Genomic DNA, 288,358 nt, shown 5'->3' with positions numbered 1-288,358 from the left:
TGAAACTAGAAAACTAATCTTTCTGGACGTTGATAAATTTTTAACACGTATACTGGATGAAAGAAATATTTGGAAGGAAAACTAGGAATGGACAAGAAAGAAAATAATGAAGATCTGTGAGAAACAACAAAGTGTCAAAGTTATTAAGAAACAAAAAGCACGACACAAAATAGAGGAGAGTGGTTGCAGTGACAAGACATACATACCTTTTAGACGATGATGAACCTCACATCGTTTAAAATTTTGTTTTTCACACTCTATATTGCATAGTTATGTACCGTAACGGAAATAAAAATATTTCAGTGCTTTATAAATGCTTACATCAATACTGTCAAAGGATCGCGTTTGTGAGAAATTAATTCGTAAGTCTTTTGGTAGCATTATAAGATCGTTGCATTCATTTTCTCAACACTATCTGTACTTCAAACACAAGTCGATTCATACAACATTTATTTGTTAACGCAGTACCAACACAGATATTTTTCGGTTGTCTCATCAGATGATGGTGTTAGCTATGGGACGTCAGTTGCTGCGAGCAGTTTGCACAGTGTGCTTTCTCTTTCTTCTGAATCCATTAAGATGATTACTAATAAGCTAAGTAATGACTTCCAGAGGTGAAACCTGGTATATAATATCGATATAGGGACCTTGATATTAACTCGCGGCATTGCACAGTGAACGCTTATGGCCACATATAAGGGGCGGGAATGGTTCCTTCTGGCTGCTACGTGCGGCTGCTGACGATGTTGGTCCTCTTTCACAGCTGCGTCTGCTGTTGGCTTCAGAGCGACACTGTAGCCGCACTTGTGCTTTCGCTCCACAAGCGCCTGCACTTCAGCTGTGTCTACATCATACAGCCCTACAAAGAAGCAGGTACAAGAGCAAATCCAAGTAAAATGAGTGTGCGTATTTCACTAAGAGGTATGTGACTTAACAAGCACAAAACCTTTTATATAAGAATTACTATAACATCGTTCCCCTTGTGATGTCTGATTGAACGGCTGAAGGTTTCACAGGCTCTAGAGCTTCGAGAACATTTAATGAATTCATTTGTCAGGCTTCAACTGTATTTTTGCATTCAACTTCATTCACGCGAAGCAGTCACCCTCAAGTATCTCTGTTTCACTTGTACATCGTGGTGTGGTATACGTGCAACTATTGTGACCATTGGTACCTTAATATGTACCCACTTTAGTGTGTTAGTTGTTTCTCCTCTGCGTCTAACAGTCTTCCCACAAACAGGTCATATAATTTACTACCTGATGTTTTCCATACAGTCGTAATTGCTCCTATAAGCGGACTACGTCTGACTGTATAGACTAACCGTTTTGCGGCCACATGTCCACACTTCAACACACGACCTGCTGACCAGGGAAAAATAGCATTAATGATATCCTCTTGCCACTTGTAAATGGGAGTACTAACCAACCTTAAAACAAACTACTCCTAATACGTATAATTATTAGTCTGGAAATGAAGTGAATTCTGATGTAATGTTATTCAATACATTGGTATCAGACACCAATAAAAATATCTGCGCTTATACCCCTAACACCCAGTGTATTACAAATAGAAAATCAAAGAGAATATCTGATGTTCTAGAGACGGCAATTTATCGCTTTTATACCATTGCACAATGTCCTAGCTCTATCGTCTCGACAATTTCATGTACGCCTTCGTCATCCAGTTTCAACATTTTTTTTCACACACTACAAGTATTAACATCTGTATTCGACGTCCCAGATAACCCTTTATCGATGTATCCGTCAACCATCCTTACGGACACATTGAAGAATAATCAGAGACTCATATTCAAAACTTGTATCTTTCTTGTGGACAACGCAAACGTACAATTTATTCGGTTTGTCATTTCAGCCTTTCTAAATTCATCAAGCACCTTTCAGCATGATTTCATTTAATATCAAATGAAGTACCTGAACATTTCCACAAAGGGTGCTGCATTGAGATAATTACGTCATTCAGCGCTACTGACCAATTTCGACCTCAGGTGATAGCCTTCCTTCCTATTGGAACCTCCCACCTAAATGTTGTGTATGGATGTTTCCATTATTCAGTTATGCTGTGACTGCTTAGTTCAAAATTAAAAGAAACGATCTCGTTAGTGTTTATAGTATTCCTGGCCGACTGCGGTGGAAATACGAGAAGTCATAAACCTTCTACTCCAACTTCCTTTGAAGGGGCACGGCCGAATTTTTTCTTAGTTCTTGAAAAAATGCGAGTTCGTGCCCCGTCTCTTAATGACCTGGATGTCGACTTACACCCTAATTCTCCATCCCTTCAATTTCAACCTCTTATCTAAATGTTCGGTTTGGAATACCACTTTGCTCCGTAAATTTCACCTGTCCAACAAGTAGAGTACCTCGTCATGCTGGGTGAACACATCTCGAATGATTGTTTGGCACTTTGCACTTATGGCCTTTCTAGCCTTATGTGCCAGTGTTCGATGAAAGTTTATAATTTTAAAGGTTTCAAGACATATTTTAAAACTTCTGGATTATTACACTGGGGAACAGCCATTTTGCTGTCCTAGATCTGTGACTTGTTCTTAACTAATTTTTGGTCTTTGAATTCAAAACTGTTAGCAGATTTTCTCTATCACATCAAGTTTTTAAACTACAGGATACTCTCTCTTTACCATAAAAGTCATTAAAATTGGGCATACAAAGGAAAGTAAAGTGGGTACTAACCAACCATAGTAGAATATTAGAATATTTTATTCATTCAAAGGCTTTTATAATATTCAAAGTTACATTGTCAATGTTCCAACTGGGGACAGTCTCGCTTGATGCTCCAACAGTAGTCAAACATCATACCGACATCCCTCCTTGATACATTGCTTCCATGACCTTCGAATCTTGGTGGAATCGCTCACCCTGTTCACTGCTAAAACAGCCAAACTTTTTAAAGCTCCCTAAGAGTTGTTGAACAATTTCGACGTAATTCTGGGCTCGTGTATTTCCTAGAAAGTCCTTGACAATACTTTTGAATGTCAACCAAGCATTCTTTTCAAGTTCGGTCGTTGTTTCTATGAGACGTTCATCTTTAATAAGTTGCTGAGGCTGTGGCCCATCAAAGACACCAACATTCATCTTCTCATATAACAAGCTAGGAAATGCCGAAAAGATATACTTAAAACAGTCCCCTTTAGTTGACAGAGCTCTAACAAATTGCTTCATGAGACCTAGTTTTACATGCAAAGGCCGAAATATAATGTTTTTTCTGTCGACAAGTGGATGATTTACAGCGTTTGGATCACGAGGTTTCAGGTCAGACCTTGGCAACCACTCTGATTGCACCCAGTGCTTCTCACGAGCTCTGCTGTCCCACATACACAGAAAACACGGATACTTGGTATATCCGGGTTGATGGCCAAGAAGGAAAGAAAACATCTTAAGGTGAACACAGATGACCCATTGGTGCAAGTTATATTGCAACACATCAATGACCTTTATGCCTTCGTATTTTTCATGCAAGAAAACTGAATGGCCTATTGGGATTGAACTGTATAAATTTCCATTGCGGAGGAGAACACACTTCAAGCTACGTTTTGAGCTATCTACAAACAATCGCGATTCGGTTGCGTTATAGTCTGAAATTCCCAATTCCTTCATTAAACCAGGTATATTGTGGCAAAACACAAATCCATCAGCACTCCGAAAGAACTGCAGAAATGCACTTTCTCTCAATCGGAAGTCGGTGCCTTTAGCTCCTTTTTGTAACAAGTTTTTTCGTGCAGTCTTGATGCTAGAAGTTCTGATGCTTTTTTGGATTGTCGAAAATCCCGTACCGAGTCCTTTAACTCATGTTGATTAAATTCTTTACGTTCACTCGACGCATCTTCTTGTATTTCCAAAGGGGGTAATTCTTGAAACACTGGCACTGGAATTTCAGCTGAATACAGCACAGGGAGTATACCTGACTTTAAACTAAGGTAATCTATTTTATATATTTTTGTTATATCCTGACGTTTTTACTACACAAAAGTAACAATCACTGGAGTGGTCTTTGGGTTCTCGCCAAATCATAGGTATACCAAAAGGAAGTTTATCGCATGTTCCTATTGTCCACATTCTCAAACCCTCCACATACTGCTTGCAGACTTTGTGAGGGGCCCATGATTTATCTTGTGCGCTAATTTCTACTTTAAAATAAGCAAAATAGGCTTCCGTGACAAAATTACTGATGTTTGTCCATTGACGGGGAATGGTAAAACTGCCACATATACGAGGTGTGGCTAGAAAAAAACCGGACTAGTACTGGTGAAACAATAAAACGAATGCAATAAGGCTGAAAGTCGCGTGGCCTGTCACGTGACTCTCGCTCCGCCTACTCCTCGAGTTTCATCTGCCTCCTGCACTCAGTCTGCCCGTGGCGTCTGTTTTAAGTAGTTGACGTTTTGTCTGTGCGTCGGAAAATGTTGAGTATACAGAAAGAACAGCGTGTTAACATCAAATTTTGTTTCAAACTAGGAAAATCTGCAAGTGAAACGTTTGTAATGTTACAACAAGTGTACGGCGATGATTGTTTATCGCGAACACAAGTGTTTGAGTGGTTTAAACGATTTAAAGATGGCCGCGAAGACACAAGTGATGACACTCGCACTGGCAGACCATTGTCAGCAAAAACTGATGCAAACATTGAAAAAATCGGTAAACTTGTTCGACAAGATCGCCGTTTAACAATCAGAGCTGTGTCTGAGTTAACAGGAGTTGACAAGGAAAGTGTCGAACAAGTTTACCGATTTTTTCAATGTTTGCATCAGTTTTTGCTGACAATGGTCTGCAGTGCGAGTGTCATCACTGGTGTCTTCGCGGCCATCTTTAAATCGTTTAAATCACTCAAACACTTGTGTTCGCGATAAACAATCATCGCCGTACACTTGTTGTAACATTACAAACGTTTCACTTGCAGATTTTCCTAGTTTGAAACAAAATTTGATGTTAACACGCTGTTCTTTCTGTACACTCAACATTTTCCGACGCACAGACAAAACGTCAACTACTTAAAACAGACGCCACGGGCAGACTGAGTGCAGGAGGCAGATGAAACTCGAGGAGTAGGCGGAGCGAGAGTCACGTGACAGGCCACGCGACTTTCAGCCTTATTGCATTCGTTTTATTGTTTCACCAGTACTAGTCCGATTTTTTTCTAGCCACACCTCGTATAACAAACAAGTTATTGCCTAATACCAAAGCTGTTGACTTAATGCAGTTGTAAAAAACAAGTGGACCAACTTTTCATTAACTGAACAACGGTTGTGAATTAGCCTCTTCCAGACATGGAGAAACTAATACAAAAATTGTGGCTCGTTTTAGCACTTTAGATGACAACGCATCATCACATGATTAGAATAAATGATATAAAACCTGATTAGATATTCCAAGAAAGCTCATATCGCTCCAAAACACGAATATATTTAACTTACTGGTATATTTATATTATCACATAGATATAAAGCATCTGTGCAGGAAGATTACTAATAAAATTTATCATCATTCCAAAACAACACATTCTTACAACGATTTCCCAACTTTTCCTTCAGAGGAACAAGTTGTACCGTCCAAAACACCTCTCATGTGCTGCATGCATGTTCACTGCAATATTACCTACTTCTCCCTCTGAGCCACTTACCATTAACTATGTACTTATTTTATCTTGTTTACATCCATTTCAACACAGAGAAACACTTCACGTCCACATTTTCGTATTGTGTGCAGGATACATCAACCTTCAATTTACATCTTACCATACATTCCACTTCATAGGCATTCGCAGGCAAAGAAAAATTACAGAATCTGTTGAATGGAATGAACATTCTATTGCGTACAGAGTATGGACTCAGAGTAAATGGAACAAATTCGAAAGTAATGAGAAGTGGCAGAAATGAGAACACCGAGAAACTTAGCATCAGAATTGGCGATCACGAAGTAGATAAAATTAAGGAATTCTGCAACCTAGGCAGCAAAACAACTCATGACGGGCGGAACAAAGAGGACATAAAAAGGAGTCTAGCACTGGCGAAAAGGGCATTTTGGTCAAGAATAGTCTACTGGTATCAGACATTGGTCTTAATTTGAAGAAGAAATTTCTGAGAACGTAAGTTTGGAGCACAGACACGGACTCTGGGAAAACTGGAACAGAAGAGAATCACAGAATTTGAGATGTTGTGCTACAGAAGAATGTCGAAAATTAAGTGGACTGGTAAGATAAGGAATGAGGGGATTCTACACAGAAACGGTGACGGAAAGAATGTGTGTAAAACACTGACAAGAAGAAGGAACAAGTTGACAGAACATCTGTTAAGACATCAGCGAATAACTTCCATGATACAACAGGGAGTTGTAGAGGGTGACAGATTGGAATACATACAGCAAATAATTGAAGACCTAGGTTGCAAGTGTCATTCTGAGATGAAATGTTTGTCATAGGAGAGGAATTCGTGGCGAGCCGCATCAAACCGGTCAGAAGACTGATGATCTAAGAAAACGTTCGCTCATGGCACCCTCCTACCCACTTTATTAACATATTAGAAAGAAAACCATCACACATATATCTATTCATCCTTGGAACCTCAACCACAAAGAAAAAGTAGCAAGTTCTCGCAGCTGTCCTTTTAAACACCCATTTCTCCTCCGAGATCAGCCTAATGTTTCAAACATATACTTCCTCCACAGGTAATCAACGCATACTATGTAATATCAGGTACATCAGTCAACATGTATGTTAATACTTATTAAAAATCATATTTATTTACAATACCTCCAGAACAAAGATAATTCCACAGTAAATATCTGTCAATCTTTATACTCTCCAAAACTTGGCGTTCTTCACAATTGATGGGTGCACTTCCGGCAGATTGTTACAGTGCACCATCAGTAGTGGCAATCACTATTTCATCTGTCATTCATCTTTCGTTACATGGATCCTATTCCACTTGTCCCCTTCCATGGTTTCCTATCTGTCCAGTCTTCTTCCTGAAGGCCCCTTAAACTTATCGCATCTTTAACGTCTTGCATCCATCTTCTACGTGTTCTTCCACGTTTTATTCCCTCAAATGATGTCCATTCTTGAATTATTTTTAGCCATCGGTTATCATCCATTCATTGGAGTGGCCAGACGCTGAAGTCGGTCAAGCCGGAGAGGCTTCTCGAAGATTGGTCACGAAAGGCTCGCTTCTGCTGAGCAGTGCTAATCAAGCGAGGGCTGCGGCTGGTTGCGGGAGATGACTGTGGTTTGTGGCCTGATTTCGGCGGTCGTGGTCCGACGGCACAGGAGGTGATCACGTAGTTCAGTGAGCAGCTCTGCTGTCTGGTTGTGTTCTCGTTGCAGTCCTGGGTTACGACTTCTGCTCCAAGTTCTCCTAAGATTTTATCCGTTACATGTTTCTTGTCAGGTCCCATTTTGAATGTTTTTCGTGCAGTTTCCTGAGTGCGTTACTGCAATCGCCTTTGTACTCCGCTAACAGTACGCAGTCATCGGCGGAATGTAAAATTACAGAATTTCTCGTTCTAAAGAGATTCCCATTTCACATTTCCTTTTCCAATTTCGCAAATCTTTGAAAGATTAGATTAGATTAGATTAGATTTGCTTTCATTCCAATTGATCCATAGTGAGGAGGTCCTCCAGGATCTAGAACATGTCAGAAAAACAATAATACATGACAAAGATTTACAACTAAAACAAATAAGCTAATATATCATTCCACAGGTCCCAAGTGGAATGATCGTCATTTTTTAATGAACACTATATGAAAGAATCATTCTACAAATACTAATGCACTGAATTTAAAATAAAAAAGTAATACAACTACTACAATACTTACTTACAATGAACACATTACTGCACTGAAATTGTGAAGAAGTTATATATATATATATATATATATATATATATATATATATATATATATATATATATATGTATATATATATATATATATATATAAATTGGTTCTACTGAGAAATTAATCAATGAAGTAGAATGAGTTGGCCACCAATAAATCCTTTAGGTTTCTCTTGAACTGGATTTCATTGGTTGTTAAGCTTTTTATGGCTGCTGGCAAGTTATTGAAAATGTGTGTTCCTGAATAATGCACATCTTTTTGAACAAGACTAAGTGACTTTAAATCCTTGTGAAGATTATTCTTATTTCTAGTATTGATTCCATGATTTGAGCTGTTTGTTTGAAACAGTGATATATTTTAATGACAAATTTCATTAAAGAATAAATATATTGGGAATCAGTAGTTAGTATCCCTAGTTCCCTAAACAGGCTTCTGCAGGATGTTCTTGAGATCACACCACATAAAACTCTTACTGCAGGTTTTTGTTCCTGGAAAACTTTAGTTTGGCTTGATGAATTACCCCCCCCCCCCAAAAAAACCCCATATGACATTATGGAATGAAAGTAAGCATAGTATGCCAGCTTTTTCATTTTTATATCCCCTATGTCTGACACAATTTGCATTGCAAATAGAGATTTGTTAAGAATCTTCAGCAGTTCTGTGGTGTGCTTTTCCCAGTTGAATTTATTGTCAAGCTGTAATCCCAAGAATTTAACGCTGTCCACTTCTTATATCTGCTTGTCATCATATGTTATGCATATACTCGTGGGACACCCCTTACAAGTTCTGAACTGCATGTAGTGTGTTTTTTCAAAGTTTAGTGACAAGGAATTGGCTAGGAACCAGTGGTTAATGTCCACAAATATTTTATTAGCTGATCTTTCTAAGACTGCACTTTATTTGCTATTTATTGCAATGTTTGTATCATTGGCAAACAAAACGAACTTGGCATCTGGTAATGTTACTGATTAAAGGTAATTCATATACACAAGAATAAGTAAGGGCCCTAAAATGGAACCCTGTGGGACACCACATGTAACTAGTTCCCAGTTGTATGATGCCTGATAGCTTGATACATGTCTCTTTCCTAATAACACCCTTTGTTTCCTGCCAGAGATATAAGATTTGAACCATTTTGCAGCATTTCCTGTTACGCTATAATATTCTAATTTACTTAAAAGGATATTGTGATTTACACAGTCAAATGCCTTTGACAGATCACAAAATACACCAGTTGCCTGCAATTTTTTATTTAATGAATTAAGCACATTTTCACTGTAAGTGCAGATAGCCTTCTCAATATCAGAACCCTTTAGAAATCCGAACTGTGACTTTGACAGTTTGTTATTTGAGATAAGATGGTTATAAAACCGACTGTACATTTTTTTTCTAAAATTTTTGAGAATGCAGGCAAAAGTGAAATCGGACGGAAATTTTATGCTATTTCTTTATCTCCCTTCTTAAACAGTGGCTTAACTTCAGCATATTTTAACCATTCAGGAATATTCCAATGATAAACGACTGGTTACACAGATAGCTTAATATGTTACTGAACTCAGAATCACATTCTTTAATTAGTTTTGTTAATATTTCATCATACCGACTGGATGTTTTTGATTTTAAAGATTTTATGATGGACATTATTTCTGCTGGGGTAGTGAGGGTCAAATGCATATTATGGAAGTTTCTTGAAATGTCTGGTCTGAGGTATGCCATAGCAGCATCTACAGAACCTGACAACTCCATCTTTCAAGTAACAGTTATAAAATGTTTGTTAAAAAGTTCTGCAATACGCCTTAAATGAAGTCGGTGCTTATGTGCACCTTTATCTTAGACCCTTATTCGTGGAGAACTCTTGACGAATTTTGTTACATACTTTAACCATACTGTTGAAACCCTCCTGTAAAGTTTGTTATTGCTTTAGGACACGTGTTATCGATACCAAAATTTTCCACTGATACTCACAAGTTAATGGGACAGCATCGTATGCCTCCTGCAGATCAATAAAAGTTAAGCGAATCGACATTCCCCTTTCTAGTTTCTTTTCAATGAGACATTTAAGGTTGAGTATGCCATCTGCACATTATTGTGTCTCTCAAAACACATTTTGCTCCTCCGGTTGTTATTTTTGCTTCTACTTTACATTTTATTACTTTACGGCACAATCGGGCTATTTTACAGATAATAATACTTACTTACTTTACTTTACACGTGGCTAAGGCCTTATCGACCATACACCTGCTCTACGAGCCTCTTCCAATTATTTCTATCCAGGGAAATTGTTGTCCAATCAGAGTTGATGCCCATTCTAGCTGCATCTTCCCGGATATTCTCCATCCACCTAATTCGAGGTCTTCCTCTTCTTCTCTTTCCTTCTAATTTCTTAGTGGATGCTATTTTGGGTAGTCTGTTCTCCGGCATCCTTGCTACATGACCAGCCCAGTTCAGTCTTCTTTTCTTTAACATATCCACAATGGTACTATGTTTGTACAGCTCCCGTAGTTCTTCATTTTTCCTTATCCTCCACTCCATGACATTTTCATCGAAGATTGGTCCAAATATTTTTCTTAGTATTTTTCTTTCAAATATCAACAGTTTTTCTTCATCTTTTTTCCTGAATGTAATAGCTTCACATCCATATAATGCTACTGGTACACTAGTTGACTGCTAAAAACGGATTTTGAATTCAGTACTAAGTGATCTCATCCTTAAAATTTTGATACAGCTGTAAAAAGTTCTATTAGCTGCTGCTAGACGGGCGTCTATTTCTATTTCTGCTCTATTGTCTCTGCTAAAAAGACTCCCTAAGTACTTGAAGTGGTCAACTGCCTTGAAAGTGAGACCATTTACGGTCAGTGGTGTATTCTTTTGGAGTTTTTTACTTATGACTAGATATTCTGTCTTTTCTTCATTCACATGAAGTCCAGCTTTCTCAGCTATTTTGTAATAATTTTGCATCATCCTGATTAATTCAGCTTTTGAAGTGCTTATTAAGGCTACATCATCTGCATAAGCAAGTCTAGTAATGTTCTGTCCCTGCAGTTGGATCCCTTGTGGATTAGGTTTGGTGAATTCTCTATCAATCTTCTCTAAGATAGTATTAAATAGAATAGGTGAGATGGCATCCCCTTGTCTCAGTCCAGTGTACACCTTAAAATTTTCAGTCTCTCCTGCAGGTGTCTTAACTTTGCATATGGTTTCTTCCAAACACATTTTAACTAATTTGATTAATTTTAATGGTATTTCAAATTCTTTCATGGTGTTTAAGAGTGTCTGTCGGTGTATGCTATCATAGGCCTTCTTGAAGTCTATAAATAGAATATGGATATCTACATTAAATTCCCATGCCTTCTCATTTATTTGTCTCAATGTGAATAAGTGATCCAAAGTGGATCTGTTAGTGCGGAAACCACATTGATAGTCCCCAATCAGTTCTTCGGTTATGGGAATCAGTCTGTGTAGTATACACATCGACAAAATTTTATACGTGACATCGAGTAGGGCAATTCCTCTGTAGTTATCACAGACAAGGGGATCATTCTTCTTAAAGATGGGGCATATAATTGCAGTTTTCCAATCGGCCGGTATGTTTTCTGTCTCCCAAATTGTTTCAATTAAGGAATGTAGTTCTATTTCCAATTGTGGTCCTCCATTTTTTAAAAGCTCAGCATATACCTGGTCTTCCCCACAGGCCTTGTTGTTCTTTAATTTCTTTATTGTTTGTCTTATTTCATTTACTGATGGTGTGGTGACTTGTATATCAACTGTATCTGGTTCTTCAAATGTAAAGTAATATTGTGGATCATTGCAGTTGAGCAGCTGTGTAAAGTATGTCTTCCATGTTTCTTGTATGTCATTCTTGTTTGTAAGTATTTTCCCATTATGGTTCTTTATAAACTGTTCCCTTTTAGTGAATTTTCCCAAGGACTTTTTTATATTCTGGTACATCTGCCTTGCTCTGTGATGCTTGAAATCATCCTCCGCTTCTCTTACCATGTTGTTGTAGTGTTTTCTCTTCTCTTGTCTTAGAGTTCGTTGTGTTTCCTTGCGGATTTTATAGTATCTCTCCTTCAGTGTAATATTGTCCATGTCTTGTAACCATGCCTTCCTCGCATTTTGCCTCTCCAGTACTCTTTCTTGGCACTTTATATTAAACCAGATTTTGTTAGTTCGTTTTCTTTTACCTATAGTTTTGGAAGCTACATCTTGAATACTGTTTCTGAGGTGTCTCCATCTACTTTCCACGTCTTGCTGGTCACTATGTGTCAGTCTAGATTCCGATAGGTTAATTTCCATTTCTTTCCTAAAGTTTTCTTTTGTTTTTTCTTCTGCCAGATTTTCTACATCGTACCTTTTAATTTCAACCCTATTTGTACTTTGTTTCTTTTTTAGCTTTATTTTCATTTGGGCTATGATTAACATATGATCTGTCTCACAATCTGCTCCCCTAAAAGTTCTAACGTCTTTAATACTGTTTTGAAATCGTCTTTGGATGGCGACATGGTCAATCTGGTTCACTACTTTTCCATCTGGTGATATCCATGACCCTAAATGAATGCGTTTGTGTTGGAATTTTGTGCTGCTTAATGTGAGACCATTTGCCATTGCAAAGTTTATGAGTGGCACACCATTCTCTGAACTTTCATCATGTAAGCTGTAATTCCCAATGGTTGGTTTGTAGATTTCTTCTTTTCCTACTTTGGCATTAAAGTCTCCTAACACTATTGTTACGTTATGTCTACTTATTGAATTATATGCCTGTACCAGTTGACTATAAAATTCTTCTTTCACGTCATCTTCCTTATCTTCTGTGGGTGCATGAACATTTATAAATGTAATATCAAACCACTGAGCCTGGATTGTAATGTGTGATATTCGGTTATTAATTGATTTGAATTCCTTTATTGTGTCAATTGCTGTTTTATGAATGTAAAAGCCCGTTCCAAATTCATGGCGCTGACCGCAGTCTCCATACATTATTGTCCCGTCTCCTATTTTCATTGATCCCGTACAGATAATGATAATAGTCCTTTACAATTTGCACAATCACTCCAGCCCCCCTTTTTTAAAATGTGGACGAAATAATTGCTATTTTCCATTCATTTCGCGGATTCTCAGCATTCAAACATCTTTTAAATATTCTTGCCACATCTGCTGAACCTTCTAGTGTCTGTTGTTCGGTTTGTATTGAGTTAGCTGGCCGGTTTTCATAATCGTGTTAAGCTGTGCCCTAATTTCCGTTAGGATATTTTTGTAATAGGTTTTCTACTCCTCCATAGATATAAGACACATTTATGCAACGACTTGATTTGATTCCATGCATTTACCTGTGTGTGGCTTGATTATTGGTTAATATCTTTCCTTTTCTAGCTTTTGTTATTTACTTTTGTACCATTTTATTTTTACCATTATAGTTTAATCTGACCAGAGTGTTTTGTGAGGTGATCATTTCTCCTAAGCAGCTATCTTGTCATATATAGTCTTCCCTATCTGTTCACTCTATCGTGGTGTATCTTTCAAACACCTTTCAGGGCTATTTATTCCCCAGACCTTCCTTTACAGCCTCGCACATTTCAGTTGCCGATCCTTCTGCAGTTCTGTCAAGTTTTGTAGCTAGTCGGGTATAAGAGCTTAGGCGAGCCATTTCTCAGACTCTCGATATTATACTTGACATTATTCAGTGGAGTTCCATTTACTTCAGCTCATTTGTTGTATACGATGTAAGTCTTTTTGACAGGAATAATAGATTTTATCTGTGACTAGGAAATGACATGAGCCTCATTATTGGCCACGCATCAGTCTGACGCCTGAGATTTTCAGGTCATTGTTCCGTTTGAGAATAATAAAATCAATGACTTATTTTAGGTTAACTATGGGTTGCGTCGATGTACATTTGCGGGTATCTTTGGCTAAAACCATCAATTACGAATTTTTAATTTCTGTTGTTCACATAAATAAATTAGTCTTTCCCCATTATTGTTCACAATGGATTCTTCGCAGAGACCTGCTACTAAGTCGTTATTGAAACCCGTTCTGGCAGTCAGGTCACCAATTAAAATCCCCTCTTTCCGATTTCCAACCTTTCCCAAGGTTGTCGTCAAATTAAAAAAGAAGTTGTCGTTTTCAGTAGTTACGGCACAGCTCGTTGTGGTACATGCCCATGTGATTACCAAATAATGATTTCTTACATCGATATTCACTTACAAAAGTCTGTGATTGATTTGATCCGAGTCTTCTACGTATTTTTGTACTTCTTTTTAATTGCTAGGGATATTCCTTCTCGGACATGTTCTTCTAATAGTATACCACTATATAAAGCACGTCATCGTCTTTTTCCTCTGATCCTTTTCCTTTTTTCTTGGTCTCTGTGAGAGCTGCTATATCCACGTCATGCCGTTATAATTCTTTAAACGTTTCTCTTTTAGTTGATCTTCCTTGAACATTCCATGTAACTAATGTAATTTTTCTGGATTTACAGCCATCATATTCGGCTACAAGAAACGCTTGTTAGAGCAGTTGAGAAGGCAGCAGTGGCAAGATGACGTTATATGGTGTGAGCGTGCTAATGGCCGACCTCTTCCCACAGCCATCTCTTCTCTATCGTTCCCGACTGGCGTGCCGGCGCTTTGACTTAACGCCGTAACAAGACCGACTTTCTCTTGTGGTCATTAGACGTGACCGACCGGAAATTTGACCATAACTATAACTGGCCTCAAGTACCCACGCAGTCCAATATGAGGTTGCATATCCAGGTACCCCACAAGTCTGGGTGTTGGATAGCTCGACCATCTCGCCAAATGGAGATCCGCAGACAAACCCCTTTCAAATTCTGTCAGGTGCTGATAGTACTGTGTCACGTGAGTACGTGGCATCTCTGTTCTCCTCACACCAAGTGACGTGTGGCAGTGGTCAGCACACTGGACTCGCATTCGGGAATGTAATGATTCAGATCCCCGTCTGGTCATCAAGAATTATGTTTTCCGTGATTCCCTTTGAAAGTGGCTCATCCGCTTTACTTCTTCTTTCATTTAGACTGGACGTTAAACGCTAATTTCTCTTTTTCCTTTTCTCTCTCACTGTGATCATTCAACATCCGACACTGTTTATGCTCTTGTATACCCTACCAGGCACGGTAAACATATCAAATGTGAACAACATTAATGCATTCTGACGGACGATCTACCTGTCACAGAGAACTACAGTTCTAATTATTTAAATACCCATCGATGGTGTGTCCGTGTACGAAATTGCATTGATATCCAACTATGTCTTCTGGATGCATCCTTACTTTTGTCAGGCAGTGTGTGGCTGAAAAACCATCATATTCGTAGGAAGCGATAGACATGGGCAACAGTTGTACATCTTCGAAGAATAAGTTCTCGAAAAATGGGGAAAAGCCCGTATACTGCTGAGTGTAACGGCTGTAAAGCAGAGTGTGCAGATGCAGTAGTATACCTGTAAGAGTCATAATAGCTCTGTAGTTTGTTCACGTCTTGAGAGCTGATCGGCTGGAGCCTATAGAAGTCGGTCGGCTTCGGACCACGAGTGGTTTGAGTGCAGCTACTGCCAACATTGGCAATCTAAAAACACGGTAGCTGTTTGTGCAGGAGACATTGCTAAGTGATTGTAGTGTCATCCACGTGTAGTGCTAGCACTGCGTGAGGAAAGCGCAGCTTCTTCTCCCCCCTCTCCCCTTCCCTACTCACCTAACGCTCCGTCCCCGCTTCCACCACACTTGCACTCTTCTCGCGGTCGTCTATGTGTTGGTCTTCGATAGGTGGAGACTGTTTCCTACGCTACATACGACTCACCGGAAACTCGACCAGGTCGTCGTGGACAAACTCTACTCTGGAGTAATTGGCATCAAATCCCACGTGGAATTTGCCAGCCGCGGTGGCCGAGCGGTTCTAGGAGCTTCAGTCCGGAACCGCGAGACTGCTACGGTCGCAGGTTCGAATCCTGCCTCGGGCATGGGCGTGTGTGATGTCCTTAGGTTAGTTAGGTTAAAGTAGTTCTAAGTTCTAGGGGACTGATGACCTGAGACGTTAAGTCCCATAGTGCTCCGAGCCATTTGAACCATTTGAACCACGAGGAATTTAGAAATTGTGACCACTCAGGTACCAAGCTGTGTTTTGGAAGTCCACTGCCAAGTTCTTGTCAAACTGAAATTCAGTAGTTCCTATCTCTCATGACTGCATTACCAACGGGAAAATGGTAAGTAAGAAATTCACATTCAAGTCTGATTTTTATTAAATGTCTGAAAATTAATTTCGCGACACCTCCTTAAAAAAATTGCTAGTTTAGAATTTCTGGCACTGAGTAATTCTGATGACACAAACTTAGGTGTACATTCTTGAATGGACTATGAGGAATCATTTACTCATTCCAGAAGTTCTTTTAACATCAAGAATGCTAATGGAATTACACAAACGAGTGGCAACAGATCTTCAGACGGGACTCCTGTCAACAACGGTCCCGGAAGATTTTCGACATAATTGTACCGGAATGCCGATTTTAATTGTGCTGTCCATGCAATTACTTTATCAGTCATCCAATTTCAAGGTGAGTCAAGACTGACTGTTCAAATAATGTACTATTTTTATTTTACACATTTTGTGCGACATGCTGTTCATAGAACGACTGATGGAGTCTTCATGTAACAGACTCAACTTTGTCGTGTGAATGTATGTAAACTGTCACAGTTGCTGGCACACATTCATTGCAAGCGAAAATTTTCTCAATCCAGCAGAGACTTCGATAGGATTTGAATGAAATGTAGTTTTCACTACTTTGAAAGATGTTGTGGAATAATATCAATAAATTTCACCTTGACGATACTTTTTTACTTCATTATACATCGCTCTGACACAATGAGTTGCGTTTGTTTCATCCAAATGCATTTATTTGGTACGGTTTATTACTAATGAAAATTCGTAACATTTGAAATCTACTGCACTAAACAGTTACTCCTATTGCACAATATTTAATTGAACAAAACCAATATATCATGGTTGAAGGAATGCAAAGATTCTGCACCTTCACTTTCAATGCCATGAAAGATTGATTCCCTAAGTAGCACACTGTTTTTGAATAAAATTCAAGTTAAGGGGTCCCCTACAAAGCAACTAAAAACGAAACATAAAAAGCTACAATATACTATTCTGGCCTCCCAGTAACTGAATGTATATATAGTAACTGACAGCGTAGGTACATCAGAAGAAAAGATATAATACATTGTAACTGATGAATTAACTATCACAAAGCCTTACGCAAATTGGGTGATGATTTGGTTGAATGTTAAGCAAAAGCAATGTGAGAACCAATTCCTGATCAGTGTCTGGATCGTATTGAAAACAAATCAATTGATTTTTGGCGCTTATTTCTTACTTTGTATGCGACGTAGTTCCATCATTTAAAGCCAGATATGAGGCAGTAATTAAATGGAGAGGGATTCACTGGAAGAGGATGAAGAGAGTGGACGGACCAAAAGGGGGACAAAGTCGAAAAATAAAACTTTTTTAACCTATAAGCACAGTATTTCACAGAGAGGTAGGAAAATGTTCTGTTATCTTGTAAAATAGTTATTAAGGGTAATTTCAGCTTATCTCGATACAAATCTCGATTTTATGATCGGCAAATGTAACAAGGGAAAGAATGAAGAATAAGCTTAACGTCCCCTTAACGTCTCGTTTAACGTCGAGGCTATTAGGGAAGGAATAGCAACTCGGGTTGAGCAATAACTGGGAAAGGAAATCGGCCGGGTCCTTTGAACAGAATACATAAATGTGAGGCTCTATTATTGTACAAAAACAAAACTAGTTATTAAAATTAATACTAAACCTCTATGGCGATTTATCATTTGATATTCGGTACACGTTGTTCTGCTGTTTCGCTGATTCATCAGTGTAGCACATTCACGATATTAAACCATATTGAACAGTAAAACGGTAAAGAAAGAAACATCAAAAAAGGCACTGATGACTAACACGAACTGTTGTAAAGAAGATGGAAGCAGAACTGGATATAACATTGTATTATATGTAAGCAGAATAGTGGTATTAACGAAAGTAACGAAATCATATAGTAGCTTTTTCTATGCTAATACTCGGTTCTGTCTTTAAAAATAGCAGATATCACATTAATAATTTAATTTATGGTGTACACAGAAACTACTGGAGAGAAGACAGTCCGAATTCATGTGGCTGTCCATACTCAATGGGAGCCAAACGGAGGCCGTATTGAGTGACCTCCACATTGAGTTTGACTCGAATTTTTTCGTCGCTGTACCGTCATCTCGGGGCACTGTTGACATTCTGGAAGCCTACAGGGTAGGCAGAGGATATCCACTTGTAATAAACAAGTTCTGTGAATGGTACTCGACCAAATACCACACCTGCAGAAACGAGAGCATCAGAATGCGGCGTAAAGACCTGATGGGATACAACATGAAGGTGGGGGTGGTCGTGGTAAGTCAAATCTCCATTGACTCACAGTATCCACCTTCAGAGTATCACAAGTAGTAGTGCAGACTGTTTCCACCAAAAAAGTCTCAGCCAATAATTTACATATACAGAGTGGTTCATTGATCGTGACGGGGTCAAATATCTCACGAAATAAACGTCAAACGAAAAAACTACAAAGAACGAAACTTGTCTACCTTGAAGGGGGAAAACAGATGGCGCTATGGTTGGCCCGCTAGATGGCGCTGCCATAGGTCAAAAGGATATCAACTGCATTAGTACGTAAAGAAATATGAATGTTTTAGTTGGACCACTTTCTTCGTTTTGTGATAGATAGCTCCCTAATAGTCACAAACATATGGCTCACAGTTTTAGACGAACAGTTGGTAATAGACAGAACGTAGGTACGTTTGAACATTTTATTTCGGTTGTTCCAATGTGTTACATGTACCTTTGAGAACTTATCATTTCTGAGAACGCATGCTGTTACAGCGTGATTACCTGTAAATACCACATTAATGCAGTAAACGCTCAAAATGATGTCCTTCAACCTTAATGGATTTGGCAATACGTGTAACGACAATCCTCTCAAAAGCGAGTAGTGCGCCTTCCGTAATGTTCGCACATGCATTGACAATGCGCTGACGCATGTTGTCAGGCGTTGTCGGTAGATCAAGATAGCAACTATGCTTCAACTTTCCCCACAGAAAGAAATCGTCACATCCGGTGAACGTGCGGGCCACGGTATGGTGTTTAGACGACCAATCTACCTGTCATGAAATATGCTGTTCAATACCGTTTCAAACGCATGCGAGCTATGTGCCGGACATCCATCACGTTGTCATGCAGTCAAACATCTTATAGTAACATCGGTAGAGAATTACGTAGGAAATCAGCATACATTGCACCATTTAGATTGACATCGATAAAATGGGGGCCAATTATCCTTCCTCCCATAATGCCGTACCATACATTAACCCGACAAGGTCGCTGATGTTCCACTTGTCGCAGCCATCTTGGATTTTCCGTTGCCCAATGGTGCACATTATGCCAGTTTACGTTACCGCTGTTGGTGAATGACGCTTCGTCGCTAAATAGAACGCGTGCAAAATGGCTTTGAGCACTATGGGACTTAACTTCTGAGGTCATCAGTCCCCTAGAACTTAGAACTACTTAAACCTAACTAACCTAGGAGCATCACACATATCCATGCCCGAGGCAGGATTCGAACCTGCAACCGTAGCGGTCACGTGGTTCCAGACTGAAGTGCCTAGAACCGCTCGGCCATTCCCGCCGGCAGAACGCGTTCAAAAAATCTGTCATCGTCCCATAATTTCTCTTGTGCCCAGTGGCAGGACTGTACACGACGTTAAAAGTCGTCGCCATGCAATTCCTGGTGCATAGAAATATGGTACGCGTGCAATCGATGTTGATGTAGCATTCTCAACACCGACTTTTTTTAGATTCACGATTCTCGCGCAATTTGTCTGCTACTGATGTGTGGATTAGCCGCGACAGCAGCTAAAACACCTACCTGGGCATCATCATTTGTTGCAGGTCGTGGTTGACGTTTCACGTGTGGCGGAACACTTCCTGTTTCCTTAAATAACGTAACTATCCGGCGAACGGTCCGGACACTTGGGTGATGCCGTCCAGGATACCGAGCAGAATACATAGCACACGCCCGTTGGGCATTTTGATCACAGTAGCCATACATCAACACGATATCGATCTTTTGCGCAATTGGTAAACGGTCCATTTTAACACGGGTAATGTATCACGAAGCAAATACCGCCTGCACTGGCGGAATGTTACGTAATGCCATGTACTTATACGTTTGTGACTATTACAGTGCCATGTATCACAAAGCGAAAAATGTGGTCCAACTAAAACAATCATATTTCTTTACGTACTACACTAATATGTAATAAAAATTGGGGTTCCTATTTAAAAAATTGCAGTTGATATCTGTTTGATGTATGGCAGCGTCATCTAGCGGGCCAACTATAGCGCCATCTGGTTTCCCCTTTCAAGCTAGACGAGTTTAGTTCTTTGTAGTTTTTTCGTTTAATGTTTATTTTGTGAGATATTTGGCCCGGTCACTATCAATGGAACACCCTGTAGTCTAGCACGCGCTTGTGTGATTTTCATACTACACTGACGGAAAGAAATCGCAGCACCAAGAAGGAATTGTGCGACATAAACGAAAGTTTGTAGGCGTGTTTCTACACCTGAAAGATGACGTCTGTACAAATTCCGCTCCAGTCACTATGAAGATGCAAATCAGGTTTGCTTTAAATACAAGCTGTGACGGTCCTGAGCGTTAGCTACCTTCGAGATTGTGCGTGGTGAGCTGGTGTTAGTCAAGAATGCCTTAAAGGCGACAAAGACGCCATCATCAACACCTCACTGAATCTGAACCACGTTGTGTAATAGGGCAACGAGAACCTGGATGTTCCTTCTGGGATACTGCAGGAAGTCTCGGCAGGAACGTAGCCACTGTACATGATTGCTTCCAGCGGTGTTCACAAGAATTTACGGTGCAACAAGGCCGTGCTCTGGACGGCCATGTGGCACCACCAAGAGGACAGACATCGTTTTCCGAATATGGCTCTGGCACATCGTACTGCATCTGAAGCAGCAATCTCAGCAGTAGCTGGCACCACACTGACACAAAGAACTATTACAGATTGCTTACTTCAAGGAGAGCTCTGAGCCAAATGACCCATAGCGTGCATTCCACTGACCCGAAACCACCGCCATTTGTGACTTCAGAGGCATCAAGAGAGAACTCATTGGAGTGGAGGTTGGAGGTCTTTTGTGTTTTCCATTAAAGTTGGTTCTACCTCGACGACAGTGATGTTAGCTAGACAAATGTATTCCAGAAATTTTACACTACTGGCCATTAAAATTGCTACAAGTGTAAGGTGTCAGGCAAATCCAACACATTCCATGATATCCCTGACATGATAGCAAATCCGGCAATATGTCACATAGCTCCGAATAAATCCTGACATTAAATTAACCAAAGTAATACGATCAACGAGTGAGCAAATGGAATACCACACACTAACACAAGAATGCCTAAATGCATTTCATACCTTCCGATCATGAAACAGATGCAATTCCAAGGAGAGAAACGAGAACAGAAGCCGAGAGCAGAGTCGTGTAGGCTAGAAGGCCCTACGATAAGGGACACCCACATCGCCGGCCGACCGTTAAAAGATACAGCCCTCCAGAAGAACGGTATGCATCTTACGATAACACTAAATGGGCCACACCAGCTGCAAGTTTTAGCGTGAGACTATACTTGTCTCTGTTACGTAGCAAACATTAAAAACATTGCCCCACCACAAAAAGTATAAGGTTTCTCGTTGGATAGACAGAATTTTTGTAGGCGGAGCTTAAGGTTAACATTCAGACGCTGATTGGTCAGTTGAAAACACAGCCAGATACCTTTTTCTTAAACCAACTTCGGTAAACAGTAGTAAGGAGAAGTTCGAAAGAGTTGCTACCAAGATGGAGAGGTCTGTGGAGCTGCGCCGCCCGCCGCCCCTGACACTGCCTAGCCACCGACAAGGTAATAACCGCACGCGATGCCGCGTAAGAGCATATAAGGCTTCACTCAGAACTGCAGAACTCTCATCTGTTACATCCCCTTTTTATGTAATACTAGTGTCGATCGTCAATTAAACTTTGTGGTATTCACATTTGCTACTTGAAGTTAAAATCTGAAACACGATGATTTTTCTATTATATAATTACTGAGAATTCACATCAGCCACTGTCATTTATGACAAGTTAAATAAGTTATTAATGATGATTGAGGGTCACTGTAGACCAATTTTGATAGTATTCTCTGTTACGAAACTTAATTTAAACCTACATTATAGATGTGATATGGCATAGGTCATCCTTCAATCCATTATAGAACTTGGAAACCCATTCAGGGAATATTAGTTCACATTTTTGTTGAAAACAGTTGGTTTTTATCATCCTGTATTAAAATATTTCCTTTTATCAATAGTGCAATTTATAAAGAATGTTTTGTGAGTAGAATAAAAATTCCATTGGTAAACTTAACTGCTTTTTCGACGTTATTTTACAAGCTACCTAAAAATAGGAAAGCCTTGAACCCCTTCCACTAAATTTAGTTAGTATTAAGATTCTTTTCCAGGGAGTGCAGTGCAGCTGACGCTGAAATCATTAAGTATTTGATTATATCATCGCTAGTCTCACTGAACTCTTCTGACCTCTACATGTCATGTGTGGTCTGGCGTCTCCTTACCAGGAACAGGTCCCAGGTTCAAACTAGTCAATTCCCCAAAAAACACGCTCAGAGCGTCGTTGCGCGAAAGTGGTAGGGAAACATGACTTAGAACAAACAGACACCACGCAGAATTTTAGACAAGAAGAAATCCAGATGATAAACAGGTATTCATTGGACAAGTGTATTATACTAGAACTGACGTGTGATTACATTTTCACGCAATTTGGGTGCATAGATCCTGAGAAATCAGTACCCAAAACTACCACCTCTGCCCGTAATAACGGCCTTGATACGCCTGGGCATTGAGTCAAACAGAGCTTCAACACGATACCACAGTTCATCAAGAGTAGTGACTGGCGTATTGTGACGAGCCAGTTGCTCTGCCACCATTGACCAGACGTTTTCAGTTCGTGAGAGATCTGTAGAATGTGCTGGCCAGGGCAGCAGTCGAACATTTTCTGTATGCAGAAAGGCCCGTACAGGAACTGCAACATGCGGTCGTACATTATCCTGCTGAAATGTAGGGTTTCGCAGGGATCGAATGAAGGGTAGAGCCACAGGTCGTAACACATCTGAAATGTAACGTCCACTGTTCAAAGTGCCGTCAATGCGAACAAGAGGTGACCGAGACGTGTAACCAATGGTACCCCATACCATCACGCCGGGTGATACGCAAGTATGGCGATGACAAATACACGCTTCCAATGTGCTATCACCGCGATGTCGCCAAACACGGATGCGACCATCATCAGACTGTAAACAGAACCTGAATTCATCCAAAAAAAATGACGTTTTGCCATTCGTGCACCCAGGTTCGTCGTTGACTATACCATCGCAGGCGCTCCTGTCTGTGATGCAGCGTCAAGGCTAACCGCAGCCATGGTCTCCGAGCTGATAGTCCATGCTGCTGCAAACGTCGTCGAACTGTTCGTGCAGATGGTTGTTGTCTTGCAAACGTCTCCATCTGTTGACTCAGGGATCGAGACGTGGCTGCACGATCCGTTACAGCCATGCGGATAAGATGCTTGTCATCTCGACTGCTAGTGATACGAGGCGTTGGGATCCAGCACGGCGTTCCGTTTTACCCTCCTGAACCCACCGATTCCATAATCTGTTAACAGTCATTGGATCTCGACCAACGCGAGCAGCAATGTCACGATACGATAAACTGCAATCGCGATAGGCTACAATCCGACCTTTATCACAGTCGGAAACTTGATGGTACGCATTTCGCCTCCTTACACGGGGCATCACAACAACGTTTCACCAGGCAACTGCTGTTTGTGTATGAGAATTCGGTTGGAAACTTTCCTTATGTCAGCACGTTGTAGGTGTCGCCACCGGCGCCAACCTTGTGTGAATGCTCTGAAAGCTAATCATTTGCATATCACAGCAGCTTCTTCCTGTCGGTTAAATTTCGCGTCTGTAGCACGTCATCTTCGTGGTGTAGCAATTTTAATGGCCAGTAGTGTATTGCTCTCCATTAATTATTTTCTTGGTGTTTGGTTTTCTTTCCGCCAGTGTATATTTCAAAACGAAACTTCGATGTTCTCTATTGTGCCTGTAAAATATTAAGAGAAGTAATTACTATGTAATATATATAGCTGAAAGTGACTGCTATCTTAAATTATAATACTCATATCAAATTTATGCATGTTTATTTTCGTAAAACTGATAACGTATAGCACAGCAGAAGGCGCTTCTACGTAGAAAGAAATTGATGGGGAAATTGAGAGGATGGGGTTTACTTATTGCCCAGTGTTCACAAGAATACGTACACGAGTTATTTGTTAGCGACTTGTGTGTGCGTTGTGACCATAACAGATAAGTATATGCCATTCTAAACACATTGACGTTAATGCAGTGTCGTGAATATTGTATGACTGATTAATGGTATTTTTCAGAGTATATTACCGAGTTGTTTCCATTTTGTGCACAAAATTTCAATGGCCGAATCATTCATCTTCTTCTCCAGGTGCTGGCAGTTTTTCCGTTTGAGCACCCGCTGCATGGACTCCAAGCAGATTGCTGGAGTCCAGGCAGCTAGTACACAAACCACAAACGACAAAACTGGCACCACCTGGAGGAAAAGAAGGGAAACAATTATTCTAATCAATCACATCGAGAAAATATGATTGATTACTGCGGGTGACTGACTTATTTACATGCAAGCGATGTAAGTAAGTACAATCAGTCATCGCGCCTTTTCATTGTACTCATGTTTCCCGAATAAAGACAGTCTAATTCTTCATTTGTGAGTTCTTGGTACTGGTAGCTGCTGGATAGTTTATTAATGAAAGCAGAGCGCCTGCAAATAGTGAAAGCCGATTTTCCTAACAAATGTTTCCACGTTTTCTCTATTTCAGTTAAAACTTTGTGAAGGTTACGGTTTTCTGATCTGTATCTTGTTTACAAAGAGTTTTTCATCTCCGCATGCTTGTTTCAGTACAGTTTCCGCCTTAGACACAAATACTATTAATAAAATACAGGCAAGGTAACAAGTCTCAAAAGTAAAATTTGTTTGAAATGTACAAACAAGCAACACATCCCTTCATAACCGAAAAACAGAAGATCGATCGCTCCCCAATTCTTAAATGAATAACATGTGACATGTACAGCTGTGACTGAACGCATGTTTGCAGTTGCCTACACTGTTATTACTGTGAATAAAGAAACAATACAAATCAATGAGCCCCATGTATTGGCATTGTCCTTTTACACATATGCAGGTTAAATCGAAACAACGAAACGCGGCGCAAGAAGGGGACAACAAAGTCTACTAATAGGGCAGTACCGTTAACCATCCCTCACTTCCCCATGACTCTTTAAAGAACTGAACTTGTATAAAAGTTTCTTGCATAAAAGTTTCAAACGTCTCATTACTTTACAAATGAGTTAATTTGTTGATTTTTGACATAAGCATATAATACTTTTATGGTTGAAGACGCAAAACCCTAATTATTTTGACTCTGTTAGCTTCTGATTATGCAGCCACAGACTTATGAAAAAGTTTAGCAAAGGTTTGAAATTATATGTCAAGTTTGTTCGAAGTCTCTAAGTATACAGTTTCTGCCTTTAATATTCTTGTTAGTGTCCTAAACCTTTAAGGTAAAATTACACTCCTTAATGACTTGATTATGACAACATTTAAAATTCTTAAAACCGGTCCATAACTATACGAAATGCCAAAAATACATGGTACAATCTCAAAGAGAGTATTTATCGACGTCCAGCGTTATTCACGGCAAGGCGTCCGGATTAAGATTAAACCTCACTATTTTCCAGGCATTAGTCAATGAGGATGAGCAGATGGTTGAAAAATGGGTTGCCTCCTGCGTGACGCGCTCTATAACGCCGTTAATGCAGTTTAAAAATAAGCTCTTTGTCATCTCCTACAAGACGATGGATTGTGAACTGTGTGATTGTGTCTCTTGTTTCTAATACACCTTTTTCTACACTGTATTTTTGGTAAATGATGAGAACTCTTACATAGAAAAGAAGTAAAGTTTCAACGCTAGAGTGTAGCCATGTATGGAAGTGAAACATGTACGATAAATAGTTTAGACAAGAAGAGAATAGAAGCTTTTGAAATGTGGTGCTACAGAAGAATGCTGAAGATTAGATGGGTAGATCACATAACTAATGAGGAGGTATTGAATGGAATTGGGGAGAAGAGGAGTTTGTGGCACAACTTGACTAGAAGAAGTGATCGGTTGGTAGGACATGTTCTGAGGCATCAAGAGAACACCAATTTAGTACTGGAGGGCAGCGTGGAGGGTAAAAATCGTAGAGGGAGACCAAGAAATGAATACACTAAGCAGATTCAGAAATATGTAGGCTGCAGTAGGTACAGGGAGATGAAGAAACTTGCGCAGGATACAGTAGCATGGAGAGCTGCATCAAACCAGTCTCAGGACTGAAAACCACAACAACAACAGGAGTTATTTGCTGAATTTTTGAAGTGACATCACTGTCGCATATCCGACATCTCAATGTTGGAAATATGATCGTCCATCTAAATTTCAGGGACAAAATCCTTCGGAAAGCGCCTTGAATACGATAAATAGTACTGGTCAGTCTAAGCTGTATGTTATTTGTTACATTATATCCGCAGCTTGATTTTTAGTAATCATTACAAATTTTCTAAAATTACTAACATCATTTTCTTTTTCTTTTGATATTGTGTTGTATTACGAATCTCTATGTTTCGCTTGTAAATTATTTGTGACTCCTGCATTACGTCTATAGCCTTGCTACCTCCGTTTTGCAATAAATGGCAATAGCGGCAAGTGGGCATGCAAGTGAGCAATTAACTCGCGTTCAAATTTAAAAATTATGCTATTTTAAATGGTCACCAGCTCCTCTTCATATAATAATGAATTTATTTGCATGATTCATTAGTTCGTCTTAAGAGTGATAATAGCTTTAAAAACGAATTTTCTTAAAAGAGCCTTAAGCTGTCATAAGTACACATAGTAAGCTGAACCACTTGTAAACATAACGTCATCAAAATATTAGTTGATTTGTGACACCATAAAGTTATTTTGGACTGAATGTGTCAGCTAAGGATCCTAGTGCTTGTAATTTTGCGAGAAGTTTTAAATTTATGTTTTAACACGAATAAATCTGCGGCTGAGGCTCAGATAATGATGGGTGAGATCTTCGGTGAGGCACCCATTAGTGAAAGTTTCAGCTATTCAAGAACGGTGATTTCGTCGTCGAAGACCGGCATGGCGGTGGAAGAGCTAAGTTTTTCAAAGTTACTGAAACCAACGGAAACAATGACAGGGGATCGTTATCCAAACCAATACGTTTGAGCAAAAATTTATACGTTTGAGCAGAACACTGAAAAACAAACGGCCACAGCGCAGCGAAAGGCATGAAAAGGTGATTTTGCAGCATGACCACGTGTCGCAAAACCCGTCAAAGCATACTTGGTGACGTTGAGATGGGGAGTCCTACCCCACCCGCCGTATTTTCCAGTCGTTGCTTCCATTGACTACCGCCTTGTTCGATCAATATGAAGCGGCCTCGCTGACCAGCAGTTCCGATCACATAAAAAGTGAAAAACTTGATCAATTCATGGATCTCGTCAAAAGACTCCCAGCTCTTCTGCCACGGTATTCGTATATTACCCAAAAGACAGGAGAAAATAGTGGCCATCGATAGTCAGTACTTTCAAAGGTGAATGTCTCATAAGTTTTCCCAATAAAGCCTCTAACATAGAGAAAAAAACGGCGGAAGCAAATTTGGAGACCTAGTAATTAATGCTGTACAATTTCAGAACGTAGGTGTTGCAGAAATACAGTTTCTTCGAACTTTTGCAATTAATGACACATATGCTCTCGAAAAAGAATCTTATGGGAGCGGACAGCAACAAGTTATCCGGTGTCGGGGTGGACGTCATTAACTGATGGATAGCGTCATAATATTTCTCATATCATTATCTGAAAAGTGTCGGCAGAAGAATTTGTCAAACGTCTTTCTGTCGGTACCAGATACCATACAGACGTTTGGAACAGCGAAATTTCAGTGAGGAGTGAGTCAGATTTCGTTGTTTTCAATAAATCATTCAAATTCCTTGTCAATAAGCTGAAACACAATTGGTAGTATTATGCTGCCCTTTCCAAATGTTTAATACAATGCTTGATGTTTTCAGGAGTGGCCTTCTTTGTACTTCTGTAACCTGACACACTGTAAAGGCCACATGTGTGAAGTGTGGGAGGTTCTGTCGCAGAGACTTAACGTTACGTGAGTATCTAGTTCTGTTAGCTTACCGATTGTCCCACTAGGAGCGGCAGTGTTGTGGGAGTTGACAGAAGTGACCTTATATTTCATAGACATCTGCGATAAATACTTAAATGACCTTTACCATTATCATTACCATTATTGTGTAATTTATTTAGTTTTACAATTATTATTTGTTAAATAGTTTTCGGATTTACAATGGTGCAAAAAATGTTCGAAATTCGTGAGAACGTTCAGTATTTCTTGTGTTATAATGTACCTAAGTTGCTTTACGGTAACATAATGATACGAATAGAAAACTGATTTTTCTGTACGCTGACGTTTTCATTAACTCTACAAACAAAAATGTCTTAATGGTCAGACAGCAGTACTATCGCAATCAAATTAGAGTAAGTATGTTTACGATACCCCCCGACACGTGTGAGAGGATTCAACCAGACTGAAATTACTACCCGTATATATTTCACCGACAGAACTACAAGAGGTTTCTTATGGTATTCTGTCATTCGTTCCTCTATGAGAACAATATTCGTCAATAATGCTACACCACCCAGTGGTAGAGAATATTTGTCACAAGGAAAGCGAAGTACCCCTCAGACCAAATTTGTCTTTGAGCTGGGTTGCCTACATGAAGGGGCAAGGCAAATACATGACGTCATTGGGCACCACCCCTGTCGTAAGTCACAAAACTTTCCCAAGTCTCGCTCCACACCTCCGCCCCTTCCCTTCCCAATCACCTCCCCATCCCAGCCCATACCAGAACCATAAGCCACATCTCTTACCCCTTTCATTAGCCATGCCTCTTTTTTTTTGATATAGGCCAGTTATGAACCTCCAGGATGATGCAAGTCAATTAGACAGCTTCTAAACCAACACATATATTTATCACTCCCATTGACTGTTCGAAATTTTACTGTAGAATCACATTTTTCAAATCCTTCGTAAGCCACGCTCCTTTCGTGGACATAAGCCAGTCGGAGCGTTTCTAAGCAAACGCGTAGGTTTAGCCAAGTCACAAATCAGTGTTTCACTGCCTTACCAGTTCTTTCAATCATATTTGTCAAATTCTGTATCAAACAACGTCCTCTTTTCTCGGAAATAGGTCAGTCAGAGAGATTTCTATGGCAAGGATCAGCGGGGCATAACATAATGCCTGTATACCGTCGGTCATCTTCGCAGTATTGTCCATGTTAAGCTCGAAGATGTAACTACTCAGAATGGAAAAATGCGTAAGTGTTTAGAGGGAGTTTGAAATGCAAGAGTTATATAAACTGAATTTAAAGACTTAAATAAACTAAATTTTTGTATATTCGGACAGTTCGGGGTACATAGGGCTCTCTGGGCTAGACTGTGAGGCAGCCCACCAGTCACGATGAACATAGAGTGTGGAATAATAGGGAGACAGAGGAGACATTGCGGTTCTGAGTCAGGTGGTGATAAGCCAAAAAGAGCAGAGCCAAAGACAGATGACTTAAGGAGTCTGGTAGAAAGGCAAAAGCACAAGAGAGAGAGAGAGCAACCTTGGCTTTGCACTCCAAGGAGCGGCCAACAAGCAACGTGTGTAACTTCTTCTATACTTACCGTAGGCTCGCCATGACGGCATGTGTAGCCAGTTTCGTCGGCTGGTTACCAGAAACAACAACTTTTGCTTATGGCATGATTCTATCAGGCACGCAGGCTCTGAAGGCGATTATGCTGGTCGTGTAGCTGAGAAACGTGATGAAAAATTCAGAATAAAATTTTTGTACTGAAAACGTAAATTTTTCCGAGACTGGCTTGCCGTCCTGTACAACCCTCTCCCTTTTTAATAGGCCCATTTACAGTGCTTCGAGTGACCCTTGTGGTGAACGGTGCGGCCATGTGACAAGAGCGTCGCTTTCCTCAGGTGGTGTAGCTCGATAGGTGCGTACAAGTAACACTTACACTACTAGTATGAGCCTACCGACTTGAGGAGATGTTACACATTAAATTATGATCAGCACAACACTAATCTGTGCTACTATGATTTTACTGTACAGAAAATTAGAGATGAATAAAGTCTTTGTTTCAGCACACCTAACATTTGTTAAAAGACAAAGATCAAAGATTTGCTTTTACTACACATCACACGGATAAGTCCTGCAGTACTTATATGCATATGCACACCTGGAGAATAGGAAACTAGCATTCAACAGTTTTATCAGTTAACAGAAGGGAAAAACCTATATTAGTTACTATTAAATGTAGTCTTTCTCGTTAAAATTACGTGTATAATCATCTGAAAAAATATTTGTAGCTCTGACACTCTACTGATACATTAGAAAATTAATATTAATTACAACAGTACTTCCTGGGTGTGTACACAAAACCTTTTTGAACCATGATTAACTCTCTAACCACCATAGGTAACAGTACAAAAACACTTGTAAATTATTTATTTAATATATCGATATTTAACTTGGAAGTTCATTACTACAAAAACTAAAACAGATTAAATAAAAGAGCCCACAGAATTAATTAAAACAGTACACCATGGGTAATACACAAAAACTCTTCTAATCATGTGTAACTAACCACCATTGATAACACATAAAAAGCCCTTGTAAGTTATATATTTAATATGCCCATATTTAAATTGCAATTACATTACTAGCTAGACTAAAACAGGCTAAATACAAGAATACATGGAACAGCTAGAGTTCCACGTAATGGAGTGGGGGTAACATTGCATGTATCAGTTTTTATTGCCATGAAATACTGAATAATTGTTTAATTGGGTAAATGAAATAAGTCATAATGACTACTTTTCATGAGTCAATAGAAATGTATAGTTCATTGACATTTCTGTCTACTGGCACCAAATTCTAACCTTGTCAGTACCTACTTGTACCTAACCCATAAACAGAGTTTTATTATCAGCGTAGTTCTTGTATCATCATGGATCACTACTTACTTAACAAAATACAGTCTACGTTCTCAAGTAATAATTATGTTCCTTATTAATTAAGACATAGTAGGCCATATTAACAGTGATTGCAAATGGAGGAAGATAAAATGTCTTTTGCCACAGTTAAAGTGTCACCAGTTAATAGCCTGCTTTACTCATAAAACCCATGTAAATTGAAGACTCTTGGTTGCAGACATGCATTTAGAAATTGGAGAGATACTTTCGAATTGCTTTAAACAATTGTTGTTAATGAGGGACTAATATTACCTTAGCTTATTTACAAAGAACGACATGGGACTATCACTGACATTAGCAAAGGACCACGAATCAAAATAAATGGATGGGTTAATACTATTGGAATCACAGGGCAAAACAATAAAAAGTGCACCATTAAACAAAAGAAATAAATTAACATTATGCTAGGTATAAAAGCGTGTCTGTATTGGTACATGCAAACACAAATGTGCAGTTTCAGCCATCTCCTGGCTAATAAGCGAAAGTCAATTACAATGTTTACAAAACATACATACAAACTACATATATATTAGCAATGGCTAATAGTTGTCCACAAGAATAGCTTATTATGGGCTGGAACAATATCACCTATTGAGTGTAGAGAGAGAGAGAGAAAATAGGGGTCTCTGCTAACAACAGAGTTGCAAACTAGTAATGCAAGATCTTAGAGAGAAGAAAACACAAAGCTTCAATATATATGAGTGGAAAAAGTGTGAAAGAAAAATGGACGTACCTGAAGTGTAAGGATAAATTATCCTTGACGATCAGAAGGAAAAACAGGACAACATCAATGACATGGCTACGGAGTTAACAGTCAGAATAATGAAAATTTCAGAATAAAATTTTTATGTGAGACTCTAAACTATATCTAAGCTGGCTAGCTATGCTGTACTTTTTTCTGTACCCGGACGCTAAAATGGTGAAACGTTATACTATGGGCAGCTGTAGAGGTTTCCATGGGTTTACTTTTCTAGATTTTCTATTTTTGGTATTATTGTTACGAGCGGTATGTTACTAAACCCATGTGTGAACCTGTGTGTATTGCAACCAGATGCTAGCATAATACTCCAGTTGGCTTTATTTCTCTTTTTGACAATTTTTGGGAAGAAAGATTTTAAGTTACTGCCTTCTCATGGTGAAATCAACAAACTCTTTTTTTTTTTTTTTTTTTTTTTTGCTATTTTCGGAAGTATCTAGCTGGCGATTCCAGCGCTACTAGTCTCTATGGCCATTTAAAAGTCATTGTTACGAAGTTTGATGATAGCTAATTGCATTTCTTGAGGTAGTCATGTAGCTATACAAATGTGTAACTGCATGACGTATTGAGCAAAAATTTTAATACTCATCTCATTTCGTGAATATATTTGTGGTTTTACAGGTCTTCTTGTTTAAGGTTAATGTAAAAGTGCAGGTTTGTTAACATTAGTGAAGATTCTTATTCACAATTGCACCACATTTTTTTAAATTGCCATGCAGGCTTGTTATAATAATGAAATTACGCATCAGTTTTCTACACATCGCGAAGAAGAGTGTTCTTTCGAGCAAACACATAATTCATAGTGATCACTGTCCTCAATCAACAAATTCGTAAGACATTCTGAATGCATTTTCAATTCAAATTACAGTTTTCAACATAAAAAATTCACACTTCGTGCACATTTTGTTCATGTCACAAAGACTAGCCTACAACTCTGCCCCTACTCAAAAACTGTCCCACACGAACCTGAGATAAAGATAAACTTAATTCTGGCGCGTATGACAAACGGTATATTACGGCATGAAGTTCTAGACTCTTCCAAACAAGTAGATGGTCAAATTAAAATTTCACATGGTTTTCTGTATATCTGACTGAACCGTTGAAAAGAAAAACGCCTCTTTAGATAAATGATATTTATAAATATAAAAATAATTGTATGTTACCTTACATAGTTTTAAAAGGGAATTTTGTAAAAATCAAGGTGTCTGCCACATCACCAGAACAATAAAATTTTTATATTTTCTTTCATAAGAAGTTTTTTTTATGAAAAACTGAGTTTGTTTTTGAAGAATTATGACAGTTCTTTATTTAGTACATTATAAAATGTTATGAGAAATTTATAAACCGAAATATTGTAAAGTGCGAAATATGACATTTATGGTGGAATTTATTGGATAATCAACTTGTTTTAAAGACAAAAATAAAAATAATGTTCCTGAGTATTGCACGAAAACTTGGAAATGTGTGAAATTTAGATAAATATCGCCATAAAATACACTGACCACATAGGCTCGCCTCATGTACATCAGACTGGCAATAGCTGAAGAAAGAATGGAATCGCAAATTTCATCAAACAGGTTTAGTGTAGTAATCTACTATTGATCAGAGGTTCCCGTAATTGTGGTTCGTTATACTATGTAGAGCAACGCACAACGTACTAGGTTGCAGAATAAGAAGGTGAGGCAGACTCTGATCGAATTCCCGCTGCGGATGAATGACAGTAGCTAGTGGATCAGCTAATCTGAGTGTTGTTTTAGGAGGATTCCCTGGCTCAATTAGGAGGATTCTGGGCAGGTCCCTATTTTACAACTCAGACAACATGTCACATAAACAGTTAATATACGTTCACACACAGAACAAAATTTACACGATTCTCAGACAGGGAGGCGGGGGAAGGGGTCACTTCCCACCCCGAGGTATCTGACGGCTGCAGCGATATTAAGGGCATCCAGCATGCATCCACAAAAATAAATAAAATAAAATTGATAAAACATGAGTTTAGTGGTGTTGATATCTAAGACAGAGTAAATGCTAACGAAAAGGAGAAGAATTATAGAAAGCATTTGTGAGCAAAATGTAAAACCATTTGTTTCCTTACTGTGTACTACTGTTTTGCGGTTCTAAATCCTTGTATTCCAGTTACGCACGAAGCTTATGATGGTGACGTCTGTCATGTGGAAGGCAGTTTCTGTTATTAAAATTATATTCAGTGATCAGTGGTTACAAAGAACGAAGGTGGAAAGAACGAACTATCATCACCTCATATTTTTAGAAGTATTTGGGTATTGGTTCACTTCGCTAACCGTCATTTATTGGAAGAAGATGACAATGCATAATATTCTACACCAGAAAAATATAACCTTAATTGTTTATTGGCTCATATACATATTTATTTGTTTCGATTTTACACTTAGCGAAGTCGTATTCCTCTGTGGCGGATGACATTGTTCTTATCTACATGGTAAACACAACAGAAGTAAAGACTGAAGCACAATGGCTGAAAATATTAATGTTATTAATGCTTGTCACAAATTTGCATCACAGATCTACAACACATGCGTGAAGTACCTCATACAACTACAAAGGACAAGGAACAATTTGAAATTGAACAAAAAATGTAATAATTACCATTTGATTCCAAATTACGTTTTATGTGAAGTTAATTGGTTCTCAGGTAGCACACAGAGCTATTTTAGGAACAAAGAGATCGTAGTTAAGTAAAAGTAAGCAAACAACTTGAACAAAACAAAAAACGATAAAATTTGCACCTGCAGACAGCAACTTACCTGACCAAATTTACAGTCCTATGGCATATGATAGACAAAGCAGAAAAGATCGCTAATAAAAGTCAACAGAACAGCAGAAAACACAAGAAAAGAAATGAAGTGTGCTAATGAGGAAACAAATTCAGAAGATCACACATGTCCACACAGTGAAGACTTCCAACACATATTTCACCCAAGTGTAACGTATTTCAGTGCCATACAGCTGAGTTAAGTGGAAACATTGTTATTAGAGAAAGATGTAAGGATAACATAAACAGCAACAAATTAACAAGGCATTATGAATGGAAACAGAAGAAAAAATGATAAAATATTGATTTAAATACGTGACTAATCGGGGAACTGAGAGTAATACAAGTAAATGACTCCATCGAACACAAGAAAACTCAAAGAAACAAAGAAGGAGATAAGAAAGAAGCATTAACAATTAAGTCAATAAACAAAATACTACAGAAAATGTGACAATAGTTACAAATTACAAAGTAACACTGTAGTGCTCAATGATGTCTAGGAATCTATATGAATAAAACACAGACCCGTTACAGTACAATAACCTTGAGGAAATATAATCTGACCCAGCTTATAGATTCCAAATGAAGTTTTTAACAATCTGGCATTCTCTGTGGCAGACATCCAATGATTTCATTCTTACAGCTGTACCATGATCTGCAGTGAAGTTCATATGAACAAACTAATAGTACAAATAGAGGAATATTTACGGTTAGGTCTGACATTTTACCTGAAGGCTGATAATTATCTAACATCGCTTGTTTATTCAACAACAAATGCAGCAAAAACTCAAAGTCGTTCCCAAGATTTTGTAATTGAGAAATGAAGACAAGAACACAAAAACTAATGAAGTACATCTTCTCTTCACCTAATTCAAATCTGTGGCTGTAGCTGCATTAACTGAAGTAAACGAACGCCGTGGGACAATAACAGCGAGGTGCTGCTAAAGTGAACATTCCCGCATTCCTGTAACATTAGCTAAGGCAGAGAGAGAAAGAGATGCAAGTCATTCATGTAGTGAGAGACAAGAGAAACTTCTTTCAGCCGAAAAATTAATGTCTTTAACACATTGCTACACCTTACACAAGAATTAGTGAGACTATTTCATCGAAATGAGAAGAAAATATGAAGTGAATTTAACTGGATAATGCTGTGCCGCTCCAGGAAGTAGGTCAATGTTCAGAGTTACTGCCCATGTTCTGCGATGCTGCCAGTTCCATCTCCAGCAACAGAAAAATTCCTAGGATAGCTAACTTTTGTCTCTGGTGCCCACAAGGTCAAAATAGATACGTTTAGAGAAACACAGCAGCTACATCAAAAACAGAAAATCTAGCAAATTAAACCAATAATATTCTCTCAAACAACCCACAGTATAATGTTCCACAGCTTTAAGAACTGGGGAAATGCGGAGCAAACTAACATTGGTGTGGTGATGAATTTGCTGGGTCTGATGCCATCCTTGCCACAGGAAGCTTGCCGATTTACCAACAAAAAACAAAAAAAAAAAAAAAAAAAAAAAACGCATGACTTTAGAAGGAGTTGAGAAGTATGGTTGGACGAGCTGACAATAGAATGAAATACTGAACTCTATGTGAGCTAAGTAAGTGCGTTAGGGTAAGATTAATATGAATCGGTAGTAAAATACTGAGCTGGTATTGGGAGAGCTGAATATGAGTGTTGGCTTAGAATCCCTCAAATTAGCCTAGCGTGGCTTGCGTTGGGGGAAGGGGTGTGACTTGAGAAGTGAGGAGGGGATGGGGAGAGGCAGTGCAGTAGGTGGTGGAAGGTGTGTACCTTAGTAGAGGTTTGGGGCATGATGACGTCATGCATTTCGCCACTTGCCAAAATCCAAGCAATAAGCCAAAGCGTATGCTTGATCCAAAGAGCTCTTTGCTCTACTAATCTTGTGAGTTCCTCTTCGGCAACCAGTGGTAATTGCGTGTGTCGTTGATTTCATATATATGCGAAAGTATTAAATCTGGGAGACCACTGGAGTGGAGCATATGTCAACATCATCATTTTACTTTCAAATGACCACGCTGTCACCTCCCAAAATATTAATATTTCCTCTATATAACCTAGTACAAGATATGTTATCTACGTATTTTTATATGAGTTGCAGGCACAGCTGGAAATATTTGATTATGTCGTTTCGTACCACTAATACGAATATCGTGTATGTGAGTTGAATATAATATTCCGTGACGGGACTTTAATGGCTACTAAATATCTATATAATGGTTCCCCAGTTCGTAACTCTTTCTCACATATTGTGCTGTCATGGAACCCCGTGTGCAGCTAGCAACAATTCTGACTGCAGTATTTTCTTTCTGCTGACTGATTACTGAGAGAAAAATAGAACTGGTCTTTCGGTAGATTCAGTTATGTTTAGGTATGAATCTATTCTAAACATTTTTGTTTTTGAACAAATAGTCCACTGCCAACTACTTGAGACCAAGTAACTCCAACTTGTACAGTCTATAGATTGAAAGGGTCACCAAGGAAGTGCATGTGGCTGAGCCATTCCGCTTTGCCTGCATTTTGTATAGATACCAAACAACAGACATAACTGTTATCACTTTTCATCTACAGACATAACGACAGGGGTATAATGTTATAAATATCATCACTTTTTCGTAAAATTAACGGTCTTTGCATTTTGAACCGTAGTCATTATTTGTCTCGGTGGAAAGAGGTTACAAATATCGCTGACTCAAGAAATATCAACCCTACAGCAAAACTTTTACAGGTAAAAGTTGTTGTCAGCGAAAGCTCTCGCCTGTAAACACATTAGGTTTCGTACTAGATGTGACCATAATCGTTGAGAATGCGGTCAGTTTGAACTTTTTTGATCACAACTTACACTTTTTGTTGCACCTAAGGAATTTGTGCTTAAAATTAAATCGCTCTGGTGAGAAACTCGTTTTCATTAGCCTACTAGATGGTGGTTTAATCGATGAAAGCAGATTAAATTTCACACGAAGTCGTGTTATGCGCACTGACGCCATTACAGTCTGATTCTTCCTTGTTTACGTTGTTTACTGAGTGTTTAAGATGCCACCGATAATCGTGAGTCCCGCCGACTGTGAAGTACGGGCTGTTATAAGATTTCTTAGTGCTAAAGGCCTAAAAGCGATCGATATTCATCGTGAGATCTGTGCATTTTACGGATAAAACATTATGAGTGATGGAATAGTAAGAAAGTGGGTGAGAGCATTTAAAAATGGCCGCACAAATATGCATGATGCACAACGGAGTGGGCATCCTTCGGTCGTTAATGAAAGTTTGGTGCAGGAAGTGGACAATAAGGTGAGAGAAAACAGACGCTTTACCATTTCCTCCCTGCGGGATGACTTTTCTAATGTTTCTCGTAGTGGTTTGTATGGCATTGTGACCGAGCACTTGAATTACCGAAAATTGTGCGCACGTTGGGTACCGAAAATGTTGACGGATGTGCACAAAACCAAACGTTTAGACAGTGCATTGACTTTCCTTGAGTGGTACCACAACGACGGTGATGATTTCTTAAGCCAAATTGTTACGGGCGATGAAACTTGGGTGGCCTACGTCACACCAGAGTCAAAGCAACAGTCCATGGAAGCTGAGCAAGGGCATCGTTTTGCTGCAAGACAATGCCCATCCGAATGTGGCGAATCGACCAAAGATCTCATCACATATTTTCGATGGGAAACTCTAGATCATCCTCCGTAGAGCTCCGATCTTGCGCCCAGTGACTACTATCTGTTCCTGCACTTGAAGAAACACCTGGGCGGTCAACGTCATCAAGACGATGACGAAGTCAAAACAGTGGTGATGCAGTGGTTAACAAGTCAGGCGGCAGACTTCTATGAGGAGGGTATTCAAAAACTGGTACTACGTTATGACAAGTGCCTCAATATTAACGGAAATTATGTAGAAAAGTAGAGTAAGGTACAGGCTTTCATGTAAAAATAAAATTGAGATACCTTAGCACGTCTTTCTTTAATTTCAAAACGGTACTTACTTTAAAAAAACAAGTTTCTTTTTTTCAGATAAAAAATAAACTCATATGTTAGTGGAACTGGACCTTTACACAAGAAGGTTGTACGAGCGGATATGTTTTCAACTACGGGAACCTTAGTCTAAATGTGGGAATCTGAGGCGGCAGCTTCGGTGACACGGGCCGCGCGGCAGTAGCTTTCCGCCTGTCCAGCGGTACACCTTTAATGTACCTGAACGCCAAAGTTTGCAGCCGTCTGTAGTCGCCCGACAACAGACTCCAGAGCGGCGCACGTCTGGAGTGCTCCACTCTGCCGTGATCTACGTTAACAGTCAAGTCGAGCGCCGTTGGAAACTTCTGCGTTCAGGTACAGTAAAGGTGTACCACTGGACAGGTGGAAAGCTACTGCCGCGGGGCACCATTTGCTACAGCCGCCGCATCGGAATCTCACCTTTGCGTAGCTTTTGATGCAGAGCCAGAACTGTTTATGGTAAATTTTGTCTGCTACGGACAGGTACACTTTTCAGAAGAGCAACCTCTTCGGAGGCCGCTCGTTGAACGGTTCGTGGGACGGCCTCGTGGGGCAACTGGTGGAAGGATACGTAGACATAGCGCTGGCTCTCATGGCGCTGACGTCGGTACGCCACGCAGCCGTAGACTTCTCTCTGCCACTCATCATCTCCCGGTAAGTAAGCACCGTGAGTACTGACATTTATAGGTTGTTGTCAGCCATCTGGCTAAACACTGGAGTTCGAGAACTGACTGTAACGAACCCACATTCGCCATTAATGACCTTAGCCACTAAGCGTCCTCAAAATTAAACACTACTACGAGTCTAAACTCTAGTAACAGCAGTTTACCAGTGATACAATACTGAGACTGCAGGGTGACCTAAAAGTATGCAGTACGTATCTTAACTGACCAGAATGATCAGCGCTACCTCTAGTGCATTTGGTTCATTGGCCTGCTACACTACTGGCCGTTAAAATTGTTATACCAAGAACAAATGCAGATGATAAACGCGTTTTCATTGGAAAAATATGTTATACTAGAACTGACATGTGATTACATTTTCACGCAAATTGGGTGCATAGATTCTGAGAAATCAGTACCCATAACAACCACCTCTGGCCGTAATTACGGCCTTGATAGGCCTGGGCATTGAATCAAACAGAACTTGGATGCCCATGCAGCTTCAACACGATACCACAGTTCATCAAGAGTAGTGACTGGCGTGTTGTGACGAGCCAGTTGCTCGGCCACCATTGACCAGACGTTCTCAATTGGTGAGAGATCTGGAGAATGTGCTGGTCAGGGCAGCAGTCGAAAATTTTCTGTATCCAGAAAGACCCGTACAGTACGTGCAACATGCGCTCGTGCATTATCCTGCTGAAATTTAGGATTTCGCTGGGATCGAATGAACGGTAGAGCCACGGGCCGTAACACATCTGAAATGTAACGTCCACTGTTCAAAGTGCCGTCAATGCGAACAAGAGGTGACCGAGACGTGTAACCAATGGCACCCCGTACCATCACGCGAGGTGATACATCAGTATGGCGATGACGAATTCACGCTTCCAATGTGCGTTCACCGCAATGTCGCCAAACACGGATGCGACCATCCTGATGCTGTAAACAGTACCTGGACTCATCCGAAAAAATGACTTTTTGCTATTCGTGCACCCAAGTTCGTCGTTGAGTACACCATCGCAGGCGCTCGTGTCTGTGATGTAGCGTCAAGGGTAACCGCAGCCATGGTGTCCGAGCTGATAGTCCATGCTGCTGCAAACGTCGTCGAATTGTTCGTGGAGATCGTTCTTGCCTTGTAAACGTCCCCGTCTGTTGACTCAGGGATCGAGACATGGCTGCACGATCCTTTACAGCCGTGCGGATAAGATGCCTGTCATCTCGACTGTTAGTGATACGAGGCCGTTGGGATCCAGCACGGCATTCCGTATTACCCTCCTGAACCCACCGATTCCATATTCTGCTAACACTCATTCGATCTCGACCAACGCGAGCAGCAATGTCGCGATACGATAAACTGCAATCGCGATAGGCTACAATTCGACCTTTGTCAAAGTCGGAAACGTAATGGTACGCATTTCTCCTCCTCACACGGGGCATCACAATAACGTTTCACGAGGCAACGCCGGTCAACTGCTGTTTGTGTATGAGAAATCGGTTGGAAACTTTCCTCATGTTAGCACGTTGTAGGTGTCGCCACCGGCGCCAACCTTGTGTGAGTGCTCTGGAAAGCTAATCATATGCATATCACAGAATCTTCTTCCTGTCGGTTAAATTTCTCGTCTGTAGCACGTCGTCTTCGTGGTGTAGCAATTTAATGGCCAGTAGTGTAAATACAGCCGCCAAAATAAGTACTATTTTGTGAAAAGTTGACATGGTGAGCATGTCGCTGTATAAAAATACAAGTTAATTCTTAACAAATGGTAATATCAGCTGCCAGGAACTTCTGCTAATACTATTTATAAAAACAAGTTGCGTCACTGCTGCTTACGTTCATAATTACACACTCCTAACACAAAAAAAAACCTCGCTCCACGAAGGAATTATTCGAATGGAACGGAAACCAGTAGATGTGATGTTTACGTGTACACGTCTGCGGTCTGGACGATTATTGACTGGAGTAAAAATAGTTTTCAGTGACGAGTCCCGCTTCGAAGTGAGCCCCGATGACCAGCGAAGACTTGTCTGGAGACGAATCTGACTGTCGCCTGCCATACGGCCCAACAACCACGAGTGATGGTCTGGGGTGACATTTCTTTTCATAGTAGGACCCATATGGCTGTCATCCGCGGCATCCTTACAGCGCAGCAGTACGTCTACGATACTCTACGTTCCGTTTTGGTGCCCTTCATGCCAAGCCATCCTGGACTACATTTCAGCAAGATAACGCCCGCCTGCACATGTCGAGAGATTCAGCTGCACGTCTTCGTGCTTGAAAACCTCATGTTCGTCAGCAAGGTCGCCGCATCTCTCACCAATTGACAGTGTTTGAAGAGCTACGGGCAGAGCCCTCCAACCAGTTCGGGATTTTGACGATGTAACGCCCAAGTTAGACCGTATTTGGCACAATATCAAAAATGTTCAAATGTGTGTGAAATCTTATGGGACTTAACTGCTAAGGTCATCAGTCCCTAAGCTTACACACTACTTAACCTTAATTATCCTAAGGACAAACACACACAACCATGCCCGAGGGCATGGAATACCATGAATACCATGAACTACTACAATATCCACCACGAAAATATCTAACTATTGTGTCACACTGTTTAGATGCACAAAACGTGTGGGTGTTATCAGCTCGTTACTAAATGCAAATAAGTAGGAGGCCGAGTTGATAGGAGCTGAAGGAGTCCAGGTTTGCAATAATATGCGGTACGACACACTGTTATAGAGAAGAATTATTATTCAAGAAACATATAGTACTTAGTACAATGAAATTACTTATCTTCAGGAGTTTGTAGGACTGCAGATGCGGCTATGAACTGACAATCTCGTAACATGGAATACCATGAACTAATACAACATATTGTCGGGGACTAAGCCTGATGGGCTCTCCTCAGAGAATCAATGCAAAACATTACAGAACTGGCTGAGGGTAGATTATGAAAGTGGCTCTGCTTAGGTTGAAATTTAGCTAAGAAGTGAACGAGCCACATTCCAGTTCCGTCGAGCTGCACAGTTCGCTAGAGTGCGCTGTGCTCGGCAGACGACGGGCTGCCAGCCTTGTGTTGGCGCGGCGTTGTATGTGTGCCAACGATACTACACTAACAACTCTATCAATCTATGCCAATGCGAATAACTGCTTACTTAAGGGCCAGAGGTGGACCAACCCGTTATTGAGTTACTCAGGTTGTGAAGTTCCTTTCCTTGAATAAATCATTCAATTTTTCTGAAATCGCAATCATTTGTTTGTCTGTACATTTACATCACATCAACCGATTTCCTTCCCATTCAGGTAATTCCTCCGTGTTAAAACACTTTTTCTTCTCTCTCCCTCTCATTTTTTTGTCTCTGACAGTACGTAGTGTATGATGTTCGTACGATGTTGGCTGTTCGTAATCTTTGATACGGCTCCCATGTTGCCCTCAGTAAGAGCTATTAACCAATTGAGTCGTAAATGAAAATGAATCGTGGTTCAAATGGCTCTGAGCACTGTGGGACTCAACATCTTAGGTCATAAGTCCCCTAGAACTTAGAACTACTTAAACCTAACTAACCTAAGGACATCACACACACCCATGCCTGAGGCAGGATTCGAACCTGCGACCGTAGCAGTCCCGCGGTTCCGGACTGCAGCGCCAGAACCACTAGACCACCGCGGCCGGCCAAAATGAATCGTGTATTGAATTTTTTATTTCGGAAGCATTCTCATTAGGTTAGGCTGACGCCAGAGCCCAGCAGAAATTGCCACTTTTTGAGGAAGCGGATCCTGGTTTCTCACCAAATTATTACACATTTTCTATGTTGTGCACATAGTTACGCGTAGTCAGCGCGTACACAACTTTCCCACTAGAGCACGCCCCGCTAAGCACAACAGCGCAGGCGCAGCGCTCGTCCGTCTCCGCACTACGAGATGGCGCTATCTTAGAGACGGACCAAATTCTGCTTCCGCCGATCCGCGTATTAATATGTAATGCAGCCAATGAGATTGCTGCTAAAGTAGAACCTTTTCTCCTCGCGGATCACACTCGCATAGTGATACCTGAACGCTCGAGGTATTATAACGAGTGTACAGACCTCCGATTAGCCAGTCTACATTAGTCTGTACCAGTCTGCATTAGTCTGCATTTGTCTGCACCAGTCTATAGTCAAGTTTCAGTCTGCGCCTAATAAGATTACCATATTCCTATACACAGCCATGAAGATAAATGTATAGACACTTTTGTCAAGTATCAGAAATATGTGAGAATAAGATTTACGTACCAATACCAAAGGAACTTCAGATTGTCAATTGTAAATAGCATCCAGAATCAAGTTAAGTAATTTTATTTTGTTATTATTTTAATAAATGTGTGTGAAAATTAATCAAGTTCTGTTTAAAGTTGGTCACCGTCAATCTGATACTCTAAGCGTGCAAGTGGCATTTCTATCCTCTGACCTAACGGCAGAAGTTAAACACGCCACGATAAGACCACGAGACATATTGCTGACACTCGCCTACTTCGTTACAGCGACAAGTCAAATAATCTGATGGTGTGTGTACCGAAGGTCTTACAGCACGCACACCACATTCTATCTGTTTGCTACGCAACTGGGGTTTATGTGTGGTGAGAACGGATCTCCGATGATTTGCAGTCCAGAGTGTATCCTAGCGCACTTGAAAAGTTATCTCCCGCTAAGAATTTCGTGTGATGGACACGGCTATGGTCCTCTTACATACCTCCGTACAACATCATGAACACATCCGTACCTATAACTGTATTATACCATTATTCTGCTGTTTACAGGGTGGACCGACTTTAATAAGGATGGGATCACAGTTCTGTTCCTTTGCATGCACAACGGAAGGTATCAGTTACTAGTTCATGCCGTAGCCCTGTGTTCGAAACATCTGGGTGTCAGATGTGTTGGTGGATGTTATCACTACAGTTTATGGCCAACAGAAGAACTAACTAACATTTAATTAATCAGCCACGTATATTTGTGTTTCCCGAGGTTACAGTTTTCAGGTGGACCTCCCTATCATTCTCTTTTAGTTTTCTTCTGCTGATCATTTCTAAAGTGTAAGAAATTCTTTTTAATTTGTAATATGTGACAGTGCCTTTACAGCGTAGACATTCACCCGGTAAGCAAAGGAATCCTTCCGAAACTCTTGAATGGAAACGATGGATGGGAACTTTGTTAATTGGACCATACAATGCTGGCTTATAAGACCGCCATTTACATCCTTTATTACTATTATTATTTTATGGGCATTAGTCCACGGTCTAAGACATATTTCTGTGCATAAAGTTACGTCTCTCAATCCCGGAGACGTCGTCAGAGGGTATAAAGACGTAGTCGTTTAGTGTACATACAAACTAATGAATGGAATATCAACACTCAACTTAGAGAACACAAGAGCACTTCAACCAATACGCAGCACGGGTCAATCAGTAGTAGCGGAACAAGCATCGAGTCCGATTTTCCGCCGCTATGCTAGGATGTACAGAGAGGCTGAAAAACACAAAAACAACTTTAAAATAATTGAAGAAGGACTGAAATTAGACAAGTTGTGGTGCTAGTATTAATAAAAGTAAACGGTGCCAACTTTTCTACAGTTGAAGCTCCGTAACACACGTCAGCGTGACTCCATGATCATTAGCAGCAGCCACCGTTACGCGGTTCCGTATATACAGTTTTGCATCTTGTGTTTATTTATGTTTGAAAATTAATTTCCTTGGTATTTACAGCATCTGAGGATGTTTACAACAGTAGGAGGCGCAGTGCTGGTGTTAGATTCCGGCCATAAAGCAGTACTCTGTAATCTGTAAGGGCTTGAATATCAGTCATGAAGACTGCATTGTCGTCTGTTGTCGTAGACAAAAACTGAAACTGTGTGTGTGTGTGTGTGTGTGTGTGTGTGTGTGTGTGTGTAGTGAGTGAGGTTGTTGCAATACTAGCAGTTCTGATCACACAAGTGTGTGTGTGTGTGTGTGTGTGTGTGTGTGTGTGTGTGTGCGTCTGAGTGTGTAGTGACAGGTTGTAGCAATGCTAGCAGATCTCATCACATAAGAGAGCGGGTGCCGCATACAAGCAACACAGGCCAATCGATGAATTGGGACTAAGTCATTTCATAGTTTTGTGACTGAAATCACCTTGTTCTGAGGCACAAACCCGTTTGGATCACGGCTGCCGGTACGATACTGAGTTTTTTCTTTTAGGGAGCTGCTGCTCATCCAGGAACCTAGTGAGGAGGAGTTCGCGTGGGACAACTTCCTGCGGCCGTTCGACTGTCCCCTGTGGCTGTGCACCGTGGCAGTCATAACCGGCACCTGGGGCGTCCTCAGGTTACAAAGGAGATACAGGTCGGCACTGGGCAACCAGGACCACTACGAACAGACGTACAGCGATGTTCTCCACGTCGCAGGAATATTCTTCATGCAAGGTAATTTGCTGTACGTATATCGAAAGTCGTGACCGGAATATTGGTAAATATTTTAGAAACCCACATGATGACTCTAGTGGACGATGTTTATAAAAAAATGTCATATCACTTAGATATCTATAAGGAAAACAATGAACACCTGCAGAGGATCTAGGCTTGGGGCAAGGTTCGCAGCTGACCCTCAACATCAATAAGAGTAACGTTTTTTGCAGGAACCAGGGTAAAGACAAATTATTTATACTATTACCTCTGGTAACACGGAGAAATGGCAAATTAGCTGGTTTTAGTAAGGCAGTGTGCAGTTTCATTCGCACAGTAAAAATTTTTAATTATTGGTTCCGGATATACAGCATTCATTTTCAAGTTACGATTGCTGGTGGCTTACTAAGACCATCTAAGATGGACGAACACATGAAACTATTTTTAGGAAAACCATATACCTGAATGAGGGCTTTTGGGACAGTCCCACAAAAATAATGTTACCCACGAAGGAGGTAGTTTACAAAGCGCTCATTCGACCATTTCTGTAGCATTTATCGCCAATATGGGACTCTTACCAGATAGTGTTAATAGAGGAGGTACAAAAGTTCCAATTAAGAGCGCAGCATTTCTTTAAAGGCTGTTTTAGTAAGCGTGAGCTCACCGAACTCCAGTGGGAAACGCCACAGTGAATCCAGAGTCATACAGTTACGATACAGAGAGTGAGGAAACATTTTTCGTCCCTTATATCTCTCGCGAAATGATCACGGTTGAAATATCAGAGATATTAAGGGACAAAGAGAGTTTCCCCAATAGTTGTACCCGCGTACCGTTCGCCAGAAAGGAAGACCTGATAGTTGTCCCTCCACAACACACCATATGGTGGCTTTCGGTGTTCAGATGAACACGAACAGTGCAATAAATCTGGTTTTGATATGCGATGTCAATAACATCGAGGACTGTCAGTGCGTCAAGAACAATTAAAAAAAACTAGTGATGCGGTAGAAAGGTATTTTTTGTGTGTCATATTTTGTTCTAACTGGAGCTGTAATTCTTAATGATGAACTTGCCAGATCTCTTTCTCTAGTAGGAGGGTAAAAATACAGATGGAATTTATTAATTATTTAGAGTGGTAAAACGAATAGGGATGTCAGTTTATGACAGCCATCACCGTCGTTTCCGTTCACTTTTAAAATAAAGTCCACGTTCTCAATGCAGTTCAAGCGAAATGCAACATACACTGTTTCGTTAAGCGACGTATGAATAACAACGTCACCGTCGGTTTGAGGACACATTTTGTTGGCTGACGTACCGCGTATATTTGAGAAACTCTGTTTGATCCTGCTCGTCAGCGTCGAATTACTTCTTAGTCGTGGTCCCTCACCACGAGTCTTGCACCATTGGTTCAGCCCCGTAACTATCTAATTACACGCCGATAGACATTCGATCTAGCCACTGACTGGAAATTATACACAGTGCTGTTTCCACATAACCACATAACCTCCGAACTGCATCGTGGCAATGCGTTCAGTATCTCAGAATAGAAACAGTTTCAGGACAACAGTTCAAGACTCCAGGACTCAAAAAGTCAGTAAAAATCAATACACTGTAGATCTTAATTCGGCCAAAACCTTCAAGACCTAGTTATTAGCTTTGTAACACTTTTGACGGCCATCTCCGAAATATTTTACACATTTATGTTACAACAGAAAAATGTTTTAAAAGACCTAATCAAAAGAATTGGGAGCTATAGGAAGTACTACGTGTGAAATGTAACTCTTCCGATCTCTATGGCCGAAGAAAATATATTCTGCGCACTCCTCGTCTCGCAAGACACCAAAACCAGCTTCCTACCGTCCACAAGGATCCACGACTAACTCACCAGCATGTACTGTCCTGAGACACTCCAGTAAACTGTTTCAAATTATGTCTTTGACGCTAATCAGAGCTGTGATTACCAACTGTTTGTCTTTTTCTTAATTAACTAATGCTTCCATCGATACAGTTCCCTTCCTCTAACTACAACGGACTACACTTCTCCACTTTGAGCCGAATGTCGTGGAAGCTCTCCTTACTGCTACGCACGTGTACCTTAAGTTTATCCACTGAAAGGTGATGCGTGTTTCAGAAGACGGAGCAAGATAGTCTGTCCTGTGGTTTGCGCCTGCAACAATCTCACTGGCAAGAAAATTGCCTTACGTGTGTATAGTATCAGTCTCTCGATCGAAACTCAATATATGTACAAGCACTCATTAATATCCGGACTGTTTATACTATATCTTGGATAAACTGAGTGGCCAAAAATGACCGGTAAGTTTGTCGGATTTAAAGATGTGTCGTGTTAGGATGCCCCAATGTTGGGTCTGCAAGCCGCATACGACACGAGTGTGTTTAAGGCCGAAGTGTGAAAGTGTTCAAAACGGGAAGCCATGAAATGGCCAGTGTCGCTGTACACTTACCGGCCAATGTCCGATTTTTTCTTAATTTTAGCGATTTTTCCGTCCAATTCACGAAGTCGAAAGAAAAATTAATCCGATTTAAAGAGTCCGTATGATTACAAAACTTTAAATTAGTTTTTCACTTTATCAATCTCACTTATTACAATCTGTCATCTCTGAGAGTATAAGCTTTTACGACATTTGGAATTGCTAAAATGTTTCGATACTTGATGACTGTGTATGATTCGAAATTCATACAATCCATTCAGTTTATCAGTCGATTTTATTACCATTACTCATCACGTATTACAACATTATACAGTTTTATGAAAATTGGAGTTTTTATTTCTGCATTTTGTAATGGTTCTTTATTTACGTGACCATTACGGCACTCCAACCCAAGTTATCGATACCTGTAGTATCGTACTGCTTTTCTGCGAAGTAACAAACATATTTTTGTGACAATATTCACATTTGGTTTTATTAATGTATAGGTACTCCGATGTATCGATATATTACAGTGATATGGTTTATGTGTATTCATTTCTGTGAGACTGTCATAATCTTTGACTTACTTGTAACCGTTTTGGGGCGAATGCGCACAGAGCAGTCTTTGTTTCACTTTACAGAAGTTGTTATTTCGCTTTGTAAAAGAACAGTGAAGTCTTGCGTTTGGTTTAAGTGGAAATTAAATATATGAAGATTGATACAAAACTATTTTCTTTATGATGTGTCAATTAGAAGAAGTATATGTGACTTTACAAGAAGTTAAATAAAAATGTGGATCGCGAACACCAAGTCAAAAATTATTTCTACCATACCATTGTTCTGATCTGGGATTGATTGATCATTAAGAATTCCCTGAAAAACGCATTTGTTGGGCTTCAAATATTGCTAAAATAAATATCTGGACCTTCTAGCAGTCAAAGTGGGATTACCCTAGAACCAACAAGATGAGCCATAACAACTTCGACGAAATCTACGTGGGAATCCATTCAAGATAAGTGCCGAAATTAATTACTTTTTACAGTGACTTCATTATTTCCATTCTGACGATAACATCCACAGTCAATAACTTTGTTGTTGCCCGATAAAGCGAACATATGCTGCGTGAGCAACATTATTAATCTGATTTCTAACCTACTTTGCAAGTGGTGGTATTGTTAGAATTTGCAGCGATTTGTTGCAAATTTAGTAACGAATCTGCACCGAGTAGACCCTTCGCTGCAGGCCAGTGACTGACAAAGAGATCGTTTGTAATCATTGTTCTTCTGTAAACATGGATTCCAGCCTGAGCAGTTTTCTCGGTAGAATGGAAAACTCACTTCTGGAATACGGCTGCTTAAGAAAACGATTCTCTGTTCCTAGCTTGTAGAAAACACGCTCAACGTTCATGACAACTGCAAGAATGTTTCTGGATCACTATGACCGCTGTCAGCAGCTGTTATAAGGACGCCAACACTGCATGCAAATTGTACTGTTGGGAATTTTTATCTTAATTTGTAAGCATTTTTGCAACTTGTTTTTCCAATTTTCCATGAGTTCCTGATCTCTGTTTCCTGATTTCTTGTTTATTTTGACATACTCTGCAAGTAAATTTCTTTCCATACTCGTCGTCCGCTTCGTTACTTATTCCATAAACTACTTGGACCTCTTTTTCCCAGTATACACAACAGTGGACTGCACTTCGCCATGTTTGAGTTTAGAACACTGAAAACTGAAAGCAAAAGAACTGCTGCCTGCCGTACAGTGGTGCACCACCACACCGTACTTTGCTCAGAAATTTCCAGCCAGTGGGCAAAATAGCCGTCGATAATAGCATACACACCGTTGCTTTTGAATGATGAGACCTTGGCCGCCCCTCTCAGCCAAAGTGCGAAATAGCAGTACTTCGTGCTTTGGCCGTAACATACACGGTCCGTTATAGGCAGGTGTGCAGTGAACTTGGTCGCCAACTTTGGACACGGGAGTGTAATCGGTGCAAGAAGCGTGGGTCGTAGCATATTGGACATTCGACGAGAATTCAGGTTTCCGTGGTCAACAGTGTCAATTCAATTTTGCCGAGAAAAATGTTTCCGTAAGTGTAAACAGCCACACAGGACAACTACAAGTCTTTGACGAAAGGTAGTCACGTCGCCTTCACCGAACCATACGGGACGTTCGAAGGCCTACTATGAGTCAGATCATCGCCACTTTGAACCCTTTTCTGTCAGGCTTGTATGGAGCAAATTACACCTCACCCGCTTAGCACCTGGCGACACGCGTCACATCCAGTGGCTTCGAATAAAGTTTGGTCACTCAGTGTAGCAGAACGAGTCATGGTGTGTAGATGTTCAAAAGAACAGTACATTTAAAACGCTATACTCTCGCTGTGTCTCACCAGTTAAGTTGCCGCAGTCACTGCGTGTTGTAGTATAAAATTACACTTCCGAAATACACTCCTGGAAATGAAAAAAAGAACACATTGACACCGGTGTGTCAGACCCACCATACTTGCTCTGGACACTGCGAGAGGGCTGTACAAGCAATGATCACACGCACGGCACAGCGGACACACCAGGAACCGCGGTGTTGGCCGTCGAATGGCGCTAGCTGCGCAGCATTTGTGCACCGCCGCCGTCAGTGTCAGCCAGTTTGCCGTGGCATACGGAGCTCCATCGCAGTCTTTAACACTGGTAGCATGCCGCGACAGCGTGGACGTGAACCGTATGTGCAGTTGACGGACTTTGAGCGAGGGCGTATAGTGGGCATGCGGGAGGCCGGGTGGACGTAGCGCCGAAATGCTCAACACGTGGGGCGTGAGGTCTCCACAGTACATCGATGTTGTCGCCAGTGGTCGGCGGAAGGTGCACGTGCCCGTCGACCTGGGACCGGACCGCAGCGACGCACGGATGCACGCCAAGACCGTAGGATCCTACGCAGTGCCGTAGGGGTCCGCACCGCCACTTCCCAGCAAATTAGGGACACTGTTGCTCTTGGGGTATCGGCGAGGACCATTCGCAACCGTCTCCATGAAGCTGGGCTACGGTCCCGCACACCGTTAGGCCGTCTTCCGCTCACGCCCCAACATCCTGCAGCCCGCCTCCAGTGGTGTCGCGACAGGCGTGAATGGAGGGACGAATGGAGACGTGTCGTCTTCAGCGATCAGAGTCGCTTCTGCCTTGGTGCCAATGATGGTCGTATGCGTGTTTGGCGCCGTGCAGGTGAGCGCCACAATCAGGACTGCATACGACCGAGGCACACAGGTGTGGGGAGCGATCTCCTACACTGGCCGTACACCACTGGTGATCGTCGAGGGGACAATGAATAGTGCACGGTACATCCAAACCGTCATCGAACCCATCGTTCTACCATTCCTAGACCAGCAAGGGAACTTGCTGTTCCAACAGGACAATGCACGTCCGCATGTATCCCGTGCCACCCAACGTGCTCTAGAAGGTGTAAGTCAACTACCCTGGCCAGCAAGATCTCCGGATCTGTCCCCCATTGAGCATGTTTGGGACTGGATAAAGCGTCGTCTCACGCGGTCTGCACGTCCAGCACGAACGCTAGTCCAACTGAGGCGCCAGGTGGAAATGGCATGGCAAGCCGTTCCACAGGACTACATCCAGCATCTCTACGATCGTCTCCATGGGAGAATAGCAGCCTGCATTGCTGCGAAAGGTGGATATACACTGTACTAGTGCCGACATTGTGCATGCTCTGTTGCCTGTGTCTATGTGCCTGTGGTTCTGTCAGTGTGATCATGTGATGTATCTGACCCCAGGAATGTGTCAATAAAGTTTCCCCTTCCTGGGACAATGAATTCACGGTGTTCTTATTTCAATTTCCAGGAGTGTACATCATCTCTACTGGCACGAAAACCCGGAGGGCAGAATAAGATCACCCCATCATGTGACAATTAACAGTAGCCCTCGTAATAAACTGCCTACATATGTGACTAATCTTGCGTACACTGCGTCGGCAGGTCGCGGCGACGGCTGCGACACGAGGACCCGCGACAGCGTGCGGGCGTGTCTGCTGGTGGCGTCGATGTCTGCGCTGCTGGTGTACACCGCCTACTGCGGCGCCCTCACGGCCTCCCTGGCCACCCACAAGCTGAGGATGCCCTTCACAGACCTGCAGGGCCTACTGCGGGACGGATCCTACAAGCTGGTGCTGCAGGACGCGTCTGGAGAGATGACCATATTCCGTGTCAGTGTCACCCATATGTATTTCCTTTTGTTTCGTCCCTACGTACGCTATGCTGCTTCTGTCTGACGTCTGGTTTTATGCAACTCTACATAGTAGTCTTGACTTCTGAAAGTCTCTGTTTATCTGCATTGCTCTGCACCCTACACTAAGGATGGGGTAAACTACAGTGGTGTGCAAAACTTAAGGACGAAAATAATTTTCGTACGACGTGTCACTGCTTGACACAGCTCAATGAAGCTTGTACGGTACACAGAACGAACTACTTCGGCATAGTACAGAAAGTAACTGAAAGAAAGTAATTACACAGAATTCTCGATTGCAGAACTTCTGAATTTCAGTAGAATATATGAAACATGACCATGTTGTATCTTACATTTTTTTAACACTTGGAAGAACTTACTGTTCCGTTGTATTTCATGAAAGTGCAGAGAAAAATTGCAACACAAAGAAAATGAGTTGTACCACTTAATTTTCTATACATGTCGCAGTCCTATTGCATAACTCATAGCTATAGGCGAAATTCTGCAAAGTGTTCCAAGTAACAACATCGTCCCCTACTACTTAGTATCATTATTATTTTAAGAATTAAGTTAAATATCGTCTATTCCCACCGTAAAACTGTTTGGATCCGCTTACTGTATTGAAGTTTTGGTATCCCTTTAGAACTGTTACCCTTGATACTTCCCTTCAGTAGCAAATTTACTTGTCAGTTCCTCACCATTCAACCTCCTATCCCTTCTTACAGTCAAACTGAGCCTTAAATTTCTTTGCTCCCGGATTCTTTTCAATAGGCTCCATTAGTTATTCGAGCTACATCACTGATTTTTCATTATACTTCTACTAAAAACCTTTTATTCTCTTTTTGTCTGTACTCTATACAGCCCACATTTCATTTCCGTACGTGGTTACACTCCAAACGCGTATTTTCAGAACAGGACTTTCTAATTCGCTGTTAACCTATTGCTCTTTTCCCGCAAAGTTTCTCTTGCTGTTGCCAGCCTTCGTTATACAGTATATTCTCTTTACGTCTACACCTCAGACATTCCGCTACCCAAATAGTCTTCAGCAATTTATTTCCTAATCTAATTTCCTCAGCAACATTTAAGTTACTTCAACTACGGCCCGCCGAAGTGGCCGAGCGGTTCTAGGCGCTTCAATCTGGAACCGCACGACCGCTACGGTCTCAGGTTCGAATCCTGCCTCGGGCATGGATGTGTGTGATGTCCTTAGGTTAGTTAGGTTTAAATAGTTCTAAGTTCTAGGGGACTTATGACCTCAGATGTTAAGTCCCATAGTGCTCAGAGCCATTTGAACAATTTTGAACCACTTCAACTACTCTCGAACGCGCTTGGATTAGTTCTACTTTCATCTTATAAGTTCTTTTCAAAAGTCTGTCAATTTCGTTCTGCTGATCTTCCAAATCCTTTGTCGTCTCTGACATAATTACTGCCCCCTCGGTAAGACTTCAGAGTTTTTATTTCTTTTTGAAATTTAATTCGATTTCCAAATGTCTCTTTAGTTTTCTTTACTACTTTCTCAACGTAGACACTAAATAACACGGGAGAAAAGCAATGCCCTTCTTAAGTACTGCCTCTGTTTCAACATTTCGGCTCTTATAACTGCAGCCCGGTTTCTTCACAAGTTGTAGATAATTTTTCCCTTGCTGTGTTTCATTCCTGATAATTTCACCACCTCAAAACTATTTCTACACAGTTCTGTCACATTAATGAGACCACCGCTTATGTTCGACGTCAGTGTGGAATAATCGCTCCCAGAGGGCAGGTGGTAGCATTATCATTGGAGGGTACATGAAGCGTGTCGGGGAAACACGGAAAACAGTGCAGTCATTGTCGTAATGCGGAAACGGACCAATTTATTTGATGTCCAAAAGTGTACGATCTTTAGCTTCCGGGCCAAGGATGGAGGCATTTCCGAAACGGCTAAGTTCATAAACTGTTCGCACGTGCCGCCGTGTAGCGTCCGTGACAAAATGGTACTATCCAAAACTGACCCAGAGGCAACAGTGGTGCATCACAGGCCATAGATGACAAGGGTCACCACGAATATGACGTGCTACAGACGCAACATTTAACCGACAGGAATAAGGTGCTGTGGTATTCAGGGCATTCACACAAGGTTGGCGCCGGTGGCGACACCTACAACGTGCTGACATGAGGAAAGTTTCCAACCGATTTCTCATACACAAACAACAGTTGACTGGCGTTGCCTGCTGAAACGTTGTTGTGATGCCTCGTATAAGGAGAAGAAATGCGTACCATCGCGTTTCCGACTTTGACAAAGGTCGGATTGTAGCCTATCGCGATTGCAGTTTATCGTATCGCGACATTGCTGCTCGTGTTGGACGAGATCCAATGGCTGTTAGAAGAATATGGAATCGGTGGGTTCAGGAGGGTAATACGGAACGCCGTGCTGGATCCCAACGGCCTCGTATCACTAGCAGTCGAGATGACAGGCATCTTATCTGCATGGCTGTAACGGATCGTGCAGCCACGTCTCGATCCCTGAGTCAACAGATGGTGACCTTTGCAAGACACCAACCATATGCACGAGCAGTTCGACGACGTTTGCAGCAGCATGGACTATCAGCTCGGAGACCATGGCTGCGGTTACCCTTGACGCTGCATCACAAACAGGAGCGCCTGCGATGGTGTACTCAACGACGAACCTGGGTGCACGAATGGCAAAACGTCATTTTTTCGGATGAGTCCAGGTTATGTTTACAGCATCATGATGGTCGCATCCGTATTTGGCGACATCGTGGTGAACGCACATTGGAAGCGTATCACCCAGCGTGATGGTATGGGGTGCCATTGGTTACACGTGTCGGTCACCTCTTGTTCGCATTGACGGCACTTTGAACAGTGGACGTTACATTTCAAATGTGTTACGATCCGTGGCTCTACCCTTCATTCTATCCCTGCGAAACCCTAAATTTCATCAGGATAATGCACGACCTCGTGTTGCAGGTCCTGTACGGGCCTTTCTGGATACAGAAAATGTTCGACTGCTGCCCTGGCCAGCACATTCTCCAGATCTCTCCCCAATTGAAAACGTCTGGTCAATGGTGGCCGAGCAACTGCCTCGTCACAATACGCCAGTCACTACTCTTGATGAACTTTGGTATCGTGTTGAATCTGCATGGTCAGCTGTACCTGTACACGCCATCCAAGCTCTGTTTGACTCAATGCGCAGGCGTATCAAGGCCGTTATTACGGCCAGAGGTGGTTGTTTTTGATACTGATTCCTCAGGATCTATGCACCCAAATTGCGTGAAAATGTAATCATATGTCAGTTCTAGTATAGTATATTTGTCCAATGCATACCCGTTTAACATCTGCATTTCTTCTTGGTGTAGGAATTTTAATGGCCAGTAGTGTATTAACCAGTTTAAATGTTTCCTTGTATATGTTAGTGTTTTAATGTGCTCAGCAGTTCGTTAAATTGCAAACTAAATAAGAATATTAAAGTACTCTAGTTTGTGTAACTCGATTAGATGCAAACGTTTTGGTTCTTATAACGACAGTCACTTTTCACTGCCATGTGCATTGTCACTGCTATTCAGAACACTCTGTGAAACTCGCAATATTCAAACACACTGAGAATTTCATCCACACGGTTCACGTCAATGGCGAATTGAAACTCTTCAGAAATATGAGAGCACGGCTGTAAATTAACGTGTGCGCTGCCATATCACACAATATAGCCTCGTATATTCGTCACTGTACACACACAAAGTCTGTCCAGTCGGCTGCAGCTATCGATATCGCTCTCGCGTCAAGGCTCATACAACGCTTCTATATGTTACATTTCGTTTTACGTAATGTGTTATCAAGCTGTAATTTTTGTACAGTCAGTTAATAAGACATTCGTCTAGCAACGTAAAGTAAAACAGTTACATATCATGCTATGTAACAAAACAAAACAAAATATTCTAACAAGGTGATTCCGTGATGATGTTACAAACTTTCAGGTTTGACGGGTAAATGTATTGATTTGATATGAGAGAGTACCGAGTCGAAAGTTCTAAGCGAAAATGTTTCTGATATATCTGACAGTGGATCTCTTCTACTGCAAGCTCTTTGCTTTCAATATTATGGTAAAAGGTAGTGTAGACGAAAACATTGGCTCTGAAATACGTGCCTCAAGAGCAATGAGCGCTTCTACAGTAGAAGAGATGCGTATAACAATAACAAAGATAAACAAGTGCTCATACCTCTTGTATGCAATCTAGAGCGCATGTCTACTAGACAGTTCTTTGTCCCAACTGCCTCCTCAGAAAATATGGAAAGCGAAGAGCTTACAGTAGAAGAGACACTGTCAGAGGCATTAGAACGATTTTCACTTATGAATTTCGGCTCGGTCGTTTCCGGACAAGAGCCCCCAATCTCAAATGTTTACATTTCCCCTTCTCCACCAGTCCTGAAAGTTTTTAATATCACCATGAATCACACAATATGTATAGAGTGAAAAGAGGGCAAAGAAAGGAAAGTAGAAAAAAATGTATCACTCACAATTACAAATATGTGACGTCCAGCTGGTGCCGCACATCAAAAAGAGCTGGACTTGTCGTCTTTCGGCGATATTATTTGGCGAATGCGCAGAGAATAACGCTGTATGTTGGTCCCACTGAGCTATTTGGGAGTAGATACGGTGCAGTGCTCAAGTATTCAGGAAAGCTCTGTTTCTTACTTCTAACCAGTTGCACATGCGCATTTTTCACTACGTCCATTTATTGCTAAATAGCACAAAATCTGAGAGTAGTATCTTGACTAAGCAGTTCTGTAAGTACCACTGCGGAGCTCTTTTTGTCCTTGATTATCCTACAATATTTTCGCTGCGACATTTGCAGTTGGTGTGGGTTTAGCTTGTTCACGGACAACTTTCACACGTTAGCATCAGACGCACCCACCTCTTGCACCACTTGATGAGTGCTGGTGTAAGATTAATTTTCGAAGTGCCCTTCTCAAGGCAAACATTCGAACAGAGCGTGGATTACCAGCAACCGATTTTGACAGCTAATACCGGCCACAAGGACGGGATAATTAATACAGTTTCAGAATTCCTGTATACGCACAGTAACTGACTCAACAACGTGCAGTATTACGCAATGGAGAGGAAAATCTTAGGAAAAAAAAACACACTTTGGTGTACATATACGTTAGAATATCGGTAAAACTGCAGACGGAAAATATATCAGGACTTGAAATTTTGCGTTCTCTCGTAGTCTTCTTTCAATTCCTGCGAACATCGAATAATCTGAGGTGTTTACATTGGGAGCATCTGTGCCTTTGCCATTAATTTGGTAGCAAGAAAGTAACGTACACTATCGGATTGCAAGTATCCCGACACCTGTTGATGAGAATTAATGTGGCATACGTCCAACATTCGCCTTTATCATAACTTGAACTCTGCTGGACCACTTTCAATGAGGTGTCTGGATGTTTGTAGAGGAAAGACAGCGCATTGTTCCTTAAGAGCCAAAACCACGGAAGGTAGTGTTGTTGGACTCTGGGGTCTGGAGTGAAGTGACGTTACAACTAATCCCAGACATGTTCCATTCGTTCAGGTTGGGACTCCGGGCAGGCCAGTCTGTGTCACGAAAGTTATCGCCCACTCATCATAGCCTCACAGATGCTGCTCTGTGACAGCGTGCGTTGTCAAGCAGATACAGTCATTGGCTCCTGACGTTTCGTCTATTGTACGCAGTAAACAATACTGAAAAGTGTTCATAATCTTCCGCATGTAGCGTTTGCTTCAGAGCAGTGCGCGGACCACACACTATCCACGAAAAACGTCCCCTACCAAAACGTCTCCTCCTTACCACAAGGTTAGCACTGCAAATGACCACAGATACCATTCTCCGGGCATTCGCTAAATCTGAGCCTTCTATCGGTTTGCCAAGTCACTCCTTCCCAATCATCCACTCTCCAGTGCCATCGCTATTTACATTGGCTTCAGAAATGTGTAGTTTGTGAAGAACTGCTCGACCGCTCTACCCCATTCTTTTTAAATCCCTGTGCACAGTTATTCTATCGGTTGAACACGCAGCACTTTAAAACTAACGAGTGATTCCTTCCGCCGATTTCATGAGAATTTTTGCAGCTATCACTACCCCCTCCCCCCCACGCCCAATTTTCGACGGTCCCTGTCCGACCCATTCTGCTCTTACTGACAACACAGTACTCCCCATCTCCTTTTGCACTTGTGGGTCCATCTCTCGTGACATCTTCTGATAAAATTCCGCATTACTTAATGGTGTCCGTACGTTATTGGTCTGAAATTGTGTGTGACAGTCCATTACCGTACATGTTTACTAGCACATACCGCAGTCCTGCCTACAAAGTTACTGTACTAGTACACAAAATCACTACCCAAATGTGACTATAACCGTTGGAAGATGCAGTGAATGCACTGGGATTTTATTAGACATGTTACATTGATGTCTAATTGCGTTACGTAACTAATTATTCTACGAAATACAGAAGACACAACGAATTCATTGCTCTTAAACTACGTCTTTTCGTAATGCCTCCTTAATAGTGAAATATTTTGTAATCTAGAATAAGATACGAGGCGTTATGGTATTTATATACATCCCTTATAATTAATCAAATGGTGTATGGTAGAAATTTTTGCTAATATATTGAATGTAGCTTTATTCATTAAAAACAACGTTTAAGATCTCTAGTGGTTTTGATACCTTCTAAGTTACAAGTTAAATTTATTATACACATTTCTGTTGTTAATAATCTCTAATTCATTCCAATACAGAACTCCAGTGATCCATTTCTCACGACTATTTACGAGAAAGTAGTCGAAAAGGAAAATATTCCACTACGTAATATAGAGGTGTTTCACAGGATATGCCACTCACAGAAAAGCGCTGCAATGATTAATTACGATATCTACAGAGCATACAAGAAGCTAATGGAATGTTCTGTTGTAAGGGCACAGGAGTATATAAGTATTCAGATGGCGCTTGCCTTCAGGAAGAGAAGCCCTTATCGCGAACTGATTAACTACCAGTAAGTATATATTTTAAATATTCAGTAACAAACAATATCTACAATATTCACAGGGTTTTCTATTTATACACTTAGTAAAATGTAATTATAATGTGCAAAGGCTATGGGATGCCGACGAAAGAAAAAGAGACGGTGGTGAGGTTAGGTGTAAGTGAGTCCTTTTGCAATCGCTTCTTCAGTGGCACAGCACCGCGCGACCGCTACGGTTGCAGGTTCGAATCCTGCCTCGGGCATCGATGTATGTGATGTCTTCAGGTTAGTCAGGTTTAAGTAGTTCTAAGTTCTAGGGGACTGATGACCTCCGATGTTAAGTCCGATAGTGCTTAGAGCCATTTGAACCATTTAGTGGCACAGCGTCACGGTAGTGTCTATGCTAACCTGTAGTCAGCTGCTATTCTTAAAATCCTAATTCCGACAGTTTGTAGTCTTCGGTCATTTCCAGCTGTTTAGGTAAAATCGGAAACTTGTAAACTACAGGTATCGTTAGCATTGTTTTTTAGAACTTTACTAGGGTATCTTCCCTCAACTTTTTATTCAATATTCCGTTTATAGTCCATTAATATATCTGAATCGTTCAATTTTTTTTATTTTGTTTTAGTTGCTGAAGGAGATGATTCTACGCAAGAAATTGAGTTCATTCTTATTTATTTTCTGGTTGTTCAACAGAATTTTGCTTTGGACCGGGTCTTGAGCTTTAAAACTTATGACTTCCATTTTCCGGGTGAGATTGTTAAGTTATAGTCATTGACATTTAATTTATAAATTGCTTTTTGACTGATGTCCTTGCTGTCAGGTATAAGAAGTTGGTTGTCAGCAAATAGTGACGTCATTAAGCAACGAAATCATAAACACAGATAACAAAAAAGGTCGGAGACAAGCTATACGCTTGTCTTTAGCCTAATTTTGTTGTTACTTTAACATTATCTCTTACGAGAATGGCAATGCTGTAGTGCTAGTACATTTCGTGGGTTAGTCTTAGTAAGTGGTTTGGCATGTCTTTCCTGTCTAGTATTTCCCACATTCCCCTGTATGCATTGTCAAAGGGTCCCACATAATGAATAAACACCAGACCTGTTTCTCTGTTAATATTTTACATGCTGTTCAATTATTTATGCGATGACAGATGCGTTGTCTGAAAAGGACCTACTTCTTCTGCATCCAGATTGTTCCTGCAGTAACAAGGTATTTTCTAATCTTACTGAGCATTTGTGTTCGATCTAGAGGCCATAGAATGATGTGTGGCTGCCATGTAACGATATTTTGAGTTCACATCACCAACCACTTGGATACGCTACCGATTAATGTCTAACACCTCATTGTGTATACTGTTGTTGCACGGAGTCTACGCATTTCATTTTGCATGTTGTGTGTTGTACACTTTCAGTCTTCTAATAGCTCGTGCAATTAACCACCGTAAGGGGTGAGGAACACTAGTTACATTTCTTTTCGACGCCGCAGTTATTTTGGGGGACTTTGTATGGGTGTCTGAAATTTGCCTTTTCTTAACAAAAGGCGTTTGCCACACCTTTTACATTGCTAGAGAAATGCACTTCGGATACCAGCACGGGTCTCTGGTTACAGACTGTTATTGTCTGAGCCAGTAGCAGGGAGAAGGTAGTGCTGGAGCTAGCATTGGCCGTGGCAGGGATTCAGATTGGTGCTATTGTATTGTAATGATATACTATGGTGCCCACAGAAATTTATGCAAGAGGGGGCAAGATTCTAAAATTGCAAATTTTGATATAACTGATTCGGTGAGTTTGAGTATGTCGTGCCTTAAGAATTGAATCTGATACGAAGTACCCAAATGCATTGTTTCACAAACGTATGATAATCAGCCAATCACTATTTTTTGAACGAAGATTACTCTGACACCTCTAATATAAGCGTATGTACAAAGTATACCATTTGATGTTATTAATATGAATATAAATGCCACAGTTTACATTTAGTGTTCCGTAATTATATCCACATTTGAGTAAACACAGCATATCCAATGAGTTAGAAAATACATATGTAAACGTTCCCAAAATTTACTTTTATTCGTTTTGTTACGCCACAGAATAATTTCATCGCACATGCTGAAATTTTTTAAAGTGTTGCCTGACGAGCTCAGAGATGAGAAATTTGGGTCAGGGCCGGTGTGCCAGTCAAAATGTCAATAAGGCGTACGGGCGATGTAACGAACGTCACAACACCTGGCAAGCATTGCTACACCACCTGCGAGTGAGGGTAGCAGAAACGCAAACACAGCAGTGCTACCAACAAGACAGCATGGAGTAACACTCTGTAACTACAGAGTCAAACGTTGCTGAATGACCCGATCTCGCCGACCCAAAAAGTGACAGCATTAGTACAGAGAGGCAAGGAGTGTTGACGAGACCAACAAACGAGGGCAAAAGTGGTCATACACCCACAGCCACTACGTCATAGGCACAGGCTCTGAAACTTTACATAACAAACTCTCTGAGCTCAAAAACATACAGTAACGTTACCATTCTGCCCTTGACACTGGAACCAGAGAGAATGATGGTCTTCTGAGTGAAACCACGACAAGTTGATCTATGATGGTCTACGTGCTGTCCACCTGTTGACTTCAACACCGAGAGGCAGCAATCCTGATGCATGCCACTGCCGTTGCTGCCTATGGGGTCATCGCGTATGAGGAGAAGACCGGTATGCAGCCAGTCCCCCTCCACTGTGTGGCAATCATGGATGACCTGCATGCTGTGATCTCCTCACCGACCAGGTGTGGCACGTTGTGCAGTCCCTGGCCGACTCGTGAACACTTGGCTGCAGTGTTTGTCGAGACATGGTTGATGACAAGGGCCCAGTCTTCACGACAACCGACATCCTGGCCCACATAGGCGGCTTCCCTCACATGAAGGCGCAACGGGCTGTCCACGACAGCACTGAGGTGTGAACCAAGACATGGTTGATGACGAGGGCCCAGTCTTCACGACAACCGACATCCTGGCCCACATAGTCGGCTGTCCTCACTTGAGGACGCAACGGGCTGTCCACGACCAGTCTTCACAACAACCGACATCCTGGCCCACATAGTCCGCTGTCCTCACTTGAGGGCGCAACGGGCTGTCCACGACAGCGCTGAGGTGTGAACAACACTGTACTGGGAGACGCCTTCCCGTCCCAATCCTGGCGCCAGCACAGCGCTGCAGTGTAATGTCATCATTCGCTGACGAAGCGTCAGAACTTCGAGGCAAGACCTTGCGCCGGTCGCCCTCCAACGCACACACGCACTTCATAATTCTGTAAACTCAACCAGAAAAATAAATGTTACTGCAAGTACCACTGCGGCACTGACGCCTCAGGGAATAAACAGGGCCACTCCTCCACCCTCCATGCTTGGCCTACTGCACATAATGCAACAGCGCTCCAGTAACGCTGGATTGATACTGAAGATTAAAAATCTGATTGAGAAAAAAAATGGTGTCCATTCCAGAAAACTTTTTCGGTTATGAACAAAAGAAATCACTAAATGTTTCTACTGATTGATCAGCATCGAAATGAAGAAACAAGAAATAAACTTAAAAAACGCTTTTTTAACTTCCATGCCATCGATTAACGCTTTTATTATTTACAGAATTTCTCATGCTAATGGGCTCATTTCATTATTTTCAAGCCTTCTGCTTTCTATGTTAATTGGCCGTATAAAAGTAAAACAGAATGTATTTTGAAAGTTAAACACTTGAGCTCTCCAGGCAAGGTGTAATACAGGGAAGATAAACGTAAATAATCCTGCGAAACAGCCCTCAAGTTGGCCGGTAGAACCGAGTCTTAACAGGCTGGAACTGCATCGTAATCTCATCTCTCCATCTGACACTTTCTTGTGCAGTCATCTTAAATGTACTGCAGAAGTCGTAACTTTTTTTCTGCGAGTTACCTGTGCTCAATCTCATAAATTTTTGAGAAGGTCGCAGCACGTTTCCATTCTTGAAATTTCACAGTATTTTTCCCCTCCTCTAGCGCAGAGAATGGTGTTTCATGTCCGCGACTGATGCCCTTGAGTTCAAAGATGAGGTATCACTGAAAACGCAAAAAATGGAGCACATTCGTGTGTTTTAGTGTCTACTATGATCGCTCTGATATCGTGTAAAGCTGAAAATAGACTCATCAAGCACTGACGTGTCATCTTTGCCTATAGACGAATAGCAAATTACTTTTGTGACTAACTTCTGCAGCAGGGGAATGAAGTGCGCCGTTTATGGAACTGAGGACGCATGTCGTTAAGGTATACTGCAGTAGGTTTCACTTTTGTTTTCAGAGTTGGAACGGACCCTTTAAGCAACTGGATACAGGAGTCACTTCTCGTCCCATCATATACTACATGTGCTCGACTGGAGACATGTCCGCACATCGTGCAGGCCAGGGTTGGGTTGAGTTGTTTGGGGGAAGAGACCAAACAGCGAGGTCATCGGTCTCATGTGTTTAGGGAACGACGGGAAAGGAAGTCGGCCGTGCCCTTTCAAAGAAACCATCCCGGCGTTTGCCTGGAGCGATTTAGGAAAATCACGGAAATCTAAATCAGGATGGCCAGACGCGGGATTGAACCGTCGTTGTCCCGAATGCGAATCCATTGTGCTAAGCTGGCCAGGGAAGTTTCTGGATGTCTCGCAGAGCACGTTGAGTTTTAAGGGCAGTGTGTGTTCCTGTTGGAACAATACACCCCCTTCCTGTTGCAAGAACGGCAAAAGAAAGGGTCGTACGTCATTCTACAGGTGCCGAGCGCTAATTAGCGTCCCCTCCAGAAACACAAAAGGTGAAGTAGCTTATCTCACCCTAGACCATAAAGCCTCGGGTCGGGCCAGAATATCTAGGACGAATGCAGTCCACGAGACAGTGCTGCATTGTACACGCCCAACAACCATCATTTTCGCGCAGCCATCATCTGCTGTAGACCATGGGGCGGCATTCCAGCTTCCAAGCTATTCTTTGACGGCACCACTCGAGTCTTGCTTGTCGATGCTGTGGTCTCTAGTCCCACTACTAATAAAAAGTTTGCAACAGGTCTGTTGACATGTCCGAGATCACGCGACCGTCCTGGTGGGCGTTTGCGCTGCGTGAACGCACAGAACCTCGGATATGGGTGTGAGAATGTTCACATGGCCACTGATACCAGCATCGTTGCACAACTGACGCAGTATGTCGAAATTGTGTGGCAATTTTCTGAAAGGACCATCCCGCCAGACAGAAGGCCACAATTTGACCCGTTCCAAACTCACTCAGGTGAGTGTAGAAAGCACAAGTGCAACTCTGTGGCATGGTTGCCCGCTTGCTTTATACGTTTGCACCACACTTAGGCTTCTGGCTTGACCATTCCCTATTAAAAGGCAGACGCAAATGGCGTTCTGATAGCTATGCTACAACGCTATCTGTCGGCGGACGACACTGCAATCAACAATATGTCATCATCGGATCAAAATCGACATCGTCTTTCCAGGTGTACAATATTTTTCTCAGCAGTCCCACAGGGTTCACTTTTAGGTCCTCTGCTGTGCCTTATTCCTGTGAATGACCAGCCACTTAACGTTCAGCAAGCGGAACTAGTACTTTTTGCAGATGACACAAGTGTTATAATAAATCCCATTCCAGAAAACGCAGCTGAAGATAAGGTTAACGATGTATTTCAAGGAATTATTAAGTGGTTCTCAGAAAATGGACTCTCCCTTAATTTTGAAAAAACTCACTACATCAAGTTCTGTACACCGAGTAGTCATACAGGCAATTGATGTATCATACGAACAGAGCTCAGTTAACAGGGTAGATTTCTCCAAATTTTTTGGGTGTCACATTGATGACAACTTGAACTGGAAAAAGCATATTACTGAGCTTCTCAAACAACTAAGTTCAGTTTCTTTCGCTCTTTGTTTAATCGCTAGTCTCGGTAATAAACAGATCAGCGTTCTAACGTACTTGCATATTTCCACTCAAATAATGTCTTATGGAATAGTTTTCTGGGGTAACTCACCACTTAGACATAAAGAATCGATTACACAAAACAGAGCAGTGAGAATAATAGGGATGTTCACCCAAGGACGTCATGTAGACTTATTTTCAAGACAACCCCTTCTACTCTAAGTACGACTTTCTGTTTCAGAAATGGTAAAAATAATTACCTCTAAATGTAGTTTCATGTGTAGAACTAAAAATTTCAGTAATATTAATATTAGCACTATTCATGTGTGTGTATATATATATATATATATATATCTTTTAATCTGACTTGTTCCACATTATATCGATAAAATAATCGGGAAAATGATCTACGGAACACTGTTTTAACCAAAATCTCTTAAGAGAGATTGAAAGGGAAGATAAAAATAAATTCCTAAAATACTGGTTTTCAATTTTATATTTTTAAAAAGATAAAAAGTAAACATTGCCAATAAATTGACTTAATACGTAGATACTGCTTTGGGTTATTGTCATAAATATGTTTCTGTTACACAGAGATTCAGCGGAAGAGGCAAAACTCCACCAGCCTCCGTCCATAAAGGTTTCCCTTCCCTACGGTTTTCGGTGTCCTAGGCTTACCTTTAACACAGGGCAGATGTCTTCCACTCCCCTTCCAGGTCCATTTATCCCATCTGAAGAGATCGCACACACACCTGCAAAACAGGAACACTGCGGGCTAGTGGACCCAGAGAATACAGCTATGATTGGGTAAAAGGTGGCACCTACCCATCAAACTGCTCAAACGTCGATCTCAAATATATTTTAATCGAAGAGAAACTGATCGTACACTATGTGAGAATCAGGGTTCAGATAACCCCCATGTAACTAGGGAACTTCAGTGAGATAGTCGAAAAGTGAATGCGTCGTGGGAAATAATGCGTAAACGCATCGTTTATCCGTTAGTTTTCGGTGGGACTTCGGTAACTGGAAATATTTACCTGAGCGTTACGACGGAATACGTGGCACCACAACTACATGTCCTTCACCTATCATTTCCCAGCTATGTAAGTTTCTTCATAATAAAAAATAAATAAATAAAGCTTTGAAACCTAGATTTCAGACATAGCAGTCTAGAAAATTTTCTCGCTGTTATAATTCGGATTATAATATTTTAAGAAACACCTTCGTTTGCTACAAAATATCTGAAGACGGCACAGCGATATTAATTTTCTCTGAGCTCAGTCCCGCTCCCCTCCCGACGCTCCCCTCCCGCTGATGATGGCCTGACACAGTGAACATGGGAAGAAACCAAGTAACGTCTTGATATGCTTCATCCAGCGAAAGACTCCCAATTGGGGCAAAAAAATTAAATATGCATACATATCTCTTTTTTTAATGAATTTCACATACGTCCTTTCATGAGGCTGTGTAAAAGATTATTTAATCGTAGAGGGAGACCAAGAGATGAATACACTAAGCAGATTCAGAAGGATGTAGGTTGCAGTAGGTACTGGGAGATGAAAAAGCTTGCACAGGATAGAGTACCATGGAGAGCTGCATCAAACCAGTCTCAGGACTGAAGACCACAACAACAACAAAGCCTCACCAATGAACGTCACTTACAAAGACGTCAAAATCTTGTTTCCAGTTGTGTAGTATCACAATCTCTTGGTTTACCGAATGGAGTATTTTAATTTTTTTCATTTTCACTCTGTATTAATCAGTCAGTAGTTTATTCGTGTATAGATTATTTACAAAATGTAATTAGGCATGCTATCTTAAGTGAAAAAGTATGCATCCTCTTTTTGTAATTGAAATAATTCACAAACACAGAAACTACGCATTGCACGCACGCACGCACGCGCACACACACACACACACACACACACACACACACACAAACACATGCAAACAAGAAAATGTATTTAAATTGGGAATTATGCATTACAGATACTGCGCGTATAATTTTACAATAAGAATAATTATACTATGCCTGTTTAACGTAGAATGAAAGTAGTTCATTACCAATTTTTTATTGTTCTCAGCTCTGAGTTATGTAAATCATTCTTGACTTTCCACAACAATTGTTTAATAGGTATGCTTTATCGGACTTCTTAAATATTTGGATTTTAGGTGTCCCTTTAATCTTCTTTGGTACTTTGTTGTTTATTTTCCTACAGAAAATACAGTTTCTGTTTTTTGTTTATTAGTCTTGGTCAGTGTAAGTTTAGTGTGCCTCCTGTTCCATGTTCGTGAATGCTACACTTTGTAAACAGTTGCTGATGTTTTCTTGATGTGCATAACAGATTGATATAGGTACTCAGATGATGAACTCAGAATCCATGGTTGGTTAAACCGATCTTTCCGGAGAGCTCAGTTAATATTTTTATTTGCTATTCTTATGGCCATTTTCTGTAATTTGAAGACTCTCTGTGCTATGTGTATGGGATCCCAAACAAGTTACAAGATAGCTAAAGACGAAATGCTTATCAGGATAGTATATAATTGTAAGTTACAATCTGACGACAGTTTGTAAGGATAATAGCCTGATAATCACATTCACTTTCCAGAGTATTTGTATGTTCTTTCCAGTCTAGGTGACAGTCAACATTAATTCCTAAATTTTTTTTTCTTGGCCTAAGGCTTTATGAAATTTTAACCTACTGTTAGTTTCAAAGAATTATTTTCCCCCTCTGAAGCCGAAAGTCGTACTGTGTTTTATGTTCATTGTAAGTTTATTTGACGGTAACCATTCATAAACACCTTTTAGTGCTTCATTTGCTCTCCATACAAGGGATTCTGGTGTTTCGTCTGTGGCTAGCTTAGCTCCCGCTACTTCACACATGTAGACAGTGCAGTCTGCGCAGACAGTTTTTTTCTTTAATCGAATTTATATTATGTTCACAGATTGCAACACCTTCTAAACTTTCCACGCTAATTAAAGCAAGAGAAGCATGGTTTTTTTTCCGAATGTGTCACTGACAAAATAGCCATTCTGGTAGCTGGAGTCCAAGTTTTCTTTTTTTTCGATTCTTTTTTTGTTTTAATAGCCCTTTGTACGTTCTTGTCGTGATATTTTCATAGAAACTTTCATCCCCGAACTCATATTTCTTTATATCTAACCGAGATGTGAAGTATCATTTTCAAAGATTTAGCTTTTTAAATTGATGTTATCGAAATATATTCATAAAAAATTCCGTCCCTTATTTCACCCCCTTAGGGGTTGAATTTCCGAAAACAGTGAAGCAAGCACTTTTCTATTTTTAATTGAGAACCCAAATAGAAATTTTCATAGATTTAGCTTTGAAAATGCTTCCATATGCAATCATTTCATAAAACTTCCCATCTCCTATTTCACTCCCTCAGGGCGTCGAATTTCCAAAACCACTGAAACAAAACCATTTTTTTTATTTCTAATCGAGAAGTCACATATCAATTTTTATAGATGTAGCTTTGAAAATGATTTAGTAGTTATTTAACAATATTTCTTTTCAAAAAAACTTTCACTCACTATTTTAATCACTTAATAGTTGAATTTCCAAACATGCTGAAGCGCATATTTTTTATTTCTGGCTGGGAAACCAAAAACCAGTTTTCGCAGTTCCAGCTTAGAAATTGCTTTAATAGTGACATATTTCCAAAAAGCCTTTCATTCACTATTTCACGGTCAGAGGAACGGAACGTCGAACAAGCGTTTCTTAAATTATGCCTACAGTAAAAGATCCACACACTTTTCGAGATTCAAGTTTCTGTCCTTAGGGGTTTTGGGTGGGAGATGCACTGTAAAGAAGTCTGGCCCTATTTCACCCCAATGCAAATTTTCTTACATTATGGTTTAAAAATGCTTTCACAATTAAATATTTCATTAAAACATTTCATTAAACATTTCATTAATACATTTCAATACATTTCATAGATAACTTAGAGAACTTTGCATCAATGTTGTTTTATGCATACACTTCATCCAAGATTTGATCTCACAAAACTCTTGAAGAATCTTGAATTTTAGGTTTTGAAAGAGGTATTTTGTAGATCTGCAGTCTGGTGGGAGTAACTACCACAATTTTCACTTTTATTATCAAGGAAAAATGAATAGGGAGTACACGGTCTTTGACACATGCACCACAAAGATTATAGGCTTGGCAGATTACTGATACTGAAGTTTTTGACAGAGTTATGGTGCCATTAAACAACTGCAAACATCCCAAAACTGGGAACACCATTGACGAGTTTGCTACTGATTTCGTACATGGTATTTTTGTTTATGTTTCTTGTGTCCACATAAGATTATCTTGTTCGTGGGCGTTGAAACTTCGTGCAAAACCTCACTTAATTTATTAAAAAATGGTATTCAGTGTGACTGGGTCGCAACGGTAAAAGTCAAACATTGGACAAGGAATTTTATTGCTCATATGAAACGATTCGGAATTTATCCATTATCAGATCAACAGGAGCTATTACAGCACGTAGATATGGTATTTCAAGCTGTATGTGAAACAAATATTTGCAGATTACCTCACGGATGTCTGATGATGGATAAATTCTGAAACGTGTCATATGAGCAATGAAATCATTCCTTGCCTGATGTTTGATTTTTACCATTGCGATCCAGTCAGCATGAATACAGAACTACTGGTTTTCATAATAATGGTCGCCTGTCCCCTGAATGACTATATATCGCATTTATATTATTAAAAAAGGTGTCTATATTTCCAAAAAGCATGCTCACTTTGTTTTGTAAATGCCAATACCTGTTAGTTCAATACTGACATCTCGTCAGTAACTATAGATAGGTCATCTCGGAGTTTAAGCTTTGTTCCCGTCTTTATACAGGGTGTTACAGAAAGGTACGGCCAAACTTTCAGGAAACATTCCTCACACACAAATAAAGAAAAGATGTTACGTGGACATGTGTCCGGAATCGCTTAATTTCCATGTTAGAGCTCATTTTGGTTTCGTCAGTATGTACTGTACTTCCTCGATTCACCGTCAGTTGGCCCAATTGAAGGAAGGTAATGTTGACTTCGGTGCTTGTGTTGACAAGCGACTCATTGCTCTACAGTACTACCATCAAGCACATCAGTACGTAGCATCAACAGGTTAGTGTTCATCACGAACGTGGTTTTGCAGTCAGTGCAATGTTTACAAATGCGGAGTTGGCAGATGCCCATTTGATGTATGGATTACCACGGGGCAATAGCCGTGGCGCGGTACGTTTGTATCGAGACAGATTAACAGAACGAAGGTGTCCCGACAGGAAGACGTTCGAAGCTGTTGATCGGCATCTTAGGGAGCACGGAACATTCCAGCCTATGACTCGCGACTGGGGAAGACCTAGAACGACGAGGACACCTGCAATGGACGAGGCAATTCTTCGTGTAGTTGACGATAACCCTAATGTCAGCGTCAGAGACGTTGCTGCTGTACAAGGTAACGTTGACCACGTCACTGTATGGAGAGTGCTACGGGGGAACCAGTTGTTTCCGTACCATGTACAGCGTGTGCAGGCAATATCAGCAGCTGATTGGCCTCCACGGGTACACTTCTGCGAATGGTTCATCCAACAATGTGTCAATCCTCATTTCAGTGCAAATGTTCTCTTTACGGATGAGGCTTTATTCCAACGTGAACAAATTGTAAATTTTCACAATCAACATGTGTGGGCTGACGAGAATCCGCACGCAATTGTGCAATCACGTCATCAACACAGATTTTGTGTGAACGTTTGGGCAGGCATTGTCGGTGATGTCTTGATTGGGCCCCATGTTCTTCCACCTACGCTCAATGGAGCACGTTATCATGATTTCATGCGGGATACTCTACCTGTGCTGCTAGAACATGTGCCTTTACAAGTACGACACAACATGTGGTTCATGCACGATGGAGCTCCTGCACATTTCATTTGAAGTGTTCGTACGCTTCTCAACAACAGATTCGGTGACCGATGGATTGGTAGAGGCGAACCCATTCCATGGCCTCCACGCTCTCCTGACCTCAACTCTCTTGACTTTCATTTATGGGGACATTTGAAAGCTCTTGTCTTCGCAATCCCGGTACCAAATGTAGAGACTTTTCGTGCTCGTATTGTGGATGGCTGTGATACAATACGCCATTCTCCTGGGCTGCATCAGCGTATCAGGGATTCCATGCGACGGAGGGTGGATGCACGTATCCTCGCTAACAGAGGACATTTTGAACATTTCCTGTAACAAAGTGTTTGAAGTCACGCTGGTACGTTCTGTTGCTGTGTGTTTCCATTCCATGATTAATGTGATTTGAAGAGAAGTAATAAAATGAGCTCTAACATGGAAAGTAAGCGTTTCGGGACACATGTCCACATAACATATTTTCTTTCTTTGTGTGTGAGGAATGTTTCCTGAAAGTTTGGCTGTACCTTTTTGTAACAACCTGTATAAGTGCACGATGCCCTACCTCTTTAAGGAAGTTATACAGTAATGTCTTGCTCTCTAATATGATGTTAATATTGGCTTTCAGCCAGTAAAACTGAGCTACTGTTCGCAGCCTGCTGCAGTTACGGAGCGAAGGTGTGACGCACCGTCTATTCAGGAAGCACTGGGCTTGGCCCGATGATCAGGAGACGAAGGAGTCGCTCAACCCGGTGAGCATCAACAGCGTGGTTCCCGCGCTGGCCGTCTTGGGGGCGGCGGCGCTGCTGTCGCTGTGCTTGCTACTGCTCGAGAGGAAGTGCTGGAGAAGGCCCGTTCTCAAGGACGCTGCCACGAGCACTGACCTGGGCAGTGAACGTCATTCGAATCCTAGTCAATCTGTTGACTTCACTCACATATAGCCTTTAGCCTTGCACCACATCATTTCACAGTTTTCTACTCACAGTGAACACACATATCGACGACATTAATAACGCTGTGAATTTGTTTCATCAGAAGTATATCTAGGAAAAACATCGTTCCTATCAAATCGTTTTAGAGGTATCGCCTCTAGCTAGAAATGGATCCTGTAATGAAACAGGAGCCCCCTCTCCTCTATTATTACTTCTATCGGAAATGACAGTTTTAATATAAAAAAACTAATAATTATGTAATTGATCTTCCAAATTGAACAACATTTTGACCAAAAAGTATTAGGACCAGAGGGAACCTGATGCAGTTCTAATGAGACGATCGTAATATCTGTTGTATGTAATCTCTGAGTTAATTAAAAATATTATATTCTGTCTGGTCCAAGGTTTCAGTGATTACGACACTCACAGAGAATGAAAAAAATTACAAATTTTCACCAAAACAGGTAAGCAAGGTCCCACTATGAACTTACATATAAGTCAAGCCCAGCCAACACGTATCTATCAGATTTAAAGTTTTCAAGCAGTCTAAATACTTCATAAACGAAAATTCAGCTACTCTTTCCTCATTGGTCATAGTCAACTGACTTAATGACAGGCACTACACTGCAGGCGTACTTTAGTTGCATATTGTCTAAAACAACGCGTAATCCAACATGCAAATTTGGAGGAACGTGCAAAATGAAAGAGTAACACTCGCAAACACTCTAAACACAAATTTAGATGCAGTAAAAGATGACGAAAAGGTTTAATGGAAAACTTTGTATCACTGCAAACGGACGCAAGCTATAATACACATAAATGCCACAAGAATGGAAACAATGTCGAAAGGAAGTATTCGCTAATATACAGTGTAGATGTTTTTTATATGTGGTACTTTAATATGACTTAATATGTACACACATCATTGTGTGCCTTTTTCTTCGTGACGAACGGTCGTCCCACAAACACGTCACAAACTTTGCCACTTGGTATTATCTGCATTGCCGTGACTCCCCCACTATGTGGACTAAGCCTGTCACCGAGCGAGGTGGCGCAGTGGTTAGACACTGGACTCGCGTTCGGGAGGACGACGGTTCAATCCCGCGTCCGGCCATCCTGATTTAGGTTTTCCGTGATTTCCCTAAATCACTCCAGGCAAATGCCGGGATGGTTCCTCTGAAAGGGCACGGCCGAATTCCTTCCCCATCCTTCCCTAATCCGATGACACCGATGACCTCGCTGTCTGGTCTCCTTCCCGTGTTGCTGGAAAATTCACTTCCGGTGCGACAGCGGGAGCTGATAAGAGTCCACATCCGCTGCGTGCGCCAGGACTGATGCTATAAATAGCACACTGTTCTGTCTAGCGCATTCACTCGGTTTGAGTGAATAGCCACTGAGGCACTGCTTCTTACAATGATGCGTAAACGTTGTTTTCGTCGTCGCCGGCGAATGCTGATTTACAAACCACTTGTCAATGTGGACGGCACTCTTGGTGCTTCGACATCTTCTGCTGTCACACTACAACACCTGACCTGCTGCCCAGGGGGAAATAAGGATTTATAGCTTGTTCTTTCAACATGTATGTGAAAGTAATGCCCGACCTAAAAACATATTATTGTAATAGCTGTGTGGGACTTAGAAAATTTTCGCCGTCTATTATTTTACTTGTCTGTTTGTTGCTGGAAAACTCACTTCCGGTTGCGCAATCGCGCTGATAAGGACTTCCGGTACAGCTACTGCTGTTGTTCTTAATATAGATCTTATCTAATCCCCCCTTTCTGCGCAACACAGGCCTAGTATTACTAGACTTACCATTTGGCATGCACACATTCACACTACAACACCTGACCTGTTACCCAGGGGGAAATAAGGATTTATAGCCTGTTCTTTCAACATGTATGTGAAAGTAATACCCGACCTAAAAATATATTATTGTAATAGCTGTAATTATCAATCGGCAAATGTAAATATTGATTTGATGTTGATGAATAAACCATCCTTAATCACCAAAAGAAATTTCTGCACTCATACTAGTTAAACCTTCTATAATATATTGCTATAAAATGCATTTAATAAACGAAATTAGTATAAACTTAACATTTTTTTAAATTACTGAAAGTATGATTACAGGTGCCTAATTACATGAGGTAAGTAACAAGAATGAGAAGTCGTAAACTTCAGCAAAAAAATTTTATGTTTATTACATGAATTCTTTGAAACATATTTACCAGAGCTTCCTAATAGTCACAACGTCGAGGAAGAAACACTTACCTGGGGGAAATAGTGTGCCGTCCTCCCATATTGGTGACCCATAATTTCTTATTAACAATTGATGATGTGAAACTTTCTGACGGATTAAAACTGTGTGCCGGACTGAGACTCGAACTCGGGACCTTCGCCTTTCGTAGGGAAGTGCTCTACCATCTGAGCTACCCAAGCACGACTCACGCCCCGTCTTCACAGCTTTACTTCTGCCAGTACCTCGTCTCCTACCTTCCAAACTTTACACAAGCTCTCCTGTGAACCTTACAGACCTAGCACTTCTGAAAGAAAGGATATTGCGGACTCATGACTTATCCACAGCCTGGCGGATGTTTCCAGAATGAGATTTGCACTCTGCAGCGGAGTGTGCGCTGATGTGAAATTTCCTGGCAGATTAAAACTGTGTGCCGGACCGAGATTCGAACTCGGGACCTTTGCCTTTCGCAGGCAGGTGCTCTACCATCTGAGCTACCCAAGCACGACTCACGCCCCGTCCTCACAGCTTTACTTCTTCCAGTAACTCGTCTCCTACCTTCCAAACTTTACAGAAGCTCTCCTGCGAGTTCGCAGGGTAGCTCAGATGGTGGAGCACTTGCCCGCGATACGTCTGTACGATTCTCCTGCGTGACTGATCTCTTAAATGCGAAATTTGAAATTTCATCATTAATTTGGTTGTGTTCTATTGGCACACCAGAATAGTTGACGACTGAATGGGTAGAACCCTCCGACCCGCTTAGCGGTTTTGAAGTAGGAGCAGAATTTTCTCGGATTCTCGGCAACATCTTTCGCTAACGTATGACGATGGAAGCTGTTGTGTGCTTCGCGTACCTATCTTCTTACAGCCGCAAGGATTTCCGTTAATGGGAGTTAGAACGGGAAAAAATTTTTTCCACATTTTCGGATATTTATCTCATTATAAAATTTGCAATTTTCCGAATAAAATGATGTATATATCGCTTATAAACTCACATGGGAATTGTTTCATTTTATTTGTTTAAATATAATCTACACCGGTTGAAAATGTAAAAATTTTTACGTGCATTACTTCAATATCTAATAAAATCGGTAATTTTTTTATATAGAGGGTGCATGGGGGCTTAATTAAATGCAATGAAAATAAATTTTAATTTTTCGATTTGGTAGCTGTCTGTTCGATTACGAAGTCTCGTAATCGGTTGACCCTGACTAGTATTATTACGCAATCTGACTGCATAGAACAACAACAAAGAATGAAATGGAAATTTTCATTAACACAATTGATTAATTAAGTCCCCAGCAACTATAAAACCTACGAAACCAAAGCACAAGTATAACTGTTCTGTGTGTGGAAGTATGACTCAACGTACGCATCTGGCACGGTTCTTCTTCAACAACACAAGAAATTTTAAATATCATTTATACTGAATTAATTGAAGAAAATCGAAATACCATAATTACTCAAGAAAACCAGAATTACACTCTAATACAAGAACACAAGCCAGATGCTTTGTTGACTGAACCTGTAATGACGCATTATTCAGGACATTGAAATAATGAGAAAGAAAAGAAAAGTAGTTTGTTACCTTAATTTATATTGATGAAAGGCACTCTAGACATTACAATCTCTCCACACCGACTCGCTACTATCACATCTCAACAAGAACTTTTCAGTATCACATCTCAGCAAGCACTGCCTACTAGCTCATCTCAACAAACACTACTCACTACGACATCTCAGCACTGACTACCACGAGTTCTCCCAAAGCACTGCCCACTACGAGTTCTCAATAATCACTGCCAGTGGAGGCGGCGGAACAATACTCTCTAGCGCGATCTCTGGCGCTGTGGCTCAGTGTAGCCACCTTTCAAGGGCTGTGGATTGGTGTGTTATAAAGGTTAAATTACGTGTTTGTATTGGTAGCACTATCAAAATCAATAACGTATCGTTTCATAGTATAAACACGCGTTGTATGTCTTCTGATGGTAAAACCACAAGAGGCAGGCTGACAGACAAAATGATTGATAAACTGGAGTAGTATTATAGGATGGCCATTAGAAATAATACTGAGGATTTGTTGAAAATGAAGCAGGCAGTAAGGGCTACCTTCTTCTACAGACTATCAACTGATGAAAAACCGGTACACCACCTTTGCCCTCCTGGACCTGATTCATGGATGCAATTACCGCAATGCCCAATACTCAAACAGTTCATACAGCCATAATAAACATTCCATCCCAGCAGCAGGCATTGATGTGATAAAACCTATTTACAGAGGCCTGTCAAATCCTGAATTACTGAAGAAGTGTCTGCATGGTCAGACTCAAAATCTCAATGAGTCGTTCAATAATCTTGCATAGACTCGCTTATCAAAAACTGTTTTTGTTGGAATGAAGACACTAAAGTGGGGGGTGTGAGTGCTTCAGTGATGCTGTTATTGATTTTAATGATCGCAACATTGGTAGGGTGAAATTGCTACAGCATATGGAAATTAATCCTGGAGTGAACTGCATCAGAGAACGTGAACGGATGGACAACGTTCGCATTAATAAAGCTGAGTATGCAGCACGGTTGGCCACTAAGGAGTCCAGAAAGAAGAAAAGAAGAAAAAACTTGGAAACTGATCAAGAGGATGATGTACAGTATGGTACAGGGTGCTTCTGAGCGACTAAAAATAAAAACTTAAGCATATATTAAGTGAATAAAAGTCTTTTGAAACTTTGGAAGCTGTTCCTGAAAAGTTACATTTTCTGTTGCATTTTTCCCTAAATCTCAGAAACCACTTCCAGTATAGTATTCAAATTTCCAGGGAGTAATAACATACTTATCATAAGTCTACTGAACTAAAAGTAGAACACAATGTTATGTATAAATAAAAGTATTTAGGATAACACACAAAAAAGTACATAAAATTTTAACTGTGTAATTAAAAAATTGTGTTTTCGAAACCAATGGCTAAAATGCAATTATTGTAGTTCAGTAGACTCAGAACATACAGTTTAACGATCAGTAAAATTTTCATGTCAAGCTACAGTGGTTCCTGAAATAAAGGGAAGCCAAATCACTAAATTTAACGTTATCGGGATAGGGCGTTCCGACTTCCCTTAACTTTTGCCTTTCGAATCAACGCATTCTTTTTTTAACCGAGAGTGCAACAGTCTCTGCTTCCTAAGTATTTTTCGACGTCTTCGCCATACAACCATCTGCCATGCAAGCATCCACGTAAACAAAAATCACTGTAAATAGAAGATTAATTAAGGTACTAAATAGGTCGTGTAATAGCAATGAGTCTATAGATTCAAGTTTTGTGATAACAATGGAAGAATTATTGCTAACATATCACAGGCCCTATCACCATAATTTCTCACTCATCGACGTTAAATTTTTTTCTGTGAATATGTACAGGTACATTTCTTATTTTGAATATGCACTGCTTAGTGTGTTTCAAAGTCTTGCAACAAAAGACTGTGTGCGATACATCGCCTCATACGGAACAACTTTTTTCAGAAACAAGATGTTCGTCGATGCTTCCCAGCAACGTTAGGCTTCTTTAGTAGTTATGTCCACTGAGAGGTGTCAGGATACAGGAAATCTGCAGCATTTGTACACAGTTTGTGTTACCTGTAAGGCAGCCATCTTCTCTATACAAAACGCGATAGTCCGAGATTCTAAAATATATTTCGCCACTCAGCGAAATCTTGTCGTCAAAGGGACCGCAATTCAATAAAACGACGCCCGGTGTCGCCGAGAGCGTCATCAATAAGTTTGTCTGTAACCAAAGTTGTTCGCCACGACGTGAGCTGTTATTCTCAGACGTCTGTCGCAAACAAATTTAATATATAAATAACTTTTCTTTATATATTTTTCACTACGTCATAGTTGGCAACTACTCCTGACCCCAAGAGACGGTTTCTGGACACAGGGAGAGGTATATTTTTTTGTAACAGCTTCTTCATTTCTTCCTTCTTGCTGAATCCTCAATAGGTGGCAAGCAAATAGGGGTAGTCAACATCACTAATTGCTTCATTTCTGCACTCACAATAGGGTGTCACACGAAGACAGACTGGTACAAATGGCTTCGTAAGGTTCCCATGAATTAGCCTCACTCTTGTTAAACTGGACGTACTTCTTTTGTAGTTAGTTTTGTGGAAACCAGAATTCAGTGCGATTTTATCTTGAACTGGTACAAAGTCACTGCCCTTTACTTAACTTGATGAATTCGTCTTCTTGCCAAAGGATATTAATGATGAATTTGATAATGTTATAAAATTCTGTATGTGGTTATTTCTATGTTTAAATGTATCCCTGTTGCTCTTGCTTCTTTAGTAAGTACATCCATTTTTTTTCATGCAATCTGACTCCACAGTTTGTATTATTTCACGCAACGCATCTCTATGAGTTTCTCTTTCCGTTAAATTTAATGCAGTGTCTAATTATTCACAGACGCTCTTCAGTTTCTTACTGTTACTGGTTCTCAAACACACTTAGATTCAATGAGTATCAAAATTTTAGATTCAAGCTATGTGTATACCATATTTTAATGCTTCAAGGATGGGTACTGATTCCAAAAATTGAGGTGTCTTTCGGTAACCGATATTATGTACAACCTCCTAAACCTGGACAGTAAAAGGCTCATCCTACACAGACGTTTAACATTCACTTAGGATCATTACTCTAGACGATATAATCTGGCCATTTATTAAGCTTATCCTCATGTATTTTTGAATAAATATGGATAGAACCCTTCGCACTATTAACAGACTTCTAGTTAGTAACGGAGTAATCATAGTCATAGGCTGAAGGCATTTTCGTGACAATAATTTTCATTTTCAAATCATTCTAAAACTTCTGATCATGGTATAAGTCTGGGCTGATTTTTCTACAGTTTTCCTATGCTATAACAGAGAAGAAACATATGTTTCTGATTATTAGAGGACCATCAATCGATGGTCTTCTTAAATAATATTTATCCGTGCACTAGCTGTCTTCGAAGATGAAGTTCAGTTTCGGGCGCTTCCACTAAGATAGCATTCATTGTAATTGAAGTTATTACTCCTAAGGATATCCTGAGTCATCTGTACCACAAGGTATCCAACTTGTTTAAACTGGCCTTCGTTGCACTGTGATACATGAAAGAGCCTAGGCGATTTTTGTTTCTCTAAGCTCTGTATACAAGTCGAAGACACAGACAATGGACGCAACATTGCAAGCTGTACGTGTTTCCATACGTTGATCATATAAATGATATACGGATAAGAAGAGATAACAGAATTATATATTTACCACATAATTAAAGATTGCATGAGTTACTAGAAGACATGCCTTGCAACACTGCCTCTGTTCTTTATAATTGACTTATTTAAGTGAGGAAGGAGACCACAACATTTTTCGGGTATGCAATACAAGATGCGGGTATGTTGATTGCTACAAAAGCTCAAAGTAGTACCACACGCTACCCATGGGATTAAGATCGTGTGCCTTAGAAGGCCACTCGAGGTACAATATTGTTCCTGAATGTTCGTGCAGCACTGTGAACAAGACTGTCATCGTCTTTTATGAGCTGAGTGTCCCCAACACATTACAAATTTTACGTACAGCTCCGCATAGTGTACTGCTGATAACGATAGAGGGAATAGAAATAAAGTCATCATAAGAATAATAAACTTACTAAACGAGCAAACTGACTTAAGGGAAAAAACGGTTCGACGTCTTCTGATTTAAGTTAGGATGAATATTTTCAGGATTTGACTAATAGTAAACTGCTATTTGAATCCTCCTGCATCCCCTCCCCTTGTCTTGTAAATCTTTGACTATGAGAGGTTTAAGTTTTGTAAATAGATCATACATAAATTTAAACATTTTTTATGAGATCTATAAAATCGCACTGACGACTGGCATCTAGAAAACATTAAATAAATAAAAACGGCGGTGGCAAACAGTCCTAGTGGAAGCTTTCTGGCATCCACTGGCTTGATAATCGCATACCAGCGGCAATTTCAATTCGCAACGTACGTCTGAAACTGATAAAAACAACTATATCCTGCGTGTGGACGTCGATCAATTAATCCATTAGTCTCGACGGTTATCAATGACTACATTCACCTCTACAGAAATTACAGTGCTGAGTCAAGAGTTCTTCATCGAAATATCATCGATGCACATCGCCTTAGAGACCACGGTGTCCGCCCTCGCCAAGAACAGCAAAGCAAAGATGTTTATCTGACACCACCATTGCCTACGTCACCACAACCATCACAACACAACCTTTTATACATTATCTACCCCAGCTGAGATCTTAAACGCAACACAAATAAGTAAGAGTACCGCCGATGTGAAAACAGTGGCGGTCACCTTCACAAGAACTAATAAAGCAAAGATCTCTAGCTGACGCCACTGTAGACTGACGTCACCATGACGACCACTACACAACATTCTATATGTGCATCTTTCAGTTTAGGTTTATACCGTTTCTCCTGTCAGGGGATGAATAAGAATGTATTTTTAACTGTTTGGTTGCTCACACACACCCAGTCTTGAACACTTATGATATTATTGAAGTCTTTGGCTCATGTGAGACCACCACGAATAGGAGCCAAATATTAAAATCCCCATAACAAGCGTAACGGATATTTATTTATAACTGTCTGTTCTTGGGTCACAAATATTTGCGGTATCTGAGTGCGTTTTAATATCACCTTCCTCCTATCCCTAATCTGAAGTTCAACTCCACATTGTGATTATAAATTTAAAAGAGTAAATATCTTTCACTATTTCACTTAATATTTTTTAAACGAAATTAAATGCTGCAGTGACTATAATCAACTATCACAGTCCCTCACTTTCTACATCTACATCTACATCCATACTCCGCAAGCCACCTGATGGTGTGTGGCGGAGGGTACCCTGAGTAACTCTATCGGTTCTCCCTTCTATTCCAGTCTCGTACTGTTCGTGGAAAGAAGGATTGTCGGTATGCTTCTGTGTGGGCACTAATCTCTCTGATTTTACCCTCATGGTCTCTTCGCGAGACATACGTAGGAGGGAGCAATATACTGCTTGACTCTTCGGTGAAGGTATGTTCTCGAAACTTTAACAAAAGCCCGTACCGAGCTACTGAGCGTCTCTCCTGCAGAGTCTTCCACTGGAGATTATCTATCATCTCCGTAACGCTTTCGCGATTACTAAATGATCCTGTAACGAAGCGCGCTGCTCTCCGTTGGATCTTCTCTATCTCTTCTATCAATCCTATCTGGTACGGATTCCACACTGCTGAGCAGTATTCAAGCAGTGGACGAACAAGCGTACTGTAACCTACTTCCTTTGTTTTCGGATTGCATTTCCTTAGGATTCTTCCAATGAATCTCAGTCTGGCATCTGCTTTACCGACGATCAACTTTATATGATCATTCCATTTTAAATCACTCCTAATGCGTACTCCCAGATAATATATGGAATTAACTGCTTCCAGTTGCTGACCTGCTATTTTGTAGCTAAATGATAAGGGATCTATCTTTCTATGTATTCGCAGCACATTACACTTGTCTACATTGAGATTCAATTGTCATTCCCTGCACCATGCGTCAATTCGCTGCAGATCCTCCTGCATTTCAGTACAATTTTCCATTGTTACAACCTCTCGATACACCACATCATCATCTGCTAAAAGCCTCAGTGAACTTCCGATGTCATCCACAAGGTCATTTATGTATATTGTGAATAACAACGGTCCTATGACACTCCCCTGCGGCACACCTGAAATCACTCTTACTTTCACACAACCAACTTCAAACTACGAATCGTAACGAAGATAAATACTGTAATGCACGTCATGTACAGGGTGTTTCAGAAGTGATAGTCATTATTCAGGGCCATGAGCTCTTAAATGCATACCTTAAGAGCTGTGAGCAATTCTTGATTTTCGATACTGCGAAACAAATCTCTTCTAATGCATATTTTGGGAAGTGGTAGTGTGGACCAAAACAAGAAAAACAGTCCAGTAAACATCTGCTGTAAAATGCATACCTTAAAAGTTATGAGCACTTGTTCATTAGAAGAGTTGTGTTACAAAGTAGTAAAGATAAACGAGTGAATAAACGAGTGCTCATAGCTTGCAGCAGAAGAGATTTGTTTCATAGTATCGAAGATCAAGAATCTCTGATAGTTCCTAAAGTATGCGCTTTAGATCCCATGTTTAACTGACTTTTTTGTTTCGAATTATCATTTCTGTCATATCCCTGAATATTGACCATCACTTTTGAAACACCATGTGTATTCTTCAAGAAAGTATTAGGTACACTGCACCTCTATCTACCTGTATATCATCAAACGTTTCGAGTGAATGCAGATCACCTCTAACTCTATAAAAGCCTGGTTTGTCCCATCACAATGGTATTGCGATAATCAATTAGTTACACATCACGAAGACTGACATTTGACATACTCACTCTCTTGCCCACTCTGCAGCCAGCTGAAACTTCATCTTAATCTGCATACAAGATAAAATTAACTTCATGTGAAATAATACCTTTTCTTTTCTTTAAAATATTAATTGATTTATCTATTTCTGTTGTGTGGCGCCCTTGCTGTTTATCTATTCAATAAGTAACACTGTTTTACATCATGACATTGTGTCGGTAACAAGAATAAATTTTCTCTTTCGAGTGTGTAAGCTTGCTACGTACACTTTATTCATACATAATACCACTTATTAATCTTCCATTATCTAATTCATTCTAGACGTCGGTAGTGAGAGAAAGTCTTCCATTTCGTGTTTTTAAGGGAGCTAATGCAGGTTAATTCAGATGTACCTCACACTCAATACACACATTAGTTTCACAGTTAGAGATGTTTGTACATGGAAATGTTCTATTTCATGGCAATAACGCGTTTAAGTTGCAGGTACCTCTAAAGATTCTATCTCATAGCTATGCACACGTTAGTCTCACAATTATACATGTTTGTAAATGCAAAGGTTCTAATTCATGGTAATTTCGCGTTAAAGGTATAGGTGCTTGTAAACATTCTACCTCAATGAAATGTTGCACTTAGCTCTTTCACTCAAAATACGTTAAATCCTTACAATTATAGCCCCATACATTTTGGCGTTCTTACGTTAAACTTATTGCATATATATATATATATATATATATATATATATATATATATATATATATATATATTTTATATGTTACAATACAGCATCACCGGTCTATTGCGGTCTAACTGTGTTGGTGAGGCAGTAAATTTCCACAGGGCAGTGACTGCGTCACTGCAATTCACTTTGGAGGTGTGGTGGTGGGACTTGTAGTCCCGTACCACCCTCTGACGGTGACAGTACTACATGAGTCAGGCAGAAAAATTTAGCCTAACATGGGCAGGTATGATTGGAAAGTATTGGACGTAGAATGGGGGCTAGTCCCGCCAAAGTATGCGTCCGTGGTGGGCGTGCCAGACCTATCGTTAGCCATGGTCGGAATCCGATACCTCTAGGATGGTTAGGGGAACCGGATGTCGATGCCAGCGGCGTGGAAGTGTGGTCCCAACGTGGCGTAACCCATGGACAGTGTCCCGCAAGGCATCCACTTTCTCATAGAGCCGCCGCGCGTTGTTGCGTATGGTCGTCTTTAGGGGGACGATATCCGCTTCCTCATGGAGAGTGACAATTCTCGTGAGTGGCGGGGCGTGCAGGCTCCACCTGAGCACCTTGTTCTGCAGGCGCTGCAATGTCCGCATCCTGGTGACACTAATCGTGGCCCATGCAGCAGATCCATACGTGAGGGCAGGCAGGATAACTGTTCGGTAAATACGGAGCTTGGTATGCTGCGAAAGAGCGGGTACAAAGCCCTGGTTAGCTTTTGCCCCTTGTTGGTGACATACTCCGCATGACAGTGGAAGAGCAACTTGTGGTCCATCTGGACCCCGAGATAGGTGGTTGTCGGGGACCAGGGCACCTGCACACCTGCAATCGAGATATTGCGGCGGAGGTCTGGGCGCCGTTTCGTGAAGTAAACTGCCGTAGTTTTGGCGGCATTGAGAGCTATTTTGTTTGTCCGGCACCAGGTGATAGTGGCGTCCACCTGTCGCTGGAGGCGGGCGACGACGGCGTCAGTAATGCGGCCAGTGGTGTATAGCGCTGTGTCGTCAACGTATTGTGCAAGGTGGCACTCGGGGATGACCGGCATATCATTGACATAGATATTAAAAAGGATGGGAGATAGCACCGATCCTTGCGGAGTGCCTGCCGACAATTGGCGAATGTCAGACCGCATTGCCCGTTGAGCCACTAGGAAAGTCCAACCACGGAGGAAGTCATCCACGATCTTGACATAAATATCCGGTATAGGGGTCTGTGTCAGCATCTTGTGTACGAAGTTGTCTTGCCAGACCTTGTCGTAGGCGTTTTGCGAGTCCAGAAAAACGGCAGCTGTCGACTTGGCAGTGTTGAAGCCTTTGCTGATGTGTTCAGTGATCCGTAGGACCTGAAGTTCAGCAGACAGGTGCGAAGTGAATCCAAACTGTTCAGGACAGATCGTCCCAGCTGCTGCAAGAGGTTGGGAAAGTCGGTGAAGGATCACAGATTCAAGAACCTTCGCCATAGTGTTTAGGAGGCTGATGGGCCTGTTGTTGGTGGGGACTGTAGGGTCTTTGAACCTCTTGGGGATCGCAATCAGCTTGGCTTGTTTCCACTGAGGGGGGAAAAGGCCAGATGTGAGACAACAGTTTAAAATCTTGGTGAACAAGATGAGTGGTGTGCGGGGAAGGTGGCAAAGATGTTCATTTAAAATTCCGTCCAATCCAGGGGCCGACCGGCCACGTTTCCGTCGAAGGATGCGCTGAATTTCTGCCATGGACGTAAGAAGGGGAGCAGGCTGTGGTGGGCGGTTGCGGAAAGCAGCAACAGCTGTCAGGACTTCATGTTCTTCTTGTAGTTCGTTCGGAGAAAGATCCTGGACCAGAGGGCGGTTTTGGGCCTCGAACGCATCTGCCAGCGTTTCCACAATTTGCAGGGTATCATATGACAAGTCCGCTGCTGTGCGAATAGGATGGGCAGTCGCTGACTTAGAACGCCGCAGGGTGCGAATAACAGCCCAGTCAGATTTTTGGTGGAGTAGGAAAGTGGACATCCTGTCCTCCCACTGTTCAGACCTCCATTCGGCGAGCCGGTGGCTGAATTCGCGTTGGAGGCGTCTCATTTGGCGTTTGTCCTGAGGGTCACGAAACTGCTTCCACCTCCGGCGGTAGCGGTTCTTTTGCACCTTCAGCTCTCGTAACAGAGGGGGCAAGTCGCCCAGGGGTGTTAAATTTCGAGGTGCAGTGGAGGTGGAGAGTTTCACTGCCTTCTGTATTTTGCCGGTAAGGTAATCCACAGCACGGACTATATTGGCCGGTGTTGTCAAATCGAGGTCGTGTCGAGTGGTGTTATTAAGTACCCTGGCAAACTTGTCCCAATTGGTGAAGGTCGCAGTGGAACGAGCATCAAATGAAAGGGCAGCATTGGTGAGGTGCAAGAGTACCGGCTCATGGTCAGAGGCCAGTTCGTGGAGAACTTCCAGCGAAAACTGAGCGGTGATGTTTTTGAAGATGGCCACATCCAGAACGTCTGGCTGGCAGTTAGTACGGACTGGGATATGGGTAGGTTCGTGGGGGCCATAGACTGATAGTGCTAAAGTATCCTCCAGGTCAAGGAGGAGCCGGCCTTTGGGGTTAGACACGCGAGAATGCCAAGCTGGGTGCTTGGCATTGAGATCTGCCCCAATGATGAGCCTGTCAAAGGATGACAATGTGCGGAGGTCTGCTTCCAGCAGTGGCTTGTTTGGGCTCAAATACGCTGCTGTAAAGGCAATGGCACCAAGGCGTGTGGAGATGGTAACTGCTGTGGCCTCTATGTGTTCCATTGGCTGGAGAGTCTCTTGGGTATGGACAAGAGCTTTCTTGAGGAATACAGCTGTGCCTCCACCACGGCGGTCGAGGCGGTCAGAGCGGTAACACACCATGTTGCGAAGGCGGAAATCGTCTGCCGGTTTGAGGTGTGTTTCTGTGACCAGTAAAACATCCACACGATAGTCATGGAGGAAGGTGTTCAATTCCGTCTTTATACGTTTTATGCCATTGGCATTAAAAATGCAAGTGACAAGTTCCCGAGGGGGCTGGTGGTGATGTGGAGGTCTGTTCGCCATTACACCAATATTTGACTAAGCCCCTCCACCAGGGCGATGACCTTGGAGAACCCGTCCTCCGACTGACGGATTTTTTGTGCAGTGTCACGAATAACAGCCCGGATGTGGGGTTTCGTGAAAAAGGAGATGACGTGGATTATTTCACGCATGTCCGCCCGAAAGGACGCATCAGTCTCCACCACTGGGGCAGGGTCCCGGGTGGTCTGCTTGCCCCTACAGCGCGCAGGAGCAGGTGTAGTAGTAGGAAGAGTGGGGGTAGGGGCAGAGGGCTGAGATAGAGCGACAGATGGACTGGAGGGAGCTGCAGCTGGCTCCTGTAGTTGGTGAGCAGTGGGAGCCGTCACGGAAGACAGACAATGAGGACGAGACTGGGCTGCAGCAGCAAAGGATGTCGTGGGAGTCTGGGCAGGAAGGGGCACAGGAGCCACCGAACCATCTGGTGCCTGAGTGGCTGGTACCAGAGTGGCTGCTGAGGACAGTGCACCAGGCTGACCCCGCAAAACAGGATAGTTGGTCATGTGCTGTAGCGGTGGGGGAGGTCGATTTGTTCTTGGTTTCTTTTTGGGCGGACGAGAAGACTTCAGTGCCTTCTGGTAAACAGGGCACCCCCTCCAGGATGCCATATGGTGGGGATCGTGCGTCGTTCCCAAACATCTGGCACAGGTAGGTTTCTCCAAAGCAGGGAGTGTGCAGTTCTCCACTAAATGTGGGCCAGCACACTTAACACACCGCAATGGCAGGGAACAGTAATTCCCAGTATGTCGTAAACGTTGGCATTTGCGACCGATGGCTGGCCCGTTGCGGTCCGCGCACGATTCAATGCGGACTTTCGTGTACAGAAGATACCGGGTTTGGTAAATCCGCTCTATGTCCTCCCTCCGGGAAAGGGAGACGACGTGGGTAGGGCAGGGGATCAATGCCCTGGTCTCAGGATTCCTCTTGCTATACTGGTGGACCAAAGGATCTTCGAAATCGAGTCGAAACAGTTCCTCCTTGACCTCCTCTGCCGTAACCTCTGGTGGCAAGTCCTTGATGACGATTTTGGTGCGGCGATTACCCGACGTCTGGTGGGTAAAGTAAGGCATCGCCTTTGATTTTACGAAATCGAGAATGGTAAGATAGTCGTCCCTACTGTCAAGCAGGTATTTCACATGATCTTTTTGGTAAACAGCTCTCAATTGGCCGACAATGAGCCACTGGAGCTCAGTGTTCAGTTTCGTGTAATTAGTGACCCTATATACCACAATGGGGGGTATCATCTCTTTCTTCAGAGGGCTTGACGGGATCTCCTGAGAAGGAGGGTCGGGAGCATGAGTCATTTCCTCATCCACAGGACCATCCGGTGCGGCGTCCCCCGGCAGGGGGGTATCAGAACACGATCCGCTGCCACCACAGCCCGCGTGGGCGGAGGGGCGTCTGGAGCGACGGCCAGAGGACTTTCCGACTGGGTCAGGGTGTCCAGAAGACTCGCCACGGTGGCGGGACGGCGTAGAAAGAGGTGCAGGTACAGCCGGGTGGTGGTCAGACAGAGCCGATGTGTTCGCCGCCTCACTACGAGAAAGATCAATTACTAGGCGGTCAGGTGAATCGTCGGACGACGACGACGACGCGGATGAGCGGACCCTGACACGCGACGGTGGACAGTCTTCATGATGATCGGTTTCAGTGCCGGTGGTGTCCACCGGCGATTTGTGGCGGTTGGCGCGATTCAAGCGATCCTTCGCCCGTTGCGAGGTGGGCGGAGCATTGTGCGCGACGGGAGGCCGGGACGAGCGGCGTTTCCGACGCGGTTCTCCCCGAAGGGCGGCGGTGCAAGAGTCGGAGGGTCGCGAAGGCTGCTCCGCAAGTTTCTCCATAGTAGGCGCAAGTCCGCCTGAAATTGCCAGTGGCCCGGCACGAGGGGATACCAACGCAGTTAGGCAGTGCTAAGGCTATAACGATGCGACACGGTAACGCGCTCGTATTAATATTATCGCTTTCAGGGATTTAACCTAAAGCACGCATAATGATATAAATTGCGATTTGCAATAAATTGACCCAGCTTGCAAATGCGCCTGCGAGAATTTTGTTCATGCGTAAGCTCTGTGGCGCTAAATCAACAATACTACACTCCTGGAAATGGAAAAAAGAACACATTGACACCGGTGTGTCAGACCCACCATACTTGCTCCGGACACTGCGAGAGGGCTGTACAAGCAATGATCACACACACGGCACAGCGGACACACCAGGAACCGCGGTGTTGGCCGTCGAATGGCGCTAGCTGCGCAGCATTTGTGCGCCGCCGCCGTCAGTGTCAGCCAGTTTGCCGTGGCATACGGAGCTCCATCGCAGTCTTTAACACTGGTAGCATGCCGCGACAGCGTGGACGTGAACCGTATGTGCAGTTGACGGACTTTGAGCGAGGGCATATAGTGGGCATGCGGGAGGCCGGGTGGACGTACCGGCGAATTGCTCAACACGTGGGGCGTGAGGTCTCCACAGTACATCGATGTTGTCGCCAGTGGTCGGCGGAAGGTGCACGTGCCCGTCGACCTGGGACCGGACCGCAGCGACGCACGGATGCACGCCAAGACCGTAGGATCCTACGCAGTCCCGTAGGGGACCGCACCGCCACTTCCCAGCAAATTAGGGACACTGTTGCTCCTGGGGTATCGGCGAGGACCATTCGAAACCGTCTCCATGAAGCTGGGCTACGGTCCCGCACACCGTTAGGCCGTCTTCCGCTCACACCCCAACATCGTGCAGCCCGCCTCCAGTGGTGTCGCGACAGACGTGAATGGAGGGACGAATGTAGACGTGTCGTCTTCAGCGATGAGAGTCGCTTCTGCCTTGGTGCCAATGATGGTCGTATGCGTGTTTGGCGCCGTGCAGGTGAGCGCCACAATCAGGACTGCATACGACCGAGGCACACAGGGCCAACACCCGGCATCATGGTGTGGGGAGCGATCTCCTACACTGGCCGTACACCACTGGTGATCGTCGAGGGGACACTGAATAGTGCACGGTACATCCAAACCGTCATCGAACCCATCGTTCTACCATTCCTAGACCGGCAAGGGAACTTGCTGTTCCAACAGGACAATGCACGTCCGCATGTATCCCGTGCCACCCAACGTGCTCTAGAAGGTGTAAGTCAACTACCCTGGCCAGCAAGATCTCCGGATCTGTCCCCCATTGAGCATGTTTGGGACTGGATGAAGCGTCGTCTCACGCGGTCTGCACGTCCAGCACGAACGCTGGTCCAACTGAGGCGCCAGGTGGAAATGGCATGGCAAGCCGTTCCACAGGACTACATCCAGCATCTCTACGATCGTCTCCATGGGAGAATAGCAGCCTGCATTGCTGCGAAAGGTGGATATACACTGTACTAGTGCTGACATTGTGCATGCTCTGTTGCCTGTGTCTATGTGCCTGTGGTTCTGTCAGTGTGATCATGTGATGTATCTGACCCCAGGAATGTGTCAATAAAGTTTCCCCTTCCTGGGGCAATGAATTCACGGTGTTCTTATTTCAATTTCCAGGAGTGTATTATAGCAACTAGCCTTTTTGTCACAGCCAGCCACAGACAAGGAACCTGCTGGCCACAGCAGTTTAAAAACAACTGATGACCGATAACATTCCTTACATTACAGACAAGTCTAACTTCTTTAACACTGTTCTTTTTGTTAAAAACATCAATAAATAAATTACTAAATACATAGGGCTAGTACTACAGTTGTATAATTTCCTCTAAATATCTTTGAAATAAGCAAAAGCCTCTCTCTCCAGTTCTGCCACAGGCTAACGTGAGGAATTTGTAGCGATTCATGTTACCCTTAAAAAAGAAAAAAAGAAAAAAAACCACAGCTTACACATGGATCGTGCTCCTCAAGTCTTTGCTTTTCAGCTTTTCACAGATTAATGCACTTGTTACTCGTAAATACAGTGCATCTACATAACGTAGAATGCGTACACAGTATAGAATCCTCTACCAATTCAGTTCCATCTTTCTACAGATATTGATTGACATAATAAATTATATAATATGTATTCTTACCTTACTGTTCCACTCGAAGATTCATTAATATTCATAAACTAATTACAATATTGCTTAAAGCCACAATACAACCTAATATCTCCACTAGCAGTCAAGCTTCACTGACACACACACTGTTTTCAAAGCTCAAATCCCCCTCTGAGTACTCATTCCAGTTTAAGTATTTTTCAGAGTTAGAATTATGATCGTCGTATACCCTAGTATACTCCCTAGGATTTTTTTTTAAATTCTACTTGAAACTTATCCAATGCTGTAAAGTTAGCTTGATATATAAAATGCAATACTACAGCTTCGCCTTTCGTGTGACCAACAGTGAGACTAATTCTTTTAACATCTGTCCGACATCTAGGAGATATTCCCTCAAATGTAGTTACAAACACGTCTGAATGTATACTGTCCGTGGATAACATGTAACCAAATTAGGTAATGTTAATTCATCAGGTCTCTCTACCTCTTTCCCACCCACACGTTCAAGCTCCTTAAATACTTCCTAACTGCTTTGCCTGTGCCTTTAATATCTTTCTTCCGTGTAACTCAGTTCTGTGGAAATGTTGTGTACTTTTAGTAGCATCTCTACTAGTTGCCATCATAACATAAGTATTATCTCCTGTTTCAGGTTTCTTGGAATTTATGACACTGTTAACAAATTTTTATCTTTCCGTATTTAGCAAATACGTCCCTCAGGTCTGTTGCGAGTGTTAATACTGATACAACATCACACCATATAGCTTAACTATTGTTAAAAACAGATGATTCACTCGTATCATTTAAATTATCTAGTTGCTTACGTACTACTGGTTACCGTAAGATTCGTTCTCTTTATGACTTGACAAATCTTTGTCAGCTGATCTGTTTCAATGTTATACAACCTCTCTCATCTGACTACATTCGGATTTCAAAGTTTCCTTTTCCTCAAAATTTTTATACTCCATATCAACTTCTAATTATTTACATTCAGCTTTCTATTCATCATAATGCCTAAGTCTGGTTTCCATTCCCGCTTCACATTTAGCTCCTATTTCTGCTATCATTTTGTTTATCTTTTCGTTCAACTCCTGGCGCACTCTGGAGCCTCATAAAACTCGAGCGATAATGATTCCATTTCTACCTATGTTAATCTCTCATTTCTTTTACCTCAATATTACTATCTATCATTTCTTACTCCCTCTCCCTGATTAAATTGTCCAACGCACTTTCGTAAAGTGTGAATTTCTCATTCTACCTACTTTTCACTGTAATATAAATTACTCAAAACTTAAATACTACCAGCAAAATGATCCAGGACAGCAGCAGCCTATATCAGCAGTTCACTGTGTTGTGTGTAGTGCCAATGTGCAGTCTTAATGTGCAGAACACAGTCACGAACCACCCGATTGTGCAGCAGCCAAATGCGTTATTGAGAGCGATTATGTCGCTTGCCACCGCCTGCTAGACATATGTCAATGATACGCCAGTATGGTTGAGATGCTGAGCCGCGTCCCAGACTGGTACACAATGGACCCACCAGATACAGCACGAACTCTCTCGCACTACCACAATAAAGCGTGCAAACTAATGTGCTCTTAAACCCATTCTGCAAAAGAGTAGTCATGCCACCCATGCCGCCATGAAGACTGCACCGTCGAACTTAGGACCTCCATCTAGGCAGACTGCGCTGCACTGTCCACCTCAAACACTCCAGCAACGCATCAGAAGGTGAAGTCATCGTGCTGCACATCACCTATTTGCTTACGAATCCGCCGGGCGGATTAGTGTCGAGGTCCGGTGTGCCGGTCAGCCTGCCGGTCAGCGGTTTTCCATCTGCCTTGGCGAAGGGACTGGTTCCCCCTTTTCCGCCACTGTTACACTATGTCGGAGATTGCTGTGCAAACACTGTCTCCACGTACGCGTACACCATAATTACTCTACCACGCAAACATTTGGGGCTACATTCGTCTTGTATGAGAGTTCCCGGGGGTGTCCACTTGGGGCCTAACCACACAATAACCCTGTGTTCGGAGTGGGTCGGCGGTGTGATGAGTGCCTAGGATAGATTGAAAAGAGCTGTTTATGGACGACGTGACCGACCAACTACTCTGAGGGATCTGCTCCGAATCGCCATTGAGGAAAGGGACAATATGGAACAACATTGCCTTGATAAACATTTGGATAGTATACCACGACGAATACACGTATGCATCAATGCAAGAGGACGTGCTACTGGGTATTAGAGGTACCGGTGTGAACAGCAATCTGGACAACCACCTCTGGAGGCCTCGCTGTATGGTGGTGCAACATGCAATGTGTGGTTTTCACGAGCAATAAAAAGGGCTGACATGATGTTTATGTTGATGTCTATTCCAATTTTCTGTTCAGGTTCCGGAATTCTCGAAACCGAGGTGAAGCAAAACTTTTTTGATGTTTGTACATATTTCATGCATGAGAAGCATATTTTCTGTTGTATTCCGTTCTTATTACGATAGTCACTTTCCTTGACACGTAAGAGTTTTATGGAGTCGAAAGATTAGCACATTCTTACACTTCACTGAACTTTCTAATAAAGGAAAATTTTTATAAATGTAATTACTTTTGCTTCAAATGCGAATTAGTTGAACTCTTTTTTTCCGTTTATGCTCAGATATAGAAACTATTGTGTAATTTGTTTATTCTGTGTTGGGAAAACGTTTTATAGCTTTAGACATCTTATTATCAGGCCTGAATGGTTTTCTCTCCACTACAGTTGTGGTGGCTTATCTGATTGTTAAATGAAGTATGTATTGCATTTTAAACAAGTTTCCTGTGTTCCATATTCACTGATTTGACTGGAAGTGTATTGAAGAAAAACTTAACGTTATTGAGTAAATATGCAACATCTTTCTGGAAAACGTTAAGTCTTCTGCTGTTTACTAATCGTTCTTTTGTTCTTAAAAGGAAACTACATTCTCACTGAAGAGGACTTAATGGACTGTTTCATACCTCCCAGGGTCCTTAGGAAGCGAAAGAAAGACAAATGCGATGTAATTTTTTAGTTATTGCCAAATGTTTGGCACTATATACATTCTGTATTCTAAAAGGTACGTTACAAATCAATATAAACGATGCTATTGGCACTTACCAGATACTGTATTCAGAAGTGTAGCTTTCTGGCTGCTTGGAGTGCCGCTGCCGCAGTTTACAACAAAAATGAGCGACAGTGTATGTATGTATTAGACTGTTCCCCACATGGTTTCCTCCAGGCTAAAGGTGAAAATAAAATCCACAGAGAATTTATAAATTTCTAGGAGTAAGTATCTCTCACTATTTCATGTAATATTTCTCAAATTAAATTAATTGCTGCACTAACTATTACGGATCAGTCGAATTTCAGGCACATTACAGCGTTTATCTTCGTTATGATTCGAAGTTTGAATTTGGCTGTGTGAAAGTAAGGGACTGTGATATTTGCTTGATAATTAATATTCACCTCAACTCAATAGTATCACGTCAGTCAATCAGTTGTGCATGGCAAATACTGACTTTTACATTATTCTTTCTTACATCTTGTTCAGCAGTAGTGGAGTCCTAGTGCACTATTGGAGCAAAGAATAATCAGTTGTAGAAATAAGAAAGTTTCATTAAAACTCATTCACTTTGCCACAGGCAAACTCGAGTCATGGCAGAGACAGGCAAAAGCAGAAAGCGAGCCAGTATGCTGGATGTGGAACGGGTCGTTGACACCTTTTCGACACCGTCTGCCGAGTGAGGAGATGCATTGAGAAGAAAAGAGACTGCGACGAAATACCAAAGGAGGCGAGACAAGGATATTCGTTAGCTTGTAAGACATGCTGCAAGAAACTATATTTTTCACAAGAGGACATAGTGAGCAACTGACACAGCAGTTAACACTCTGTTAAGTGAATATAGCAGAAGAAGGAGAACTCATACGGTCATTACGAAGCGAGCCTTGCATCACAGCCTCACAATAGCTCACTTTAAATGCTCCGGCATTCAGCTGTCGTCATGAGTTGCTCACTGGGATTATTGGCATTGCCAGTAGCAGCACTCAATTCCATGATCACGGTACTGTAGTGAACCTATGTCCTAAATGCGCCAGCAAAGTCTACGAACTAACCAAAAACGTATTCGAAATGAGAGTTTTCACTACCGCTCATCACTGACCGTCTGCCAATTGAGAAACCGACTGTCTTCCGACAACACCACATCTCCGGGTACTGCCAGCATTGAACTTCAACATGAGGCCAGCAACAGGGTCCTGTGAGGTCTGAATTTCTGTTCAACACTCACGCGCCTCTGGGTGCTGAAAATTAGCAGGGTAGTGAGCAGGTCATCCAACCACATGACTACTAACGGCAGGTACATTACGGACGGTCGTCAAGGTTCATCGTAGAGTCCCCAGTGGCACCAAGGACACTTCAGCAGCTGGCATGAGACAATTTCTTGCAGGAAAGTAGCCGTGTCTGCTCGCCGGCAACCGGCCAAAACCTCAGGGGTCGCTAACACTACGTGGGAGTGAGTAATTTGAGCTGACTGGACAGACATCGGCTAAAACCCAACACACAGCTGAATGAAGCATTAGCCGAGGCTGGTGCGGAAGAACGACGACTTGTAACATTGTCAATAAATGACTGGACTCTAATAATGTTATATTGGCATCGAAGACGTTTCACAGGTTCTCGACAGCCATCCCGACTTCACGCACTGAAGTCTCCGCTGGGCACCTCCGTAGCGCCAAGGCTGTCGCTACACACGGCGAGTACTGTATCTCAGCCAAGTCTTCCGGATACTGCGTGGCATCGTTACAGTTCTCTTTCTAAAACATTTCTTAGAAGAAATTAGCACGTGATAAATGCCCATATTTATGACTTCGTCTGGTCGCTCAGTATTACCGAACAGATAACGAGGGTTTTAAAGGACAGTTTCTCCTGTTCTTTATTTTCCATTTCTTACGTCGTAGTAACAAGAGTTTTCCGTTATGCAACATCTGTCACCCCTCTTTTGTTTTATGAGATTTTCTTCTGGCAGCTCATATTCGACCCAGTTTTGCTTTGGTTGATGGTTTGCTTGTGCGATTATTTCTCTTTCGATACTGATACTTCCTAAGAGGAAGTTAGTATCTGTTCTACGTGATTATGGAATAGGAGGCAAACTTTTGCAAGCAATTAAAGGTCTTTACATAGATAGTCAGGCAGCAGTTAGAGTTGACGGTAAATTGAGTCCATGGTTCAGAGTAGTTTCAGGGGTAAGACAGGGCTGCAACCTGTCTCCACTGTTGTTCATATTATTTATGGATCATATGATGAAAACAATAGACTGGCTAGGTGAACACAAAATAAGCAGTCTCGCATATGCGGATGACTTAGTTGTGATGGCAGATTCTATTGAAAGTTTGCAAGTAATATTTCAGAGCTAGATCAGAAATCTAAGGACTATGGTATGAAGATTAGCATCTCCAAAACAAAAGTAATGTCAGTGGGAAAGAGATATAAACGGATTGAGTGCCAAACAGGAGGAACAAAGTTAGAACAGGTGGACAGTTTCAAGTACCTAGGATGCATATTCTCACAGGATGGCAACATAGTGAAAGAACTGGAAGCGAGGTGTAGCAAAGCTAATGCAGTGAGCGCTCAGCTACGATCTACTCTCTTCTGCAAGAAGGAAGTCAGTACCAAGACTAAGTTATCTGTGCACCGTTCAATCTTTCGACCAACTTTGTTGTATGGGAGCGAAAGCTGGGTGGATTCAGGTTACCTTATCCATAAGGTTGAGGTTACGGATATGAAAGTAGCTAGGATGATTGCAGGCACTAGTAGATGGGAACAATGGCAGGAGGGTGTGCACAATGAGGAAATCAAAGAAAAACTGGGAATGAACTTTATAGATGTAGCAGTCAGGGCGAACAGGCTTAGATGGTGGGATCATGTTACACGGATGGGAGAAGCAAGGTTACCCAAGAGACTCATGGGTTCAGCAGTAGAGGGTAGGAGGAGTCGCGGTAGACCAAGGAGAAGGTACCTGGATACGGTTAAGAATGATTTTGAAGTAATAGGCTTAACATCACAAGAGGCACCAATGTTAACACATAACGGGGGATCATGGAGGAATTTTATAAGGGAGACTATGCTCCAGACTGAACGCTGAAAGGCATAATCAGTCTTAAATGATGATGATGATGATGATGATGATGATGATGATGATGATGAACTATTCACTTTGGATATCTACACTCCTGGAAATTGAAATAAGAACACCGTGAATTCATTGTCCCAGGAAGGGGAAACTTTATTGACACATTCCTGGGGTCAGATACATCACATGATCACACTGACAGAACCACAGGCACATAGACACAGGCAACAGAGCATGCACAATGTCGGCACTAGTACAGTGTATATCCACCTTTCGCAGCAATGCAGGCTGCTATTCTCCCATGGAGACGATCGTAGAGATGCTGGATGTAGTCCTGTGGAACGGCTTGCCATGCCATTTCCACCTGGCGCCTCAGTTGGACCAGCGTTCGTGCTGGACGTGCAGACCGCGTGAGACGACGCTTCATCCAGTCCCAAACATGCTCAATGGGGGACAGATCCGGAGATCTTGCTGGCCAGGGTAGTTGACTTACACCTTCTAGAGCACGTTGGGTGGCACGGGATACATGCGGACGTGCATTGTCCTGTTGGAACAGCAAGTTCCCTTGCCGGTCTAGGAATGGTAGAACGATGGGTTCGATGACGGTTTGGATGTACCGTGCACTATTCAGTGTCCCCTCGACGATCACCAGTGGTGTACGGCCAGTGTAGGAGATCGCTCTCCACACCATGATGCCGGGTGTTGGCCCTGTGTGCCTCGGTCGTATGCAGTCCTGATTGTGGCGCTCACCTGCACGGCGCCAAACACGCATACGAGCATCATTGGCACCAAGGCAGAAGCGACTCTCATCGCTGAAGACGACACGTCTCCATTCGTCCCTCCATTCACGCCTGTCGCGACACCACTGGAGGCGGGCTGCACGATGTTGGGGCGTGAGCGGAAGACGGCCTAACGGTGTGCGGGACCGTAGCCCAGCTTCATGGAGACGGTTGCGAATGGTCCTCGCCGATACCCCAGGAGCAACAGTGTCCCTAATTTGCTGGGAAGTGGCGGTGCGGTCCCCTACGGCACTGCGTAGGATCCTACGGTCTTGGCGTGCATCCGTGCGTCGCTGCGGTCCGGTCCCAGGTCGACGGGCACGTGCACCTTCCGCCGACCACTGGCGACAACATCGATGTACTGTGGAGACCTCACGCCCCACGTGTTGAGCAATTCGGCGGTACGTCCACCCGGCCTCCCGCATGCCCATTATACGCCCTCGCTCAAAGTCCGTCAACTGCACATACGGTTCACGTCCACGCTGTCGCGGCATGCTACCAGTGTTACAGACTGCGATGGAGCTCCTTATGCCACGGCAAACTGGCTGACACTGACGGCGGTGGTGCACAAATGCTGCGCAGCTAGCGCCATTCGACGGCCAACACCGCGGTTCCTGGTGTGTCCGCTGTGCCGTGCGTGTGATCATTGCTTGTACAGCCCTCTCGCAGTGTCCGGAGCAATTATGGTGGGTCTGACACACCGGTGTCAATGTGTTCTTTTTTCCATTTCCAGGAGTGTATATTTCTTATACTGTTATAACCTGATAAAGTGATCTCTTAAGGACTCACTATCTGCAGCTAATACAAATGAGAAAGAGTTAAACCGGTTAGACAAAGGTCTAAAATATAATGAAGAGGCTATTAAGGGGAAGGAGGGGGAAATGAATCACCTCACCATTCCTCGTTGTTATTTGCCATGTCACGATGCCGTCGGCAGACAATGTGTCAGGCACGCGCGTCGCCTCGGAGCCGTGCGGTGATATGCTTGAGGCCCTCCGCTTGCTTGGTATTTCGTTGTTCATAAAAGTTCTTGGTAAACTCTGCAATCTGATTCTCCGACATAAACATTATTTTAAATTTTCTGCTTCCTATGTTTATGCATATTAGTGAGACAGTCCGCCTCGTAACCCTGCACCTAAAGTTAAAAAGCAAAAGTCTGATTCACAGACGTATACATTATTTTAACGCTAAAGTCTACTTCAGAGACATGTATATTATTTCGACATTTCTGGTTTCTATGAATATGCATGTTAGTGAAACAGCAATTCCTTACGGCTGCTTCACAGCTGTGCAAGTAAAGCATTAAAATTTTAATGCCAGTTTCCTCATCTCGTGACTGATATTTATTGATGCGAATGTCTACATCACAGATGCGCACATTAATTTCAGTTTTGCTTTCCCTGTTTGTGGAAACCAGTTAGATAACAATTCCTTTTGTTTGCTTTTCAGCTGTGTATATAATTTTAAAAAGAATTGGTATCTACTAACGCTACCGTATACCCTCTATTCTGTCTGCTTCACAAACGTATATATTCGTATGTTATTTCCTGTGTTAGTTACTAACCGATGTGTATTACAGACTCTGTTTGAGTAAACCAGTATACAAGATATGTGTGAGAAGCAAAATACCGTGTAACATAAAGAAGAATGTAATAATTTCAATAATAAAAAGGCAGTTCAATAAGCCGTGGTAGAAATATACCGATACAAATTTTTTGTAGTTCATTATAAACCCCTAGGAAGATCAGTTAGGGATTTTGGAGGAACCTAGCAATACGCGAGGAAATACTGACTCTTCGACTTAATTTAGAAGATAGGTTGAAGAAATATGAGCTTACATTTATAGACTTTGAGAAAGCCTTCGGCTTTGTTCACTAGTATGTAAACGATATCCTTTGAAATTCTGAAGGTACCAGGGATAAAAGACAGGGAGCTTAAAGCTGTCTAAAACTTGCACGAAAACTAGACTATAGTTATAATAGTTGAAGGACATAAAAAGGATGCAGTAGTTTAGAAAGGTGTGACACAGGCTTCTAGCCTACCCCAGTCTTATACAATCCGTAAACTGAGCAACTGAGTAGGAAACTGTGGTGTCACCGCCAGACACCACACTTGCTAGGTGTTAGCCTTTAAATCAGCCGCGGTCCGTTAGTATACGTTGGACCCGCGTGTCGCCACTATCAGTGATTGCAGACCGAGCGCCGCCACACGGCAGGTCTAGAGAGACTTCCTAGCACTCGCCCCAGTTGTACAACCGACTTTGCTAGCGATGGTTCACTGACAAAATACGCTCTCATTTGCCGAGACGATAGTTTAGCATAGCCTTCAGCTACGTCATTTGCTACGACCTAGCAAGGCGCCATTATCAGTTACTATTGACATTGATTCATGTACCGTCAAGACCGACGTTCTTCATTAACGGATTAAAGTTAAGTATTCAACCAGCTACGTCCGTGTTTCTAAATTTCAATTTCCTTGTCCTGTTCCAGACCTCACGCCAGCCTGCGTGAGTTAAAATGCGTTCCTTTCGGCCTCCTCTAGTAACACAGTGTTGGCTCTCCTGCCAACCAAAACATTGGCGACGAGGCACAACCGCGTTCTTATCGATATTGCCCTGATTTACTTGTGTAATGGCTTCGCCACAATCTCCAGATGTACTGTCCGAATTTTATCGCTTACAGAATCAGCAGACGCAGGCCTTACTGGATGCCCTTGGACAGCTCTTCCAGGGTCAACGGGCAATGCAAAACGACGCGGCAGCCGCCACTCCACCGCTAACACAGCCACAACCCGTTGTTGCACCAACTTTTCGACCTTTTGATGCTGCACTGGAAAGCTGGACGGAGTGGTCAAGCCAATTTGGATTCCATCTCGCCACCTACAGAATTCAAGGTAACGAGCGGCAGCCTTTTTTGTTATCATCAGTCGGGGTGACCACGTACCGTGTGATAGTCAAATTATTTCCCCGACGCGACGTAGCAACTCTGTCCTACAAAGAAATTTTGTCTGCATTAGATACATAGTTCAAAGAATCAGTCAATGTAGTTGCGAAACGGTATACCTTCTTTCGTACAAAACGTACGGCAGGTCAGACTAATCGGGGCTGGCCGCGATGGTCTAGCGGTTCTAGGCGCTCAGTCCGGAACCGCGCGACAGCTTCGGTCGCAGGTTCTAATCCTGCCTCAGGCATGGGTGTGTGTGGTGTCCTTAGGTTAGTTAGGTTTAAGTAGTTCTAAGTTCTAGGGGACTGATGACCACAGATGTTAAGTCCCATAGTGCTCAGAGCCATTTGAACCATTTGAACTAATCGGGAGTGGGTTGCAACCTTGCAAGGCCTTACTAGGGATTGTGCTTTTGAGTGTCACTGTGGACTCCCTTATTCAGATACAATGGTACGTGATGCAATTGCACAGAACGTTTCTGATGTTCATATAAGGGAACAGATTTTGAAACTAGTCAATCCCTCCCTGCAACAAGTGATTGACATATTGGATCGGCAGGACACACTTGACTATGCTCAGGAATCATTTGAAACTTCACCAGCCGTGTGTCAGGTTACCCAGCCCGCCGGGTGAACGGCACAGAGTAGTAAACAGCCCTCGCACCCGGCCGCGCCGCTGCCGCCAGGCTCTCAGCCACGTGTGCCGCGCAGGCAAGCCAATGCAGTGCTAAAATCATGCCCGCAGTGTGCTACTAGACATTCACGTGAGAATTGCCCATCACGCCAGGCTATTTGCTTTTTCTGTAATAAAAAAGGACATGTTCAGAGTGTTTGCCATAAAACGCTCAGAGCAGAAACTCACAACCATTCCAGGCCCTTTGCTTCGCGCCGGATTCGAACCAAGGATACTCAGGCTCGTGAAACTTCACCCATGGAAATTCATGTAGTTCATTCCACTCCGCCCAGTGCCACTCTCTCTAACAGTGACTGTGTTCCTCCCACAAATAGTGTGCGTCGACATCGCCGGAAACCCCGTCAAGTCGCAAGTGATTATGTACCAGTGTCAGTTCACGTTGCACGAGACAGTCGCTCTTGTCGTCAGCAGGACAATAAACTTTTTGTAGACTTGGACATTAACGGCAAAGTGATACCATTCCAGCTCGACACCGGAGCTGCAGTTTCACTGATCAATCAAGACACTTACAAACTGCTGGGCACACCTCCGTGGCGTGCCGCAAATGTTAAGCTAACTAGCTATTCAGGTCAAAAGATCCCCGTGTTAGGACAGTGCAGCCTTCTTGCAACATACAAAGGACAAACAAAACTTGTGTCATTTTACGTCCTTCGTTCTTCTTCTGCAGTGAACTTGTTTGGTTTCGATTTATTTCAGTTGTTTAACTTGTCTACAGTAAATCAGGTCCTATCAGTGAACCAGACTGTGCCTTCAGACAGTGTTTCTCGTCTATGTGAAGAATTTGCAGACATTTTTGCACAGGGCCTTGGTTGCGATAAGAGCTATAAAGCAATGTTCCCCACGCATTGCGTGATGAGGTCGCAAAAACATTACACGATTTGGAATCACAAGGTGTAATTGAACGTGTGCAGGCTTCTCTCTGGGCATCACCCTTAGTAATTTTGCCAAAATCTTCCGGAAAATTGAGACTTTGTGTGGACTTCAAGGGAACACTGAATCCACAACTAGTGATTGCAACTTTTCCTTTACCCCATCTGGAAGATCTTTTTGACAAACTGTGCCCGGGTAAATATTTTTCGAAGTTGGACCTAGCAGATGCGTACTTGCAAATACCGGTGGACGAAGAATCCCAGTGCATTTTGGTGGTTAACACGCATCGTGGTTTGTATCGATTCAAACAACTGCCATTCGGGTGTGCATCCGCGCCTGCATTGTTTCAGCAATATCTACAAACTGTTTGTGCGTCGGTCCCTACTGCAGCAAACTATCTGGACGATATTATGATCTCCAGAAAGACGGAAGAAGAACATTTAGCCAATCGCAGAACATTATTTCAGGTCTTGCGACAAAATAGTCTTCTCTTGTGGAAGGACAAATGTGTGTTTTTTGCTCGTGACTTGCCCTACCTGGGCATGTACTCAATGCCCAAGGCATACATCCTAGTCCCGAGCACCTCCATGCCATACAACACTTGCCTTCGCCGCAGAATTTGAAGCAGCTACAGAGTGTGCTGGGAAAAATCAACTATTATCATAAATATGTGCCGCATGCCTCTTCCATTTCAGCTCCGCTTCATCGCTTACGCCGTAAAGGTGTTCCGTTCGTCTGGACGATGGAATGCGAACGCGCCTTTCGCCAGTTGAAATCGGCGTTGCTTTCCAATACTTGCCTTACGCCATTCGATCCCCAGAAGCCCCTTTTGTTGATGGTGGATGCATCTGATTTCGGGATCGGTGCTGTGCTTGCGCACAAAGATGGATCGCATGATCGCCCTATTGCCTTTGCGTCCAAATTACTCTCGTCTGCGCAAAGAAATTATTCACAGATCGAGAAAGAAGCATTGGCTCTCGTATTTGGTGTTACAAAGTTTCATGATTTCTTGTATGGTCGTTACTTTACCATCATCACAGACCACAAACCTTTGACATCACTTTTTCATCCGAACAAGCCTGTACCTCCACGTACAGCACAGAAATTCATTCGCTGGTCTATTTTCCTCTCGCAGTACCGCTACGATATCTTGTATCGGTCCACTGCTAAGCACGGAAACGCCGATGCGTTGTCCCGTTTGCCTGTTGCTGCGGATAGAGCATTCGATTGCTCCGAACTTGCTTGCATGTTCATTGATTCGGAAACCGATGACGTGGTCGAATCCTTTCCGATTGATTTTCGTCGTGTAGCTACTGCCACAGCTGCCGACCCTGTCCTTGCTACCATTCTGCGTTTTGTTGCTACGCAATGGCCCTTGTCAACGTCACGGGTCGGGGATCAGTTGGTTCGCCGATTTTTTGCTCACAAGGAGAGACTTTTTGTACGACGTGGTGTTTTGCTGTTGCGTTCTGATAATGATCAGTCCAGGGTCGTGGTCCCACGTTCGTTACAGTCCTCTGTCTTATAACTTCTCCACCAAGGACATTGGGGTATAGTGAGAACGAAACAACTTGCTCGTCAGCACTGTACTTGGTTCGGAATCGATGCCGCTATTACAAATATGTGCTCTTCTTGCATGGTGTGTGCCGAACAACAATCAGCCCCACCGTGGAAATTCTTTGCATGGCCAAAAGCCACTTCCCCTTTGCAACGCTTGCACATCAATTTTGCTGGTCCATTCTGAAATGCTCGATGGTTGGCTGTGGTAGATTCATTCAGTAATTTTCCTTTTGTTGTCCGGATGTCTTCCACGACGTCATCTGCCACCATCCAAGCGTTATCTGCTATCTTTTGAATTGAAGGTCTTCCACAGACTATTGTTTCCGACACTGGCCCACAATTCATGTCCGCAGAATTTCAGTCATTCTGCAAGGCCAATGGTATTCAACATCTGACGTCCGCGCCGTTTTCGCCACAGTCAAACGGTGCCGCTGAACGATTGGTCAGGACTTTCAAGTCCCAGATGTTGAAGTTGAAAGAGTCGCATTCTCGGGAGGTCGCGTTGTTGCTCTTTTTGTCCTCGTATCGCTCTCAGCCCCAAGATGGTCGTTCGCCGGCTGAGTTGCTCCACGGTCGTCATCATCGAACCTTGATGTCTTTGTTACATCCGCCGCATCAGGTTCCTGTGCAGCGGCAGACACCTGCTTTTTCTCCAGGCGACGTTGTCTACTATCGTCACTATCGAGGTTCACGGCGTTGGCTCGAAGGGCGCATTCTTCGCTGCCTTGGACGCGCTATGTATCTCGTTTTAGGGGCCTCTGGTGAGGTGCGCCGGCATCTCAACCAGCTGCGCCTCAGTCGTCGCATGGGATCTGCCGCTCGCCGTCTGCTTTCAGCGACGGTGCCGTCCGGTCAGCGCCCTGGGGACCCATCTACTGGCTCGCCTCAGCCCCAGGTGTTACCGACGCTGCCTTCCATTTTGCCCCATGGCGACGCGCCGCCGCCACCGCCGCCGCCGCCTGTTCTCCCGCCGGCGACGCCCGCAGTGGACGCGTCGCTGCAACCGCCGGGCGCCTCCCTGGGTCACGCGCTGCCGATCGCTTCCCGTGACCGGATGTCATCCGACATGGAACTCTTGCCCGCTCCGGACCATGTGTCGTCTTCGCCCGTCGGGTGCCCCGGCCCGATGGAGGTCGACCCTTCGGCCCCTCCTGTCTCTCTGCGGGCGCATACACCGCATGTTGGCGTGCACCCTGGAGCAGGTTTTCAGACGTTTCCTAGCTCCCCGCGGTCCAAATGGCAGGGTGCGGGTGGCACAGCCTCGCCTGTTGTTAGGCTCCCCACCTCGTCACATACGTCAACATGGGGTCCTCCCTACGGCGGGCGGAAGCCTTATACCACAACCGTACGCCGATTTGCGGGGGAGGAATGTGGTGTCAACACCAGACACCACACTTGCTAGGTGGTAGCCTTTAAATCGGCCGCGGTCCGTTAGTATACGTCGGACCCGCGTGTCGCCACTATCAGTGATTGCAGACCGAGCGCCGCCACACGGCAGGTCTAGAGAGACTTTCTAGCACTCGCCCCAGTTGTACAACCGACTTTGCTAGCGATGGTTCACTGACAAAATACGCTCTCATTTGCCGAGACGATAGTTTAGCATAGCCTTCAGCTACGTCATTTGCTACTACCTAGCAAGGCGCCATTATCAGTTACTATTGATACTGATTCATGTACCGTCAAGACCGACGTTCTTCATTAACGGATTAAAGTTAAGTATTCAACCAGTTACTTCCGTTTTTCTAAATTCTAATTTCCTTGTCCTGTTCCAGACCTCACGCCAGCCTGCGTGAGTTAAAACGCGTGACTTTCGGCCTCCTCTAGTAACACGGTGTTGGCTCTCCTGCCAACTAAAACAGAAACTAATGAGACATTTAGAAAGGGAATTAAAGTTCAAGGAGAAGTAACAAAAACTCGGATGATTGCTGGTGACATTCTAATTCTGTGACTAACGGCAGACGAAAGATTAGTGTAAAAAAACAGATATTGTCTTGAAAAGAGGTTCTAAGATGAGCATCAGCGAAAGTAAGACAAGGGCAATGAAACATAGTCGAATTAATTTAGGCGAAGCTGAGGCAATTTGATTAGAAAATAGGACACTGAAAGTAGTAAAGGATTTTTGCTGTTCTTTTGCTCCAAAATTAGTGATGATGGCTGAAGTAGAGAGAACATGAAATGCAGACTAACAACACCAAGAAATCCGTATTTGAAAAAGAGATTTTGGGAACATCACGTATATATTTAAATTTTAAGATTTATTTTCTTAAGGTATTTATCCTAAATGTATCCTTGTCAATAAGCGAAGCATGGACGAAAAGAAATTCAGAAAAGAAGAGAACAGAAACCTTTGAAATATGGTCCTATTGAAGGATTTCGAAGATTAAATTTGTAGACCGATTAGCTAATGAGAAATTACAGAATCGAACTGGAGAAAAATAAATTACTACACAATCTGACTAAAAGATGGAACAGTTGGCAGAGTGCATCCTGAGACATCAGGCTGCGGTATCGTCATTTTCAGTGATTAAAGTGTGTCTAGAGGGACGGGAGGTGGGAACACTGTAGAGGGAAGCCAGAGGAGGGCATGAATACAGTAAACGGAATAAAATAGACATTGCTTGCGGCGGTTATGTGGAAATGTCGAACCTGGCAGAGGATGTGCTGCATCAAGCCAGTTTTCTAACTGAAGACTTCAACAACAACAACTAGTTTCTCTTCTTCAGGAATAATCCACAACACCACGTTTCCAATGTTTCTATTCTCTCCTTGTGTGTGTTGTTTATCAACAACGTTCTCAGCCCTTAAAGACTACACTGCAGACAAATATTTTCAGAATAATTCTGCGACTACTAAAATCTGCCCTTATATTAAATTTCAACCTATTCCTTCTTTTCGGAAAGGCTTTTATTTTTATCTTAATTTTACTTCTCCATTGCTTCTGCAGTTGTCTTTATTTTATAGGCTAAACAACAAAATTCATTTACTACCTTCAGCACCTCGTTTCCTAATATCGCTGCCACAACGTCACCTGATTTAATTCAACAACACTACAACAGTTACCTTCGTTTTACTGGCTTCTATCTTATAACCGCGTTTTAATACGTTATCAGTTCCGTGCAACCAACCTACCACGTTCTCTGCCAAGTGTGGCACAAGTGCAATGTTGTAGGTAAACTTAAAAGTTTTTATTTATTCTCCGTGAACCTCAATTCCTTATCGATATTTCTGATATTTCTCTATAGTGTACTATACTGATCGTTCTATGTGTAGAGTGAACGATATATGGGACAATCTCCAGCAGAGTTTCAACCACTTCCTTCTAAATTACTAAGATCCTTCGTACAGCTAACCACTAAAAACATCTCCACTTCAGACAGGCGAAACAGCCTCATATACTGCGTGTTAGGGTCATAGGTACTTATATTGTGATAATTGGTTGCTGTTGTTGTTGTTGTTGTTGTGGTCTTCAGTCCTGAGACTGGTTTGATGCAGCTCTCCATGCTACTCTTTCCTGTGAAAGCTGCTTCATCTCCCAGTACGTACTGCAGCCTATATCCTTCTGAATCTGCTTAGTGTATTCAACTCTAGGTCTCCCTCTACGATTTTTACCCTCCACGCTGCCCTCCAATACTAAATTGGTGATCCCTTGATGCCTCAGAACATGTCCTACCAACCGATCCCTTCTTCTAGTCAAATGGATCAAATGGCTCTGAGCACTATGGGACTCAACATCTTAGGCCATAAGTCCCCTAGAACTTAGAACTACTTAAACCTAACTAACCTAAGGACATCACACACACCCATGCCCGAGGCAGGATTCGAAACTGCGACCGTAGTAGTCTCGCGGTTCCGGACTGCAGCGCCAGATCTTCTAGTCAAGTTGTGCCACAAAAACCTCTTCTTCCCAATTCTATTCAATACCTCCTCATTAGTTATGTGATCTACCCATCTAATCTTCAGCATTCTTCTGTAGCACCACATTTCTGTTCTCTTCTTGTCAGAACTATTTATCGTCCATGTTTCACTTAATCCATGGCTACACTCCATACAAATACTATCAGAAACGACTTCCTGACACTTATATCTATACTCGATGTTAACAAATTTCTCTTCCTCAGAAACGATTTCCTTGCCATTGCCAGTCGACCTTTTATATCCTCTCTACTTCGACCATCATCAGTTATTTTGCTCCCCAAATAGCAAAACTCATTCGCTACTTTAAGCGTCTCATTTCCTAATCCAATACCCCCAGCATAACCGACTCAATTTGACTACATTCCATTATCCTAGTTTTGCCTTTGTTGATGTTCATCTTATAGCCTCCTTTCAATACACTGTCCATTTCGTTCAACTGCTCTTCCAAATCCTTTGCTGTCTCTGACATAATTACACTGTCATCGGCGAACTTCAATGTTTTTATTTCTTCTCCGTGGATTTTAATGCCTATTCCGAATTTTTCTTTAGTGTCCTTTACTGCTTGCTCAATATACAGATTGAATAACATCAGGGAGAGGCTACAACCCTGTCTCACTGCCTTCCCAACTACTGCTTCCCTTTCATGTCCCTCGACTCTTATAATGGCCATCTGGTTTCTGTACAAATTGTAAATAGCCTTTCGCTCCCTGTGTTTTACCCCTGCCACCGTCAGAATTTGAAAGAGAGTATTCCAGTCAACATTGTCAAAAGCTTTCTCTAAGTCTACAAATGCTAGAAACGTAGGTTTGCCTTTTCTTAATCTAGCTTCTAAGATAAGTCGTAGGGTCAGTATTTCCTCACGTGTTCCAATATTTCTACGGAATCCAAACTGATCTTCCCCGAGGTGGGCTTCTACCAGTTTTTCCAATCGTCTGTAAAGAATTCGAATTAGTATTTTGCAGCCGTGACTTATTAAACTGATAGTTCGGTAAATTTCACATCTGTCATCACCACCTTTATTTGAGATCGGAATTATGATATTCTTCTTGAAATCTGAGAGTATTTCGCCAGTGCCATACGTTTTGCTCACCAGATGGTAGAGTTTTGTCAGGACTGTCTCTCCCAAGGCTATCAGTAGTTCTAATGGAATGTTGTCTACTCCGGGGGCCTTGTTTCGACTTAGGTCTTTCAGTGCTCTGTCAAACTCTTCACGCAGTATCATATCTCCTATTTCATCTTCATCTACATCCTCTTCCATTTCCATAATATTGGTACCTTTATACATACACACACCAGTTTGTTGGGTGTTTTATCTCTACATCTAACATTCGTCCAGCAAACACATTACATAATTTATTACCTGATTTTTCTGTATGTTTGTAACTATCCCGCAAAATAGACTACGCTTGTCAGTATATACTTTCCGGTTTGCTTTCATGCATCCACATTTCAGTACCCAACCGGCTGCCCAGGGGAAAATAAACATAAATGGTTTGCTTGTGCCACACGTTCTAACCAACGTAAAAGAAAAATATTCATAATAGCTATAATTATTTGTCTGGAAATGAAGCAAATGCTGATGTAACGTTGTTCATACACTGTCCTTAGTCACCACAAAAAATATCTACACTTATATCCCTGACACCCAATGTATATAAAAATGTAATAATTCGAACACCAAGGAAAGCCAGTTGTGACAGTTGTGAATATTACCAGACGGTACAAGTCATAGTTGCAATACAAAAATTTTATAGTCTAATGGAACAATGTATTGAGGCTTATATTATTTCAAAGAAAAGCTGGTACACAAGAGACAATAATGACACTAAAACGTACTTTAGAAGGTATGACAAAGAAAGTCAAAGTCATTTTTGTAGCATTTGTAGATTTAGAAATAGATTTTGCAATTTTTAATGGAATACAGTCTTTGAAATGTTTAAGTTACTTTGAATGAAATACAGGGATCTTAATTTTATCTGTGATTTGTTTAAATTTGACTGCTGTTATTAAATTTAAAGTACATGAAAAGCAAACAGCAATTGAGAATGGAATAGATTTTCCGACTATCCCACGAACTACTCAATTTGTATGTAGAGCAAATAGTAAACAAAACCAAGGGTAAAATTTAAAATGGAGTTTAAATAACAGTTTCACTGTTTCTCGTTGACAATTGAATTTTTTAGATATGTCAAATGACTGGGGAGCCCAATTGACTGAAATGGATGGATAGTGTCCTGGAGAGAGGATGTAAGCCGAACGTCAGTCAAAATGGAACAGTCGTAATGGTGTGTTCACGAATTAAGTCATGTGATGCTGTGGTAAAGGATTAAGAATTTTATTTAGTGAGCAGCAAAACCGCTGACTATGGCTGAAATAAAGAGAGTATAAAATGCATACTGACAATAGCGTGTAAAGCTTTTCTGAAAAAGAAAAATATATGAAAGTAGAACGCAAATTTAAAAGTTGAGAAGTCTTCTCTGGAAGTATTGGTCTAGTGTAGCCTTAAATGAAAGACAGACGTTGGTTATAAATCTTTCAGAGAAAAAGTGATTAGAAACTTTCGAAAAGTGAGTCCATCATAAAGTCTAGGATTAACTGGATTGATCGGATAACAAATGAAGCAGTATTCAGTAGAACAGAGAAGTAAAAAGCATTATGAAACAACTTGATTAAAACATCATGAGGCATCAACGATAAGTTAATTTGGTGATGTTAGAAATGAAAGATGCATGAAGAGCTGCATCAACCCTAGAAACCATGAAAAATATAACACTTACTGGGTGAACAGTTTTAGGTTTAACTCTCTTCTTTGTTCTTGAAGAAGCCTTTATATCAAAATGTTTCATTTTTGTTAATAATCCAGATGAAGCGTCACAGAAATTAGTTGCTCTAGTAGCAGTAGAAACGGATGGACATCAAATCGAGGACTAGTCACCCAGATCATGGTATTCCATGGTTGAGGCAAATGGCGACATGTGTCAATTATAATAACATCACAGATTTCCTTCCTAGTCCACTCCGAATTTGTGATTCGTCAGTTATCAAGTCGTCGTTGAAGATACGATAAGCTCTAACCTAATACCTTTCTTTATGTTTGTTGTTCATAGAGCTTCCTCAAAATGTACGGTGTTTGTTTGTGATTTCTAATACACTCCTGGAAATTGAAATAAGAACACCGTGAATTCATTGTCCCAGGAAGGGGAAACTTTATTGACACATTCCTGGGGTCAGATACATCACATGATCACACTGACAGAACCACAGGCACATAGACACAGGCAACAGAGCATGCACAATGTCGGCACTGGTACAGTGTATATCCACCTTTCGCAGCAATGCAGGCTGCTATTCTCCCATGGAGACGATCGTAGAGATGCTGGATGTAGTCCTGTGGAAAGGCTTGCCATGCCATTTCCACCTGGCGCCTCAGTTGGACCAGCGTTCGTGCTGGACGTGCAGACCGCGTGAGACGACGCTTCATCCAGTCCCAAACATGCTCAATGGGGGACAGATCCGGAGATCTTGCTGGCCAGGGTAGTTGACTTACACCTTCTAGAGCACGTTGGGTGGCACGGGATACATGCGGACGTGCATTGTCCTGTTGGAACAGCAAGTTCCCTTGCCGGTCTAGGAATGGTAGAACGATGGGTTCGATGACGGTTTGGATGTACCGTGCACTATTCAGTGTCCCCTCGACGATCACCAGTGGTGTACGGCCAGTGTAGGAGATCGCTCCCCACACCATGATGCCGGGTGTTGGCCCTGTGTGCCTCGGTCGTATGCAGTCCTGATTGTGGCGCTCACCTGCACGGCGCCAAACATGGCACCAAGGCAGAAGCGACTCTCATCGCTGAAGACGACACGTCTCCATTCGTCCCTCCATTCACGCCTGTCGCGACACCACTGGAGGCGGGCTGCACGATGTTGGGGCGTGAGCGGAAGACGGCCTAACGGTGTGCGGGACCGTAGCCCAGCTTCATGGAGACGGTTGCGAATGGTCCTCGCCGATACCCCAGGAGCAACAGTGTCCCTAACTTGCTGGGAAGTGGCGGTGCGGTCCCCTACGGCACTGCGTAGGATCCTACTGTCTTGGCGTGCATCCGTGCGTCGCTGCGGTCCGGTCCCAGGTCGACGGGCACGTGCACCTTCCGCCGACCACTGGCGACAACATCGATGTACTGTGGAGACCTCACGCCCCACGTGTTGAGCAATTCGGCGGTACGTCCACCCGGCCTCCCGCATGCCCACTATACGCCCTCGCTCAAAGTCCGTCAACTGCACATACGGTTCACGTCCACGCTGTCGCGGCATGCTACCAGTGTTAAAGACTGCGATGGAGCTCCGTATGCCACGGCAAACTGGCTGACACTGGCGGCGGCGGTGCACAAATGCTGCGCAGCTAGCGCCATTCGACGGCCAACACCGCGGTTCCTGGTGTGTCCGCTGTGCCGTGCGTGTGATCATTGCTTGTACAGCCCTCTCGCAGTGTCCGGAGCAAGTATGGTGGGTCTGACACACCGGTGTCAATGTGTTCTTTTTTCCATTTCCAGGAGTGTATGTCTAAAGTGGTCGAAGGGGATATTATAATGATTCCAATGTCTAAAGTGGTCGAAGGGGATATCATACTGATTCCAAAATTTAATTGCTGTCAGGTTGAAGATAACACAGCAGAGAACCGTGGAACATAATTTTCTGTAGTAACTACAGGAAAAAGTTTGCTGTGAAATCTGGTGGCAGGTGTATGATAATCTAGAGGCATAATTTGGTGCTTCGTGGTGGGAGACATGGACAGTGACTACACTGGTAAGTTAGTCTTCAGCGCTAACTGCTTTAGATAGCGAAACCCTGAAGACTTCTCACTATTGATTATAAAACCACTGTACTGTTTATTCGTATCCAAGCAACGGCCACTGCGTCGTGACGTCAAAGATAGCCAAGTGGGTTCGAAATGGCTCATGGAGTTTATTCGAAAAGTAATTTTATTACGTTCTATAACAAATCTCACTACTTGTCAAATCTGAGACCTCTTTCAGTTCTGATGGAATTATTTTCACGTTCTTAAATTTCTGTGCCTTTGAACAATGTAATGACTGACCCAGGACAAAGCTTTAGTTTCGGAGAGCCGTTATTGGTTGTCTCTGGCCTCGATGAATTACCTGCTAATGCTAATTTATTAATGCTACTAAGACAATAATTGCTCCTGTGTTACTTGGATTCTTTTACTGTTTTCAGTGTGGACGTGATCGCACTTACAAGGAATTTATGGACATCTGCTGTGATCAGGGGGAAAAGTAAGTCAGCTGAGCAGTCCAAGACTTCACGCAGAATTTTCACGGTTTTAAAATCTTTTATCTGCCACAATTTTTTTAACATTTGCTTTAATAGGTTGTTTCACGTCGGTAGTTCAAGACCGTCTAGGATGCAATCCTTTGTTTATCACTTTATTAAAGTGTCATTTATTTTTTATTTTTTAGTGAACTAATTTAGTTCTCTTCGAAGTACTGTGTATAATAGTTTTTTTTGTAGCTGAGATCATAATGATTTCAGTGTGCTCCTTGTTCGATGTGCATTCTGTAAACTTTCTACTGCAGAGCCCCATCAGTTCTTCAGAGCTCTTCTATGTACGAAAACTAAATCAGCCTTTCTTCCTCCTTTTATACCTAATAGCACCGGATATCGATTCCAACACCGGGTCAACTAGAAACCTGTTATCGAGCGAAAACTCTTCTGGGTCGGCTCGCCGGCACGCTCGAAAGCAGTAACAACGTTCTGACAGTTCGTAAACCGCTATTGTAAATATAGAGACAACACAACAGACAACCATTTGCTGCTCGTATACCAAGTCTGTTGTAATATGCCGTATCGATTTCAGTGTATGACCTTGTTATTCTTTCGGACTTTGGGTTTTAATTGGAACGGTGTTCTCTCGGCGTTGATAACGCTGGATTCACATTTAGCCACTCACATTCGTACAGACGTCATGTGCTGAAACTGTAACACGTGAATTTACTGTTTCGTGCCTCCGCGGACTAGCTGCATGAACCTAACAGCACAAGCTAATTTATCTAGGTATGTACCAACCTTACTGCTGCGTGTCATATTCACTTCTGCAACGTGTTTTCCGACATTGTTGGAAGTTTCTAGATCTGTATCAGTAACAACTGCAATTAAGGAGGAAGAGCAGCGAAAGCACTAACAGCAATCATTACTATCGGAACAAAATCCGTAACATGCTGTCTGACACGTGCGACAGAGAACACACAGTGCATGCCACACTTTTCCATCAAATTATGTTGTAATTCAGCTAACATCTGAACGCCCTTGGGAATAAAATCAGTCAGACTTCAGCGAGCCTTTTAAACTAGACACGTTCTTGCTATTTGGAGATGCATTTTAATATACGTATTTCTGGTGTAAGCTCGCAGATGGAGTATACCACTGTCCATGCTTTGGGAACCGTTTTACGATCGAGTATCCTCTACATCCCATCGTATCTGGTTAGGATTCTTGAGTTCTAGAGGTTCTGCTAGAATAGTGTCGAGCAACCTCACCACTACCACTTCACATCGAATGCCTCATCTTGTGGTACAATGGCTGCACAGGACGTTTGCGACGCAAATACCAGGTGTACCGGTATGAAATGCGAGTTTTTTTGTGAAAATGAAACACTAATTTTGAATTGAAAAGTAAAAACATTTCATTCAAAGTACTGACCATTGCTTTCTATACATTTTGACCACCTTTCTGGCAGTTTGTGGACACCACGCCAATAGAAACATTCGTCTTTTGAAGCAAACCAATCAGACACCCAATTTTCGACTTCTTCGTAGGAATCGAAATGTTCCTCAGCCAATGCGTGTCCCATTGATGAAAACAAATGGTAGTCGGAAGGGGTCAATTCTGGTGAATACGCCGGGTGGGGTGGCAGCTCCCAGCCAAGTGTTTTGATTGTATCCTGAACCAGTTTTGCTTTGTTTGCAGGTGCATTGTCGTGTGGAAAATTTGCTTTGCCATGTCGTCTGGCCCATTCTGGTCTTTTTTCGATTAACGCATAGTTCAAATTGATCATTGGTTGTCTGTAGCGATTAGTATTCACAGTTTCACCGGGTATTAGAAGCTCAAGATACACCACACCTTTCTGATCCCACCAAACACAGAGCATTGTCTTCTTGCCGAATCGATCTGGTTTTGCAGTCGATGTTGATGGTTGTCCCGAATTAACCCATGGTTTTTCCCGTTTAGGATTCTTAAAATAAATCCATTTTTCATCGCCAGTAACAATTCGATGCAAAATTGATTTTCTTTCGTGTCTTTGAAGCAAAATTTGACAAATGGTTTTTTTGGTTTTCCATCTGTCTCTCATTCAGTTCATGTGGCACCGATTTTCCACACTTTTGGATCTTTTCCATAGATTTCAAACGGTCACAAATTGTTTGTTGTGCAACATTTAGCATTGCTGCCATTTGCTTCTGACTCAAAGTATCATCTTCATCCAATATTGCTTGCAATTCGGCGTCTTCTAACTTTTTTGGTGGTCTTCCACGTTCTTCATTTCTTCCATCAAAATCATTATTTCTGAACCGTTGAAACCATCTTTTGCGTGTTGCTTCTGATAGAGCATGATCACCATATGCCTCGACAAGCATTCGATGCGACCCTGCAGCACTTTTTTTCAAATGAAAACAAAAAATTAATGCTTTCCGCAAATCATCTCTTTCTGGTACAAAAAAAAATGGTTCAAATGGCTCTGAGCACTATGGGACTTAACATCTATGGTCATCAGTCCACGAGACCTTAGAACTACTTAAACCTAACTAACCTAAGGATATCACACACATCCATGCCCGAGGCAGGATTCGAACCTGCGACCGTAGCAGCCGCGCGGCTCCGGACTGAGCGCCTAGAACCGCTAGACCACCGCGGCCGGCCTTTCTGGTACAAAACTCGACATTGTCAACACGATGAAAACATATGATGATGTTCGTTCCATGACTTGATGTATACTAAATATCTTTGACAGATGTCATACCAACCAAACAAAACAAATTAAGGCTCGTTCACAACAAATGTTCCTTATCGACACATTTGTATCTTAACGCTCATTGTAATGAAAATAATGACGGCGTCGGCTCTCGAGGAAGCCCTGAGCTACTTCCTCGCCTTGTTTTAGCCTACTTCCGTTAGTGACTGCTGTCTTCGCGACGTTTTGTACGTGTGCAGGCCCTATACGACGTCGGCCCAGAGTCCACGCTGTAAACTTTATTATCGTGTGGGCACTTAGGTTTCGGTTGCACCTTGGACTGGACCCCTAGGTGGCGGAGCTCCATCGCCATGGATCTGTCTGCCCCTCATCAAATACGGTCTGCGGTGCTGATGAGTTTTAGTTACTGCAGGATGACGAGCCTCTCCAGCCTTCACGTCAAGCTGTGGCGTATAACAATAATTTTGAAGTGAAACAGAAAGGATTTCAGAGACAAGGCAGTAGGAAGATTAGTGTAAGGGTGGGTTTGTCCTTGGAAAATAAAAATGTCCATCAAACACCTTTTATTTCCAAGCCTTTCTACCTCTCTGTCACCAGTTCACTAGTAACAGAAAATAAATATTAAATGTTAAGGGATTATACACAAGTCTTTCTCAACAGGACTGACCACAGATTAACACTGTTCAGTGAACAGGACTACTAAAACATTCACCTCCCAATACCCAAAGAACGAGAAATCGAGAAGAAAACTTACAATTTCTCTCTATATAATAACTGATGTGAACTCAATATTCACTTAATTGAAACACAATAATATTTTTTATTGGAACAGGCCTACCGTAGAAATCTCCAACTGCCCAAAGCGACAGGTGTTCTTAGCCCAAAACAACGCAAAAAGTAAAAGCTAAAAATGATTTTAACACAGTGCTGAAGACGTCCAGATAATGGAAAACAATATCACAAACCATGGCTTATTATTTTAAACAATATGTAGTTTCCTCGTTTCTTTTGGCTTCAGAGCGTTCGAAATGAAATAAATAAATGAGTTCTGCCAGTCACTGTCTTCCCTGCCTTCAGATTAGACGAATTAACAATTTTGGAGTAGCATATCGAGGGCATGAGATAGGTGTGACTATTATTCTATATGAAACTACTGACAAGAATCAGTGTGGTGCAGTCCGTGTTAATCTTGTGTGTTAACATTTGATGCCACCAAGCGAGGTGGAAATAATAAATTAACACTAAAAACGAATTAGTTGCAGGTGTTTTCTTTTTTGTTTAATCATTTTAATACGAATCGCCATCAAAGAAAGAACGGCGCGGACAACCAGAGCCCACAAACATCTTACAGGTAACAGAGAGCCTATTATTCACATGTACATGACGATACTGCTTCAAACGTACGAAACATAACAGAACACTTTTTGAATATAAAAGCTGCGGTGTTACAATGTTCAAGAATATATATTGCAAGTTGCAGATTCTTTCACTACCATTTTCATCATAGAGTAGATCACATGAACAAATACACTCCTGGAAATGGAAAAAAGAACACATTGACACCGGTGTGTCAGACCCACCATACTTGCTCCGGACACTGCGAGAGGGCTGTACAAGCAATGATCACACGCACGGCACAGCGGACACACCAGGAACCGCGGTGTTGGCCATCGAATGGCGCTAGCTGCGCAGCATTTGTGCACCGCCGCCGCCAGTGTCAGCCAGTTTGCCGTGGCATACGGAGCTCCATCGCAGTCTTTAACACTGGTAGCATGCCGCGACAGCGTGGACGTGAACCGTATGTGCAGTTGACGGACTTTGAGCGAGGGCGTATAGTGGGCATGCGGGAGGCCGGGTGGACGTACCGCCGAATTGCTCAACACGTGGGGCGTGAGGTCTCCACAGTACATCGATGTTGTCGCCAGTGGTCGGCGGAAGGTGCACGTGCCCGTCGACCTGGGACCGGACCGCAGCGACGCACGGATGCACGCCAAGACAGTAGGATCCTACGCAGTGCCGTAGGGGACCGCACCGCCACTTCCCAGCAAATTAGGGACACTGTTGCTCCTGGGGTATCGGCGAGGACCATTCGCAACCGTCTCCATGAAGCTGGGCTACGGTCCCGCACACCGTTAGGCCGTCTTCCGCTCACGCCCCAACATCGTGCAGCCCGCCTCCAGTGGTGTCGCGACAGGCGTGAATGGAGGGACGAATGGAGACGTGTCGTCTTCAGCGATGAGAGTCGCTTCTGCCTTGGTGCCAATGATGGTCGTATGCGTGTTTGGCGCCGTGCAGGTGAGCGCCACAATCAGGACTGCATACGACCGAGGCACACAGGGCCAACACCCGGCATCATGGTGTGGGGAGCGATCTCCTACACTGGCCGTACACCACTGGTGATCGTCGAGGGGACACTGAATAGTGCACGGTACATCCAAACCGTCATCGAACCCATCGTTCTACCATTCCTAGACCGGCAAGGGAACTTGCTGTTCCAACAGGACAATGCACGTCCGCATGTATCCCGTGCCACCCAACGTGCTCTAGAAGGTGTAAGTCAACTACCCTGGCCAGCAAGATCTCCGGATCTGTCCCCCATTGAGCATGTTTGGGACTGGATGAAGCGTCGTCTCACGCGGTCTGCACGTCCAGCACGAACGCTGGTCCAACTGAGGCGCCAGGTGGAAATGGCATGGCAAGCCGTTCCACAGGACTACATCCAGCATCTCTACGATCGTCTCCATGGGAGAATAGCAGCCTGCATTGCTGCGAAAGGTGGATATACACTGTACTAGTGCCGACATTGTGCATGCTCTGTTGCCTGTGTCTATGTGCCTGTGGTTCTGTCAGTGTGATCATGTGATGTATCTGACCCCAGGAATGTGTCAATAAAGTTTCCCCTTCCTGGGACAATGAATTCACGGTGTTCTTATTTCAATTTCCAGGAGTGTATATATCTGTTGCACAAACAAACAGCAGAAATTGACATTTATCAGCCATAAATAGTTTATTAGCATAACAGAAATAGGGCTACTACAATGTGGATGTTCATAATTTTTGCTCCTCTTTATTTTTGGCATATATAGAAGGCAAGCGTACAATTGAACATAATATTTAAAAAAATTATTTCGGTCATTTTATGTACAAGGTGCATAACATTTCAGATTACATATTAGATGAAAAAATTAAAAGAGTTGAGTAAATGTGCAACTAAATCAATTAATATTAAAATATTTAATTTAGTCCCCTGTTTTTATTTCCCTAAACTAACTTCTAAAATGTGGTGATCATCAGAAGTTCTGTTTATACAAATGTGTCTGATCAATGATATGCAGTCTTATGGCTTAATAATACATGTGTAATTTGTTGACTTTTAGACTATAAGCGTTTTTCTGTTATTAATATGTTGCATACTGCACATCCCACACATTTTAGCCGATGAGCGTCAGGCGCATTTATAGTTTCTTAAACGCTTGAAGACTGACTAAGACGGTTTCGTTTAAATTCCCTACGACAGACATAGTGTCCTTACATATAGAACGTGGTAGGCTTTTAGTGATCCTGGATTTGGTTATGATATGCCAGCGTGTCTACCGGTAACAGGCACACACATGAGCCGATGACGCTGTTGCACGTATGAATGTTATAAAATTTGCGCTGCACCGAACAAGAAATTGGTTATTTCCTTTCTTCGTCGAGTTAGTACTTTTGTTACTCCTTCATTCTCAAGCGGCTGGACGGTTTTGGGTGAAATTTGAGATGGAAATAGGATATAACCTGAGTTAATTCGTAGGCTACATTTTATTCCAATAAAAATAGCTGTTTCCTTGGAATGGTCAACGTATTATAGTAGATTTTTGCTCCCTTTACTGGCATGTTTTGCAATTCGCTGTTCATCCGCGTACAAAATTTTTCCCTTAAGTAAATGGGGGAGTTGTGAGAGACACATAATCTGTCAGCTGTTTCCACCACCTCTCCCCCCCCCCCCTCCCCCTCTGTTCCTCGATGTCACGTGGTTTGCTGGGCCACAAGTGGCTCCCGCATCAGAAACTCCAAGAGATAACTTTTGTGATGGCGCATACAGGTGAGCAGTGAGTTTCGGAATTAACATTCTCTGCGAGGTGCAACTAGTATCTAAATAGATGCAGGTGCGTTAACATCTTTTTATTGAAGAACACATAAGTGGTGGTGATCAGTTAACTATTCCTGCCGCGCGGGGTAGCCGTGCGGTCTAGGGCGCCTTGCCAAGGTTCGCACGGCTATCCCCGTCGGAGGTTCGAGTCCTCCCTCTGGAGTGGGCGTGTGTGTTGTCCTTAGCCTAAGTTAGTTTAAGTTAGATTAAGTAGTGCGTAAGCCAAGGGACCGACGACCTTAGCAGTTTGGTCCCATAGGAACTTTCCACCAATATCCAATTTCAACTATTCCTGTGCAGTGCAGGAGCAGACGACATGTTGCTAACCAAAACATTAATGTAATTAGAAATATTAGCCATCTGACAATCGACATGCCAGCCTAAAACCGGTTATGGTGTTGAAATAAGGCATTTTGAAAGTATTTGTGGCTGCATTGTTCATCAACAAGTACAACCTTCTCTGGTTTCGGCTCTTTAGGAAGAATGGGCTGTCATTCCTCCACAGACATATAGAAACTTCTTATAAAGTGCCCCAGCAGAGTCCAAGCGGTCATAAAGGCAAAGGATGGACGCCCCATATTAATGTCCACTTATAAGTGTCCAGATACTTTAAATCGGATAATAAGTGCCTGCAAATATCAACCACGTGAGGATGCGCCCGGCTGCTGACAGTAACAACGCAAAAAGCGTCAGATATATTCACCACTAGAGGAGGTTCAACGTCCATAATGTATAAAATAGAAAGCGGATACTAATTTACGGTGTTCCAATTGTAGATATCTTAATAATGTGTTAACAAAGCTGGAAATGCGGGATACAAGAAAAGTCAGCATTCCCTTCTCACATAGTGCATTCGACTTCTCTTCTACCAAAGATGGCTCACATTCAGTCCAGTTCTACATGGAGCTGGTGGGGGGGTTGGAGAGCGGACTAGGTCTTTCGGGACTCATCATATGATCGGGTTCTAAGACTGTCTCTTTTTCACGGGGCGGGGGAGGGGGCGCTCTAGGCCAGATGGTGAACCTCTCATCTCCCAAATGCGAGATCAATGTCTCGTCGACCGATGACTTAGCAGTTTTGTACCTTGCCCCCTCTTTCAACCAACAAACCAATGTCTCGATCTCTGTTTTACCTCGCTCAGCCTTGCGCATCTACACAAGCAGTTAGCACTGACTATTGTTACCTCACTATTTAGTAGCTTGGTATACATAAACTGACGAGTGATAAATAATCAAAACATATGAAGCAGTAGGAATTCCCCTCTCGTGCTAAATTCTTAATCTTGTAATCGGACTACAACCTACGTTCTCAATTAGTCCCTTTACTACCTTTCAAGTTAATCTCTGATGTCTTAACACATGTCCTATCATCCTGTCCTTTCCTCTCGTCAGTGTTCTCCATATGCACCTTTCTTTTAAAATTTTATGAAGTACCTCCTCATTTTTATCCAAGCGATGCACCTAATTTTCAACATCTTTCTATAGCGCCTCCTCCTAAACCCTTTGATTCCCTTCTTTACCGATTTTGCTGCAGTCCATGATTCACTCTCATGAAACGGCTATTCTCAGAAATTTCATCTTCTGTAATATAACCTATTTCATAAATAAAATTCTTCCAATCTGAAACATAGATATACATCCTTCACAAAATTTAACTTTTAGGTTGACCTATTCTACATGCTCAGTGAAAGACGTAATTATTTACGCACACCATCTCTGTCTCTACATTACAAACATATCCCACTGTCAATAAAATTCTACTAGTTATGTGTACGCATTGTGTAAAATTCTCCGACGTTACAGTCACTGTTGCAAATGGTCTTCCTTACTGTGTGTTTAGAAAAAAAAAGTTAACACTCACATATCCGGAAGAATGTTGTTGACTGAGGAAACACGGCGGAAGCCGGTGCTCACATATCCCACTGTGTTTAGTTCAAATCCTCTAGATAGTGTTGGTGGGGCATCCCTCGTATTTATGGAATAGAAAAGTGCAGAAGGGCATTAGTACCTCAATTTCAACATTTAACTTAAAAGTACAAAGATTAAATTTATAAGCTGAGTTACTATCCTTCCTTGTAGTGCATGAAAGACAGAAAAAATAAGAAACCAAAGAATTTTTTCGTAGAAGGCAGTTTGATAATAAAATAGAAAACGGTACCTCACAGAACGCTGGAAGGTCTTTACAAACAATTCTCCAGTGTGGATGTGAGATGTTAACTGTGTTTCAATGTTGGGAATGGCAACCCAAAGGGAGTACTTGTTTTGTAAAGCAGCGACATAGAGACTGAGGCTTAGACAAAGGTTTCAGACAAGCAGCCACTGCTGACCACTTGGCTACAACAATACAAACTGGGAAGAATGTTGGACGCAGAAGGTCAGACATAGCCATCGGAAAGCGATTACTGCAAGCTGGGCTAGAAGCGACAGTGCTTTCTGGTTGTACTTGTTCTCAGACATCAAAAGGGTTTAACAAATAGTGTAGCAAAAAAGCCAGATGGTGGACTGAAATTGTGTTTAGTGCTGGGAGTGGACATCACCTCGTCAGCGGTGATGGTCGTCTGCGAGTACAGTGTCAATATGGAGAACAACAATTCTCAGAGTGTACAGGGCAGTGGCATCCAGGACTAACTCCACGTGTCACGGTATGGGGAGCCTGTACCATGTAGTGATGATGTTACTCAGATGATACAGAAACAGTGTACATTGCACAATGTGAACAGAACAACAGCCAGTCGATTCAGCTGCCGTTCCTACAATGCCCCGATTACTTGCTCCACCAGCAGGACAATGAGCGTGAACACACTTCATCTGAAGTACTCCCCAAGATGGTCGGTATCTCCTCGGACCTGCACAGTCACAAGACCAGTCCTCTAGAGCGTGAGTAGAACGAGGTATGACAACGTGTGGTCTGGTCTGGTTTCCATCAGTGACAACATCATTTGAGCAACTGTGACAACAGTAAAAATAGTGTAGAACACTATCCCTGAAGAAGACGTCGATGATGTCTGTGACCATACATTTGCACAATAGCAGCGCTGAAACGTAATAAAGGAATGCTACACAAGTTACTGAAACTGGTGTCCAACACCACCTGTTCCTAGGTCTACAGCCACATAAGGCGATCATTATCCTGGTGTAAGCCAACCATACAAAATGTTAACACCGCCATAAAGGACCACACTGGTCGATTTGAAGTGCTGTGTATGATGTAGAACTGGTAGTAGGTGGTCATGTGACATGCATGGCGTAAGTCATGGCAGTGCACTGGTGTGTATGTGGTAACTGGTCCTACGGAACGAGCGCAGTAAGATGAGTTGAAGTGGAGATATGACAGTATGGGGCAAAGGAGCTGCCATTTTTGAACAAGCTCGTGAGGACACCTTAAATGAATTTACTCATTTTGTTGGTGTACCAAAGCGGGCTGTCCAACGTTTCGACAACTAATTGTGTAACATTCTGTTCCATGATAAATAATGTAAGAACAGTGGACCTAAACAGATCCTAAGTGACGGGGTCTGGTGACGAGTGGCACATTATCTCAATGAAAATCGGTTTCAAAATTGTTCAAATGGCTCTGAGCACTATGGGACTTAACTTCTGAGGTCAACAGTCCCCTAGAACTTAGAACTACTTAAACCTAACTAACCTAAGAACATCACACACTTCCATGCCCGAGGCAGGATTCGAACCTGCGACCGTACCGGTCGCGCGGGTCCAGGCTGTAGCGCCTAGGACCGCTCGGCCACCCCGGCCGGCTCGGTTTCAAACCAGATATAAATATCTTGTACATGCATTCAACTTGTAAATGTAGCTGTTGTCAATCAGTACAGACCCACCTCAGTCACTTTCCTAGTGAACATTGTGAAACGAACGGCATGCTATGGGCGTACTTTGTAAAAGGACACTGGTACAGTGGCACATACACTTGCACGTCTTCAAAGGGCCTAGGAACACAGAAATTACACAGCAGCTGATGGGAAACGGATAGTGTAATCTTACACACTACAATTTTTCTATTTTCAAATCATGCAAGAACTTGGGTCCATTGAGGGGCCATGAGGCGTTTCACTTGCCATGTGTGGAGGATGTAGTTGAGGTCAAATGTGGTTCTGCGATGTTTTGGTAGTGTTTTCTTATCGCAGCCAACAGCGTTGACACAGCGATTCTCGTCATATTACCGAAGTTAAGAACAGTTTGACTTGGCTAGCACTAGGATAGGTGACTGTCTGCGTCTCTAGAGCGCTGTTTGTGATTGGAGTGAACACGTCCCTTATGTGGCCAGTTGAGGAGCTATTTGATTGAGAAGTAGCGGCTCTGCCCACGAAACCTGACAGAGGCCAGGAGAGCGGTGCGCTGGTCAGATGCCCCTCCATATCTGCTCCCAGTGACGCTTATCAGTGAGGATGACATGGCGGTCGATCGGTACCATTGGGTCTTCTGAGACCTGTTCGGACAGAGTTTTCTTATCACAGCTTGTGCACAGTTATTTAGGTGAAGGTATATGCAAAACAGGATGTTTATAACAACATTATCACAGAACAAACGTTGCCTTTTCTTGTATACCTTTATGCTGAGTGTGCTGTGAACATTCATGTCATACACGCTTATAGGCGTCGTGTTAACAGGCACCATTTTGCTCCTCGACAGATCTTATAAATCACCTAGAAGTAATCCCATAGAAAATGCATGCGGTTGTTTTGAACAGAGAGTGAAAAGTAATACTCAGCATCCGTGCAATTTGATACCTCTACTGGATCTAATCACTTCTACAGGATATGGTGCACCTGAGGAAATTGATGAACCCACTTCTTGGTGGAACTGAAACAAATATGTTTCACGGAATTTCATCTGGCACCGTTGATTTATTATATTTTATATATATGGTCCTCGGGCGAGACGTCGGATGTCATAGTGAAAACTCCACAATATTTCGTCAGCGCAACTGGCCGACATCTTCAGGTGCGACGAACACACTGCTAAGGCAGGACCAGAGCTCCCCATTTATGCCAGTTTTAGGAAGGAAGTGCACATGCGTGGAGGCGCCAAATTCGATGACCAATAGCGGCGATATCAACTGATAGCTGGAAGGACAGTAACGCCACCTACAGGATGAAGAACCAAATACTTCGGCGCACGCGCGGAGGCTGCCGCCGCTGCTCTGCGCTGCCATCGGCAGCCCCAGCGACCTCTGTCGGAAGCCGCAAGCAGTACTGCGCGTCCACGTAGGCGCCTTGATTATTCTCCCGTTGTCAACAGAATATTTATGTTGCTGGCGAATCGTCGTCCGTCTTATGACCTAACGTATTCCTCTCTGCTCGAAGCGACTTCAATATGGCCAGTGCAGGATCCCATGCTGAAGTAAGCTGAAAGCCCGTATCTCTGTTTACAAGATTCGTCGAGCTACGTATTTCCACTGCTTCCTTAATAACACTGTCCCAGTACGAACTCGTCGATGCGAGAATTTTTGTATTTAGGTAATTCATAGAATGGCCTGTACTGAGACAATGCTCGGCCACTGCAGACTTTTCTGGTTGCTCCAGACGAGTGTAGCGTCGCTGTTCAGTGCATCTCTCTTCTACAGTGCGACAAGTTTGTCCGATGTGCGACATGCCGCAGCTACAAGGAATCTCGTAAACACCGGGTCTTCTTAGGCCAAGGCTGTCCTTAGATGAACCCAAGAGAGCTCTGAGTTTACTCCATTTTTCAGTGCGTAAGTAGCAGAAAGATGTCGTGAATGGTACGAGGGGTGCGCAAGCAGATTGGTTGTACTCGGGATTCCAGTACACTTTTCGATACAAGACCCTATTTTTTTTTAACTTAATCTCAGTTCAGTTAGCTGGCCTTACTCTACTTTAGTAGAAGGGCCTGTATGCCCGCATTGTACCATTCTACTGGTCGACGTCAGAACGAACGTCTTGCTGCATCAATAACCTCCCCATCATCCACGTACTGCTTCCTGCAGAGTCATTTTTCATTAGACAAAACCTATTGAAGTCAGAAAGTACGAGATCCGGGCTGTAGAGTGGATGAGGAAGAACGGTCCAATGAAGTTTTGTGAGATCCCGTTGGATGTGCAGACTTGTGTGAGATTGAGGTCTTGCGTTGTTATGAAGAAAGGGAAGTTGGTGTGCATTTTAGTGGCGACGAACACGCGGAAGTCACTTCTTAAATTCCCTGATGGTAGCAAAATTCAAATGGCTCTGAGCACTATGGGACTTAACATCTGTGGTCATCAGTCCCCTAGAACTTAGAACTACTTAAACCTAACTAACCTAAGGACATCACACACATCCATGCCCGTGGCAGGATTCGAACCAGCGACCGTAGCGGTCGCGCGGTTCCAGACTGTAGCGCCTTTAACCGCTTGGCCACCCCGGCCGGCTCCTGATTGTAGCACAATGCTCTTTAGAGTTGACGTTGCAGCATGAGGGAGACCATCAAACAGAATAACCCCTTCAGGGTTCCAGAAGACCGTCTCCATGACTTTATTGGTTGAGGATGGGGCTTTCAACATTTCCTTGAGAGGAGAGGTGGTATGGCGTGACTCCATAGAGTGCAATTTTCTTTCCACTTCGAAGTGATGAACCAATCCTTCATCGCCTGTCACGGCCAGCCACATAACGTACGAGGTATTCCACAAAGATATTGTGTCGTTGCTCTGTATAGTCTTCTGATAGGCAGTGAGGAGCCCAGTGGATACACACCTCAGTGCCCCACCTGGTGGATGTGTGTGTCGGCACTACCAACAGAGACGTCCAGTTGTGCGACGAGCCGTCCGATTGAGATCCATCAGTCGCTTCAAATGAGTGTGTCAGCACATTCCAACACTACACAGCTGTGCGCAGCCAGCCAGTGCACAGAATATTGGGCAGGTTTGTGCGACCTTGTTGTGATGGTGACAGATGTCTCGCCCAAAGAGTTACTGTACTTTTATTTACTGTGAGGTCTTTATAGGCATTCTGCAAGCGCCTATGAATATCTGCGATGCCTGGTTTTCCATGGAAAAAAAAGAAGAAGAAGAAGAATCAGTGAGATATGTCTGCTTGGAACACACCTTCGACGCCACTTTGAAAGCTACATATAGCACCGTGATCTATCAGAACATGATGGAACTATATGGGCTGAAGGGGGTATGTTCGAGGATGTTCCATAACAGTCTGCATTTTTTCCACCTGAATTTGCCAAAAAAATGTGTTGCACTAGTTGTTCAACGCCACTTGTATTACGTTCTTGAGTGAGGTGTGTGGAAGCAGAGGTCCAGGATTTTGGGGATATGACTGCCCACATCGTGTTATACTGACTCCACTGTAGCTTGAATGGATTTTTAAGTTTCTTTTATATGCCCGACTTCTAATTTCACCACACAAGTCTCTAGGGTTTAGCAGCTATTGCCCGATGACGACACGTTATACAGAGACTCAACGTTCCTTTGTTTAACAGCGCGTCGTCAAAATAAGTATGAAATGCTAATGTCTTTGCAATACATAATGTCGACTATGGAGTTAAAGTTCGTACATATTTTTCCATTTTAGAGAAGAGAAACCTTAAGCGCTTCTGCTTCTATAGTGTCAGTATCAAATGTTCACTAATTTCAATTTACTTCCTATCTCAGTTCAGTATTTAACACAAATTATATATCCATGTCATTTCAGAGATATTACGTCGGTTCCACACTAACGAAATAACACTTAATTGCCATTTAACATCACTTTTATAATCCTTTTTCTTATGACGTAAATGTTAATGAATGATCACTATCTAGGAGGAAAGAGGGATTGACCGTAATCATGAGATAATACCTTTTAATCAGCCCGAAACCGTTAATTAAATAAAAAGTCACGTTCAAGGATGATATGCGAACAACTTTCGTTACGTCCGTTTTCACGTATCTGTCAAAACTAATCCTGTCGCCCACAATTCAAATTAACACTGACGTTAATCCCTTTTGTCGGAACATCGAATCGTAACTATTATGTGAAAGTTTATTCTAGCCCCCGAATTAATTCCTTTCAGATACGCACACGACCGAACAGCAGAACAGAACACAAACGACTTGTTTTAACAACCGAACAACGCAATGACGTTACATTACGACAATGTCCGCCCAGTGAACATCTCTTTGCCTTTACCTCCTCTACTCTGCTTAATTAAATTATTCCTAATTACAATTTATTCAGCTATTTAACGAAAACGTATAACAAAAAATAAAATAAATTTATGCCAACGTAAAAGATCAGTTATAGGGGCTAATGAGTGCCATGACTAGCTATTCACACTGGGTGGCCACTGAGACGCAGGTGACGCGGCTGGTGTCGCCGGTCTGGGACGCAGCGCGTGAGTGCGCTGTCGGCGCCCCGTCTGTGCTCTCGTGTTGCCTGCCAGTGGATGTGGTCCTGGCCCAGAGCCTCTCGGCCAGCAGCAGCACCAGTGAGAGCAGAGCCGCGGCGGCCAGCACCAGAAGCAGCGGCGCCACCGGCGCTATGTAGACCGGCCGCCAAGACTGGACCCGCAGCGGCTGTAGCTGCCGCAGCTGCTGCGGCTCCATCGCGCTCAGCGGCCAGTGCTTCCGTATCAGTCGCGGCACCACGCCCTCCGTGTACAGCTTCAGCAGGCTGCAACAGCCCGGCACCATAGCATCAGACGAGCGCAGCAGGCAAAACACTACGCATCTAGCTTATAACCTATACATGTATTCTGCTAACAACTGTGAACTGTAAGAGGCTTGCCTCGCGAGATTAGCCGAGCGGTCTTGGGCGCTGCACTCATGGACTGTGCGGCTGGTCCCGGCGGAGGTTCGAGTCCTCCCTCGGGCATGGGTGTGTGCCAGCGATGTGGAAGGCTTAGTATACCGTTAGCAGAGCCTGTTCTGTTGATGGTGCGAATGGAGCGGTCTAAAGTTGTGGTGATTCTCGTGTACGACTGTGATGGTGTTATCCTAACACATTATGTTCCTCCATGGAAGACCATCAATTCACAGTATTACTGTTCATTTTTGGAGCATCACCTGCGACCAGCTTTGCGAAAGAAGCGGCGACACTTCCTGCACAACCCACCCATCAGTTTGCACGACAATCCGCGGGCGCATATAGCTCAAGCTGTGGCTGCTCTGTTCAGTCGATGGGCCTGGGAAGTACCGTACTATCCGCCAACTCCCCGGAATTAAGTCCTTGTAACTTTGATTTGATTCCGAAGATGAAGGAACCACTTCGTGGATTTCGTCACAGAACTGTTACAGAGATTCGACAGGCAGTAGACCGCTCCATTCGAACCATCAACAGAACAGGCTCTGCTAAGGGTATACTACGCCTTCCACATCGCTGGCAACGCGTTCTACACAACGCTGGTGACTACTTTGAAGGACAGTAACAGGTGCAAACATGTCTATGAGGTATCTCGCCTGCGCTCACTATTCATCACGTTTACTTCGACGGTAAAGTATTCTTAACACGTGTATAGAATGACAAGTGGCAAGACTGCAGGAAGAGAACAAACATTTCGATGACAGGATGGACAGTTTATAATGTGAAATAAAAATAAGTGGCAGGAGGGAGTTAAGAATACGGCTCGTCCGGTATTCAGTGCAACTGCTTAACCATGAATCCGTGGTTGTTAAGATGCCCTGAATATTCCACGTGCTAAGCTCGGACCTTTCACTGTTTCTATTTTGCTTTATTTCAAAGTTCAGTACACTTTCTTTCTGTCTTCATGCTCGAACTGTGTTCAGTTTTTGATGGGCAATCCACTGCGCCATATTACCACTAAATCTGAGGGGGTGGTGGGTCCGATGAGGAGTTTCCCTTGTTAGCAGAGGATACTTAGAATGGTACCACACATTAGGGGTTCTTCCCATTCCAGTTGTGTATTCAGTGCGGTAAGAATGACTCTTTAAATGCCTCTGGTCATGCTGTAAGAATTGGTGTAATCTTTTTCATATTTATTTCACTTTCGCATAGTATTGCAGCACCGTTTGTCTTTCACACCACTGGCAGGACGAGTCCGACTGGATTCAGTAGCAGGTCATGCGTGAGGTACCTAGCAGCATGTGGTCTGTGCTGCGAGCCCCTCCTCTGGTTGGTGACAGAGCAGAGCAAGTGAGAAGTTCGAATTAACTGGTAGAGACAAGCATATCCTGGAGAAGGCTCAGCAGTGCCGCCTGGAGTCCGAGTGGATAGCTTTGAGCCAACAAGGCAGTGGGGTTCTGGAACCATAAACAAGGGGAATGCCTGAAGTTGGATGGAGTAGCAGACAGTGTTCGCCACAGAGGATACTGCAGCAGGGGGTTATACTGAGCCCCTTTTGTACAGTTATCAGTGTGGAGGCGTATATACACTACTGGCCATTAAAATTGCTACACCACGAAGTTGACGTGCTACAGATGCGAAATTTAACCGACAGGAAGAAGATGCTGTGATATGCAAACGATTAGCTTTTCAGAGCATTCGCACAAGGGTGGCGTCGGTGGCGACACTTACAACGTGCTGACATGAGGAAAGTTTCCAACCGATTTCTCATACACAAACAGTAGTTGACCGGCGTTGCCTGGTGAAACGTTGTTGTGATGCACCGTGTAAGGAGGAGAAATGCCTACCATCACGTTTCCGACTTTGGTAAAGGTCGGATTGTAGCTTATTGCGACTGCGGTTTATCGAATCGCAACATTGCTGCTCGCGTTGGTCGAGATCCAATGACTGTTAGCAGAATATGGAATCCGTGGGTTCAGGAGGGTAATACGGAACGTCGTGCTGGATCCCAACGGCATCGTATCACAAGCAGCCGAGATGACAGGCATGTTATCCGCATGGCTGTAACGGATCGTGCAGTCACGTCTCGATCCCTGAGTCAACAGATGGAGACGTTGGCAAGACAACAACCATCTGCACGAACAGTTCGACGACGTTTGCAGCAGCATGGACTATCAGGTCGGAGACCGTGGCTGCGGTTTCCCTTGACGCTGCGTCACAGACAGGAGCGCCTACGATGGTGTACTCAACGATGAACCTGGGTGCACGAATGGCAAAACGTCATTTTTTCGGATGAATCCAGGTTCTGTTTACAGCATCATGATGGTCGCATCCGTATTTGGCGACATCGCGGTGAACCCACATTGGAAGCGTATCACCCGGCGTGATGGTATGGGGTGCCATTGGTTACACGTTTCGGTCACCTCTTGTTCGCATTGACGGCACGTTGAACAGTGGACGTTACATTTCAGATGTGTTACGACCCGTGGCCGTACCATTCATTCGATCCCTGCGAAACCCTACATTTCAGCAGGATAATGCACGATCACGTGTTGCAGGTTCTGTACGAGCCTTTCTGGACATAGAAAATGTTCTATCGCTGTCCTAGCCAGCACATTCTCCAGATCTCTCACCAATTGGAAACGTCTGGTCAATGGTGGCCGAGCAACTGGCTCGTCACAATACGCCAGTCACTACTCTTGATGAACTGTGCTATCGTGTTGAAGCTGCATGTGCAGCTGTACCTGTACATGCCATCCAAGCTCTGTTTGACTCAATGCCCATGCGTGGCAAGGCCGTTATTACGGCCAGAGGTGGTTGTTCTGGGTACTGATTTCTCAGCATCTATGCACCCAAATTGCGTGAAAATGTAATCACATGTCAGTTCTAGTATAATATATTTGTCCAATGAATACCCGTTTATCATCTGCATTTCTTCTTGGTGTAGCAATTTTAATGGCTAGTAGTGTATATTGGATGATGTGCATGTTAGGTTAAGATTTTCTGATCGTATTTTCATTTATGCCCGCTGTAGGTTTTTATTATTATTGTTATTATTGTGGCATAAGAGCTTACTGTCCTGAATTGCCGGCCGCTGTGGCCGAGCGGTTTTATGCGCTTCAGTCCGGAACCGCGCTGCTGCTACGGTCGCAGGTTCGAATCCTGCTTCGGGCATGGATGTGTGTGATGTCCTTAGGTTAGTTAGGTTTAAGTAGTTCTAAGCCTAGGGGACTGATGACCTCAGATGTTAAGTCCCATAGTTCTTAGAGCCATTTGAACCATTTTGTCCTGAATTTTCACGTTATTATATCGGGTGTTAAGTCATTTGGCAAATCGAGCGTGAACTTCTGGTATTTATTGTCTTTAAATGCAGTCTGATAACTGCATGGTTCACATTATTAATAAAATTATATTAATCTTTGTTAAGAGTCCACAGCTGCACAACCCCCAGACAAACTACTCCCATCTAAATAGTGCGCCACACAGTGACACATCACAACATATAACATCAGGTTGTTAATTTCGGTCTTGATGACCTCCCTGAGACCTGAAAAAAAGCAATTCTTCGATCACATCGTGCCAACATATCTAAATACGGTACAGTCAAGATAAAACGCCAAATAAGCTTCGTCGTTTTTATGTAAAACTGTAGGTTTCCACATTTACTATTCTAAGAGAAATGGTGACTCAGTGCAGTTACTGAGTGAACGCTTGAAAGCATCTGCTAAGGCCGATGTCCAACAGCTCACAGCTGAGATCCCTCGATTTTCCTGACACTTCCGTCGGCAGGTGCATTTTTTCGATAATAGATTATTTTCTTCCTCAAATCAGGTCTCTTTTTTCGAATTTCCACTTCTAGATCTATTAGATGGTTATAATTTCTCCGGTCTCGGGTGTTTTAAGTCAATGCAGACAGTTAATAACCAGAACTCCTTTCACATCCCATAACACCGATGCTATGATCCTTTCTGCTTACGACGCCGTCTTCTTTGGACTGAAGAGCGGATTTCTGTCCACCTTTTTGTTGTTGTTCTGATTATGGTGTTGTTGTTGTCGTGTTGTCGGTGTCTTCAGTCCTGATACTGGTTTGCTGCAGCTCTCCATGCTACTCTATCCTGTGCAAGCTTCTTCATCTCTCAGTACTTACTGCAACCTACATCCTTCTGAATCTGCTTAGTGTATTCGTCTCTTGGTCTCCCTATACGATTTATACCCTCCACGCTGCCCTCCAATGCTATATTTGTGAACCCTTGATGCCTCATAACATGTCCTACCAACCGGTCCCTTCTTCTTGTCAAATTGTGCCACAAACTCCTCTTTTCCCCAATCCTATTCAATACCTCCTCATTAGTTATGTGATCTACCCATCTAATTTTCAGCAGTTTTCTGTAGCACCACATTTTGAAAGCTTCTATTCTCTTCTTGTCCAAACTATTTATCGTCCATGTTTCACTTCCATACATGGCTACACTCCATACAAATACTTTCAGAAACGAGTTCCCCACACTTAAATCTATACCCGATGTTAACAAATTTCTCTTCTTCAGAAACGCTTTCCTTGCCATTTCAGGCTACATTTTATATCCTCTCTACTTCGACCATCATCAGCTATTTTGCTCCCCAAATAGCAAAACTCCTTTACTACTTTGTCTCATTTCCTAATCTAATTCCCTCAGCATCACCCGACTTAATTCGACTACATTCCATTATCCTCGTTTTGCTTTTGTTGTTGTTCATCTTATATCCTCCTTTCAAGACACTGTCCATTCCGTTTAACAGCTCTTCCAAGTCCTTTGCTGTCTCTGACAATGTCATCGGCGAACCTCAACGTTTTTATTTCTTCTCCATGGACTTTAATACCTACTCCGAATTTTTCTTTTGTTTCCTTTACTGCTTGCTCAATATACAGATTGAATAACATCGGGGAGAGGCTACAACCCTGTCTCACTCCCTTCCCAACCGCTGCTTCCCTTTCATGCCCCTCGACTCTTATAACTGCCATCTGGTTTCTGTACAAATTGTAAATAGCTTTTCGCTCCCTGTATTTTACCCCTGCCACCTTCAGAATTTGAAAGAGAGTATTCCAGTCAACATTGTCAAAAGCTTTCTCTAAGTCTAAAAATGCTAGATGTGTAGGTTTGCCTTTCTTTAATCTATTTTCTAAGATAAGTCGTAGGGTCAGTATTGCCTCACGTGTTCCAACATTTCTGCGGAATCCAAACTGATCTTCCCCAAGGTCGGCTTCTACCAGTTTTTCCATTCGTCTGTAAAGAATTCGCGTTAGTATTTTGCAGCTGTGACTTATTAAACTGTAAGTTCGGTAATTTTCACATCTGTCAACACCTGCTTTCTTTGGGATTGGAATTATAATATTCTTCTTGAAGTCTGAGGGTATTTCACCTGTCTCATACATCTTGCTCACCAGATAGTATAGTTTTGTCAGGACTGGCTCTCCCGAGGCCGTCAGTAGTTCTAATGGAATTTTGTCTGCTCCCTGGGCCTTGTTTCGACTCAGGTCTTTCAGTGCTCTGTCAAACTCTTCACGCAGTATCGTATCTCCCATTTCATCTTCATCCACATCCTCTTCCATTTCCATAATATTGTCCTCAAGTACATCGCCCTTGTATAGAACATATGAAAACGCTGCTGCCCCTATGGTGTATACTGGCGAATATATATTTTATTGATATTCACGAGGACCACATTGGAATCTTCAGGGCAATGCTTAAATTCAGCAGCCAGTTATCACTTTCTAAATGATTTGATAGCGCCTGCGCTGCGGCTGTCAGTTCTCTTTCTTCTTCTGCTGCACAATTTCGGTCTAAAACTGATTAGGATTTACCTACGTAGCGTAGGCCGTGCATGCTGCATAGACCACGGCAACTCGGCCTGCGGCCGCAGCTCGTGGTCGTGCGGTAGCGTTCTCGCTTCCCGCGCCCGGGTTCCCGGGTTCGATTCCCGGCGGTGTCAGGGATTTTCTCTGCCTCGTGATGCCTGGGTGTTGTGTGATGTCCTTAGGTTAGTTAGGTTTAAGTAGTTCTAAGTTCTAGGGGACTGATGTCCATAGATGTTAAGTCCCATAGTGCTCAGAGCCATTTGAACGAACTCGGCCTGCGGGTCGCGCAAGGCGTGTTTACAGTCTGCAGCCGCTTCCGACCGCCTCGACCTTCAATCGTACAACAATTCCCGGCGTCTTTTAAGCGAAGTTTCAATCAGAATAGCAACATGTGTTACATCACTATACGCGTCTTTTCCATAGCATCCAAATGATGGTAAAAAAAGTATAGCGTCTCATTTAAAAACATGTACTTGCCCCATTATCTCAATATAAATGTTGTGATTATTGTGCATGTACCAAAGTATGTCGATATGTGCAATCGCCAACGGGATAATGGAGGTGTTATTCGGATAAGTGTGAGTAGGATTCTCACAGCAAAGGTTCCGAACAAACTTAATTACGTATGAAGATAGTTCATTCATTAAGGAAATCCACAATTCCGACGATTTATGCCTGTTATCGATATCGATACCCTAGTGTGTGACATAAATTTCAACTTGATGCATCTATCCGTTAGTGTGAAACAGGGGTGTTAAGAGACGGAGAGAAAAACCGTTCAGATAACAAAAAAAGACAGTATTTTTTTTCGTGTGACATAATTACTGAGCAATAATTTTCGGATTTTTTTACTTGTATTGACCTCGCTTCTTGCCAAATTCCATGATTCAAGGGGCTGTACGCTACAGGTTAGATGAGTGAGTTTGCGAGTATCAGAATGAGTGATATAAATGGCTGTATCTTGTGACTTCACTGACGTAGAGGCTTAAATTTTTCACACCGGTAAGTGACCATTGACCTTAGTACATAATAAATAAATTGGAGAGAGATATAGCTCCGCGTTAGTGAGATACAAGGTTCTTACCAGTCAGACAGAAAGACGGACAACAAAGTGTTCCGTGTTTAGCGATTGAGGTACGGAACTCTGAAAGTGACAGCTGCAGGCGGTATCAAATCATTTTAAACCTTTCATCGCAACTACGGACCCAATTTGAACGTAGATCATCTATTTCTTTACAGCGGAAACTGAAAGAAAAGCGTCACCATCTGCCTTGAATGAATTTCAGTTTTCGTCAAACCAGCTTTTCTATGAAGATTCATCACTTCACGACATTCGATTTCCTTCATTTCGCAGCATTTACGCCCCACATCCTTTTAGGCAGCTGCCAACAGCCAGCTACTGTAGCTTATAGTTTCGGGCCGAGCTTGTTGAAAGTTGTTCGAACCTCTGATGAAGAAGATTACACACCAAGTGCTGCGGTCCTTGAGCGAGGCCGAGAAAGTTTTAGCTCATTCTTGTATGTACAAGGGGGCAGTCAAATGAAAACGAGATGTTTGATAAACTGTAATAAACTGTTTTTTCAAAAGTAATCGGCATAACTATAAATGCGTTTATCCCACCGTGAGACGAGACGATCAGTGATATCTGCAGTTGCCTGCGAAACATGATTGCACCCAGGGTGCACCTCTTCATCCGAAGCAAATCGATGACCACGAATGTCTTTCTTCAGTGCTCCAAAAATATGGAAATCGCATGGGGAGCGATAGAGACTGTATAGAGAATGAATAAGGGCTTCCCAGAAACTGCCAAGGTTATTTCGAGTACGCGGCAGAAGGCTTTACACACCCTTCATGCAGGTCCGATCTCACCCCATGCGTTGTCAATGTGTTTGAAGCCCCGAAGAAAGACATTCGCGGCCATCAATTTGCTTCGGACGAAGAGGTGTGCGCCTGGGTTCAGTCCTGGTTCCGTAGGCTACAATAAACATTTTTCTATGAAGGCATCGACTCACTAGTTACACAGTGCGAAGTGTATTAGGTTGGTGTATAAGCTGGTAGCGTTTTTCCGTGAGTATAATAGACACAATAGATGCACATAACAGAGACTTTTGTCAAGAGTAATGAATTCTACTTCACTATTTACAACATTCTGCCAAAGCTGGGGTGACTTTTCGATTCCGCTGTAGAAATTACGCGATTTTGAGGAGAAGAACTGGTGGAGCCATGTTCGGAGCTCATTTTCAACCGAAAAGGAAGTTCCCTGAAGGTTTTTCGATAGAAAGCGTTTTTGTCAGTCTAGCGGAAAGTAGGCGGGCGTTATACATTAGCGTTGTTTCAAGCAGTCTTCCTGGTCGTTTTTCTTGGACTGTGTCTGCAAGAATTCTCAGATGTTGACAATAAATATAATCAGTATGGTTTCACCACCTGGAAGCAATTCATAATACACCACACCACCGCTGTTCCATATTATCTTTTGTGGACTCATGCATGTCTTTGTATGGGGTATTGCTGCTTTGTTCGGGCTCAACAATTTATTTGTTTTCCTGAAGTTAGCATAAAGACACCACTTATCGTCACCAGTAACTATACAGGATGCGAATGGTCGGTTATTTTCAAGAGCCAGCTATTGACGAGCAAGCAGAGATGTATATACGGCCACCCACTGATTTTTGTGATTTTACATGGAGCATGCGGTACCCTTACGCCAGATTTTTTTTAACCTTCCTCACTGCATGCAAATGCCCCATGATGGTGGAATGATCACTTTTTATCACGTTTGCCAATATTCGTGTGCACTGACGTGGATAACTGTGGATTAATGCGTTTAAACGATCTCCATCAAGCCGGCCGGTGTGGCCGAGCGGTTCTAGGCGCTTTAGTCTGGAACCGCGCGACCGCTACGGTCACATGTTCGAATCCTGCCTCGGGCATGGATGTGTGTGAGATGATTAGTTAGGTTTAAGTAGTTCTAAGTTCTAGGGGAGTGATGACCGCAGATGTTAAGTCCCATAGTGCTCAGAGCCAAATCTGGCAGTTGTGAAAACGGTGCGCGTAAACGCTCGATTTCTGTCACTACGTACCCCGAAAACCAATCGTTGTCAAACCGGCACACGACAATTTAAAATTTATATTCCCTATATTGTAGGATTTTAATGTCATAAACGTGGCTGATCACTCTCAGCAATTGACATTAATTTTATTCGACAGGGGAGTCAGATACGTCCAACAGTTGCGAATGGTAAGCATTTAATCTTTATAGGTATCGAATATACATGTTAATTTCTAACAAGTTATTATTTTTAATAGCTTCTGAGAACTTATATTCCAGTAAAGGATAAATACGATGGTAATTCCAAAAGTAAGGTCCTATTTTTTATAAGTACATAGACCTGTTTATTTCTACAATGGTTTACATCAGTTTACAGCTTGAACACTTAGCTATTTTTTGAGATAATCACCATTTCTGTCGATGCATTTTTGTAGACGCTGTGGCAGTTATTGTGTGTCCATGTCATACCAGCTCACCGCCATGCTGTTCAGAAAGTTATGAACCTCTCTTTCACGTCGTCGTCGGAGCTGAATCGCTTTCTCAAATGTTCTCGTCACCGTGGCAACTCGTTGCATGTGGTCCTCAGTCAGCATGCGTGGCACCCATCTTGCGCACACCTTCTGGTAGTTCAATGTTTCCATTAAAATACTGTGAGCGGTGCTTCGGGAAACCTCAGGAACCAACGTGCAGAGATCATCCAGGGTGATCCGCCGATCTTTACGCATGCTTTGCTCAACCTTCAACACTGTCTCCTCAGAAATTGACGGTCTCCCGCTCCTTTGTTCGTCGTGAATTTCGGTCCGACCAGCTGCAAACTCTCTACACCACTTAAGAACATTTTTGACATCCATGCACGACTCACCATACACTTCCGTCAATTGGGCGATGGATTTCAATCGTCGCAGTGCCCTTTGCGTTCAAAAACCGAGTAACTGCGCGCAATTCGCACTTGGCGGTAACATCCAACGGGAGCTCCATTCTCAACGGCTGCCAGAACTGAGCACCTCAGCGCGGCGTGCGCATGTTTACACACAGCGCGTGAAGCACTCTTCATAACAGTGTGACCAACTGCCACACAAACAGATTTCTGTACTTACAAAAAAATAGAAGACCTTATTTTTGGGACTACCCTCGTAACTATAGTTTGCGACTGTTGGCTATACCTGACTCCTTCGTCGAATGGACAATATACAGAGGAATTACTGAAAAGGTGGAAAAAGTTGGCCAGTGACCTCACTGGCGAAGCAGGAAATCAATTTGTCGTTCCGTAGTGAGGGGACGTGATAGGGGGAACGCTTCCTAGCTTGTCTTCCAGTGTCGACAAGTCATGGGCTTGCGTGTCTCTTACCCGTCAGCAGCTACAGTAAAAATTTCAACCGTAAACAACACGGATTCGTCAATGCGCATTACACAGATGGTCTGCCTCGGGCATGGATGTGTGTGTTGTCCTTAGCGTAAGTTAGTTTAAGTTAGATTAAGTAGTGTGTAAGCCTAGAGACCGATGACCTCAGTAGTTTGGTCCCATAGGAACTTACCACAAATTTCAAATGTATTAAGGCGCGCAGTGTGGCAACACAGTTTGAGGCACCATGTCGCCGGCCGCTGTGTCCGAGCGGTTCTAGGCGCTTCAGTCCGAAATCGCGCTGCTGCTGCGGTCGCAGGTTCGAATTCTGCCTCGGGCATGGATGTGTGTGTTGTCCTTAGGTTAGTTAGGTTTAAGTAGTTCTAAGTGTAGGGGACTGATAACCTCAGATGTTTTAGTCCCATAGTGCTTAGAGCCATTTGAACCATTTGGCACCATGTCACGGATTGCGCGGCCCCTCCCGCCGAAGGTTTGAGTCCTCTCTCGGCCATGGGTGTGTATGTTGTTCTTTGCAAGTGAGTTTAAGCAGTGTGTAAGTTTAGGGACCGATGACCTTAGCAGTTTGGTCCCTTAGGAATTCATACACATTTGAACATTTGAACAGATGGTCATCATCAAAAGCGGTACATATCGGGTGGTTATAATTAAACTTTCCCTTTTTAAACCTTACAATACGAAAAATAATTACTGTGCCACTACCAAACTTGGCAGCATTAATGTCCAGAGTATGGGGTACATGATTTACAATCGTCACAGCGCCACCGTTCAGTTCAAACTATTGCCACCAGGTGCCGTGATCAGTCATTGTGATTCACAGTCTCGTACACCTGACGTGTCGGCATGAGCTCAGACAAAAGGAGGAGGGCATTATTGGTGAAGCTCTACTCCCAAAACACAATAATGCTGCAGCTACTCTTCGAGAATATCGCTGGCTGAAAGAATTAGGGAAGGGTCCTCTTTCTCCCCCTGGTGTGCGGAGCATGATGAAGAAGTTCGAATCAACTGGAGAACTGGGCGTCGCTCCCGGATGAGGCCGACGACCGGTCGTACCACAGGTGGCTGATGAAAACGCTATTGCTATGGCAGGCAACGCTGTGCACAATTCCCTATCGTCGGACAGTGCTGGTGCTGTGTCACTACAGTTGAACACCCCGTCGTCCACTGTACGGAAGGTGCGTCGAACCATTCTCAAATAGTATCCGTACAAGATCCACATCGTACAGCACCTTGCACCACAGGACGCACAACGACGTGTTCACTTCGATCTCCACTTTCTCGCAAGGATTGAAATTGACGAGGGCTGGTCCTGGACCATCCTATGGACAGAGGAAGCTCATTTTTCTCTGAGGGTGAGGTGAACACACAGAATTGCTGAATGTGGGGATCTTCACCTCCGGTCACTCTGAATGAAGTTCCTCTGCATGGTGAACGTTCGCCGTATGGTGTGCCTTTACAGCTACGTTTATCATTGGCCTATTCTGTTTTGAACAGGGTGGCACTCAAGCACCAAGAAACGTGCAGTGTGGTTGCCCAGGTCTACTGCGATATGCTTCGCCAGCATCTCACACCCGCCCCACAGGAGAGAGACGCGTTGAACTCAACAGTTTTCGTGCAAGATGGGCCCCGCCGCCCTTCGCTCGTGAAGTTCATCTGCTTCTACGAAATACATTTGTAAATGATCGAATTATCAGCCGATCGTTTCCAGATGGCCGGCACGATCACGATCTCACTCCAGTGATTTCTGGTTATGGGATTATCTGACGGACAGGGTTTACCAGGGGAACATTCACACATGTATGACGGTAGTATCTGTTACCGAAAGATCAGTTACCGTGGATGACCACGCAGCTTTGCTAGAAATGAAATGATAATTAAATGGACACCCTAGCTGCAAACTGGCGTTGATGTACTTCATTGGGGACATGTTGAAAATGTGTGCCCCGACCGGGACTCGAACCCGGGATCTCCTCCTTACATGACCTTCTTGTGCGAACGCACACGCTATGCCCGAACTCGTACGGGACTTGGTAGATTAATCTGCCACGAGTAATGAGTATGACGGGCAAACATCTATTGGGCGTACTAAGAATGTAGTGGTGTGGACATGTTGGGAATGTGGGTCTCACGGGGAGCGTCCAAGGGAGAAGTCCCTGCAGACGCACTATCCTCTGTGCCCACGGTGGCTCAGATGGATAGAGCGTCTGCCATGTAAGCAGGAGATCCCGGGTTCGAGTCCCGGTCGGGGCACACATTTTCAACATGTCCCCAATAAAGTACATCAACGCCTGTTTGCAGCTAGGGTGTCCATTTAATTATCATTTCATTTCTAGCAAAGCTGCATGGTCATCCACGGTAACTGTTCTTTCGGGAACAGATACTACCGTCATATATAGTTAAATATGGCTTCCCGGCCATTGACCTTCTTGTGCGAACGCACACGCTATGCCCGAGCTCGTACGGCACTTGGTAGATTAATCTGCCACGAGTAATGAGTATGATGGACAAACATCTATTAGGTGTACTACGAATGTAGTGGTGTGGACATGTTGGGAATGTGGATCTCACGGGGAGCGTCCAAGGGATAAGTCCCTGCAGACGCACTATCCTCTGTGCCCACGGTGGCTCAGATGGATAGAGCGTCTGCCATGTAAGCAGGAGACCCCGGTTTCGAGTCCCGGTCGGGGCACACATTTTCAACATGTCCCCAATGAAGTACATCAACGCCTGTTTGCAGCTAGGGTGTCCATTTAATTATCATTTCATTCACACATGTGCTGATCTCAGGTGCAGAATATCAAGAACGTAGCCAGCGTACCTACGAACATGCTTCGTTCTGCTGTGCAGAACGCAATCCGGAGCTTTCAGACTCTTCTGGACCCTGATGGGCCCGTATTGAGCGGCTATTGTAGCAGTGGTGGCACAGGAATATAATTGTATGATGTATCGTAGCAGCACATTAAGTGTGTTTCAATTGAATTTATTCTGCATTATTTCTCTTCCCTATGCCCTTGACATTAATGCTACCAATTTTGGTACTCCTGCGGTAATTAGTTTATGTGTTACAACGTGTTAAATAGGGAACGTTTGATTGTAACCACCGGTACTTGTAGCAAGGAACATAATAGTAACTTACGGCTGTTGTAATACAACACAATTTGTAGAAGAAAAATGGCATTCAGAACATTTAGTAAATATCTGTGATGGTGTCTTATAATGCTTAATGCGCTGAAACATAAGTAAGATACTGTTATTAACCAATTAATCATTTGCTAACACAGACAACACAACATCTCGTCAGGAAATTACAGTGTTACAACTTTGAAGTCGCTGAGGGTGACAGCAATCTGAAACATAGAACAATCGAAGAGAAGTGTTCCGAATGGTCCGACTTTTTACAATCAGTACTTGCAGGCCAGCAGTCAACTAATCCCTCTGTTAGTACACCTAGTTTTCTGGGATCTCATATCATTCCAGTTTGTATATAAGATCGGTATACATGCTGTCTGAGGTGCCGCCGTACTTGTCAGTATTGGCTCTTGGAGGACAAAAGTTAGATGCAGGCAGATGTGATAGTGTGACACACAGATTCCGCCTTACAGGAGGGGGGAGGGGGGGATGGTGAATGAGAGACTGTTGACCTTAGTTGCTTAGTCTCTTTAACCATCCAATTATCATAGTTTAGTTGAAGCTTTTTTACAGTTCGTGTAGGTGAAAATTTCTTTAACGGTTGAGCAAATATTTGAGGTGAGCAGCTCAACTGAATCACGTTGTATTTAATTAATAGTTAGAAGGTCTATAACACTTTACAGGGAAACATACAACGCTAGGAAGGACGGTTAGAGTTTAACGGTCTGTCGAGAACGCGGTCATTATAGATGGAGCAAGAGTTCGAATATTGGAAGGACGGCAAACGAAATCGGCCGTGATCTTTGCCAAGTAACCAGCCCGATATTTTCGTGTAGCGATTTAGAAAAATCACGGACAAACCGAAATCTGGATGGCCTGATGGGTATTTGATACGTGCAGTGTTCGAACCACTACACCGTCCACCGAGCGAGGTGGCGCAGTGGTTAGCACACTGGACTCGCATTCGGGAGGACGACGGTTCAATCCCGTCTCCGGCCATCCTGATTTAGGTTTTCCGTGATTTCCCTAAATCGTTTCAGGCAAATTCCGGGATGGTTCCTTTGAAAGTGCACGGCCGATTTCCTTCCCAATCCTTCACTAACCCGAGCTTGCGCTCCGTCTCTAATGACCTCGTTGTCGACGGGACGTTAAACACTAACCACCACCACCACTACACCGTCTACTCGTTAAGATCGACTTACTGAGTAGTACCAGATTTCAAATGTAATTGCAGATTAAACTGTACGCCAAAGAAAGACTAGAGCCAGGAACGCTTGAATTTCACGAGGAATGTTGTTACCGACTTGCAAAGATTAGTCAGTAAGATCATTGCCAGCGACACTCAATGTTTCCTGTTCGCGACCGATAAACATACGGTTTTAAGCTTCCGTGAAGTTTAAATCACAATGGCTCTGAGCACTATGGGACTCAACTGCTGAGGTCATTAGTCCCCTAGAACTTAGAACTAGTTAAACCTAACTAACCTAAGGACATCACAAACATCCATGCCCGAGGCAGGATTCGAACCTGCGACCGTAGCGGTCTTGCGGTTCCAGACTGCAGCACCTTTAACCGCACGGCCACTTCGGCCGGCTTTAAATCACAGCTCAGTCCTCTGCAGACTGAAGGTTTCACTATAGTTTATACTTAAACGTTTTCAGGCCAGTAAGAAATCTGATAAGAAGTTCCGTAAGCTAGTATTCTGTCCACTAGGCAGTAGTGAAAAATGTTATGGAATGAGAGTCGTAAGTCATGTAATACAGCGTAAGCCCGGGCATCTCTAACAACTGATTTGTGAGGGATCTCGTGGACGAGCGGTATGTGTTTTTAACGCTTTGCAGACAAGTGTCTCTGTCTGAACTTCAGGCATTTTCAACTATTCTTCGTAATTCTGAGTGTTTTTGTTTCCGAAATTCTGAGAAGTTTGCTCCAGTTTGTGAACACTATATTAAAATTATTGACAATATTACTATCATATTAATGTTAATATTATTAATAATAGCACATACATGAAAAGGGCAGAGGTAAAAAAGAAATTTTACATTTGTATGAGGAGTATAGATAAAGTTTTAATTATCACACCGAATATGTAAAGTCACGTAATATCTATATTGCGCAACGCAATTAGAGGATCACGTTTACGAAATGCCGCGTTTATCTCCCATTACGAAGCATAGGTTTCAAATCTGACTCGAAGATTACTACACCATTCCTCTGTAATGATGCAAAAGCCGGGCGGGCTGCGACGTCACCCCTGGGCTCCGCGATGCTTCATACAGCAAGGTGTCACCACATTCAAAAAGAAGGTCAGAGCTCAGAGGTTCATGTGAGATGTGAGGTTGGTTAATGATGTGGAAATATCACCAAATTTTACCACAACTCTTCTCAACACCACCGTTGAGGTGTCAATCGATGGGAAGGTCGTCAGGCCCCTTCTTATACTCGTTTCACTGCTTCTTCTGACGTCTCTCTGATAGAGGTCGGAACTGCTGCACCCAGAGCTGCAATCACGCGGTTTTCTTATTGGTGGTCGAGGAATATATTTAAGACACACTGCCGCTCCGAATCGACACATCTGTACAATAGTAGGCCATCTGGAATTGGCCATCTGGAATTAGTACGATGTCAAAGTTGCTGCCTTTCTGCAAGCGCCTACGACTTTGTCGCAGGTTGTTGCTGTTTAGGTACATTTTTAAACTGGTCAACTAAGGGGGATGGGTGACACCGAGGATATTACCGAAGTCGGGTGTCCTAGTAGGACTCTTCACCGTTTTATTAACGCTTTTGTCAATGTTGAGCCCCTCTGTGATCACGGCACAGGAGGGGGAAAGCAGGAGGGCAGAAAAAGCACGAGCACCCTTCATTTCTTCGGATCGCGCAATTTGTCGAGTGGTTTTGAACGGTCCCTAATGGTTTCACCTGCACATCAGAAAAAAAATTGTCGTATCACTGCACTCCAAATGCGTGCGATCACGTTCAGTGTGATTGCTGGCTCACAACGTCTTTACAGTAGGGCTGAGTCATCTGGATGAGAGGAAGGAGCAGTCAGCAGCGTCAAAAGTAGTCGAGGCTGTCGTCCTTTGCTCATCGCTCTGTGAACTGTCGTGTCCGACAGTGAAGTTTTTGGGAATTAACGTGCCAAGTGAAGGGCTGGTTTCGCTGACGCCAGTTATACCCTCCCCTATGCCGTTTTCGCGTCAATTCTGAGCGGCGGTGGGACTGAAATGTTTTTCCTCGGATACCCATTCTAAGATTTAAAGTTTATTTTTGGAATTCAAGGAAAGGGATGTGAGCCTTATATTTTCATAGGATGTGTCGTATTTCATATTTCTACGCTACACGTTTTTCAGACAGTAGTTTTCAGTAGTCGACATGTTACGCCACAAGGTTCTGAGTACGAACAGTGTGAGCTTTGCTTGATAGTATAACTGTTGCAGAAAGAATTCTAAGACCAAGTATGTCGGCTACGCTCCTGTTTTGTCTTAAAACAGCTTGCAGAGCACAGAGAGAAAATTAACAAGCAGAAAAGTTACACCATAAGGAACCCACCTGATTTCAGTACAGACTTCCGTTGCAGAGACGTCAAAAGAAGCGATGAATTATGGGTAAGATGGGGTGTGACGACCTTCTCATTATGTAATACGCCAACGTGGCGTTTGGCAGAATAGTGGTGAACCCAACCTTACACCTCACAAGAACTTCTGAGCTCTGGCCTTTTCTGCACTTGCGGCAACACTTCACTACTTGAAACGTCGCCGAGCCGAGGGTGACGTCAGAGGGTGCCAGGCTTTTGAACCATTACAGAGGAAGGTTGTAGGCACCTTTGAGACAAGTTTCAAAGTTAAGCGTCGCAAAGAGGGATAATTACGGTGTTTCGAGAAAGTGATCCTTTGTGTTGCGCAGCGTATAAAGGATGTAACGGATATAAGAGCAGATATTTCTGTCGATGTCTGAGGACGGGTTACTAATTATCACAACGTAAGGAAAAAAAACTTGGAAATTTGTGGTAAGGACTAGGGGACCAAACTGCTGAGGACATCGGTCCCTAGGCTTACGCACTACTTAAACTAATTTACGCTAAGGACAACACACACACCCATGCCCGAGGGAGGACTCGAACCTCCGACGGGGAAAGACGCTCGAACCGTGCAAGACGCCTCAGACCGCACGGCTACCCCGCGCGGCTACGTAACGACTTACGTCATTTAGAGACTAATAATCATACCTATTACAAGTCGTACGTTTTTAGGTTGGTTAGTACCTCCAAGTACATGTGGCAGGAGAAACCCATTAACGGTTATTTTCCCCTGGCCAATAGGTGAGTTGTTGAAGTACAAATATGTGGACGCAAAAAAGTTATTCTATACGGGCGGGTGTAGTTCACTTAGTGGTCAGTTACAACAGTGCAGGAAACATCAGATAGTAAATTATGTGATATATTCATCTGAAGATTGTTACATGCATAGAAAAAACAACCAACACACTAATGTGTGCACATATTAAGGTACCGCACATGAAAGCGTCTGCACTTACACTTGTTATACAGTGTACATGTTTTTCTTCTGCAGTCCTGGTACACAATAGAAAGTCCGCGAAAATGTACCGTAGCTCGTTGTTATGGGAGCCAAAACAAAATTACCCAGCCCGTCGATAAAGCTCACTTGAAGAACAAAAGGGGCAATCCATTCTGAACCAGTGCGACTGTGTAGTGACAATGTGCTATCATATGACACAGCGGTTAGGTAGCGAAGACGCTTGCAGTGTCGTTAAACACATCTGACTGACGAAAACGAAGTGGCAGATTATCTATGTAGAAGCAGGAATAGCAAGAGAAGTGTTGTGTACATAGTTCCGCGTAGTCAGCACGTACACAACTTTCCCACTAGAGCGCGCCCCGCTAAGCACAACAGCGCAGGCGCAGCGCTCGTACGTCTCTGCACTACGAGATGGCGCTGCCTTAGAGACGGACCAAATTCTGCTTCCGCCGATCCGCGTATTAACATGTAACGCAGCCAATGAGATTGCTGCTAACGTAGAACCTTTTCTCCTCGCGGATCACACTCGCACAGTCATACCTGAACATGCAAGATATTATAATGAGTGTACAGACCTCCGATTAGTCAGTCTGCATTTGTCTGCATTAGTCTGTACCAGTCTGCATTTGTCTGTACCAGTCTATAGTCAAGTTTCAGTCTGCACCTAATAAGATTATCATATTCCTTTACATAGCCATGAAGATAAATGTGTAGACACTTTGTCAAGTATCAGAGATATGTGAGAATAAGATTAACGTACCAAGACCAAAGGAACTTCAGATTGTCAATTGTAAACAGCATCCAGAATCAAGTTACGTAATGTCTATGCTTTTTATTATTTTAATAAGTGTGTGTGAAAATGAATCAAGTTCTGTTTAAAGTTGGTCACCGTCAATCTGCTACTCTAAGCGTGCAAGTGGCATTTCTATCGTCTGACCTAACGGTAGAAGAAAAACACGCCACGATAAGACCACGAGACATATTGCTGACAGTCCGCAGCTCGTGGTCGTGCGGTAGCGTTCTCGCTTCCCACGCCCCGGTTCCCGGGTTCGATTCCCGGCGGGGTCAGGGATTTTCTCTGCCTCGTGATGACTGGGTGTTGTGTGATGTCCTTAGGTTAGTTAGGTTTAAGTAGTTCTAAGTTCTAGGGGACTGATGACCATAGATGTTAAGTCCCATAGTGCTCAAATAATCTGATGGTGTGTGTACCGAAGGTCTTACAGTACGCACACCACAAGAAGGTAGAAGGTTGCTGTGTTACAATCAAGCTGATAATAGAAAAATAGAAAATCAGTCACAAACAAGTTTTCAACATCTTGCATGAAATTTTCTACATGACGAAGATCGCCGACCGCTGCGTACCGTGACTTCTCACACAGACTGAAAAACCGCATCGACCCGAGTCACTGTCAGAAACGTTTCAGGTGTGTCAGGCCAGTCCAAGATGGCGTCTTTGGCCTCCTAGTCATTACCGAGGAGAGTGGTGGGTATATCACTATGACCACGTGAAAGACCTCGAGGAAAAGGAGCTAATCAGTCTGTGGAAGCATGTGAATTCGTCACCACAGGAAAAGGTGAAGATCCAGTCATTATGAGGCATAGTGAGCGAGTGTGTTTTTTTGGACTGCCATAGTGTGGTGCCGACAGACGATACTTTTAAGGCAAAAAACGTCACCGGAGAATACAAGCGAAATACTGTTAGGACGAGCCGTCACTGGAAGCCGTACGGTCGGGTGTTTTGGGCCCATGACAAGGTCCCAGCTCACACTGCACAGAACACCATCACGTGTGCAGCTGCTTTGGTCTGCCAGATTTTGCCTCAGCCTCGTATTTTTCTGATATCCCAACTAGTGACTTCTTCCACGCTCTTCATACGGAGAAATCATAGAGCAGCAGGAATTTCCTGAATGAAAACGAGATTATTTTCGTGGTAGAAGATTTCCTCAACAGTCCGAAAGGTGCGATATGATTAAGGACTCTGTCAAGTCATTCATCAATGAGAAAAATGTTGTAGATGTGATATACTGTGCTACCTAGCCACCAAACATGCGGAAAATGGCCGAAACTGGTCTAGCCTTCTGACAAGGAGAGTTCCCAAATAAAATCTGATTAATACTTGTCCTCAAATTACGAGTCTATTGATAAAGATCACAGGCGAATAGGCCCAATAGATTAAAAGCCAATTTAATTAAATGACAATTAAATAATATCAAACTAATTTTCCCCAGCAATTGTCTTGTGCAACGCAGCTAGCTCTTTATTCGCACGAAATAATGGCCGCTATCGACAGGGGATCTCAGGTTGATTCCGTATTTCCGGATTTCCGGAAAGCTTTTGACACCGTTCCTCACAAGCGACTTCTAATCAAGCTGCGGGCCTATGGGATATCGTCTCAGTTGTGCGACTGGATTCGTGATTTCCTGTCAGGAAGGTCGCAGTTCGTAGTAATAGACGGCGAATCATCGAGTAAAACTGAAGTGATATCAGGTGTTCCCCAGGGAAGCGTCCTGGGACCTCTGCTGTTCCTGATCTATATAAATGACCTGGGTGACAATCTGAGCAGTACTCTTAGGTTGTTCGCAGATGATGCTGTAATTTACCGTCTAGTAAGGTCATCCGAAGACCAGTATCAGTTGCAAAGCGATTTAGAAAAGATTGCTGTATGGTGTAACAGGTGGCAGTTGACGCTAAATAACGAAAAGTGTGAGGTGATCCACACAAGTTCCAAAAGAAATCCGTTGGAATTCGATTACTCGATAAATAGAACAATTCTCAAGGCTGTCAATTCAATTAAGTACCTGGGTGTAAAAATTACGAACAACTTCAGTTGGAAAGACCACATAGATAATATTGTGGGAAAGGCGAGCCAAAGGTTGCGTTTCAGTGGCAGGACACTTAGAAGATGCAACAAGTCCACTAAAGAGACAGCTTACGCTACACTCGTTCGTCCTCTGTTAGAATATTGCTGCGCGGTGTGGGATCCTTACCAGGCGGGATTGACGGAGGACATCGAAAGGGTGCAAAAAAGGGCAGCTCATTTGTATTATCACGTAGTAGGGGAGAGAGAGTGGCAGATATGATACGCGAATTGGGATGGAAGTCATTACAGCAAAGACGTTTTTCGTCGCGGCGAGATCTATTTACGAAATTTCAGTCACCAACTTTCTCTTCCGAATGCGAAAATATTTTGTTGAGCCCAGCCTAAATAGGTAGGAATGATCATCAAAATAAAATAAGATAAATCAGAGCTCGAACAGAAAGGTTTAGGTGTTCGTTTTTCCCGTGCGCTGTTCGGGAGTGGAATGGTAGAGAGATAGTATGATTGTGGTTCGATGAACCCTCTGCCAAGCACTTAAATGTGAATTGCAGAATAGTCATGTAGATGTAGATGTAGATGTAGGTACCTCTGTAGGCTTGCCTCACCACAGGACTCCCGGCACGTCAAGAGATTATAACTGTCTGATGGCTGGTTTAATCAATACAGAAGTTCTACAGTATAGCGCATTCCTGGATAACGGAGGTAGCAGTTAATTTGAATTTCTGTGAGGAGGGTCACAGACCGCCCGCCGTTTTCGTGGAAGACCAGCTATTCCAGGTCTTCCATCGTGTTGTCCGCAGGCATTGCCTTCACTGTCTGTACCTGTTAGGTTGGTCACAGGGCTCCTCTTGTTGCCAGTAGAGGCGTACAGTGTCGTTGGGTCTTTGTACAAGGGACGCCATCACCATTTTCCTTGGTCGCAACGTGATTTTTATCGGCGTGATAACTGAAACTTTATCTCTACCTTTACAGTGTGGAGATGCAGGAGTAAATGCAAATAAGAACTCAAAAATAAAATATAATAATTCATTTGTCTGTTCTTAATAAAAAAAACGTTTTTGAACTTTAGAAACTTTTTCTTGAGTTGAAAGAAAATTTATGATAGAAAGAGACATGAGACTTCATTAAGCAATTAAATTAAAAATGAATTTTAATTATGAATGTGGTATGATACTTACTGGTAGTTGATGATTTCGCGGTAAGGACTTCTCTTTTTGAAAGCAATTGCCAGCTGTGTGCTAACGTACTCCTGGGTGGTCGTCACGGTACATTTCAGGGAATCCTCGTGCAGCCTAAACTCCAACAGGTGAGACAGGAACGCGTGCTTGTCTGTGCTGCACAGCCGGTCGAACGCTTGTGTCGGGTGTTCTGGCATGTTCTCCTTCACCACGATTTTATTGTATATCTGCCTGGTGACATGCTCTACTGAATCCTGAAAGATGTTACACAATATCTGTACTGTGGGTAGTCAGAGGAAATTCATAAATAACTTCGAATAAGACAGTTGTTGTAGTCTGATGCAGTCCTCCATTCTAGTCAATCCCTCAACAGTCTCTTCATTTCAGCATTTCAGCATACCTACTCCAACCTGTATCCATTCGAAGTTGTTTACCACAGCCGAGCCTCAAGAATGTGTGTGCCCTCTCCTACGCCCCCCCCCCCTCACCTCCCCTCCCTCCACCACCAACTCCGCCACAGTATTTTCCTCCATTAACGGGTTAAATATTCCTTCATGTCTCAGGATGCCCCCAACCGACCAGTGCCATCTTTTAGTCACTTTTATTGTCCACTCGATTCAGTACAGCTTCGTTATTTATCCTTTCTAAATACCGAATCTTCAGAATTCTTCTGTAACAATAAAATTTAAAAGTTTCTGTCTTGTCTTGTCTGAAGTGTTCATCACCCATCTTTCACATCTGTACCAGACTACACTCCAGACAAAAGCTTTCAGAGAATAATTCCTAGTCGGCCGTGGTGGCCGAGCGGTTCTAGGCGCTGCAGTCTGGAACCGCGCGACCGCTACGGTCGCAGGTTCGAATCCTGCCTCGGCCATGGATGTGTGTGATGTCCTTAGGTTAGTTAGGTTTAAGTAGTTCTGAGTCCTAGGGGACTGATGACTTCAGAAGTTAAGTCCCATAGTGCTCAGAGCCATTTGAACCAATAATTCCTAACACTTTAATTACATTCCGTCTTAATATCCACTCTCAGATAAAAGAAACACGCAACAAGAAGAAATTATCCGAATGGAATGGAAATCGGTATATGTGATGTACACATACACACAAACAGATTGCAATTTCAGAAAAACTGGATAATTTATTCAGGAGAAAGAGCTTCACAAATTGTACAAGTCCACAACGCATTGGTCCACCTATCACTCTTATGTAAGCAGTTATTCAGCTTGGCATTGAATGTTAGAGTTCTTGGATGTCCCCTTGAGGATTATGGTTCCATTTGCTGCCCAACTGGTACGCTAGATCGTCAAAATCTCGTGATGGTTGGAGGGTCCCGGACATAATATGTTCTCACTTGGGAAGAGTTCCTGGCCAAGGAAGGGTGTGGCAAGCAATAGAAACTCTCGCTGTATGCGGGTGGGCATTATCTTGTTGAAATGTAAGCCCAGGATGCCTTGCCATGAAGGGTAACAAAACGAGGCGTATAATATCGTCGACGTACCGCTGTGCTGTAAGGGTTCCGCGGATGGCAACCAAAGAGGTCCTGATGTGAAATGAAGTGGCATCCCAGGCCATCATTCCTTGTTGTCAGGCCGAATGGCGGATGGCAGGTTGGTGTTCTGGGATGTCTCCAGACACGTCATCGGAGCTGCGTTCGAAGCGGGACGCATCACGCAAGACAATTCGACTCCACTCAATGAGAGTCCATGTGCAGAAGGAATTTTACTTCTATCTTTTTTTCGATAAGGATATGGTAGATGGACTTCCTTCTTGCTTATTCTCATCACTTTTCTTTCCTATATTCGTCTTCATTCCATACCCCTCTTCCATCCTTAAGATACTCTTCAACATCTCTTGCATTTTCTCTTCTAGTTCCGACAGCAATCCTTGTTCATTCGCGTTTTTTATAGTCTTTCTTCTTTCTTTGTCAGTTACAATGCCCTCGCGTTCCCTGTGGCCTGGCCTGTCAGTTGTTCTCCAAATGTGTTGAACATCTTCAGTGATACCGAGCACTCTTGCTTTACACCTCTTCCAATGTTCACCTTTTCCGTCTCATCGGTCCCTACTCTGCCACATATTCCTTTGTGTACATCTCCTTTATTGACCTTCTGTCTTTCCAGTCTATGCCAAGACCTTTAAAATTCTCAGGTGTATACGCCGGTTCACTCTATCGAAAGCATTCTTCCAGCTGACAAACAAGTAAACACTTTCTTGCTCAGTTCTATCATTCTTTCACCAATCATCCACAGACAGCCTACAGACTCTTGTAGCTTTACGCTTTCTGAACCCGAACTGGTCTTCCACAGTATTTTCTTCAATTTTCTTTCCATTACTCCCTAGTATGACTCGTTACAGCCTTTGTAACATGACTGATGAAGCCAATTGTCCTATAGTCTTCGCATTCTTTTTTGTTGCACGTTTTAGGCAAACGTACTATAATGGTATTAACTTGATCTTGAGGGCAAATTTCTGTGTTATCAATTCTGTTCGCTATCTCAGTCAATCTGGCTATAGAATTTGGAGATAACACCTTCAGTGCCATATGCTTTACTGTACTGGAGACCCTGAATTGCTTTACCTAATTCCAATTTCAGTATCTTACGTCTTCAGCCTTCTTCATTCTTCATTCTAATGCCCTTCACCTTAGGGAAGAAGTTTGTTGTTATTCACCTGTCCGCCGTATAACTCTTTCACATAACTCATTCACATATTCTTCTCCTCTTGTGTAGTTACTGCTTCCACAAATGTTTGACATTCCTTGTTCACGTGTTTTCCTTACTTCCCTTTCGATTACGGATTTCACTATTCTGTACATTTATTCTATTTACCTTTCTTTTCCCATTCTACTTCCTCACATTGTTTCCTTATCCAGTCTTATCTAGTTTGATCAGTTAACTTTCTTAGTTCATTGTTCCGTTTTCTGCATTGTATTCAGCCTTCTTTCGAAGTTTCCATTTCCTACACTCATCCATTTTATCCTATATGCTTCCTGTTACCCGCTCTTTCTTATTTCTTGTTCTTTCCACCTCTCCAATTTCTGTCTCTAATCTTTGCAACATTGTATTTTTGATGGTATTCCACTCTTCAGTGACTTCTCAACTTCTCCTTACATGTTCCAAGTGATTTCCGATATAGTGACCATCATCTTTCCTAAAGTTCTCGTAATTCAGTTTCCCAATATCCCACTTATCTATCTGCTGTTTACTTAAAATGCTTTAATTTTGTCCTAATATCTGCTACGATTAAATTATTGTCTGTATCGATGTCTGTCCCTGGAAAGATTTTCTGCGATCTTAATTCTGATTTTGTATCTCTGGTCGATATTAACAAAGTCTTTTCAATATCTAGCAATAACACCTGGAGCTTTTTATGTATATAACCTTCGTTTATAGTGTTTGAACCAACTATTTGCAATCCAGAGATCAAACGTTCATAGTAGGCTCTCAGTTTCCCCCTCCCCCCCTCCATTGGTCTTTCTCAGCCATAGTATCTTACCAAGTTGTTTCTTCTTCCATACCTCCCTGTACAATTCCAGTCTCTCATTGCTACGATTCTTACTTGTCCTTTCCCGTTTTCTTCGCACAATTCTCATATATTTTTCCTGCTTCCTAATCGTTTGCATCTGATGTTAGCATGTAAGCTTTAATAATCAATGTACCTTGTACGTACTGTATATCATCCGTCTTTCTCTCTATCCTGTTTTCCTCTAAACTTCGAGCCTATTACACTTACATTGTCTCACACTTTTTCTAGGCCTACAAATCCGACTCGTGGGTCTAGAATTTTTTTATGCCTTTTTTTCCATTTTTAAATAACAGGGAAAGGCAGAGTTCCGCTTTCTGGCTCTAGACGGTTCAATCGGGCTCTATCGACCGCCGTGTCATCCTCTGCCACTGGCATCATCGGATGCGGTATGGAGGGGCAAGAGATCAGCACACCAATCTCCCGGCCGTTGTCGTGTAGCTCCACAGTCGGCCTCATGAGGCTGAGTACACCCCATGCCCGTCGTCCCACCGAACAAAAACCCCTCAGCTACGAATACGTATCCCACTGCCCCTCTTGGTCTCTTACCTTTCCTAAAGCCAAATTGATAGTCATCTAAGAGCTCTTGCAATTTCCTTTTCCTACCTTCTGTATATTATTCTTGCACGACATAGCACGAGAATTAAACTTAGAAAGGCACGTTAATCTGACAATACTCCTCGGGTACTACCATTCTGCCAGAGTTTATTCACTCTGTAATATGTACGAGCCCACGATTCGTCTAAATAAACGAGCAGTGACTTCAATCGTTAATCAAATGATTCTGAGCACTATGGGACTTAACATCTGACGTCATCAGTTCTCTAGAACTTAAAACTACTTAAACCTATCTTACCTAACCTAACTAACCTAAGGACATCACACACATCCATGCCCGAGGCAGGATTCGAACCTGCGGCCGTAGCGGTCGCGCGGTTCCAGACTGAAGCGCCTAGAACCGTTCGGCCACTCCGGCCGGCAATAGTTAATCCGTTAATTTTCTTACTAGGGGTAGGATGCGGCTAGGGAACAGGGTGTGGAGAACACATTGAATACTGATGTAGTTTATGTTGCCAGCCCTCTCACGATAAAGACATACACCCCACTGGGCCTTTATACATGAGAGATCATCGTCGGAAGGGGAAGACATCGTTTTAGATACCGACCACTGAAATAACAACGACTCTCTTGAGTACTGAGATGGCTAGTGTGATGTCAGATCGGTACACTTGAGGTGTTAGGTTCTATGCAAGTCGCGTGTCAATTTTATCAACTTTCGGCCACCGCCGGAGTCGATCGACTGACGTTCTCGGGCCGAGTAGGTGTGAACCAAGCCGGCGTTAGCGGGACTCGCGGCCGGAGGTCTCCCTTCTGTAGCCGGTGAGTAACGCGAACCACATCCACACAGACGCCATGATATCCACGGTCAGATTCGGACTCCCGTGTTGCGAAGAGCGGCCTCGTATTGGTACCGTTGGCAACTGGCCTGTCGAAACATTCGGTATTTCTGAACACGTTTTTGCGAACGCGATTCACGTGAAAGTAACTAACAATGACGTATGAGTACGAGTGTTCGGCTGCTTTCACGGGAGAGACTTGCAAAGTTTCTGCAACATTAACCGGCATGGAACTGCGCACCGTAAATGTGCACAACTTGCCATTTTAGACATCCAATGTGGCTACAAAACAGGCGGCAGCGCCTTCCAGGATATTTGGGCAAATACAGTGCATATAATGCAGTGCGCGCTGTGAAGAAGTATGTTCCGTCTTAGTTGATCGCAGATGGTTGCAAAGCTCTCATTACATACCGGGGCCAACCTCTAAAATGTGCGTTCAGGGCCTGACAATCGTAGCAGCCTGGCAAAGGCTCAGCTCTCGCGAGAATTAACGGAATCAATCTTGGCAGGAACACTTCTGCTACTCAGTCCTGTAGCACCAGAGAAGGCTGACTCATATCTGCAGGACGGACCCACGACATTAGGATTCGAACCTACCGCCAAGTTAACAGGCACGTCCACACAATACCCTGCCACTGCAACGGCCGATTCAGCTTCAGCTAACAAGACGGCCGTCTCCACTTCTCCTCCAGATCCAAGCATACCCCAGGAGAAGTAAGAGAGAGCCAATGTACAGGGTGTTTATAAATGAATATCGGGGTTCGAAAAATGGTTCAAATGGCTCTGAGCACTATGGGACTTAACTTCTGAGGTCATCAGTCCCCTAGAACGTAGAACTACTTAAACCTAACTAACCTAAGGACATCACACACATCCATGCCCGAGGCAGGATTGGAACCTGCGACCGTGGACTGTAGCGCCTAGAACCGCTCGGCCACTCCGGCCGGCGAATACCGGGGTTGTAATACTTTATAATATTTATTATATTAAACTTACAGTTCTAAATAAAATGTTAAATGAAAGAGCAACACAAACAGTTTTACCAAGAACCTTATAAAATTTCAATATGTGCACCATTTGTCACACGGCACACATCAAGTCTATAGCCGAGTTCTTCCCAAACGTTGATAAGTGTGTCTTCAGTGATGGTAGCAACAGCTGCTTCAATACGGTTTCTTAATTCAGGGAGGTCTGCTGGTAGCGGAGGCACGTACACAATATCATTGATGCAGCCCCAAAGGAAAATATCGCATTGCGTTAGGGCGGGTGAACGTGGAGGCCATGCAAAGCAAGCACTGTCATTGGGGCCTCTTGCGGCCTATCCATCGTTTGGGTACAGTGAAGTTCAACCAAGTCTACCGGATTGCGGCGGAAACATTGCGCGCCACGCATGCCCACTGGTGCCAAACACAACTGTTAGACATTTTTTAAATTTCTTTAAAGTCAGTACCGCCATTAGACTGCTTTTTACTTGCATTGTTACTTTTTCAAGATCATGATTTCGGCTTTAAAGTGTCATTATCAAGTGTTGTAATGTTATACGGTGCTTAATATGGCATACTGTCATATTTAAAATACACTATTGTGTAAGGGTCAATATCTCTGGTAAAAGCCTACTCTTTGTTTTATCACTGAGTGACTCAAGATGGTATACTCAGTGATAAAACAAAGCAGTAGGCTTTTACCAGAAATATTGGCCCTCAGACAATGTGTCTAATAGTGTATTTTAAATATGACAGTATGCCATTTTAGTCACTGTATAACATTAAAACACTTGATAATGGCACTTTAAAGCCGAAATCATGATCGTGAAAAAGTAACAATGCAAATAAAAAACAGTCTAATGGCGGTACTGACTTTAAAGAAATATATTATGACCGTGGCCCCACATTATGAAAAAAAATTACAACTGTTTGAGTTGCACTTTCATTTGACATATAATTTATAACTGTAAGTTTAATGTAATAAATATTACAAAGCGTTAAAACCCCGATATTCATTCATAAACACCCTGTATTTGCTCCGAAACATCGACCTCTTCGGAAATGAACCCTGTGGTAGCAATACAGCGACAACCGAGAGGTCAAATCAGATTTTCTCACAAATGCGACCCTCTAATCCACAAATTGCCCGCGATCATACTTTGGTGTCCTCGAATTGAATTGCTCATCCCGAGTATCACAGCAAAATCGGCCTAAACGTGCACAGCAGGATGGGGGTATCACAGACTGCCACCAGAAAAGCTGTACACGCAATAATAGGTGAAATTGTAACAAAATGGACACAGATGAGAAGGATTACGTCACAGCGTCCCTCCTCTGCGACGAAAATGTCGCGAGAGAACGTCTATGAGCAGCAGAGCACAGGACCAGTGGAGGTCGGCCAGTCTCCAGTCTCGGGCAAAAACATTGCGTGGGTTAAAGACACCCAGGATCAATTGAACATTCGTATGCAAAACTGCACATTCGCTACCTTAAATCTGAACCAGACAGCATGTGATACCAAGATATTAAGTTATGTTTGTATGCAGCAAACTGGCAGTCTCGGCAGTGGACTTGACGAAGGCGTTACGACGGTGTTCAGGCTAAGCATAGTATGAACCCCGCAGGCCGTACTGCCTTCCTGCATTGATTCTCGGTTACACGACTTGCAGTTTAGGAGCCTTTATGCTCCCTCAGGAACGAATCGCGGAGCGGAAAAGAGCGACTTCTTCCACGGCCATACAGCGCAGCTATCCACATTTTTGCGCACACCGGTATTTCTGGGCGGAAATTTCAATATTGTGCGGTATCTAAGTTTCACCCACCAGAACCGGAAATGGTATTCGTAGATGTTTGGAGGCGACTGAAGCCTAATACGATCACCTACACGTAAGTCACAGCGATTTCAGCCAGCTCTCTTGATTGATTCTAAGCACAAAGAGAAATCTTGCCGAACATCGCTGACTGTGAGTTGAGGCCAATAAATTGTCCAAATCATACCGTTTCCCACATTATGATAAAACACCGACCTCAGGAAGTGTATAACAGCTCTGGCACCTACATTGCTGCCTATTAATACATACAGACTTGATAGCCCAAGACGAGGAAGCTGGACAACAAGGCTTGGCCGCACTATAAATCCGCTCCACTTGCATTTGACACAGCGTTTATTTGAATAAAATCGCACACACGACCTGGGTTTCAGGATATAACTCCCATTTTCTGGCGCTACATAAAACAAGGGTAACTAAGAGAGATATTATAAAATAAATTAACATTATGAGGGTCTTTGCAGTTGTGAACATTTGACCTCACCCTGAGCGAGTCCGAGAAAATCGTAGAAGTCACGTAATAAATTCAGCAAATTTATCAAGTAACATGTGATATCCCATATAGGTGAGATACGAAACGATTCTTTGAGTTAACCAGTAGCACGTCAAGTAAACGGGGCCTAACCGGAGAAACAGGAATGAATCAACAAATAAACATTCATTGCCAGACTAATGTAACTTATGAAACAATTGCGAACGGCCTGGCATGTGTTATAGGCTCAAGAAAGTAAAATGATCCCCATAAATGCCGTATAATGACAAACTGTGAACTAGAAAAGTAGCTTACCACCGAGTGTCGTAGACACCACAGCAACACCAGTCAACAGACTCCCACGTAGATCAAAATGAGACACTTCGGTACATGTGTACGTCATACACTGGCCGCCGCCAGAACTGTTGCTGAGCGCGGGAGGGACAGCTGAAGAAATCAAAGCTAGCAACAAGGCCGCTCTCAACGCCATCCACTACTAATAGCACTAAATCCGTATTATTGTCTGAAAGGCATTAACTAAGATGGGCCTGGAAAGCAGCAAACATCAAAAGCAAACCATGCAATACAAAATGCAACTGTCGAGAAATAAAGATGAGAGAAATGTATAATGAAACGGTCAAGAAATAAACACAATAAAAGCATAATATGAAACATAAAAGAGACCAAACCAAAACAAATTAAGCATAATAGTGCAAGATATGTCAAGTATACAGAGTAAGTGGTATTAACAAATTAAGAAGCACAGAAACATAAAAAATAGCAAATATGTACTGAGTAAATACACAGGGTAAGTCAGGAGACAAGGTACATTCTTTGAGGGGTGACAGTATTCGCGATTCTAAACAAAAAAGTCATATGAACATTTGTCCTCTTCTTAATAGTTTCAGAGGAAATTAATAAAAACAGTGGGGAACAGGATAAATGCAGGTGATAGTAAATGAATGTGATCTAATGTTTTATTTAAAAATATACATTTCCTTACAAAATATGTTCAGAGTAACGACCATCAACTGTAATAAACTTTTCAGCTCTTGTAGACAGCTGCGGTGCTGCTGATCTGATATCATTCATATGGTCCTTTACTTGGGAGTCAGTCACATATCCTTCTTCATTACCACTCACATGTGAACAAAACCAAAGCGACATTAGTCTACCCAGTGTTGTCTTTACTGACCCTTTCAATGGGCACTTCACTTGCGCGTGGAGCGATATTTGCTTGTAAAGTACGAGCGAGAAGTTCATCTATTGTATACACTCCGCGCGTGTAAATTTTGCTCTTAAGCCAACCCCACAACAGTAATCGATTGGGCGTAGCCTCGGAGGCCAAGAAATGATTCCACAGCGATCGCTTCAACGTCCAGAATACGTTTCAGTGAGGTACTATGTTACCAGAATGAGATTTTCACTCTGCAGCGGAGTGTGCGCTGATTTGAAACTTCCTGGCAGATTGAAACTGTGTGCCCGACCGAGACTCGAACTCGGGACCTTTGCCTTTCGCGGGCAAGTGCTCTACCAACTGGGCTACCGAGGCACGACTCACGACCGGTATTCACAGCTTTACTTCTGCCAGTATCTCGTCTCCTACATTCCAAACTTTACAGAAGCTCTCCTGCGCGGGTTCGCAGAGGAAGACCGCACTGCAGTTCCTTCTCTAAATCACAGCACGAACGAAAAAATGGCTCACATCGAAATAAGTGTCCAACTGAAATCACTCAACAGAGGAAAGTCCATTGGAACTGACGGGATACCAATTCGATTCTACACAGAGTACGCGAAAGAACTTGCCCCTCTTCTAACAGCCGTGTACCGCAAGTCTCTAGAGGAACGGAAAGTTCCAAATAATTGGAAAAGAGCACAGGTAGTCCCAGTTTTCAAGAAGGGTCGTCGAGCAGATGCGCAAAACGATACGCCTATATCTCTGACATCGATCTGTTGTAGAATTTTAGAACATGTTTTTTGCTCTTGTATCATGTCATTTCTGGAAACACAGAATCTACTCTGTAGGAATCAACATGGATTCCGGAAACAGCGATCGCGTGAGACCCAACTCGTTTTTTTGTTAATGAGACCCAGAAAATATTAGATACAGGCTCCCAGGTAGATGCCATTTTCCTTGACTTCCGGAAGGCGTTCCATACAGTTCCGCATTTTCACCTGATAAACAAAGTAAGAGCCTACGGAATATCAGACCAGCGGTGTGGCTGGATTGAAGAGTTTTTAGCAAACAGAACACAGCATGTCGTTCTCAGTGGACAGACTTTAAAGTAACCTCTGGCGTGCCACAGGGGAGTGTTGTGGGACCATTGTTTTTCACAATATATATATAAATGACCTAGTAGATAGTGTCGGAAGTTCCATGCGGCTTTTCGCGGATGATGCTGTAGTATACAGAGAAGTTGCAGTACTAGAAAATTGCAGCGAAATGCAAGAAGATCTGCAGCGGATAGGCACTTGCTGCAGGGAGTGGCAACTGACCCTTAACATACATAAATGTAATGTATTGCGAATACATAGAAAGAAGGATCCTTTATTCTATGATTATATGACAGCGGAACAAACACTGGTAGCAGTTACTTCTGTAAAATATCTGGGATTATACTTACGGAACGATTTGAAGTGGAATGATCATATAAAATTAATTGTTGGTAAGGCGGGTGCCAGGTTGAGATTCATTGGGAGAGTCCTTAGAAAATGTAGTCCGTCAACAAGGGAGGTGGCTTACAAAACACTCGTTCGCCCTATACTTGAGTATTGCTCATCAGTGTGGGATCCGTACCAGGCCGGGATGACGGAGGAGATAGAGAAGATCCAAAGAAGAGCGGCGCGTTTCGTCACAGGGTTATTTGGTAAGCGTGATAGCGTTACGGAGATGTTTACCAAACTCAAGTGGCAGACTCTGCAACAGAGGCGCTCTGCATCGCGGTGTAGCTTGCTGTCCAGGTTTCGAGAGGGTGCGTTTCTGGATGAGGTATCGAATATATTGCTTTGCCCTACTTATACCTCCCGAGGAGATCACGAATGTAAAATTAGAGAGATTCGAGCGCGCACGGAGGCTTTCCGGCAATCGTTCGTCCCGCGAACCATACGAGACTGGAACAGGAAAGGGAGGTACTGACAGTGGCACGTATAGTGCCCTCCGCCACACACCGTTGGGTGGCTTGCGGAGTATAAATGTAGATGTAGGTGTAGATGTAGATCTTGACTTAAGTGTTTATCGTATATACTATTATTTCACCAGCTTTCTATCATGTGCTCGCATGGTATATGTTACAGCGGATAAATTTGCTTTTACACTGCTGGGATCTATGTTCCAGCTTGTCACAGCTTTATCTTATTAAGTGTGTTACAACATTTCACAGTGCTCGACACTATTCATGAGTTGAAATTGCAGTAAAATATTATTTTAGCAGCCTGAAGCGGAATAATTGCAATCAAATTGATACAGGATGTCCAGCAAAGGAGTTCATGATATCTAAACTAAATATCTCGAAAACTAATATCATTAGACTTATCCAACAAGTGATATGTTTACTGTGGAAGCTGTAAGTATGTTATAAAGAAGTCCTGCAGAAGTTTCGTTCTAGTTTGAAAAGTTGCTAACAGACGGCGCTCTAATCGCAGTACGTAAAGCATATGAATAGTACGTCGCAGCTCCGAGCGATCACTTTCACCGCTGAAACGTACGGAAGGAAGAGGCTGAAATCATTTATTCCATTGAACAATGTTTTTTCTGGCACTGGAATTCCACGGATGAGAACGCCATCCTATGGCAACAAGGCGCAGTTTTCAAACACGATATAAATATTCCAAAGGGTCCCGGTGGGAAAACCATTCCTAAGGTCTTCGCCAAATTCCAATGGATAGGCAACGTGGCTGATGTTCTAGTGGGGAATTAGGGCTCAGAAACACGGTAGCTACTCCTGAAAATGTCGCCCCGGTTTCTGGAATAATTCAACAAAATCCTAGGAAATCCGCCGAAGAATTACAGTAGAGACTAGTTTGCAGAAAATACTGAGTCAGGCCTTATTGCGAGACATTCTCACAATGATTGATAATGAAGAATTTGATGATGGCTGCATCAAGTTCACAGCATACTTACACCTGAATGAAGTCATGAATAAACAAAACTGACGATTTTACGATCCCAAATATACCCATTTACATGCAGGGAAACACCTGTATTCTCCAAAAGTCACTGCATGGGCTGCGGTTTGCAGCAGAGGCAGTTTTGACTGGTTTTTCATGCAAGAAACTATCATTTTTTAACGTTAAGCTGCAATTTTGGAAAAATTTGTCACTACACAGCGAGCGTTGGAGGCTCGATCAGACACCAAATGGTTCTTTCAAGATGGGCCCAGTCCACATCGCACCGAACAGGTGTTTCACCCTTGATAAATATTTCAGGAACGGAGCCGTTCAAATGGTTCAAATGGCTCTGAGCACTATGGGACTTAACATCTGAGGTCATCAGTCCCCTAGAACTACTTAAACCTAACTAACGTAAGGACATCACCCACATCCATGCCCGAGGCAGGATTCTAACCTGCGACCGTAGCGGTCGCGCGGTTCCAGACTGAAGCGCCTAGCACCGCTCGGCCACACCGGCCGGCTAACGGAGCCGTAGCGTTGGATTATTGCAAATTTAGTCGTGCAGGGACGGATTGGCCTCCTTATTCGCCCGATCGCCCTCCTTGTGACAACTTGTCACTAATTTTTGTGGGGTCTATTGAAAGACACTACCTGCTGGAATCATCCCACAAGCCTGGACGAGCTGGGATCTGTGTGGCATTTGAAACCATTTCCGTTGACACAACACGATGCGGTGGCAAATTTCATTGTTTGTTTGTGCCACCTCCATACTGCGAGTGTGCACATTCCGAAAAGATTGTGGTCTGATAGCTAGGACTGCTTTCAGAGAAAGAGTTTAACTGTCACGCTTACGCCGTACGAGCTGCACAGCGTGCAGCGCCATCACTTTACAGCTTTTCGAAATATTTAAGACGTTCTGTGTTACTTCTGCGTAAAAGTCAAACAGCTCTCACATTAAACATACCTGTTGTTGCACTCGCTTGTCGATATTACTTTTCGAGATGTTTCTTCTTTTGTAATCAGGGACTCTTTCGCTGGACATCCAGTACATTTATAATACCTTTAAACTACTGTTACGCAGGGCGATTTTTTTCTTCGTGTACAAACTCTAGGGATTGATCTACGCGACGACACGGAACAAAAATGTCTACTGACCTTATGCCCAGAAATGTGTGGTTTCCATGCTAGAGATCGTTTATTCAATCACACTTTGCTATAGATTCTCTCGTCTAATACGTTCTGTACCTTGCAATCAGAGTTACAGCATGCATAGAAGATGGTACTGTTCCTCATATGTCGTGCCCTAGCGCCCTCTCCTGCCATAGCAGTTGGTAATATTGTGTCCCGTTGTACACAATGGTTCCGTATTCGAATCGAGAGCTTGCCGATATGGTGTTTATTTACGGAAAGGCAAGCAACAAGGTTGTACCAGGAAACCTATCCCCGCCAACAACAACCACAGCATTCAATGTTTGCAACAGTGTTTCACCGTTTGTCTGGGACAGGGTCGTTTCAGGAAGCAGGAAATGATGAAGGACGTACCAGGAATGTTCGGACACCAGACTTGGAAGGCGACCATTGTGTCAGTACCAGGCGGTTGGCCCGCCAGTGCAGGGTAAGCCAGATGATCTTGTGGAAGATTCTCCACGACAATTGTTACTACCTTTATCACTTACAGCGTGTACATGGCTTACTGGCGACCGACTTTCCACATCACGAGGAGTTTGGTCCTGGTTTCTTCACCAGGCAACGACGATTCAAGGGATTTGTGTCATCCATCCTATTCAGAGGTGAGACCACCTTTATGGAAAGTCTAATCTTCATCTTTCATAACAGTCATCTGTGGAATAGTATCCAGAATCTCCATGGTATGGTGGCAGGAACCATCAGGATCGATGCAGCCGGAATGTGTTGGCCGGGATAATTGGCGAACGTATTTTGGGACCAGTCTTCCTTCCACGTCGCCTAACAGGCCAGAATTACCGGCGTTTCTTGCGGGTGACTTTGCCTCCCACGTTGGAAGAAGTTCCATTGATGATTCAAAGGGTTATGTGGCTGCTACATGATGGTTCTCCAGCACACTTCGCTAACTTCCTTTCCTGGTCGATGAGTCAGACAAGGGGGTTCAGTTGCATGGCCCGCTCGTTCATCGGATCTCACCGTGCGACTTCTGATTATGGGACCACCTCAAAAGTATCGTGTACACAGAGCCCATTCCAGATTTGGAGACACTGTTGCAGCGTATTCATCCTGCCTTTGTCACACTTCGCATGCAGCACGGCCGATGTGAACGTGTGACACAGAACATGCTACGACGCGTGCACGCATGCACTGAGCCACACAGAAACCATTTTCAACAAATACTGTAACTGTGGCTGAATGGTACAGTGCGTATTAGACGGCAGTGTCTGTAACACTGTATGATTGAATAAATGGTCACTAGCACGGAAACGATTCATTTCTAGACCTAGGTTGATTAGGCCCTGCCGGCCGCGGTGGTCTCGCGGTTCTAGGCGCGCAGTCCGGAACCGTGCGACTGCTACGCTCGCAGGTTCGAATCCTGCCTCGGGCATGGATGTGTGTGATGTCCTTAGGTTAGTTAGGTTTAAGTAGTTCTAAGTTCTAGGGGACTGATGACCACAGCAGTTGAGTCCCATATTGCTCAGAGCCATTTGAACCATTTTTTTGATTAGGCCCTTTTTGTTCCGTGTCCTCTCATCGATCAATCCCTAAAATTTGTACATGGTGGAAAAAAATAACCCTGTACATTTTCAGTCTCTTAAACTGAGGAGCAGTTGCACTTTTACCCATGACGTGGCTCGAGAAAGCTAACAATAAAGTAAAAACGTCGTGCAGGCAGCAAATAACACTCGTTCGCAGGTACGTTTCTATTCTGACTGCCAAGGATGAAGACATTGTAGTCGTGCTTCGACTTATTCGCAGCACTACTTTTGCCGAAATGGTCTCACTGTTGTAGTCTATGTTTGTGTGGATCAGAAATTGTACCTTTCCTGTTTCCTATCCTGTTTCTGATACTCCCCCTTACCTAACCACATCTGTGTTAATTTTCTGTTGTGTTCCTTGCCTTCAATCATATTGATTGGCTTGGACTTTTCATAAATTAAATTAAATCATCTTCCAAATCCAGCTTTTGATCATCATTAAGAAAATGTCCGGTGATAGCGATTGTTAGCTCATGTCTCGTGTGATAAAAGCCAGAAACGAATCGTTAGATGATCTAATAACCGAGATTGCACACATAAACACTACACGATAAATGTTACTTTACGTACATTAGCATGTAGGTTTCTCACGGGCACTGACATGCAGAAATTTATTGACTTTTTGTTGCTGCATTAATTGGAATCGAAATTCTTTCAGGAGCCAGATCGTACCATCAGCCACAAATATCTGCGCGTTACTCCTCAGACAGCTGAAGAACTGAAAACGATGATACAGCGGGGAATACGTTGCAAAATTAGAAAGAAAAGATATTTAAAATGCAAACTGCTTGGAGAATACGTATGAATATTCTGTAGGGACAAAGGTACTGTTTGGTGTGTCATGAGGACTTTTATTTTATTTTTTAATAAAAAATACAAATAATCTGCAGGATGTGTTGATAATGGTAAAAGTTGAAAGAAATAGTAACGAAATGTCAGACTACACGTCCGAAGAACACGTGTTCCATTCCTGGTGACTTCTAGTTTTTTTTCATTGACGCATATCACTTCATTCTCCTGTTCCAAAAGCTTATAACGTGAAAAAACAACATTGTGTTGCAGTTCGGAGTCCACGTTAAACAGAAGGTCCCCAATAACTGGCTCAGTATGTGAGTTCAAAGGCTGGATGAAGACAACTGCACACGACCCCGCAATAGGACCACGCCTAGGACAGCACTGTTGTGAGATTTACCTTTTTAAAAGTACAGTAACGCACTTAATATAGAGGCAGTTACATACGAGTAGGAAAAGATAAGACTAATTTGTCTGTTTCTTACTGCGAAAAGAGTCATCTCTCCGGATCCGGCGAGCAGCAACAGCTTGTAGGAGCCGTCCTGCAGCAGGCCCTTTAGGTCGGTGAAGGGCAGCCGCGGCTGGTGGGTGGCCAGTGAGGCCGTGAGGGCGCCGCAGTAGGCCGTGTACACCACCAGCGCAGAGGTCGACGCCACCAGCAGGGACACCCGCACGCTGTCGCGAGTTACCGTGGCACACCCTGAGTGCACCAATTACAGACAAAGTCCTAGCAAAAGCTGTACATCAGCGTCCTAGTTTATGATTGATATAATGTATTTACATCACCCAAACTTGGCTACAGGAGTTAGCTAGTTCCGATCTTGTTGGTAGAAGAAATTTCACCAACAGTATTCGGCCGAACTGTGGCAAACAGCTGAAGGCGTACAGTTCCTGATTATCAAACTATCATCTACGTGCTACGTTAAAATACAGACATCCATTCATCATCTCGTGGAGAGAGGGATTGTGGCATTGTCGAGGATGATCCGTACATTGCAAGAGGTCACTAAACTTTGTGGACAATTTGGTTCCCTTTGAAAGGAATAGGTTATGTATCAGCACCCACACATTGGATAGGGGTGTTGACTTGGCAAATCTGGTGCTCTTCGAGAGAAATGGGCATTGTACCGACACCTGTCCATTGGATGGGGATGCTAAGGTCCGAGGTTTAGAGAAACATGTTATGAATGTGCAACCATCCTTCGCATTGGGCTGTTCAGCTCCGTGGACCATTTGCTGCTCTTAGAGAGGTGTTTGCCACGTACTGGCATCCGTCAGTTGGATGCTAAGCTCGGTGACACAATTGGTGCGCTTCGAACGGAATAGCGTATGTTATCACACCCATACGTCGGTTGGTGACATACAGGTCACTGGAAATCAGGTGTTCTTTGAGGAAATTAGCCTATGTAATGGCACCTATCTGTTTTATGAAGATGGTAAGCTCGCTGGCGCATTTGGTGCACTTCGAGATCAACTGGGTATATACTGACAAGTATCCGTCAGCTCGGGACACTCGGTAGACTGTCTGATGCTTTTCAAGAAGAATAAACTATGTACCGCCACCAGAATGTGCCCTTCGTCTTCTCTCTATCGACATCCATAACATAGCATAACGCTGCGGCTCCACGTGCACACAGTCATCCAATCCTTACTAAAATGAATGGCGTCATTTGGACTGAGGATGTGCAGCCTTTCCAGTGAGTTGATGGGATAAACCTTCGAGAGAATCAAGCAAATAGTATCACCTCTGCCCCCTCGCTCCCAACAAAGACATGGTAACTTTTTAAAAATGAAATGATCGTATGACAATACTGTCCGGTAAACACCATCTGGTGTTGTTCGGCCGTCTGTGAAAGTCTTTCTATTTGAAGCCACTTTGGCGACTTGCGGGTCGACGAATATGAGATGAAATGAGTAGGACAATAGATACACCGTTCCCTTATCGAAGAAAATATCCGACCCGGCCGGGAGTAATGTTTTAAAATTCCTAGCTACAAACAGACTCAATCTTACCTGCTAAAACAGCTGTGGATCAGTGTAAGAGAAATTACACTCCTGGCTATTAAGATTGCAACATTCATGAAAACGACATGAAATAAATATCAATTGCTATGGAATGTACTGCATGCTTGCACATGCACATAACTGACATTTCATCGCAACTACACAAAGGAGGTAGGAGTAATGCTATTTACATTCCGTATACAAGGCAAGATTACGTAGTAGGTTTCTCATGCAGATATCATATTTCAATGTTGGTTGATTGCTAGGAGACCGTGTTATGCCTCGTGTAAGGAGGAGAAGGGGCTGCCAGCACGTGTCGGAATTCGGTAGCGACTGGACTGCGGCCCTTCGAGTCTGCAGTGAATCGTCCTGCAGTATTGTTGCTTGCGTTGTTTCGGATCCCACGACTGTATGCAAACGAAGAGAGCGACGACGTCTGGAGCACCCCAGAATGTCGGCATAGGAACCACTTTCGCGAGTTCCCTTGCACTGGAAGCGAGAGGCGAGTCGGACGTAGTATAGCAAACGGCAACACTGAACATTGGAGTGGTACTGTGTCGTCTTTTCAGACGACTCCCTGTTCTGTGTACTGCATCAAGATGGACAAATCCAAGTGAAGGTTCCGATGAGAACGAATGATGTCAGATTGCATTTGGCTTTGTCATACTGGTTCAGCAGGAGGCACGGAGATCACTCAAGGGTTCCATGAAACTTACGTGCTGTTTTTTTTAACAACATTCAAGGAAATAACTTGAAAGAAGATTAACTGCCCTACAAAATTTAAAGAAAAGAATAACAACTAACCAACGCTTTCACTTACTACTTTGTGCAGTCGATACAAGTACGATACCTACAGAGAATAGAGCACACGGCAGCCTTGCGGACGGTAGAGGCCAAGAGAGACTGTAGCGGGCAATTTAACCTCCACCGCTGCCTTTTCACAGTGCATTCACATCCACAGTTGTCCGTATCAGTCTATCTTCTTCAGATTAGTCTGGTTTGATGATGAGTGTCCACCACGGATTCCTCTCCTGCGCCAATATTTTCATCTCATAGGAGCAGTTATTTGTTGATCTGACTCCAGTTTCTCCCGCTCCAGCCGCGGTCCGTGCCCACAGCACCACTTCGGCGGTCGCGGAGACGCTGGTCGGTGTCTGTGATACCGTTGCTGTAAGTTCTCTGTCCGCCCTGGTAACCAGATCGTTTTGTTTGCTGTCATGTCAATGTGGGGAGAAATAGACTGGACAGACTGTGTGCACAGTCGAAGGTCGCTGCCGGGAACACCAGAGCCACACTCGACTGAAGTATCCCAACAATGCAGTGGTCCCAGAGCACTGTTTATCCGAGTATCACGCGATGGAGTACCACGAGATTGCCACAGACTTCCAGGGATATTAGTCGGCTGCACGCCCCCAGGGGCTCTGTTCGTCAGCGCACCTGACGTTGGCAACATGTCTGATCGCTGAAACATTGTGCCCGTTGGACACTATGAACCGGCAGTACACCAGGGGACTGTTCGATCAACTAATACGCCCGGAGAAACTGAAGAATCCCGTCATATAGGTTTACGGGTTGGGGGGGGGGGGGAGGGGGGGGGGGGAAGATGCGTCGCAGCGTGGAGGAATTCGAAAAGCTGCAACACCGAAGATCCGTTTTCTGAGTGCTCTTGCATTTCTGGAGAGATGTCGTGCCCAGCATGTTGTGTCGACCTTTGCAAAAGTCGTGCATCACAATGATTCTGCATCAGCTAGGAGAATTAAGAAGCACACCAATCTTGATTTGATATGTGAACGCTTGCACTTTACCCATCGAAGCATTGACAACAAAAAATGGTTCAAATAGCTCTGAGCACTATGGGACTTAAGTTATGAGGTCATCAGTCCGCTAGAACTTAGAACTACTTAAACCTAACTAACCTAAGGATATCACACACACCCATGCCCGAGGCAGGATTAGAACCTGCGACCGTTACGGTCGCGCGGTGCCAGACTGTAGCACCTAGAACCGCTCGGCCACCACTGCCGGCCATTGACAACAAATCACAGGAATTATTTGTACTACATTTAAAACTGCCCGGTCTTTTTAATTCCTGGACCTGGGATTGGATTGATGGTGTTACCTGACCGGTAGGCAAGTCCGCCCATGGGAAGACCACAGGACGTCAAATATCAAAATTCTCATGCCTCTCTGACAAACCGTCACCGGAAGCCTCGTGCAAGACGATCATTAATCTGTCTGATATCGAGCTGACTGACGATGCGGCTTCAGTTCTGGAGAAGCGACTTAAGTTTTCTCCCACACTAAGATCACACCGGTCGCCGACACCGTCAGCGCATTTGAACAAGTTGCGGCGCGACTACCGCCTGAAGCAGCTGAAGACGTACATCGTGAAACCTGCCGTGCTCTTAGGAGAACTAATCTTAGGAAGTCGAAAATTACCAGCAGAGAGAGGGCGGCTGCTTGGAACCCGAGAGAGTGCCCCGAGGATGGTGTCCTACTTGCTGGTTAAGGCAACGCTGCTGTTGTTCTTTCCCTCTAGGACTACACTGAGAACATGCAGAGCCTGATAAATGTCGACTGCTACAGGAAGATCAACGCTGACCTCCCACACCCCATAAAAAAGGCGGAGAACAAGACCAGGGCTGTTCTCAAGGACGTGGATTTACCACAGGGGGGCGCCAAGAAACTGTTACCTCAAGGACCTGTACCCCTAAGACTTTATGGACTCCCTTAAGTTCACAAAAAAGGGGTGTGGTAGCGCTCCATTGTCAGCAACATTAGGCCACCTACGTATTGGCTGCCAAAATACTTCACGGAAATGTTAAGCCCTTATGTGGGTAAACGGTCTCATGATATCAGCAGTTCTGTGGATTTTGTACAACATCTCAAAAATTTCGAGGTGAAAAACTTAGCCTGGTGAGTTTTGACGTCTTTTCGTTATTCACCAGGGTACATTACGAGAGGCACTCATTGGTCAGAAATTTGACGAAACGTCCATCGATCTTTTTAGACATGTCCTGATCTCCACGTATTTTCTGTTGAATGGAGAATACTATGATAAAACGAAAGAAGTCGCAATGGGCAGCCCACTCTCGCCTGTGGTCGCTAACTTGTGTATGAGGTACTTCGAGGAGGAAGTTCTTGTGTCATCCAAATGGAAACCCACGTGCTTTTTCCGTTATGTGGATAACACGTTCTTTATGTTGCCCCATGTAAGAGATGAACTCCTTGACTTCCTTACACATTTGATCTCCACACATCCCAACATCAAATTCACTATGGAGACCTTAGCAGGAGGAAGATTACCATTCCTGGACGTGCTGACGGCACCTTGGGTCACGGCGTGTATCGGAAGAAAACGCACACTGACCTGTATCTGCGTACACACACCTGCCACCACCCTTCGCAGAGAAATGGAGTACTAAAAACACCGATACACATGACGCGCGCAAATTCAGACGCAAAGAGTCTGCCCCAGGAGCTGGAACAACTCAGAACCGTACTCCGAAAAAAAAAAAAAAACTGGTACCCAGAATGGAAGTTTAGGGGAGCTCTCCGCTCCAGCACAACAGTACAATCTGTGCAGACAGGCCGGCCGCTGTGGCCGAGCGGTTCTAGGCGCTTCAGTCCGGAACTGCGCTGCTGCTACGGTCACAAGTTCCAGTCCTGCCTCAGTCATGGATGTGTGTGATGTCCTTAGGTTAGTTCTAAGTCTAGGGGACTGATGACCTCAGATGTTAAGTCCCACAGTGCTTAGAGCCATTTGAATCATTTGCGCAGACGGAAAAAAGTCACGGAGGAAGTCATGGAGGACGAGGCAGTCACTGCCTTTATACCGTACACTGACGCACTACCGGGAAAAATCGGACGCACAAAAAAGAAGCCCAATAAAATACGAGCATTCTTGGGAAGCGTCAAGGCCAGCGTATACCAGATTACGTGTCAATGTGGGAGGACAAATATTGGATGGACAGTGCGTACATTCGAAGATCGTTCCCGAAAACACCAGAGGCACACTTGACTGATGTATCCCAAGAAGTCAGCAGTCGCAAAGCACTGTTTGTTCGAGAATCGCGCCATGGAGTACAAACGTACAAGGATCTTGGCACAGACTTCCAAATACTCGGACAGCGTCGTTAGACGGGTCGTAGAAATTCACACCGAGGACGATCTCATCAACCGGGATTACGGTTATAATCATAGCAATGTATGGGATCCAACACTGAGTTTAGCTGAGGAGCATGTCTGCAAAGAAAACGATCTGGCGAACATTGCGGGCAGGGAACTTACTCAAAGCTATCGCAGACGCCGACTTGCGGCCGCGGGTGCGGACCGCGGACGGTGCGACTCGGGGGCAGGGGACATTAGTGGGCCGTGTGCCCAAGGAGTTCAGTTCGTCAGCGCATCTGACGATGGCCACATGGCTCATGGCCGAAATATTGTTCGTTGGATACTGTGAACCGGCAGTAGCCCCGTGGACTCTTCGATCATTTGTTGATTTGTTGCTTGTTTCGAATACCTGTCTTACCCTGCTGATTCTTACCCACTGCAGCTCCCTCTAGTAACGTGGAAGTTATTGTCCGATGCTGTAACATGTGTTCTGTCGTCCCGCCCCTTCTCCTTGTCAGTATTTTCCGTATGTTTCTTTCTGTGGAGAACCTCGTCATTCCTTAGTTTACCACTGCACTTAATTTGCAACATTGTTCTGTAGCGCCACACCTCAAACGCTTCGATGCTCTTCTGTTCAAGCTTTTCAACTGTCCGTGATTCACTATCACACAGTTCTGTGCTCCCAACATAGATTCTCAGAAATTTCTTCCTCAAATTAAGGCTTTTGTTTGATAATAGTAGACTTCTCTTGGACAGGAATGCCCTTCCCCCTGTGCTAGTCGGAGTTTTATGTCCTCCCTGTTTCATCCGTCATGGCTTATTTTTCTTGCAAAACAGAAGAATTCCATAACATCATATACTTCGTGGTCACCACTATTGATGTTTTTAAGTTTCACGTTATTCTCAATTCTGCTACTTCTCATTACTTTTATCTGTTTGCTGTTTACTCTGAACCCTTATTCTGCACTCATTACTCTGTGCATAACATCCAACAGATTCTAAAATTCTTCTTCATTTTCAATGAGGATAGCCACGCCATCAGACAATCTTATCATTTATATCCTTTCACCCAGAATTTTAATCGCACTCTTGTACACTTCTTTTATACATGCGTATGCGTCGGATAAAGACATGATTGACAACCGTGGCTCTTATATGAAATAAGCTGTTGATGGTGTAAAGAAACCAGCGATAAATTATTTTTAGGTTATTTTATTCAAAAAGTACCGTTACCGTTTCGAACAATTCAACATCAGACGGTTTTTTCATGCTTTCGTCAAAACTAATCATACACTGGTTTCCTGGCGAGGTGCCCTAGAATAAACAATAATTCACAATTACAAACATGTAACCAAAATGAATGCGTTACATATTTGTGTTAGAAGGCATCTCACGGGGAATGTCCGTCTAAACTTTCTTCTGACGAAATACATTCGCAAATATGTTCGTAATTTCACCATCCCATACGTTGGTTTGCATTATAAAACACTTTCGGTTGCCCAGAAAATTAATTTCCAACGTATACAACGTATTTTCATTCATAAGATAGATTTCATGTGCGGCAAGATAACAGGACCCTGATGGATAACATATTTATAGGCGGTGTTCCCTCTGAAACAATTAATTTGTATCCATTTCTTAATGGATGATCATGATACTTAATTAATAAAATTAAACAATACAGCAGCTTACAACCATGAGGCAGGTACATACAAAGCAGTGAGGCTTATTAAGGGGCTCCGGAAAGGCTCAAAATCATGAAAAGTTCAATTTTTACTTTTTTGCGTTTTCTGAATCTGCAGACTATTACCTTTTAATAGATATATAATTTATTCAATTCCGAAGACTACAACTATTTTTAAATTTTTTTTGAAATGTGTTCTGCATGGGCGTGACCCACTGTGGCGCTGTTAAACTGCTGTCAAATGGTGTTATTATTAACGTCCGTGTTCATCAGGTACATTTTAGTGATGTGAGATAAAGTATAAAACCTATTTTCAGAGACTTAGCAGCACCTGAATTGTTGAAAAAGTGTATTCACGGAAAAACTCAAAACCCCAATGAAAGTGTAAATAGTGTTATATGATCGAGAATCCCCAAGACTGTATTTGTTGGAATAGAAACACTTCACTTTGGTGTGTATGATGCTGTTGCGACTTTCAATGATGGCAACATTGTAAGGTGCAAGGTATTTAGAAATATGGGAATGAAGATAGGTTCTAACATAGTACGAGCGATGCTTGCTTTAGACAAGGAACGCCTTCGGGCTGCAGACAGGGCTGTAAAGAGTCTAGAAATACAAGCAAGAGTAAACAGGAGGAGGAACAAGAGGAAGCTGGAGGAGGAGTTTGCAGAGGATGAAGATAATCCATCCTATGGACCTGGAATGCACTAAAAAGTTAATCCAATCTTTGTCGCTCGATTCCCAAAACTTTTATTTTCTCATACTAATTACATGTTTTGTAAGGATCTTCCAAACATATTTGTTTCAAACTTTCAGTAAATGTTACACAGTACCTTCTGCATAATTTAACACAGCCTTTTTCCAAAAAACTGTATATTTTTGAATATATAAATAAAAAATTGCAAAAAATGTTGTGAATTTTCATTACAATTGAAAAAAAATCATCTTTAATAACTGAACTAAAATTTTGTAAAATCCCTGTGTTAAGTTGTAGCCCATATTCCAATAAATAATCTGTAAAAAGTTCAACTTCCTACCTCAAATACTTTGTGAGGAAAGATGTAATTTATAAGCGTTATTTTAACATTGCAAGTATAGGGCGTTCCGGAGCCCCTTAATGTGAACAGGATACAGTGTTTTAAGATTAAGCTAAATATAGGTGGTATGGGATGAGGTACATAGAGAAGGAGACGCTAGTGCCAAAATCAATTTAATCCATAGTGGTTTTGCGTCAACATCAGGAAGCTGTGTTCCTAAAACGTTATCCATTAAATCCATTTGCAAAAACAAGTAAATTATGGATAACTAAGGTAATTAAAATCTCATATAAGAGGGAAATTTATCATGCCAGAATAAGTGAAGATCTGACATTACTTGTACACTAAAGACATTAAAATATGCAGAATTCTGAATGTTCTGACAGAAATAAATAATGCAGATAATAAGATTAAAAGTATTTGGGATATTATCAAACAGGAAACAGGACAGCCAATCATTCAGCGAGATAATATAACAGCTAAACTAAATAACATTGTTGAGACCGATTATTCACGAGTTGCGAGTACTTTTAACATAACTACCTAAATGTGTCACCAAAAATAAGATTAAATGGTTCAGTAGAAGAAGAAAATGGATATATTAAGAATACCATTCCACAAAACTTTAATCAATTACAGGTAGCACCAGCATTCTTCACTGAAAATAACAGAATTGTAAGAATTCTAAAAAAAAAAAACAAGAGCTCATATGGTGTTGATGTAATTTCAAACAGAATCCTGAAAAGTTGTTGTAATGTCCTCTGAGTTGCATCAGCAGAGAAGAGGACTTTTCCAGACAGATTAGAATATGCAGTTATTAAACCGCTTAATCAGAAAGGTGATCAGAAAGACTGAAATAATGATCATCCAGTTTCGTTACAACTTATTTTTCCAAAATTCTCGAAGAAGTATTGTACTCAAGAGTAGTTTCACATTTAAGGAGAAACAATTTGCATAGCGTATCACATTTTGCATTCCCAAAGGGTTGCTTGACTGAGAATACCATTTATAGACCAAATACTGCAAGCTTTAAATGATAAGGTTTCGCCAGATGGTATTAGTTGTGAGCTTTCCAAGGCGTTTGAGTGTGTAGATCATCTCACACACTTAGAAAAATTTAAGCTTTACGGAACTGATGGCTTTACACACAACTGGTCTGAATCATACTTAAAAAACAGACCGCTAAACGTTGTGCTGAATAATTTGAACAATATTGGAAAGGTAAAAAATTGTAGTGATTGAGGAGAAATCACAAAGGGATCCCCATATGTTTCGATTTTTGTTTCTCTCCTATTCCTTCTGTGAATGACCTTCCACTTAACATTCAACAAGCAGCATTGGCCATTTTTGCAAACAATACTAGTGTTATAAAAAATTGCATTAGAGAGAAAGCGAAAGAGCAGATTCTTATTCGTGTTTTTTAAAGAACTATTAATTGTTTCTCAGAAAGTGGACCTTTCCTCAATTTTGAAACAGTACGCTATACTCAGTTCCGTACAACAAATACAGTCATGCCAACAATTGATATAGGAAATGAGAAAGAGTCAGTAAATAGGGTAGAATGCTCCAAATTTTTGGGTGTACATGTTATAGATTACTTGAAGGAAAGAAGCATATTACTGAGCTTCTGCAATAATTAATTTCAGCTACTTTCGCTCTTCGTTTAATTGCTTGTCTTGGTAACAAGCGGATCAACTTCTTAAGATACAGGGTGGTCCATTGATAGTGACCGGGCCAAATATCTCACGACATAAGCATCAAACGAAAAATCTAGAATGAACGAACCTCGTTAGCTTGAAGGGGGAAACCAGATGGCGCTATGCTTGTCCCGCTAGCTGGCGCTGCCATAGGTCAAACGGATATGAACTGCGTTTTTTTTTTTAAATAGGAACCTCCATTTTTATCACATATTGGTGTAGTACGTAAAGAAATATGGATGTTGCAGTTGGACCACTATTTTTGCTTTGTGATGGATGGCGCTGTAATAGTCACAAACGTATAACTACGTGGTATCACGTAACATTCCGCCAGTGCGGACGGCATTTGCTTCGTGATACATTACCCGTGTTAAAATGGACCGTTTAGCAATTGCCGAAAAGGTCGATATCGTGTTGATGTATGGCTGTCGTGATCAAAATGCCCAACGCGCGTGTGCTATGTATGCTGCTCGTTATCCTGGACGACATCATCCAAGTGTCCGGACCGTTCGCCGGATAGTTACGTTATTTAAGGAAACAGGAAGTGTTCAGCCATATGTGAAACGTCAACCACGACCTGCAACAAATGATGATGCCCAAGAAGGTGTTTCAGCTGCTGTCGCGGCTAATCCGCAGACAAACTGCGCGAGAATCAGGAATCTCAAAAACGTCGGTGTTGAGAATGCTACATCAACATCGATTGCACCCGTACCATATTTCTATGCACCAGGAATTGCATGGCGACGACTTTGAACGTCGTGTACAGTTCAGCCACTGGGAACAAGAGAAATTACGGGACGATGACGGTTTTTTTGTACGCGTTCTATTTAGCGACGAAGTGTCATTCACCAACAGCCGTAACGTAAACCGGCATAATATGCACTATTGGGCAACGGAAAATCCACGATGGCTGCGACAAGTGGAACATCAGCGACCTTAGCGCGTTAATGTATGGTGCGGCATCATGGGAGGAAGGATAATTGGCCCCCATTTTACCGATGGCAATCTAAATGATGCAATGTAAGCAGATTTCCTACGTAACGTTCTACCGATGTTACTACAAGATGTTTCACTGCATGACAGAATGGCGATGTACTTCCAACATGATGGATGTCCGGCACATAGCTCGCGTGCGGTTGAAGCGGTATTGAATAGCGTATTTCATGACAGATGGATTGGTCGGCGAAGCACCATACCATGACCCTCTCGTTCACCGGATCTGACGTCCCCGGATTTCTTTCTGTGGGTAAAGTTGAAAGATATTTGCTATCGTGATCCACCGACAGTGCCTGACAACATGCGTCAGCGCATTGTCAATGCATGTGCGAACATTACGGAAGGCGAACTACTGGCTGTTGAGAGGAATGTCGTTACACGTATGGCCAAATTCGTTGATGTTGACAGGAATCATATTGAGCATTTATTGCATTAATGTGGTATTTACAGGTAATCACGCTGTAACAGCATGCGTTCTCAGCAATGATAAGTTCACAAAGGTACATGTATCACATTGGAACAACCGAAATAAAATGTTCAAACGTACCTACGTTCTGTATTTTAATTTAAAAAACCTATCTAGTACCAACTGTTCGTCTAAAATGTTTGTGACTATTACAGCCACATCTATCACAAAGCGAAAACAGTGTCCAACTGAAACATTCATATTTCTTTACGTACTACACGTATATGTAATAAAAAATTTGGGTTCCTATTTTTAAAAAACGCAGTTGTTATCCGTTTGGTGTATGGGAGCGCCATCTAGCGGGCCAACCATAGCGCCATCTGGCTTCCCCGTTCAAGCTAGACAAGTTTCGATCTGTGTAGATTTTTCGTTTGACGCTTATTTAGTGGGATATTTGGCCCGGTCGCGATCAGTGGATCACCCTGTATTTAGCATATTTCCACTCAGCAATAGTTTTCTGAGGTAACTCATCTCCTGGAAAGATAGTGTCAATTGTGCAAAAGCGAGCAGTAAGAATAACGTGTGGTGTTCATGAGGAGGCGTCATGTAGGTATGTCTTCGATGAGTTATGTATCTCAATTGCACCATCGCATTACATATATTCACTACTGAAATTAATCTGCGTGACAACTCCCTATGCAGCATGCATGAATAAAAACCTAGTTTTAAGTGTCGTTGCATGAATAATACTACAAATAATGTGGTCATTAATGTTAACACTAAACAGGTATACATAACCCGTAAACTGACTCGTCCTACACCATTTCAATAAAAGAATCATTCAAATGATGTGTGAAATACGTAACTAACTGACTAGGAGCGTACAAATAGTGGGGGAAAAAGTGATCAGTCTGTTCACGAGAGACAATCGCGCCACGTCTTTAAATTCGATCATTGCCTAGGAAGGCGGCGGTGTGATCGGGCTGCCAGGACGTGTAGTGGCGTTCAATGTGTGGCTAGCAGAGCTTCGAGGCACACGGGCCGGAGCTGCTGGGTCGACTTATGAGGCGCCGATAGTGGCGTGCAGTGCATGCGAGGTGAAGTTCCTCAAAGGGCCTCGGATTACTGGCCAGCGGATTTTCAGTCCTTTCATTCCGCGGTCCTCTTGCTGTCAACTGTGCCTATTTTCTTGATCGGTGACCTCCACGGCAACCGCTCGTGTCCATGCTGACATTTGTGTGTCCGACCATCGCCACAGGGCTTATTAAATGGTCAGCAGGTTTTTAAGTACATGGTGATTTTTAGGCCGCTTAATAATGCAAAATTGTTTGGAGAACCTCTGATGTTGGTGTGCCGGCCGGTTCGTTATCGTTTGGAGTGGAATTGGTGACAGTTAATCCCTCTAACCGGCCGTATATTTGTCTGTTTGTTTTTTCCTTAAGACACTGTCAAACAAAGTGCTCCACTCAGCCTCTCACTTAAGTCTCTGCACTGTTTAGTCTAATTTCAGTGTGTCTTGGCTTTTTAAGACTATTTTAAAAATCAAAATTTGCGAATAGTTATAATTTTTTCTGAAGTTTTGTTTCTTCCCAAGCGGCATATTTCACGTAAAGAGGTATTCTGTAAATTTGGGTTTCGTTGTGGCCCAGTAAATTCCCCTCTATTACATGATAAAAGCATATTGTCATGTAATTTAACTTTGGTATTGTGAGGCAGCACCTTATTCCTTTTGTGTCCAGACGGGGAGCTTAAGCTGCTGTTTTGGGTGTATTGTTTACAGTATTCCGCATGGGCAGTGTTTGCTTAAGTAGGGGTTCTTAGCGTCTGTATTGTCCGCTCCCTTGGCAGCAGAATTCTTACTTAAATGTAAGGCGTCCCAATGTTTTTTTTTTTTGGGGGGGGGAGGGGGGGGGGTAATCTCTGTGACGTCGGGGTGATAGTGCTCCTCTTGATTCTTACACTCTTGTAAAACTACATGATAATTGTGGGGCAGAGGGAGCTAGTTTCTGTTATTTGAAATTATCTCTCCCTGAAATTATTAAAGTCCCTTTCCTACTGATTAGTCGTATCAGGCTTTTAGGCTTGGTTCAATATTTAAATCATGAAAGTTTTCTCTTAATTAACACACTGTAATTAATTGTTGAATTTTATTAATTTGACTTGGTTTTCAAATTTTTCCAAAGTCTCAATATTTGCGTCTTCTTTTCTTAATTAACGTGATCTGTTTTAATTGTAATAATTGTGAGTTCAATAAATTATGTTGACATGTATGGACGTTACCAATGATGTTAGATCTTATGGCCCAGTCCTTCCTTCCAAAGCAAGTAAGCTCTTCAGTATGCATTAAGTATTTCATAACAATTCGTTATACTGAAGCACTCATTTATATAATCCTTCTAATTTTTTACTCAACATTCGAGTTCAGGCATTGGTATTAATTTCATTGGACTGTATCTACAGTCTGTGGCATGTCGTTAGGTCCCGTACAGTTTAATGCCTAGAAAAATATCAAATCTAATGTAAAAGTCCTTTCCGGGGGGCTCTCACTCTGCAGCGGAGAACTGAGCTGTTTTGAAGCTTCCTGGCAGATCAAAATCGTGTTTCGGAACGGAACTCTAACCCAGAACACTACCTTTCACAAGTTCGAATGAGGAGGAGTAGGTACTGGCGGAGGTAAAGAAGTGAAGAGGGATCTGTGTCGTATTTAGACAGCTCAGTCGGTAATCACTTGTCCACGAAAGGCAAAGGTCCCAGGTTCGAGTCACGGTCCGGTACGCAGTTTTAGTGTGTCAGGAAGCATCAAATCAGCACACTCTCCACTGCAGTGTGAGAATTTGTGCTGGAAAAATCTGTATGTTAAAACCTCACATTGACAATAATGAGCGCAGGCCAAATCCAGTATTGAACAGGCGATTGATGTACCAGCCTGAAATTAGTGCTCTTGCGTGGACAGCGAATACTACAGTCGGGCCTGCCGTTGTGGCCGAGAGGTTCTAGGCCCTTCAGTCCGGAACCGCGAGACCGCTACGGTCGCAGGTTCGAATCCTGTCTCGGACATGAATGTGTGTGTTGTCCTTAGGTTAGTTAGGTTTAAGTAGTTCTAAGCTCTAGGGGACTGATGACCTCAGATGTTAAGTCCCATAGTGCTCAGAACCAGTTGAACCATTTGAACTACAGTCGAGTTGCAAGTATAGTATTGAGATCAGTGGCCTACTCAGTATCTCAGTATATAGACCAATGTTTTTTTCCTCTCCAAAATCGCCCTGGTCTCTGGTACACGATCACACAAAACCGTCTGAATCGTAACCTTACCTCAGACACAAAAGTTTGACAAGAACCTCCGACATGTCTGCAGGACGGTTTTCTGATACTTTAGACTGTCGCTAAGGTAAACGAGGAATACTGGCGTACCTTGCATGCAGAATATTCCGATGACGTGCAGGAAGTCGCTGTAGACTCGCCCCCCGTCCAGAGGGTTTCTGCCAGTTTCCGTATATCTTCGGTGCACCCTGAGGACGGCCCAGACGACCAGCATTAGGGCAAAGGTGCAGATGCAGAGGCGGCCATCGAAGGGGCGCCGGAAACCATCCCACTCGAACTGCTCCTCCTCCGGCTCTCGGATATACAGATGCTCCCTGCAGTTAGACACACCCACTTTCAATGGAACTTCGTAAACGCTTCTTCGTAGAAAATGTCAGTTTTGGAACAACGCGAGTTCCAGCGCAGCCAGCGTAGTTGCCAGATCTACCCCCCCTCCGCCACCCTACTGGGCCCGGGTAACAATCAGTAACATGCGTCAGACATACAATACGTGTGATTCCTGAGAAAGCCAAGCCTCATTCCGTGAGCGGCTTCGCCAGAACCTTGTAATGTAGTTTAAAGATACGATCTTTCCATATAAATCGTGTAATGCATATGTGCATTCCCTTCACGTATTTAAGCCAAGTATTATGCATATTTATGCGATCAGGAATGCTCAGTAGCAGCTAGGTTACATGTACATTTGACAATTAAGCGTGAGCAAGGAACATTAGTGATGGAATCATAGGAGGCAATGTTGTGCAACCTTAATAGGAACAAGATCCGACTATTTGGGAGTAGGATCTTACAATCTCAGACAGTGTTCCGAGACAGACTTACGCCACAATGTCCGCAAACATGACGTCAGATAAACGCACGGCAGAGTTACCGGGGCGGCTCTAAAAGAACGGTCGCGAATGCATATTTCAGATGTTAAACAAGATATAAAGTGAAGTTATTAGTTATAAGAACGCCTAGTGCCGTGGGCAGTGTCTATCGTTATGTACAGTCAGAAGACGGTGTTAATGTGTGGAAAGGATCGAATATCACGGTGTAATCCAGACCCACCATATTGCAATTGCTGATTCTGTGACGTGTGTGACAAAGCAATTTCTGTATTAAAAAAAAGTGTGGTACAAACGTCGTTGAGAATTAACAACTGGCATCCCTAAACACTCCACTTCAGCAGGATCACCACCTACATGGAACCTGGCGACTGAGCGCTACTACTGTGCGACGAGGTACTTACCGAAGCAGCAATACCAATGAGGGTGTTGTAATCGGTCAGACAGTTGCACAACTTTTTTGCTACCGTTTTGGGAAACACACAAAATATCCGTACATTCTGCAAAATGGTAAGTGAGCGTCGTTCACATTCCAGTACGGCACCCGTGATGTCAGTAACATATTTCCATTTCCAAACCGCCTTATTCAGCGTGAAACTACCAACGACAAATCCCAAAGATGTATGACGATTCACAAAATGTGCCCAAGAAAGAACAGTGTAGTCAGTGGCGAGTAGGTTCAAATGGCTCTGAGCACTATGGGACTTAACATCTTAGGTCATCAGTCCCCTAGAACTTAGAACTAGTTAAACCTAACTAACCTAAGGACATCACACACATCCATGCCCGAGGCAGGATTCGAACCTGCGACCGTAGCAGTCGCGCGGTTCCAGACTGCGCGCCTAGAACCGCGAGACCACCGCGGCCGGCAGTGGCGAGTAGGATGAGGAATTTTCGTTTGTCTTAATTTAATCGCGCACCTGAAATACGAACTAATACTGTGTACTTATTTGTCGAATTTATTAATTATTTTTAACAACAAGATGGTAGAGCACTTGCTCGCGAAGGGCAAAGGTCCCGAGTTCGAGTCTCGGTCGGGCACACAGTTCTAATCTGCCAGGAAGTTTCATATCAGCGCACACTCCGCTGCAGAGTGAAAATCTCATTCTGGAAACATCCCCCAGGCTGTGGCTAAGCCATGTCTCCGCAATATCCTTTCTTTCAGGAGTCCTAGTTCTGCAAGGTTCGCAGGAGAGATTCTGTAAAGTTTGGAAGGTAGGAGACGAGGTACTGGCAGAAGTAAAGCTGTGAGTACCGGGCGTGAGTCGTGCTTCGGTAGCTCAGATGGTAGAGCACTTGCCCGCGAAAGGCAAAGGTCCGAGTTCGAGTCTCGGTCGGGCACACAGTTTTAATCTGCCAGGAAGTTTCATATCACTGCACACTCCGCTGCAGAGTGAAAATCTCATTCTGTTCAGTGAGATGTTTTATAACAGGGTACATTAATTATTTATTTGCTTTAGACGTGTACAAAAATGGAAGAGCCCCTCACGCAAAAGCCAAACACTTTCGGGCACCATAGTGAAATGGAAGGAATAAACTAGTAGTGGATTCTGGCTAAAGACTGGCTCGCGGACTGGCGTGTTTTCTCAGGGAGTATATTCATAATTCCATGTTCCACGTCAGGTTCTGTAACAAGAGCAGGATCATGTCATCCTCTCCTGCCCAGTATACCCCAACTGGGAGGGAAGGGGCGGGTGGGGGGTTGGGTGTCCGTGCAAACACTGTCCTAATAATTGGCGGATAGCTGACTGTAACGTGATAGTTTCATCAAAGAGCAATGACACTCCTGTAAGAATGCCCAACAGTCGAGCACACACTTTGTAGCGTATCTATAAAGATAGCAAATTGATAGCCCTCAGATCCACGTCAGAGCATGGGCCTTCGTAGATGAAAAATACGTATCGACCGGTCAGAATAACATTTGTAGCTAGATCGCCTGTGGCGCAGTTTGAAGACAAAAGGCGAGGATCCTCTGCAAGAGCCACCACACATCTTCTGAGAGTCAACACAATAGGCGATGTCACCAGTATCCATCAAGGCGACACCACGTGCAGAGGCAGGAGCGGACCATACCTGTACTTTGCAGCCCAATCTGTCTTTAAAGACAGGGTTCCAGGAGCCATGCACCACCTTACCAAGATAGCCACAGTGCATGGTGCGCCATGCCACTGGCCGTCGAGCATTGGGACAGCGACTCTCAATTACATTCCAGGTATGGTTCCTCATTATTCGATGATATACACTTATGAGCCAAAACATTATGACCACCTACTTAAAAGAATGTTGGTCAACTTCTAGAATGCAATTCAACAGAGATTTTGCGTGCCGTGGATTCGATAAGTACTTGACAGGTTAACAGTGGTTTGTAGCACCAGATGCCTACGCAGAGGTCACACACTTCCCGTAAATTACGAGCGGCTGGTTTGTGTGCGAGGACCTGGCCCACGACAGAGTCTCCATTGGGCTTCATAGGATTCAGAATTCTGAATTTGGTGGCCAAGGCATCAACGTGAGCTCACTATCATGTTCCTCAAACCATTGCAGCATGATTTTGGCCTTGTGAAACGGACAATTATCGTGCTGGATGATGTCGTCGCCGTTGAGGAACACATCAAGAATAAGTTGTTACAGGCGGTCCCTAAAAGTGTTCACAAAGTCCACAGCTGTCATGGTGCCTTCGACTACTACCACAGGTCCCATGGAAGCCCAGCTGAATGTTCCCCATAACATAATACTGCTGCCACTGCCTTGCATCTGTAAGTAGACTGTTTAGGTTTTTATGTTGGTAACGCCATGTAGCGCTCTATATGAAAATCACTGACTGTGCTGTGTGCAGTCTCTGGCTGATTGGCATTGTTAGAATATTCGCCATTGTAGTGTTGGGCAATTGGCTGTTAATAGCGCCTAGCGTGGCGCAGTTGGAGGTGAGCTGCCAGCAGTGGTGGATGTGGGGAGAGAGATGGCGGAGTTTTGACGTGTGTCCATCAGAGACAGTAAATTTCTAAGACTGGATGTCATGAACTAATATATATATATATATATATATATATATATATATATATATATATATATATATATATATATATATATAATGACTTTTGAACACTATTAAGGTAAATACATTGTTTGTTCTCTAGCATAATCTTTCATTTGCTAACTATGCCTATCAGTAGTTAGTGCCTTCAATAGTTAGAATCTTTTATTCAGCTGGCAGTATTGGCGGACGCTGTATTGCAGTAGTTTGACTAACGGAGATTTTTGTGAGGTAAGTGATTCACGTAAGGTATAGGTTATTGTCAGTCAGGGCCATTCTTTTGTAGGGATTTTTGAAAGTCTGATTGCGTTGCGCTAAAATATATTGTGTGTCAGTTTAGGCACAGTCATTTATAATTTTTTTAAGGGGACGTTTCATATTTCAACCCTTAGCCGAGGATACCTCACTGGAATCTTCTGATTTTTTCTTGTAGTTTGTGTAATTAGTGTACCTATTGTTTATTGCTAGCGCGTAACTATAGAGAGAATTTCCTTTGTACTTGTAGTTTTTCATTGTTGTACAGTAAAACAGTTGTGACATGCATGTAGATTTGCACCAAGTATTTCGCAGTTGCGCTTGCAATTAACTAGATATTATTTTCAGTGCTATCTTAAGGTGTTTTCTTATTTTTGCTATTCAAATTGTGCTTTTCTTGTTATCGTGTGAAATGCGTGATAATTATGGCGTGCGAAAAACGTAATACTAGGTCCCAAAGTAAATTGAGAAATGATAGTAACGTCGAGCGTAGCTTATCAAGACCACCGTGTAATGAATTAACAGACATTCAAAGTAGTAATTTGGTAATTGTGCATAGAGAAATGGAGCGGGCGGCAAATAGTGGTGTAAACAGTGAAACAATTAGTGAACAGGGAAGCATTATCGATCGATCGGTCGGCAACAGCTCGCCTCAGGAATCCGAAATGACAGGACACAATCTTGCAAATACTGTAGATTCAGGTTTTGCGTCCTCACCGTTTTCTCAAATAAGCCAAGACACATTCTCTGCTTTTCAAAATGCGAATATTGCCGGTTCAAATGCACTGCCGAATAGCACTGAGGAACATGTTTCAGACACCAGTGCATTGTTATTACAATTAATGCAACAAATGGGACAAAAGTTTCAAAAGGTAGACACAATGGAACAAAATCGGAGACAAACACAGCAAAAGTTAGACACAATGGAACAAAATCTTCAAACGTTAGACACAATGGAACAAAATCTTCAAAAGTTAGACACGATGGAACAAAATCAGAGACAAACAAAGCAACAGCTTCAAAAGTTAGACTCAATGGAACAAACGCTTGAACAAAAACGTAAAGGTTTAACTGCTGAGTTACTTAAAACCGAATCGAAATGTCAGAAACTCTGTAATGACGTAAAAACATAAATTTGTGAGTATTTTTAACTTATGTTTTCGCGTCATGAAAATGCATTACAGAATCACGAAGCAGCCATAAAAGAACTGCAAACTATTGTTCATGAAGATCACGACACCTTGCAAGCTAAAATTGACTCTTTGCATCTACCGATTCGGTTACGCAACTTGCAAAAACTCAGGAAAACTTAAAGGACACAGTAGATACGATTTAAACACAAATGGACACTCTGAATCTTGGTTCAGAAAAACACACTGAGGAAATCAGTTCACTATCGGAGAAAGTAGGCGAGCTTTCGGATTAGTTCACTAACTTATCTACAAAGGTAGATGATGACCTGAATGACAAAAGACCCGTAGCCTTCACTGACACAGAAGAGTATGAACAAATTAGAAAATTCAAACAAAATCAAAATCAAATCAATACACAGTACAAAAGAGAAATCCGGGAAATACAAGATCAGTTGACACAGGTAATACAACAATTATTCAGAGAACACTCGCGCTCCAATACGGGAAGAGGGACATAGTAATACGGAACAGCCACAAAATAATAACACAGGGCACTTGGGAAATTATGAAAGAAATTGGCAAGGTACACCGAATTTTGAGATGGAACCGCCGAAACGAAGTACCAATGACCGATATGCGACTCGCCGACATGACGATTTTGACTATAAGCTGTTCATTACTACACGTAAATTCAAAACATTCAAGAATTCTGGCAACGACATTCATCCACAAGCGTGGCTTCATCAATTCTCTCATTGTTTTCCTCCCAACTGGTCATTAGAACACAGATTAGAATTTATGTGTGGCTACTTGGAAAATGAACCAGCTTTAATAATGCGATCAGTCATTCACGATTGTCACAGTGAAGGAGAATTTTATCATGCCTTCCTCTCAGCGTATTGGTCTCAAGCTACACAAGACTGTGTAAAACATGGCATCATAATGATGAGCCGGCCGCGGTGGTCTCGCGGTTCTAGGCACGCAGTCCGGAACCGTGCGACTGCTCCGGTCGCAGGTTCGAATCCTGCCTCGGGCATGGATGTGTGTGATGTCCTTAGGTTAGTTAGGTTTAAGTAGTTCTAAGTTCTAGGGGACTAATGACCACAGCAGTTGAGTCCCATAGTGCTCAGAGCCATTTGAACCATAATGATGAAACATTTCGAACAATCTGAATTTTCCAGTCTTGTCAAATATTTCGAAGACATGTTACATAAGAATCAGTATCTTTCAAACCCATGTAGCCCCTCAGAACTCATCCGCATTTGCTTAATCAAATTGCCTGAGCATTTACGACATATTATTTTGGCAGGACGTTGCAAAGACGATATTGAAGCTTTTCAGGGACTGTTACAAGAATTGGAAATTGACACTGATAATCGCGGAACGCGGAAACAGGAGCACAACAATTACAGGTCACATCCGTCACAATTCCGCCATGACAGAAGTAATAACTGCACACGACAAGGCTACTCTTGCAACGTAAATCGTAACCAAAACAGACACCACCCGTATGACAACTGTTGGCAGAGTAGTAATAATTACAGGGGAAGATCACCTCTCTGCGGGAATGACTATCACAGAGACAATCAGAGAAACAGACAATATGGGAACCAAAATAATTATTATCAAGGGAGACAGAATAACTTCAGACGCAACGGTCCACCGTGCAGTTACGATTCTGGGAGAAATTCTCCACCACATGACCGACAAAAAAGAAACTATGTAAACTACCGACAAAACGACAGACCTGAATTTCATCAGAACTGGCGGGATTCAAACAGGGCAGGGCCCTCTCAACAAGGTGAATTTGTAGAAGTTAGATCTCCAAATCACAATAACGACGCGCGCCAAAAAAGAGAGAATAGGCAAGACTCACACCTCTGGCAGCCACAAAACGAAATTATGAAGCTGACGACGTGGCTAGTAATTACGTAAAAATGGAAGACATTACTCCAGGAACACGACATAAAACATAACAACATTGCATATCCTGTAACTCACATTACAGTAAATGACGTAAAATTTACGGCAGTACTTGACTCTGGCAGTCCCATTTCAGTAATTAGTGAAACAGCCTTTAGCAAATGCAACAAATCGAACGATTGCCCCACACTTCCGTTACGTAAGATTAAATTACAAGATGCAGTCGTTGGAAAAAGTGTAGATGTACGCCAACAAACCAACTTAGACTTCTTTTGTCAAAGCCACAGCTTCTCTATGAACTTCCTTATTGTTCCATTATTGTCAACGGAAATTATATTGGGAGTAGACTGTTTGAATGAATACAAAGCAATCTTAAACTTTAACGATGCTGAGATAAGTTTAGAGAAAGAAGGTAAGTCAATAGCTTTGAAATTTGAAGATTGGCTCTCAAACCATGACGAGGAAATTAATCGGCTTTACCTCCTGTTAGACAACAGTTCGGAATTTTCGACGGAACTTGACACTAACAATCACTCTGCAAGTACTGACAGCGATGAAACCGACGTCGTATTTGATACTAATGAGTTAATTCAGAATAAAATTCAAACAATTGAGAATTGTAATGACACTGGTAGGAAGGACCTTTTTGAGATTTTACAAGCACATTCCACAGTTTTTACTCACAAAACAGGAACAATCAAGGGATTTCAATACCTATTTCGTGTTCGTGAGCATACTAAATTTTGTGTTAGACCATACGTAATTCCGGCACATTATAGGGACCGTGTTAGAACAGAAATACAATCTATGCTTGACGAGGGCATTATTGAGACTGCAGTAAGCTCATACAACAATCCATTACATGTTGTTGAGAAGAAAAATGGATCGATCAGGCTTGTATTAGATTCGAGAAAAATCAATACTATCATCATTCCTGAAACAGACAGGCCGCAAACGTTGGAATAACTTCTTCAAAATTTTAATGGTGTAAAAGGGTTGTCTTCTATTGATCTCAGATCCAGCTTTTATCAGATCGAACTTCATCCAGAATGTAGGAAATACACAGCTTTCCTTTGCTTCGGCGTTTGTTATCAGTTTCGAAAACTTCCTTTTGGTTTGAATGTTTCTTCGGCAGCATTCATTCGCGGGTTAAATTCCATATTACCTGAGTTCTTAAAACGTCACATGACCTTATATGTGGACGATATTCTAATAACAGAAGCTTCATCGGAACAACATAATCGCATCCCCAACAGTTTGTTACGTATTTTTGCAGAATATGGAATTACAGTTAACTTGGAAAAGTCTGAATTCGGTAGGTCAACGGTGAGGTTTTTGGGGCATATAATTTCTTCTGAAGGCATTCAGCCGGATCCCGAAAAAGTAGAAGCAATCAGAGCCATTCCAGTTCCATCCACAAAAAAAAAACAAGTCCGCAGTTTTGTAGGTCTCGTAAATTTTTACCGTCGTTATCTGAATATGTAAATTCTAGTTACACCAAAACTTTGTTCTCTCACTGGAAAAAATACTATTTGGAACTGGGATGATCAGGCACAGCTGGAATTCAATTCTTTGAAAGAAGCGCTACTTAACGCGCCAATACTAGCTCATCCAGATCTGTTACAAGAGTTCTGCCTTAGCACGGATTCTTCTAAAGTTACAAGAATTCTGCCTTAGCACGGATTCTTCTAAAGTTATTTCAAGAAGCCATAGAAAATGACACTACTGTTCAGAAAACCATTGCTTTTGCTAGCCGAGTGTTAACAAAATCTGAAAAAAATTATTCCGTTACTGAATTAGAAGCTTTAGCTATCGTTCGGGCATTTAACAAATTCCGTTTCTTTCTTTCTGGTAAGCACGTAAAAGTATACAGTGATCATCGTGCATTACAATTTATTATGTGTTCATAATTAAATCATGACAGGTTAAAACGTTGGGCATTGTTTCTGCAAGAATTCCACTTCACAATAGTCTACATTCCCGGCAAGGAGAACATTGTTGCGGACGCACTGCCACACGCACCGGCTGGGCTTGAGAAAAGTAACACAGAAGGCAACCTCGAGAAAAATTTCAGTATTCTTTACATTCAGAAAGTCGCCTTCGTAAACTTCATCACCACATCTTTAAAGGACATTGCTCATGAAGAAGATAGAGATACGATTTGGAAAGACATCAAAAGTAAATGGCATGAAAAGACACGCACACAGATTCGGCGTTATTATATGGTTAGAAACAACATACTCTTCAAAAGCTGCACTGTTGATGACAAGCTATGGGTACTTTGCATTCCTGAAGATTTTGTTAATAAGCTCATTTGGTACATTCATTTCAGCTACGCACATTTTTGTCCAAGAAAATGTTATCATATTCTTCGGACGACTTGTTATTTTAACAATATGGAAAAGAGAATTCGAAGAGTCTTGTCTATTTGTAAACTTTGTGAAAAAGCTAAACCATCTACCATCTCACATCGTGCTCCGTTGTTTCCTATCATTCCTTCTAAATTAAAAGAATTTGCTGCTGTTGATCTCTTGGGAACCCTTGTCAGAACATCGAATGGATTTTCGTACGTTCTAGTCGCTCTTGAACTTACTTCAAAATTTGTTTCTTTCACACCGTTACGTAAAGCCACTGGACGGTCTGTATCCAACGCCTTTGTTAAAAATTTCTTACGTGAAGTTGGACACGTTAGTAAAGTCATTTCAGATAACGGACCGCAATTCAAGTCTGCTGTTTGGTCACTCATGCTTCGGAATCATAAAATCAAATCTGTTTTTATTTCACTGTACTCACCTCACTGTGACCTGTCTGAACGGATTATGAAAGAAATCAGTAAGCTTTGCAGACTTTATTGTCACAGAAAGCATCAGTATTGGGACAGATATTTACACTTATTTCAAAACGTGCTGAATGAAATGCCTCATGACTCCATTGCTTTACCACCTATTCTTGTACTGAAGAATGAAGAACCATCGAACAGAATCAGAGAGATTGTACCTTTTCCAAATACACGTAAACTTCGACACAAAGACATAATTGATTTGGCTATTGAAAATATAAAATCTGCTGCAGACAAAAGGAGAAAACTCCACGGTAAAGCAAATGCAAAGAAATTATATATTGGTCAGAAAGTTCTCATTAAAGCTCATTCATTGTCATATAGGAAGAAACACTTGAGTCAGAAATTCTTTCTGATTTACAATGGACCTTACAGAATCCGACGTATACCACATGGTAATTGCGTTGAAGTTGAAACTCTCCGTACTAGGAAGAGTAAAGGATTGCACCACATTTCACATGTAAAACCGTTTATTGAGAAATAACCTGTTTTTTAACTTAGCCTTTGCTATAAAATTTTTCACTTCACCTTACTAGTACTCTTTGTCACCCTTAGAAACTGTTAACACGCAATTATGTTTTAAAGTTAACTATCCAGTCAAGAACCCAGGGAACTTACGTAGACAAGTAATAACATGCAACTATGTTTTAATGTTAACTTCCAGTCAAGAACCTAGGGAACTTATTTAGACAAGTAATTACAAATGCATTGTTATAGTGAGCAGAGGAAACAGTGTTACTGTGTGTGTACATTCTTGCTTGTTAGTTGCACGATTACGTAACGACTATAAGGCTTACATACTTAGAACATATACTGCTAATGAGATTTTAATGCAACATTTTGGTTTACTTGAAAAGATATTCTTTATTTGAAGTACTTTCTGTGAGATTAAAGATGACTTAGTATTTGGTTTCGTTGACAGCTACACGATTATATCACGACGCTACTAATGTGTGACACAATTTACATTGGTGCTTTTGTGCTGTATCTGTTTTACATCTGCACAGTTTTTCTGAATTCTTCTGGAAAGTAAAACATGTTTTAGTAGTAACTTTTGTGTTATAGCTACAATGAGGCAGCCTTTTTCGTAGCACAACAATACGTTACAGTAGAGTGCTTTCTTGATCACGGTAATGTAAGTAATAACTACCATATCTGTACGCATACAATTTCACTTTTGTTTATGATATAAGTACATTGACTTCTGCAGAACTTTGCTTTCGGAGGACGATAACTACGACACTTCCATAGAATTATCTTACAAGAAGACGCACATTTAGCACTAAAGGACACGTATTTGAGTGATTAATTTTGTACTTAAAACATTAATTTTAAAGATTTTTGAATTACAATGAAGAAAGGTTTTCCGTGATACATTTCATTCCATTGCTGTAATCAGTAACACCTGAGGGTATTATTACATTAATCCTCAGGGGGGTACATGCTTACTTTGTGTACCATGTGTTTGGCAAGCACAAGGAGCCCTAGCTAATATGGTATTTGCGTATACAACTTTATGCATCGGTACCATGTTTCTCTAACACATAAATTACACAGCTATCTGATCATTTAACTGAGAGAGACAAACATTTTTTTACTACGTCAGTGACACATGTTTACGTAATTACACAGTTTGATAACTTCACACTTATGAAATTGTATTTTGTACTGTACTGTGTGAACTGTTCATGTTTTTTCGGAACCATTGTGATACTATGAGAGCTTTTAATGATGTATTTGGTATGGGATCATGATTTTTAAAGTACGTTTGAGGTAGATGACACTATTGAAATGAGCAGAGAATTTTGTTTAGGTTTTGAAATTATTGCAGAAAGCTACGACATTTTCGACATTTGACTGAGGTGTTATGATATTATTACGACGACGATGTGTATTATGCTGTTGAAGTATGTTTATGATCAATAAGCTGATGCTATATGAAGAATTTGATTATGCTACATATTTATTACGATGAAATTTTGAAGAAGTGTCGACGAATATGTATATGTGTAATAAGGTAAGGAATAATGAGTAGTGGTTAGGGACTCTGATTTGAGAAAAAGGATGTTGGAAACCAAGAATCATACTTTAAGAGTTATGAAACGTGTGTACATGCGTGAATGTATCACAATGCCGGCGACAATTTTTTGGACACTGTTATATTTATAGGATTTTGTTTCTACACATTTCTACTGTAATTTCTCGACTTGTGAAATTTTATTTGTATCAAACTGTCACTGTAGCGGAAACTTTAGTTGTAAATTTCGGTAAGAAAGGTAAGTGACCTTGACGTAATGCGTTGTGGGCGCAGTCGCCTGGAGAAAAAGTCATTAGGTGGAGAAAAAAGAGGCCATTAACCTCACTATTGACATTTCTTTGCAGAAAACATCGCAAATACGACACGCTCATTACTTGGAAACATATGATTATACTGTGGAGCTCGTACTTTGTGCTACTTACTGAAATGCTTATGAATTGATAGAAAGATACTTACATCTCTACACCTGATTATGACAAGTGTCTTTCTACGAGAGCTGAGAGAATTTCTACTAACTTATGAAATGCCACATGACTATTGAATGATATTTTTATGCTTTGCTTTACATAGTTGCTTATTTTGTTTAATATCTAGTTTCTAGCTGCACTGCAGCATTGGTTAAAATAAAATTTAATAGATGTACTAATATAGATATTTTATGCCTACAGATCCATTAAATAATAATTATGTGATCCACTTACTTAAAAAAAATGGGAGGAGCACAGACAGACATATCCCTTCACAGGAACTGCATACATAATTTTTTCAACGATTTGGTAACTTTTTTGCAGAGTAAGTTTTTGTGATGCATCTCTCTAATGTTAAGATCTGACATAGGTATTAGACATTTCCTATTTTTCTGTAATATTTTTTCTGCTTGAGCTTTGTCATGTTTAGGTATAAGTTATAGCATTTGCTGCTGCTGTTTGCCAGGCATAGTGCTACTAAATTTCACTTTGTATTACTCTGTTAAACCAGTTTTACTACTGATTTATTTTTCTTGTTGTTGCACATTGCCTTATATTAGTTGTAATGTTGCATTTGCTTTGCTAATTTTGATATATTGCTGCTTGCTTTGCCAATTTGCATTTTTTTGTCATTGCTGTTTGTGTTAATTGTTTTGTAGTGCTGCATTGCCTCGTCCCTTAGTTTATGCATCTGAGCTCAGTAGATTTAAGTTAGCTTAAGATGGGGTAGGCCATATAAGAGAACGAGTTGTGATAAATTGGAAGAAATGTATTAAGAAGCTATAAGAAAATGGATTGGCCAAAAAAGTATTTTGAAAGAGGATATGAACAAAAATGTAGGGTTTAAGGAAAACAGGTTTAGGTAAGATTTTCTTGGAAATAAATGATGAGGTAAGATAATGGAAAATAAATAATGAGGTAATAAATAAGAGAACATATAAATACAGAAAGCATGGTTGGATAGGATTTTTTTGGTGGAAACAAATGGTGAAATAAGAGGAAAGATCTATTGAATGAAGTTTTGGGCTGGACTGCAGTACCAAATGTTACACTGGAAACTAACCCTGTCCTTTCCTTTTGTGTTATTCCGCTATGTGTTTGTGTACCCTTGTGTATTTGCGTTCTTCCTGTCATTTTTGTGAGTGTACAAGTGGTGGTTCATGGACTTGCTATATTGTCTGCAAGACTCTTCAATGGTGATTGTGCACCTGCACAGTCGCAACAGATGGCTGCTGGGCGTCTCTACCAGGACTACAGTGGGTCTACTCTGTGATGACCTACCTACCAATATTCTTCAAACCTTCGACTGACTCTGCTGTGAGATTGCTCTGTTGTGGCCCATTACCTGTCTGCATGTCAAGAGTCAGCACTGTCTTTCCATTGGAAGGACAACACTACTTCTTCAAGTCTGCATGGAAATCCACTACTTCCATGTGCATTTTCTTTAACTGCTTAGACTTTGGGAAAAACACTGCAATTTTACTGTGATGAATGATCAGGACTGTCTTTATGGACTGTGAGAAAATTTTAGCTTTTGACCAACATTGTATCAATAAGTGTGTGCATTTGATTTCTTTGTTATTGTAATTATGAAAAATTTTTTTCAAATCTGTTTTGGCCACTGCCCAAAACAATTTGTAAAATTTTTTGTGGGGAGCATGGGGGCTATGTAAGTAGGCTGTTTAGGTTTTTATGTTGGTAATGCCATGTAGCGCTCTATATGAAAATCACTGACTGTGCTGTGTGCAGTCTGTGGCTGGTTGGCGTTGTTAGAATATTCGCCATTGTAGTGTTGGGCAGTTGGCTGTTAACAGCACGTAGCGTTGCGCAGTTGGAGGTGAGCCGCCAGCAGTGGTGGATGTGGGAAGAGAGATGGCGGAGTTTTGAGAGTGGATGATCTGGATGTGTGTCCATCAGAGACAGTAAATTTGTAAGACTGGATGTCATGAACTGATATATATACATTATGACTATAGAACACTATTAAGGTAAATACATTGTTTGTTCTCCATCAAAGTCTTTCATTTGCTAACTATGCCTATCAGTAGTTAGTGCCTTCTGTAGCTAGAATCTTTTATTCAGCTGGCAGTATTGGCGCACGCTGTATCGCAGTAGTTTGAGTAACGAAGATTTTTGTGAGGTAAGTGATTCATGAAAGGTATAGGTTATTGTTAGTCAGGGCCATTCTTTTGTAGGGATTTTTGAAAGTCTGATTGCGTTGCGCTAAAAAATATTGTGTGTCAGTTTAAGCACAGTCATTTATAATTTTTTTAAGGGGACGTTTCACATCTGTGGCGTGCTTCATGTTTCCAGCGGCCGTTCGCCTGGATGACGGCGTATCTGACACGATCTTCGACCTGACTTGACAATAATCATGATTCACCTGACTTGGCGACACGATTCCATTGATCTGTGGTCAAATCTCGATGATTCTATGCCCACTGTGGTCATAACTGACGATGTTGTTGGGTCAAAGTGGGAACACGTAGGGGCCCTCTGCTGCAGAACACCAATTTCAACGCTATGCGCTATCCCACTTTACAGAGCGGACAAGCCTACGATCCCTCTGTTCTGTGATGGGATGTGGACGTCGAACTTCTTCACTCATATACCTCCCTCACCTTGTGTGTCTTGTGGTGTCGGCTTCTTCAAAAACTTTCCGTGGATGGCCACGACAATACCATGCAAACTGCACACCAGTTTAACCGTTTCCTAGATGCTCGCTCCCAGATACTGGACCACAACAATCTTGCTGTTGTCAAAGTCGCGGATTTCCGCATCTTCCTCGATTACCGTAGCTAGAACGATTCCCTATTCGGCAATGCTCCTCTCATATACCTCTCTCACCGCATCATGTGCCTTCAGTGCCACCAGGTAGCATATGACCGCATGTTGGAAAATGGGCGTAACGTCTTGGCTCATCATTTTATGTCCGTCACCGTTGTTGGTGCTACGGTGCTGGAAAAGTCAGCATACACTTAGCTACATTAAAGTAAAGAGATCTTGATATATCAAAGAGATGGTGTGATGTGTACAACGACATTGGGCATTAAGCAGGAGGCTGGCGTCGATGGTTTAGTCAGGAGACTAGTGACATTATTGGAGCAATGCGTCTACAGCTTAACCATTTTGCTACGTACAGTAATGGGCAGTCTCTTGTATCCATCAAGTCTTTAACAAAGGAGAGAGTCAGCTGGTCAGCAGTAGGTGTCATTAGCTCTTGATACATTGATGTCCATCTAATAATCAACAAATCATGAAAGACCCAGTAGAAGCCAAAGGGGATACCATCGGAACCAGGGCAATAGATTCTTGCACCATTTGCTATGGCCTCCTCGGCGTCTGCGCTAGTAATTAGCGCCGTAAGAGATTCTGCTGCTGGGCTGTCGAGGCCCCAGTATTGACTGTGACACTTCAGCTTTACCATCGTAACCGTCCTCAAGATAAAACCGTCGGAAGTAGTCAACGAACCCATACACAATTTTCTGCCCATATAGTCGAACGGCGACCATCTGGCATGTCAAGAATGTGGATCATCGTTCGTCGTCGCTGTTGCCGTTTGCTAAGAATATGCTGCACAGATGGAGGTTCACCGCAAAACCTGAACTTGACATCGTGCTCGCACCACAACACTTTCGAGATGCTACAGCGTATGTGAAATGATCTTCGCCTTGATGCATTGAACTTCTGTCTGTCAGTCAGGGGATTTTGGGCCTGCCATGATTTCTCGGAGTAACGTAAAGTAATATTTTGTCGTGTGGAGATACCAGAGGAACCTTTCTCTATTATACTGTAGCATCGCGAGCTGTGGTGCCAGTCTGGCGCATCCGAGGCATTATTTCAATGTGGAGGGATATCTCAGCAGTCTGTCTTCGCAGGCAGTCCATGTTTCTACGACATTCTGTCTCCCGAAGGTGTGATACATACATTTTCCAGTATCCACGAATTCTCCGTATCTCTTGATGACGGAGGGAATCAGTGCAGATGTATGCACTATAATCGGAAAAGGCCATCTTCCTGCGTGCGTCGTCGATGATGTTAGATCAGGGGAACGTGGCGACTCGCTGAGAGACTGGTGAGCATGTATATCCTGTGCAGTTGCCCTGCAAACTTTCCCAAGTATCTAGAAGACGTAGTACTTGCGTCTATAGACGGAGGACACGTGGAGTGCTCATTTTTCAGGTGATGCACGTTGCTGAAGTCCCCACCAAGGAGACAGTTGTTAAGGGTCCCGGGAAGTGTTACGTGATCTCTTTCGAATAAAAACGCAAGCAGTCGCTCCTCTTGATCGTGTCGGACGGGGCATTTGTTTACAATCCGAGTACCTTGCGTGGTGGTCACCAACCCTCCGGCCAACGGCAAATACGTCATCTCGTCGATCTCCATGCCATCTCGCACCAGTATGACCATACTGCCACCGGTTTTATCAACAGGTGTAATGTACAATGCATAACCGCAGAAGTCTGGAAACGTCTCCAAACGAACTTCTTGCATGAGTGCAATGTCCACGTCTGACATTCGTAGCATACTCACCAGCAATTGAAGCCTCACTTTCGAATCGTTGGTGCTGAGTTTGATGCAATCTGGTAGACTTGCTGCAGGTTTGCAGGCGTATGGACACTCACTGCAACATGTGGATGCGGTGGTTCGACATCTTCTTCATTGCCCATGCGCCCACCTGTCTAAACTTCACCAGATATTTAATAATCATGAGCCACCGAGGCCTCGGGCAGCGTCACAACTTCAGTCGCAGGATATTCGTCGTCATCATCTGCCCGCACAGATGACCAGGGAAGGGCATCGGGCTTTAGCATCTCCAATGAGTTCGGCATTGGCGCTGCAGATGAAGGGGAGCGTTTTTCACCCTGGAGATCACTTTCGGATTTTGCCACTTTTGGCAAGGGCTCATCCAGTATATGGGCACAGGCTACGTGTTTCCATGGCATCTATCAGCACATTATCGTCTGGGCGAACTGAAGCATTATCTGGCTGTGACTGTGTCACGTGATCATCAGACTGTGTCCTCCGTCTCCTCCTGAGCTTCTTTGGCGACTGTTGTTTACCTGACTGGATTTCCATGATGGACGATGGCAAACAGTCTCCACCGTCTGGCCAAACGCTGCAACTAGAGGATACACAGGGTGATTCCGTGTTGATGTTACAAACTTTCAGGAATGATGGAGACACGTAAATGCATCAATTTGATGTAAGGTATCCTGTTCCGGAAACAACCGAGTCGGAGGTTGTAAGCGCAAATAAGTCTGATACCTCCGACAGTGGACCACTTCTATTGCAGAAATGGTTCAAATGGCTCTGAGCACTATGGGACTTAACATCTGAGGTCAACAGTCCCCCAGAACTCAGAACTACTTAAACCTAACTAACCTAAGGACTTCACACACATCCAGGATTTGAACCTGCGACCGTAGCGGTCGCGCGGTTGCAGACTCAAGCGCCTAGAACCGCTCGGCCACTTCGGCCGGCTTCTATTGCAGACTCTCTAGTTCCCATATTTTGGGAGGAAGTAGTATGGACCAAAACAAGAAAGAAATATGGTCTCTATAAACATGGTCTCCAAAAGGCATACCTTAAGAGCTGTGACCAATTGGGCATCTTTGCTACCATAAAACGCATCTCTTCTACTGTAATATCGTCACGGAATCAGCCTGTATATGTTGTTACTTATTGTTGCTGCCGTTCGTCAGATGGTTACGTGTCAATGCAGTATACATTCCACCGCAGTGCATTATTTTGAGTGCAGTTTGGCTTCTGTAAAATGCCTTATTCAATCCAGGATAGGAGGCTACCACATATTTGAGGCATATGTTAGTGCTTAATTGTTTAGAAACACGTCAAACTCGTGTTGGAATATTTCCGAATGCCAGCAAAGAGTAGCATAACCATTTAGTGAAAAAATGGCCTTCAACAGGTACAAGTTCAACCACAAGAAAAAATAGGTAACAATTCATTAGGATCCAAAAGCTGGCGGAAAGAATTGACATCTTCTACTCCACAGGGCATCCTTAAAGTTGAAGATCCAACAGTAAGGCTCAGTGGTTTCAGCTTGCGAAGATAACTTGGACCAGGCTTAACCGTTTCAGATGTGGTTTGGGAAGAAGTGCTTCGATTCTTCATAAATGGGGTTGGGTGGACACCCCATACTGTGACTGTGCTGACGTTCCACAAACAATGAAGCATATAGCGGTGGACTGCCCCCTCCGTGCCTTCCCTGGGAATCTAGTGGATTTGAACCTGGTTACTTCCGAAGTGGTGGATTGGATCAATGGCTTAAAGATCCAAACTGTATTTTAATGTGTCGGTGGTACTGTATTTTATGTGTTATTGTGATTTTATGTATCGTACCCTAAATAAATAAACAGACCATTGCCGATATTGAAGCACGAATTACAGCGAATCCAAAAAATCAATAAGGAAGTTCTCCCAGTAATCTGGTATTAAATACACATCTTGTCGTAGAATTCTTCGTGAATTAGAATTGAAATTACTGCGCATTACAATTGTGCAACAACTGAAAGAGACAGATCAAACCAAAACTAATTGATTGTTGCAATTCGCTTCTCGAAAGCATTATTGGTGGACAGACAGACCTGATATCGTAATTCATATCAGACGACACGAGGTTTCATTTTTCCGGCCATCTTAATTACGAGAACAGTAGCTATCGGATGGTGAGGAATCTTCAATGATATTTGAGCATCCGCTTCGCGATGAGAAAACTGGTGTCTGATGTGTCGTTTCCGGTAATCGTAAAGTGGGACCATTGGTATCTGGCCGGACCGTCAATACAGAAATTTGCTTTACAGCTTGCGAAAAACTCTGTGCACAATTAACTGATAACGAACAAGAATACGGCTTCTCCAAACAAGACTCATCACCGTGTCAGGCACTAAACGTTCCAATGAATCGCCCTCACGCAGCTCTCACCATTGAGCGAGTTTTCAGCATTGGGCTGTGGCATCCACGTTCCCCAGATATACACTACTGGCCATTAAAATTGCTACACCACGAAGATGATGTGCTACAGACGCGAAATTTAACCGACAGGAAAAAGATGCTGTGGAATACAAATGATTAGCTTTTCAAAGCATTCATACAAGGTTGGCGCCGGTGGCGACACCTACAACATGCTGACATGAGGAAAGTTTCCAACCGATTTCTCACACACAAACAGCAGTTGACCGGCGTTGCCTGGTGAAACGTTGTTGTGATGCCTCGTGTAAGGAGGAAAAGTGTGTACCATCACGTTTCGGACTTTGATAAAGGTCGGATTGTAGCCTATCGTGATAGCGGTTTGTCGTATCGCGACATTTCTGCTCGCGTAGGTCGAGATCCAACGACTGTTAGCAGAATATGGAATCGGTAGGTTCAGTAGGGTAATACGGGAACGCCGTGCTGGATCCCAAAGGCCTCGTATCACTAGCAGTCGAGATGACAGGCATCTTATCCGCATGGCTGTAACGGATCGTGTAGCCACGTCTCGATCCCTGAGTCAACAGATGTGGACGTTTGAAAGACAACAACCATGGGCACGAACAGTTCGACAACGTTTGCAGCAGCATGGACTATCAGCGGAGCGCCTGCGATGGTGTACTTAACGACGAACCTGGGTGCACGAATGGCAAAACTTCATTTTTTCGTATGAATCCAGGTTCTGTTTACAGCATCATGATGGTCGCATCCGTGTTTTGTGACATCGCGGTGAACGCACATTGGAAGCGTGTATTCGTCATCGCCATACTGACGTATCACCCGGCGTGATGGTATGGGGTACCATTGGTTACACATCTTGGTCACCTCTTGTTCGTATTGACGGGATTTTGAACAGTGGACGTTACATTTCAGATGTGTTACGACCCGAGGCTGTACCCGTCAAAAACATAGTTCAAATGGCTCTGAGCACTATGCAACTTAACTTCTGCGGTTATCAGTCGCCTAGAACTTAGAACTAATGAAACCTAACTAACCTAAGGACATTACACACATCCATGCCTGAGGCAGGATTCGAACCTGCGACCGTAGCGGTCGCTCGGTTCCAGACTGTAGCGCCTAGAACCGCACAGCCACTCCGGCCGGCCTCTACCCTTCATTCGATCCCTTTGTAACCCTACATTTCAGCAGGATAACGCACGACCCCATGTTGCAGGTGCTGTACGGGCCTTTCTCGATACAGAAAATTTTCGACTGCTGCCCTGGCCAGCACATTCTCCAGTTCTCTCACCAATTGAAAGCGTCTGGTCAATGGTGGCCAGGCAACTGGCTCGTCACAATACGCCAGTCACTACTCTTGATGAGCTGTGGTATCGTGTTGAAGCTGCATGGGCAGCTGTACCTGTACACTCCGTCCAAGGTCTGTTTGACTCAATGCCCAGGCGTATCAAGGCCGTTATTACTGCCAGGTGGTTGTTCTGGGTACTGATTTCTCAGGTTCTATGCACCCAAATTGCTTGAAAATGTAATCACATGTCAGTTCTAGTATAATATATTTGTCCATTGAATACCCGTTTATCATCCGCATTTCTTCTTGGTGTAGAAATTTTAATGGTCAATAGTGTATCTACTTGCCATTTTTTCCTTTTGGCACTATGGAAAGGAGAGACTTTATGCATCTATTACCGATAATGTTGAAGAACTGAAGATGAGCATGCTACGAGGAATCAACTAAACTGACAGCAACGTTTTGCATCAGGCAACTGGTGTGTCAGACAGTAAGGTGATCATAATGAACATCTTTTGTAGCAATAATGTTAATAAATGCAACATCTAAATGACGTATCATACATGACATTTCATTGCAACATAATATGCTGATCCTGCAGCGGTAATGGATTCGGAATTTTTGTTGCTCCAGGAGGTATGTTCTTATCACTGGGCTGAGTGTGTAGGTAAGATTTAACTAACGGGTTGCATTTCGGCTGTACGCTTCATTATTGTGAGAACTGTCGCAGAATGTTTAAGCAGTATGTTTCTGTAGTTGCGTAATCGGTAGACTCACCTTGTGAAGAAGAACGGCACTGAGAAGTCGATCACTTCATGGCGCGACGGGGTGACCATCATGGTGGAGAGGCCGACATCCACCTCACCGCTCGCCACACGACCCACGATCCCGTTCCACGTGCCGTTGGCGGAGCGGGACCCATACAACGTCGTCTTCTGCAGACGGTACCTGCACACGAGAAATCTGCTTCTGGTCATGGAAAATCAGTAAGGGTTTTAAAATATATGTCAAAAATTTCATTTCTATCTTTATAAATAAAAGAAGGATCAGATTTCACAGGTTTTGGGAGGCAGCTAGACAAGTGCTTCTGTCCTTCTTCCTCTTCTGCATCTGATCAGTCGTGGTTAAGCAACTCTTTCTTGTACTGCTGTTACTTCGTGATTTACTGTACTCATTATGTTAGTGATCCAGTCATTTTCCCCTAAATTTTGCTCTACTAACGTGTCAGTTTCAGAATACTTTTCAGATCAACTGTGAACGATACGTAAGGGACTGATGTGGCTTCCGATCCACCATTGGCGATATTTTTATTGACTTATTTAGAATTCATTCTACAGCTGAGTCTTCAACTTTAGCTAGGGAGTTCGAACACGTATCACGATTATCACACCAATGAACGATTATCATGTCAGGATTTGTTATTCCCATTAACCACATTCTAAATGACGTCGGACCACATCAGTAACTTGCGTGTTTCCGAACAGCGACCTGGAACAATCTCTAGAGGAAATGTAGTACTTTTATATGGAGATCGATCAGAAAAAGATCATATTTCATTTTATTGTAAGGTAACGTACACTGGTGACCGCACCTCTACATTTATTCTCAAACTTGTATTGTATAAACTCATGATTGTTTATCTTTGTTGCGTGATTGAGCGACTGTATGGAATAAATAACACAAATTTGGAGGACACAATAACATTAAAACGAAGTTATTAAGGAACGGGTAAAATAAATAGCAAGAAAAAATCACAAAAGAAAATGTTAAACTGGTGAAGTCTGAAGAGCCGACCGCTGTGGCCGAGCGGTTCTAGACGCTTCAGTCCGCAACCACGCTACTGCTACGGTCGCAGGTTCGAATCCTGCCTCGGGTATGGATGTGTATGATGACCTTATGTTAGTTAGGTTTAAGTAGTTCTAAGTCTTAGGGGACTGATGACCGCAGATGTTAGGTCCCATAGTGCTTGTAGCCATTTGAACCATTTTTTGAAGTCTGAACACAGCAAAAGGTATAATAAATTGACTGATTGCGATTTTCTGCTTGAATGCAATGAGTGCTAGGTTGGTTTCCTTCGCTTATTTATTTATTTTGATAGTTGAATATCTTCTCTACAGTACAGTCCGATTCATAATAGCGAATCCAGCAATAAGCAGTGTAGTTAGCCTAAGATCGTTTTGTGTTAGCAGAAGAGCCAACACCGTGTTACGAGTGGAGGCCGAAATGCACGCGTTTTAGCTCACGCAGGCTGGCGTGAGGAGGGAAGAACTATACTGGCGTGAGGTCTGGAACATGACAAGGAATGAGAATTCAGAAAGCGGACGTAATTAGTTTGATACTTAACTTTAATCCATTAATGATGAACGTCGCTCTTGACGGTACATGATTCACTATATTATCTGTTCAGGATACATTCTTCAAGTAATTATAGTAACTGAATATGGGGCCTTGCTAGGTCGTAGCAAATGACGTAGCTGAAGGCTATGCAAAACTGTCGTCTCTGCAAGTGAGAGCGTATGTAGATAGTGAACCATCGCTAGCAAAGTCGGCTGTACGACTGGGCGAGTGCTAGGGAGTCTCTCTAGACTAGACCTGCCGTGTGGCGGCGTTCGGTCTGCAATCACTGACAGTGGCGACACGCGGGTCCGACGTATACTAACGGACCGCGGCCGGTTTAAAGGCTACCACCTAGCAAGTGTGGTGTCTGGTGGTGACACCACAGATCGTAATGGCGCACCGTAATTATTAACACGGAAAATATTAGTGTTGTAATTAGCGAACGTCAGCATTAACGTGTACTGTACTTGCTTACCAGCATTTATTTGCAAATTATTCAGTTCATAATATTATGGTAAATATTGGTAAAAAGGCAAACATGGTTAGTGGAAATCACAACAATATAGTTCCGAGTGAAGAAGGTTATGAACGTGTAACAGATATCGAGATGGAAGATGTTAATGCTGCCATACCAGAAAACATTACACAACCCGAAAATATTTCAATCTCATGTGATATTCGTATGGAGCCACAACCAAATACTAGTGAAAATCAAACAATGGGAGCAAGCGTATGATCCTCAGTCGACCTCGTGAAGTTAACCTTAAGTTAACAACACAACTCCCTGACTTAACAGCTTCTGTATGTAACCTACGTATACAGTACGATGGAATCTCGAAGAAAAATGTAAATCACTTAGCACAGGAAAATGACAATCTACAGAAACAACAGTAGGCATTGACTAGTAATGTGTCCACTTTATGTGATGTTTGTGAGACTTTTTCAAGTGACGTAGATAAGCTTACTATAGAAAAAACCACCATTAGCGATACAGTTCAAGCTTTACAGTCAAAAGTTGAACATTTTACTACCGACCAAGTTACAATTTGACAAGCAGGTGAATACATTTAGTAGCAACTTTCAAAATGGATATATGAGAAAGACAAACTTATTGATCGATGCATCAATGAAGGGTCACCCCGCGCAGTTGAGCGGTCGATGAATGAGTGTCTTAGTAGTAATGAGATCGTAAAGCAAGAACAGTCAACTGAACTTAAACAACGTTAGCAAACTGTAGACAAAGACTTGCCGGAATGGCAACACAATGTCCCTATGTAACTGTAGTGTCTGCATTATGAATTAAAGCAAGTGAGAGAAACCACAGTACATTCATCACTTACGGCTGCGCCGACGCCAGAAAATGCTAATCACGTAGGAGGTCCACGCAGTTACGGAAATGAGAGTAAGTAGGTCACTCAGAGCCCTGCGCATGATCTGATGTACAACACGGGGGCAATAACAAATCTATCTACAGCAGTACTAGATGAAAGTCTACTTAAGAACCACCAGTTCCAAGTATTCATCTAGGGGCAGAAAACAGTACGCCCCATCGTTTTTCTGAAGCCTGATTTACCTAAAACTTGGACCGATAGACAAAAGATCAACTACATAGAAGGTTAACTAAAATGTGAAACTTCCGTATGGGCATCTGAGACAGCAAAGACCTGCATTGATTATGAGCAATTATTAAACAAGTTACGCTCTCGAACGGTCCAAGTGAGACTTATAAAACAAGTTTTCGACCCAGAAATTTTTAAGCCTCTCCAAGGAAGCCTGCGGAGCTATTTTGAGAAATACCTTGACATGACCCGTTAATAGGACAACCTAATTTCGGAGTGAGACGTTTTGCACATCATAAAGCTGAAGTTGCCGTACGAGATACCCGAAAAGCTTGTGCAAGTAACAGAAACGGACACTGAGTGCGTCTTGTCTGTTCTCGATTCGTTAGATTTGATACAGAACGATACTCGCGGCTCGCGGAACAGTAGTAGAGGTCAGTCAGCCCACTCGATGCCGCCGCGCCAGTACGACCAACACAACTCGCACGGCGAGATTTCTGTCAGTTACGTCGGTCTGGCGAATTAGCCGACGCAAGAGAATTCGGCACCGCGAAATTACGGTCCAAATTCACCTAACCGCAAAAGAAAAAAAAATGCATATAGATTTTATCCTGGTTACAATGGCAGTAATAACAGACGAAATAGTTGACACAGAAACGACCATGACAACCGAAATTGTAATGACGGTAATCGACAGACTGAATAATCGGCGGGCTGATGGTGCAAATAGAAATGACAACGAACAAAACGGACAGTGGCGATGGTGTCCGTCGAATAATGATTCAACTAATTCAGGAACCCGTCTACATTCAATAAAAACAACAGCGGGACTTGAAACAACACAGAGAACCACACAACGCGTCGTGCGCAAAGACAATACCCACAAGTAAATATAGCTGAAGTGACAAACGAACCACACTTCCAGAACAGTATCCCGTCAAACTAAATACGGTCACATCTCACCCCAGACGTTGACCTGCGTTTGTTGGGGGGGGGGGGGGGGGACAACTACGACAACAATAATAACAGCAACAATAACAACGGTAACAACCTGTCTTGTAACAGTAATACAAAAACACAGTGCAAGCAAAGTACGAGGGCTATTCGGAAAGTAAGGTCCGATCGGTCGCGAAATGGAAACGACTATGAAAATCCGATAAAGCTTTGCACAGATGTGTTGGGTAGTGTCTCTAGTATAACCCCAGTTAGCATCACGTCGCTCTTCTCATTTCTGAGCTCGCAGTGAGTGCGTAAAGATGTCTAGAAAATAGTGTCTGCCGCCAAGTACGAGGGCCTGGTGAGAAATTTCGCCTGAAGCTATGCAGCTAACATTACATAACTGTCGTGCTGTTTCCTCTTCAAGACAATGCTCAGCCTCATTCTGCAGGGGCAATGAAGATGCTCCTGCATCGTTTCAATTGGAAATGTTTGGTTACCCACAATACAGCCCGTAATTGTCTCCCTCTGAGTTTCATCTCTGCTCACACGAACCGCTGGCTATGAAGACAAGATTTTGGCACAAGACAACGAGCCGTAGGCCAGCGTAGAGAATTGGCGGAAAGCACTGGCGGCTGCCTTCTATAGCGAGGGTATTGGAAAGTTGGTACAACCCTACGATACACGTCTAAGTCGGATCGGCGACTATGGAGATAAGTAGCTGCAAGGTGTATCTAACTGTTGCAAATAAAACATTTTTGATTTTTACCGTGGTTTCCATTTCGCAACCTATCGGACCTTACTTTCCGAATAGCCCTCGTAGTAAACAGTCAGAATGAGTATTGCTATTAAAATACGGTGAAGTTAACACTTGAAAATACTGGGTGTCGTGAACTGCAAACAGAAGTAATACAGGTCGCGACCGAAGCAATTGTTTGTGATGTGCTCACTACCGTACTATTAGGGGCAGGCATATGTGCTGTGTCATATAATCCGTACGAAAAGACGATGGAACTAGGCCCCATTCCGGACTTACCTGTTCAGAAGTGCTCGATTATAACCTCTACTGGCGCTAAGTCTGATAGAGTTACGATACAAATTTTTGTGACAGTGCAGCTTGGAAATGGAGTAATGGTATTCACACTTCTTGCAATAAATCACTGAATCACAGATAGTTTGATAGGGGTAGAGTTTCTGGATGACGAAGACGTAATTATTGATTTCTCATCAAAAATGTTATTTAATGAATGGCGGAGAGATAACTGAAGTAGTTCTGAACAGGCAAAAACTAAACCATACCAAATACTACCAGGGTCGTAAAACGCAACTGTTAGGTTATGATGACAGTTATACTGATTGCCCACCCGTAACTAGTGAAGGAGTAGCAGATTTGAAAGAACTCGTGAGCAATAAGGTTAAAGAATTTACTGGAATTGATAATGAGCAACAAAGTAAATTATATAATCCGTTACTACAAACCAATTATAATCAAGACTCATAAGTATAACATGGAAGTTCACCCCCATCACGTTTTCTGTTGCAAGGCATATACAATCCCCTGGACTAAACGAAGTGCAGTGCGGGATGAGGTTAAACACGTGTTTGCCTGGAAAAAAACCCATCAATGTCTTTCTACTGCAGTCGAATTCTTTCTGCGAATAAAACTAGTGGAAGCATTCGGCTCGTGCTAGACGTGCGTGCGATAATCAAAATCAATATACTTGTACATACTAGGCCAGAGAACTTGGAAGAACAAATACAGAAATTTCTAGGCGTCAAATGCCTCACCTGCATCGATTAAAAAAGTAAAATTAACACCTGAATCCAGGAAGTACACTGCTTTTACCTTTGCAGGTAGAAGCTACCAATTTCTTGTTTCATCATTATTTCTTGGGTATTTATTACCGACCTTCACACTGTGTTGGGCCCAGGGTTACTTGGGAATGACACATTATATGTTGATGACAGTTTAATAACCACACGTACCCGGGAAGAACATTTGCACATTTTGGGAAAGACTTTAGAAACATTTGCGAAGGCAGAAGTTACGACAAACTCGCAAAAATATAAAAGCGGTAGAGAAGAATACAAGGCATACTTCCAGACCAAGATAAGATCAGTGCAATTAAAAATTTTTCTTTTCCACAAGTAAAGAAACACTTGAAAGCTTTCTCCCGTTTGCGTTCATTCTTTCGTAGATTAGTTCTTGATCAGTTGTTAAATAGTCCAACTCTACTTAATCTGCTTAAGGAAAAAGCTTTGTGGTTATGAACTCCTGAAAGTACGAATGATTTCAATGCAATTAAAGAAGCACTAATAAGCTCAGACATCTTATGCCATCCAGCTATGGATAAAGACTTTTGTATAGCCAGTGAAGCCTCATGCACAGCTTTGGCTTCGTGTCTGTTCCAGAATATAAAAAAACTGGAAAAACAAGAAGTAAGCCAGGAGATCCTTAACTGAATGTGAACATACGTATTCAACCACAGAAATGGAAGCACTTGAATCGTGTGGCCGCTTAAGAAATTTAGTTATTAAATACACTTCCCTTGTTATAGCCCTTCCTGGCACAAAGTAACGATGCGTACGCCATCGAACTGTGGTATAGCCCGTCTAGGCATGGTTGAACTATAGACAAACGAACCATGTACCTCCTTCCTGGTGGAATGACTGGAACTGATCGGCTATTAGACCCCCTCCGTAGAATACGCGCTGCTCATGCATGGTTGTTTACATCTTTGGGGGGTGGGGGGTGGGGAGGATGGGGGTTAGTGACATCTCTGAACAGTCAAAAGGACTGTGTCTGTGATACAATATCCAGAGTCAACGTCTATCTTCAGGAGTTTTGGGAACTGGGGTGATGCAAAAGTTTTTTTGGTGTGTGTAGGTGAGATGGTGGTGGGGCAGAGGGAGCCCCAATGTAGCAACATTTGGAGGACATTCCCATTCCCTACATTTGCCTTGCTGCCAAAGGAAACTCCTCGTCCCCCCGAAACCTTAGCCACCTCTTTTAGGTGAAAGGCTTTTTGTACTGTGCGTATAAAGAGTAAAAGGGATGACTTGTTCGGCATCAGCAATAATTTATCCGAGTGAGTGTGAATGAGGCAAACGATACTAAACTTTAATCGGGAACCATGCTTCTCCCGACTACGGCTGCATAGCACTCACAGTGACTCTTTTGGATTATTCTGGGACTGAGAAAAGTACCGAAAATCGCTACCAGTAAGTAGCCCACTGCTCTCGGGCAAGTACATGATGTCCCAAAAAGGTACGGCCAAACTTTCAGGAAACATTCCTCACACACAACGAAAGAAAATATGTTATGTGGACATGTGTCCGGAAACGCTTACTTTCCATGTTAGAGCTCATTTTACTACTTCTCTTCAAATCACATTAATCATGGAAAGGAAACACACAGCAACAGAACGTACCAGCGTGACTTCACACATTTGTTACAGGAAATGTTCAAAATGTCCTCCGTCAGCGAGAATACATGCATTACCCTCCGTCGCACGGAATCCCTGATGCGCTGATGCATCCCTGGAGAATGGCGTACTGTATCACAGCCGTCCACAATACGAGCACGAAGATTCTCTACTTTTGGTACCGGGGTTGCGTAGACAAGAGCTTTCAAATGCCCCCATAAATGGAAGTCAAGAGGGTTGAGGTCAGGAGAGCGTGGAGGCCATGGAATTGGTCCGTCTCTACCAAACCATCGGTCACCGAATCTGCTGTTGAGAAGCGTACGAACATTTCGACTGAAATGTGCAGGAGCTCCATCGTGCATGATCCACATGTTGTGTCGTACTTGAAAAGGCACATGTTCTAGCAGCACAGGTAGAGTATCCCGTATGAAATCATGATAACGTGCTCCATTGAGCGTAGGTGGAATAACATGGGGCCCAATCAAGACATCACCAACAATGCCTGCCCAAACTTTCACAGAAAATCTGTGTTCATGACGTGACTGCACAATTGCGTGCGGATTCTCGACAGCCCACACATGTTGATTGTGAAAATTTACAATTTGATCACGTTGGAATGAAGCCTCATCCGCAAAGAGAACATTTGCACTGAAATGAGAATTGACACATTGTTGGATGAACCATTCGCAGAAGTGTACCCGTGGAGGCCAATCAGCTGCTGATAGTGCCTGCACACGCTGTACATGGTACGGAAACAACTGGTTCTCCCGTATCACTCTCCATACAGTGACGTGGTCAATGTTACCTTGTACAGCAGCAACTTCTCTGACGCTGACATTAGGGTTATCGTCAACTGCACGAAGAATTGCGTCGTCCATTGCAGGTGTCCTCATCGTTCTAGGTCTTCCCCAGTCGCGAGTCATAGGCTGGAATGTTCCGTGCTCCCTAAGACGCCGATCAATTGCTTCGAACGTCTTCCTGTCGGGACACCTTCGTTCTGGAAATGTGTCTCGATACAAACGTACCGCTCCACGGCTATTGCCCCGTGCTAATCCATACATCAAATGGGCATCTGCCAACTCCGCATTTGTAAACATTGCACTGACTGAAAACCACGTTCGTGATGAACACTAACCTGTTGATGCTACGTACTGATGTGCTTGATGCTAGTATTGTAGAGCAATGAGTCGCATGTCAACACAAGCACCGAAGTCAACATTACCTTCCTTCAATTGGGCCAAATGGCGGTGAATCGAGGAAGTACAGTACATACCGACGAAACTAAAATGAGCTCTAACATGGAAATTAAGCATTTCCGGATACATGTCCACATAACATCTTTTCTTTATTTGTGTGTGAGGAATGTTTCCTGAAAGTTTGGCGGTACCTTTTTGTAACACCCTGTATAGACACTGGATGCGTACTACGTCAAGCAAGTTCTGTCCTTCACAAGAATTTCTTTAAAAATTTAGATTACGCTTCAGTGGTGGGACAGTTCGTTGAACATGACATGGGCTGATTCCTTCTTTTACTTTTGTCCGGTTAGGCTAGTGTTCCGTCTCTACTGACCTCCCCATCGATTGGTATTCAAGCGTCGGCTTTGACAGTCTCATCTCTCTCGATAAGCACCTACAAAAGCTGATTGCGTATTATAAAAAACCGAATAAATGTAGTTATCCAACCGCAGAGTCGAATTTCGATAAATGTTTATGGAGACTACAGGAAGGCATTGATAGTTACTTTAGTCTAATACACTTCCGGTTATAAGAAGACCACAGTAGTTTGCCAAGTTTCTGAATCTACTTCTACGAACAGGTTCTCCAGATATTGTTCAGTTACTTCATAAAGAGCTTCAACTTTCCAACCAACAATCGATAAAAATCCATTACTTAAAATGTAAGTTAATACTGACAGAATTACATAATTCACTGATATAACTATGTGAACTGGCGGATATACGAGGGAAAGATACTCACGTGAAATTTATTTTCCTTGACAGGATGTCCCAAATATCACACAGATATCCGCTGCAAGTTGTGTTGTCCAGGTCGTACACGTCCGGCCACTCCTAAGGAAAAGCCCATTCGTTATATTCAACAATGAGTGAAAGCCGAACTGAAAAGTAATTAATTTTATACTTACATCGCAATTAGCATCCAAAAATATTATATTTGCTGAAAGAATATGGTCATTTATAATGTTTTCGTCAATAAGTTCGTATAATACAGTTTATATATAAAGGGAAACACTCTGAAGATACCGTGTTGCGAATCGACTGTGAAACAGACTTCCCAAAAATGTGACGGGTTTTATTAGCGCTTTAACTGTAACTGTTTTGAGCTTCATCTTTCTTTTGCACTCTCATACTAACTTCGCTAGCACAGACTATGTTCAAATCATCATAATCGAGCTCCCTAAATCAAAATTACGAAATCGTTAAGGTGTAGCTGTATTTGGAATAACTGGGCTGTAATACAGCTATATTTATAGAGAGTAAGAGGATGTTTTACTGTTAGCAGGGATGTAATACCGAGAGTGGATTGAATTTGACTTTTGATCTTTGATCTGCACCTACTCGTGCCCCCCCCCCTTTTTTTCCCGTCTCCAGAACCCTCCTTCATGGATGCCCCCTCCACTCTGCACTCCACCACTCTCCTCTCTCGCTCACAAGCCACTTCCTCTCTTCTTCTCTTTCCTTAGATACGTTCTTTTCTTGGAAAGAGCCCAGTCAGAGAGCTTGTAAGCCAGTTGCGTTGAACATATTTACATCTCCCAATCATAGCTCAGTATATTATGGCCATAAACATGAAACGGCTAATCTGAGAGCTTCCTACAGTAAGGATGGGCAGGGCGGGGTTGCATTCACGAACAGTGTTCATGGCAGTTGCATACACGTCCACGTTTCAAGTTCTAATAGGCCTATATTTCATTTATCTTCATGCAGCCGGATCCTTACACACATGCACCTTCTTACCGACTAATCCAGGTAGTGTGTCTGTGTGGGTGTGGTTTTTCCTATCTCCAAAACGTCCATGAACGCACGTGAGTCTGTGGTATAGTTAAATGCAAACCACTCAGTGCTGTCTTCAGTGAAACATCAGCTGGGCCAATACTATGATAGCAATTACTTTCCATTAACCATTTTACTGCAGTTCTATTCAGCTCGCAGTAAGGCGTTGTACGATGGGGAATGAAATTTCCTGAAACAACTACACTGCTACGACCATCACCTTGCATCTGAACAGAAATTTCTTTCAGAGCAATCATCTTCCTGATATAAAAGAGGACAGTAGTCTTACGCTACTAAAAAACCAAACTTCCCTCCGGAGTATGAGAGAAGTTTCCCTTACCTAGAGCAGGCTGTCTGCCTTCTGCAATGTGCACACACCTGTGCTGAGAACAGAACGGAGACGAGACAGTAGCCCGCATCTCGTGGTCGTGCGGTAGCGTTCTCGCTTCCCACGCCCGGGTTCCCGGGTTCGATTCCCGGCGGGGTAAGGGATTTTCTCTGCCTCGTGATGGCTGGATGTTGTGTGCTGTCCTTAGGTTAGTTAGGTTTAAGTAGTTCTAAGTTCTAGGGGACTGATGACCATAGATGTTAAGTCCCATAGTGCTCAGAGCCATTTGAACCATTTGAACGAGACGATACGGAAAATGTAATAACTTCGTTATCAGCGTACATGACTACTGCTGCCCCCCTTTTCTTGTAATGTGTGTGTTGACGAAGCAGTTTGGGTTCTGTGAATGCTAACAGAGCTTTGCAGCTATACTAAATGTGATTACTACTGACGCCCACTTCTAGGAATGTGTTAGCTGACGAAACCGTTTTGGTTCTGCGAATGGCAACAAGGCATTACAGCTGTACTATAAAACACTTGAGTGAACAGTGACAGGGAAACGGCACCTTGGACGCTTACTAGACGATTTATACTGCTGTAACAAGCAATTTTCTTTACTACTGCTGCTTCTACTACTACTACTACTACTACTGCTAAAATTTTTGTGAAATGTGCTATCGGGATATATATATATATATATATATATATATATATATATATATATATATATATATATATATATATATATAATTTTAAGAGAATAGGGAATCAGTTCTTCAAAATTAAAACTATTATGTGTAGACAGAGCAAAATTCATCAGAGGCTGATTAATTTGCAACAACGAGAGAAGAATCAATGTGATCGAGTATACCGAGTAATAATGACGTTCAGCTCAGTAGTTCAAATGGCTCAGAGCACTATGGGACTTAACTTCGGGGGTCATCAGTCCCCTATAACTTAGAACTACTTAAACCTAACTAACCTAAGGACATCACAAACATCCATGCCCGAGGCAGGATTCGAACCTGCGACCGTAGCTGTCGCGCGTTTCCAGACTGTAGCGCCTAGAACCGCTCGGCCACCCCGGCCGGCAGCTCAGTAGTTGCTACTGATTTGGAGACAAGCATCGTGGTTTGCATCCATGAAAGACAATAAGTTGAAGTAACTGAACAACTGAGCATTATGCTTTATGGGCAACTCAGTTGTAAAGACATCATTTTGAGAGGAAGCAATTGCGTAAAACACTTGCAGATGTGAAAAAAATTTAAATAAACGAGAGTGAATTACTTTGATGACAGTATTGCACATTCATTTCCTCTACTTATGTATATACAATGTTTCTTTTTCGCGTACTTATTTACATAACAGCATTGTTCTTGTTTGTATTCCAATTCTCATACCATCTTCACTTGAAAAGTCGACGAAACATGTTCTGTACGACTCATTAGTGGATTTCTCCTTATTCCACCAGTTAGTCCTTCTTCTTCATAATACACAGACAGAAAGTATTTGGTTCTGCACCAATCTCACAACATGCATATTTTCCCCCGGGAATCGCTTTCTCATTAATCTCTTGATCACAGGAGACTGGTACATGATGCAGGTAAAAGGAAACTTGTATTGTCAGTGCAGTTCAGAAGTGTGCACTGTGCCTCCAGCAATCGTAAAAATGATGATATGTGCGCTGTTTCGTACCTCAGTATGTCTCGATTGGTAATTTCAAATTTAAACAGTCTGCAAATAGTCACTTTGTAGCATCTAGGATTCTCAGGTCGGGAAGAGCGACTGGAAGAAAGAGTGGCTGTCTACTGCATATAAGGAGGGTAAAAGAGCGAATCCGCAAAATTACATACCAATACACTTAACATCGTTTGCTGTAGAATTCTAGAACATATTCTGAGTTCCATTAAAATGTTTCCAAGAAACCAGAAAGCTTATGTCCACGATACAGTACGGTTTTAGAAAGCATCGCTCGTTCGGAAATCAGCTTGCCGTTCCCTCAAATGACATACTGCGAACATTTTTCTAGATTACCGAAAAAGCATTCCACACTGTACCCCACTGCAGACTGTTAATAAAGGTACGAGAATGCGGAGTAGGTTCGCAGATATGTGAATGTGATAGAACCAGTATTAATTTCTATGTGCATAAATGATTTGGCGGACAGGGTGCGCAGCAAGCTGCGGTTATTTGCTGACAGTGTTGCGATGTACGGGAAAGAGTCGAAGATGAGTGACTCTACGACGATACGAGATGACTTAGAAAAATTTTCTAGTTGGTGTCGTAAATTGCAAAAGACTCTAAATGTAGAAAAATGTAAATTAAAGCAGGTGAATAGGAAAATTAAACTCATTATGTTTGGATAAAGCCTTATTACTGTTCAAATGTGCGTGAATTCCTAAGAGACGAAACAGCTGAGGTCACCAGTCCCTAGACTTACACACTACTTAAACTAACTTATGCTAAGAACAACGTACACACACACCCATGCCCGAGGGAGGTGTGACATGACGCCTCAGACCGCGCGTCCAATCCGCGCGCTGTTTGTTAGTGTCCTGCTTGACCCAGTCATGTCGTTTAAATATCTGGGCGTAACACTGAAAAGCGGTATGAAATGGACGGGCATATGAGGACTGTGGTAGAGAAGGCGAATGGTCGACTCGGTTTATTGAGAGATCTCATATAGGGCGCTAGTGCGATCTATCCTTGAGTACTGCTCGAGTGTTTGGAATCCGCACCAGATAGAATCTTAAAGGAAGACTTCGAAGCAATTCAGAGGTGTGATGCTAGATTTAGTATCGGTAGGTTCGAACAATACGCAGGTATCACGGAGATGCTTCGGGAGGTAAAATGGAAATCCCTGGAGGGAACGCGGCGTTCTTTTCGAGGAACACAATTGAGAACCCTTTTGAGGTCCTAAATTTGAAGCTGACTACAGAACGATTCTACCGTCGCCACCACGAATTTTGAGTAAGGACCATGAAGACAAGATACGGGAAAATAGGGCTCGTACGGGGAGGCATATCAACAGTCGTTTTTCCCTCGCTCTGTCTGCAAGTGGAACAGGGTAGAGGGTAGGAAACGACTGATAGTGGTACAGGGTATCCTCCGCCACGCACCGTGCAGTAGCCTGGGGAGTATGTGTGTAATTGCAAGTGTAAATGTAGAAGATCTTCGCCGAACTGGCGTTCACCACAGCGACGTCATTCGAAACTTCGGTTGCTATCTTGAAGTACAAAACATTGAATACCTCCCTTGTAGCGATCGCCCGCCGTCAAAAACGCCGGCTGACGACTGCTACCCACAAATTATGGCTCGAAGAGAATGTAACAGAACTGCGCGGTCCCGTCGTTGATGTAACTTGGCCAGGTATGTGATAGTCCTTAACACTGGGTACGGTATCAGACAGCTGTAAATTAGGAAAAGCTGTACCACACCGTTTGATTCACACAGTTGCAAAGCTTAGCCAAGAACTCCTCTGTGACCGGTTAAACTAGCACAGAGTGCTTGACGGCCTTAACCAGTGCCAGTTTGGTGTTAGGAAAGGGAAATACGCTGAAGATGCACTTAACAAGGTGATAGAAACAGCAGGCACATCTAACAAAAATTACGCATAGCTATAGTAATTGACATGTAGGGTAGCATTTAATAATTTACGGTGGCCTAGTTTTCTGGCCAGATGCGTGGTCTGCAGTTTCCCCAGTGTCTGAATTACAGCTTCATAAATTAATGTAGTAATAGAAATGTGCAGTGGTCAGCTGGCACATAAAAATTAATAAAAATAACCACTAAAGTGTCAATTTGAGAGTCAGTAATGGGGGATTTCGCAACTGAACCACTTTTGTGCCAATTGGATCAAGATCACGAAGTCGATGGAGTGGTGGCGTATTCCCATGACGTCTTAGCTGTGGTGTCGGGGAGCTCAAAAGCTAAGCAGAAAACCACACACACTCCTTAAAGTTCAATTTTCACTAAGAAGGAACCGTACAGTTAAATTAGAAAGTATTTCCATCACCAAACAAACAGTCACATTAAACCGTCGGCCCAACTGGATTAAATGCGTAACTTCACACATCGTATTCAGACAATCGTAAAAAGAAAAGCAAGCAGCATTGTGCATAAAATTACCCGTGCCTCAGCAGCAAACTATAAAACTAATTCCGCTTGCAGTGAGAAGTTATCACGATGCCATTTTTACGTCTATCAAAGGTTACACATTAAGTGTTTCGACTCACAGACTTCGGTGTTTGCGAAACAGGCAAGCCTGTGGCGTGCGCAAACGGACGTACTACTCAGACACGCGGGGGCCTTTGGTACTACACCAATCGACACTTTACTGGCGATCCTCGGTATCTACACAGTAGGCACTACGGTAAGATGTCTTGCGGCCTCCTGTTGGTTACATGACGGGGACTTGATGAAAGTCCAAGGTATGTTAGACGAAAGGGTAACAACCAAGATCCAGCTGCAAACTGGAGGATAGATAGATGGCAAAACGACTGGGAGAACAGTGAAACAAATCGAAGAGTCTATCAGCTACTCCCGTGCATTCTAGAACACTTAGCGGTTGGACGTGTAAGCCCCGGTCAGGGCACCGTACATTACCTAACAGGACACGGCCCATAACCAGTTCACATCCACAGGTTTAATGGGAGAGACAATGACGTTTGCCATTGTGGTCATACAGGAGCTCTCGATCACATTATCTTTAACTGCGACGCCTATAATGGCTAACCAACGAACTTATAAGAAATAACGAATGATGGAAAAGAATAGACAATGTTGCTAGCAACGTGAGAAAACAAATTTGCCAAGGTACAGCAATTACAGCCCCCCCCCCTCTACCCAGCACCACCAATCCCACACAGAATCACCATAGGAGCTCCAACGGAAATAACGAAATGCGAGCAAATGCATCTGGTGTTCTGAAAGACATGAATGCGAGTGTCTCGTTACAGAATGTACGTTTGCAGTAAGATCACATAGACATACACGAGCCAGAACTCGCTGTACTACATGAGCCCCACGTCAAAAAAGGCATTAGCCGCCCACGGAAGCGAAATATTCGTTCTTCTCCATTTCCAATCAGTATTGGATGTCCGCCCCCGGTAGCTGAGTGGTCAGCGAGACAGACTGTCAATCCTAAGGGCCCGGGTTCGATTCCCGGCTGGGTCGGAGATTTTCTCCGCTCAGGGACTGGGTGTTGTGTTGTCCTAATCATCATCATTTCATCCTCATCGACGCGCAAGTCACCGAAGTGGCGTCAAATCGAAAGACTTGCACCAGACGAGCGGTCTACCCGACGGGAGGCTCTCGTCACACGACATTTCATTTCATTTATCAGTATTGGATGAAGTAGGACCTAATGGAAACTTAGAAGACGCAAGCTATACTCCTGGAAATTGAAATAAGAACACCGTGAATTCATTGTCCCAGGAAGGGGAAACTTTATTGACACATTCCTGGGGTCAGATACATCACATGATCACAATGACAGAACCACAGGCACATAGACATAGGCAACAGAGCATGCACAATGTCGGCACTAGTACAGTGTATATCCACCTTTCGCAGCAATGCAGGCTGCTATTCTCCCACGGAGACCATCGTAGAGATGCTGGATGTAGTCCTGTGGAACGGCTTGCCATGCCATTTCCACCTGGCACCTCAGTTGGACCAGCGTTCGTGCTGGACGTGCAGACCGCGTGAGACGACGCTTCATCCAGTCCCAAACATGCTCAATGGGGGACAGATCCGGAGATCTTGCTGGCCAGGGTAGTTGACTTACACCTTCTAGAGCACGTTGGGTGGCACGGGATACATGCGGACGTGCATTGTCCTGTTGGAACAGCAAGTTCCCTTGCCGGTCTAGGAATGGTAGAACGATGGGTTCGATGACGGTTTGGATGTACCGTGCACTATTCAGTGTCCCCTCGACGATCACCAGTGGTGTACGGCCAGTGTAGGAGATCGCTCCCCACACCATGATGCCGGGTGTTGGCCCTGTGTGCCTCGGTCGTATGCAGTCCTGATTGTGGCGCTCACCTGCACGGCGCCAAACACGCATACGACCATCATTGGCACCAAGGCAGAAGCGACTCTCATCGCTGAAGACGACACGTCTCCATTCGTCCCTCCATTCACGCCTGTCGCGACACCACTGGAGGCGGGCTGCACGATGTTGGGGCGTGAGCGGAAGACGGCCTAATGGTGTGCGGGACCGTAGCCCAGCTTCATGGAGACGGTTGCGAATGGTCCTCGCCGATACCCCAGGAGCAACAGTGTCCCTAATTTGCTGGGAAGTGGCGGTGCGGTCCCCTACGGCACTGCGTAGGATCCTACGGTCTTGGCGTGCATCCGTGCGTCGCTGCGGTCCGGTCCCAGGTCGACGGGCACGTGCACCTTCCGCCGACCACTGGCGACAACATCGATGTACTGTGGAGACCTCACGCCCCACGTGTTGAGCAATTCGGCGGTACGTCCACCCGGCCTCCCGCATGCCCACTATACGCCCTCGCTCAAAGTCCGTCAACTGCACATACGGTTCACGTCCACGCTGTCGCGGCATGCTAACAGTGTTAAAGACTGCGATGGAGCTCCGTATGCCACGGCAAACTGGCTGACACTGACGGCGGCGGTGCACAAATGCTGCGCAGCTAGCGCCATTCGACGGCCAACACCGCGGTTCCTGGTGTGTCCGCTGTGCCGTGCGTGTGATCATTGCTTGTACAGCCCTCTCGCAGTGTCCGGAGCAAGTATGGTGAGTCTGACACACCGGTGTCAATGTGTTCTTTTTTCCATTTCCAGGAGTGTATAATCCCAGTTGTGAAAAGTATGGAACATGCAGATATAGCCTCTAACTATGGTCCTATCACGCTGTCGTTTTCCGTAGAAAACCACTGGAGTGTTTGGTGAACAGTAGGATGGAATGGTGGCTTGAAAGTAGTAATTTGATGCCTAGGAGTCTACACGGATTTAGAAGAGGCAAAGGGAATGTGAACAATGTTTTTACGCTTGCTCAGTACATTGCCTCCGTCTTCCAAAAGAAACAAACGGACGTCACCACTTTTCTTGACGTTAAGGGGGCTTAAGATGTCGACACGGGAAAAGGCACTAACGCTGAGGAGCACACAGACGGAATATCCAACGTCACTACACACAGCGCACACAGGACGAGCTGGTTAAGGTGGTTTTGCGTTCTCAGCGCTCTCCAGCGGCAGTTGTTGGCTTTATTTGGCTCGAAAACCATAAAGTTTGTTCACGAAAATGAATGTGAGATAAATTCCTACGTTAGCTCTATCAAAACGCACATTTCCTCCCTTGCCTATATCCTAGGCAAATTGTTCTGACTGTGGTACACGTAAATAAAAACATCAATATCTGTGAACACTTAGTAAGACAAAAAGGAGTTACATGTACAGTCAGTAAGGACGTCAGTTTATAAAAGTTCTCCAAATCTAACAAACTTATTTCTCGAAGAGAATGTCCTTATTTTTTCATAAAATCAAGTACTATAGCAATTATCTGTATTAAATTCATAACGAAGGTGAAAAAACATTAGGTGCAATAGGACTCAAACCCTATATCGACATAACGTCTGATTTGTATCATGGTACCTCCACTCTCTATGCTCGGCTGTAGCTTCGTTATGAGTCATTTTGTTTTTTATCTAGAAGTCTTCCGTAGGCTTTAATCGCCGATATGTTATTAATTTCATTTAATTATAACATTTTATAACAAGAACAACACGTTTTTCATGAATATTAAATGTGCCGGTGCCTTAAAACGGTCTGATAACACACGAATTACAACACGATTATAACTACATACGAAAATTCTTTAACTGACCAATATGGCCTTTTCCGTCATTTTATTGCAACAAATCGCACCAGTAACTAGTCATTCTGGAGACATCCTATGAGCTGGTGCTTAGAAACAGTATAGGGTGGAAGGTGAACCCATCGAATATGGGCTTCTACTAAAAGCGACAGGTACGAAACGGCGTCTTGCTTTTTGTGGATGTCAAGCTTTCTACTTGTGATGTAGGGAGCATTTTTGCTTCCTATTGGTTCTACTTTACATGACACGTTGCTGAAATATCACAGATCTTATTATGTGTTTCACGTGACGAAATGTCTCCTCAACGTGAAACAGGAGGAAATGACGCAACAAACGTTCGTAGAGCACCACGTCAACGTTAGCTAACATGTCCCGTGTGTCGACAGCTTTACGATCACATTCGGATGGCGATTCTCTTGCGTCAGATGATGGTAATTGGAATTCCTTCAAGGAATTTGTTTCTGTAGAGGCATTTTACGTGCCCATTAAACAGATGGCGCCGAATTCGTTTTACCTATATGTATTAGCAGTGCCAGTAGAACAAGAAGAATAAGCAGCAATCCAGCAGCCACACAATTCCGCTGCGTGCTTGGCGGTGGCAGTCAGTGAGGGCCAGGATGAAGGTGTCACTGCTGTAGTACTGGTTATTCTTGGAGTTTCATTGTCCCTATTACTGCATATCGATCATATCGATAAAATAAATATGGCGCTAGACAAACCTAGGAACGCTCTATCGAATCTACACGTAAGTTTCCGCTTCAAAAATCATTTTATTTGCAACGGAAACACAGCGACGTTTTTCATCACACTAGACAGCGCATGAAAGACGTGACGAGTAACATTCGTCTGGCCAGACTCCTGCTACACAATTCAAAAACAAAACTGCAAACGTCTGCTACAACAGCACAGAAAATGCCACGGCGACTCTTAGGTGAGACGTCCTGTATGTACAGGATGAATCACCTCAAACTTGCAACGCAAATATTGCGAAAACGGATGGTGCTATTGATATGCGGTTTTCACAGAATGAATTGGTAGCCTGGGGCTCGTATTGTCAGCCAATCAACAGATTGTAATAATACTCAGTATGTGTATTTTTGTGCAAACACGCACTTTTTAGTGCCAATTGACATTAACAAACTCAAAGTAGGGTAAATTAGAATGTCAGTGGTGTTTGTTGCAAGATTCTAGAGCAAGTCGTTTACAAGACATCGTATTTTGAAAAGTGACTGCGCCGACAATTGTACAATACCTGTGATAGCACACACTAAAGAACAACATAAGTGAATACACTAGTTATGTGGATTCTGACCAGTAACGAGACAACTAACAATCACAGGCTGTGTTCAAAATGACCACCAGCAGCGGCAATACACGTTTCTAGTCTGGTATGGAACGACTGCTGCACACGTGCTAGCATTTCAGTAGAGATGTCCGAGCAAGTTGCAGTAATACGAGGTTGCATAACGTCGGGTGTAGCTGGTACGCCCTTGTAGACAGCATCTTTCAGCTTTCCCCACAGAAAAAGTCTACAGGCGTCAAATCAGCGGAAAGGACCGGCCAAGGTATAGGTCCTCTGCGTCCAATCCAAGTATTTTGGAACAATTTTCTTTCTTTCTAAAAGAGAAGTCAAATACCAGTTTCCATGGAGGTAGCTTTAAAATGCTTCATAAAATTTTCATTCACTATTTCACCCCCTTAGGGCCTGAATTCCCAAAAAAACTGAAATACGTGATTTATTTATTTATTTATTTATTTATTTATTTTTATTTTTTTTTATTTTTTTATTTTTTTTTTTTTTGCTAATGAAGAAACCAAATACAAACGTTCATACATTTAGCTTCAAAACCACTTTCATAACCGTAAAAACTTTCAATTCCAATTACATCCTCTCAGGGATTGAATTTCTAAAAACACAGAAACAAGCAATTCTCAAATTTCTAACTGAGATGACAAATACAAATTCTTACAGATCCGTCAAATAAAAATTTCCACAGATTTAGCTTTAAAATGATTTCATAATGAAATATTTTCAGAAAACTTTTCATCCCCTATTTTACCGCCTTATTTGTGACTGAGAAAATAAATACCAATTTTGATAGTTTTAGCTTTCAAATTGTCTTAGTAGTGACATATTTTCAAGAAACGTTTCATACGTTGGTCCATCTTTTTAGGGGTGGAATTGCGAAAAATTGCCTCCTAAACGATGCGTACGGGTTTTTCCTTAGCGGTTCTATTCTTAGCAGTTTGGGCTGGGGATGATGAGTCAATCAGTTAGGACATTTCCTTTTATACTCGTATATAGAAATGAGTCTACAATTCCCCAGAAAGAGTATACTGGATGCGTTTTTCTATGCCCTCATATCCAAGTCCTAAAAGCCTTAAACTACCTGAAAGCGCTTCATTTTTTTATTATTTTTTTTTTTTTTTACGGTGGAGAGAGTGACAATTTTGGGAACACTCAGATTTGTATCTTCGACTCTATTGTTAAACACTTCAAACGTGTCCGACTCGCAGAGTGTCATAAATATTTTACACAGGAGATGGAATGAAACAACTAATCGTTATTATACTGAATGTAGCACCGGAATATATTCACAGTAAATGGAGGGAGGAGATAGTTTATCTGCTGTGGGTGCTTTCTCACACTGGAATCCGCTATAATGAGGTAGTTGACGTATTAGCGAAGCAAGCTACGTCCATAAGAACTGTCCCCGATTTGAAATTACCGGATATAGACCATTTACATGAGATGAAGGGCCACGGAAAATATCAGTGGCAAGAGATGTGGAACTTGTCCTCACAAACGAAGGGTGAACATTACGCAGCAGTACAACCTCAAATTCCAACAAAGCCGCGAATTACGAGGAAACATTTAGACCAGTCAGCCACTTTCAAGATGATTCAACTTCGCTTTAACCACGTTTCTTCAACGCTACATCTTCATAGAATCGACATTTACAGTTCTCCTGCGTGTGACCGTGATTCTGAGTTAGAAGCATTTCAGAGCTTTTTTTCGTGTCCCAAAATTGACTGTGAAAGATTGGAATTGTGAAGACGTTGATTATTATGGGATACCGCCTCTGTCAATCTACTTCCTCTATAAAAGACATCCTATAAAGAATACCGTAGCCTACAGGGAAAAATCTGTAGGTTTTAATAGTATTCATGTTTTTGTTTGTATTTATCGCTTATGATTAAATGGTGTGAATTGATAGCTCAACAATGTCTTAGTTGCTTGTAACGCTATTTGCAAAACAAGAAAATTTGTGGAAAAAATTGTGATCGCATGAGCTTTTAAATCTCTAAATACGCGTTAATATATTTCCTACGTACAATAAAGAATACAATGTAAATATGTGTTTTAGGCAGATAAATAAAGCACAGTATCTGGAGGCTACCGACGAGCGCAGAACTTTCCTGGCGGCTGACGATCGTCTTAAGTATGTATCGAGGCGGCCAGCTACCAAAGAACGTCCTAGAAATGCAGTCACAGCGACCGTGGCTGTGCTGCAAAGGGCTCGTTGTGGACTACATTGAGAACAAATCCTGGCTGCAGTGAAAAGTCCTTCACACCTGGAACCAGATGCACCGTGACTACATCTGCCAAACATAGATAAGTATGTAGTGGTCGTGAAGCGGAACTATTAAATAATAAGTATTAGTTTGTTTGAAATTTTAAGATATTTGGCTTTCTGTATCGAAGTCCTGATCGCAGTTTGATAATAAATTGTTGAAAGACCGTGTATGAAGTTTTGCGCCATAGATTGAGACTGTCTTCTTATGCCGGTACGCACCTGACATTAACGACAGCCATTATTTTTTATGTCACCCTCCACCGACGCTGAGAGCGACCTGCAACGAGGAGTCAACGACAAAGGGACCACCATGTTATTCTTTCTTTTCGGCCTAGTGAGATATGTTCATATCCTTTTGAGTCATTAGTCTTCTCACTGGTTTGATACGGCCCGCTACGAATTCCTCTCCTGTGCCAACCTATTCATCTCAGAGTAGCACTTGCAACGTACGTCCTCAATTATTTGCTGGATTTATTCCAGTCTATGTCCTCCTCTTCAGTTTTTACCCTCTACAATTCACTCTAGTACCATGGAACTTAATTCCTGCTGTCTTAACGGATGGCCTACCATCCTGTCCCTTCTTGTTGACAGTGTTTCTCATATATTCCTTTCCACTCCGATTCTGCGCAGAACCTTCCCATTTCTTACCTTATCAGTCCACCTAATTTTCAACATCGTCTGTAGCACCACATCTCAAATGCTTCGATCCTCTTTTGTTCCGGTTTTCCCACAGTCCATGTTTCATTACCATACAATGCTGTACTCCAGACGCACATTCTAAGAAATTTCGCCCTCAAATTAAGACCTATGTTTGATATTAATGGGCGTCTCTTCGCTAGGAATGCCCTTTTTCCCACTGCTAGTCTGCTTTCGACGTCCTCATTGTTTCGTCCGTCATTGATTATTTTGCTGCCTAGCTAGCACAATTCTTCATCTACCTCATTTCTATAAATCCTAATGTTAAGTTTCTCGCTGTTCGCATTTTTGCTACTACCCATTACTTTCGCCTTTCTTCGACTTACTCTCAGTCCACATTCTGTATTCATTATATTGTCCATCCATTCAGCAGACCTTGTAATTCTTCTTCTGTTTCACTCAGGATAGTAATATCATCATCAAATCTTATCACCGATATCCTTTCACCATGAATTTTAGTTCCACTCTTGAACATTTATTTCCATCACTGCTTCTTTGATGCAAAGATTGAACAATATGGACGAAATATTACATCCTTGTCTTACACCATTTTTAATCCAAGCACTTCGTTCTTGGTCTTCCACTCTTACTTTTCTGTCTTGGATCTTGCACATAATGTATATTACCGGTCTCTCCCTGTAGCTTACCACTATTTACCTCAGAATTTCGAACATGTTGCTCCATTTGACATTGTCGAACGCTTTTTCCAAGTCGACAAATCCTATGAACGTGTCTTGATTTTTCTTTAATCTTGGTTCCATTATCTTCCGCAATGTCACAACTACCTCTCTGTTGCCTTTACCTTTCCTAAAGGCGAACCGGTCGTCATCTAACATGTCTTCGATTTTATTTTCGATTCTTCTCTATATTATTCTTGTCAGCAACTTGGATGCATGAGCTGTTAAGCTGATTGTGCGATATCCTCTCTTCTGCAACCTTTGGAATAGTGTGGATAAGTCAGGTGGCATATCGCCAGACTCATACATTTACATACCGACGTGAGTTGTCGTTTTGTTGCTACTTCCAAAAATGATTTTAGAAATTCTGATGGAATGTTATCTATCCCTTCTGCCTTATTTGATCTTAATTCTTCCAAAACTCTTTTAGATTCCGATTCTAATAGCGGGTCCTCTATCTCTTCTATATCGACTCACGTTTCTTCTTCTATCACATCAGACAAATCTTCACTCTCATAGAGGCACTCAATGTACTCTTTCCAACTAACCGATCTGTCCTCTGCATTTAACAGTGGAATCCCCATTGGACTCTTAATGGTACCACACATGCTTTTAATTTCACCAAATGTTGTTTTGACTTTTATACACTCCTGGAAATTGAAATAAGAACACCGTGAATTCATTGTCCCAGGAAGGGGAAACTTTATTGACACATTCCTGGGGTCAGATACATCACATGATCACACTGACAGAACCACAGGCACATAGACACAGGCAACAGAGCATGCACAATGTCGGCACTAGTACAGTGTATATCCACCTTTCGCAGCAATGCAGGCTGCTATTCTCCCATGGAGACGATCGTAGAGATGCTGGATGTAGTCCTGTGGAACGGCTTGCCATGCCATTTCCACCTGGCGCCTCAGTTGGACCAGCGTTCGTGCTGGACGTGCAGACCGCGTGAGACGACGCTTCATCCAGTCCCAAACATGCTCAATGGGGGACAGATCCGGAGATCTTGCTGGCCAGGGTAGTTGACTTACACCTTCTAGAGCACGTTGGGTGGCACGGGATACATGCGGACGTGCATTGTCCTGTTGGAACAGCAAGTTCCCTTGCCGGTCTAGGAATGGTAGAACGATGGGTTCGATGACGGTTTGGATGAACCGTGCACTATTCAGTGTCCCCTCGATGATCACCAGTGGTGTACGGCCAGTGTAGGAGATCGCTCCCCACACCATGATGCCGGGTGTTGGCCCTGTGTGCCCCGGTCGTATGCAGTCCTGATTGTGGCGCTCACCTGCACGGCGCCAAACACGCATACGACCATCATTGGCACCAAGGCAGAAGCGACTCTCATCGCTGAAGACGACATGTCTCCATTCGTCCCTCCATTCACGCCTGTCGCGACACCACTGGAGGCGGGCTGCACGATGTTGGGGCGTGAGCGGAAGACGGCCTAACGGTGTGCGGGACCGTAGCCCAGCTTCATGGAGACGGTTGCGAATGGTCCTCGCCGATACCCCAGGAGCAACAGTGTCCCTAATTTGCTGGGAAGTGGCGGTGCGGTCCCCTACGGCACTGCGTAGGATCCTACGGTCTTGGCGTGCATCCGTGCGTCGCTGCGGTCCGGTCCCAGGTCGACGGGCACGTGCACCTTCCGCCGACCACTGGCGACAACATCGATGTACTGTGGAGACCTCACGCCCCACGTGTTGAGCAATTCGGCGGTACGTCCACCCGGCCTCCCGCATGCCCACTATACGCCCTCGCTCAAAGTCCGTCAACTGCACATACGGTTCACGTCCACGCTGTCGCGGCATGCTACCAGTGTTAAAGACTGCGATGGAGCTCCGTATGCCACGGCAAACTGGCTGACACTGACGGCGGCGGTGCACAAATGCTGCGCAGCTAGCACCATTCGACGGCCAACACCGCGGTTCCTGGTGTGTCCGCTGTGCCGTGCGTGTGATCATTGCTTGTACAGCCCTCTCGCAGTGTCCGGAGCAAGTATGGTGAGTCTGACACACCGGTGTCAATGTGTTCTTTTTTCCATTTCCAGGAGTGTATGTTTTGAATCAGCCCTACCGACAATCATTTCCTTGCCGATTTCTTCACACTTTTCATACAGCCATTTCGTCTTAGCTTACCTACATTTGCTATTTATTTCATTCCTAAGCGATTTGTATTTCTGTAAACCTGAACTTCTCTAAACATTTTTGTACCTTCTTTCATCGATCGACTGAAGTATTTGTTAGCCATATATATATATATATATATATATATATATATATATATATATATATATATATATATATATATATATATATTGCAGTTAGCTTCTTTATACCTATGTTTTCCTTTCCGACTTTAGTGATTGCCCTTTTTAGAGTTGTCCACTCCTCTTCAACAGTAATGCTTACTAAGCTCTTTCTTAACGCAATATCTATAGCCTTAGAGATCTACAAGTGTGTCTCCTCATGCCTTAGTACTTCCATATATCACTTCTTTGCGTATTGATTCCCCCTGACTAATCTCTTAAACCTCAGCCTACTCTTCATCAGTACTTAGGGTGATCTGAGTCTGTATCTGCTTCGGGGTACGCCTTACAATCCAGTATCTGATTCCGGAATCTCTGTCTGAGCATTAAGTAATCTAACTGAAATAGTCCCGTATATCTCGGCCTTTTCCAAGTATACCTCCTCCTGTTGTAATTCTTGACGAGAGTGTTCGCTACTATTAGATGAAATTTATTTCAGAACTCGGTTAATCTTTCTCCTCTCTCATTACTAGTAACAAGCCCATATTCTCTCGTAACCCTTTCTTCTACTCCTTCCCCTACAGCCACATTCCAGTCCTCCATGACTATTAGATTTTCATGTTCTTTTACGTTCTGAATTATCCGTTCAATATCCTCATATACTGTCTCTATCTCTTCATCTACAGCTTGCGACGTCAGTATCTATACCTGAACTATCGTTGTCGGTGTTCGTTTGCTGTCGACTCTGATGAGAACAACTCTATCACTGAGCTGCTCACACTAACACACTCTTCGCCTTAGATTCCTTTTCATAAAGAATCCTACTTGCGTTATACCATTTTCTGCTGCTGTCGATACCCCATACTCATCTGACCAGAAATCCTTGTCTTCCTTCCATTTCACTTTACTGACCCCCACTATGTCTAGATTGAGCCTTTGCATTTCCCTTTTCAGATTTTGTAGCTTGCCTACCACGTCGGAACTTCTGACATTCCACTCACCGACTCGTAGCTCGTTATCCTTTCGTTAGTTATTAAATCTTTTTCTGATGGTCACCTCTCCCTTGACAGTCCCCTTCCGGAGATTAGAGTAGGGGCTATTCTGGAATATTTTGCCAATGAAGAGCTCATCATGATACTTTTTCAATTGCAGACCACTGCTGCTCTTCGAAAATAACTTATAAAGACGTAACTTTAAGCGTTTTGAGAATATGGATTTAATTTTCATTGATTTCTTTCAGTAAGGGGTTATAATTGAATGCTAAAAATCGCCGTACGTTATTGCTTTATTGATATTGACAAGGACACGTTGTTGTTTCTTTTTCATACGCTTTTGTACTATTCTATACAGGTAGCTACTAATATCATGCCTGACCTTCTTTTTCCCGGCGTATATTGAATGTGTGGGTTGAAAGGATTTTAAATATCAAATCTTATGAGATGGTTAGATGGATGATTGCTGACACTTTTACACTACTTCCCACATGTCGCACCAACTAGACGCGGCATGGACTCAACAAATCGTCGAAAGTCCGCTGCAAAAATATGAGTCGCGCTGCCCCTATAGCTGTCCATAATTACGGAAGTGTTGCCGGTGCAGGATTTTGTGCGCGAACTGCTCACTCGAGTATGTCTCATGAATGTTACATGGGATTCATGTAGAGCGATGTGAGAGGCCAGATCATGCGCTCGAATTGTCCAAAATGTACTTCTCACCGATCGCGAACAATTGTGGCCTGGTGAGATGTTTGGAAACATGAAGTGCATGAATAGCCGAACATAACCATTTCCAGCCAGTGATCGGTTCAGTTGGGTCAGAGAACCCAGCCCATTTCATTTAAACACAGCCTACACCACTGTGGAGCCACCACCAGCTTGCACAGTGCCTTGTTGAAAGCTAGGATCCATGGGTTCGTGGGGTCTGCGCCATACTCGAATCCTAGTATCAGCTCTTACCAACTGAAGTGGGGACTCATGTGACCAACCCACGGTTTTCCAGTCGTCTACGGTCCAACCGATATGGTCACGAGCCAAGGAGAGGCGCTGCAGGCGGTATCGTGCTATTAGCAAAGACACTAGCGTTGGTCGTCTGCTGCCATACCCCATTAACGCCAAATTTTGCCACTACGTCCTAACCGATACTTTCGTCGTACTTCTCACACTGATTTCTGTGCTTATTTCACGCAGAGGTGCTTGTATATTAACACTGAAAACGCTACGCAAACGTCTCTGCTCTCGGTCGTGAAGTGAAGGCCATCAATCACTGCGTTGTCCGTGGATCACGGAATATTGGATTCGATAACGGTTTCCAAAATGGAATAACCCATGACTCTAGCTCCAACTACCATTCCGCGTTCAAAGTACGCACTGCCCTTTTGCACCTTGTGTACGCGATACTACCGCCATCTCTATGTGCGCATATCGCTATCACGTGACTTCTGTCATCTCAGTATGTGATGTCACATTACCCGGAAGATGGTCCCTTTGTTACCGAAACTGGTGGTTTAATAGAGTAAGAATACAGATATGTGTAAAGCACAATTTTTCAACAATTTCTATAAGCTGATAGTCATCGCCTCCTGAAAGCACTTTAGATCGGAAAGGGCTCTTCAAACATTTTGTCAGAATCAATTCACAAAACAGTATTTCAAAATAAATAGTAATTGTTTCGGTCTACAAGACGTTTTGATGTACAACAGTACCGATAAAGAATCTGAGGTATCAATTTTTTTGCCTCAACGCTTGCTTCTTGAGCCACTATTTATCCATAAATTTTTCAGTATTTCTTAGCGTTAGCACATTATTTACTACGTAATGATACAGGAATTCCTCCACTGGGTTCAGCAGTGTGGTTGGCCAGTCAAGTTATGGGCCAGTACATGGTAGGATGTCGAACGCCTGTCATCGCTATCGAGCACTATTTGTTGATTATATTGGGACAGGGTCCTCCAACCTACCGTCCAGTGCTACAGGAAACGTAACGATGATGAGTTAGTTTTTCAAGACGATAATGCGCGAGCTCATCTTCCTGCAGGAGGGAAGAATCAACCGACTGGATAGACCTGTGGTATCTGCTGACATGAAGCCGACTGTGCATGCCTGACATCGGTTGAAACTTGTAGCGCGCCTACTCATGAGCCCACTACATGCAATGGACGACCTCAGTAAGGCCACCGTCAGAATGAGAGAGGACTGAATATCAGTGTCTCGACCACGTTGTGGACAGAAAGCCCAGGAGCAATACAATACTGAATATTATCCAGCAGCGAATTCTAGTTACACAGATGTGCGCTTTAGACAGACTGTCTTTATCTGGTATGCTGCTTTTATTCGTAAGGTTTGTTCTTTCCATTCTTGCTTTCTAACAATGATACCACACAGCAATCGGATTTTTATAATTTTTTTCACTGCCGAAATAAAATAGTACTCCCTTTTAGAGCTTTCCAATCCACTCAAGATTTAGTGTTGCAACAATGCATATGGAGTGTATAAAATGATTACATTTACACATGAGTAGCATAAGCGATTCTGAGGTAGCAGGTATGCTGCGACACCCGTGTTAGTATGTGGTGTAGCCTCCACGGGCGCCACTGCAGACGCCGACTCTGGAATCCAGTCGATCCTACAGATGGTGAATATTGTCCTGGGATATGTTATCCCACGCCTACCTGACCTGTTCGCGTAGTTCTGAAAGAGCTGTTGGTTGACAAGTTACACGAGTCGCTTCTCGTCCCACTATATCACGCATTTTCTCGACCGGAGACAAGACCGGAGATCATGCTGGCCAGAAAAGTTGCTGCACGTCTTGTAGAGGCACGTTGAGTTCCATAGGCAGTGTGTGGACGAGCCTTATCCTATTGGAACATCACATCACCTTCCCTTGCAAGAATGGCAAAAGAACGGGTCTAACAATATTCTGCACGTACTGAGAACTGGTTAGCGTCCCTTCGAGAAACACCAAAGCTGAAAGAGAGTTGTAGCTTATCGCACCCCAGACCAAAAGGCCTGGGATGGGACCATTGTGCTTGGACGAATCCTGTCTATGAGACAGCGGTCACCAGGTCTTCAACATTCCATATTCCAAGTGATCCTCTGACGGCACCAGTCGAGCGTGTCTTCGATGCTATAGCTTGAGGGGGAGACGGGCTAGAGGTGTGTGTGCCCGTAGTCCTACTGCTAATAATCGGTTCACAACAGTACGGGTTGAGACGGCTGGGCTTAGAAGCCCTCTTGTTTGTGCTGTGACATCTGTTCCAACTGCTACTGCTGCCTTGTAATACGACCATCCTGGTGGACGTCTGTGCTGCGTGGACATCCAGAACCTCCTCTAGGGGCGTAAAAGCGTTCACATGACCACTGGCATCAACATCGTTCTACAACTGAAGCAGAACGTCCAGTTTGTGTGGAAAATCTCCGAAAGGGCAATTTTGCTACGCGGAAGGCCATAATTTGACCCTTTTCAGACTTGTTCAGTTGGGTGTAGTGTGATGTCTAGGAAGATTGCTTACTCGGTTCGTTAGACAAACATTCAAACAGCCGTATTAAAGGATTTTATTAAAATAAGATAATTCCAGTACTTAACTTTTGCAATTACACAGATGAGTCACAAGCAAAGAGCGACATACGAAATAAGCAATCTTCTTCAGTATAAACAATTTCAATTCTGTGCTACATAGAGAGTACAAGCGAAGCGAATAGAGTTGACGCCGCTATACAAGGAACTATTCTTGAAGCTGATACAGAACTGGGCCGTCACCAGTCGGTCGCGACACTTATGTCTTCTTCATATAGGGGCCGCTACTGTCACGTTGTCGTCCTGGAGAGGGGTCGGTCAGCGTGCGATTGGCTGACGTCTTCTCACAGCCACCTCTTCTCTGTCGTTCCCGAATGGCGTGCCGGCGCTTGACTTTACGCCGTAACATGTAGGAAACGTGAGTGCGTCTCCATAGCATGGCTGCCTGTTATTCGACACCACAAGGAGCCTTCTAGCTGTGAGAATTCCCTACTAATGAGTAGACACAAATGGAGAAATTTATTTTACCCATCACGAAAATACTTATGGAGCATGCAGCTTTATACAAAAAGTATCGGAGAAACCCAGCGTTGCCTAGGTATTTATTTATAGCTGTGTGTCCATGCCAGTATGACGCAGCGTCTGGCCTTGTGCTTAATGTTCGTGATGTCATGTCTCCTGAACTGTGAGTCGTACAATGATACAATGTTGTAGGTACATTCGGCGGAATATGTGGATACTGTCTAGAAAATTTATTGCGAACGCATGTAGTAGCAAAGAGATAATAAATTTAAACGTTGTGCTTCGTGCATTACGTTTACTGCATGACCAGCGGAAAAATAGTAGGCGATAAACATTTTTCCTTTCATCATATTGTAGCGGCTGTCAGAAAGAAAAAAATAATAAAGATTTAAAATTGTGGGTAAATTTTGCTGCAAGTCGCAAAGTGCTCTTTATTGTCAAATACTGGATGAATAAAATCTGGAATTTCAGGCGTCGTGGGCTACGCACCTCTTTCTTCCCCACACTCACGTACTTGATAGGTAGCTGGTTATACCTCTAAAACATACTCCGCAAGCCCCTAATGGTGTGTGGCGGAGGGTTCTTTCGGTACCACTATCTGATCCCTCCAATCCTGTTCCACTCGCTAGTAGTGCGCAGGAAGAATGATTGTCGGTAACTCACAATATTGGCTCTAATTTCTCGAATTTTTCCTCGTGGTCAATACACGAGAAGTATGTGAGGGTAAGTAACGTCATAGTACTGTCATAGTACTTACAGTGGATGCTGATGCAGTTTGAAATTCCTGTGTGATGGTTTGGATAGGTGTTGCCTATTACACATTATTACCCTCTTCACCTGTCGGCGGTCTCTGTCAGCCAACAGACGAGGTAAGCCTGTATACTTTTGTGCTGTACTTGTCCCTTCACATTTCCACTTCACTATCACATCGGAAACAGTGGACCTATGGAGTGTGGAAATCTCGCGTACAGACGTATGACACAAGTGACACCCAGTCACCTGACCATGATCGAAATTCTCTTCTCTCACGATGTGTAATAACTACTGGGGTTGCTGATATGGAGTATCTGGCTGTAGGTGGCAGCACAATGCACCTACTATGAAAAACGTATGTTTTTTTGGGGGGGGGGGGATCCGGATACTTTTGATCACATAGTGTATTTGAATTCTGAAATTCATGTACCATAAACATAAGAAATTATAAAACCCAGACTGACATCTGGTCTCCTTGTAAGCGCACGTACCTTCTCAGATTTGCAGATGGTACAAAACTTTTGCGAGCAGTTTAAGTCATAACTTCCTGCAGGAAAAGCCGACTTACCTCGACCACTCCAGTCTTCATTTCGTAACCCATCAGGTCGTTCCGTCTGCTCCTGACGCTCTCTGTTGTGCAAGCGAGGCCTGTGCTGTGGTCCCACGTGCAGAACTTCTTAGTCGCCAGCGGGAAACCATTCGCCACTCTGTATACCTCCAGGATGTCGACAGTGGCATTTGTCGACGGGAAAATGACGAAAAATTGGGAGTCGAACTCAATGTGGACCTCGGAAAGCGCGGCGTCTGTGTTTCCATCGTTCAGTAACAGCAGCCACGTGAATTCCGACTGCCGCTTCACCAACAATTCCTGTGCGAACGTAAACAAAACGTCGACACAGAGATCTAACAAATATTCCAGGTTTTCGTAATTCTCATTGTATGGTACGCTGTGAAATTTCTTGTCCATACTAATCCGTATCAAATGGTTCAAATGGCTCTGAGCACTATGGGACTCAACTGCTGAGGTCATTAGTCCCCTAGAACTTAGAACTAGTTAAACCTAACTAACCTAAGGACATCACACACATCCATGCCCGAGGCAGGATTCGAACCTGCGACCGTAGCGGTCTTGCGGTTCCAGACTGCAGCGCCTTTAACCGCACGGCCACTTCGGCCGGCCACTAATCCGTATCCATACCATCTGTATTTCCGTATACATATCCACACTAATATTACAAATGCGAAAGGAACTCTGTTACGCTATCACATCTAAACCTCTGAAGCAATTATAATGAAATTTGGTATGGAGATAGCTTGAGCGCCGAGGAAGAACATAGACTACTGTTGGAAGCATGTACTACAAGATATTTATTTATTTGAAGAATACAACGCGAAATATGGAACAACAATTATTCTGTGGGAAAGCTATTTACGTTTTGACTTTTGAACTTTACCATATTTGTAAAATAGATTTTTTGGTTGATACTTCCTACATAAAACCATTGAAAATAATGAATGCAGTGTTTATATTAGAGTCATCAACATGGTTAATCCAGATTTTCACGCTAATCTATGTCACGAACCCCTCACATTTTAGCCGCTGAGCATCACGTATCTTTTATAGCTTGTGAGACGCTACAAGACTCACAATGACGGCGTCATTTAAATGCTGTATGAAAAAGAGAGAGACGTCGTGCTTTAGACGTAGAAAATGGGAGGTTTTTAGTGAGGATGCGTTTGATTACGATATGGGGTGGCAGCCGTCGATAACAGGCAGATATGTCAGGGCGTAGACATTATTGTGCTTACAAATATTATTGCACGGATATGCAAATCATTTATTTACTTTCTTCGTCACCTTAGCTCTTTTTGATAATTTCAGGAAATGCACATTTCATTTTAGTACCGTCACCAACACTTATCATAACAAAATTACTGCTACGGGTCAACAGCTCGTGGTCTTTTAGTTAGCATGCCTGACCCTCGATTATGGCGTCCAGGGCTCGATCGCTAGTGCGGGTCGCCACTTGAATGTGTGTGTGTGTGTGTGTGTGTGTGTGTGTGTGTCGGTCTGGATTGTCATCATCATTTTATCATCATCGATGCGCAAGTTGCCGAAGTAGAGCCAAATAAAAAGACTTGTATCAACCCGCTGAACACCCCAAAAGCGGTATCCCGGCAAATAAAGCTATACACATATTTCATGCTATTTCAGTAATATGAGAGTGCAGCTGCGTGTAACAGTTAGATTACAATGCTTTTAGAATCATCAACATATTTAATCCATACTTCTATACTAATGTTATTAAACGTGGAAATAATTCAGTCGGTTACATTCTTATGATGGAAAAATTTCCATTTAATTTGGTATGAAGGTAGCTTGAACTCTGAGGAAGAACATAAACTACTTTAGGAAAAAAGGTTTATATTATAAACAGCACGGTTTGGAGTTTTTAAACAGTTCATTTAGGAACGTTGTTAGTTTGTGGTACATTGATAGCAGTTGGTTTGCGGTAAATCGATAGTAGTGAATCACCAAACATACGATGTGTACTCTGATTTTTGTACTAGGTAGGTAGGGTACGGAACAAGTCAGTATTATCATGATGTTTACAATACAGTGGAGCACAATCTGACTGATTCATGACAAAAATCATAGCAACTAACATTACATCATAATACATGACAAGAAATAATAATATTTATAAATACATTATGAGTCATTCATATTCGGAATAGTTAAAATTAATGCTTGCATTAAATGTCTCACTCATCTATACAATAAAATGTTACATAAGTACTTGCTCATTTACACTAAGAACTCACTTATTGAATACAATGAATTTACTACAAGGTACTCTTTCAATTCGCTGTTGAATTTTGATGTTTCAGGACAAACAATTTTGATGTTTCTAGGTACAGCAGTGTAAACTTTGAGGCCCGAATAGTTTACTTCTTTCTATACAAGGGTAAAGTTTGACAGTTCACTGTGTAATCCCTCTTTTTACCTTGCACTGTAGCTATAATATTCGCTATTGATGTTGAAGAGAGAGTGATTTTTATTAATGAAAAATGCAAGAGAGAAAAATATACTGAGATGTCATTGTAAAAGCCTGGGGGTTCTGGAACAGATTTCTTCACGAGTGTTTTGTATGCACACCACTTATGAAGTGTATAGCTCTCTTCTGATCGATGAAAAATTTTTGAGCATGGTGCCGTAGGATAACACTGTATGGAAGTTTCCAAAGTTAACAGCTCTAACGGTATCCTTATGTTTATATCATACATTTATACGTAAATCAAAAGCTAAACAATGAAGCCTTTTTTTTCAGATCTATGATGTGGTTGCACTAGTTTAGTTAGCCTTCGACGTACACACCCAAGAACTTAGTAAAGCTCACTTGCAGTATATATTGTTCACAACATTTTATATTTATATCCTCTTCTTCTTTCTGCGTCACATGAGATTGTACACAATGAATTTTATTGACATTCAAAGAGAAAAAAGTGTTCAAATGGCTCTGAGGTCATCAGTCCCCTAGAACTTAGAACTACTTAAACCTAACTAACCTAAGGAGATCACACACATCCATGCCCGAGGCAGGATTCGAGCCTGCGACCGTAGAGGTCGCGTGGTTCCAGACTGTAGCGCCTAGAACCGGTCGGCCACCCGGCCGGCCATTCAAAGAGTCGATTGGAGTTAAACCACTAGAGAATATCATGAAAAAAGCTGTTAGCAGAGGTTTCGGGGTTTTTCTCTGCTGTTTTATCTATTAAGAAAGTCGTATTATCAGCAAAGAGGGTGAAATTCCCCACTGAAGTGCGACAGTGTGGGAGGCAAATTGTAAACATGAGGAATAGTAAGGCCCCAGCACCGAGGCTTGTGTAACTTCAGTGTCCATTTGCCTCAAGCTGGAATTCCATTACTCTCAGTAATTGTTACCCTCTGCTTCCTATCTGTAAGATAAGGTTTAATGCACGTCACCATTTCTTCACTTAACCCACAGAAGTTTGTTTTATTTAATAATATTTTGTAGTTGACACAGTCTAAAGCCATGAATAGGATACCGATTGGTGCCAATTTCCAGTTAATAGATTACAGAATTTGATTAGTGAAGAAGAAAACAGCATTATGAATTGATATTCCTTGCCGGAAACCAAACTGATATTGAGAGACAATATTATGGCTGTTCAGGTGAGCCACGATTCTCCAAAATCAGTTACTCTAGGACTTTGAAGAAACTTGTTGGCAAGGATATTGGGCGGTAATTCGATCTACATCTACATGATTACTCTGCAATTCACAATTATGTGCGTCACAGAGGGTTCATCGAATCACTTTAAAACTATTTCTCTACTGTCCCATTCTCGAAAAGGCACAGGCAAAAAACGAGCTCTTAAATATTCTTGTGCGAGCTCTGATTTCTCTTATTCTATTATGATGATCATTTCTCCCTGTATAGGTGGGCGCCAATAGGACATTTTCGCAATCGGAGGTGAAAGTTGGTGATTGAAATTTCACGAGAAGATCCTCCGAAGCGAAAACCGCCTTTGTTTTAATGACTGCCACGCCAGATCATGTATTAAGTCCGTGGCACTCTCTCCCCTATTTCGAGATAATACAAAACGAGCTGCCCTTCTTTGAACTTTTTCGATGTTCTCCGTTAGTCCCATCTGATGCGGATCGCGCACCACACCTCGTACTCCAGACAAGGGCAGACAGGAGTGGTGTAAGCAGGCTCTTTAGTAGATCTGTTGCGCTTTCTAAGTGTTCTTCCAATAAATCGCAGTCTATGGTTTGCTTTCCCCACGACATTATCTATGTGATCGTTCCAGTTACTCGTAGTTGTAATCCCGAAGTATTATGTAGAATATATAACATTTATTTTTGTGTCATTGATAGTGTAACCGAAATTTAACTGATTTCTTTTAGTAATCATGTAGATGTCTTTACTCTTTGCATTATTTACAGCCAATTGCCACTTTTTGCACCATGCAGGTATGTTGAATATTGCAGTTGGAATTGATCATTTGATAACTTTGTAAGGGTAAATGACTGTGTCATATGCAAACAATGTAAGAGGCTTGCTCAGATTATTTTCTGAATCTTTTCTGTAGACAAGGAGGGGCGGAGGGCGTATAAGGTTTCCTTGGAGAATGCCGTATGTAGTTTCAGTTTCACTCGAAGATACACCTGTTTCTCACCTTTTTTGAAAAGTGGTTTCACACAGGCATATTTTAATATAAGTAGGACAATACTCTAAATTAGGAATTAATCAAAAATGTGACACAAGACTGTACTTATAGAACCATAAAAGTGTCTAAAGGTACTTGTTGAACCCCGGAAGAAAGTTTTGCTATCTTTTTTTGACTGTCTGCTTGATTTCGCTAATTGTGATGGGAACTACATGCATCTGACCAACTCTGTCACTATGAGCTTCATACAGAAGTGCTAATGTATCACTCACTGAGCGTTTACAGTCAATTTTCGCAGCAGCTGTTAAAAAATATCTATTGAATGTATTAGCAATTTCATCTATGTTTCTTACAATATTTCCACTCTGACATACTTCTGTATCAGACATATATTCTAATTTTTTCGTGCTCCCAATTTTATAGCTTGGCAAATGGTTTTGCTCTGCGTTGTTTTTGCTTTTTTGTCAATTCCGGATGTAATGTACATAGTTCTGGATTCTTTGTAATTCTTTTTAAAATATTACAGTACACACTGTAATTCCCCTTTTTAAATGGATCATCAGAAAATTTCAGGGATTCATATAAATTTCTTTTTGTTCTGCAGCAAATTCTGCCCCCTTTAGTAATCCAGGGTTTCCTTTTAGCAACCTGCGGATTGGTTGTTAAGTTTTTTTTAATACTGCTTCAAACAGTGATACAAATTCGTTAGATAACAGGTTAAATTTCTCGTTAATATTTCTTTCCATATAATGTAGGGCTCCAGTCGATCTGCTATAAGAAAAGTGTGAAGATTTCTAGCCTGTCATTATTGATTGGCCTGTAAGATTTAAAGGATTGATTAGTTTTATGACATAGGTTAATATCATTTACTGTAAGCAGTTGACCATCAAGATCTGACAGTCCATTGATGATTTGCATTGTAGTGGTACAGTTGATCCTGCCTCCGTCCACAAGAATATTGTGAATTAAGTTCTTACAGGTACATGTTACTCTAGTGGGAAAGTTAACTACCATCAGGTTAAATGATTCCATAAGGGGATCAAGTTCTCCCTTTTGTTGTTTTTTGTTAAGCAGTTGATATTAAAATTCCCCAAGAATATTTAATTGTTATTTTTTTTTTGAATATATACCGTTCAAAAGGTGTTACATATAGTTCAGAAAAATACGTATTTGCTCTTTAGGAGCCCTGTACACTGCCAATACTGTAACTGATGTATCATTAGAAGTAATTTCCGTTTTACAGGCTTCAAAGTATAAATCTACGTAATAATTACTTATGTCTAGCAGTTTAAATTTTACATCATTTTTAAAGCAAATTATAGTTCTTCCTTTCTCCTTAATAGATCTACAATGACTCGCTGCCAGTGTGTATCCACACAGTTTGACGCATTTCAGATCCACTGGTAACATGGTGTTCTGTGAAACATAATACCTGTGCATGGCTTATAGATATAGCATCATTAATGTTAAGATGCAGTAGTCCCAGTTTGCTTCGGAGACCTCTGATATTTTGGTAGAACACACACAGTTTGTTGTTACTGACAGTGGGTCGTTGTTGTACTTTGATGGTATAGCATCACGCAATGGACTTGAAATGTTTTTAACACTACTGGAAAAAACACGGTTTCTGGAGTTGTTCAACAGACTATTACTTCTCAGATTGTCTCTGTTCTTACTGATTGGCGTAAAGAAGTCTTGGAAACAGACTACTGATGTTTATTTGAGAATAATAATCTTGACTTTAGTTGTTGAGTCTTCTTTTCTATTTCACTAAGCAGTTCATTTACTACAAGGCGTTTTCCCAGACTACTGAGGTATAGGCCATGAGTAGTGTAAAATCTGCTGCCGATGTTATTTACGTTCACTGTACTAACGTTTTTAATAAGTTTAGTAATTGACTGAAATCGCTCATTCGCTGCACTTACTTCTTGATTCATGCATGACCATTGTGGTAGGTCATAACTATGTGTTGATATGGGTCAGGTGACTTAAACATTTCTGTAATTCCAAAGGCTTCTGATGTTTCGTTTTTAGAGATATCGTTCGATCTTCCAGTTGGATCAAGGTAATCATCTGAGGATAACTTACCGACTGCTGTCGAGTTTGCATGTTTCCGAACTTCTGCTGGACATGCACCTCGTTTGATGAATGCCGTAGCAGCAATCGTGGTAGGTGTTTCATTTATATGACAAGCGATTCCACGCCAATGGATGGCTTTCTGCTACAAGAATAACTTTTTCAAATCGTAGACGACAGTGTTGGGGAGTGGCAGCGTGTTGACCCCACTTACCTTCAGAGCTATAAATCATCTCCGCACTGTTTGTTCTAGAGTCTGTTGTGTGTCGTTCTTATATGCTCGCGATGTTTAACTCAGAAATCTTACAGAGCTCGAGATTCTCGTTTGTATTCTTCCGCATACTTCAAACTTTTACGTAATTTAGATTGTTCTTCATTGAGGGGATCACTTTTCCACATCGGTAATGAAACATGTCTTTGCAGCAAACATGCATGACACCAGTCTCTCTCTCTCTCTCTCTCTCTCTCTCTCTCTCTCTCTCTCTAAGTTTAGAACAAACACTTCCATTATCCTTCGTTTAACTTAGACTATTACTATTATTGTGTTCTACCGATTTACTATATGATTCATGCCGTATTTGTTTTTGTTTTACGTGTGATGTTTCCTGTATTAACACATTTAGGCCATATTGTTTGCACACACAATTCGAACAGAACCAAATTTTCTGTTTTGCATCAATATTTACACAGCTGAGCTGACGTATAGTCTTATATTTAAAGCATAACATACCTTTATTTGCTGTCTTTTTGCAGTAGCATAGTTTCGAGTTTATATTTCCAAGAACTTCGTGAGCGTACACATTTGATAGCGTGCTTGCAGCACATACAAAGTAATTCGCTTTTTTGTCTGCTTCTGCAAAGCGCAAATTTCCTTCTGGAAACCTCCCCCAGGCTGTGGCAAAGCCATGTCTCCGCAGTATCCTTTCTTCCAGAACCGCTAGCTCTGCAAGTTTCGCAGGAGAGCTTCTGTGAAGTTTGGAAGGTAGGAGACGAGGTACTGGCGGTAGTGGTGTTGTGAGGAGGGGTCGTGAGTCGTGATTGGGTAGTTCAGATGGTAGAGCACTTGCTTGCGAAAGGCAATGGTCCCGAGTTCGAGTTTCGGTCCGGCACACATTTTTAATCTGCCAGGAAGTTTCGTATCAGCGCACACTCCGCTATAAAGTGAAAATTTCATTCTGGAAACTTCCCTCAGCCTGTAGCAAAGCCATGTGTCAACAATATCCTTTCTTCCAGGAGTGCAAGTTTCGGGGGAGAGCTTGTGTGAAGTTTGGAAGGTAGGAGACGAGGTACTGGCGGAAGTGAAACTGTGAGGACATGTTATGAGTCGTGCTTGGGTAGCTCAGATGGTACAGCACTTGCCAGCGAAAGGCAAAGGTCTCGAGTTCGAGTCTCGATCTGGCACACAGTTTCAATCTGCCAGGAAGTTTCATATGAGCGCACACTCCGCTGCAGAGTGAAAATTTCATTCTGAAGATTCAGGTTGTTAAAACCTTTTTGTTGACACATTTCAGAGTGAACGATATATTCTAACGACGGGCCATGCCTGAAAAGCACCAGTCAAAAGGTTTTAACAACAAGTAGAGTCATGTTGCTGGCAACCTTCAGCAGTGATAAGGACGTGACCAGTGCAGGTACGGAATGAATAATGAAACCACGTTCCAATAAACACGTAAGGGTACTGTGCCTCAAATGCAACAGTTTCATCTTAAGTGCTGATGCCTTTTCATAACAAAACTATGGGTTTTATTTGGGAGGGGCTACAGTACTATCGACGACGTGATATATTTACTGCATACTGATTTTAATCTTCGTAACAGACTATTAAGAGGTGGTACAGGAACATAATTTGTGCTGAGCCTCAATAATTCCGGAGCTAAAATAAGCGTTCACGTGCTGTTATGTGACCTCCATACGACTGAGGCTTTGTTTACTTCATGGACTATGAGTGCAGCGGCAGCTCCATCACGAACTGTATAGTTAATTTTTTAAGCTCCTGGAAAGAGTCTGTTAAGTTTTCATATAGCACAGAACGCCGTAGTGGAACCAGCTGTAGCTTAGAGCGCGAAATGACAAACAGAATAGGAAGTATGCTACAAGTCCTCGATATAGGCCACCTGCACCTGCATTGTGGAACTATCGTCTCACGACTTCAGCATGTCGGAGACGAAAATGTAAGGACAAGATGTGATGAGCTGCACACTGTAGTCGATACTATTAGTCTTCAACAACTAGTAGGAGAATTGAGGACGAAAGCTGGACGAAAAGACTCTTGGGGTACTTATCAGAGAGACTTAGGTGAAGAGAACACCACGAGAAAACATGACTCACCATTATCGTGTGATCAGATGAGTGAAATTAATCAATTTTACATATATATAGTGCGATTATAGCGTGTAGACAGGTTAGCATTGCGTTTATACCCTCCTGTTACGCAGCATTATGAGCCTGATATTTTATGAAAGTAGTCAATGATGTTTAAGACGCACTTAAAACCAATTTCCAGTCTTGTATTAATATTAGCGAACTGGTCCATATCGTATTCAAAATTAATAATAAAACAAAAGATCACGCTGTACAGCATGTTAATAAGAAGACTGACTGAATTATAATATTATAAACCAGAGAGAAGATAAAGAACCATAGTCATAAAGCCTCAATTGTTGCCTTGGAAAAAGGTAAACTTTCCTACGTACACATCTGCAGCAGTCCTCGAATATACACAGTGATTCGGCTGCCCCTACCAATCGCTTTTATGCAACCCACAACGCATTCAAATAAGACACACATAAGATTTTCGTATTCTCTCGCTCGCCATGCACAAATTATTGGCCCTACAGAAAAAAATGAACAATTCCTTTTTGTAGGAAATTTAACATCGGTGAATTTTGTATTAGGATACGTTTTCGCTAGAGTCCGTAGCATTGTAGTTATTCAAGAAAAACTTACAAAAGTGACCTTCAAATGCGTTTTTCTTGAATAACAGGGATGTGTGCCCTCCAGCGAAAATGTATCCCAGTACGAAATACAGCTACGTTAAGTTTCCTCTAAGGAAGTCTTGTTCATTTTTTCTGTAGTACTAATAGTTTGTATGTAAAGAGCTAGAGAATATGAAAACCTTGTGCATGGTTTTTGAAAGCATTGCAAGTTGCATAAAACCTATTAGTAGGGGCAACTGTATTTGAAACCTCACACGGTAATATTGCACCACAATGCAAAAGGAGCCAAAAAAGTGGCGTATCCCGACGATAACATGGACCATCGTGTGGCAATTCGTTTTCTGCGTTTGAATGAGAATGATGATGTTACAATCCATAGTGAGTTGATGGAAATACGCGGCAACGATGTACCATCATATGACGCAGTGGTTATTAGATGTAAACATTTCCAAGGTGGTAAAACAAGTCTGAAAGAACAAGAATGAAGTGGCAAACTATCTCTTTCTAAAGCACCGGAATTCGTTCGAGAAATGGAGGCCCTTCTGTTGGAAGTTCAGTTGGAAGTTCGGTGTATCACCGTCATGGGTCATCTTCCGTCACGTCACCTTTTCGAACAAGAGGAAGGCCGCCACCTCACACGTATTCCAGAAGCTGGCCAAACTGACGTTCAGTGGATATGTTGCTGTGTCAAGCCAATGTAGATGACTTCTTTAGCTGCGAGTGCTTGATGTATCACAACGACCCCGAAATAAAGGAGTCAAGAAAGCAGTGGAAACATATGGATAACCACCGCCAGAAAGAAGATGAAGATTCATTCATACAAGGCAAGATGATGCCGATTGTTTTTTTAGGACTGCCAAGGTTTGGTGGTAACGCATGGTTCTTGTCAGTGATGCGAACAGATGACGCTTGTAAGGGAAACATCTTACCCACTGACTGCTACCCCCTTCTTGAGATCAAAAAACCAATGGCTAGCAGGTATTTCCAAACGTCGAGGAGAGGTTCGAGGTGGAGCTTGTGGGATCTTGCCCAATCGTCGCTTATAGGATGCCTAAGGATGCTACGTTCTCGGAATGCTATACAACAATCTGTCCGCAACTCGTGGTCTTGCGTTAGCGTTCTCGCTTCTCGCGCACGGGGTGGACGGGGTTCCCTGTCTCGAGATCACTGGGTGTTGTTCTGTCGTCTTCATCATCATCATTCATCCTCATTACGGTCGGAAGATTGCAATGGCAAACCACCTCCTGTAGGACCTTGCCTTGTACAGCGGTACGGCTTTCCCGCATCGTCCCTACACTCCTCGGAGTATGGGACCCATACCACAATCTAAGTGAATAACATTAGCAGTTTTATTTCTATAAAACAAATCTGTCAATACTTTGGAGATACATCAGTGTCACAAGTAACATGCAAACAGTAATAGTCATCGCTGTAGACAAAGTTCCCGGAAGTTGACACACGTCACTGAAAACTACCGTCCACCATACGGTGCCGATCTCAGCGGCAGCGGCTCGCAGGAGCGGCGCTTTTATTCACTTCTTGTAAGGGCGCTCCTGGGGCGGGACAGTCCAATTCCGCGCACTATTGGCCGACGTTTCCTCACTACCTTCTCTGGTGTTGTGTTCCGCATCATCATTCCAGCGCTTGTGGTTAGCCAGAACAGGGCTTACCTGAACAGTCCAAAAGCAGCGTTCCACAACAAGGACTCTGTCACTTCATTGAAAGTAAATGTTCAGAGAATGACTAAAACCATTGGGAAGGCGCTGTTAATATTTTCAGCGGCACAATTACAACTTAATTACTAGTCTTTTTTTTAGTCATCTGTCTTTTGACTGATCTCATGCGACCCACCACGAATTCGTCTCCTGTGCCAGCCTTTTCATCTCAGAGTAGCACTTTCAACCTACGTCCTCAATTATTTGGTGCATACATTCCAAACTCTGTCTTCCTCTACAGCTTAACACGCTACAGCTCCCTCTAGCCCATGGACGTTATTTCCCGATGTCTTAACAGATGTCCAACTATGCAGTCTCTTCATCTTGTCAGTGTTTTCCATGTATTTCTTTCCTCACCGATTCTGCAGAGAACCTTATCAGTCCACCTAACTTTCAACATTATTTTGTAGCACCACTTGTTAAATGCTTCGATTCTCTTCTGTTCCGGTTTCTTCACAGTCCATGTTTCACTAGCATACAATGCTATGCTCCAAAAGTATATTTTCGAAATTTCTTCCTCACATTCAGGCCTATGTTCGACATCAGTTGAATTCTCTTCACCAGGAATGCTCTCTTTACCAGTGCTGGTCTGCCTTTTATGTCCTCCTTGCTCCATCCATTATGGGTTATTTTGCTGGCTAGCTAGCAGAGTTCCTTAACTGCACCTACTTCGTGAGCCCCAAGTCTGAAATTAAGTTCCTTTCTGTTTGAAACTTCCTGACAGATTAAAACTGTGTGCCGGACTGAGACTCGAATTCGGGACCTTTGCCTTTCGCGGGGAAGTGCTCTACCATCTGAGCTACCCAAGCACGACTCACGCCCCGTTCTCACAGCTTTAATTCCGCCAGTACCTCGTCTCCTACCTTCCAGACTTCACAGAAGCTCTCCTGCGAACCTTGCAGAACTAGCACTCCTGGAAGAAAGGATATTGCGGAGACATGGCTTAACCACAGCCTGGGGGATGTTTCTAGAATGAAATTTTCACTCTACAGCGGAGTGTGCGCCGATATGAAACTTCCTGGAAGATTAAAACTGTGTGCCGGACCGAGACTCGAACTGTTGTTATTTCTCGCGTATTTCATTACTTTCGTCTTCCTTCCATTTATTGTAAATCCATGTTCTGTACTCATCAGACTGTTCATTCCATTCAACACAACCTTCGATTGTTCTTCACTTTCGTTGAGGTTAGGAATGTCATCACCGAATATTATCATTCATAGCTTTCAACTTTCAATTTTAATCCTACTGCTGAACATTTTTTTTATTTCCGTTTTTGGTTCTTCGATATACAGACTGAACATGAGCGATGAAACACTACATCCCATGCTTACACCATTTTGAATCAGAGCACCTCCTTTTTGGTCTTCCATTTTTACTGTTCCCTCTTCCTTCTTGTACAGATTTTCTATCACGCATCTTTACTCATAGGTTACTCCTATTTTTCGCAGAATTTCGAACATCTTGCTCCATTTTACGTTGTCGAACGCTTTTCCAGATCAACAAATCCTGTAAATGTGTCTTGATTGCTCTTCAGTCTTGCTTCCATTATCAACCGCAATGTCAGAACTGGCTCTCTGGTGCCTTTATCTTATCTAATGCCAAACTGATAGTGATCCTACAGATTCTCAATTTTCCATTTTTCTGTACATAATTCTTGTCAGCAACATGGGTGTATGAGCTGTTAAGCTGATTATCCGATAATTCGCGCACTTGTGGGGTCTTGGAGTTTCCTGAATTGTGTGGATGATGTTTTTTTCCGAAAGTCTGATGTCACGTCTCCATTCTCACAGAATCTCGTCCTTATACTGGATTCCCTATCTTTTCCCTATCGACTACTGCTTCTTCTTCTATCTCGCCATTAAACAAGACTTCGCCCTAATGGAGGTCTTCTTGTACTCTTCCAACCTATCCGCTCACTCCTTTGCATTTAACAGAGGAATTATCGTTGCATTCTTAATGTTACCGCCCTTGCTTTTAATTTCACCGAAAGTTGTTTGGACTTTTCTATGTGATGAGTCCGTCCTTCCCTCAATCATTACTTTTTCGATTTTTTCATATTTTTCATGCAGCCACTTCGACTTAGCTTCACTGTGTTTCTTATTTATTTCAGTTCCAAGTGACTTGTATTTCTGTATTCTTAATTTCCATGAATATTTTTGTACTTCCTTCTCTCGCCGAACAATTGAAGCATTTCTCTGTTAACCATGGTTTCTTCACAGTTACCTTCCTTGTACCTATGTTTTTCTTCCCAACGTCTGTGATTGCCCTTTGTAGAGCTGTCCGTTCCTCTTCAACTGTACTGCCTAGTGACCTATTCATTGTAATAGTATCTATAGCCTCTAAGAACTTCAAGCGTCTCTTTCCATCACTTAGTATTTACGTATACCACTTCTTTGCCCACTGATTCGTCCTAACTAGTTTATTAAACTTCAGTCTCGTCTTCAGCAGTACTAAATTGTGATTTGAGTGTATATCTGCTCCTAGGTGCAACTTACAATCCAGTATCTAATTTCGAAATCTCTGCCTGAGTATGATGTAATCTAGTTGAAATTTTCCCGTATCTCCAAGTATACGTCCTACTGTTGTGACAGTTGAACAATGTAGAACCTACTCGCTATTACTAACCTTAGTTTATTCCAGAAGTTAATTAGTCTTTCTCCTCTCTTATTCTTAGTACCTCTCCTATTCTACAATAATCCTCTCTTCCGTTCCTTCCCATACAACAGCATACGAATCCGCCATGACTATTAGGTTTTTGTGTCGCTTTGGGTTCAATATCCTCATATACTTTTTCTGTCTCCTCTTCTTCTGCTTACGACGTCGTAAAGTATACTTCAGCTATTGTTGTCGGTGTTCGTTTGTTGTCGATTGTGGTGAGAACATTTCTACTACTGAACTGTTCACAGTCAGTCACGCCGGTCGGAGTGGCCTGCGGTTCTACGCGCTGCAGTCTGGAACCGAGCGACTGCTACGGTCGCAGGTTCGAATCCTGCCTCGGGCATGGACGTGTGTGATGTCCTTAGGTTAGTTAGGTTTAATTAATTCTAAGTTCTAGGCGACTGATGTTAAGAAGTTAAGTCGCATAGTGCTCAGAGCCATTTGAACCGTTTTGAACAGTCAGTCACTCTCCGCCCTACCTTCCTATTCATATCGGATCCTACTCCCATTATACCATTCTCTGCTGCTGTTTTTATTACCCTACACCCATATGACCATAAAACCATGTTTGCATTTCACTTCCCTGACCTCCACTGCACATAGATTGGGCCCTAGATTCTAAAACGTTCAACCTCCTGACATTCCACGCCCCAAGCGTGGAGCGTTATCTTTTCGTTGGATATTCAATATTTTTCTCATCGTCATCCGAATGGGGATCAAGTCCGGAATCTTTTGCCAAAGGGGAGATCATCATGACGCTTTGCAATTACAGGCCACATGACCTGTGGACACGCATCTTGTGTATTTAATGCAATGGTTTCCTTCCTTCTGCATCCTCATGCGGTTGATCATTGTCGATTCTTCCGCCTTTTAAGGGTAGTCTCCCACCCCAAGGACAAGAGAGTGTCCTGAACCTCTGTCTGCATCTCCGCGACTTTTATTAAAAATTTAAGCAGTGGTAGTGTTCGACCCCGTGACCGAGGACGTTTTGATTACTAGTCAAAGAAGCTTCCTTTTGCTTATCGTTCCATTTTGTTCGGTATTGTTCTCGACATTTGGTATGGGTTGGGTTGTTTGGGGGAAGAGACCAAACAGCGAGGTCATCGGTCTCATCGGTTTAGGGAAGAACAGGAAAGGAAGTCGGCCGTGCCCTTTCAAAGGAACCATCCCGGCATTTGCCTGAAGCGATTTAGGGAAAGCACGGAAAACCTACACCAGAATGGCCGGACGTGGGATTGAACCGTCGTCCTCCCGAATGCGAATCCAGTGTGCCAACCGCTGCACCACCTCGCTCGGTTGATATTTGGTATGGGTGGACGTCACAGGACACCAATCACTTCAAGTTCTTCGCTGAATATTACATTCGTTTTGTTTTTTTTTTTTTTTTTTTTTTTTTTTTTTTTTTTTTTAAGTACAAAGGACAGCCAGCCCTCTGACCGAACGTGCTGAGTTACCTTGCCGGCATCCATAGATCACTAGCCTACACCTGATACATCTGTGAACTGGACAAAGTAGCGCCACGCTTCCTGCCATTATACTCTATAATGGGCAACGTTGTAGAGGAGGTGCCGGCCGCCGTGGTCTAGCGGTTCTAGGCGCTCAGTCCGGAACCGCGCGACTGCTACGGTCGCAGGTTCGAATCCTGCCTCGGGCATGGATGTGTGTGATGTCCTTAGGTTAGTTAGGTTTAAGTAGTTCCAAGTTCTAGGGGACTGATGACCACAGATGTTAAGTCCCATAGTGCTCAGAGCCATTTTAACCTTTTTTTTTTTTATTTATTTATTTTTTTTTTTTTTAGAGGAGGTTGTCGTTGTGGACACACTCTGTCACTGCTGAACAGATGAAAACCGTACGGCTACGCTGAGCTTTCATGGCTGGTTGTGTTAATTTTCACGTAGGAAGTAATCTGTCCAACTAGTTTACATTTTGGAAAAAATTGGTCACATTGCATGTGGTTGAGCAGAATACGGCGGCTTACCTTGAGATGGGACTCCTGGAGCAGCAGCTCAGTGTCTGGCACGATTAGCAGCGGTGAACTCGGACACTTGTGTAGGAATTCTGTTTGGTGGGTGTCAGGCAGAAATCCCAACTGGAGATTACTTCGTAGTCCTTTACGGAATTCCACAAGGAATCTTGATTTTTGTAGCCATTCTGAATTTAAAAAAACCGCAGATAATTATGTCTGTATTCAAACAGAGAAGTGTCAAGCTAAATTGGTAAAGCTAATACGTGAAATGCTTTTGAACTTAATCTCAAAAGTAAAAACTCATGAGTGGAGTTTCCACGCATTTTAATATAGTTACAGGTGTATGGCAAGGTGTTAACGTATCTCCAGCATCTTTCCACTGTAGACTAGAAAAGAACAGTAATAATTTCGAAAGAAAAATCTAAAAAATATGAAGTATCATCATTAAAACTAGAAAGATGGAAAGTGTGTATTGAAGTAAATTTCCTGGCATTTGCAGTGGATATTTCTATATTATTTGAAAATCTAGCAGATACAGAAATATGTGTCAATGTCTTCGAACAGATAGCCAGTAGTTCATGATTAAGAATATCTGCAGAGAAAAATAACTTTAATAGCCTGTAGTGCATGAAAGCTGGTAGCGCATGATTAAGAATATCTACAGAGAAAAATAACTTTATCACTAACGTTATATATGCAGTTTTTTGCAGACAGCTACTATTTAAACGGGAAAGCCCAGAAGATCCAAGTATCTAGAACAAATAATTCAAGAAACTGACGTAAAGTACCTGACATAAAGGAAAATTCTCAACAAATGGAAAGAGCATATAGAAAAACAAAAAATACTTGCCATGGAAAGTGCATATCAAGAAACGCAGAAACAGTGCGGTCGTAAGACTAGAAAACCTCTACACAAGAAAATGCGTAGCACTGAATTATAAATTAGACAAACTAGAAATACTAGAGAGGAGAATCATAAGGAAAAATTTTGGTTCAATAAGAAGAGCAGAAACTTGGAAATCAAAAAACCATGATGAAATATATCAACATATATAAACAGTTGCAGAAACAATAAGGAATAGAAGGCAGCAATTTTTCGAACACTTATACGGGGTGAATGACAATACATTGATGAAACGTATCTCCAAGCACTCGTGTCTCTCGCAAATGAAATTCGAAACAAACTGGGTCCGAGAATTTAAAAGATATTTAGAAATACACAATGAAGAGTAGTTTTAGTACCACGGAAAGATATATTTTCAGAAGGAAGGTATTAAATTTAGAAGTGTTCTAAGGCAATTGCAGTATGGGGATAGGTGTCAAATGATCTGAAGAAAGTAATTACTGTAGAGACATGGTGATAAAAAAATTAGGAGAAATAAAGAGCAAATGGAAAGGAATTGAAGTTGTCCCTTGTTCCCTCGTTGACCAAAACGGAAGGGAAAACGGAGAGATATTAACGCCTCTTACAATAAACAGAAGTCTGAACCTTCCAAAGAAAAAATTGCATGACAGTAATGTCTCTGCATACACCATTCTGCAAATACGATAAGTATTTTTAGCCACTAAAACGCGTAGAAGGTGTTCTGAATCTTCAGCGCACCAGTGGTCAGAATCGAATATTTCAGTTAGTACGAAGTCTTGAATAACTAATTCGTGGTAGCTACGTATGTAAACTACCTAAGTTTCCTAATAAACTGCCTGCTGCATTAATGTTTGGTTCACGACACTAGTAAATAGTAATCATCCATGTGACATTCATAATAAACTCCCTGCCACGTTGAAGTTTGAGGCACGACGTTAATAAACACTACGCAGTCGTGTGACGTGCCCACGATTGAAGATACGGTTAACGACGGAACTAGCAGAAATACATGTAATGAATCTTGCAGCAGAATGAAATGCTCAGGAAGCCAACGAATACACAGAGAACATATTTCCAAAGAGTCTTTACCTTAACTGGAAGCAATTATTCGTAGCGGATAGAAAGTTAGAGACCGTTCAAGCTACATGGCTGATCAGGTTCTCGGCGAAAAAATATTCGCACAGTAAAACTTGAGGAGATGTTGTTGTATCGCATGCGAGAAGATTCATCGATAGACAGCCAATAAGTAGTGTCTGAAATGCTCAGTTCTAAATATACAGTACGGAAGCTATGAGTTCAGTTCTGTAATCGTGACGTGCCTGTGTCGAAGCACTGAGAATATTTTGAATAGTTCCTATCAGGTTAAGTTTTTGCTATGAAATGTAACTTATTTAAGCCACGATCCATAGCTGAAAGTGCTTAATTTAGAAATGATTATCATACGCGCAATTTTGACCGAAGTGGTTTCAGAGATCCTATAGCTGGAGAAGCAGACCCGTTTTGTATGAGTCTTTTTGTAATGACTGAAGTTGCAGGTTTGTTCTCTAAATTCAGGTTTCACACACTTAGAAAAAAAGATCTTTCGCCAACAGAATAAAGCAGAAAACACACCTACAATCGTAAGAAGAACTAAAACGAAAGATATAAACATAGCTATTGTAACTTAAACCAAAAATAAAATAAAATAAAATAAACGAAAGATTTGAACTCATAAACAATTATATATAGTTGAGTAAAACAGAAACAAAGAGCTCAGTGTGGAGTAGCCATGTTAATACATCAAAAGTGGAAGAAATTAGAAAGTTAGTCCTTTATAAATAAAAAAATTGGTAATATCACGATTAAACGAGGTCATATGACAGTGACAGTGGTGTATGCTCCTGAGTAAGTGGAAAAAGACAAATCAAAATAGTTCTATAAAATACTATAACCTATGATAAATATATCAAGAGAGAGCATATCAGTGAAGATTTAAAGCTTGAGTAGGTAAAATACCTATTATAATATTGTGGGGACTTTCAGATAAAATAACAATCAATGAAAATTGGTGGGGGATAACTTACGCAATTTGCAACTTTTAACCAGAAGAAATTAACAAACACCTGCCTTCACAAGAAAGATATTCATGAGTTTATTTGGTGTAATAGAAGTTAAAGATCATTAATCGATTATATAATTGTCAATAATAAGTTACGTTCCATGGTAAAGGGTGTTGGAGTATACAGAGGTAGTGATCTGTATTCAGTCAACTATTTTAAATTTCAAAATTTAGAACATTCGACAAGTGGAGGACAACATACATTAACATACAATAAATTCTCAGGGGTGGTGTTCACAGTCACGTAGAATTATGTACAGGATTGCACAATCGCCGTTGACTGTAGACTGTAGACTGCAAGACGGAAGTTTGAGAAAATAGACTTACAACGTACCTAAAGGAAACACACACTGATGAAGACTGAAACAAAGAATGTGAAAATATAATACGTGGAATGTATAAATATGCAAATGAAGTTCTTGGATATAGCAGAAATATAGGAATGAGAAGAGCAATTATTATGTAATGAGTGAATGAAACAGAAATAGGCGGCTGCTTTGGAAATAAATTTCCAGAACTAGACTCTGTAACAAGACAAGAATTAGGTACGGTATTATAAATACTAGGAAGCCACCTAGATTGGATGGAGTGGGATGGAACTTTCTAAACATAGTGGTGTAATATGTAAAATAATAATTTGACATATATTCAATAATTGCTGTGAAAATTTCCAAACACATCTTTCTAGTCAACAGCTGTAGTTGAAAATCTATTCAAAACAAGAGATCGCAAGAATTCCAAAAACCATAGAGGAATTAGTCTCAGGAGTACAGAATATAAAATACGTACCAAAATAATAAATAACAGAACAATGGCTATCGCAGATTGTCTGTTAGGAGAATAACAAGGAGGATTTAGGAACGGGATATCACGCTTGGCTTATGTCTTAGACAAATAAGAGAATAAAGAAAAGAAAAGAATTTAGAAATACGTTTGGCTCTGAGCACTATGTAACTTAACTTCAGAGGTTATCAGTCCCCTAGAACTTAGAACTACTTAAACCTAACTAACCTGAGGACATCACACACATCCATTCCAGAGGCAGGTTTCGAACCTGCGACCGTAGCGGTCTCGTGGTTCCAGACTCTAGCGCCTAGAACCGCTCGGCCACTCCGGCCGGCAGAAATACGTTTCATTTTAGCAGATTTCAACAGAGCAAATAGAACAAAACTGTGGCAAATACTAGAAAATGAGGACTATACACCACACCCGATTTTGGTTATCAGGAGTTTGTATGGAAATACTGATTTTATCACAGAGAGGAATTAAAAGAAGTGAACGGACTTCAGCAAATACAGGAGTTATAAACTGTTTAGCTTCTCACCCACTTCTTTTAATATACTTACGTTTATGACGTTTTAAAGAAATGGTAACTGATAGCCGATCCAGAAATTAAATTATCAAACAGTCTCTATTCAGATACTCTTCGATTTGCAGATGATACAATAATGAGTCAGGTGAATGGGACACAGTTACAGATATCTATATTTTAAATAATCTATTTGAGAATCTTCTAATTTAGAAATAGCAGTTAACGATACGAATTTTATGGCTTTTATAGAAAAGGATCCAGTCAGATAAAAAATTTTGCTATAAAACAACATTTTAGAACAAGTATCCAATTTTAAAAATCTTGGTTGTGGTATAAGTTACTTTTATGTAAGGAAATTGAGCATAAAATTAGCAAATTTCAGGCTGGATGTGGGACAATGGAAACAACTTTTAAAAGTGAAGTTAGGAAAGAAACGAAAATGAAATTTTATGATGTAATAGCTTTAACCACATTGCTTTGTGGTGGCGTAGCCTGGAAGTCGACTCGAAAGCAGCTGATTAAAATACATGCGGCAGAAATTAGATTTTTAAGGAGTTTCAAAGTATGTACGAGGATAGATAGGATATGAAATAAATACATTGGGAAAGAAATACAGAATCAGTACGTCCTGCAAAATTAAATAATAATAGCTAATGTAATAATAATTAAACAATATAGTAAGTAAATAATAATAATAAATATATTTTGTCAATTAAACGAACGCTTTTGTCTTTAGTGCCCTAGTGTGCTCCTCTTATGTTGAGAAGTGTGGAAGGTGCCCAGACCCAAAGAAGCACTGTCATATTGAACATAAGAAGACTTCGTAGATGCAGGGATAGAGGTGAGAAGTGTACAGATTCCAAAGATAGAGGATGTCAATTGTTCTAACAACATACAATAAATGCTCATGGTCGGTGTACACAGTCACGTAGAAATTTTTAAGGGACATTATACTCACCACTGCAGTTTCGGCCTTTGGGCCACTTTCAGGTGGTACTGCAAAATATTGCGCTTCAGCACATGTCAGGCTTTAAGATCCTCCGATATGTATACAATGAAAAGGCCTGTTTTTGACGGTGACATGTATACATGTAGGAGGATTTGGGAGTCTGACATGTGCTGATGCGAAATCTATCCAATACCACTCGTAAATTGCCCAAAGGCCAAAATTTCAATTGTGAAATAAATAATTTATACAGTCAACAGCTTATATGCCGTCCTTTGGAAAAACGACAACATACAGTTTGCCAGGCAAAGGAATGTCGGCTGCAATAAGTTGCAGTAAAAAAGTATGTAACAAGGATGTTGAGCAATAATTGATTAGCCAGAAGAAGACTATGAGCCGACCAATCGGGTGTGTGGACAGGGAGAGAACATGAAGTTATCGCCTTGGAGGAGACTTGTCGTAAAGGTAGCAAAGGTGACACTTCCTGGTTGGCATCTAAGGGCCAATACCACCAGCGCTGTCAGCTGCTGAAGACATGCACTTGCCGTCGCATCCACGACACAGGACCAAGGTAGATGTGGCCAGATGATCCCGGAGCCCGCTACCAGCCCCTTCACGCCGCCATAAAATGCCGATATCTAATTCCAGCTTTTCATCAGCTTTGACCCCAGTAGCCTGACCATCAGCCGGCAAAAGCATGAAAAGTTGATTATCAAAGCATGCCAGCCAGTTCCATCTGCCGCTTAACAATTACGACGTTCAACGCTGCTGTCACCTCTGATAATATTATTACTGATAATGAGCAAATTATTATTTCACTTCACTTGTAATAGCAATTTGTAAATTGTATTTGTAGAGCCTTGGTCGAATAAACTTCTGGTTATGAAAATAAATATGAGAAATCTCTTTACGTTCTTGCGGTTGGCGCTCCTAATCCTTTCTTCAATATGTAAATAACGCACTCTAGTGCATTTTAAGGTACTGTAATTGCTAAAGGCCAAAAGTCGAACATTATATAAAATGGTGCCCAACGTGGAACACTTTTTGTCATTAAGTGCCCATAATTTGTTGCTCTGAAACATTTATTTCTCTCTGGACACTAAGATTGGCCAAATGATCGCTCGTTACAAAGTTTGCGCGGAAGATCAGTCAGATTCGCCGCAACATACTGTTTACTGGCCGCGTCCGTCTCGTCCGTGGCAACGCGTTCATACTGATTTCGCGGGCTTATTCTGGAGCACGTGATGGTTGTTTGTGGTAGATACTTACAGTAAGTTTCCATTTGTTGCTCCCCTGATACCCACTGCTACTGCAAGTACGACATCCGCTTTCTCTTCTATTGTTTGTCTTGAAGGTCTTCCTGAGGTCATTTGTCTCTGACAATGGACCGCAATTCGCGTCATCCGATTACCAACAATTCTATACCGTCAATGGTACACATCGTGTGACCACTGCAACACTTCACCCACAGTCTAGCAGTGAAGCTGAACGATTAGGTCGAATATTCAAAAGTTTCATGGAGAAACTGTCTTCCTCTCACACACTGGACCAGGCATTTAAAATTTTTTGGCCTCCTATCACACCTTGTCACGTGTTGGGAAGTCGCCGACAGAATTGTTACGTGGCCGAGGGCACCGTACCCCGTTAGGTGTTCTGCAGCTCTGACAAACATTCAGCAGCAGGAAGAAGTCTTTTACAAAGTCTTTGACCGCCGTTACCGTCCGTCATGGTGCCCATGAAGATGGACACCCCGCCACCGACGCCGCCGTAGCCGCCGCTGTTGACATCATGGGCGCCGGATCCTCCCAGGTGCTCAAAGTGACGTCCGCGGACGAGCTGCCCTCAGAAAGTCATCACGCCTCTCCAGAAGATCACCTTACCGTCCAGTTGACCTCAGTATCTACGTCTCTAGATGTGGGCATGCACCCTACGTAAGGTTTTTTCGGTTGGTGTTCCCAGACGAGAGGCCAGGGTGAGGGCAGAGAGGCGAGATCAGCCACAGTTCCTCTCCCTGCCTCATCATATACATCTGCAACCAGCAGTCCTTCCCCCGCCGCCGTCACATGTGTCTGCCGTACACGACGATGGTGTGGAGGTTTTGGGGAGGGGGGGGGGGGGAGAATTTGGTATTGCACAGAGATCTCGTTGCTCCACCAAAGTTGGAAAAGCAAATAGATACTACAGACATTACTGAGGGCTCGCCGCAATCTGCAACGACGTATGGGAGGTGCTCCTGTAGACTTTACCTCTCCTCTCAGCGTAGCAGTGCGCTCACACTGAGCTCAATATAGTGTCCAACTAGCACGAACTCTGTCCCATTTCGAGATCTTATCCGAAGGGGTCAACATCGTAGTACAGAACCAATGTGATAGTTGAAGTTTCTGATGGGATTATTCACTTAAATGGGGAACAATGTACTGCAAGAGAACAATTTTGTTTGTCTGTGCATCAAGTGATGCTTTAATAGTCAGTAACAGGTGTAACTTATCAAGCAGTCCTGTGGCAAGGAAGCGTATCAAAGTAAATCTTTTATTCATTAATGCAAGAAAGTGAACTTAAAAGTAGTTTCACATTATCTGAAGGACACATAAAAACCATTTTCTTCTTCTTCCCCTCCTCTGATCATCTGGTAGGCAATTGTATGACACCAGATTGCCAATAGAAGGGTTCTTCTAAATTTCTCACATCCAGGATGTTTTCCCACTGCCTTTGATGTAAGCGATACTATCTGTGTAACTGAAAACCCAGAGCGAAGTCAGCATATCTTCGTAAGTCATTCCAGGATCATCCCGTCGTATTGTACGGAAATTATGAGTCAACCATAATACAATTATCTGGGTCGAGGCACATTTAACGTTTCTGAACGAAATGGTTCAAATGGCTCCAAGCACTATGGGACTTAACTTCTGAGGTCATCAGTCCCCTAGGACTTAGAACTACTTAAACCTAAATAACCTAAGGATATCACACACATCCATGCCCGAGGCAGGATTCGAACCTGCGACCGTAGCGGTCGCGCGGTTCCAGACTGTAGCGCCTAGAAACGCTCGGCCACTTCGGCCGGCGTTTCTGAACGGCTTGGGCACCACCACAGTAGTGGAGAATGTTGTTATTTTATGTCGGCCGTTTGTGAATGGGAGGAATGTGACAAATATAAACTGTGTGCATTTGTCGTAGAAGCCTTGTGCAACTGTGACAGTGTTTGCTCTCTGAGATGCCACAGTCAAACTTTCCAGATGTGGCATATCGCTTACATATTTACACCGCTTGTTGCAAAATCCCATTGAGTGACTCATAATTGATAACTCAGTCATGTAGTAACAATGTGTACACAGCAGTTTCTTTAGGGAAGTTGACTAAGGATTCAAATTCTATATTTACATTCAGTAGCCCAGATTTTATTCTTTCGTACTGTTTTGAGCAGTCTATCACAACATTTTCGTTCCTTGAGTGTCCCTACAGATCAGTAACTTCCCTCCTACCAGGAAGGGCGGAACCTATCCCAAACAAGTAAAAATAGAAATTATTACATACACTATCGAGTATATAATTTGTTAACAACGCCCGATGCTATCCGCTGTTGTTGCTATGCGACAGGATCCGAAATTTCAACGTAAATATCCACACCAAGTGTGCAATTCAACACGTTGATTATGTTGTTCTTTAGTGTAGAGGTGCTCTTGACATCTCTAACGATTTACTATTGTTGTCTTGAAAATAACACATAAGCGGACGTAATTTTTTTATTCTTCGTAGATTTATTAATGTCGACGTGTGGGGAGTTAAACATAACACCGCAACCATCTCACACTAACTGGCTGCTTCGACGGCACTGTCTCATAAAGAGGAGGTCGTGGGTTTTAAATGCGCAAGTAAAGTGTCTGTCTACTAGTGTGACACGGTTAGATGACAAAAATTACTACATATTAGTGAAAACTACAATTATTAGTGAAGTTGGCAAACGTCAATTGAAATAGAAATAATAGAACACAGCCATAAAAAATTATCTCGCATTAGTAAATTCTCAGAATTTACTCAAATCTGAAATCTAAATTAAGGGAAAATATAACCTTAAGCGCCATCAATACATTTACAGGAAACAAACAGAAGTTGAGCAGCTGAGTGCAAACTAATACTAGAATATTTTCACAAAAGAAACTCCACAAAGCAACAGTTCCCACAGAAATTAATTACAAGAATCACAATCTGGCAGTAACATTCGGTTCAGTCCCGATAAATAATTAACACTTAAGATAATAGACTTGCTTGGAAAAGAGCTGCACGAGAAATATGCGACAATCTTGTGCATAGTATTACTTATTTCATCAATTAAACTGAGAAAATTGTAGTAATATTGAGAAAATGGAAAGAGCTTTCTACATTTAACTGAAAAAATTGTTACAACGAAGATGGCATTAATTAGTATTTATTATTGACGATTGGCAGTTGCTACAGTTGAAATTTTCATCATCTGATCTTCAAAACATTCTCGTTATAAATCGAGCTCCATTATGAGTTTATCACTCATGTCCTGTCGTAATTATGCCGGAGTATATGCAGCACATTATACATGGGCATGTTCGCACACGTAGAACTCACTTAATACTTGTTAGTTCTTGAAATGCACGATATTAGTGGAAATGTACGTTTTACAAATCTTTACGTCTACATGACATGTCGTGTAGATCATGGATACATCTCAGTCAAGATCGCACCGTATACTTCGACTAAGATATATCCACGATGTATACAACATGTCATATAGGCGTAAAGATTTGTACAAATGTCCATTTTCACTCTACATCGTGCGTTTTAAGAACTATAAAGCCTCAGCGAAGTGCCACATGAGTGAACATGCCCATTTGCAGAAGGTACTTTTTTACCTTTATATGGTTTCACTTTTGATAAACATGTGTATAATATTCTTCAGCATAATTAAGACATGGCTAGAGTGATAAACTCATAATGAAACGCGACTTATAACCAAAAAATTTTGAAGATCAGAAAATAATAGTTTCAACACTCAAAGCCGGTCGTCGTCAATAAAAAATAAGGTATAAAAAGTTTTTACCATAAATTAAACAGATAAATGTATTAAATAAATAATAATAAATATGATTAATCATAAAGTAATAAATAAAAAATTAATAAAAATAAGTAAATAAAAAATAATAAGCATAATTAAACGCCAGCCCCACGCCGAAGTTGCCGACTGCTGCCTACAGGAAAGTACGACGAATGATCTTTGATAATGGGACATGCGATCCGCACGTAGCCAATCTTTCCAGCTTTTGATGCCAGTGGATGAATTCCGAAGTTCCACAGTTTCTTTACTCAACATATTGCCTCTAGATATAAGACATTTCCACCCTTGGAATATGTAGAAAGGCGTAACGACTTCGCCAAAATAATGAATCATAAATTGTACCATTTAATGAAAGACTTTCCTGCATACTAGTAGATGTCATACTCTTACTTTTGTAGAAAAGTTAAAATTTACTACAGCCGCCTGTTCAGGGTGGCCCCACATATTCTCGATTTGGTTAAACCAAATTCAGGGAGTTTGGTGGCCATGAGAGTACGGTGAACTCATCCTAGAGCTCTTGAAACGACGCACGTACACTGCGAGCTGTGTGAACGTTTCATTGCCATGCTGGTAGATGCAATCGTACCGAGGAAAAACAAATTGCGTGGAGGGGTAGACATGATCCCCAAGGATAGCATACTTGTGTTGATCCATTGCGCATTTTAGAACGAAGAGAACACCCAGGAAACGCCATGAAGCCGGCCGCGGTGGTCTAGCGGTTCTGGCGCTGCAGTCCGGAACCGCGGGACTGCTACGGTCGCAGGTTCGAATCCTGCCTCGGGCATGGGTGTGTGTGATGTCCTTAGGTTAGTTAGGTTTAAGTAGTTCTAAGTTCTAGGGGACTTATGACCTAAGATGTTGAGTCCCATAGTGCTCAGAGCCATTTGAACCATTTTTTGAAACGCCATGAAAACATTCCCCAGGCCATGATGCTGCCATCTCCAGTCTGGACCCTTTCAAAGATTCTTGCTGGCAGTGGCATAGGGAGAGAGGCGGTGGGGGCAAAGTAGTCTGTCATACCACAGCTGCCACTTGCAGAGGGCAAGAGAATCCAGATTTCCCGAAAAATATATTATTATTGGACGAAATTCTATATACTGCCCGCCCGGTTAGCCGTTCGGTCTAATGCACGGCTTTCCAGGCGGGAAGGTGCGCCTGATCCCCGGCACGAATCCGCCCGGCAGATTTGTGTCGAGGTCCGGTGAGCCAGCCAGTCTTTGGATGGTTTTTAGGCGGTTTTCCATCTGCCTAAGCGAATGTGGGCTGGTTCCCCTTATTCCGCCTCAGCTACGCTATGTCGGCGATTGCTGCACACACACGTACACGTTCACCACCATTACTCTACCAGGCAAACATAGGGGTTACACTCGTCTGGTTTGAGACGTTCCCTAGAGTGGTTCACCGGGGGCCGAAGGGCACAATAACCCTGGCAGAGTGGTCCGGTGTGGGGTGGCGGAGGGGTGAAAGTGAACTGCGGTAGTAGTCGTGGGGTTGTGGACCACTGCGGCTGCGGCGGGAATGGAGCCTCTCCGTCGTTTCTAGGCCCCCGGTTAACATACCATACAATACATAAAACATAAATTCCATATATTATATTGCTGTATGTGTTTCTGGAAGTGGGGGGGGGGCAATAAAGTGTTGTGCCCCTGGTGCCAGTTGTGGGGGGGGGGGGGGGGCCTATTGAGTGTCATGACTCGGGCGCTAGTTATATTCGACACGCCACTGATTGCAGGTATTTGTTTTCAGGCTGCGGAGGCTAGAGTTGAACTGCTTCAGACATTCAAATCCTTCTAAGTAGTGTGATACACTCGGAAAAAGAAGCCTTGGCTCCAATGATACGAAATATCTCTTCAGAGACATTCGAGAGCAGATAGATTATTCTGTGGCGGGCTGCTGCAACGATGTCCCACATCTCATGTCGAAAGTAACGTTTCTGAAGCTGCAAAAATGCGCTGTAGGCCATGTGCATGAATGGATTTGTATATCTTACTTATGTGTGCAGTTTTTCTCAGCCATGAAAAGAATAGAAAATGAAGAAAAATTAGTTCTTCAGACCGCTGCATTAAATACTTTGCCCCTTACACTGGATCCAAATATCAACTGTTTACAATGTACCATGGTGGTGCAGAGGAAGTCAAGAAGAAATAATTTGATATAATATACTTGTGGACTATCAAGTCAGGAAACGACTTCATATTGCATACAAACATAAGGACAGCAGGTGCACGTCATGCAGTATTTTCAGTATTCTCTTGCTGTGTTTACATAAACTATTAGCCCTATAGAAAAAATTATAGGACGTTTTTATAGTAGATTTAATGTTGTTTAATTTTATACTGGGATACTTTTTCTCTAGAGGTCGCATTTTTCATATTGTGCAAGAGAAACGTACAAAAGCTTCTTTCAAATGCACCCCCACCCCAACACTCCTCCTTCACCAGTCAGTATTTCTAGCAAATTGTTGATGGCATTCCCTCCTACAAAACTGTGCAACTAGACGAAGAATTTCGTCTTTTTTTCGTCTTCATTACTGGGCTATTACACCACCAACTTATTCGTACACTTTCAAATCGTAAAATGGAAAATGGTGTAAATTTTACCTCTCAGTTTTGTGAATTCTGGCAGTATGAAATTAACAATTAAACCCATTTTGTTTGTTTGGGCTTCTTACTATGAAAATTATGTGCTTGTAAGGACATAATCAGTTTCCACATAACGTCTACGAAGGCCATTTTGTTCTTTCCTTACTCCCATGAGAAAAATTAAATGTTAATGAAATAGGTCGGAGGGCGGTTCAATACGTTTTACTTGAGTAACTAGTTAACTATACATCTTGTAAAAACATATCCCAGTACAAAATCAAACAACATTAAATTTCCTACAAAAATGTCTTAACCATTTTTTTCTCTGGGACTAATACTTCGCGTAAACAGAACAAAAGAATATTAAAACTCGCAATAGGCACGTGCATCTTAGCTGAGGTAGTTCTTTTAGTGAATTTGTGGTAGTTTCCCAACCTGATAGACCACAATTGTCCTAATCAAATTATTCGTCTCGACATACTCTATACTACCGTGGTATGTAGTAAACAGGTATCATTTACACCCTGTATTTAGCATTTGATTTGAAGATAAAATCTTACATTTCAGAAGCCCACTAAATGTTTACATTCTATTGAATGAGTTGCTCCTTCTTACCCTTTCACTTATTATTGCACTTAGAATATGATGTTGGTGATCATGTGAGTCACACGAGCAGCTGTCAGCAGCCACCGTTTGCCCAGAGCGGATCGTAAAGTGACAGCTGGCTATGGCTCGGCGGCCAAACCCGATCGCCAGTCGATACCACGTACTGGACGATCCCGATCGCTGGTCGACCGCGTAGAGTGGATTAGTGGATTACAAAGCAACACTGGAATCACTCTACTCTCTGCTGTTGCTCGCCCACTGATTTAGCTAGCAGCTCGCTTCCTTGATTCAGTGTTTCTTCAGCTGAGTTCAGTTTTACTGGATTTTGTTCTTTATCATAACAGTATGTATTCCCATAATTATTTTGATGTACATGATAGTGCATGTATATTTAGTTTTCAGTTTTTATTTATTTATTTAACCTGATCATATTAATGCTTCCAGAACATATCTCAGGTCAGATCAGGTATTATAAGTGTAGTTTCAAAATTTATTACATCACAGTTACTAAAAGATCATAACAATTTTAATATGAGCTATCTGCTTCTTTTATCTGCAGGTATTACGCATTTGCCTATTACAGCCGCATTGCTGAAATTATTGATCTTCCCGTGTTCTTCTCCGTATTCCTAAAGACCTAACGTCCACTGGGTAATAATTCAGCAGTGGTACGTGTATTCTGCCATTTTCCATTCTTGTGGCATAGTCAATTCAGTTGTTAATGTATTCCTTAACCTGCTCATTTAACTTTGTCACTCCCTGTTCTTCTCTGATGTCGGTATTCATCCTCCTGTCATAAAATGTGTACCCAGTTATTCTTCTTAGGAGTCACATCTCCTGTGTTTGTGTACTTCATTAATTTTCTATCAGTTCACAATTCATTTACAAATGTCATAATCTGATATGAAATACGTTTGTAAAGCTCGGGTTGAGTTTGCTTTCTTGCTTTAGTTCTGAAAGTTCTATATTTTTTTCTGTTAATGTATTGAAATGTTTCTACTTTCTTTTGTATGTCAATTTCTGTCACAAGTGTGATAATATTTCCTGAGAGATTGAAAGGGTTTACGCTTTCTATTTTCTGATTATTTATTATTATTATGTTGGGAATTGGTTTCTGGTCCCTGAAATCATAACTTCTGTTTACCTTGAAGATATACACAATTACATCCCTTTGCAGATGTGAATAAAATATTAACAGCTGCCTGGAGTGTGTTCTCAGCCGCAAGAAAGTTATGTGAAGCGATTTTGAGCTAGACAAATATTTGTCTGAGGCGTATTTGCCTCGAAACAGCGATTTCCTAAACTTGTGGGAAACCAGAAAATTGTTGTACCCATTAATATGAGAACTGGCACTAAAAATATTACATACACTCTGTGAGGATTATTTTTAAAAAAACAGGACAAATAAGCATCGAGAAAAGAAACTGACCCACCTCCAGTAAAATAGACAAAATTTTGTTTATAAATCATAATACTTATTAATGTTTTCCTTTTTGGGTACATATATCGTCAACCTGATTGCAAATTGAGGCCACAGGCAATTAAATTAATTACAATTATACTGTGTTTCTTGTATGGTATTTTATCTTCAGTAGACGTATAAAAACATAAAAGGAACCAGTCTTGCCTTTGAAATTTTCCCATTTATTAAAAATTATTTAGAATTTTGTTGTAATATTTTTAATTTGTACAGCACATGAAATGAAAATGACTGAAATCTCAGACGTGTTAGGAACATAACATAAACGTATAACTTCTCTTTCTATGATCTTTCAAAACAGGACTAAATCAGATAAAAATACAGGTATAATGGCTTGAATTGAAAATGCAAGGTGACCTTCGTTTATTTATTTTTGTGAGAGCTTTCCATAGCCTTCTGTTCGATTTCCAATCCTGGCATTAAAATCACCCATGAGCAGAACACTGTCCTTGTCCTTTACTCTAACAACTACATCACTGAGTGCCTCATAAAAACTATCCATCTTATCTTGATCTGTTCCTTCACGGTGCGAATATGCTGACACAATCCTAATTGTCTAGCAAGAAAATTAGGATTGTGTCAGCATATTCGCACTGTGAAGGGACAGATCAAGATAAGATGGATAGTTTTTATGAGGCACGCAGTGATGTAGTTGTTAGAGTAAAGGACAAGGACAGTCTTCTGCTCATGGGTGATTTTAATGTCAGGATTGGAAATCAAACAGAAGGCTATGAAAAGGTTATGGGTAAGTTTGGAGAGGATATGGAGGCCAACAGGAACGGGAAACAACTCTTGGATTTCTGTGCCAGTATGGGCTTAGTAATCAAAAACACCTTTTTTTAAACAGAAGAACATTCACCAGTATACTTGGGAAGGCAGGGGAACCAGATCTGTCATTGACTATATAATAACAGATCAGGAATTCAGGAAGGCTGTGAGGGACACACGTGTATTCAGGGGATTCTTTGATGACACTGATCGTTATTTAATCTGCAGTGAAATAGGGATTGTGAGGCCGAAAGTGCAGGAGGTCAGGTCCATATGTAGGAGGATAAGAGTGGAGAAACTTCAGGATAAGGAAATCAGGCACAAGTACATAACAATGATCTCAGAAAGGTACCAGTCAGTTGAATGTAGTCAATTACAGTCATTGGAAGAGGAATGGACAAGATACAGGGACACAGTACTAGAAGTGGCTAAAGAATGTCTTGGAACAGTAGTGTGTAAAGGTAGGATGAAGCAAACATCTTGGTGGAATGACACAGTCAATGCAGCCTGTAAAAGGAAAAAAAGCGTACCAAAAATGGCTACATAATATAACTCAGGTAGACAGGGAAAGTTATGTTGAAGAAAGAAACAAGGCCAAACAGATAATTGCAGCATCCAAGAAGAAATCTTGGGAAGACTTTGGAAACAGGTTGGAGACTTTGGGTCAAGCTGCTGGAAAACCATTCTGGAGTGTAATTAGCAGTCTTCGAAAGGGAGGTAAGAAGGAAATGACAAGTATTTTGGACAGGTCAGGAAAACTGCTGGTGAATCCTGTGGATTGCTTGGCCAGATGGAGGGAATATTTTGAAGAGTTGTTCAATGTAGGTGAAAATACGATCAGTAATGTTTCAGATTTCGGGGTACAATGGGATAGGAATGATGATGGAAATAGGATAACATTTGAGGAAGTGGAGAAAATGGTCAATAGATTGCAGTGCAATAAAACAGCTGGGGTGGATGAAATTAAGTCGGAACTCATCAAATACAGTGGAATGTCAGGTCTTAAATGGCTACACAGGATAATTGAAACGGCCTGGGAGTCGGGACAGGTTCCATCAGACTGGAAAAAAGCAGTAATCACACCAATCTTTAAACATGGAAACAGAAAAGATTGTAACAACTACAGAGGTATCTCTTTAATCAGCGTTGTGGGTAAAATCTTCTCAGGTATTGTTGAAAGGAAAGTGCGAGTATTAGTTGAGGACCAATTGGATGGAAATCAGTGTGGGTTTAGGCCTCTTAGAGGTTGTCAGGACCAGATCTTTAGCTTACGGCAAATAATGGAGAAGTGCTATGAGTGGAACAGGGAACTGTATCTATGCTTTATAGATCTAGAAAAGGCATATGACCGGGTTCCTAGGAGGAAGTTATTGTCTGTTCTACGAGATTATGGAATAGGAGGAAAACTTTTGCAAGCAATTAAAGGTCTTTACATTGATAGTCAGGCAGCAGTTAGAGTTGATGGTAAATTGAGTTCATGGTTCAGAGTAGTTTCAGGGGTAAAACGAGGCTGCAACCTGTCTCCACTGTTGTTCATATTATTTATGGATCATATGTTGAAAACAATAGACTGGCTGGGTGAGTTTAAGATATGTGAACACAAAATAAGCAGTCTTGCATATGCCGATGACTTACTTGTGATGGCAGATTCGATTGAAAGTTTGCAAAGTAATATTTCAGAGCTAGATCAGAAATCTAAGGACTATGGTATGAAGATTAGCACCTCCAAAACGAAAGTAATGTCAGTGGGAAAGAGATATAAACGGATTGAGTGCCAAACAGGAGGAACAAAGCTAGAACAGGTGGATGGTTTCAAGTACTTAGGATGCATATTCTCACAGGATGGCAACATAGTGAAAGAACTGGAAGCGAGGTGTAGCAAAGCTAATGCAGTGAGCGCTCAGCTACGATCTACTCTCTTCTGCAAGAAAGAAGTCAGTACCAAGACTAAGTTATCTGTGCACCGTTCAATCTTTCGACCAACTTTGTTGCATGGGAGCAAAAGCTGGGTGGATTCAGGTTACCTTATCAACAAGGTTGAGGTTACGGATATGAAAGTAGCTAGGATGATTGCAGGTACTACTAGATGGGAACAATGGCAGGAGGGTGTCCACAATGAAGAAATCAAAGAAAAACTGGGAATGAAATCTATAGATGCAGCAGTCAGGGCGAACAGGCTTAGATGGTGGGGTCATGTTACACGCATGGGAGAAGCAAGGTTACCCAAGAGACTCATGGGTTCAGCAGTAGAGGGTCAGGAGGAGTCGGGGCAGACCAAGGAGAAGATACCTGGATTCGGTTAAGAATGATTTTGGAGTAACAGGCTTAACATCAGAAGAGGCACCAATGTTAGCACTGAATAGGGGATCATGGAGGAATTTTATAAGGGGGACTATGCTCCAGACTGAACGCTGAAAGGCATAATCAGTCTTAAATGATGATGATGATGATGATGATGAATGTTGAGTGGTGAGTCATGAAAAAGAGATAGTTCATTCTGGTAAGTGAGCAGTTCTAATCCTATGTCAGAAAAGAACGGTTTTACCCATCTCTTTCGGAAACCCATTGAAGCCACTCTTGTACGACCATAATTCACGATTTTAAATAATTTCATTAATATTTTTGTGTAACTGAATTATTTAAGAATAACCATTTCAAATGAATAGGTGGTGTACTAAGAAATTCTAGCCATAAGCAGTTAGAATTACATCAACTTAAGTTTTGTATAAGTCTATAAATAATCGAGACAATAGCGTCTGATTTCCATTTTGTCATTTTGTCTTAGCTCATCTTGTCTCATGTTGTCTGTTTTGTGTTAGCACATGTGATCGGTTACTACTTTTAATTGTGAAAATATATAGTGCGAAGGTATTCAAAACCTTATTTGCAGAAGTATCTTCTGTCTTATCTGAAAGTACTTATCTTTGTGAAAAGGAAAAGCTTTATCATTAAAATATACTGACAATTAATTTTTTAAGGGAATGCAGGGAAGTGAGATGGAGAGTTTTAGTGGACGGGATTAATTCAAAGTATGAACTGTGAGAACTTTAATTTATTTCGATTGCTATATCATGCAACGCAGCGATCGTCATTTTTCATCAAATCGAACGAATGTTAGCATAGGCGCAGGATCTTTATCAACATTAATGATAATTCATTTCATAATAAATAGCGAAAATAACTTTTGATGTGAATTTAATTTACTTGCAAGAGCGTAAAATTAATTTGGGCAAGATTTGCTTAAATATCATCATCTTTATTCATTGAATAATCCATCAAAGTTAAAGACGGAAAGACACTACGAAATATTCAGTTCCACTACCAACCCCGATTTTCGACGAATTTTAAAGACAGTAAATCGTGGCGTCTTCTCGCAAAGAAAATTTACAATTATCACGCTCTCAAATCAGAAAGAAGCCAATATTAACAACGACTAACCACTACCAACTATTCAAGAAATATAAAAATTACGACGGCTGCCACATCACATGCAGCAACGTTCGCCGAATTGAGTTGAGGAGACGCTGTTGGTACCCCCTGGCTTCATTTGTGCGGTCGGTTGCTCAACAGTTGCATATCTGATCGCCTGTACAAACCTCCGCAGCCGTTATTCACCGCTATCATCTATGATCCGTGGTGCACCATACTCGACGCCGGGTTTGGATAGAACCATTTTGGTTTGCATGGTATACTTTAACCAGTGCGGCACGCTAACAATTTACAAACTTAGCTGCCTCGGAAATGCTTCCACCCCTTGCTCGGAAGCCAAAGATCACGGCCTTTTGGACGTCAGACAAATCGCTCCTCTTCACATTACTAAAACGACTGCACTGTTTTCTCCGCTTACTACCGAGATCTTTTTGTACCATCCACTGCTAGTGCTGCCACCTGCAGTATCTGATTGGTGATTGCACTTTGACGTCGAACATAGGCGTTAGTCACATTAATGTGACTGCATATCAGACACACGTACTGTACAGAGCCTGCAGTACCTTAAAATGGATCTTTCGCTCAGTCACCAAAAGCAGGAGGCAGTCGTATCGAGACACGCAGAACAATTCTACAGATTTTTGGAGAATATAGGTAACAAACTGGTAGCTTATTGTTTGAATCATTATCATTATATCGATACTATGTAAAAAATAGTGCGCCAATGAACAGTAATAATACTAGAGCTGTAAGGTGGAGAGCAAAAGACCGCGTCCATATTTACAAAACCTCATAAGGAACGCAAATTATTTGCTGCAACTTATGCATAAGTATAATTTACATGAAATTCACTTGTTCCCTATGATTCGCGCTCGGTGGTCGTACCTGTTTCATTGCCAGAGTAAATGACGTAGGCACAGCCAAAGTGAATTTGTTCTTGTAGCGACGTCACCACGGCAGCTACAGTCTTAACAGTTAACATGCAGCCAACGTGAGACTCGTAAACAACAGACACCGCCCACACTAAGAAAACGACCTTCAGCGCCGCCATACTTCCTCGCCCTGTCCTCTGAAATGAGCAAAATGTTTAAGACTGCAGTTGACACAACACTTTCATTTAAAGTGTAGCAATTATTCTAATGCGACCGCTTTAAACCGGCGAATTGCATAGCCGGCGGCCTGACACACCGCTACAGTTACAAATCAATAAAACAATCTACCTGGCAGTCTAAAAGCTGCTTTCACTCACAGTAACACACGAGTCTGTTCGTAAACACAAAATTAATTTTCAATGATCTGTTTCGAAATAGTGACTAAATTGCCTGCGAACGTACATAATACGTCCTTTTACAGTACTCCAATATAAGCAAAATTTGCGTACTTTGTCGGTAAAGAGACGAAGTAACCAAAAGTATTTTTATTTATTTGTACATTTATTCTACATGACGGGGTTAATGCACTCGTACCTGTATTAAATCTTTATAGAAATTACGGTGTGCACAGAAAATTATCTGTAGTGTTACAAATGGAGATGTTCAAAATAATAATTATTACTAGTAATAGGCCAACCTATCACAAGAATTTCAATCCTATTAATACCCTCATAAATATATTTATCATTGCTTACTCTTTCTGTGGAGAAGCAGAAACGTAGGGTTCCTTAATCTACCATTGCCGTTGCTAGGTACTGACGACGAGGTCCCTGTTTCGTTTGCGCTGGTCTCTCCTACTTTTTCTGTGAGCGAAATATGCGGAACGTATGTATAAGGTATCGATGTCGACTGCTGGTTAGCGTAAGGAAGCTACCAATTAAATAGAGAAGGGTCCGATCTCTGTCTTCCTCCTAACGTCAGTAACAGTCAGTGAGATACAAAGTGCGGAGAACCGTGACAAAAGTACTGTATCCACGTGATTACAATACCCTTACAATGTTGCTGTTGGGGTCTTCAGTCCTAAGACTGGTCTGATCCAGCTCTCCATGCTACTCTATCATGTGTAAGCCTCTTCATCACCGAGTAACTACTGCAACCTACATCCTTCTTAATCCGCTAACTGTATTCCTCTGTTGGCCTCTCTATATGACTTTAACCCCCAACGCTTCCCTCCAGCTGGCGCTCCCTTGATGTCTCAGATCGTGTCCTACCAACCAACCCCTTCTTCTAGTTAGGTTGTGCCACTTTTTTTTTCTCCTCAATTCCATTTCGTACCTCTTGATTAGGTGCGTGATCTGCCCACCTAATCCTCGTCATTCCTTTGTAGCACCACATTTCGAAAGCTTCTATTCTCTTCTTCTCTAAACTTTTATCGCCCTTGCTTCACTTCCATATATCGCTACACTCCATACAAATACTTTCAGATAAGACTTTCTCATACTTAAATCTATATTTAATGTTAACAAATATCTATCCTTCATAAATGCTTTTCTTGCGGTTGTCAGTCTACATTTTATGGCCTCTCTACGTCGACCATCATGAGTTACTTTTCTACCCAAACAGAAAAACTCATCTACTACTTTAAGTGTCTCATTTCCTTATGAAATTTCTCCACATCACCTGATTTAATTCGACTACATTCCATTATTGTCGTTTTGCTTTTATTGACGGTCATCATCCTTTGAAGACACTGTCCAATCCGTTCAACTGCTCTTCCAAGTCCTTTGCAGTCTCTGACAGAATTACAAGGTCATCGGCAGACTTCAATTCTTTTATTTCTTTTCCCTGAACTTTAAATGCTACCCCAAACTTTTTTGTTTCCTTTACTGCTTGCTCAGTGTACTTATTGAATAACATCGGAGATAGGCGACAGCCCTGTCTCACTCCTTTCTCAAACACTGCTTCCCCTTCGTACCCCTTGACTCTTATAATTGCCATCTTGTTCCTGTACCAATTGTAAATAGCCTGTCACTTCTTGTATTTTACCCCTGCCACCCTCAGAATTTGAAAGAGAGTATTCCAGTCAACATTGTCAAAAGCTTTCTCTAAGTCGTCAAATGCTGTAAACGTAGGTTTGATTCCCCTTAATCCGTGTTTTGTGAGAAGTCGTAGGATCACTATTGCTTCTCGTGTTTCTACATTTCTCCTGAATCCAAACTGATCTCCTCGAGGTCGGCTTCTACCAGTTTTTCCATTCTTTTGTAAAAAATTCGTGTTAGTGTTTTGCAACGATTTCTTTGGAATTGGGGTTATTATATTCTTCTTGAAGTCTGAGAATATTTCGCCTGTTGCATACATCTTGCTCATCAGATGAAAGAGTTTTGTCATGGCTGGCTCTCCCAGGGCTATCAGTAGTTCTAACGGAATATTGCCTACTCTCGGGGCATTGTTTCGTCTTAGGTCTTTCAGTGCTCTGTCAAACTCTTCACGCAGTATCATATCTCCCATCTCGTGATCATCTACGTCCTCTTTCATTTCCATAACATTGCCCTCATATACATCTCCCTTGTATAGACCCTCTACACATTCCTTCCATCTTTCTGCTTTCCCTTCTTTGCTTAGGACCGGTTTTCCATCTGAGCTCTTGATATTCATAGAGGTGGTTCTCTTTTCTCCTGAGGTCTCTTTAATTTCCTGTAGACGGCATCTATCTTTCCTCTAGCGATATATACTTCTAAATTTTTCACTTCCTGTCAATCATATTTTTAAGACGCTTGTATTCCCTTTCACCTGTTTCATTTAATGCGTCTTTATATTTTCTCCTTTCATCAATGAAATTCATTACCTCCTGTGTCACCCAAGAATTTCTACTAGCCCTCGTCTTTTTACATACTTGATCCTCTGCTGCCTTCACTATTTCATCTTTGAAAGCTACCCATTCTTATTCTACTGTATTCCTTTGCCCTGCTCTTTTCAGTCGTTTCCTAATGCTCCCTCCGAAACTCTCTACAATTTCTGGTTCTTTCAGTTCATCCTGGTCCCATGTCTTTAAATTCCTATCTTTTTGCAGCTTCTTCAGGTTTAATCTACAGTTTCTAGAGTCCGTATCTCCCCTGGTAATGTGTTACAATTTAAAATCTGGTTCAAAAATCTCTGTCTTACCATTATATAATCATTCTGAAACTTTCCGGCGTCTCCATGTTTCTTCCACGTATTACAGCCTTCTTTCATGATTCTTAAACAAAGTGTTAGCTATGATTAAAATATTCTCTGTGTAAAACTCTGCCACGTGGCTTCCTCTTTCGTTCTCTTCCACCGGTCCTTATTTACCTACTATTTTTCCTTTCCTTCCTTTTCCTACTATTGAATTCTAGTCTCCCATGACTATTAAATTTTCACTCCTCCTAACTATCTGAATCATTTCTTTTACCTCATCACACAATTCTTTAAACTCACCATCATCTGCGGAGCTAGATAGCATATAAACTTATACTACTGTGGTGAGTGTGGGCTTCTTGGAAATTGAAAATTTGTGGTAAGCTCCTATGGGACCAAAAGTGCTGAGGTCATTGGTCGCTAGGCTTACACACTAACTTAAACTATCTTACGCTAAGGACAACACACACGCCTATGCCCGAGCGAGGTCTCGAATCGCCGACAGGTGGAGACGTGCGAGCCGTGGCAAGGCACCTTAGGCCGTGCTGCTACCCCGCAAGGCTGGACTTCTTGTCTATCTTGCAACAATAATAGTTCACTATGCTCTCCATAGTAACTTATCCGCGTTCCTATTTTTTTATTCGTTATCATTTAGAGCCCTGTATTCACCTGACCACAAGTCTTGTTCCTCCTGCCACCGAACTTTACGAACCCCCACTGTATCTAACTTTAACTTATCCATTTCCAGTTTTAAATTTTCTAACCTACTTGTCTACATTTAACTATACAGTAAAGCTGCATGCCCTCGGGAAAAATTACGAATATAGTTTCTCCTTGCTTTCAGCCGTTCGTAGTACCAGCAAAGCAAGGCCGTTTTGATTGATTTACAAGGCCAGATCAATCAATCACCCAGAGTGTTGCCCCTCCAATTACTGAGAAGGCTGCTGCCCCTCTTCAGGAACCACACGTTTGTTTGGCCTCTCAACAGAAACCCCCCCACTGTGGTCACACCTATGGTACGGCTATCTGTAACGCTCAGGCACGCAAGCATCCCCACCAACGGCAAGGTCCATGGTTCAAGGACATTCATACGATATGTGAGTTCAAGCAATGTACAATGACAACAGAATTTACTGTTGTGTAGAAAAAGTTAAGAAAACACAATCTACATGATTACTTTGAAATTCACCATTAAATGCTTCGCAGAGGATTCATCGAACCACCTTCATGCTATTTCTCCACCGTTCCACTCTCGAACATCGCGTGGGGAAAATGAACACTTACATATTTCTGTCCGAGTTCTGATTTCTTTTATTTGATTACGATGATCATTTCCCCATATTTAGATGGGCGCTAACAAAATATTTTCACACTCTGAGGAGAAAGTTGGTGACTGAGATTTCATGAGAATATCCTGCCGCAACGAAAAACGCCTTCGTTTCAGATATCGTATCTGTAGCTTTTTGTATGCCCTCCGTGGATGCTGTCTGATGCGTATCCCATCCCGCTCAGCATTACTCCAGAAGAGGACGTACAAGTGTAGTATAGGCATTCTCTTTAGTAAACCAGTCGCATTTTCTCAGTGTTCCGCAAATAAATCGTAGCCTTTGGCTTTATTTACCCACTTAAGTTATTTGTAATTGTAATCCATAAGTATTTAGTTGAAGTTACAGCTTTTAAATCCATGTGATTTATCACGTAACCGAAATTTAGCGGATTCCTTTTAGTACTCATGTGGATGACTTCATACTTCTCATTATTTAGAGTCAATTGCCAGTTTTCGCACCAAACATAGATTGTCTAAAACATATTGCCATTGGTTTTGATCAGTTGATGATTTTACAAGATCCTAAATGACAGAATCTTCTGCAAACAGTCTAAGAGGGCTGCAGAGTGGTACACAGATTGTCTTCTTAATTGTTTATGTAGATCAGGAACAGCACAGGGCCTACAACAATTCCTTGGGGAACGCCAGATATTATTTTTGTTTTACTCGATGATTTTCCTTCAGTTACTACTACCCTTGACCTTTCTAACAGCAAATCACGAATACAGTCGCACAAAAGGGACGATAGTCCACAGACAACCAACTTAATTAGAAGTCACTTGTGATTAAAGGTACAAAAAGCCTTCTGGAAATCTAAAAATATGGATTCAGTTTAACATACCCTATCGATAGTACTCATTACTTAGTAAGAATAAAGAGCCAGTTGTTTTTCACAAGAACGATATTCTCTGAACTTGTGTTGGCTGTTTGTCAATAAATCGTTTTCTTCGAGGTAATTGATAATGTTCGAACACAGTATATGTTCCATAATCCTACTTGAAATCGACGTTAGTGACACGGATCTGTAATTCTGTGGACTACTCCTACTTTCTTTTTTTGGTATTTGTGTGACTTGTACAACTTTCCGGTCTTTAGTTACGGATCTTTCAACCAGCGGGTGGTTGTACATGATTGCTGGGTACTGGACAATTGTATCACTATACTCTGAGAGGAACCTGACTGGTATACAGTCTGAACTGGAGGCCTTCCTTTCATTAAGTGATTTAAGTTGCTTCGCTGCACAGACGATATCTAGTTCTAAATTACTCATGTTGACAGTTGTTCTTGATTTGAATTTTACAATATTTACTTCGCCTTCTTTGGGGAAGGAATTCTGGAAGATCATATTTAGTAAGCCCACTTTAGTGGCACTGTCATTAGTAACATCACCATTGTTACCATCTAGTGAAGGTACTGATTGTGTCTTTCCGCTGTTGTACTTTTCATACAACCAGGATCTCTTTCGTTTTTTTGCCAGATTTCGAGAGAAGACTTCGTTGTGGAAACTATTAAAAGCATCTCACCCTGAAGTTCACGCTAAATTTCGAATTGTGTAAAACTTCGACACTTGTGGTGGATTTGCGTTATTTTAAATTTGGCATGCTTTCTTTCCTACTTCTGTAACAGTGTTCTGACCTGATGGTTTACCACGGTGGATCAGTACCATTCCTTATTAATTAATCATTCCGTTGTGCAGGTTCATACAGTCACGTCACAGACAAACCTGAGCGAGAAAGTAAGCATCGTTTGGGTACTAAAAAGATTAGGGACTTGTTTTCGTTTGTATTTTATTACAGAAAAATATACATACCTTAAACTACTTTTCAACATTTTCATCTTGCGTGTCATATATTGGCACTAAGTGCAACGTAATCGCTTGGTCGAGTTCGGTCCGTGCGACCTGAAGTAGCTTTGGACTTACCCGATTTCCTAATCCCATGCAAATTGCTAGCCGGCTAGAAATTTCTCTAGATGAGAAAACAAATGGAAGTTTGATGGAGCTAAGTGAGGACTGTAAGGAGGTTGACAGAATTGTTCCCAGCAAATGAATCAAGCAACGTCGTAGTTACGCGAGCACTATGCGATCGAGCGTTGTCATGCACAAATACAATACCACAAGCCAGCAGTCCAAAGCTTTCGTTTCGTATCGCGTGGTTATCTTCTTCAGTGTCTAACAGTAAGTTTTAGCTCTCATTGGTGCGCCTCGTTCCATCCAGTACACCAACAAAATTCCTTGACAGTCCCAAAACACGGTGTACACGATGTTGTCGAAGAAAGAAGCGGCTTTGCTTTCTTTGGTTTCCGGGAAACAGAATGCCGCCATTCGAGTCACTATCGTTTCGTTTCAGGTATGTCGTAACAAACGCACGTCTCATCGCCTGTGACATTTCTTTTCAAAGAAAGCATATCTTTCTGTCACGTAATGCTGCAGAAACTTCAGGCTGATCACATCCTTTTCCGCTTTTGATCGTCAGTTAGCGTTTTTGGTACCTAACGAGCAAGTCAATTACGCGTTGCTCCACCTCCAGTCCTTATGCCAGCAGTCGTTCGGCTTGGCATTGATTGATAGGGGTGTTGACTGTTGTCCAGAAGGATATCGTGCCAAATTCTGTCTCAGTGGGGAGTCAGATCGTCAAACTCCGGGGCTGTTTGGAGGGCCGGGCCATAATGCTCCAAATTGCCTCAACTGGGGAGAGATCTAGCCGTTCCAGACTGTCGTGGGTGCAGATTTAGAAATTTGTGGTAAGTCTTATGGGACCAAACTGCTTAGGTCATCGGTCCCTAAACTTACACACTGCTTAACTAACTTACGCTAAAGACAACACACACACAGACACACACACACCCATGCCCGAGGGAGAACTCGAACCTCCAACAGGGGCAGGCGCACGAAGCGTGACAAGGCGCCCTAGACCGCACGGCAACACCGCGCAGCTGCAGATGATCGTCAAACACAGTAACGTTTGTACCAGACACGTTAACATGGTACGAAATTAAGATGGTTCAAATGGCTCTGAGCACTATGGGACTTAACTTCTAAGGTCATCAGTCCGCTAGAACTTAGAACTACTTAAACCTAACTAACCTAAGGACATCACACACATCCATGCCCGAGGCAGGATTCGAACCTGCGACCGTAGCGGTCGCGCGGTTCCAGACTGTAGCGCCTTAAACCGCTTGGCCACCCCGGCCGGCACGAAATTATGAAATGTTACCCCTCATGTGAACATTAAATTGTTTATTTCAATGGTTTACTCGTTATTTCTCTTCCGTAGGACCTTCAAAATTATCTTAGAAAGTTTCATTGTCCTATCAGCACTGGTTTCTCAAGGGACCTTCTTAATAAGGTCTCGCATTATCATCTGAAAGAATGAAGTGGGTGCGAATGCATCCCTACAAAAACATACATGATGTAGAAGTGTAAACTGTCACAATAACGTTGCCCGCTGAGTTTACCGTGTTCAAAGATTTGGATATCAGCACGCTCAAGCAATACGGGGGTCACTCCAAAAGAAACGCACACTATTTTTGTAAAATTACAGTTTTCATTCTGCATGTGTGGAAGTTTTACAGTGTGTAGATACATCCTTCCCGCTTGTTTCCAAACTTAGTTGAACCTGTTCCCGTGAGTGGCGCCGCCACAGCATGCCTTCAAGGTGGCTGCTACACTTGACGTTCGTCAGAAGCAGCGTGCTGTCGTAGAGTTCCTGTGCTGCGGAAACCAGACAGTGGGAAACATCCACAAGAGGTTGAAAAAGGTGTATGGAGATGCTGCTGTCGATCGCAGTACAGTTAGTCGGTGGGCAAGCAGGTTACGTGATGAAAGCGGGCACGGCAATATTGAGGATTGTCCTCGCAGCGGCAGGCCTCGTACTGCACACACTCCAGACAATGTGCAGAGAGTTAACGAATTGGTGACTGCTGACAGACGCATCACAGTGAACAAATTGTCACGCTACGTTGGTATATGGGAAGGAAGTGTTTGCAGAATACTGAAAGTGTTGGCATTAAAAAAGGTTTGTGCCAGGTGGTTTCCCAGGATGTTGACAATGGCTCACAAAGAAACAGGAAAAACGGTATGCAGCGAACTTTTGGCACAGTACGAGAATGGTGGAGATGAATTTATTGGAGGAATTGTGACAGCTGATGAAACATGGCTCCATCATTTTTCACCAGAGACGAAGAGGCAATCAATGGAGTGGCATCATGCAAATTCACCCAAGGAAAAAATAAATTCAAAACCACACCTTCTGCTGGAAAAGTTATGGCTACGGTGTTTTTCGATTCCGCAGGACTCTTGCTTGTGGACATCATGCCAAGTGGAACCACCATAAATTCTGATCATATGTGACGACACTGAAGAAACTTCAAGCTCGACTGAGTTGTGTTCGACACACCGGCCAAAGCAGGATGTTTTGCTGTTGCACGACAATGCACGGCCACATGTGAGTCATAAAACCATGGAAGCGATCACAAAACTCGGATGGACAACACTGAAACACCCGCCTTACAGTCCTGACCAGGCTCCATGTGACTATCATCTCTCTGGGAAACTGAAAGACTCTCTTCGTGGAACAAGGTTTGAAGATGATGACGCCCTTGTGCACACTGCCAAACAGTGGCCCCAACAGGTAGGTCCAAAATTTTACTACATACTGTAAAAGTTTAGAACATGTAGAATAAAAGATGGATTAAGAAAAATAGTGTGCATCTCTTTTGGAGTGACCCTCGTATTATGCACACCACAAATCCTGGATCACAAAATTAGCGCGTTCGACAATGTTGGCTGCACAATTATATGGCGATGGGTGGGAACACATTTTGCATGCAGGAGCTGTGTCGAACATGATTGTTTTGGTGGTCTTCGTGTTATGGAGTGCCCGAGAGTTCTGACCTCCAAGGCTTTGAAAACAGCACACCTCGCCGGTCAACGTTATTGTGAGTCCTCCCAGTGCGCGACTTTTCAGAGATGCATTCTGTATTCGGGCCTGACTTTCGTTTTATGGATGACAAAGCTCGACCGTATCGAAGAGCACAGGTGGAGGAGCTCTTGCAATTAGAAGACATTTGGCAAAAGGGCTGGTCTGCCCGTTCTCCCGACTAAAATCCCATGGAGCACATGCGATACGCATTGAGTGTGCTGTGGGGACGAGTGTAACAGGCGCCAAATGCAACCCGCAGCACATGCATCACTGCGACGGTACTCCAGTCCTCGCGAGGAGGAAATTCAAACCAGCCAGCTCACCAGCAGATCAACCAATGGCCGGGATAGCAGCAGCTCCACGTGTGAGCCAGTCAGACTGAAGTTTTATTGCGCGAGACGACTATTAAGGCTCGCGCCGCTATGGTAGCCAGCAGTTCCACCGCAGCCACCGCATTGGGGAGACCTCGCCTGGGCGACGCGATATCGTGATCGACCGTTCTACTCTTTGCCGTCAATGTGAAGTGGGCTGTCCAAACGGGACAGTGCGAGTGCAGAGGACTCTTATTTTATTTTGCTATATCTTCTACACTTGACAAGTGTCAGACTTACAACGAAACCCATGACTGCGAAGTCACAAGTTCAGACCATAGTTAGGCTCATTTGAAGGCGTTGTGTTAACAGTTATGACAGAAAAAATATTAGCTGCCAATAACTCACCATGAGCATCACGAGGCCGAAAGAAAATGAGTGTCTGGGAGGTGCAGAGATCAACCTTCTTTGATATGTATGTAATAAATTTCACAAAATCGACTTGTGTTTTCCGTGTTCTTTTATGGGAGGTCTTCTTTTACGGCGGTCTGGACGCTCAGCAGTGAGCACAATGGCTTGCAATGACTTTAAAAACCGAAATGTGCACTCATCATTGCCAGTATTTCAACTTCAGCGCTACAGTCACGAGCACTAGTCTAGAAACTATTCCCATGCAAGCGTGTAAATTTGGAGAACACCACACAGCGCGTGGAAACCAAATTCGGCGCTAAATCGAAGGCGAGAAATGCGGTAGAGAGAGAATATTTCCACTGCAAGTGGCGTGGATTGAAAGCGGTACCGATGAGCGAAGCCACAATCGCCCAAAATGATCTTTTTTTAAGAAGGTAGTTAATAAATACCCTTTAAGTAATACATTCTGTACACGGAAGAGTTATTTAGATGTAACACAGTAGGGTATTCGTAAAAAATTATCAGAAGTAAATAACACTAAAACATTATCAATCCATTTAATACTGTCAAACATGGTATTCTGTGTTTTTTCCATCTTCTCTGGACAAACATTCTCCCATAGCTCTTCAGTGTATAACATTAACACCCTGTCCTCTTTCTGAGCTCAACGTCTCACTTATTATAGAGGAAAGATGATTTAATTTTCCAGGCTAGTGAATGGGAAGCTGCAGTACACAAATGGAAATATTGTTGCTATGGTCTATAAGGTTTGCTGATTGTAGTGTTACATTATGAAATAAGGTGTATTTCGTGTGTGCTGTGTGTGCAAAAACTGACGGTGAGGAATGAACTAAAAGTGTAAGACTAGCTATTTACATTATTAAATAGCTTTATTGCAAAACACTCTTGTACACTAGGTTAAATAAAACGATGTAACGCTGTGTTAAAGAACTGGACTTGTATTCGGAAGGTTAGCGGATCCAGTCTCCATACAGTCATCTTTATTTAGGTTTCCCGTGATTTCCATAAGCTACTTCAGGCAAATGCCGGAACGATTCCTATTACGACCCACTCTCCACGGCCGATTATCTGCTCCCTCTTGTCAAATAAGACCCGAAATTAAGTAAACGCCTGAATATGTGAAATATGGTTTTCCCAATGTTCTTATACTTTAATACCATGTCACGTCACATATCTTTGTAAAAGTGATGCATGAATGAATAATACTACTGCTGCTTCAGCTGCTGCTACTAATACTACTACTACTGAAACGTCCCCTTTGAACAATTATACAAGACTGTGCTTAAACTGACACACTATATTTTTAGCGCAACGCAATCTGACTTTCAAAAATCCCTACAAAAGAATGGCCCTGACTAACATTAACCTATACATTTCACAAATCACTTACCTCACCAAAAATCTTTGTTACTCGAACTACTGCAATACAGCGAGCGCCACTACTGCCAGCTAAATAAAAGATTCAAACTACTGAAGGCACTAACTACTGATAGGCATAGTTAGCAAATGAAAGATTTTGATAGAGAACAAACAATGTATTTACCTTACTATTGTTCAAAAGTCATAATATATATAGCAGTTCATGACATCTAGTCTTACAAATTTCAAAACTCCGCCATTTCTCTCCCCACATCCACCACTGCTGGCGGCTCACCTCCAACTGCGCAACGCTACGCGCTGTTAACATCCAGCTGCCCAACACTACAATGGCAGACAACAATGCAAACTAAATATTGGTAGGCAGGTTATCAAAGAGCAGACCCACTGTAGTCCTGGTAGAGATTACGGTATTTGTGGCCACCAGAGGTGCAGACCCACTGCAGTCCTTGTAGAAATAATGGTATTGGTGAGTCATCAACTGTAGTCCTTGTGGAGATGTCTTGCAGCCATCCGTTGCGACTGTGCAGGTGCACAATCACCATAGAAGAGTCTTGTGGACAATATAGCAAGTCCATGAACCACCACTTGTGCACTCACAAAGTTTTTGGAATTGTCCTTAGAACCAGCAATGCTGTTATCCAGTCCCTTGCTGAATTATTAACACACGTGCAAACACTAACAGTCCCTATTTCGCACATATTGTCCATATACTATGACCAACAGAAACGTGTGCAGTGAAATGTAACTTACAAGTTAATATAATGATGAACTGGCGTCAATTACAATTTTATAACATAAGAATACAATTACAAAGATACAAAATACATCATTAAAGAACATAACAATACAGATAACATTTGTAGTACAGGCTTTACAAAAGAATCGAAATAACATATACATCAGTGTTACAGGAATTATGACATGAGTACATACATAAATGATCAGAATAACTTTCGAAACATCAACTTCACACATGAGCATTAAAACAGAACAGAAGAAATAATGTCTAAACTTCTTTACAAAGAAAATAACATAGTATTTGAAAAATTCTACAACATAAATCTTATTAGCTAAACACGTAAAGACAGGAAAAAGGCAAATACACAAGGGTACATAAACACATATCGGAATAATACAAAAGGAAAGACAGGGTTCGTTTTCAGTGTAACATTTGGTACTGCAGTCCAACCCAAAACTTCATTCCATAGATATTTCCTCTTATTTCAACATTTGTTTCCACCAAAAAAATCCTATCCAAGCATGCTTTCTGTATTTATATGTTCACATATTTCTTACCTCATTATTTATTTCCAAGAAAATCCTACCTAAACCTGTTGTCCCTAAACCCTACTTTTTTGTTCATATCCTCTTTCAAAATACTGTTTTGGCCAAACCATTTTCTTATAGCTTCTCTATGCATTTCTTCCAATTCATCACAACTCGTTCTCACATATAGCCTACCCCATCCTAAGCTAACTTAAATCTACTGAGCTCAGATGCTAAACTAAGGGACAAGGCAATGCAGCAGCACAAAACAATTAACACAAACAGCAATGACAAAAAAATGGAAATTGGCAAAGCAAGCTACAGTAAAACTAAATTACCAAGCAAATGCAACATTACAACTAATATGAGCCAAGGTGCAGCAACAAGAAAAATAAATCAGTAGTAAAACTGGCTTAACAGAGTAATACAAAGTAAAATTTAGTAGCACTATGCCTGGTAAACAGCAGCAGCAAATGCAATAACTCATGTCTGAACATGACAAAGCTCAAGCAGAAAAAATATTACAGTAAAAATGGCCATGTTTAATACCTATGTCACATCTTAACACTAGAGTAATGCATCACCTTGACTTACTCTAGCAGATAAGTTACCAACCTGTTAAAAAATTATTTTTGCAATTCCTGTGAAGGGAAATGTCTATTTGTGCTCTCTTTTCTACAAAAGTACATCATAAAATTATTCTTTACTGGGTCTGTAGACAGAAAATAGTGATATTAGTACATCTATTAAATTTTATTTTAACCAATGCTGCAGCAGCTAGAAACTTGATATTAAACAAAATGAGCAAACTCTCAAAAGAAAGACAATGGATGTAAAATGTTTCTCATCATTTCATTAGGCATTTTAGTAAATATCATAAATTAAAAGCTCCACAGTATAATCATATGTTTTCAAGTTTGAGCATGTTGTATTTGCGATGCTTTCTACAAAGAAATGTCAATAGCGAGGATAATGGCCTCTTTTTTTTTCTCCACCTGTGCCTCTGAAAGGCACACACTAATGGCTTTTTTCCAGGCGATTGTCGCGCAGCTGGTTGCCCACGACGCATTACGTGAAGGTGGTCACTTAACATTCTTACCGACATATTTACAACAGCAGTGACAGTCTTATATAAAAATTTCACAGGTCGAGAATTTGCGTTACAAATGTGTAGAAACAAAATCCTATCAATATAGCAGAGTCCAAAAAATTTTCGGCGGCATTGTGATACATTCACGCATGTACACACATTTCATAACTCTTTAAAGTATGATTCTCAGCTTATTGATCATAAACGTACATCAACAGCATAATACACATCGTCATCGCAATAATAACATCATAACAGATCAATCACATCTCAGAATCGTCACAGCTTCTTTCAATAATATCAATACCTTCAATAAAGTCATCTACCTCAAACGTACTTCAAAAATCATGATATGGTACCGATGTGTAAAGTTGTATCAGCAAATACCATATTAGCTAGGGCTCCTTGTGCTTGCCAAACTCATGATACACAAAGGAAGGGTGTACGCCCCTGAGGATTAATGTAACTATACCCTCAGGTGTTACAGATTACAGCAATGGAATGGAATGTATCACGGAAAGCCTTTGTATCTTTGTAATTCAAAAGTCTTTAAAAATAAATGTTTTAAGTACAAAATTAATCACTCAAATACGTGTACTGTAGTGCTAAACTGTGCATCTCGTTGTAAGATAATCTCTGTGGAAGTGTCGTAGTTATCGTCCTCTGTAAGCAAAGTTCTGCTGAAATCAATGTACTTACCTCATCATAAACGAAAGTGAAATGCTTTGCGTATAGATATCGTAGTTATTACGTACCTACCGTGATCAAGAAAGTACTATAATGTGACGTATTGTTGCGCTACGAAAAAGGCTGTCTCATTGTAGCTATACCACAAAAGTTACTACTAAAACATGTTTTACTTTCCAGAATAATACAGAAAAACTGTGCAGATATAAAACAGATACAGCGCAAAAGCAATAATATAAATTGTGTCACTCATTAGTAGCGTCATGATATAATCGTGTAGCTGTCAAATAAACTAACCACTGTGTCATCTGTTCACATAACAATGTATTCGTAATTACTGTCCAAATATGTTCCCTAGGTTATAGACTGGATAGTTTATTTTAAAACATAGTTACATGTTAACAGTTTCTAAGTGTGACAAAGAGTACTAGTAACGTGAAGTGAAAAATTTTATAGTAAAGACTAAATTTAAAAAAAAAACAGATTATCTCTCAATAAACGGTTTTATGCGTGAAATGTGGTGCAATCCTTTACTCTTCCTAGTACGCAGAGTTTCCTTCAACGCAATTATCATGTGGTATACGTCGGATTCTGTAAGGTCCATTGTATGAGGTGCATTCAAGTTCTAAGGCCTCTGATATTTTTTCTAATTAACTACTCACCCGAAATCGATGAAACTGGCGTTACTTCTCGACGTAATCCCCCTGCAGACGTACACATTTTTCACAACGCTGACGCCATGATTCCATGGCAGCGGCGAAGGCTTCTTTAGGAGTCTGTTTTGACCACTGGAAAATCGCTGAGGCAATAGCAGCACGGCTGGTGAATCTGCGGCTACGGAGAGTGTCTTTCATTGTTGGAAAAAGCTAAAAGTCACTAGGAGCCAGGTCAGGTGAGTAGGGAGCATGAGGAATCACTTCAAAGTTATTATCACGAAGAAACTGTTGCGTAACGTTAGCTCGATGTGCGGGTGCATTGTCTTGGTGAAACAGCACACGCGCAGCCCTTCCAGGACGTTCTTGTTGCAGTGTAGGAAGGAATTTGTTCTTCAAAACATTTTCGTAGGATACATCTGTTACTGTAGTGCCCTTTGGATCGCAATGGGTAAGGATTACGCTCTCGCTGTCCCAGAACATGGGCACCATCATTTTTTCAGCACTGGCTGTTACCCGAGATTTTTTTGGTGGCGGTGAATCTGTGTGCTTCCATTGAGCTGACTGGCGCTTTATTTCTGGATTGAAAAATGGCATCCACGTCTCATCCATCGTCACAACCGACGAAAAGAAAGTCCCATTCGTGCTGTCGTTGCACGTCAACATTGCTTGGCAACATGCCACACGGGCAGCCATGTGGTCGTCCGTCAGCATTCGTGGCACCCACCCGGACGACACTTTTCGCATTTTCAGGTAGTCATGCAGGATTGTGTGCACAGAACCCACAGAATTGCCAACTCAGGAGGCGATCTGTTCAACAGTCATTCAGCGATCCCCCAAAACAATTCTCTCCACTTTCTCGATCATGTCGTCAGACTGGCTTGTGCGAGCCTGAGGTTGTTTCGGTTTGTTGTCACACGATGTTCTGCCTTCATTAAACTGTCGCACCCACGAACGCACATTCGACACATCCATAACTCCATCACCACATGTCTCCTTCAACTGTCAATGAATTTCAATTGGTTTCACACCACGCAAATTCAGAAAACGAATGATTGCACGCTGTTCAAGTAAGGAAAACGTCGCCATTTTAAGTATTTAAAACAGTTCTCATTCTCGCCGCTGGCGGTAAAATTCCATCTACCGTACAGTGCTGCCATCTCTGGGACGTATTGACAATGAACACGGCCTCATTTTAAAACAATGCGCATGTTTCTATCTCTTTCCAGTCCGAAGAAAAAAAATCGAAGGCCTTAGAACTTGAATGCACCTCGTAAAGCAGAAAGAATTTGTGACTCAAGTGTTTCTTCTTATATGACAATGAATGAGCTTTAATGAGAACTTTCTGACCAATATATAATTTCTTTGCATTTGCTTTACCATGTAGTTTTTTTTCTTTTGTCTGCTGCAGATTTTATATTTTAAATAGCCAAACCAATTATGTCTTTGTGTCGAAGTTTACGTGTATTCGGGAAAGGTACAAGCTCTCTGATTCTGTTCGGTGGTTCTTCATTCTTCAGTACAAGAGTAGGTGGTAAAGCAGTGGAGTCATGAGGCATTTCATTCAGCACATTTTGAAATAAGTGTAAATATGTGTCCCAATGCTGATGCTTTCTGTGACAATAAAGTCTGCAAAGCTTATTGATTTCTTTCATAATCCGTTCAGACGGGTTACAATGTGGTTACTATGTGGTGAGTACAATGAAATAAAAACAGGTTAGATTTTATGGTTCCGAAGCATGCGTGACCAAACAGCAGATCTGAATTGTGGTCCGTTATCTGAAATGACTTTAGCAACGTGGCCAACTTCACGTAAGAAATTTTTAACAAAGGCGTTGGATACAGACCGTCCAGTGGCTTTACATAACGGAGTGAAAGAAACAAATTTTGAAGTAAGTTCAACAAC

General features: G+C 42.5%; 1 protein-coding gene and 1 non-coding gene across 2 annotated transcripts; one reads left to right on the top strand and one right to left on the bottom strand.

The window, feature by feature from the left end:
- Window positions 1-110,360: 110,360 nt before the first annotated feature.
- On the bottom strand, window positions 110,361-271,407 carry LOC126235408 (glutamate receptor ionotropic, kainate glr-3-like). The gene is made up of 10 exons (XM_049944130.1): window positions 271,242-271,407; window positions 251,197-251,369; window positions 235,206-235,505; window positions 212,439-212,530; window positions 202,983-203,153; window positions 181,547-181,770; window positions 166,687-166,901; window positions 150,377-150,630; window positions 128,186-128,342; window positions 110,361-110,366 (listed from the first exon to the last, which is right to left on the bottom strand). The coding sequence occupies exons 1-10, from the start codon at window positions 271,405-271,407 to the stop codon at window positions 110,361-110,363; spliced, it is 1,758 nt and encodes a 585-aa protein (XP_049800087.1).
- Window positions 140,892-140,966, top strand: Trnat-ugu (transfer RNA threonine (anticodon UGU)). Its single transcript has one exon. It is a non-coding gene; the product is annotated as a tRNA-Thr (tRNA).
- Window positions 271,408-288,358: the final 16,951 nt, after the last annotated feature.

The sequence above is a fragment of the Schistocerca nitens genome, chromosome 2 (assembly GCF_023898315.1).
Source record: "Schistocerca nitens isolate TAMUIC-IGC-003100 chromosome 2, iqSchNite1.1, whole genome shotgun sequence".
NCBI classification, from domain to species: Eukaryota; Metazoa; Arthropoda; class Insecta; order Orthoptera; family Acrididae; genus Schistocerca; species Schistocerca nitens.
This window is presented reverse-complemented; position numbering and strand designations above follow the sequence as displayed.

Bases quoted from the DNA above. Each gene is read 5' to 3' on its own strand.
- LOC126235408 (XM_049944130.1), bottom strand. From the start codon at position 271,407: ATGGCGGCGCTGAAGGTCGTTTTCTTAGTGTGGGCGGTGTCTGTTGTT. The intron at 166,902-181,546 runs GTACGCCAGTAT...TGGTGCACTCAG, and splicing joins CGGAATATTCTGCATGCAAG to GGTGTGCCACGGTAACTCGC. The intron at 150,631-166,686 runs GTAAGAAACAGA...AACATCTTTCAG, and splicing joins GAGAGATGACTCTTTTCGCA to GATTCAGTAGAGCATGTCAC.